Genomic DNA, 205,780 nt, shown 5'->3' with positions numbered 1-205,780 from the left:
GATGTATCAACAAAAAACTTGGCTTGTAAGCATACTAATCTCCAACAGACAAGCACAAACCTTGTGAGGGTACAAACTAATTTAAATTAAACCATGTGACAACAGTAGACTTTAGTGCTGGCAACTTGCCTAATATAGGGAACTCTCACAACAAAAAGAATTGTAATCTTGTAAGTAGCTTAAACTTGGTCCATCAAAACATTCAAAGCATAAGAAGTAAGGATTTGCAGATTGATCTATTCTTAAACTGTAAAAATATTGATATATTATGTATTAGCGAACACTGGCTAAGATCTAACGAAGCAATGTTTAATTTTAAGAACCATCAGCTTGGTAGTATATTTAGTAGAATTAAATCCGTACATGGTGGGACTATGATAATCATAAACAACCAGTTAAAGTTCAAAGAACGTAAAGATATTGTGTCCTTATCTGTCGAAAGAGTTGTTGAACTAGCCGCTGTGGAATTCGAACAATTCATTGTTATATGTGTTTATAGGCCACCTTTGGCCAGTTATGAAATATTTCAAAAGCAAATGGAAATAGCATTAGAAAAAATATCACACGTTAATAAACAAATAATCGTTTGTGGAGACTTCAATGTCAATGTTCTGGAAACCTCCACCTTGAGTGTCAGCTTAATAAGTCTTTTTAGATCTTTCGGATTGAATTATATATTTAAGGAGCCTACAAGAGTCACAGCTACCAGCGCAACCTGTATTGATAACATTTTTACTAATATTGTTCCTATTGGTAAGAATGTGATCAATGCTCTGGAATCTGATCACCTGGGTCAATTGATGACTTTTGCGTGCGCAAGGGATGTAAGTCCTCCAATGAAGAAAATTACGTTTGTACCAGTAACTTCCGAACGTTTGGAAAAAATGAGGAATAGCCTCCCCCTTCAGCTGCCTTTTTTGCCTGTTGAATTAGGTCCAACTAATATGTACGATACATTTTTCAAATTTTTCATGAAAGAGTACAATAAAATATTCACAAGTAAGTCGGTGGTAATTAGCTGTACAAATAATTTTAGTGAATGGGCTACTGTAGAATTACACAATCAAAGAAAAAAATTGTATGAACTTTACGAGGAACGGCGCTATAGAACGGATGATGCATTTAAAGAATACGTAAAACAGTTTTCTAAAAGTTTTAAACAAGAATGCCATATGGCTAAAAGCAATTATCTAAGCAGTAGGATAAAAGATAGTTCCAACGTAATTAAGACCACATGGAAAATAATAAATGAAGAGACAGGTCGGAAAAAAAGTACAAGTAACACATACCAGTTAAACGTAGATGGGAAATTGTTAGAATCTAGCATAGATGTCGCCACTGAATTTGAAACTTTCTTTACAAACATACCAGTTACCACGACTAAGAATCTTAACTCATCAAGTTCTTCTGCGGCCACAATGTTAGAAAATAACTTGCCGAAATGTTTAATTGAATTTAGGTTCAAACATGTTACTGAGCTAGATGTACTTAAGGCATTTCAGGCCATCAATGTTAAAAAAACTGTTGATCTTTGGGGGGTTTCTATTCATCTCATTAAATCACTAATCGAATTACTGGTACCTCACCTAGTACTCATATTCAACAATTGCGTCGCCTCTGGCGAGTTTCCAGACCTCATGAAACAGAGTAAAATTATTCCTATATTTAAGACAGGTATTACAACTGACCCCACCAACTACAGGCCCATTTCAGTTCTGCCTACACTAAGTAAAATTTTTGAAAAATTAATATTGTCACAATTATTAAATCACTTTCACAGCAACAATCTGATGCACAATAAACAGTTTGGGTTCACGCGGGGCAGATCGACCACTGACGCAGGGGTGGAATTAGTTAAAAATATCTTCGATGCCTGGGAGGAGTCACAGGATGCCATAGGCATTTTTTGTGACTTATCCAAGGCGTTCGACTGCGTGAGTCACGAAACACTCGTCAGGAAACTTTATTTTTATGGAGTTAGAGGGAAAGCGCTGGATCTGTTAAAATCTTATTTGTATGGGAGAATCCAAAGAGTAGATGTCAATGGAGAACGGTCTTCTGGGTCACTAGTTACCATGGGAGTACCCCAGGGTTCTATATTGGGACCCTTCCTGTTCCTCATTTATATAAATGACTTACCTCACTTAGTTAAGGATCACCATGACATAATACTGTTTGCTGACGATACCTCTCTCATCTTTAAAGTCAAACGTCACGTAGATGCCAATGATCATGTAAACAGCGCTTTGTCTAATATAGTGAAATGGTTCAACGTCAATAACCTATTGTTAAATGAAAGGAAAACTAAATATGTAAGGTTCGTGACTACTAATGTCAAAACTACACCAACAACTGTCACCATCAATGATGAGGAACTGGAGTTAACCAGCAGTACAGTATTCCTAGGCCTAACTTTGGATGCCAAGCTGCAATGGGGTTTGCACATAAATATTCTTGCAAACAAACTCAGTTCTGCAGCGTTTGCAGTATCTAAAATTCGCCACCTAACAGATGAAAAGACAGCAAGATTGGTATACTTTGCCTACTTTCACAGTATCATGTCATATGGCATCTTGCTCTGGGGTAGCGCTGCTGACGTCAATACTGTCTTTGTACTCCAGAAGCGCGCCATACGTTCTATTTATAAAATGAGTGCTAGAGCTTCGCTAAGAAATAAATTCAAGGAAATTAATATACTGACTGTGTACTCCCAATACATTTATGAAAATATTATTTACGTCCATAAACATAAAGATAACTTCAAAAGAAATTGCGACATTCATAACATCAATACCAGAAACAAGGACAAACTAGCAATGCCAACCACACGGTTACAAAAAATCAGGAACTCTTTCGTGGGTAACTGCGTACGGTTCTATAATAAACTGCCTAGTACTATAACTGAACTTCCATTACATAGACTGAAGAAATACGTAAAGAATAGATTAATGTGTAAGGCTTACTATAGCACTAAGGATTATATTAATGACAAAACCGCCTGGGACTGAGTTGACTTGCGCACTCTAAATACTAGCTAATACCGTTTATATAATATTTAATTGCCATATTATACTGTTGTATTGTATTATTTACTAATATAATTTCGTATAACTGTAATATAATTATTATTGTAATACTTATCTGTAATTCTTAAGCTGTAATTGTTAATATTTTGTATGACATGTCAAAAGTGCTTATTTAATTAAGCCTACTTGAATAAATATTTGAAATTGAAAATTGAAGCCGGGACGGTTAGCTAAATATAAAATTCTTAAATTTATTGGTTATGTACAAGATACAATACATACTTGTCCTGTTTTGTATTCTATATAGGCAAGTTTGCTCCTCTAAAAGACTAAATTAATAGAACACGTAAAACATTCTTAACAAATATTACCACTTTTCAGCTAAAAAAGAACAAAATACTATGTAAACCTTACGTAGAAAAGTTCTTCAGAAATTTCGGTTAGTTATTTGCTCATAACATGGTTCGACTTACATATGTATGTAATTTTTTTATGGAATAAATTAATTCTAAGGAAAAAACACTAGTACTATCCACGAATTATCATATAATTTTAATAAAATTAAATAATCTACAAACAAAACAAGACAAACTCAACAATTTTTTTTTTTTTTTTTTTTTTTTAATTTATGGCCTGGATGCGAGTCCTTTAAGCCAAGTCTTTGTTTTATTATGTTTAAAGCACTTCATTTAAACAGTTTTATGGCATATTATGCACTAATAATTTGTTTTAAAACACTTCACTTGTTTAAATCTTCAGCGAGGTATTTTTAATATACTTGTACAACGGAACGTAACTGTCAACGTTTTTGAGAATGTCGGCAAGGCGGCGGGGGACATTATTATTAAACACTTCACTTAATTCACTTGCGAGGATAAGTCTTTCAAATGCAAACACTTGACATTTAAATATAAGGTGCTCCACATCTGCAATACTACCATTCTGGCAGTGAGGACATGTACCATCGGCTATTATTGAAAATCTGGCTAAGTGCGCTGGTGCACGATTGTGACCAAACCTTAATCTGTTTATGGTGGTTATAAAACTTCGACTTCCCATCTTCATCTTCTCATACCAAGGTTTTCCAGGTAATTCAGATTGAATACTAGCATACCATCTTCCTTTTGTTTCCCTGTCTCTGGTCCATAATTCCATCCATATATCAACAACATCAGTTTTAACAGAGGCCTGACAATCCGTCAGGGGAACTCTTGTGGCACATCTAACATCCAATTTATAACCGTTTTACATAACAATAAAACGATTATTATGTGCCGAGAGAAAGCACAGCGTCGCTTTATGAAGATGCAATGTATTTTCTCACCTATTGTCAGATATTTTTATTCGATTTCTGAACGTTTTTAGCGTTTCTGAACGAATTATCTGTCACCAGAGGGCGCGCGCGCTTTAGACTTGTCATGGCGTACTTCACCAGGAAGAAACTTCCTGCGACGCTGTGCTTTCTCTCGGCACATAATAATCGTTTTATTGTTATGTAAAACGGTTATATTATGTGCCTTAGGAAAGCACAGCGTCGCTTTATGAAGACGTGTTTGTTATCTGCTGGTGACAATTTTACACGCAATTTGATGATAATGTTAATCACTTCATTAGTAAGAATGAACATAAACTGATTAGATGGGAGGCATATCCCTAATTTTTTTATTAATATTTTAAGGTACAAAATTAACAGACTTAAAGCAAGGGTCTGTTCTCATACGGACTAAAGTATATTTACAGACTGTTCTAATAGCAATAGCTTATCAGCAGTCCTGTCTCTCATAGCATTTGATCTGAGATATCATGTCTTACCTTAAACACACAATTGATCATGATAGTCAGTAACAATCAAACTAAATGTTACAATGTTTAAGATAGCTTTAAATTATATGTCGCGTACCTGTGCAATCAATCTCTCGGCATTAGTACTTATTTAAATATTGTAGCTCTGCCAACTACCTGTTTGTAGGCAAGCTTCTATAGTAAGTTCCTACAGTCTGCCCAAGGCAGGAGACGGTAGAGCGGTAGTTGCTCAGTGGGCAGCTATGCCCGTACCCTGTACTAAGTACCTACTACTGTAGGTACTACAACTCAAGGTGTCCAGTCTGCACCAAGCTGCAGGACAGTGTAGGAACTTGACTGTAAATAAATAAAATACAGATTTATTACCTTTCTTGCTTTCTGGCACTACTGGCCCAAGGGGGCTTTCCTCAATGGTTATAAGCCCTCACAAATGTGGCAACTTACTTATGGTTGTTGATTGCCCTGGTTACCTACCAGTCTGAGTACCAACTGAAGGTAATTGAAACATGATGGGTACAGTGTTCAAGAACCTGGAATTTCAAGCTTTTCAGAGATTCTTTATTAGATCTCCAATCTTTAGGGATGTGTCATCTTGACTGTCTAAACTATATAATTTAATTTAATTTATTTAATTTTAAGTATATATCTATGTATATAGCCTTAAATATTTTGTATGTATTAGCTAACACAAAGCTAAAGGTACAATACCAGACATACTCTTTATTGTGCACCTCAATACAGAAACAATACAGTAACTTACACTGCAACTTCAGAAGTTGTACACCAACAGGCAGTTGGTCACTAAAGGGCAATTCGTACCAGCCAACCTTTGTGCACTAGGTTATCTTCTCCGTGTGACACCTTGCGTGTCATATACTAGCTTCCGCAGCCTGGGAGGACAAGAGTGAGTTCAGCTGGAGTGATCTGGACCACTGTGAGCAGCATTGCAGATGAGGGCATCTGCAATTCTAACGTCCTAGTTGAGGGACCTTGAAAGCAGTTTCTAACTTTATAACTATTATAACTAGAGGAGGTTTTAGTCCAGAACAGCTGATCTATGTACCTCTGCTTTGGTGTTCTACTGTCTATATTATTTAAAACACTTACATAGAAATAGTCTCATTTTCAATAACACTTTTGTCTTCCTTAGTCTCTTAATATCCTTTGTCCCCCCCTTTTCAGCAGTTGTAGCGTCTCTATCGCTGGGGGAGGTAGGTCTGGCGTCAACTCTATCCACCTCATGAAATCTTTATAACCTGAAATGGTCCACTGTTGTTCTTGACAGCAAGTCTGCCTGACTCAGTGTGTACAACCCGCTAGTGCCCTGAGCACTAAGTGGATTCATCTGGTATTCTAACTCACAAGGGAGAAGGCTAGATTATCGCCTCATCAAGGTTGTTTCACAATTTGTTAACTGTCTCTGAAATTCAATCTGAAGTCTTTTAACACAATGGTTTGATATGGCAGGGTGACCACCTCCGAGGTGGCTGCCAGAGTTAGGTTAGGTGCCTTTCACAACAGGCTATTGTGTAGCAGCTGACAATTGTAGAAAGCAGTCAGTTTGCAATTGTGATGTATGTCTAACAGTAGTAACAGTTGTATGACATCTTATGCTTCAGTGATCTGCCATAGCCAAATTGAGAAGCTGTACGAGACTTTGTATAAAAAACTGGCATATAAGCTATGCATATAGTTTTATTTAGCCTTCATAAATGCATTTTAATCTGCTTGCTTTTTCATCTTCAATTAAATTAGTCTTTATGCCATCTTAAACATCACAGTTTAAGCAATTCAGTAGAGTGAATTATTACTGCTGCCTGATGGATAACTCTGACCCACCGTTCTATTATCTAACGTTTCTATCCTCTCTAGAATTCCTTACTTGCAAGTGAGAGTAATGAGTAAACTTTAAGTATCTGGCGCTACTCTTATTGTTGTACATCAGCTCTTTAATCTTTGTTTACACTGTGTATGAATAAAATATATTTATCTGTTCAGGAGTCACAGCCGGTGTTGCAATTCATGTGGTTATTCTCCAGACTTTTCTGGACTGAGAAATAATCTTCTCTTTTCATGCAGGATACTCTATTGATTTATTAGGCATCACCATCAGCTCTGACATAAGCATGAGTTCCATGACACTCAACAAGTTGACACCAGTCCAGATTATCTTCCTAATAATGTCCAACCACACTGTTGTCCGGCCCTACTCAGGACTGCAAAATGCTCAGATGGGACAAGGAATCATGTAGGTTTACTAGCCCAAGGCAACCTCACTCACATGTGGTCTCCGAGACCCAGCATGTTAATCCCTCACAAGGAAAGGTGGTAACGGCAATCAGAACTTTGTTTCGCTAAAATATTGCAAGGTATCTCTTTTGCAGCGTCATCACTACCCAGCTCGTTCTTTCCACATAGAGGTGCTGTGACAAGGAAAGGGCCAAGACAGATGCTGGCAAGGCAGTGTGTCTTTCATAAAGGTCTCCGCGACCCAGAAAGTTAATCCTGCACAAGGGCAGGGTGCCAATAAAAGGCCAAAAGGGAGAAGTACTTATGAGTATCTCTCATATATATTATAGGTGGCACATAAGAGAAATTATTTTCTCTAGTTCTTGCCTTGTCCTATGTTATTCAAACATGGATAAACCATCTCTCTTTCATTCATTATTTACTTAAATCTTCAAGCATAATATACATTTATTTGGTATACTAAACCATACTCAGATCACTCGCTTAATACACTCAAACTCTTCTTCTCTTCTCTCTTAGAATGGGTTAGTTGTTAATTGCTTTACTACAGGTGTTGTGAAAAATAACTGGCTACTCTTGAGTAAAAGATATGCTAGATTTGTCACTGGTGACAACTTTACTGGTTCTGAGCCTGAGCTCATCATATTATCAACTTCATCACAAAACTCTGCCTGTAGTGCAGTGACTGTGTGGTTTTCCATCTAACTTAGTTCTCTTTCTTTTCATCTTTTTCTTAACTCTCCTAGTAAATTATTTAATGAAACCAAGAAGCAACTGAAACATAGGCACAAGCGGGTTATGATATAATTGTCCCGTAGAAATATTAAATTTCTTCCCTTTTGCCATGTTCTGCCTAAAGTTTTACAAACAATTCTAGTGTATTGCTCTCATGGTTGGTTTGAATTCTTCTTAGTAAGGTTCTACTTTTAAATCTTCTTATCTATCTATTATCCTGTAGCATTATTGTTCTTCCAATATCAACATGAATATTCTGTTTTCTACAACTTGCTGTCTTCCACACTTTCTCTTCTGAAATACATGCTGTTCACCTTCCGGGTAGCCTTGTAAATACAATAGTGTAAGTGTAGACCTGTGCGAACCAGTTCATTTTGTCTCAGTATTGCACTAGACAAACTTGCATAACTCTATGTTTTGAGACGTTCATTCCCCTTCTTTAGAGGAAAGTTCTTGTTTACTGCAAAGTCTCTTAATACTGGTTCATCATACAATTATGTAGCCCCTCTACGTTAGTAGCAGGTCCTTTCTGGAAGGCTTCATAAAGATTACAGAATAATCTTTAGTTTCACTTTGACTTTTTCATCTTGTTTCATCTCTGTCACTCTTTAATTCTCCGGAAGGTTCTGCTTAGTGCCTGGATGCTTGTAGTGGCATGGTCGCCAGGAAATCTTGATTTAGAAGCAACAACAGCATTGATTGATAACGGCTTGATGGTTGGCTTCGAGCCAACACTATATCGCCTTACGACCACGACGAGCAGCCTGAAAACGCTGGCTCATGAGAACATGGCGTAGATCGCCGATGCTCTTTCTCACCCGCGAGTCACTAATGTGCTGAAAATGTTGAGTCATGTCTTCTGAGAACATGGCGAGGACCGCCGATGTTCTTCTTCACCCACGAGCAGTTAAAGTGCTGAAAACGCTGGATCATGGCTCATGAGAACATGGCGAAGATGGCCGATGCTCTCTTTCACCCGCGAGCCGCTAATGAGCTGAAAACGCTGGGTCATGGTTCATGATAACATGGCGAGGATCGCCGATGCTCAAAAACACTGGCTCATGAGAGCAAGGCGTGGCAGGCCGACGCGCTTTATACCCTCGAGCCGCCAAATAGCTGTAAATGATGGGCCATCAGCATCATACCTCACGAGAGCAAGGCGTGGGCCGTTACTCTCGTTAGTTTACCCGTAAGGGTAGGTATTCAGGTTCCAACTCCGAGTCGGAAAACGAAACATAAACAGCCCTGAAGCTAGTTTCCGTCTCTGTGGCCTTTTTGTGCTCTTCCGCACTCATATTTCTTATTTTTTCTTCACAATCTCATTTTTCAATACCGATATGGCGGCGAGAAATACACGCAATGACAAGTCTAAAGCGCGCGCGCCCTCTGGTGACAGATAATTCGTTCAGAAACGCTAAAAACGTTCAGAAATCGAATAAAAATATCTGACAATAGGTGAGAAAATACATTGCATCTTCATAAAGCGACGCTGTGCTTTCCTAAGGCACATAATAAGCACCCCAAGATATACCTGCAAGACATCTCATAACATTTAAACCTTTAACGGAATTAGACATTATATGTTTAGCATGTAAACTAAAATTTAAATGATTATCTATGACTACACCTAAAAATTTATGGGATGGAACTTCTCTAATTATCTCATTATTATATACAATATTTACATTTGATGTATCTTTGCTCAATATTAATAACTTGCTTTTGTCTGGATTTATTTTTAAATGTAAGTAATTGTTGTAATAAACATAAAGTTGATTTAACGCATCATTAATATGAGCTTTAGCTACATCTAAAATTGAATTAATAGAATATATTACAAGATCATCTGCAAATTGCAGTATATTAACATTAGAAGTATTTACAAATGAGTTAATCTCACTAGTGTATAAATTATACAATAGAGGAGACAGCGTTGCTCCTTGCATAGTGCCTTTGAAGACTTGTCGTGGTCCGTGTAATATGTTATTAAATTTAACATACAGCTCTCTATTATCTAAGAAATTAAAAATCCATTCGCAAAGTTTTCCTGGGATATTAAAATTGGACAGAACTTTTACTAAAATTGTAGGGTCAACATTATCAAATGCCCCTTGTACATCTAAAAATATGCAAACAGCATGTGACTTGTTGTAATTTGCTAGTTTTAAATCGGAGATAAGAGATATGAAGCTGTCAGAACAGCTTCTACCTCGTCGAAATCCATTTTGAAATGAAGGCAATATGTTGTTGGCCTCCACATACCAATCAAGTCTAGTTTTAATCATATTCTCAAAAACTTTACCTACACATGAAGATAAGGAGATTGGTCTATACGAATTTGCCTCACTAGGTGGTTTGTCTGGTTTTAAAATAGGTATTACACACTGTGTTTTCCAGGATTGAGGTATTTTCCCTTGTAACCAAAGTAAATTCATGACTCTTAATAAAACTTTTTGACCGTTAATATGTAGTTTTTTTATAAGAAAATATGGTATATCATCTAAGCCTGGGGTAGTATTTTTCCTAGATTTCAAACTTCTAACAAATTCTTCCCAAGTAAAAGGTTGAATAAGATACCTAGACTGATCATTATCGTTGTTCATTTCGAAAAAACTTTCTAAAGACCTACAATCGTTATTATTACCTTGACTAAGTTTATTTAAAAATGGTTCTATAAATTCATCGTTTTTATTTACCTGCTTAGATTTTAGTCCTTTAAAACGTTTAATATTATTCCAAATTAACCCAATTGGTGTACATCTATTTAAAGTTCCACAAAAACTACGCCAACTATTAGTCTTTTCCTCAGATATTGTTCGTTTTTTAAGAGCAACGAGTTTTTTGTAAGTTATATAGTTTTCTAAGGATGGATTAGACCTGTAATATTTTAATGCCTCATAGGCTTTAATGACACTGTCCTGACATTTTTATTCCACCAGGGAACCGGTGGTCTGCTAATGAAATTATTAGTTCTAACAAATTTTGGAATACACTGTATTTTTAATAGGTTGAGTTCAGAAATAAATTTCTCATATGACTCTATAGGATCATTGTCATTTAAAGGAAAATTAGAGAAAACCTCTTCTGAAAGCTCTTTATACTTATCCCAATCAGCTTTAGCATATATAAATTTATCTGTCGGTTCACTTACTTGATACTTTTCAAGAGAGGTCTGCATACTAATTATAGTAGGATAGTGATAGCTACCCATAGGGTCATCATGGACTTTCCACTCACAATGAGGTGCTAGACTTGCACTGCAGAAGCTAACATCGATCGCTGAAGGATTTCGATTGGGGTAAGTTACAGTTGTTGGATTTCCATTGTTTAAAATACACAAGTCTAAGTCACTAATAATGTCAAACAAAGTGTTACCCCTCGGTTGATTAGAAACGCAGCCAAACGCTGCATGATGTGCATTAAAATCTCCTGAAACTATTATGGGTGTTGGTAATTTCTCAATTATGTGTTGAAGTCTATTTAGCCTTATGCGTGGACGGTTTGGAGGACAGTACACGCATAAAACTGATAAAGGTCCTCGGTTAGTCATGATTGAGATCGCTATATTTTGAATACTCTCATAAAAATCGGTCTGTATAAAAGTATGTTTATATATATTTTTAACCAGTATAGCGACTCCGCCGCGACCATTATCAGCATATTTGCAGAAAATATTATATCCAGGTATCCTAAAAGCAGTAGTTGGTTTTAACCATGTTTCATTAAGAAGACAAACATCTATATTATTATCTTTTAAGAAATTGATTAGCAAGGGTTTTTTATTTATAGCTGATTGAATATTAAATTGTGCAATTTTAAAAAGTGAAAGATCCATTATTGAATATTCTTAATAAACATTTCTTCAATTGAATGTTTAGTGATTGGGAGGGAATCGGTCTTATTTGCTAACTCTATGAGAGTGGTCACAACTGCATTCATTAAGACGTCGTTTTGTAGCAATTCCTTTTTTATATCAAACGTTGGTGTTTCTGCTGGTGAAGCTGTAGAAGGAACATTAGTTTGGGATTGTGGTTTAGCAGGTTTCGATTTATTTGTCTTGTCAGTCAGTTTTTTGTCTATTATCGCCGGGAATTCTACTTTACGAGTTTCAGCTTTAGAAGCATAAGAGATGTTTGCCTTCTTATCCATTATTTTTTAAGCTTTATTGGACAAGCTTTTGAAATTGCCAAGTGAGGGCCGCTACAATTGGCACAGCATAACTCGGTTGGTTTATCGCACTCCTTATAGAAGTGGTCGCCTGAGCAAATGGAGCAACGCTGCTTTCCGTTACAAACTTTTGCCGCGTGATTGAATTTAAAACATTTAAAGCATTGCAGTAACGGAGGGACATATTCAAATACACGGTACGAGAACAAGTCGTACTGTACGTCATCTGGTAAAACATTTGATAGGAATGTTATGCTCACAGTCTGTAGGGGAATACGGTCCTGTCCAACTTTTTTTGTGAATCGCCGTATTGCGATTATTTCATATATTGAGCTTAACTTTGTGTACAAGTCCTTGTTTGAAATGTTGGTCGGTACAAATCTTATTATGCCAGTTTTTTCAATTTGGGTTGCCGGAATGTACGCCTTCATATTATATTTAGCCAAAAAGGCGTTGTTGTTTAAGAAATTATTAGCAGTGTTATATTGTTTAAAAACAACTGCGATTTTGTTTGCATTTACACGCTGTATTGCCGTGACACCTTTGATATCCGTCGTGAAGATGTGATTTAAGAAAATTGGGCTTTTATTTCCCAATTTTTCTTTCGGGTCCTGTTGTTCAACGAACACTTTAAACTCTACTTTTCCCGAGTTTTCAGGGTACAGTCTTTTATAGTCCGGTTTAAAATATGGTAAGTACGCATTGTTCAATTGCTCACCCCCGCCGCCATCGTCCGCGCCGCTGCCGCCCGAGCCGGCGATTTTGGAGCGTTTTAGGGTGGGCGGGTTTGTCCCGCCCCCCTCCTCGCCTTTCATTCTTAACACAATACCTATATATTTATTTACAACTTTACATACAGTATATACAAATTAAGCTATTAAAACTCAATAAATTATAATTTTAAAGATTGGAGCGAAAATTTTCCGACTACTTTTTTCAAATTCCCGCCAAAGAAAAAAAAACACAAACTCAACAAATTGAAGTTACGCTATCTGTCATGTCAACTGTCAATGTCAAAAACAGCTGTCCCGTCCACAGAGAAACTTTTGAATATAATATCAAACTCTTCGTTTTAAACACTGTCTCAAACTTACTTGCTTCAGAGGCGCCATCTTGGATTCACATTTGACAGCTTTAGTTTTAGTTGTCAGAGAGCCAACAATGTAGATTCTACTTGATTATTTATCATCAAATATTATTGTAATTATTTAAATAGCAAACAATGGCATCAAAAAAGGTATGCCACGGCTGTCTCTCTGTCGGTAGAAAGCTAGCTATAATAGAAGACCACGCAAAACTGTACAATCGACTGCTGTTGAAGAAATCAGAGCATTCAGTAAGTATTATCGACTTACTAGTGAAAATTACGTAAAAAGTCAGTTATTTATCGCAAATCGCATTTACAGCAAATGCGTTTATCATTCGTTAGATATAATTTAGTCGTGTACGACTGAACCATTTAGACAGGGATCCAAATTATGAATTTGATAAGTCATTGTCTACATTTTCAGACCAAACAGTTAATGATGTGCTGGGAGTGCCACCAGACCTTAAAGAACATCCAAATGTTCCGTATGAAGATAACACAAGCCCAGAGACTTTTAAGCAATAAATCTTTGGTAAGTGCAACCATAGTAGCAAAATTACTTCCACCTTGGGTGTTAACATTTGCATCCCTCATAGAGATGGGCCGAATATGGACTTTGCCGAATACGAATATTCGGCCGAACATTCGGTTCAGCTCTTACCGAACCGAACATTCGGTCGAATATTCGGTTACGCTATATTTTTAAATCGGATATTGAGATTGAAACTATTAAATGACTGATAATGGTTACATATGTTACTACAACTATGTTCTTATAATTTAATGGATAACTAAAACTTAGTTAAAACAACTGAACTCTTCTCAACTCTTAAACTACGGTTTTTGAACTTTAAAAAAAAAACAATAAAATTGTACCTATTTATATTTTGACGCATAATTATCTCTTTTTAGTAGTTCCTTAGAAAGCTACTAAAATAGGAGCTTATTATCAGATGGAATACGTAAGATCTTCATTAGTTATATACTTTGTTTATTCGGTAAATATTCGGCAATGGAACCGAATTATTCGGCCGAATACGAACATTGAAAAACTTGCCGAATATGCCGAATACCGAATATTTACCGAATATTCGGCCCATCTCTAATCCCTCACTAAGCTCAGGGTTCAATTTTAACCTCCTAAAGCCCAATGTAATGTACTTATAATGTACATAGTGTTGCAATCTAATTTGAACCTTCTATGAACTGAATAAAGTAGAATTTCCATGGTAACATTGATTTTTAAAACAAACAAAAATCTTACCAATTTATTTATAGAATAAGGTTCAAATTTAAAATGGGAAAACTAACTATGGTGGGCCTTAGAGGTTAAAATCCCTCGCTAAGCTCAGGATTCAATTTAAGAATCCCTCGCTACGCACACAATTCAATTTACAGCCTCGCTGTAAATATGTAATTTTGCTCCCTTGTAACACAATCTACTATTTCTCCCTTGAGTCTGCTTGTGTGTAAATATCATCTGCCAAATCCCACACCGGGGCAAACGACGCAACGGAGCCACGCTGTGACGTCATCGCCCAAATCCATTGTTTAATTTTATTTTTATTATTGTTCTCTTTTTTTTCTCTCTTTTTTGTTATCTAAGTTTCGTAACGCATTGGTTTTACTGTAATGTCATGTAAACATGTTTGTTTATGAACGGACAAAAGGGGGCAAAATAGAAATACCAAAATCTGTCAGGTGGTCAAAGACATGCACTAACCTTCTCTCCGGGAGTCAGGAACTGCAGGCAGGATTGGCTGGGGTCCACAATTCACCAAGGGAGCATAACCGTTTTCGCACATGTCTTATAACAGTCTGTCATAGGTGTCAACAACTAATTAGAGGGCCGCGCGGGCGGAGCGAGGCGCGAGGGGAGGGGAAACCTATCTTTTAAATATATATGGTTAGGTAGGTAGAATTATAGGTAGAATTTTGAACAATGTTTTTACTAATAAATAAATAAATAAATCATACAGATTGATCAAATCTTTTCATATTTACAGCCACAAAACTCCTTGTCAAACCTAGCAACATCAAAGAAAATTGACAATTATCAAGTAATAATATATGAAGACGAGAAAAACGTCACCACGGATATAGAAGTACCTCTAAAGCAGGAACCTGATTTATACACTGAGATTGAAATAAAAAATGTTTATGATAATTATGATATAAAACTAGTTGCAGTTAAAGAAGAGGTGAAAAATGAAAGTGATGGACTTGAAGGAATTGAAGACAATCAAGAAATAGAACTAGACGAAGTGTTAGATCCTATTTTGCCGAAGAATTCGGAAGTTAAGGAGGAAAGACCCAGGAAAAGAGCTGAATTGAAGCAGAAATATAGAACTATTATATTTGACGATATTCAGGATAAGAGGAACTATTATGATGTGGTAAGTAAGAAAACAAAACTTAAAAAAAATTGGTTGTCTGTAAAGTCGGTTTACGGACGGTAGTTTAACGTGATAACGTCAAATATTACAGTAGTATAGACAGGGGCGGTCAGAGTATAGCAAAAGGGGCCCGATTCTGGGACTTTTTTCACGTTTTTTGTTCTTATTTGAAAGAATGCATTAAAATAAGCATCTTTTATAAATTAAAGTTTTTTTTTAAACCTACTAATTTAGGAGTTAGAGTGGTGCAAAGTTGCAAAATTTTCCCGTAGCATTACTAAGGCGCCAGAGACAGTAAGCGATATCGACGGAGCCCCGCTTACGCGGGGCTCCTATTCTGTGCAGTTTGGCCTTCGGCCGTTTGAAGATACCTAACGAACCTAACCTATACCTATATAAAAGTCGTCATTTTGTAACGGTCTAGGCGTTTGCGAGACGCACGCGTTAATTTTATTAAAGTGCTAGTGCCATTTACTAATCTTAGAACCCTAATATCTCAGTAAATATTAATGGAAAAGAAAAAGTTTATATAACAAAACATCCTTATTTAAACGTGTTCTATATGATTTATCACTATTAACATAGGTTATATTGGTAAAAAAAAAATCATCGTAAATTTTCTAAGTCTCTGGCGCCTTAGTAAATAGAGAGTAAGTTAAATAATAGTAATATTCATACTCCCCGAGTTACACACAATGTTTTTTATCACACTCGCAATGTAAAAAATATGTAAATAGATGTTCACAAGTTAAGTACGGTATTAGAAATTTCATTATTCCCTTGGTAGAACGATTTGCAATGGCACATTTAAAGTGCGGGTGTGATGAAATTTTTTCAAAATTTTTTACCTACCCAATTGTTATAATATTCAGGTTAAGATAGGCCAAGAGGCCGCGCTGAGTTGGCTCGAGAAGCGGAAAGAACGCGCAAGCGGCAAGCAGTTCCAGTGTCAGCTCTGCTACGCCGGGTTCAAACAGAAGAAGTTCTACGACCGCCATCTTACCCTGCTGCACGCACAGGTAATTTGTAAAGTAAAACACACGGCCGCACCGCACCTGTAAGTGGGAGTGAGTAGGGAATACCTCTTTCTCGCTCCTACTTACTGAATAGTAACGGGACGACCTTGGTGCAGTACGGTGCTGGTACGGTCGTGAGTTAGCACAGTAAGAGAACGCGCCGCAACTGTTGCCATCGACTTTTTTGTCGCGACCATGGCCTAGTATGAAGGTGCGCACACGAGGCGACGCAACTTTTCATACAAATACGAATTAAAGTCGCCGAGAAACTGTGTCCCCCGTTGGCGCGCACCCTAAGAGCGCTTTCGCACTTCGTCCGATCCGAATTCGTGAAAATAAGATTCGTCATAGCCGTAGAACTATTTGTGTGGTACTTTATGCACTACATCCCATCTCCGTCTTCCGATTTCATTCCCTTATTCTTCCGGATGTATACTCTGTCAAACAAGTCTGTCAGTAAATAAGAACAAAGAAAACTATAGATATAGACATAGACATTTTATTAATAATATTATAAATATTACACGTTCATCAATAAAATTATTTAACAGCAATTAAATTAAGATTAATACAATTTCAGTCTAATTATAATTTCGAATATTTAATTGAAAGATGCATTCATTGATTATATTACATATGATAATTATGTCATTTAGATTTGTTAATTTGATTTTATACATCATTATTATTTTATTCTAATATAAGTTACTTGGTAGGTCAAAGAAATCTTTTATGTCATAGAAGGTATATGCGTCCTTTTCTTTAGGGTGCTAGAGAAAAGGATACCTATAGTGTTTTGTTCTTATTTACTGACAGACTTGTTTGACAGAGTATAGTTGACATCACCTTTAAGACCCCTTACTCCTTAGAGCGCTCATCAATTTCACGAAACGTCCATCGATAGATGGCGTTGGCGCTCGGTACGCGAGCACCGGCAACTCAACGCGCGTTTCAACGCAGACACGAATAATCTTGATAGTTTTGAATTAAATTGCTAATAACATAATTTTCAATTTTATATGGGCTCTTTATTTAATTTCATATTCATGGTATGGTAGTAGTAAATAAGGTATATGAATGTAGTAAAAGTATAGTATTAGTCTACATGTACATATTATATAAATTCAGGTTTCCTAATTGATTGATTCAACAACCAACACCGCTGAGCCGAAACTACGAAAGCTAGAAAGTCGAAATTTATATAGATTGCATTAACAAAATTTCGAAGAGATAAGAATCGATTATGAAAATTTACACCCCTAGTAGAGGGAAAAAGGGGGTGAAAGTTTGTAGCGGGATCAATTTGTTTTTTTTTTATTAGGAAAATTTTAGTTAGGAACTTGAAATTAGAGAATAGTTTAATAGTGATTTCTGTTTTTTAGGGTTCCGTAGTCAACTAGGAACTCTTATAGTTTCGCCATGTCTGTCTGTCCATCCGTCCATCCGTCCGTCCGTCCGTCCGTCCGTCCGTCCGTCCGCGGATAATCTCAGTAACCGTAAGCACTAGAAAGCTGAAATTTAGTAACAATATGTATATCAATCACGTCAATAAAGTGCAAAAATAAAAAATAGAAAAAAATGTTTTATTAGGGTACCCCCCTACATGTAAAGTGGAGCTGATTTTTTTTTTCATTCCAACCCCAACGTGTGATATATTTTTGGATAGGTATTTAAAAATGAATAAGGGTTTACTAAGATCGTTTTTTGATAATATTAATATTTTCGGAAATTATCACAGTTATAGTGACTTTCATATTTTTATAAGAACAGCATGCACTTACGTCCAGAACAGTGACATTTGGTGCATTGGAACTGCTCATGATGTGTCACTTTTTAACCGTCGCCTCAAATCTGAGAGATTTGAGGCGAGGTTCTCAATTCGTCTGTATGTTTATTTATTTTTTTCATTTTATGTTTGTTCCTCGATGTCTCCGTTGTTACTGGACCGATTAAAAAAAAATATTGAATGTATATGAATACAGATAAAAAAAAAGTAGTAGATAAAAAAAATATCTGCCCCCTCTTTACATGTAGGGATACCCTAATAAAACATTTATTATTATTAACGACCTTCCACATATTTATAATGAGCCCAAACATGATGGGGTTATGATGAGGAGAATAGCAGTTCTGTTGACCACCTCCTGACTCCATCATGAGAACTTGGACCTCGTCTAGTTCGATGGTGCTCGTCAGCCCAAATCTAATGAGCCCGAACATGATGGGGTTATGATGAGGAGAATAGCAGTTCTGTTGGCCACCTCCTGACTCCATCATGAGACCCTGGACCTCATCTAGTTCGATGGTGCTCGTCAGCCCAAATCTAATGAGCCCAAACATGATGGGGTTATGATGAGGAGAATAGCAGTTCTGTTGACCACCTCCTGACTCCATCATGAGACCTTGGACCTCATCTAGTTCGATGGTGCTCGTCAGCCCAAATCTAATGAGCCCGAACATGATGGGGTTATGATGAGGAGAATAGCAGTTCTGTTGGCCACCTCCTGACCCCGTCATGAGACCTTGGACCTCATCTAGTTCGATGGTGCTCGTCAGCCCAAATCTAATGAGCCCAAACATGATGGGGTTATGATGAGGAGAATAGCAGCAGTTCTGTTGACCACCTCCTGACTCCATCATGAGACCCTGGACCTCATCTAGTTCGATAGTGCTCGTCAGCCCAAATCTAATGAGCCCAAACATGATGGGGTTATGATGAGGAGAATAGCAGTCTGTTGACCACCTCCTGACTCCATCATGAGACCTTGGACCTCATCTAGTTCGATGGTGCTCGTCAGCCCAAATCTAATGAGCCCAAACATGATGGGGTTATGATGAGGAGAATAGCAGTTCTGTTGACCACCTCCTGACTCCATCATGAGACCTTGGACCTCATCTAGATCGATGGTGCTCATCAGCCCAAATCTAATGAGCCCAAACATGGTGGAGTTATGATAAGTAGAATAGCAGTTCTGTTGAACATCTTCTGCCTGACTCCATCATCATGAGAACCAGAACCTCATCCTGGTCCCAAAATATAATAATAATTCAAACTCTCAACAAACTTCACGTATAACTTAAAATCCAAAATCATATGAAAAGCATGTCGAATGCTAAAATTGCATAAGGTGTAAAAAGGATCAAGATTTGTTTAGTCGCAGTTTACGGCACTTCTCGGAACTATCACGCTGCTTACGAAAGCCAGGTGCGCCGGACGATCAAACGCAGGTCCGTTGTCTTCGAGCGCTCGGCGCAGACTGAGCGGGCTCGCGTTAGCACAGTGTCTTTTATTCGAATTTTAGGTGTTTTAAAAACATATCTATCGACAGAAAGGTATGTCTTATATGTATGATTTTTTTCTTATAGGTCAATAAGAAGTTCTAGTTTAGGATAATATTATTTAAGAGTTACAAAAAATGCAGGAATCGCAGGAAAAATACATAATGTAAACCTCTTTTTATCGAAAAAATGGGGAGGATACGGAAGGTTATTTATCCACCATTTCAAGTAAATCTTAAAATGTCAAAGTATTAGCTACCTCGTACAGGATATAACAAATAGGATTGTGATCATTTATTACCCCAAATAACATTTTTAACAGCACAATCACGATTCTAAACGAGCTATTCCACTACGAAATTTGAAAACGTCTTCCGAAAAAACTGATTTTTCGGAAGTATAAAAAGACATATTTTAAAGTAGTACCAATTGACTTTCTAGCTTAAGATATGTACTTTTAGGAACATTATCATTTTTTTAATAATCATTTAAAGTTTCTTTATAATTTTGAATGAAAAAGGTTCTATTTTGCAAAAAACGCTCGTCTTTAGGAATAAGGCCTCTTAAGAAAGGAGCCTTTTCTACCCTGCCAGGAGGTAACAAACTGGCACTTTTTCTCCGTGCTATGAGGGAGCAAAGTGACCGTTTTCTGTTCAGAGATACATTTTTATTACTACGCTGCTGTATAATACCTCTAGTATTTTTTTTAGTTTCAATAATATATTGTAAACATATATTTCCTCATAGTTTTGACAGCCGGTCTGGCCTAGTCGGTAATAACCCTGTCTACTAAGCTGCGGTCCCGGGTTCGAAAGGGCATTTATTTGTTTGATGAGCACAGATATTTGTTCCTGAGTCATGGATGTTTTCTATGTATTTAAGTATTTGTATATTATATATATCGTTGTCTGAGTACCTGCAACACAAGCCTTCTTGGGCTTACCGTGGGACTCAGTCAATTTGGGTAAGAATGTTCTATAATATTTATTTATTATTTATTTATATATTTCTTCAAATTCCAGTCACTCAAATTCGAATGCGATCTCTGCGCGTGTCGCTTCAAGGACCGCAGTCTCCTCAAACGTCACATCGACCAGCATTTCGTGCAGTTTTCGTGTAAGCTGTGCGGCTTGACGTTTCCCTCGCGCAGTCGGCTGTACGTGCACTTCGCGCACGGCCCGCACGGCCGGCAGATGGAGTGTAAGAAGTGCGGAGCGAGGTTCGAGTGAGTACTCCATATAGTCTGCACATACATACATAATTATTACATATAAGTCACAGGAGTTACAAGTAACAAATAGTAGTGTTTTACATCACCATTTTGGGAAAAGGCTATTTATTCCCAGCTAGAAGGGAGCAAAGTGGCACTTTTCTTCTCTAGAAGGAATCAAAGTGTATTTTTAAATTTTTATTTAACTAGCTTTTACCCGCGGCTTTGCTCGTGTTAAATTCGAAAATTGCGGAATGCTCCATACTAACTCCCCCCCCCCCCCATTATAGGGAAGTGGGGTGTTAGAAAGAGACAAAAAGCAGCGTATGGCACTCTCCATCCCTTCAACTATCTGGATAAACAAACAGACACACACTGACCTGACTGTCCCTACACATCGACCAGCATTTCGTGCAGTTTTCGTGCAAGCTGTGCGGTTTGACGTTTCCCTCGCGCAGTCGGTTGTACGTGCACTTCGCGCACGGCCCGCACGGCCGGCAGATGGAGTGTAAAAAGTGCGGAGCGAGGTTCGAGTAAGTATCTATATTACTACTATAGACTATCAAGCAAATCTTGCCACTGAAAATACAGCAAATTTGAAAAATGGTCGACTCACCCGCCAATAGGCCAGTTTCCTATACTTGAAATAAAATATTTTATGCAGTGCACGACATAAAGCACCACATAATTAGAAGAAATATATGGACAGTAGTTATGTTTAAACATAATTTATATTTAACAAGTCAAAGAGAAAGATATAAAGTAAATTAATTGACCGTGACGTCACTCCTCAGTATTTCATAGTAATTTCATATTAGCAAATCCTTTTGACAGTTCTTAAACAGAAGCTGATTTGACTAGTAGGAAACTAGCCTATTGTGTTCATAATACGCGCGCCTTCCTAAAACGTTGGCGGAATCATAGACGAAACAACACTTAAAAATTGATTGAAAATGTGGAGGCAAAGTGAAATTCCCATTGAAAATTTGAATTGATTTGGTTGACCGTCTATAGGTGCTGTCCTCATTTCGTGCAAGCTGTGCGGTTTGACGTTTCCCTCGCGCAGTCGGTTATACGTGCACTTCGCGCACGGGCCGCACGGAACACTAAAAAGCTGAAATTTGGTACCAATATGTATATCAATCACGCTGACAAAGTGCAAAAATAAAAAGTGGAAAAAATGTTTTATTAGGGTACCCCCTTACACGTAGTGGGGAGTGTTTTTTTTTTTTCATTTCAAACTTAACGTGTGATATATTGTTGGATAGGCATTTAAAAATGAATAAGGGTTTACTAAAATATTTTTTTGATATAATTAATATTTTAGGAAATGATTAAACGTGCCTAAAGTAAGAAAAAGTGCCCCCCCCCCCCCCCCTCTAACTTTTGAACCATATTCTTAAAAAGTGTGAAACAAATCACAAAAGTAGAACTTTATAAAGGCTTTCTAGGAAAATTGTTTTGAACTTGATAGGTCGAACCGTTTTTGAAAAAACTACGGTAAACTGCGGAACCCTATACTGAGCGTGGCCTGACACGCTCTTGGCCGGTTTTTTTAGTGCCAAGATTTGGCTGACCGTCTATATTTCCTACTCTATTTGTCTTTATGCAGCTGCACGAAGCCACGCGATTTCTACACACACTACCGGGAGACGCACGGGCTCCCGCAGTGCGACCACTGCGGGCTGCGCACCGCCACCAAGACCAAACTCGCCCGCCACATACTGTGAGTGCTCATACATACATACATACATACATACATACAGGTCAGAGATGGACCGAACATTGAAATTGAAATTTCCGCTTGTTCCTTGTAGATAACCAAGTTTGATAACTGGTTTTGTATGGAAAAATAATTATTCTTAGCTAACTGGGTTATGAAATAAGATTTTTTTTTCTTCGTAGAACACCATTATTTTTTGCAGTTTTCTACGAAGAATACTTTTTCTTCTTTGCTTACCCGGTTATGAAATGGGATTTTTTTTCCTTGTAGAAAACCATAATTTTAATGCGTACAATAATTCATATACGATATCAAATGACATTTCGCATATAAGTTAAGCCGGGGTTCGAACCCGCGACCTCCGGAACGAAAGTCGCACATACTTATCTACAGCTAGGGTACTAGCTCTTTTTATAAAAAAAAACAGATTATAGAATGTTCAACTAATTTCAGAGTCCGCCACACTGACTTCCGTTGCAAACCGTGTGACATGGGCTTTAGTTCCTTCCACGCGTTGACTACGCACAACCGCCGCAAACACGTCGTTGATACCAGCGAGCGTAATTACTGCGTCGAGTGCGACTTACAGTTCACGAACAGGTGCGTACTGTTCCATACAATAGTTTCACACGCAGCACAACCGTCGACGCCAGCGAGCGTAACTACTGCGTTGAGTGCGATTTACAGTTCACGAACAGGTGCGTACAGTTCCATACAATAGTTTCACACGCACTACAACCGTCGACGCCAGCGAGCGTAACTACTGCGTTGAGTGCGATTTACAGTTCACGAACAGGTGCGTACAGTTTCATACAATAGTTTTACACGCACTACAACCGTCGACGCCAGCGAGCGTAATTACTGCGTCGAGTGCGACTTACAGTTCACGAACAGGTGCGTACAGTTCCATACTATAGGTTCACACGCAGCACAACCGTCGACGCCGGTGAGCGTAACTACTGCGTCGAGTGCGATTTACAGTTCACGAACAGGTGCGTACAGTTTCATACAATAGGTTCACACGCACTACAACCGTCGACGCCAGCGAGCGTAACTACTGCGTTGAGTGCGATTTACAGTTCACGAACAGGTGCGTACAGTTTCATACAATAGGTTCACACGCAGCACAACCGTTGACGGCAGCGAGCGTAATTACTGCGTTGAGTGCGACTTACAGTTCACGATCAGGTGCGTACTGTTTGTCTGTCTGTCTGTGTCTGTATGTGGCATCGTAGCTCCCGAACGGATGAACCGATCTAGATTTAGTTTTTGTTTTGTCTGAAAGCTGAGTTGGGTCGGGAGTGTTCTTAGCCATGTTTCTTGAAAATCGGTCTACTATGTCGCGGTCGGGGGTCTTTTCAAAATTTTAATTTTGTGGTTAGGTTATTTAGTTAAATACCTGTGCACATGATAACAAATAATTTCCCTGTTTTAGTTTCTACGTTATATTTCTGCCTGCTATTTTTTGGTAAATGAATACCTAAATGATTTTTTTTTATTGTTACAGTGTGCTGTATAACGAACACGTGACACGAAGTACGAAACATAGCACGAAACCCAGGTAAGCAGCACTCTACATGGATCTTAATAATTATGTAGTACTAGCTTTTGCCTGCGTTAGAAAGAGACAAAAAGTAGCCTATGTCACTCTCCATCCCTTCAACTATCTTCACTTAAAAAATCATGTCATTTGGTCGCTCCATTTTGCCATGAAAGACGGACAAACAAACAGACATACACATTTTTCCATTTATAATATTAAGTATTAAGTATAGGCTAGTTTCCTACTAGTCAAATCAGCTAGTTTTGACAGTTCTTAAAAAGATTTAAGAACTGTCAAAACGATTTGCTAATATGGAATTACTATGAAATACTGAGGAGTGACGTCACGGTCAATTCATTTACTTTATATTTTTCTCTTTAACTTATTAAATAGAAATTATGTTTAAACATAACTACTGTTCATATTTTTCTTCTAATTATGTGGTGCTTTATTTCGTGCACTGCATAACACATTTTATTTTAAGTATAGGAAACTAGCCATTGGATATGTTTGGCGCTCACGCGCTGAGAGGAAAAACAACCAATTTTCATGTTCGTTCAACAAGTATTTTGGTTAAAATAGCGCCTACGTGCTCTTTGGTTTAAACAACAAGTTAGATTTTGTTAAGTGTAACTAGAACATTATACAAGTTTCATTTTAAGTATTTGAATCAATATTTTATGTGAATCAACAAGTCGATTTTATAAAAGCAACATGACTCATATTGTTTTAAACATATGTTTGGCTGATTCAATCAAATATCTTTTAACAAGTTTGACCTTGTTGTTCGAACAAATTCGACTTGTATCATCAACATTGTGATTTATTCCGTTTACTAAAATACTTTTGTTTCATATGGACGACCGGTCTGGCGCAGTCGGTAGTGACCCTGCCTGCTACGCCGCGGTCCCGGGTTCGAATCCCGGTAAGGGCATTTATTTGTGTGATGAGCACAGATATTTGTTCCTGAGTCATGGATGTTTTCTATGTATATAAGTATTTGTATATTATGTATATCGTTGTCTGAGTACCCACAACACAAGCCTTCTTAAGCTTACCGTGGGCCTCAGTCAATCTGTGTAAGAATGTCCTATAATATAAACCCGCAACAAGTTGAACTTGTTAAATTCACAATGCAAATTTGTCTCAGTGCGGGAGTTTTATGTAACCTAATTTATGAAATGTTTAGAGTGGCGTGTCCCATGTGCGACAAGACTTACAGCAAGCGCTGCTACATGACGAACCATTACAACCTGGAGCACCTCAAGGAGAGCAAGTACATCTGCCCGCGCTGCGACAGGGTAAGAGTAAATAATAAAGACATACTTATATATAACCTGTGTGGTGACGGGTTAAGAATTTCACGACCCCCTTTCTTCCCGTGGGTGTCGTAGAAGGCGACTGTGGGATATGGGTTAAATTGTGGCGTAGGCGAGAGGCTGGCAACCTGTCACTGCAATGTCACAGTTTCGTTTTCTTTCAACCCCTTATTTGCCAAGAGTGGCACTGAAGCTTTAGTAGTTTCATGTGTTCTGCCTACCCCTTTATGGGATACAGGCGTGATTGTATGTATGTATGTATGTTATATATAACTCCGTATAGACAGATAAAGTCTAAGAAAAAACGTACCTCGAAACCATCAAGAGTAGCCAACCAAATCATCATCATCCTCCTTGCTTTATCCCGGCATTTGCCACGGCTCACGGGAGCCTGGGGTCCGCTTTGACAACTGATCCCAAGATAGGCACTAGTTTTACGAAAGCGACTGCCATCTGACCTTCCAACCCGAAGGGTAACTAGACCTTATTGGAATTAGTCCGGTTTCCTCAATGTCCTATAATAATATTTATTGAAAAAAAAAAGCATATTATTCTATTCGAGAATACATGGAAGAGACTCACTCACAATAATTATATGTATTAAAAACATATATTTTATTATACACCGTGTTTCACTTAACACTAAAAACCTGAAAACAGTTTGTTCAGAATCGAGAGTAGAATCGATTGAGCTATATCTTGATGGGGGTAATATTTTTATTTAAATTTGTATTATTAGTTATTTTTTAAGTGCCTATTCTATTGTACTCGTAAGACAACATTGTGTATATCGAATTGCTAGAGGTTGTTTACCTTTTTCAGTATTTAGGGGTATTAATACTGGCTGGTTACTTGAACGATTATTTTTTCCGCTACGAGTTTGACGTTGTTTGTCAGTTTAAACTTAATGTTTATCATAAGTCATAACAAATTGAACTTGTACCTAATTACAACCTTGTCATTTTGAATATTGGGTTTAAATTTGCTTACTGCGATTACCTGTCCAATTTGAAGTTTACTGTGACAAAGCTTTAAAGTGTTTTACAATGACATCTTAGCTGTCTATTGGTAAACCTTATGTCGTTGCAGTAACGTACACAAATAAATAGTTTTATGGTTTATAGTGGAAGTTAGCAATTATTTTATTGAGTGTAGAGCTAAAAGTCAAGTAGAGCTGTACAGAAAATTAAAAATTCAATTAAAAAAAAAGTAACTATCAGATTAAAAGATGAATACTCTAGATGAGTTTAAAAAAATAAAAATCAGTTGGGGTGTCTGAGGTTTTGAGTGTTACCGGAAACACGGTGTATATTTCATTTAGACTAAGCCTAAAAATATGTTTGTTTAAATAGTATAAGAAAAATTGCCATACCCTACCAGGGTGCCATGTGATCCCGTGTACCTATACCTATGTAAACAACTTTGTATACCATGGTTTGCAATAAATGATTATGTTATCTTATCTTATCTTATTAATTTATCCCTTCCAGAGGTTCCTGAACGGGTTCCGGCTGCGCTACCACGTGAAGTACTACCACGAGAAAGCGCCCAAACCCAAGAACCACATCTGCACTTACTGCGGGAGGGGATTCAATGTACGTATGTCAGCTAGAACCCGCGTGACGGGCACTTGTGAACTTTGCTCAGATGCCGGAGAACCCGCTGGGCGGGTTTTCGTCATACGAGCGGGCGGTTAGAAACTACGACCGGTTTCTGACGTAGTGCGCCATTTTTTGTCTGGTAGTGAATGTATTGAGGGTAGAGATGGGCCAAATAGCTATTCGGCGATGTGCGTTTGTCAGATTAACACATTCACTAAAAAAAATTGAAAAAAAACCTCGAACGAAACATGACTAAGAACACTCCCGACTAATAGGCCAGTTTCCTATACTTAAAATAAAATATTTGAAGCAGTGCACGGAATAAAGCGCCACCTAATTAGAAGAAAAATATGGACAATAGTTATGTTTGAACATAATTTCTATTTAATAAGTCAAGGAAAAAGATATAAAGTAAATGAGTTGACCGTGACGTCACTCCTCAGTCTTTCATAGTAATTTCAAATCGTTTTGAAAGTTCATAAAAAGAAGCTGATTTGACTAGTAGGAAACTAGCCTATTCAGCTTTAAAAAAAAACTAAATCTAAATCGAAATTTGTTTTTTATCATGCAGAAACGTCTGCGAGCGATATAGTCATAGGGCTTACGGAAAAAAACTGCATTTTATGCAGAAAGCAAGCCACTTTGCACAGTGATACTAGGGACCAATACAAATGATTTCATCCGAGGAAACACGATTTTCATTCACTAGAATTCAAGATGGCGGACATTTTCCAAAATGGCGGCCGCATATTTTTAAAAATTTGTAGAATCGTAACGGCTGCACCGATTTTAATGGTTGGGATGTCTATCGCATCGTATTGAAGAGTTCATTAATATAAAAAAATAAAATTATAAAAAAAATTAAGATGGCGGCCGAATAATAAGAAAAATATGAAAATTTCAAATTATTTTTTTCATTCTCGTGCAATTTACCAATAAATTTTCTATGATATGGCCACATTTTTATGTATTTAAATTAAACCTGATAATATTATCTACATAATAAAATAAAAATCATGAAAATCCGTTGAGTAGTTTTTGAACTATACTGATTTGAAATGGAGCGCGCGGATTTGAAAGACGTTTTCGCACGTGATGTAAACAATTTTGGAATCATAACGGCTGCACCGATTTTAATGGGTGGGGTAACTATCAGTTTGTATTAAAACATTTATTTATATAAATATTAAAATCATTTAAAAAATAAAGATGGCGGCCGAATAATATAAAAAAAAATGAAATTTTCATTTTTTTTTATTCTCACTAAATTTACAAATAGTTTTTCTACCATATAGTCACATTTTTATTTTTTTTAATAAAATCTGATATTAACATCTGCAAAATAAAACAAAAAACATAATATATAAAATCCGTTCAGTAGTTTTTGAACTATGTATACGCATTGAAAATGAAGCGCGCGGGTTTGAAAGACGTCTTTGCACTTGATATGTGATGCATCGTATCGTTTGGTACCGCTATAGACGCAAGACTGATTATTTATTTTAGTCACAACTTACTATATTACTATTCAGAATCAATGTTTTTAGTATTCATATACATTATTAGTTTTTTATTCCGAGTTTAGGTATATTTAGATAACCCCTGTAAACTTGACCATCACATAATTTGTATTTTAATACGTAAAAGAACTTAAATGCACATAACATAACATTTGTATTAATAGCAATTGTCCTTTCCGAGGACTCCAGAGATAATTTTCGACAACTTCTGTAGGGGGCTTCAGAAATATCTATGTATAAAATAACTTGTTTTCTGTGACAAGGAGCGTATGTTTTTGTAGTGCTGGCGATGTTGGTGGGATGCTGGTTATTAATTTTGGTTGGAAACAGTTCCTTGCGCACCAAGTTAACCTATAAATGTTGAGTCTGCGGATCAAGTTTTCAAGCTTGGCCATTATTCCTCCAGGAATACACTGTTCAGCATGACAACCAACAAGACTTTTTCGAGAAACTATAGCCTGTTGATGTTATAAATGTGGTGATTTTTTTTTTCTAAACAATTTACTTCCTCAGAGAACATTTGCTCTGCTATTTCAGGGTAAACCATAGGAACGTAACCGGAAGAAGCTGATAGCCTCATTGTACCTCGCGCAAAAGATATGGCGGAACAGGGACTCACGCGTATCCTCACATCTTCCGATACAGATGTCTTGGTATTTAAATAAAAACCACTGGAGTCTTCGGGTGAAGGATAGACGTAAAGTCAGGCCAGATTCGGGTTTGGACCTAGCTTAGAGCCTCGAAAGGTCTTTGCCTCATGTGAGACCTCGAGTGAGTTCAGGGTGGTAACGGATGCTACAGTGTCCAATGCCCTTCGTTGAGTTTATCTCGCAGTTTGTAGCCGTGGAGGCTTTCAGGGCGTTACGTGCGAGATCGGACGTGATGTAAATGGAGGCAGGAATGACGGCAAAATGACACTTTACGAGTGCCTCAGCCGCCAAACCATACCGGTAAACAGGCCTGAGTCCATGCTTGCTCACTAAAATATGTGTTAAGAACGGTCCCAATTTGGCATTTAAGAATGTGATCTGTGGAGCTAATTATATTGGGAAATTTCCAATTCTTATCTAGTATATTTTCTTCAAATGAGAATAACCTACCGGAGTATAAGGTACTACTGCTATTCGTGGTTTTTACGCTTTTACGTCTGATACCACTTCTTTTTTCAATACAAAAGGAAAAAATCATGTTCTAAAACATTGTTTGCACACACACTGAAGTTATACCAGCTTTGATAGAAACATCGCAGTAACTACAAAGTCTTCCGGGAGGAATAATCGCCATGCTTGAAAAGTTCACTCCAGTTCAACTTGGTGAGCATGAAACTGTTTACCACCGAAAATAAATTAGTACCTAACCAACATCGGCAGCACTCCGTGTCGTATAACAACGCCCCATATTCTGGATATTACTTCCATCATCCTGGGGTTGGAAGACGTACAACGATAGTTGGGTACTGCAGTGGTCTGAAAACAGGGAGATATGGTATGAATATGTATACTTGGACAATTGCGGTTGTGAAAAAGGCTGCGAAACAATACGCTGTACGTGTTGTGAGTCTACCCTGCGCGGCGCAATGCAAATAATGCAATGTATTAATAATGTTTTATTTGCAAAGGGATCTGCCAAAATAAAAAGTATTTTGCAAAAATGATATTATAAAAAAAATGAAAAAATGAAAATGAAATATTTTTTTTTCAAGTAGGCATATTACAATGCGCATATGAATGTCAAATACGCCTCAGCCTCGAGAAGATTTCAGTCCCCCCTCAGTTGGGAGGGGGGTATCCACTATGCTATTACTATAAATTATTATGTTATCATTATTTCCTTGTTTGATATTATTTTGTATCTCTTTTATCTTTCAGTATAACCTAGACGAGAAGTAAAAAATATGTTTTGTATTAATATATGTTTCCGTAGCCCCCTACAGAAGTTGTCGAAAATTATCTCTGGAGTCCTCGGAAAGGACAATTGCTATTAATACAAATGTTATGTTTTGTGCATTTAAGTTCTTTTACGTATTAAAATAAAAATTATGTGATGGTCAAGTTTACGGGGGTTGTCTAAATATACCTGAACTCGGAATAAAAAACTAATAATATATATAAATACTAAAACCATTGATTCTGAATAGTAATATAGTAAGTTGAGACCAAAATAAATAATCAGTCTTGCGTGTATAGCGGTACCAAACGATACGATGCATCACATATCAAGTGCAAAGACGTCTTTCAAACCCGCGCGCTTTATTTTCAATGCGTATAGTTCAAAAACTACTGAACGGATTTTAATGTTTCTTGTTTCATTTTGTAGACGTTAATATCGGATTTTATTTAAATAAATAAAAATGTGACCATATGGTGGAAAAACTATTTGTAAATTTCGTGAGAATAAAAGAAAAATTTAAAATTTCATATTTTTTTTATTATTCGGCCGCCATCTTTATTTTTTTAAATGATTTTAATTTTAATATAAATAAATTTTTTAATACAAACTGATAGCTACCCCAATCATTAAAATCGGTGCAGCCGTTATGATTCCAAAATTGTTTACATCACGTGCGAAAACGTCTTTCAAATCCGCGCGCTCCATTTCAAATGAGTATAGTTCAAAAACTACTCAACAGATTTTCATGATTTTTATTTTATTATATAGATAATATTATCAGGTTTAATTTAAATACATAAAAATGTGACCATATCATAGAAAATTTATTGGTAAATTGCACGAGAATGAAAAAAAAAGTTTGAAATTTTCATATTTTTCTTATTATTCGGCCGCCATCTTACCTTTTTTATGACTTTATTTTTTTATATTAATGAACTCTTCAATACGATGCGATAAACACCCCAACCATCAAAATCGGTGCAGCCGTTACGATTCTATAAATTTTTAAAAATATGCGGCCGCCATTTTGGAAAATGTCCGCCATCTTGAATTCTAGTGGATGAAAATCGTGTTTCCTCGGATGAAAACGTTTGTATTGGTCCCTAGTATCACTGTGCAAAGTGGCTTGCTTTCTGCATAAAGTGCAGCTTTTGACCATAATTTCGCCGTAAGCCCTATGACTAATATTACATATTTTTAAATTAAAGCTTACCTTGCCGGGGCCACCAAGGCCAAAGGTCGCAGGTTCGAGTTCTGCCGGAGGTGTGAATATTTCCATTTTTCCTTTAATTTAAAAATATGTAAATCTAAATCGGTTCACCCGTTCCGTCCACAATGTCGCGGTCGGGGGTTTTTTCTTCAAAATTTTGTTGACATAGAAATGTCCTTTTGAAAAGACACTCCTCTATTATTATTAACCTTCTTATTTGGTCGTATAATAATTTCATTTACCCTAAACTGACAGAAGTCTTTTGAGAGTAGATTCTGTTCACATTTATTTGAATACCTTAAGATACTGATTATAATTACCTTTTAATTCCAGACTCGTCGCATCCTGGACAACCACGTACGCACACACACGGGCGAGCGGCCGTTCGCGTGTCCGCACTGCACCGCTGCGTTCGCGCAGCTGACCGCACTGAAAACGCACGTGCGATCTGCGCACAAGTGAATACTCGACATATGTCACATTGGCAACGGGTTGGTCAACCGCACTGAAAACGCGTGAGATATGCGCATAAGTGATTACTCGACATATGTCACACTGACAGCGGCTTGCGTCAGTCAACCGCACTGAAAACGCACGTGCGATCTGCGCATAAGTGATTACTTGCCATATGTCACACTGCTGCTAAAGCCTGACCAGAAACATAAGACTACTGTCAAGAGGGCGCTGTTATTCTGATGTATGCAGTGACAGTTCAGTATAGTATGAAGATAATAGTTCTAATGAAACTCGGCGCGTATGAAGGCTTTACCACAGTATAATAAAGAGTACTATCGTACAGTATGGCCACTCTCACTCCCCGCTGAAAGTGCCGCCCACCCGCTCTCGGTTACCTCACAGTTGCCGCCTGTCAAAAACGCGAACGGTCGACCTGTCATATCTCACTCATACAAGCATGGTACGCGTTCACCTACACGAGCTTAGACTGTGTGCTAGGAACGCGCCTCTTTCATATATTTGAACGTCAGTGTCCGAGGTGTGGTTTTACTGCGCACAAATCCATACTCCATGTCACATTGGCAGCGATTTGCGTCACGCTGTCAACCGCACTAAAAACGCACGTACGATTTGTAAATAATAAATTAATAAAATACTCCGCGACCGTCACACCGGCAGCGGTACCTATTTGTACATTTTGTTAACAAGCCTCTTGTGCAATATAGTTGAGTAAGAGTATTGTTATTAAAGTTTCATGAATAAAGTTATTTAATACTAAACATATACTGTGTTTGAATAAAGAATCTTGTTGAATTAATCAAGGTACAGCTTGGCAAAAAAAAAAAAATAATAGGGGCGCCACCATCTATGTAAACCATGTGGCAACTATTGACTCACTTTTTTATGAGAACAGTAGGTAAGTGTTGCTATATTAAAAAAGTTTGTTCAATTTCTACTCTTTTTTGCCAATTTGTAGTCACATTGTTCGCAGTTGAAAGGTTTTTCACCTGTGTGTCCTCTAGTGATACTTAAACCAAAGACATAATGTAACTCAGTATAGACAGATAAAGTCTAAGAATAAAACGTACCTCAAAACCATACAGAAAAGGTACGGTGACCTAGATGGCGATACACCTTTGGGGGACGGTCGGCTAGATGGCGCTAATATTAATATTTGACATTTTAAGACATATCAAGCTAAGAATATGGGCCAAATTGACAAAACTGAGGTTCAAAAGTTTTAAGCTTGTGTCGAGAGATGGCAGTCTATGCACTTCGATTACACATTTTACTTTGACAGTAACTCTCTATACTAGTAATACTCGATCTTCTAAGTTTACTTGATCCTTGCCTAGAATAGGGAATATTAATAAGTGTGAGAGAACTCTAAGAACCATAACAATTATTGTCAAGTATCTGGGGGCCGATTTTTGAATCTCACGGCGTTCGAATTCAGAAAATTGTCACTGAAAATATAGTAGGCAATTTCGGTGACAATTTTCTGAATTCGATTGATTCAAAAATCGGCCCCCTGATGGCAGATTTCTAAATAAATACTATTAGGAAGTAACAAAAGGTTGTGGTACACTTGTAGAAACATTTTTATTTTATTAATAAAACGATAACAGTAAGAGAGACACTAGTTAGATATTCTAAATTGAAATAGATACCATACATTAACGAAAAAGCGATCAAGCCCACTGGTGGCGAAGCCCGACCGCGGCCGGGGTGGTGTAGCGGTCCAACACGTCAGCCCCGATTGCTGGAGACCCGGGTTTGATTCCCGGCTTCGCTACCAGCGAGTTTGATTGCCTTTTGTTTAGTAGTATAATCTAATCTAAATATATAAAAGAAGAAACTGACTGACTGACTGACATAAACGCACAGTCGAAACCGCTGGTCCTAGAGATTTCAAATTTGGCACGCAGGTTCCTTATAAGGTGTAGAGGAGCACTAAGAAAGGATTTTTCAAAATTCACCTCCTAAGGGGGTGAAATGGGGGTCCAAAGTTTGTATGGGAAAACACGATTAGTACAGTCAACCTAAAAAGTGGATTACCACTTTTCGACCTTATGTGTTTGAAATAGAGTAGAAAAGTGGTAAACCACTTTCTTGGCTGACTGTACGCGGACGAAGCCGCGGAAAAAAGCTAGTTTATATATAGTTGTGTCACAACACACATGCCTACACCCTGAAAGGGGTTCATAACTAACGAAATGAAACAAGAAGGAAATTAAAAAAAAAAGGTTATGAATAAAAGGGCTTTAATATATAGTTGTGTTACTATACTTAAATAAACAAATCAAAACTTCACTAGTTTCATAAGTAGTCAGCAACCGTCGGCTTTTGCAACTATACTCTGTCAAACAAGTCTGTCAGTAAATAAGAACTAAGAAAACTATAGGTATCCTTTTCTCTAGCACCCTAAAGAAAAGGATGCATATAGTTTTTTTTGTTCTTATTTACTGACAGACTTGTTTGACAGAGTATAGTTTCGTTGCCTTTTTATGCTGGGGCGTGGAGATGTGTTCATTTGCAGCTTTCCTGCTCTTAAACCCAATATTACAAACAACGCAGTGACTATACGAAAACTCAACCTGCAAATAATGAAAATAAGCATTAATTTAAAATGCATGTATGTAACGTTAGTGTACTACATATGTGAGTGTGCACGGGAAAACGTCCCACTTTGTCGATTGTCATAAAGCCGCTTTGTCAGTTTCTTCATATAAAGATAGAAGTAAATCTTTATCGGCGGGTCGCCTTAATGGTAACCGACCAAGTGGGACGTTTTACTAAACACACTCACATATCAATTCACAGGCACAAGCTATACTTGACAAATTCCTAGTTATGGTCATAAATATATACAGCTTGGCAAAAAATGAGTATAAATGGAACAAAACTCTCAATGAATGTATAAAATTTCAAAACATATAGTCTAGGAGGATATAGAATAGAATAATGTTTTCATCACATCTGCTGTTTAAAGGTCTCATTGCGTCTACGTGTACTGAAGAATAATGTACTATTTTATTCCCAAGGGAGTAATGGATTTAGTTTTAAAAATTAATACAATCCGTACAATACTTCAAAGGATTTTTTTTGCACAGCTAAAATTTGACTATTAAGCTATAAAAGAATATTATATGGTATGAAAAATGCATTTTATTTATGTTTTTCAATTATTTCAGTGTGTTTTACATTTATTTTGTAAATTGCACGTAGATAAATCGTTATAATTTGCAATCTGGCAGGAAATTGTGACGGCCATCTCGATTTGCGCTTGACCGTGTGGCCATAACAACGGGCAGTAAAACACCGCCATTCATTGAAGGTTTTGCCTTAAGATTTTTTTTCTGTGTTTTCCTCTCAAATGTGATGAAAAATATTGTGTGTAACTCAGGAGGTAACGATTTTGTAAACTCGTGTCTATAACTCTCTCCAGCCTGCGGCTGTCGCGAATTATTAACACTCGTTGACAAAATCCCCCTTACCTCCCTTGTTGCACAATATACTATACAATCCATCCCGACGTATCACTTTACAGCATTGGTCACTGGGTGACTGAGGAAAAATTACAATGTGCAAAAGCTACCCACATACAAGAAATATTAATGAACCACAGTTTTATTTCATGAATAACTATCGCGGTAACCGAAGACAATATAATTTAATTTAATCGAATATTAATATAACTATAATTTAATATTATATAATGTAATGTGATGTAAATTGTAAATTTTATTTAATGTAATATGATATGGATTTTAATTGTCCGAAATAAATGATTTTTTTTTTAATATTTTTTTTTTTTTTTATACCACGTCGGTGGCAAACAGGTATACGGCCCGCCTGATGGAAAGCGGATTATTATAGGACATTCTCAGTTCTTTTCTCACACAGATTGACTGAGTCTCAAGAAGGCAAAGAAAAAGGATATTAGTATAATTGCTTACCTTTCTCAAACCGCTACAATCTACAGTCTTTATCAGATTATTCATATGACGCACTTCATATTTGTGCATATCTATATTAGGGTGGAGCGAAAAAACACTTTTCTGGAATTAGCAAACCTAATAGTTATCAATCAATGCCCCTTAGTCTAAGAAGCCTTTGTGCAAATTTTCAGATTTTTAAATCAACATCTACTGCCTCCGCATTAGGTTTGAAATTTTGAAAATTTCATACAAACCTGAAAATTCAACTTTTAGATAAAAAATGTTTTTCTGCAGTATTATGTTCAGTATACATTATTGATACATATTATTACAAGAAACTACCAAAAATTGCGAAAATAGCGTTAAAAATTGCCAATTTTCAGTATTTTAGCGGCTATTTTGGCGATTGTACTGAAACTAGACAAACTTTGGCGATTCTTGACGCTATTTTCGCAACATTTTGTAGTTTCTCATAATGATATGTATCAATAACATATACTAAACATAATATTGGCGAATTTTTTTTTTATCTGAAAGTTGAATTTTTAGGTTTGTATGAGATTTTCAAAATTTCAACCCTAATGCGGAGGCAGAAGATGTTGATTTAAAAAGCTGAAAATTTGCACAAAGGCTTCATAGACTAAGGGGCATTGATTGATAACTATTAGGTTTGCTAATTCCAGAAAAGTGTTTTTTCGCTCCACCCTAATCTATATCGCTTTTAGGAATAGAGATATGGCACACAATGCACCGGACGTCATTTTCATTATGCAAATAACTATGAAAGTGATCAATTGGTATGTTAAGTATCTTATTCGTCACTTTCACTTGTATAGCACCATCAATCTCTTTCACTTGAAGAGAACTCTCAATCTTGCATAGTAATTCTACATATGTCTCTTTAGTATGGTTTTTAAATTGTTCAGCAATATTAGACACAGGTCTGTTCATTCTATCTGTCTGTGGCTCTAATATTTCTTGGACTTTATTGAAAATGTTACGGCATCGGCTAGATGTTGGCACTACTGGTGGTATAAATGGTTTTTTTACCCGAGTTTTGGGATTTTTGTTCGTAGAAACAGTATCTGTATTCTGAGCACATGTTTGAATGTTCTCATCAGTCTTCTGTATAGAAGTAGACTCTGCAAGCTCTATATTGTTAATTGCTTGAATAATCCCAGCGTTTTTTGTATCATCATGATTTGTATTTGAATTTTTGACATCAGACTCCACATATTGAGTAGACACAGAGTCTATAATGAGGTATGTCGCCTCACACACTTCCATTTCAGGCAGGTTTTTCTCAGAGTCCTTGATTTGATTAAAATTGCTTCTACATTGAGCCATGATTCCTGAAATACAATAAATGTTGCAAATTTTATTTCATAATCACTCAAAAAACTGGTTTAGAGAGTGCCCTGATTGTACAATATACAATGTGAGAATAGAATAGAATAGAGAATTTATTTGCATTACATACATGAACCCTGATAAGGGTGTAGCAAAGTACAAATGTGTCATTTAGGTACTAACTAATACTAATAATAATAATGTCACAGTTTCGTTTTCTTTCAACCCTTTGTTTGCCAAGAGTGGCACTGAAGCTTTAGTAGTTTCATGTGCTCTGCCTACCCCTTTATGGGATACAGGCGTGATTGTATGTAGGTATGTATGTAATACTAATAATTATACATTTTGCTTATTTATAATATTTATGATCAGAATGTTATGTTTGAAGTACTATAAAACTACATTGTATCACCATCTAAAATATCTGCTATTTTATAGTATCATTTATCCACCAGTATAGATTTAAGTTGGCTTATAAAGATTGAGTCTAGTTTTTCAGTTTTTTGAGTGTGTGGGGATTTTATTATAGACATTGATGGCTCTGTAATATGGTCCGTTTTTAAATATTTCTAATTTAGGTTCTGGAAGTTCTAGATACTGATGGCGGCGAGGATTTTGACAAAATTTAAATAAATGCAGGTTTTTTTCTCACAAATGATGCAACTTCCAGAATATACAGGGAAGGGAGAGTCAACAGGTTTAAGTTTTTGAAATGTGTAATTGTGTATGTATAAATCTCTTAATTTTGGTTAGTATAGGACATAAACAATGTAATTTGACAAATAAAAAACAAGGATTTACCAATAAAACCAAGGTTTTACTGATGCCTCTTGGTAATATTATAGAAAGAAAGAAAATATTTATTTGGCATAGAGATACATGATAAAAGTCACCTGAGAGCTCACGACTGTTGCTCTCAATAATCAGCCAAAACCCAGAGACGAGATGATAAAACCAAGTAATTAATAACTAGTGCACCAAATAGGATGCCACTCAGCGTACACCGTGTCTTATAGACGCGGCACTGGTTTTCAGGTTACCCAGAAAATTAATAACTAAATTTCAAAGTAAAGTCTAACAATTAGACTTAACTATTGAGGGTTAATATAACGTATTTATTTTTTAATTATAATAATGTTAATATCAATCAAGTCAATAACTAGACCCTTGAGGCATTGTACCAAGAATACTGGCAACATTTCCTCACTGTATCGCAATCCTGATACTTTGTGCGAGGAAGTTGCCAGCTCTTCTGTCACCAGTTACCTCAACCAGACGCTTTGCGATTTCTGTAAAAAACTTGTCCTTGTGACCTAGAGTTTCTACGCCAAAAAGTACTAAGAGGTATACTTTGCCAAGACTTTTGTATTCCTCGCACAAAGTATCAGCATTGCGATACAGCGAGGAAATGTCGCCAGTATCCTTGGTAAAATGCCTCAAGAGCCTATTTTAGACATTAGCTAGCTTTTAAGTTTAGTCTTAGTTTCCTAAATTTATATAATTATGTAAATTATGTTCATGTAAATAAAGAGTTTTAGTCAACTACAAAGTAACTTGTAAACTATGTGAAGTGTGAAATTGTAATCAAACCAAATATTAACATGACTTAAATCAAAACATAATTCCTACCGTGTTTATCCACTTTTCACTGCACAGAAACTAAATGTTACTCTTCTCTACAAATTTATTTGATTGAGCTGAGTGACGTTTTCATAGATTTGAAAAAATACCCGTCGTCATGACATTTGACATATTAAATTTATGGCGAAGGTTAGGCCATTGGGGTAATGTAGAGAAACTCCAGGTTGTATGTACAGAAGGGAATGAATTTTATTTTCAGAAACGCTTGTTTATATACAATTTTGAATCAAGAGAGAAAGAGATAATATTTACATGTAAGAAAGAGATAGAAAAAGGTATCCCGCGCATGCGCGCGGAGAACGGTGCGCCGGCGCGGCAGTGGCGCCACTGCCGCGCATGCGCGACAGATCGCGGGTCGCGAATAAAACTGATTGACCTCCGGCCGCGGGTCCTTTTCGCCGCCGGCCGCCGTGGAGTGAACATCGTGTCGTCGCGCGCCGTGCCTCGCTCCGCTGCGTGTTTCTCCGCTGAAGATGAAGACACGACGACTTCGACGAGGATGCTGCAGGCTCCGATGATTGTCTTGTCCTTGTCAGGACGATGATAAAACTGTCCTTTTCGGGACAATATAAACTGCTCTTCTCAGAGCAAGCTTCAATGTTTCACAATCAATACTAACATCACTGTTCTTGTCAGAACAGTACTGTTTCAAGGACTGCACTACACATGTCAATCTGTGTATATGTATATTGTGTGTATCCCCACAGGATTCCTCCTCAAGCGAAGCGTACCGGCAGGCGGATCGTGCGGCCTCGGCGAGTTGTGTTGTTCGTCCTTGAGGGTGTGGTCGTTGAGTCGGGTCCATTTCTTTTCAGGATTCCATTTTTCTGTTGTTTGTTGTTGTTGTCCTGTTGTGATGTCGGTAGACTCGATGGTGTTGTAAGTTGTGTAGCTTTTTTCGTTGTTGTGGCAGTAGGCATTCTCGTACTTGTGTTCGTTGCGCTCGAAGTTGTAGGTATAGGTATGTTGATTGTGCTCGAAGTTGTACTCGTAGTTGTAGGTGTGCTCGGAGTTGTAGGTATATTCGCTGTTGAACTTGTAGTAGGTATTTGCGTTGCGATCGTTGTAGGTATATCTTCTTGCTCGGTGTCGGCGATGATGAATGCGGGTTTTAGGCGGTCGATCGAAATATTCACTTGCCGGTTAGGTAGTTGCAGAGTGAATACTTTGTCGGTGCGCTTGAGTACTCGGTAGGGTCCGTCGTAGGGTGCTTGTAGCGGCTTCCTTACAGCGTCGACTCGTACGAATACTTGTTCGCATGTGTGTAGATCGCGATGAATGAAGATAGGTCTCTTGGTGCTATGCGGGATCGTCGGCGTCGGCGTTAGGCTTCGTATTGTTGCTCGTAGATTTTCCACGAAGTCTGGGTCCATAGTGACGTCACGCGTAGGTGTGAGTAGCTCTCCGGGTAGTCGTACACTGCAGCCGTAGGTTAGTAGGGCTGGGCTAACTCCGGTGTCGGTGCGAAGTGCGGCACGTAGTCCAAGTAGCACGCTAGGTATGACGTCGATCCATGACTTCTCCGTTTGTAGTCTAGCTTTTAGTGCGGCTTTCAGACTTCTATGAAAACGCTCGATCATAGCATTCGACTCAGGATGGTAGGGTGTCGATCGCGTTCTTTCGATGCCGAGTAATCGCGTGAGTGATGCGAATACTCGACTTTCGAACTGACGTCCTTGGTCGGTCGTTATGGTAGCGGGGCAGCCGAAGCGGGAAATCCAGCCTTCGTATAGTGCTTTCGCGACGTCTTCGGCTGTGATTTCGATTAGCGGGATCGCTTCGGGCCATCTTGTTGCACGGTCGATCATGGTGAGTAGGTATCGATGTCCACTGGCGGCGGTCGGTAGAGGTCCCACAAGGTCGATGTGTATATGTTCGAACCTTGTAGTTGGCGGGAAACTTCCGAGAGGGCTTGAGGTATGTCGCTGTATCTTCGCGCGCTGGCAGTGTACACATACTTTTGCCCATTTGCCTACATCGGCGTTTAGACCGGGCCAAAAGTATCGCTGTTTGACTAGTTTTCGTGACGTTCTCACTCCGGGATGACTTATGTTGTGTACAGCGTTGAAGGCGGCGCGGCGATGCTCCTCGGGTACATAAGGTCGTAAATGCGGCGTCGATGTTTCGCAGAATAGCTTGACGGTGGTTCCGGGAATTTCAACTTGCTTGAAAGTTAGGTTTTGTTGCTGGGCGAGTGTTTGAATGTTGTTGCTATCTCGCTCTTGCGCTTCTGCTAGTAGTTTGTAGTCGATCGGAGATGGACAGGCGATGGCTTCGATGCGAGATAGGGCGTCAGCGGCTGCGTTTTGAGTTCCGGGAATGTGTCGTATATCGGTTGTGAATTCACTGATGTACAACAGCTGACGGGTGCGGCGCGGTGACTCGTTGTTTGTAGTTATCTTCGTAAATGCGTAGGTGAGAGGTTTGTGATCGGTGAATATTATTAATTCACGTCCCTCGAACATCTTGTTAGAATATATAATCTCCATATACCATCTGTATTGGCTACTTAAACTTGCTCTGATTGTCTATGAAAGTAATATGTAAGTTTATGGTCTTTGACGTTTCCTTCCTTCTCTTCCGTCATGGCCTCCAATGGAATAGGCACGTAATTGCTCTCCTCTGTCCTTATTTTAATTTAATTAACAATATGTAGCGCTCCATACGTAAGTTAATTTAATGTTTAGTGTCAGCTGTGATGTCCTGAAAATGTAATCCTTTTTTTCTCCGGTTCTTTATAATAAAGAATGTGAAGAATCTCCGAGGTTTGATTGTGGTAAGCGACCCACGCGCCCTGTAGCAACTCACCTGCAAAGCCAACTGTAAGTTGCTAGATCTGCCGACCCATCTGGCGTGCAGGTCTATCAGGTTCCGGTCCCAGCGTTAATCGTCGAGAACAGGAAGACGACGACGATCGGCCACAGCGCATGGTAACCTAACCTCACTTAACCTACACTCAACATGGCAACTACAAGCGAGAATGAGCGAACGCCTCACGCTACGTTCTCGTTCGACAAACTGGACGGAGTGAATGATTATCTAAACTGGAAATTCTGTATGCGGCACGCATTAATCATGGAAGGTTTGTGGTCGGCGGTGGAAGGCTTCGAGACAGACACAACTAAGATTCAACGTGCTCTGGCAAGAATATGTCTTTCGGTAAAACCGCATTGCATACAACATTTACGGACAGCTGACACAGCTAAGAAAGCATGGAGCAATTTACAACAGATTTTTGAAGATAAAGGTCTCTACAGGCGGGTCGTGCTGCTGAGGCAACTACACCGGGCAAGTTATACAGATTATAGTTCTATGCAACAATACATTGAGGCGGTCACAACGCTTGTTCAAAAGCTAGATGATATTGGCCGCACAACAGAAGATGCAGAGGTTGCTGAGCTACTACTGTCGGGGCTGCCACAGGAGTATGACGTCCTGGTTTCGAGCTTGGAGGCTGCTAGTCTTACTAAAACTTTAACAAGCGAGATGGTACGAGCCCGACTACTTCAAGAGGAGTTTCGACGCACCACTAATGACAGCGATAAGGCTAATGCAGCATTATTTACCAAAACTACTTCGAAGAAAATAATCTGCAGTTACTGTAAGAAGCCTAATCACCATAAGTCGAAATGTTTTAAGTTCAAGAGAGACAAGAAAAATAGTGACAGTGTTCAACATGGTTTAACAGTGTCTGCTCTTGCTGCGTATAGCTCCGAAGACTGGATTGTGGACTCTGGGTGTACCAACTCCATGTGTAAGCATGAACATTATTTTAAAACTCTTGATAAAAGTTTTACCAGTGTTGTAACTGTAGCCAATAAAGAAACTGTGCAATGCCTTGGTTTAGGAACTGTAGAAGTAATTTTAGAAAACAATGTTGTTAGAACTATTGAAAATGTAATGTATGTCCCCCAAATAGCAACTAATTTGTTGTCTGTACGTAAGTTAACCAAGAAGGGCCACATAGTTCTATTTTCAAATGACAAGTGTTATATTTTTAACAAATTGCAGCAATGTTTAGCCACTGCTTCTGGTAGTAAAGGTATTTATGTGTTAGATTGTGTAAGTAACTTCAATCCACAGAACAAGAATACCCCAGCATGTGTGCAGAGCCACCACACCCCTACAAGCAAGGAGTACACTTCTTGTGCTGCCGTGGATGCTACGAGGGAGCATGATTGTGCTCTTACAACCTCGGATGTGCCTGCGCACATCTGGCATAGACGGCTGTCACATTTAAGCAAAGCAGGTATGTGTGAACTTCTTAATATGTCCTATGGCTTAAATGCTTCTGTTAAAGATTGTGAGCTAAAGGATTGTGAGACTTGTATTAAGGGGAAGCAAAAGGTTAAAAGTTTTCCTAAAGGTAAAGCTAGGAGGGCACAAAAATTGCTTGCATTAGTTCATTCTGACGTCTGTGGTCCTATGGAGGAGTCAACTTGGGGGGTTCACGTTACTTAGTGACTTTTACAGATGATTTCAGTCGAAAAACATATGGCTATTTATTAAAATATAAAAGTGAAGTTATGAGCAAATTTATTGAATTTAAAAATTTAGTAGAACGACAGACAGGCCATAAGATCTTATGTTTGAGATCTGACGGAGGAGCTGAATATTGTAATAGTAGGTTTGACAAGTATTTAGCTGATTGTGGGATTGTTCATCAAACAACTATACCTTACAGCCCTAGCCAAAATGGCGTCTCGGAGCGTCTGAATTTGACCTTGGTCACCAAGGCACGGTGCATGCTGATAGATTCTGGCTTAGGCATGCGGTATTGGGGTGAGGCTGTCATGACAGCGATATATATTAAAAATAGGTCACCCACTGCCGCTGTGCCTGGTGCCACTCCAGAGGAACTATGGTCAGGATCCAAAGTGGACCTGAGCCACCTAAAGGTATTTGGATGCAAAGCCTTCTGCCATATACCTGATTGTAAACGTTCCAAGTTCAGTGAAAAGTCCAAAGAATGTATCTTTGTGGGCTATTGTGAGGAATCTAAAGGGTATAGATTAATTGATCCCAAAAATCCTACTAAAGTCATTAAGGCGAGATCTGTACATTTTATTGAAACTGTGATGAATGATTCTAATATGAATAATAATATTCTAAATAATGATGTTTCAATGAATAATAATATTTTAAATAATCATATTATTTTAATTAATGACAATGTTTTAAATAATGAGATCTCCCAGAATGATAACAATTTTAATAAAGAAATAGTGCACAATAACAATGATATTGTACCCTATGACTCATCCAAACATTATAATGTTTCAGAAACTTCAGTGTCGGAGCCCTGCACTGGTGATGAGGCCACCAGTATGCGGGTCGAGCCCCTGAATGCAGAGCCAGCTTCATCTAGCGATGGTGGGGAGCAGCGTGTGGCGCAGTCGCCAACAGAAGGCGGTGCTGAGAGTTCAGAGTGGACCATGAGCCCACCTGACCACCAATTCCTGTCGTGCAGTGATGGTGAGGAATCTGAGGAGCAGTCGCCAGCATCTGAGCATGATGTCATCGCTCAGCCAAGCACGGGACGCCCCATCAGAAGTACACGGGGTATCATGCCCAACAGGTATGGTGATTATGATTTATCCCTTATGGCTCATATTGAATCTGAGCCCCTTTTCTATCATGAAGCAATGGCATCTGATAACTGTGATAATTGGAAAGCTGCAATGCAAAAAGAATATAATGCTCTTGTTAACAACAATGTTTGGCGGCTAGTAGACCGACCAAAACACACAAACATTGTAAAGTGTAAATGGGTATATAAAGTCAAAAGTGAAGCTTCCGAAAAGACAAATATAAAGCTCGGTTAGTTGCTCGTGGTTTTTCTCAAAGAAAAGGCGAAGACTACAATGATGTTTTTGCTCCCGTCGTGAGACATTCTACAATGAGAATTTTATTCTCATTGGCGAATGACCTTGATATGGACATAAAGCACATTGACGTGGCTAATGCATTTCTTAATAGTGAACTCGATGAGACAATTTATATGGAGCAACCCGAAGGTTTCATTTCTGACCCAAATAAAGTTTGTTTATTGAACAAAAGCCTGTATGGCTTAAAGCAAGCCAGTAGAATGTGGAATTTGTGTGTTAATAAATTATTAGCTGATAATGGCTACGTGCAAAGCAAATGTGAGCCTTGTGTGTATGTAAAAAGGTCCAATAATAAATTATCGATAATAGCGTTGTATGTAGATGATTTTTATGTGTTTACACAGGACCGTGAATGTGCAACTTCATTGCTAAATCTATTGGAAAAAGAATATAATATTAAAGATCTCGGAGATCTCAACAATTGTTTAGGTATAAGTGTTGTTCGTGACAGAGCGAGAGGTATCTTAAAATTGAATCAAACAGAATACATTAAACGGTTATTAATACGCTTTGGCATGGAAAAATGTAAGCCTGTTAGTACACCCATGATGTTGAATTGTAAATTAGATAAAAGTGAATCAACTACTGCAACTCTGCTTGATAATGAAATGTTTCGTTATAGAGAGTTGCTAGGCAGTTTAATGTATCTCTCAGTATGTACTCGGCCTGACATAGCATTTGCTTGCAGTCAGTTATGTCAATTTAACCATGCTTTTGATAAGAGTCACTGGTTGGCAGCCAAGCGCGTCCTTAGGTATTTAGCAGGCACTTTAAATCATTCACTATATTTTTATAGGAGTAATGACTTAAAAATTACTGCATTTGCAGACGCAGATTATGGGAACAATCTGCTGGACCGTAAGTCCTATAGTGGTTTTATTGTAAAACTGGGTTCTTCTACTATAGGTTGGGAATCTAGAAAACAAAAATGTGTGACCCTTTCATCTACTGAGGCTGAGTACCTATCGATTGGGGATGTATGTAAAGACTTGTGTTTTATTAAAAATTTCATTTTTGAGCTTACAAATAAAAATGTCAATATTGTAATTTATAATGATAATCAGAGTGCACATAAGCTCCTAGAATGTAAAGAATACTGTCATAAGAGAAGTAAGCACATCGATATTAGATATCATTTTGTAAAAGATTTAATACGAGACGGGTTTGCTGATGTCAAATACTTACCAACTGAGAACATGATTGCAGATGTGCTTACTAAACCACTAGGTAGAGTTAAGCATGTAGAGTTTACAAAGCTAATGAATGTAAAGCCCTGAATGTGAGCTTCTGTTATGTTTAGTAAATGGTCTACGGAGCTTAAGGGGAAGTGTTAGAATATATAATCTCCATATACCATCTGTATTGGCTACTTAAACTTGCTCTGATTGTCTATGAAAGTAATATGTAAGTTTATGGTCTTTGACGTTTCCTTCCTTCTCTTCCGTCATGGCCTCCAATGGAATAGGCACGTAATTGCTCTCCTCTGTCCTTATTTTAATTTAATTAACAATATGTAGCGCTCCATACGTAAGTTAATTTAATGTTTAGTGTCAGCTGTGATGTCCTGAAAATGTAATCCTTTTTTCTCCGGTTCTTTATAATAAAGAATGTGAAGAATCTCCGAGGTTTGATTGTGGTAAGCGACCCACGCGCCCTGTAGCAACTCACCTGCAAAGCCAACTGTAAGTTGCTAGATCTGCCGACCCATCTGGCGTGCAGGTCTATCACATCTTGCGGAAGTGTTTGGTACTCATGTAGATAGCCAGTAGTTCTCGATCGAATGTAGAGTAGCGAGTCTGGGCGTCGGAGAATTTCTTCGAGAAATAGCCGAGTGGTTGCCAAGTGTTGTTGACGTATTGATTGAGTGAGGCGCCTGCGGCTCTGTCACTGGCGTCGCTAAAGATGGCTAGCGGGGCGTCGTGAGATGGGTGCGCGAGCAAAGCGGCGTTTTGTATGCTAACTTTGCAAGCGGCAAATGCGGCGTCGGCCTCGTCGTTCCACTTGATCTCGGTCTTGTCTTTCTTCTTAGCGCCGTGCAGGTGTGCACACAGCGGCGCTTGTAGTATGGCGGCGTTCTTGATATTCTCGCGGTAGAAGTTGAGCATTCCGAGAAATCGTCGCAACTCATCGATATTCCTTGGTTTCGGGTAGTCGATGATAGCTTGTACTTTCTCGGTAGGTGGGCGTATGCCGTCTTTGCTGACTTCGTAGCCGAGGAACTTCACTGATGACTGGCCGAATACGCACTTCGACGGGTTGATTGTGATACCGTAGTCTTCGAGTCGGCGTAGTATGGTGCGTAGATGTTGTTCGTGCGTAGATTCGTCAGTAGATGCGACAAGTAGATCGTCGACGAATGGGAATACGAAATCGAGATCTCGTAGTACTTCGTGTATGAATCGCTGGAATGTCTGTCCGCAGTTCTTGAGTCCGGGACACATTCGTGGGAATTCGAACAGGCCAAATGGAGTTATGATGGCGCTCTTCTCGACGTCTTTCTCGGCGATAGGTAGTTGTTGATAGGCGCGATTGAGGTCCAATGTTGAGAATATTTTCTTGCCGGCGAGTTGGTAGGTAAAATCACGTATGCGTGGGATAGGGTAGCGATCGGGCTTGGTGATAGCGTTAAGCCGTCGGTAGTCGCCACACACACGTAATTCGCCGTTCTTCTTCGGTACGACGTGAAGAGGTGATGCCCATGGACTTTTGCTTGGTCTGCATAGACCCTGTTCCATCATGTTTGCGAATTCTTTCTTCACGAGTTCGTAGCGGTGCGGTGCGATCGGACGTGGTCTGCAGTGTAGCGGTGGCCCAGTTGTTTCGATGAAATGTTCGACGTTGTGTTTCGGGCTGAGCTTCATCGATGTTAGGCGTGTCGTTCCTGGGTAGTCGGCTAAGATGTTGTGATACGACTGTTGCACGTCTATACTGCGCACGGTAGGTATAGTAGCGTCAGTACAGAGTTGTGCGTCAGTGTATAGTAGCGTCTTGCCGTCGATGAGTCTTCTTTTTGTGATATCCACGACGATGTGATGATGATCGAGGAAGTCTGCACCGATGATGGGTTTCGAAACAGCTGCGATGATGAATTTCCATCGAAACGGACGACGAAGTTTCAAGTCGAGTTCGAGTGTCTTCTCGCCGTAGGTAGGTATGACTGTGTTGTTAGCGGCGTAAAGTTGAAATGGCAGTTCTTGCGCCTTCGTGCCGGGTGTTCTTGGCAGGACGGAGATGTTCGCTCCTGTGTCTACCAAGAAGACGAGTTTGCTGTTGCGGTCTCGTACGAAGAGGCGGTGAGATTTCATAGTAACGCCGGTTTCCGCCGCAGCCAGCGTTACGTCTAGTTTTCCGACGCTGACTTTGCTGGCGGTATGGGCTTGAAACTGCAGGGCTGAGAACATTTCTGCGCATCCATGCCGAATCTTCGATGGTAATTGCAGTACGGCAGAGGTGAGTGTCTTCGGTTTCTCGACGAGCTTCGGTCTTGAGATTGCGAGTTATGGCGCGAACGCGACGGGAATCGGCGATGCGAGCGACTGTAGCGTTGATTGTTGTAGTCACGTGGTCTTGAGCGTAGTTCGGCAACTTCTAGTGACAATCTACGTATCTCGCCGATAAGAAATTGAGTATCGACAGATGACGTAGACTGCGGAGATGGTGGCGGTGGTGCTGGCAGCGAAGGTGGTACGACGGGGTGTGAAGAGACTGCGGCGATTGCGTTCGACGATGATGGCGTGTGCTCCATCATTTTGTCGGCGAGCAGTGCGAGATCTTCTAGCGTCGTCTTGATTTTGAAGGCTTCGCTGACGGTGAGCACGGAGCGAATGTGTGGCGGGAGATGGTCTAGCCACATCATCTGTATTGCTGACTCGGGGAACTTTTCTTTGTTCAGCGTCTGCATTCGTCGCAGGAGTTGGCTGGGTTTCTGTTCGCCGAGTTCTACTTGCGACAGTAGCTTCTTCGTCTGCGCGCTGTTGCTTTCTTCGTACACGGAAATCAGTCTGTTTTTGATCGCCGTGTAGTAGTTGTCTTCGGGCGGCGAGTAGATGAGATCGCTGATGTTCTGAATGTCTTGTTTGTCGAGCTGTGCGATAACCATCTGCGCTAGCTGTGCCTGGCTCCTCTTCAATTCTGCGGTGGCGGCTTCGAAACTGCAGAACCATAGGACGGGCTGGTCTCTCCAGAATGGCGGAACGCGCAGGGAGAGAGATATGGCAGCGACGTCGTGGGATAAGGTAGTTGCTGCAGCGGTCGCCGTAGTAGGGTTTTCTTCCTCTTGCGGGGTAGCACCGTCGATTTTGGGAGGCATCTTGAATTTCTTCTGGCTTGATTTCTTCCTTTTTCTTCAGAATGTTCTTCTTGTAGCTGGTTCAGAGTCGGTGGTCACCACTATGGCGAAGGTTAGGCCATTGGGGTAATGTAGAGAAACTCCAGGTTGTATGTACAGAAGGGAATGAATTTTATTTTCAGAAACGCTTGTTTATATACAATTTTGAATCAAGAGAGAAAGAGATAATATTTACATGTAAGAAAGAGATAGAAAAAGGTATCCCGCGCATGCGCGCGGAGAACGGTGCGCCGGCGCGGCAGTGGCGCCACTGCCGCGCATGCGCGACAGATCGCGGGTCGCGAATAAAACTGATTGACCTCCGGCCGCGGGTCCTTTTCGCCGCCGGCCGCCGTGGAGTGAACATCGTGTCGTCGCGCGCCGTGCCTCGCTCCGCTGCGTGTTTCTCCGCTGAAGATGAAGACACGACGACTTCGACGAGGATGCTGCAGGCTCCGATGATTGTCTTGTCCTTGTCAGGACGATGATAAAACTGTCCTTTTCGGGACAATATAAACTGCTCTTCTCAGAGCAAGCTTCAATGTTTCACAATCAATACTAACATCACTGTTCTTGTCAGAACAGTACTGTTTCAAGGACTGCACTACACATGTCAATCTGTGTATATGTATATTGTGTGTATCCCCACAAATTCATAGATTTAGAATTATTAAACTAGATTGTTTAGTTAGGTCAAAAAGTGTGTCCACATGAGAGGTAATTGTTTGGGCTGGTGTCCCTCTCGCACTTGCTGACAATGTCAACATTATTCAGTGACGTCATCACTGTCGTAAATTGGGGATACCAGTCAATTTTCAAAGTTACTACTAAATCTACTAACACCCAATTGAAATTATTTTTTAATTATACAAATCTTTGATTTACTGGCATCAAAATAATTACATTATAATTATTTTCAAATTTTTTGAAATATATCGAAACCCTAGTTTGAATATAACATTAAAATAAAATAAGAAGTTATAAAGTCAGGTAATATACAGATAAAAATACTACTAATATGGGAACCTCATTAACATTGGCAACACGTGCGAGAGGGACACCAGCCCAAACAATGCCCTCTCATGTGGACCGTTTTCGCTAGTCTGATACGATCGACTTTCTGTTTCAGTAATAAGGTTTAATTTCGTATGGCAAAAAATGTGATTGAGCTGTCCCGTGTAAAGGTCTTTGATTAAATTAAAGCTAAGAACCATAGAACTACAGTTAAACCAGAATGAGTAGTTAGGTCAAAAAGTGTGTCCACATGAGAAGTCATTGTTTGGGCTGGTGTCCCTCTCGCACTTACTGACAATGTCAACATTATTCAGTGACGTCATCACTGTCCAAAGATCTTTACAGGGGACAGCTCAATCACATTTTTTGCCATACTAAATTGAACCTTATCACCGAGAGAGAAAGTTGATCGTATCAGACTAGCGACAGGGGCGGCTCACTCCGCGATTCTATCGCCGCGCTATAAGTACATGCCGGCGGCCGCGAGTTCGCGGCCTAATCAGGGGTGGCGCGCGTTCTCACGGAATGCACGCTCGCACCTTCTAATGTTACATTACATCGCGAGTTTTTTTTAAGGTTCATATGCGATGCCCGCGTGTGGAATGGCTAATAATGCATAGTTAAATAGATATCATGAATAAAATAAATACTATAGGACATTTTTAAACAGATCTACTACTGATTAACTCCCCCAAAAAGATTCAATGAACAAAAATATATAAATTATAAATACTATATATATACCTAGAAAGTACCCAAGACTTGAATATAATAGTATAACATTTTATCTGAGTATTAATTCGTTTTAGTCCAAAGGCAACCCTATCGCCGGGCGCCGCGCACGTGCGGCTCGTTTCTTTGTTAGAATTTTGTAGGCATTTAAAAAGGCGGCATGTCGTGAACATCAAAGCAGTGGGCCTTCTGTACTTGTACTATTATATATTCTGTGCTAGCGAAAACGGTCCACATGAGAGGGCATTGTTTGGGCTGGTGTCCCTCTCGCACGTGTGACCAGTGTTAATGAGGTTACCATAGTAGTAGTATTTTTATCTGTATATTAACTGACTTCAAAACTTCTTATTTTATTTTAGTGTTATATTCAAAGTAGGGTTTCGATATATTTTAAAGAATTAGAAAATAATTATAATGTAATTATTTTAATGCCCATAAATCAAAGATTTGTATAATTAAAAATACCTTTAATTGGGTATTAGTAGATTTAGTAGTGACTTTGAAAATTAACTGGTATCCCCAATGTATGACAGTGATGACGTCACTGAATAATGTTGACATTGTCAGTAAGTGCGAGAGGGACACCAGCCCAAACAATGACCTCATGTGGACACACTTTTTGACCTAACTACACAATCTAGTTTAATAATTCTAAATCTATGTCACTGTCATACATAGGGGATACCAGTCAATTTTCAAAGTTACTACCAAATCTACTAATACCCATTTGAACATATTTTTTAATTATACAAATATTTGATTTATTGGCATCAAAATAATTACATTATAATTATTTTCCAATTCTTTGAAATATATCGAAACCCTAGTTTGAATATAACCCTAAAATAATATAAGAAGTTATAAAGTCAGGTAATATACAGATAAAAATACTACTACTATGGTAACCTCATTATCACTGGCAATACGTGCGAGAGGGACACCAGCCCAAACAATGCCCTCTCATGTGGACCGTTTTCGCTAGTCTGATACGATCACCTTTCTGTCTCAGTGATAAGGTTCAATTTAGTATGGCAAAAAATGTGATTCCACAATCTAGTTTAATAATTCTAAATCTATGCTAAGAACACAAAGCGCACGCGTCCACGGACGCGGCTGGTGACCTCGACTGATAAAGCTAGGAACATACTACCGCGACCGCGACCGCGACCGATCAGTGTGCTCGATCTTCGGGACGTGGCTTCGGCTGACCAAAACATCCAGCGACGTCCGTACGCTCAAGGCCACGTCCACGACCGACGACCGATAGTTTACACGGTTAAGGGTATATTCATTTTCTAGATCCGCGTCCGCGGTCGCGCGACGGTGGACGTTCGCGTAATATGTTCCTAGCTTAAGTGTGTACAGTCACAAAACATCCAGCTCGCCAGGTGACGTCCGGACGTCTGTGCGCTCAAGGCCAATAGCCACGTCCACGTCCGGCTTACGACCGATACTTTGCACAATTCAGTGTATATTCATTATCTAGATCGCGGCAGTGGACGCGTATCGTTTTGTTCCTAGCTTTATAAATTCAGACCACTCGTGTGTACGATAGCTAACGACCGCACCACACCCACGGCTTTGGATTTTTTTCCACGTATGAGCGAGAAAAAAAAACTGTTTGTCGCTACTACTTACAGGTTATAAACTGAAATAAATGTCATATACAAAGAAAAAGTGACCAAGGCCTCCAAGCTCAGATGAAGAATACTATAGATTTGACATAAGCGTACACCCGTAAGGGACAGATATAGAATAATGGTGCGAAATTAAGAAGTACTTTAAAAATGGCTGACAGTTTACCATAAACAACCTACGTAATCTGGGCGGATAATAAGCTTGACGTCACGTACATATCCCTTACCGCATGTGGCGTATACAATATTTGTTCAAATTTGAACTATAACAGTTGTCAGTAGAGTAGAATTTATAACGGCCAAATGTGGAACAATATGCGGTAAAGGGTTATTGTTTGCCACAAACTCGTTTGTGGCAGCGGCGGAAAAGTGAAACTATGACAAAGACAAACAATAACATTTTGCTCTCTGTCACTCTTATTATAATTTGTATGTGACCATCTCGTTCGGTAGTGGTATTATTATTTGGCTGTCTAGTCTATAGTATCCTTTGTTTAAGCCTCCAAGTGTTCAAAGCTGGATTCGAACCAGCGTCCTCCGTTATCGCGACGGATGCCTAAACCACTCGGCCATTCGGACACGGTGGCAAGGGTCGAAATTTTCAAGTATAGGTATGACACAATTACCGAAGGCTTATGGCGCCCCCCGCCATCTCTGAGGTAGAACCGGAACCAGTTCGACCTAACTGAATCAACTCATGTGATTACGAGTTAGCGAAGAGAGATGGCGCTGTCGCGCTAATTAATTACTTACAGGTTATTTTCTAATTTATACAGCAGAGTTGTTTTCAAATGTTAAGTAATTCTGTTTAATTATATCATCGAAATTAAAAACTGTTTTTCTTAAATTTATGTTTATTTAACACAAATTATATACATTTATACATCTCATTACAATACTTGATCACTCATAATAGCATTACATTTTAAACATATAAATAAACACATTATACAAAACTTAATCTTAGCAGTCTTTGTGTTTGTTAACAAAAGCAGAACATGTTTTTTGGACGTCCGCGACCGATAGGTGTGCACTGTTTTAAAATATCCAGCGCGCCAGATGACATCCGGACGTCCGTGCGCTCAAGGCCACGTCCAAGACCTACGTCCGGTAGTTTGCACGGTTCAGTGTATATTCATTGTCTAGATCGCCGACGGCGGACGCGCGACCGCGGACGTGCGCGTAATATGTCCCTAGCTTTAATGCCATCGCTGACTTTTTTGTAGACATCGACAGTAACTGTTGCTATGATAAAAAAAATACAGGTGTATTAGGGTAATTCCGAAAGTCGTCTACATATTTAAAGTCACACACAGGTCGAACGCGATTAATTAACATTATTTTTACCTTTTTTCCCAACGTTTCGGCCAGGTTGCACTGGCCGTGGTCGCGGAAGACTGACGTTCCAGCAAAGTGTCACCGGAGATGTAAACAACACAAAACTACCCGATATTAATTTATATAAATGTTCGGGGTAGACAAATAAATATAATCTACCCGCTTTTAGTTATTGTTTATTTCCCACCGCACGACACACAGCACTCACAACATCCGCGCACTGGTCCGAAGATAGATCTTTTGGTTTGTGTGTGAGTGCTGTGTGTCGTGCGGTGGGAAATATGTTTTATTTTTTATTTTTCAAGCTTCAAACTACATCATAATTTATTAGCGACACCAAAACCACAGTACATATAAAAAGTTTTACAATATAACATGAGTTCTTATCAAATTGTACAGCTATTTTACATATCTACACACTGTCAGTTCATAGAAACCCTCGCTCGTGCTCGAAGTGCAACACAGCAACAGGCCGGAAGTCCTCCAGCGCGGGGGCGGGGGGCTTGTGCTCTTCCGGTTTAGTCTTCTTGCAGAGGGGGTAGCGTTTAGACTTTATGTTCAGGTGGACCTGGAATAATTTATAAGTTACTAGCTCTTACCCGCGACTTCGCTCGCGTTAGAAAGAGATAAAAAGTAGCCTATGGGAAAGTGTGTTTGTCTGTTTGTCCGTCTTTCACAGCAAAATGAAGCGACGAATTGACGTGATTTTTTAAGTGGAGATACGTGAAGCGTGAAGGGAATGAGTGACATAGGCTACTTTTTGTCTCTTTCTATCGCGAGCGAAGCCGCAGGCAAAAGCTAGTTTTTTATAATATGGAGACGAAAAACGTTTTTTTTTCGAATTTAACAAAATGCGATGCTTTGTTCGGTTCTCGTTTGTTTCCTTTCTTTTAGTGAATATTTTAAATATATGATTTTGACTCTTGGAGATCATACAGAGTGTAACAAAAATGGTGGTGATCCGTTTAAGGGCGTACTCAGTATCGTATTCTTATCAGGAAAAAGTAGAAGAAAATTTTTTTTTCGCTAAAAAAATTTTCACTTTTGTATGAGCCGGGCCGCGCGAATCGGTCGAATCTCCATACAAAGATAAAAAAAAATTATCCTACTTTTTCCTGATGAGAATACGATACTGAATACGCCCTTAAACGGATCACCACCATTTTTGTTACACCCTGTATACATCTCTAAGGAGAATTACATTAAGTATACATTTTATCATTTAGAGTCATTTGCACCTCTAAAGTAATTTTAGACTTTTTTGTATTTGTACTTTTTATATTTAGTGTAGTTCTTAGTTGTAATTCGACATGTAGAGACCTTCTACATCTCTAATTAATTGTAGTAGAGTTATACTTTAGTTAGAACTTACAATTAGTAGTACTTATCAATTGTAACTTCAATTCAATTTTAAATATTTTATAAATATGTACATGTGACGTGTAAAAGTGCCCCTGTGGCCTACTTGCTGAATAAATTATTTTGATTTATACAGGGTGATTCCTGATGATGTACCTAACTACGTGTCGAATTTAACGGAAAACAAAAAAACACTGTGTATAAAATACCTGTCGGTTGTGTTTGTAAAGGTTGGACTGCTGCGAGAAGGTGGTGGGGCAGAATTCGCATATAAACGGTCTTTCGCCCGTATGCGTTCTAATGTGGGACTCCAGTTGGACCTTAGTCTGAAAAAAAAAATAACAAAAAAATTAAAAGTACTTCGTACCATAATCTTGAAAACATTCTGTGTGTGCGTGTTTTGACGACCGGTCCCGGGTTCGAATCCCGGTAAGGGCATTTATTTGTGTGATGAGCACAGATATTTGTTCCTGAGTCATGGATGTTTTCTATGTATACAAGTATGTATTTATCTATTTAAGTATGTATATCGTCGCTTAGCACCCATAGTACAAGCTTTGCTTAGTTTGGGGCTAAGTTGATCTGTGTAAGGTGTCCCCATTATTTATATTATATATTTATACTTAAGTGGCAACACTGAGCGTTAGACGTTTAACGATGTCAGTTGGAAGTGGCAATTCTGAGCGTTGAACGTTTAACGATGCCAGTTGGAAGTGGCAACACTGAGAGTTAAACGTTTAACGATGTCAATTGGAAGTCGCATCAGAAGTCTCACTTAAACAATTCTTACCGGGAACCCTTTTCCGCAGTGGTGACACATCTTGTTGTTGGGCCGCCCGCGATGCACGTTCCGTATGTGTTGGTCCAAACCCACGCGGTTTTTACTGGGCTGAAACATTCATATAGATCAGAGCATTTCTTTTTTTTTGCCACATAAAAGTGGCAAAATGTGATATTTTTGAAAAAAAAATATGCTATTTCTACTCAGAATCACTAGTTTTTTCAATCCTAGTAGTTAAAAAAATTGTCACATACGATTTATTCCTATTTTGTTACCATTTTCCGTACATCTTGTGTGGGGTAACAAAAGAGGAAAGTAACAAAAATATATGGAAATTCTGGGACACTTTTTGTCTCCCAGTGAGATTGAAAAGTACTCGTGATTGTGAGTACATTTGACCTAAAATTCCCAAAAAAAATCAAAATAAAAAAATTGCAAATAATAGTAAGTACATTGTGCAACAAAGGAAGGAAGTTGAATATTACTAACGAGAGTAAGTTAAATCACGACGGCTGCCGGAGCGATTTAAAGACTCGAGTTAATAATATTCACACTCCCCGAGTTACACACAATGTTTTTCATCACACTCGCAATGTAAAAAATATGTAAATAGATGTAAAAAAGTTAAGTACGGTACAAGAAATTTCATTATTCCCTTGGGAGAACGATTTTTCTATAACTCACGCTCCGCCTGCGTGCAATAGCACATTTAAAGTGCTGGTGTGATGAAAAATAAGAAACGCTCAATGAGCATTTCTTATTTTATTATCTAGATTCTAGTGTATACCTACCTTATTGCATATGTGGCACTGATAGGTCCTGTGTAAATGCTTCTCTTCTATATGGTCCCGGAGTTTAGTCTTGTCCGCGAATCGTTTGTTACAATGGTCGCAGATAAACCTGTATGAATGGAGAAAAAAATTAAAATTTTGAAAAAACCCCCGACTGCGACATAGTTGACCGATTTTCATGAAACATGGCTAAGAACACTCCCGACTAACTCAGCATTCAGACAAAAAATCTATAAAACTCCCGTGAGACTCATACATATTTAAAAATATTTTAAGCGGGTTACTCACGTATTAAGTCGATATAGCGTTCGACATGTTTCGGTCCAATTTCGAGGACCTTTCTCAAGAGTAGTGACCCCGCCTTTACATGTCGAGAGCGCGACGCATACTGCGGCGCTTACTCAAAAAAAAATCTAAATCAAAATCGGTTCATCCGTTCGGCAGCGACGATGCCACAGACTCACACACACACAGACAGACAGACATACACACAGACAGACACGTCAAACTTATAACACCCCGTCGTTTTTGCGTCGGGGGTTAAAAAATACAATTTGAAGTAAGTTTCCAAAGTTAACACCATAGTTTCTAATGGGGTGACAACGCGCATGTGACACTGTTTGAGTTGCAGGCGTCCATAGGTTACGGTGACTGCTTTACATCAGGCGGGCCGTATGCTTGTTTGCCACCGACGTAGTATAAAAAAAATAGAGGAAAGGAAGGGATGAGTTGTAACTCCATACATCAGTAAAGGGTTATTTGTAGTGACATCTAGCGACAAACACGCGTCAACTAGCGTAAATTGTTACCTGAGTTGCTCCTGTGTGACGTGTTTGAGGCTGTTCTTCATGTGCCGCTGGTAGGAGCACACGGATGAAAAGCTTATGCCGCACGCCGCGCAGTATGCCGCTGACGCCATTTTATCCTGCAAAATAATAGTTTCCTATACTTCAAATAATAGTTATTTATATACAAGGGGGCAAAGTTGTATTTTAACGCCGAGTGTGGAATTGAAAAACGAGCAAGTGAAAGGATTGTAACGTTGAACCACAAGCGAAGCGAGTGGTTCGAGAATAGAATCCTGAACTTGCGAGTTTTTTAACACACGAGAAGTAAAATAGATTTGCACCCGAGTGTAACACAAAATTTTTCCCCTCACTATAGCGAGGAAACTACAACGCAAAAAATGCGTTTATCACTGCTTCCAGTAGTTCCACAGGTGGTAAATCATCTTTATTACTAGATTCACCTACTTTTATCAATTTTAAAGCAGTTGATTTGACTTTAGTCAAGGTCAAATTACTTTACAAACTAGTGGATAAAATGCGTTTTTACCCGCTGGTATTGAAGGACAAAACACGTGTTTCCGAGCTAGTGGGGGGAAAAATATTTTATGCATGGACAGTAGTTATGTTTAAACATAATTTCTATTTAATAAGTCAAAGAGAAATATATAATATACTAGCTTTTGCCCGCGGCTTCGCTCGAGTTAAAAAGAGACAAACAGTAGCCTAAGTCACTCTCCATCCTTTCAACTATCTCCACTTAAAAAATCACGTCAATTCGTCGCTCCGTTTTGCCGTGAAGGACGGACAAACTAACAGACACACACACACTTTCCCATTTATAATATGTGTAGCGTCGTCTGAGTCCGACATAGTCAAGTAAACCACAAATGATCGTGATATAATTTACTTTATTTATTTTTGCTTTACAATTTATTTTAATTTACAAAAGGTACGTATACGAGCGTCAGGCCGAAGCAACAGACAGAACGTAAAAAGCCCCTCTCTTTCCCGTGCACCTGGTTTTATAACCTAGCGTAAACAAGTCTGGTAGTGGGGTGGTGGGGATGGTGTGATGATCGCGTGATGCTCGGCCTGGCGCACGTGTTTACAAAGTGGTACGATGACTTTGCGCCGTCACGGCCATGCTGACGTGCGTAAGTCCTCGTACGCGCACCTTCATTGATCTGGGGACAACACATGAAATTAATGCTCGTTCATCCTGATAAACCAATTCTAGAACTAAGTATTCATCGTTTAGTTAAAATACGCGAAACTGGACCGGCCACACGCGGCCCTTCATGTCATGCATGCCTGGTCCAGTCCATCGACTCTACAGGTCTTTTGACACCCCTTCAGTTACAAAACTGGTCCGGATATAGCTAGGCCGGACTACGTCCCTGTAGCAGTTTCTCATTTTTTTTTTTCTTACTTTTTTTTTGTAATTTTTTTTCTTTTTCATTTTTTTTTGTAATTTTTTTTTTAACCCCTTTTGCCTATCTCTTGTTTACTGCTCCCTATGTATCATAGCATCTGTAATAACGTGAGTCGGTAACGTGGTCACTAATTCATCGTCAAGAATTGAACTATCCTGTATAGTATCACTATCCATCGCCGTCACTTCATCCTGACTAAGGTTTTCTGAAACCTCTATCAAACCAGACAATCCGTGAGGTACCTCGCGGAGTTTTTCATGGGAATATTTAAAGACTCTATTTGTTCCATTAATATGTGTCAATTCGTACCTATCGTTGTCCAAAATAGCGATTATTTTAAACGGTCCTTTATATTTTCGGTCCAGCTTAGTTTGGTGCCGTTCTTCACTCTTCACAAAAACAAAATCTCCTACTGAAAATGGCTGAACTCGCGCTTTACCCCTATTAAAACGAACGGCATCAGACTGAGACTGTTTTTGAATTACTGAATTTGAAATACTGTTCCCAAATGTCAGAGGCAGAAAATAACACTAGACATAAGTTAAATATAGCTTTATATAATCTTTGTACATATAGTAGTAAGGTTAGCATAATTGACACTAACATATTTGTTAGTAAATACCATATGCCTATGGTATTTTTGACTAAAGGTAATTGTTACCTTTCAAATTATTACAAAAGACAAATAGCATTATCGCTATCCTATTTACTTGACATTTCTGCCAAAAATTTGGCAGACAATTCTGCTCCTATTGAGCAGCAAAGTATGAACTTGGAATTGGTTCCAGTCATAACCAATGATTTAAACTAGCTTTTAAGACAAAAGATTCTGTCTCTGGCAATCTAGACTTAAGTAAATATAAGGAAAAAAACTGTAAGCAAGGGAAGTATATCCACCTGGTGCATCAAAATATTCAATGTATTAGAGGTAAAGATTTACAAATTGAACTTTTTATGAAGGATTTTTATATAGATATTTTATGTATTACTGAACACTGGTTAAAAAATAATGAATTAATGCCTCAATTTATTAATCACCAGGTAGGAAGTTCGTTCACCAGGCATAGTTCCATACATGGTGGGTCGTTAATTATAATAAATAATCAGTTAAAATTTAAGGAACGCAAGGATATTGTGTCCATGTCTGTTGAACGGACTATAGAACTAAGTGCAGTAGAATTGGAGCAATTTATTGTTGTGTGCGTGTATAGGCCGCCATTAAGTAATTTTGAATGATTTGAAAGCATAATGGAATCTGTGCTACTGAAAATATCGCCTTCCAGCAAGAAATTACTTATTTGCGGCGACTTTAATGTAAATATTTTAGAAAATTCGACATTAAGTTGTAGGCTGTTGAATTTTTTCAAATCATGTAATCTGAACCACATTTTTATGGAGCCTACTAGAGTGACTGCTACTAGTGCAACCTGTATAGATAATATTTTCACAGATATTTTTCCTATTACAAAAAATGTAATCAGCAATTTAGAGTCCGACCATTTAGGTCAATTAATGGTATTTGAAGCTGCTAGGAAAAATACCTGGAAAAAACAGATAACTTTTGTACCAGTAACCTCGGACCGCGTGGAAAGAATGAAACAGAGTTTAGTTCAGGCGCTACCCGTTCTGTCTCCAAACATGAGTCCTAATGATATGTATATATTTCTACCTAGGAAGCCGCGAACCCAGACGCCTGACAGTTAAGGCCGGCGGAGTGAGCCTGGACCAAATGGAAGCCACCACCTTTCTGGGTTTTAAGATAGACAGGAAACTGACTTGGGAGCCCCATATTGACCAGCTGTCCGGTAGGCTGGGCGCCGCCTGCTTCGCGCTTAGCCGCCTGGCTCGAGTCGTGCCGCAGCACACCGTGCGGACAAGCTATTTCGCGACCGTTCATTCCCTGCTGCAGTACGGTGCTGAAATCTGGGGACGCGCCGCAGAATGGCAGCGCGCGTTCCGATTACAAAAAAGAGCCATACGGTCTGTGGTCCGAGTAACACAAGAAACCTCCGTAAGACCCTATTTTAAAGAGCTAGGAATATTAACTCTGCCGTCGGTTGTAATCTACCAGATAGCGATTTATACCTACACCAAGTTGGGCGAGTATAAAAAACGCGCAGACTCGGCGCGCTCCTTACGACACCCAGATAGGCTTCTCCCGGTGAAGCGACGACTGGCGAAATCCGAGAACGTCACGCACGTGGCGGGCCCGACCGTCTATAATAGGTTACCTAAAGAAATCACCTCAGCTACATCCCTGAAATGCTTTAAGACTAGACTAAAAACATGGCTTCTTGAGCACACATTTTATAGTTTTAATGAATTTTTAAATGTACAGATATTGTAGTATACTACCTATAGTATACTAAATATGTGATAACTATAAGCATAATAATAATTATAAATTATAATACTACTGAATAATGAATGACATGTAATATGAATGATATTATTAATAAATGAATATGAATATGAATATGAATATGAATATAATTCATTCTTTCACACATATATGGAAAATTATAATACGATATTTACAACAAAAACGGTCACGGTTAGTGATGCATCAGTTTTTAGTGAGTGGGCAACTGCAGAGTTACATCAACGAAGACGTGCATTGTATGCCTTGTATGAGGAACGGCGGTTTAATACGAGTGATGAATTTAAAGAACATGTCAAACAATTTTCGAAACAGTTTAAATTAGATTGTCATACCGCTAAACGTAATTATTTAAGCAAGAAAATTAAAAGTAGTTCCGATATAATTAAAGCAACGTGGAAAGTAATTAACGTGGAGACTGGTCGGTCAAAGCAAAGAACAAATGAACTGAAATTAAAAATTGATGGCAAAATTGTAGATTCCAATTTAGAAGTAGCAACAGAATTTGAAAAGTTCTTCACTGATATACCAGTTTCCACAACTAGGCACTTAAATTCATCACCCGCATCTGCCGTTACATTGTTAGAAGATAATGTCACAGAATGTAGTAGAGACCTTGTATTTGAACATGTTAGTACCTCAGATATAATTAAGGCATTTCAATCAATTAATGTTAAAAAAACTTGTGACCTCTGGGGAGTCTCTGTCCATGGTGTTAAATCTTTAATAGAAATTGTAGCGCCTGACTTGGTAGTTATCTTTAATAACAGTGTTGATTGTGGTGAGTTTCCTGATCTTATGAAACACAGTAAAGTCATTCCATTATTTAAATCTGGTAGCACATCCGACCCCACTAATTTTAGACCGATATCAGTGTTACCGACATTCAGCAAAATTTTTGAAAAGTTAGTGTTATTTCAGCTATTGCAACATTTTAACATCAATAATCTAATGCACAATAAACAATTTGGTTTTACACGGGGTCGCTCAACAACCGACGCTGGTGTTGAGCTAATCAAACAGATTTTCGATGCCTGGGAGGAGTCACAGGATGCCTTGGGTATCTTCTGTGATTTATCTAAGGCTTTCGATTGCGTCTGTCATGAAACACTGATCAGGAAATTGCACTACTATGGAGTGCGAGGATCGGCACTGAATTTAGTCAAATCTTACTTACACGATAGAATACAAAGGGTCGACGTGAATGGACAGCGCTCACCGGGGTCACTAGTCTCTATGGGTGTACCGCAGGGATCAATATTGGGGCCTTTCCTGTTCCTTATCTACATTAATGACCTGCCATATCTTGTAAAGACCCACCATGATATAGTATTGTTTGCAGATGATACTTCCCTTATTTTCAAAGTCAAACGTCAGCAACAAACTTGTGAAAATGTAAACAATGCTATTTCCGAAGTAGTTAATTGGTTTAGTGTTAATAACTTATTGTTAAATGAGAAAAAGACTAAATGTATTAAGTTTGTAACGAGTAATGCTAAAAATGAACAAGCAAGTGTCGTTGTGAAGGATGAGGAATTGGAACTGGTAGATAGTACAGTTTTTCTTGGCATAACTTTAGATTCTAAACTTCAGTGGGGTCCCCATATTGCTACCCTCTCGAATAGACTGAGCTCTGCAGCATTTGCAGTGAGCAAGATCCGTCAGTTAACAGACGTGGAAACAGCTCGATTAGTTTATTTTAGTTACTTTCACAGCATTATGTCATATGGTATTTTACTATGGGGCAGTGCTTCAGAGATAAATACCATATTTGTTCTGCAGAAGAGGGCTATTCGAGCAATATACAAAATGAACCATAGAGACTCACTTAGAGATAAGTTTAAGGACATTAATATAATGACAGTGCATTGTCAATATATTTATGAGAATATTATGTATGTACATAAAAACATTTGTAAATTTAAGAAAAACTGTGATGTACATAATATAAACACTAGAAATAAGCATAAGCTTGCAGTGCCCTTCACTCGGCTCCATAAAATTAAAAAATCATTCATGGGTAATTGTGTAAGATTTTATAACAAACTTCCTAATGCCATCACTGAACTGTCTTTTAATCGATTTAAACATTATGTAAAGCGTATACTGATCTCTAAAGCCTACTACAGCACACAAGACTACATGAATGATGAAACACCGTGGGATACAAGTATTGTTGAAAACCATTAATTATATAGCTTATTAATGATGATAATTATTGATAATTCAATGTATTTTTATACAATTTTTTTGACATTTAGAATTTATTCTAGAAGTTTTTATACTAGTATTTTTTTATACAATTTAGATTGATATCATTTTATTAAATCAATGTAGTTTTAAAACAATATTGTTTATTGCACCAATAAATTGCTCTGATATTTAGAATAAGATGAATATTGTACACTGTTGACAATTTAAAAGTGCTTATTGTAAGCCTATTTGAATAAAGAATATTTTGATTGATTGATTGATTGAATGTTATTAGAGGCATTAGATCTCGCTACCTCAAGGTCAAGTCTTTCAGTATTGGAATTTACGGATATTTTTGAGAGCTCTAATGAACTACCTTGAACGCCAAACATTAGTTCTAACGGAGTGTAACCTTGTGACCCTGCACCGAGTGCTGTTCATGGCTAACTGAATATCTCCTAACTGATCCTGCCATCGTATCTCTGACTCACTCTCTACTATGGTCAGAAGACCTTTCAAAGTTCGCATCACGCGCTCCACCTGCCCGTTTGCCCTACTAGCGCCAGTAGCTATCAAATGAAGCTCGATGTTATTTTCTTTGCAAAAGTTTTTGAAATAAGTATTGTCATAACATCGGCCCCTGTCGGCAATTATTCGTTTAGGGGTGCCAAATAAGTTAACTGCATTTTTAACGGCATTGATAGCGTCTGAACTGTTCAGAGTCGTGGTATGTTCAAGAAGGACATATTTTGTAAAAGCGTCAATAATTACCGAACAATATTCTTTACGCTCGCTTTTGCCGCTAAGTTTGCCAGTCAAGTCAAGGTGAATCGTATGCCACGGAACGGCTAATTTTGAGATTGGATGTAAGCGAACTTGCTGAGCTCCTGACTGGCCTTTGGAGGCCTTACAAACTACACACGAGTCAACAAATTTTTTTACATATTTGGACATATTTTGGAACCAATAGAGTTCATATAATTTATCGAGGGTTTTTTCAATGCCAAGATGTTTTATTTCATTATGTATGTGATTAATCACAGACCAAATCAACGAACGCGGTAGTATAGGAAGCCATCTAGTGATTCTACAACGCTCAATCTTCCGGTATAAAATATTCTGTCTAATATCGTAAGTGTGTACAATGTCATCGGGAAGTTCATTAGCTCGAAATTTTGATATAATGTCAGTTATTTCTGGGTCACGCAATTGCTCAACAGATAGCCAGCCAGTTTCTAGTTCGGACAAGTTGACAATTTTAACACGACTGGATTTTGTGGGACACAAACTGTCTTGGTCTCCGCAATTGTCAACCGGGTTACGTGAAAGAAAATCTGCGTGTGCCATAGATTTGCCCTCTTTGTAAACTACATCAAAATCGTAAGACTGCAGTATAGCCCACCATCTATGAACCCTTGGCGTTAAATCTTTTTTTGTGTGTGATGACTTTAACGCGTTACAGTCGGTGAAAACTGTAAACCTGCGACCGTATAAATAATGCCTAAAATGTTCGACTGATTTAACGACTGCCAAGGTCTCCAACTCGTAAGAATGGTAACGGCTTTCTGCATCAGTAGTTTTATGACTAAAATAACCAACTACGTGCGGGACATTGTTATTTCTTTGGATAAGTACTGACCCATAGCCTTCACTACTTGCGTCAGTATGCAGCTCAATGGGCAAAGAGGGTTCAAAAATCTTTAGCACGGGTTCAGATACAAGATAACTAACTATTTCCTTATGAATTTTGTCATGCTCATCGGTCCACATTATTTTACCTTTGCCGGTAGTTGAAGCCGTCAGGGGATATATAGGCTTCATGATTTTTGAAAAATTTGGAATAAAGGTGCGACCACACCGCTGCTTAAAAAACGGTGACGGTACGGAATCGCAGTGACGCATCGTATCCATACCGTTTTTACCGCATGCTCCACAGACCGCTGCTCAAAATACGCAGACGGTACGGAATCGCAGTGACGCATCGTATCCGTACCGTTTTTACCGCATGCTCCCCACACCGCTGCTCAAAATACGCAGCCGGTACGGAAACGCAGTGACTTTCGTATGGGACACGTCGTGCGTTTCCGTACCGTCGCCGTTTTTTAAGCAGCGGTGTGGGGAGCATGCGGTAAAAACGGTACGGATACGATGCGTCACTGCGATTCCGTACCGTCTGCGTATTTTGAGCAGCGGTCTGTGGAGCATGCGGTAAAAACGGTACGAATACGATGCGTCACTGCGATTCCGTACCGTCACCGTTTTTTAAGCAGCGGTGTGGTCGCACCTTTAATTTGCGAAAGTATGTGGCTAACCCAATAAACTGTCTAACTTGCGAAACCGTTTTTGGTGGGGGAACATTTTTTAGTGCTTCAATTTTTCGAGGGTTTGGTCCGACTTCTCCAGCTGATATCACATATCCCAAATAATCTACCTTCTTTTTCATAAACGAACATTTATTGAAATTGAATGAAAAACCAGCTTTAGACAACGTATCAAGCAATTTGTCAAGCCGGGCCAATCCCTCTTCAACGGTTTCTGAAGCAGCAAGTACATCGTCCATGTACACCAAAACTTTATTATCGTTAAGCGACCTGAGTGCGGTATTAATGGCTCTTTGAAACACTTGAGGAGCGTTTTTTAGCCCGAACGGCATAGTTAACCAGGAATATTGTCCCGAGGGAGTCACAAATGATATTTTATCTATGGAATCTTCATGCACTTTAATTTGGTGAAACCCAGACGCCATATCTATGGTCGAGAAATAATGAGATCCATGTAATTTATCAATTTGATCGCTGATTAATGGTAACGGGTAATTGTCGGAACGAGTGTTGCTATTGAGCTCTCTATAATCAACAACCAACCGGTCTGAACCATCCTTTTTTTTCATTAATAAAATTGGGCTCGCATATGGAGATGAAGATTCGCAAATTATGTTTGCATCAAGCAGCTCCTGCACCTTACTATTCACAATGTCAGACTCAGCTGGGGATAATCGATATGGTCGTCTGTGTACAGTCTTGTTAGGGTCTATCAAATCGATTTTAAGTTCACCAGTAGTGACACGGGAGGATGGAAATTTCTGAATGAAATTAGTTGAGTATTTAGTTAATATTTTTATCAACTGTTCCTTTTCATTGCCTATGAGATCTGTATCCACCATAGTCACATCAAAAGATTCTAAGTTGGAAGTATTGTTTACGACTTTGGGTTTTGAAAAGGTCAAACTATCCTTTGTAATGTTAACAGAAATTCCCTCCTCCAAAATGTCACGACCTAGTAAAACTTCGTCAGTCAAGTATTCGTCAGGTAAAATATGATAGGCAACATCGAATTTAGAGTCTTGCACTGTTGTCGGGCATTTGATTTGTGATGGACAAACGACTTTATTAGGACCAATACCCGTCAAAACTATTTGCTCGTTAAACCTCTCCCCTTTAATAAGATCGCTGCAGCTCTTTCTTAAAAGGCTGCATTCTGAACCTGAGTCAAATAAAAAAGGCAATTGAACATTACTTATCTGTAACACACCTCGCGATGACCTCGAACACAGGTTCACACACAGAACTTAATTTAGATAGAAAAAACAAATTCATATATTTGTATAGGGGCCGAGCGTGTCAAATTTTGTACTGAAGTTGATTCTTGCCTGTAATTTTAAATATGTCTCAGGCTCTTGATTGTTCATAATTTTTGTGTTGTTGCAATTGAATATCACGTAACGAGGCATTTTTTATGTTTTGGTTGACTTCAACTTACAAAAATTGACACCCGAAAGCTGCAAGCTGCGAGTAAAGACGGACAACTCAGTGGATTTCACTGAGTTCATTTGACACGCTAAGTAGATACGTTTGCTTGATCTATGGTATATATGACATCTGTGGGTTCACATGTTTGCTGCTGGTGCTGGTATTGGCCGCTGCATCATCCTTCTTCTTCCAGCGCAGCGGACACGTGGATGCAAGATGTCCCGGGTCGTTGCACACATAGCAGGTTCCAGTGGATTTTGAAGGGTTCGTACTTTCTGCTTTGGCGAAAGTAGATGGGTTTTTAGCGATCAGACGTTGTTTGTCCCTGCAATCCTGACCGCGGTGGCCAATCCTCCCGCAAAAGTGGCATACCCCACGGAACGTTGTCGATGTACGTTGTTTTTTGGCTTCGTATTCAGAAGAAGATGATTCTTCAAGTCTTCGTTTTAAGGTAAAACTTCGAAGAGTGCGAAACAGTTGATTTTTGCTATTTATAACCACCGAATTAAGTTCTCGGCGGATTTTGTCATCACACTGGGATAGGACGGAGATAGCAAAACCTGTCATGACGTTTTCTGGTAGATTTGCATCAGGAATCTTCTCCATAAGCTGCCACAGTCGCATACCCGACTCAGCTGGTCCTTCCTTTTCGTTAATTCGAAATTTTATTATTTGATCGAAGTGATCCTGCATCATCATCGGTTTTGAAAATGTTGATATTAACATTTCCTTTATGGTGCTCCAGGAAACCTTGTCCGGTTGTATCTTGGTAAGGCATGTCGCAGCTCGGCCCTTAAGAGAGTGTGTAAGGGCCAAAATCAAGTCAACTCCTTCTACTCCTTTTTTTTCGATGACCATTTCACTTAACGAACACCAGTTTTCGATATCAGCATCTGTTGTATCCGGATCGAAAGGCAGTAACTTTGGCCGTGTACCAATCGATGGAACTGCAGTCAAATTGTCGGCAATTTTTTTTAGAATCACTTCAATACCAGATGAAAACATGGTAAGAAGTGAGCTGTTGTCCATATTTTGCATAGGTTGGTGTGGCGTTGGGTCCGGCACTTCTGATGTAGCGTCGTCTGAGTCCGACATAGTCAAGTAAACCACAAATGATCGTGATATAATTTACTTTATTTATTTTTGCTTTACAATTTATTTTAATTTACAAAAGGTACGTATACGAGCGTCAGGCCGAAGCAACAGACAGAACGTAAAAAGCCCCTCTCTTTCCCGTGCACCTGGTTTTATAACCTAGCGTAAACAAGTCTGGTAGTGGGGTGGTGGGGATGGTGTGATGATCGCGTGATGCTCGGCCTGGCGCACGTGTTTACAAAGTGGTACGATGACTTTGCGCCGTCATATGTATGGATTACCGTGACGTCACTCCTCAGTGTTTCATAGTAATTCCATATTAGCAAATCGTTTTGACAGTTCTTAAAAAGAAGCTGATTTGACTAGTGGGAAACTATTCGCCGCGGCTCATGGGAGCCTGGAGTCCGATGTGACAACTAATCCCAAGATTTGGCGTAGCCACTAGTTTTTACGAAAGCGACTGCCATCTGACCTTCCAACCCGAAGGGTAACTAGGCCTTATTGGAATTAGTCCGGTTTCCTCACGATGTTTTCCTTCACCGAAAAGCGACTGGCAAATATCAAGTGACATTTCGCACATAAGTTCAGAAAAACTCATCGGTACGAGCCGGGGTTCGAACCCGCGACCTCCGGATTGAAAGTCGCACGCTCTTACCACTAGGCCACCAGCGGCAAAATGCAAAAAAGCTGCAAAATATTCACAATACAAAATTTAATAGACCAGTGTGTAACTACAATCAAAATCGGTTCATCCGTTCGGGAGCTACGATGCCACAGACAAGACACGTCAAACTTATAACCCTGTTATAAGTTTGACGTGTCTGTCTGTCTGTTTGTCTGTGTATGTGTCTGTCTGTGGCATCGTAGCTCCCGAACGGATGAACCGATTTAGATTTCGTTTTTTTTGTCTGAAAGCTGAGTTAGTCGGGAGTGTTCTTAGCCATGTTTCATGAAAATCGGTCTATTTACTATGTCGCGGTCGGGGGTTTTTCAAAATTTTATGGTTAGGTTAGGTTTTATTTGCACTGGAGTGATTATCTTTTGTTCGTTTTTATAGCCGATATGTCATAGCTTACTAGCTCGCTGTGGGACCAGTGCCATAGTGTAATGAAAATACCTAAATATTACCTTAACATGATGTTTCTCCATGTGCCGCTTGAGACTGGCCTTCCATCTGAACACTTTTTCGCACACTGTGCAGGGAAAGGCGTTTTGCAGCTCGTGTACTGCACTGAAAAATGAAATCTATTGTAGTAGGCTACTGGACTCATATCGAATTTGGCACAATAAATGATGGTCTTCTGTAGTATTTGACATAAAAAAATCAATATTTATAAATTTTGGGTATTCAAAGTGTACGTATTTTCGATTATTTATTTTTATTTTTTTTTTATTTTTTTTCGTTATAAACAAAGTTTTGTACTTATCTGCCAAACTGCAGAGCAGTTTGTTGGCAGAAAATTATTCTACCCTCCACCATTTATGTTGAACCACTTATTTGCGCACACATTTATACTCATATGCGCATTGTAATATGCCTACTTGAAAAATAAATATTTCATTTTCATTTTCATTTTCATATTTTGTATTTATTATTATTATTTCCATATTTTTTTAACTTTGGCCACCGAAAACGCTGTTAGGCATGTAGTGACGTCATCAATAAGTACTTATTCCTCTATGGATTTCTTTCGCGGTCGGGGGTTTTTTCAAAATTTTAATTTTGTGGTTAGGTTAGGTTAGGTTGACGACCGGTCTGGCGCAGTCGGTAGTGTCCCTGCCTGCTACGCCGCGGTCCCGGGTTCGAATCCCGGTAAGGGCATTTATTTGTGTGATGAGCACAGATATTTGTTCGTGAGTCATGGATGTTTTCTATGTATATAAGTATTTATATATTATATATATCGTTGTCTGAGTACCCACAACACAAGCCTTCTTGAGCTTACCGTGGGCCTCAGTCAATCTGTTTCAGAATGTCCTATATTATTTATTTATGCCAAACTACAGGTACATAAAGGTACTCACAGTCTGTGGTTCATGAGACCGGCTCGGTGGCTGAAATTCTTGTCACACTCCGGACATTGCACCCTTGCCTTATGCGTGTCCTTGTGGTACCGGTGAGAATCTATGGAACTGTAATAAACAAATTAGAATTACAACTAGGGAACAATAGTTATTTTCCCCTCACTAGCTCGGAAACACGTGTTTTGTCCTTTAATACCAGCGGGTAAAAACGCATTTTATCCACTAGTGGGTAAATTCAATTCAATTCATTTCATTTATTTCGTCATCATGGGTTACATACATTACAATAGGTGTCAGTTTACATTATAAATCCGTAAAGTAATTTGACCTTGAATAAAGTCAAATTAACTGCTTTAAAATTGATAAAAGTAGGTGAATCTAGTAATAAAGATGATTTACCACCTGTGGAACTACTGGAAGCAGTGATAAACGCGTTTTTTTGCGTTTTACTTTCCTCGCTATAGTGAGGGGAAAAGTTTTGTGTTACACTCGGGTGCAAATGTATTTTACTTCTCGTGTGTTAAAAAACTCGCAAGTTCAGGATTCTATTCTCGAAGCACACGCTTCGCTCGTGGTTCAACCTTCGTGGTTTAATCTTTTCACTTGCTCGTTTTTCAATTCCACACTCGGCGTTAAAATACAACTTTGCCCCCTTGTATAACAAATAACTATTGTTACTTACTTAGAAATCTTCCCGCAAACATTGCACTTATACTGCTTGAGCGTTATTTCATGTGTGGAATAATAATGCTGTTGCATTACTTTCATGTCCAATGTGCGTTTGTGGCATATACTGCATTCGTACCTGCGAAAAAAAAATATAAAAACCTCCGACCGCGACATAGTGGACCGATTTTCATGAAACATGGCTAAGAACACTCCCAACCAAAGAGGATCGAGTATTATAGAGAGTTACTATCGAAGTAAAATGTAGGAGTAGTAGTAGTAGTAGTAATACACTTTATTGTACAAAGATAAGAACACACACAGTAAAGAAAAAACCGGCCAAGAGCGTGTCGGGCCACGCTCAGTGTAGGGTTCCGTAATTTTCCGTATTTTTCTCAAAAACTACTAAACCTATCAAGTTCAAAATAATTTTTCTAGAAAGTCTTTATAAAGTTCTACTTTTGTGATTTTTTTCATATTTTTTAAACTTATGGTTCAAAAGTTAGAGGGGGGGGGACGCACTTATTTTTCCTTTAGGAGCGATTATTTCCGAAAATATTAATATTATCAAAAAACGATCTTAGTAAACCCTTATTCATTTTTAAATACCTATCCAACAATGTATCACACGTTGGGGTTGGAATGAAAAAAAATGTCAGCCTCCACTTTACATGTAGAGGGGGTACCCTAATAAAACATTATTTTCCATTTTTTATTTTTGCACTTTGTTGGCGTGATTGATATACATATTGGTACCAAATTTCAGCTTTCTAGTGCTAACGGTTACTGAGATTATCCGCGGACGGACGGACGGACGGACGGACGGACGGACGGACGGACGGACAGACAGACATGGCGAAACTATAAGGGTTCCTAGTTGACTACGGAACCCTAAAAAGAACACACACATCATTTGTACAAAGGCGAACTTATCCCACAGTGCATAGACTGCCATCTCTCGACACTGGCTTAAAACTTTTGAACCTCAGTTTTGACAATTTGGCCCATATTCTTAGCTTGATATGTGTTAAAATGTCAAATATTAATATTAGCGCCATCTAGCCGAGCGTTCCCCAAAGGTGTAACGCCATCTAGCTCACCGTACCTTTTTCTGTATGGTACTGAGGTACGTTTTTTTCTTAAACTTTATCGGTCTATACGGAGTTATATATGTCTTTGCTCCCGACTAACTCAGCTTTCAGACAAAAAAAGCTAAATATAAATCGATTCATCCGTTCGGGAGCTACGATGCCACAGACACACACACACAAACAGACAGACAGAACGTCAAACTTATAACACCTCGTTGTTTTTACGTCGGGGGTTAAAAATGAAATACCTTCGCATCATCATCCTCCTTGCGTTATCCCGGCATTTGCCACGGCTCATGGGAGCCTGGGGTCAACATTGACAACTAACCCCAGGATTTGGCGAAGGCACTAGTTTTTACGAAAGCGACTGCCATCTGATCTTCCAACCCAAACGGTAAGCCTTATTGGAATTAGTCCGGTTTCCTCACGATGTTTTCCTTCACTGAAAAGTGACTGGCAAATATCAAATGGCATTTCGCACATAATTTATTCCGAAAAACTCATTGGTGCGAGCCGGGGTTCGAACCCGCGACCTCCGGATTGAAAGTTGCACGCTCTTACCAGCGCTACCAACATACCTTCGCATATGCCTCTTATAATGCGCGGTGAAGGAATCCACTGATGAAATTACGGTTTTGCATATCGGACAGCTGTATTCGCCCAAGTACTGAAATAAAAACATTTCAGATTATAAACATTAAATAAATGTCATATACAAAGAAAAAGTGACCAAGGCCTCCAGTGCTCCGAGCTGGAATCGAACCAGCATACTCCGCTTACCGCTCCACTCGGCCATCGGTGCACGAAAGCAAGGGTCGAAATTTCCAAGTATATGACATTCCCGAAGGCTCGTGGCGCCCTCTGCCATCCCTGGTTCAGGCATTCGCCCGGTAAGCGGAGTAAGCTGGTTCGATTCCAGCTCGGAACACTGGAGGCCTTGGTCACTTTTTCTTTGTATATGACATTGCAATTATTAAACATTCCATTTTTAAATGTTTCCTTTTCCAGTTATAAATGTACTCTGTAAATGAGTACATGGAATTGAATTTGTGATAGCATGCATTTGATTACACTGACTTCGGATTTTATTTCATTTGTTAATTTTATTGTGCTTTGTGTATTTCATTTCTGATTTTATTTCATTTGTTAATTTTATTGTGCTTTGTGTATTTCTCTTTGTAAATGACGATCCTTATTGGGAGAAACTATTCATTTTATTATTTTCAATTCATAATGTAATTTTTGACGATCATGATGAGAAGATAAACATAACTTTGGCATGTAACAAATTTATAGTGTAATTTTTATCATGAAATAAAGAAATCTAAATCTAAATCTAAGGGCAAAATAATAAGTTTCGGCTTTGAACATTGGAGGTCATGGTAGCAAATTGAGACGCTCAGTTTAAGGACTGTATCGTTAATTATAGGTACACAACAAACCTCGTCTAAATGTTGACATGTGCATAATTTTGTATTATTATGGTCCAAGAGTTTGATCTGAAGGTATTGGTAAGTACTATTTGATATAAGAAGGTCTGATATTTTTTTTATTTTAGGGACTTTATGGTACTTTCATTAAGGTCTAGCAAATACATTTTGGACAACCCCTAATCTGGCTTAATTTGAGAATATCTCAAAGACTTTTTGTACGATTTCGACAAACAAAGGTTAATATGCTGCCAAAATATATTTTTTAAGAGTCCTCTTCATGGTTGTTCAATTGGGTAGTTGCAGAATAAATGCGGTGAATTTATATAATTTAAAAAACGCATTTTTGAGCAACGTTCCGGTTTGCCGTAAATTGTTGATACAAGCAGGATGAGAGAAATAGATAAAAAAAATTAGGCATAGGCCAATGTCTAATAGACATTCATGGTGTTTGAACAGTGCCTAAACCAGATCGATATAAACAGTGTATGATAGTTAAATTCGACATCAAAGTCGGAGTTAGCGTAAGCACCATGCCACATTCTCTAAATGGCCGCAATACACAGATCATGAACTTTATTTTTTTTAAATAACAGTGGCTAGACTATGTCTAGATATTCTGCTTTGTGGATCATGTGTCGTTGAGGTTCGCACTGTACAATTTTTTTTCGCAATTGTGTCGTCTTGTACGCACTTTGTGAATTTTCTAGTAGCATTTGTCCGAAATCGTAATTGGTACTCGGGAGGATTAAGTCAATGCTGTCTAAACCACATGCTTTACGTCGAGTTTCTAGGACAAAATGCGTACCTTATTATGTGCCTTATTAAGCCCATGTCTTGTTATAAGAAAAAAATATAATAGCAAATAAATACGGCTACTCAAAGTTGTCCCCATATTTAACGATACAGTCCTTAGGCACCTAAACTGAACTGCTCTACGTTTGAATCGTTTTTAAAAAGATCGTGGTAAGGCTGCAGGATTCTATTCTCGAACTTCAACTATAGAATCCTTTCACTTGCTCGTTTTTCAATTCCACACTCGGCGTTAAAATACAACTTTACCCCCTTGTGTAACAAATAACTATTATTTCAGATCTTCAGCCCATAATTATAATAAGTATACTTACCGAAGAATGCTTATTAGTCATATGAGCTTCATACGACTTGATATAGTTATATCCAATAATACACGTGGTACATTTGTACTGGGCCTTCACATAATTGTCTCTGGTCGCGTCTCTCTCGCGCTCGGCTAACATTTCTTCGTAAGATAGCTCTATGGTTATTATTTTACCATCTGATTTTTGTTTCTGACTCTGAAAATAATAGTAAATAACGATATAAATAAGAGATAAAAAATAAAAGTACATTACGATACCCCGTGCCCGTGTGGTGACGGGTTAAGAATCTCACCACCCCCTTTCTTCCCGTGGGTGTCGTAGAAGGCGACTATGGGATATGGGTTAAATTGTGGCGTAGGCGAGAGGCTGGCAACCTGTCACTGCAATGTCACAGTTTAGTTTTCTTTCAACCCCTTTTTGCCAAGAGTGGCACTGAAACTTGAGTAGTTCATGTGCTCTGCCTACCCCTTTATGGGATACAGGCGTGATTGTATGTATGTATGTATGTATTACGATACAAGTGCGGAAAGGAAGTTTGATACGAGTGGCAACAAATTCAAACACTCTTTTCGTTTCGGACGTGTATCTTACGACGTTTTTCAGTACAGATGGCCCTCCGAAGTTTCGACCCGAAATATGTGAGTAAAAAAACACCATCTGTACTGAAATAGTACATTACGATACAAGAGCGGAAAAAAGGAAGTAAATTGAAACACGACCGTGGAGTGTTTTAATTCGTCACGAGTTAAGGATTTGGTTTTCGCACGTGTATCGTACGACGTTTTTCAGTACAGATGGCCCTACGAAGTTTCGACCTGATATATCCATACTAATATTACAAATGGGAAATTGTGTGTCTGTTTGTTTGTCCGTCTTTCACGGCAAAACGGAGCGACGAATTGACGTGATTTTTTAAGTGGAGATAGTTGAAGGGATGGAGAGTGACATAGGCTACTTTTTGTCTCTTTCTAACGCGAGCGAAGCCGCGGGAAAAAGCTAATTCTCTATATACTTGAAGAAGAAATACAAATACACACCTTAGTTTTCTTCAAACTAGTTTTCCTCACTTTCTTTTTCCGTTTCTTTACAATTTTATTCTTCATTGTGTTTATTTCTTTTGGTTCATCTACCACAGGATCCTCCAGTTCTGCTGGTGTTATATCTAGATCATCTGGAAATAAATAAATAAATATTATAGGACATTCTGACACAGATTGCCTAGTCCCACAGTAAGCTTGAGAAGGCTTGTGTTGTGGGTACTAAGACTACAATATATGTATATACAAAAAATGGGTCCAATCTGTATGTATCAGTGATCGGTTTTTTGGATTCGACATGGGGTTAACGACCTCAATCATTATGTTAGTATGGATATGCCCCGGGAATCCGGGCTTAATGTTGTTAGAAAAGGCAAAAAAATATGTACAATGTCCACAATGCCAAATGGTTTTATTGCTCAACCAAAAATATAAAGCAACAACATTAACATTGTAAACTTAAACTAAAAATAGTACATAACGTAATAGGCCTTACTAACATGCGATTAGAGATAATTTCGTCGTATCAATATTAACTTTTCTACTTGATACCCCGCGAGGGTGAATCCAAAAAACCGATCACTGAATACATACATTCAATAAATAAAAATTCAAAATCGGTCCAGTAATGAGGGAGATATCGAATAACAAACATTAAAAAAAATACAGACGAATTGAGAACCCCCTTCCTTGAGATTTGGGGCGGCGGTTAAAAAAATACAAAAGAACAAATTGTTTATTTGAAAATTAAAATTATTTATTTCATAAATCAGAAATTTATTTTTCTCAAACATGGCATGAAATATTGATGTTATGTGCCTTATAATTGGCAGCGAAGTATGACGTTGCAGGTGCGGCTAGGACGATTGATAGATAATGGAATTTCATACAAACCTTGCAGGCCAAGGCCGGCAAAGTCTTCTTTTTTAATTTCCAAACACAGATAATTGTGACATAACATCCAGGTATTTAGCCAATTAAAAAAAAAACTATAAGGGGCTTTATAGACGTGCCGACTGCAACTGGTACGGGCCCTAGACAATATTTGATTTTGGGTGCGTTTTCATACAAAAAAATTTTTTTTCGTTTTTTTTAAAAAAAAAATTTAATTTTTTGTTTTTTTATAGGCGTATACCTACGGGGAATTAAAGGGGAACGAAAATTCGATTATTTTTGCGCTACGACGCACCGTTTAGGAGATACAGCCATTCAAAGTTACTATTTTCAGTAGACTATATTTATTTCATACCATGTTTGAGAAAAGCACTATACATACCTCGGCGGGAAATGGGGTTGCATTTGTCCCGGCCTCTGTAGTAATGTACTATTATGACTTAGGTACAAATATCTGTGCCCATCACACAAATAAATGCCCTTAGCGGGATTAGATCCCAAAACCAGAATGAGTTGGTTAATTAGTAAACTCAATCCATTATAATAATCTTAAGGTACTCATTGATTTCATTGAAAACTGGTGTGAATTATATGTAAACTAGCTTCTGTCCGCGGCTTCGCTCGCGTTACATTCGAAAATTGCTCCATAGAAACTTTCACCCCCAATTTTAGAAAAGTGGGGAGTCAGAAAGAGACAAACATTAGCCTATGTCACTGTCCATCCCTTCAACTATCTCCACTTAAAAAATCACGTGATTTCGTTGCTCCGTTTTGCCGTGAACAACGTACAAACAAACAGATACACACTTTCCGATTTATAATATTACTAGCATTTTCCCGCGGCTTCGCTCGCGGTAGAAAGAGATAAAGAGTAGCCTATGTCACTCTCCATCCCTTCAACTATCTCCACTTAAAAAATCACGTCGATTCGTCGCTTCGTTTTGCCGTGAAAGACGTACAAACAAACAGACACACACACTTTCCCATTTATAATATTATACTGTGCAAGAGTCATACCTCTATCATCATCCCAGTCAATCTTCACCTCGTCTTTAACATACACAGTCAGCTGCAGGTCTTTCTGTACGTCTGGTTTCTGTTCACAGTCCGGAATGACATTCACCGGACTGTTCACCCGGACAATCAACCGTGGAGGCCGGCTTATGTCCGTTAGCAGGCATTCATAGAGATTCTGGAAATGTATAAATAATATAGTTCTTACACAGATTGAGCTCACTGTGGGACTCAGTCAATCTGTGTGGGGAATCCACGTAAAAGTAATGCGAGAGCAGTTAACTTTAATATGTATTTTTTTTTTTAAGATCTTATTTTTTTTTAAAGATATTTATTTGCGAAAATGTAGTGTTAACCATAGGTGGACAGAATTAATAATGTGCGTACATTTTGCTTGAAGAAGCATGCAAAATATTCTTATAAGCTAGGTACTAAATCTAAACATTATACATATACAAAAGTATGTTGTACAAGCCTAGTCTACACATATTAGACATTATTAATTCAATTATTCATATTAAAATTCTGATTACTGATTTATTATAGTTATTAGTGTCTTAAATATTTCGGTAAATATATTTATACAAGTCCCTATTTATTTCTATAACATAGTCCAATAAAATCAAGTCTTTAGTGTTCTTTACATATCCCGCACCTTTTTGGTCTTCTCTGTTTGGCCTAAAGGTTGACTGGTAGAGAATGCCATGTAGCATTAAGTCCGCCTTTCGTAATTGTATATTTTTACTGTGCAATAAAGTTTAAATAAATAAACAGCAGCAAATAAAAGGATCTATGCATATATCGGAAAAGTAACACTCATGTTACTGTTGCCGTGGGATTGACCGTCCGAGTAAAAATGTCCTAGAACATCCTAAAATGTTGATATGAGTAAAATTATGTAAACGGATTAAATCGCGTATAATGAATTTAAAATTCATCCCGACGTTTCGAACTCTTTACAGCGTTCGTGGTCAACGGGTGACTGAGGAAAAATTACAATGTGCAAAAGCTACCCACATAGAATTACACCCACATTATACGCGATTTAATCCGTTTACATAGTTTTATTCCATGAGTAACTATCGCGGACCGAAGACAATATTTTGATATGTGTAGTCATTAAAACTTGTGCAGAGAAAGGGAAATATTAACCTCATTAGTATAAGTCTGAAGAATCCTGTACGAGTCCATAATCTGTTCCTTGAATGAGACCACCTTCCGCAGCAGAGCTTCGCACTCCCAGCAAATACTGGGGCATACTTGGGGCATGTCACATAGCTGAAAATTAAGTAAATAATCAATATCCCTAATCTATACCTATAATAAAATAAAAATAGCCTTTTTCTTGCTTTAACAATTTATATAGTTTTTTTTTTCCTTTTAATATCTTGCAAAATCCAGCAGTTTTCCATTTATCTCTATCTTGGGCTATTTGCATCCAATTCTGACCGGCTATACTTTTTATTTCGTCTTCCCATCTAGTAACAGGTTTACCTCTGCCCCGTTTGCCTAGTGGCCCTTTCCATGAAGTCACATTTGTTTTTTTTTTATATAGCTTTTACATAACTGTTTAGGTCAGTGGTGGGCAAACTTTATTCATTGGGGGCCAAAATCTGAAGGAATTTTAGAGGCAGTCCAGATTTACACCAAAAATGCACTACAGTGCAGGACCAGTGGCAGGCCAGATATCCTTTCGCTGGCCGTACTTTGCTCACCAGCACTGATTTAGATTTTAATTAGCACATTCACTGTCTGACAAGAACGTGCACTGTTCCAGAAACCAATCGTCATCTATAACTGTTATCTTGTATAGAGACCAAACGCATAATGGGTTGTCGGGCATTTGAGCTAAGATGCTGGCCGTGAAAATGTGTTAATGTATATAAAAATGATAAAATAATTCACAAGAGGCCTAATGTAAGTAGTGTACAAGTAATAGGGGTTGTGGGCCATAATGAGTGCATAATTTTAAGCAAAATCTTACAGGAATTTCATTTAATGCGTCCAAGTAAAATCGCTTCATTCTCTCGTCCGTAACTTTCTGCAGGGTCCTGCCCACACACAGACACGCCATGCATAGCAATTTATCAACAACAGTGTGCTTGTTGTCCATTTTAAAGAATTTTTCGTAAATGTTCACAAAATAGAAAGTTGGTGAATGTTATATCAATTTCAGCACAATAAACAGGAGTTTCATGACTGCTATACGCATAGACGTAAACTTTATTTAATTACAGTATTTTGTTATGAACATAATCACGATATTAATTGCATTTATGTGATAAATTACGAAAACAGTTTCAAATCAAAAACATACAACAAAACAAACCGCCGCCATTATAAAAATAGTGCTGTTCGGAATTGAAACGTCAACGTAATGTTTATGAAAATCGGTTTATCGATTTGCGGAATCACCGAAATTTGCTCACATGAGGACATAGCTTTAAAAATAGTATTGCCAGATTATACACTAACAGATGATTGTCAGGCACTGACATATTCTGACATTATTTACCTAGACCTCATTCGTAAATTATTGGAATAAATTTAATAAATTTATGAATGAAAAATTGTTCAATAGCGCTTACTTATAATCATGAATGTAGTGATGATGATCGTGAAAGAAATAATATAGTTATACATTTTCAGCAATGCAGCTGATAAAAAAATAAAATGTATATGGCAACATCGTGTAAAGCAGCCATTTTGTGGTGTCCCAGTATAGTTGCGTGGTCTTCTTAATTTTCGTCTATTTTACATGGAAGTATTACTTTTTGTTATGATTTGAAATGTAATCTTGTATATTTAATTTGAAAAGTTTGTTTACAAACTATAACTATGTCCGTGATGGAGCAAGAGGTGGAAACCGGATACAAAGTCGTTTGCTGTACCTGTTTGAGCACAGATCGGAATTTAATATCCATAAATGGCTTAGCTCCGGTGTATCAGATATTTCGCCTGCTTATGTACGATTTTGCGGGAGACAGGGTAAGTTTTCAAAAGTTTTACACGGTTAAAGTTTACTGTATTACGTAAAGTAACATTATACATAATTATATAGTTAAAGTTCTTCTTTTATTTATGTACGCAGGGATTATTGAGGCTACTTACAAATACATTAAGAGGTACTAAAATTTCTCTAGATTATCCACTGAAGATCTCCTGGTACCATTAGACGACCGGTATGGCCTAGCGCGTAGTGACCCTGCCTGCTACACCCCGGGCTCGGGTTCGAATCCCGGTAAGGGCATTTATTTGTGTGATGAGCACAGATATTTGTTCCCGAGTCATGGATGTTTTCTATGTAATAAGTATTTGTATATTATATATGTCGTTGTCTGAGTACCTTCAACACAAACCTTCTTGAGCTAACTGTAGGATTCAGTCAATCTGTGTAAAAATGTCCTATAATATTTATTTATTAGAACTGTTTAAAAATTAACTTCACCACACCAACTGGTACACGTAAATGTAAACGATTAATATATTAATTATGTAATGTTCTAGTTTGATAACAGTCTGTCCACAATGGAACAGATAATCTGCTGGGAGTGCCTGGCGATGATGAAAAAGTTCATCAGATTCAAGCGCCAGGTGCATAGCGCACAGGAGCATATCCGAGTGCTTGCACTGAGCGGCTCTCAAGAGGTAACTATAGTAGTTGTGTGTCCTAGGCCATCCTAGAAGTGCGTAGGGCCTCCACAAGATCCTTCCACGCCTAAGTCTCGTTCCAGCTCAGAATTTTATATTGTTGCAATTAAATATCACCTACAAAAAATGCTGTGGACGGACTATCTAGATGTTTTGACTGAGTTTGGGATGGATCTTATATGTATATTATTATAGGATCACATGTATATATCACAATTTCGTTTTCTTTCAACCCCTTTTTTGCCAAGAGTGGCACTGAAACTTGAGTAGTTTCATGTGCTCTGCCTACCCCTCAGGATTGTATGTATGTATGTATGTATGTATTATAGGATCTTGGAAAATAGAAACAAATCCTTTTTTTACTAATTATTGCATTAACTTGTGCAATGCATTATTTTGTAAAGTAAATCTTAATGAAGACTTGAAGTAAATCACACACACATTTAAAACTATTTAAAGTTTTCTTTAATATTTCACAGACCATGGACCACACATACATGTCCCAATCGCTCTCAAGCCTAGAAATAACCACAAAAACTGAGTACGACAGTATATTCTTTGACTACACGACCCGGGACGAGTGGCCACAGTACATAGCCGTCAGCTCAGCGCAGAATGTGAAGCATGAGCAGTACGATGTGGCACAGGCGGTCAGAGAGAACATCCACTTGGAGATGGACGGACATATGCTGGAAGGTAATGTATCCTAGCCATAAAATTTAAATTTTGAAAAAGCCCCCGAGTGGACCGTTTTCTATCAGACATGGCTAAGAACACTCCCGACTAATTCAACTTCCAAACAAAAAAAATGAATTGGTTCATCCATTCCCGGAGCGACGATGCTACCCACTCAGTTGCTTTTGGTAGCTCTAGTTACCAGCTGTCACCTTTATTTTACTTGACAATAGAGGCCATTGAAAATTTTAGAGCAATTGAGTGGAGACACATAAGTCAAACTATAACACCCCATCGTTTTTGCTTCAGGGGTTAAAAATGGTTTTAACCAGCATTGTGATACAGCGAGGAAATGTCGCCGGCATCCTTGTAGTAATGCCTCAGGGGCGTATTTTAGATATAATAGCCTTTAAGTTTTATAATTAGTTTTAGTTTCTATATTTGTACATTGCAATACAAGGCGACTATGGGACATCGGTTAAATTGTGGCGTAGGCGAGAGGCTGGCAACCTGTCACTGCAATGTCACAGTTTCGTTTCCTTTCAACCCCTTATATTATTAAAAGCCAAAGCAAAAAAAAAACCCCTTATATGCCAAGAGTAGCACTGAAGCTTAAGTAGTTTCATGTGCTCTGCCTACCCCTTTATGGGATACAGGCGTGATCGTATGTATGTATGTAATACAAGTGCCGAAAGAAGGATGGAAGCGAGTGGCAATAAACGAAGCAACGGAGCGCACGCTGTTCCGTCATCGTCCAAATCAATTGTTTAGTTTTAATACTTCTATTGTTTGTAATGTTTTTTTAATGTTCTTATTTACTGTTTCTAACCCCCGCCGCAAAAACGACGGGGTGTTATAAGTTTGACGTGTCTTTCTGTCTGTCTGTCTGTCTGTCTGTCTGTCTGTCTGTCTATCTATCTGTCTGTCTGTTTGTCTGTCTGTCTGTCCGTGTGTGTATCTGTCGGTGGCCTCAGCTCCCGAGCGGATGAACCGATTTCGATTTAGTTTTTTTTTGTTTGAAAGCTGAGTTAGTCGGGAGTGTTCTTAGCCATGTTTCATGAAAATCGGTCCACTATGTCACTGTCGGGGGTATTTTCAATATTTAAATTTTGTGATTGTTGATGATTTATCTGTAATGTCATTGAAATATGTTCTCAAATAAATAAATAAATAAAATTAACACGATTAATAATGTCTAATTTGAGTAATTTATTTTTCAGTGCCGGAGATAGTCCTAGAGAACGCGGTGACGGGAGTAATGTCTCACATTGTGGTGGGCACCGACGACATCTCCAGAATCGAGACGTATCGCATGAAAGGGGAACTTGAAGAACTAAACATAGAGTGAGTTTATAGCTCAGAGCATATACAATACCAAAGAGGATCGAGTATTATAGAGAGTTATCTATTTATATTATTTATTTTTCAGAACGATCGCATCGCCGCCGAAGATCGAAGCAGTGATAATATCAAAACCACCCAAATTGAAGGAGGAAAAAACTCCAGCGTCAAAGTTGAAATACTTCACAGAGTTCATGACTGAGGATGAAATGCTCGCTTCAAGGTCAGTTACAATTGTTATATATTCTTTATATTTGATGTACCTTTTATTCCAATTTTATTTTATTATTTTTGTTTTAGTCTCTTTTATATTTTTATGGGCTTTCCTATAAACTGTTGTACTATGTGCTATATTTGTCTACCATTCTTCATCACATTTCACCTACTCAAAGGTTAGCTGGAAGAAATCCCTTAAAGGGATAAGTTCGCCTTTGTACTGTCTATCCTGTGTCATATTTGTGTTTTGTGTTTTGTACAATAAAGAGTTTATACATACATACATACATACATACAATTAACGACCGGTCCTAGCGCGTAGTGACCCTGCCTGCTGAGCTGCGGTCCTGGGTTCAAATCCCGGCAAGGGCATTTGTGTCGCTTAACTTCAATACTGGGTAAATCCATTCCGCTATAAGGTAAAACAACAGTAATAATTTATTTCGCTATTTTTCATGGATGATGAACCTTGAAACTAAACAGATTTTGTAAAAATGTTATTTTCCCCTCACTAGCTCGGAAACACGTGTTTTGTCCTTTAATACCAGCGGGTAAAAACGCATTTTATCCACTAGTGGGTAAAGTAATTTGACCTTGAATAAGGTCAAATTAACTGCTTTGAAATTGATAAAAGTAGGTGAATCTAGTAATAAAGATGATTTACCACCTGTGGAACTACTGGAAGCAGTGATAAACGCATTTTTTGCGTTGTAGTTTCCTCGCTATATAGTAGGGGGAAATTAGCTAAAATTACGGCATAATTAATGGAAGGTTTTTTTTAATTGAAATATGTACGTTATAGACTGAAGTTATTTTTCATCAACCCTCCCCACTCCTCCCCCCTCTGCGTCACCTCTCTACCCTCCCTTAAAGTGCCGAAAATGCGGTTTTTCTCGATTTCTGACAAAACCGTTGAAGATACAGAAAAAGCGCGTAGGAACGAAGTAATCCTTAATAAATTTACTACAAATCATTTATTAACACTTTGGTTCTAGCACTTATAGTTTTCGCGTGATCCGTCACGAAAGTTGGTCCTTTGCTGCAATTTTCTTTAATGAATGTTAAGTTTTCGCCCAAAATGCTTACGAAATCGTCGAAATTTGTCTGATATGACTAAAATATTGTAACCCATGACTAAAATAAAATTAAGGGGGAAAAATCACTACCATGGGTGGAATTTCCAATATGTCTTGGAATTCCAGTAACTATTTAAGACGTAATATTTTCACGGTAGTAGTCGCTAGGAGTACCATTGATCCATATAGTATATCGATGACTGGGGATGAGCTTTTGGTAGCTGTTGGTAGAGTACTGGAGTTTCAATCCAGAAGCCGTGAGTTCAAGTTCCACCCATGGTAGTGATTTTTCCCCCTGAAATTCATTTTCAGTTTATAATATTTTAGTAATATCAAACAGATTTCGTAAGCAATTTGGGAGAAAACTTAACATTCACTAAAGAAAATTGCAGCAAAGGACCAACTTTCGTGATGGATCACGCGAAAACTGTAAGTGCTAGAACCAAAGTGTTAATGAATGATTTGTAGTAAATTTATTAAGGATTACTTTGTTCCTACACGCTTTTTCTGTATCTTCAACGGTTTTGTCAGAAATCACGAAAAACCACATTTTCGGCTATTTAAGGGGGGAAGAGGGGTGACGCAGAGGGGGGAGAGATGGGGAGGGTTGATAAAAAATAACTTCGGCCTATAATGTACATATCCCAACCAAAAAAATCTTCCATTAATTATGCCAACATTTTCATACATAACTTTCCAGAAGCAACGGGCTAATAGTAAGCTCGGTGTATAAATGCGAACTGTGCATCATCGGGTTCTACACGCAACAACAGGTGGAGGACCACTTCGTCTCCGACCACAGGGCTGTAAGTACAATCCATACTAATATTATGAATGGGAAAGTGTGTCTGTTTGTTTGTCCGTCTTTCACGGCAAAACTGAGCGATGAATTGACGTGATTTTTTAAGTGGAGATAGTTGAAGGGATGGAAAGTGCCATAGGCTACTTTTTGTCTCTTTCTAACGCGAGCGAAGTCGCGGGAAAAATTTATTCACTCATTGATTAGTTTTACTTACATCATAAGCATGTTCTTAGTTCGTAAGTTTTTCTAACACAATTTATATTGTTCAAGAAATAAAGAAAATGAAATGAAAAACTAGTCTGACTATAAACATACGTATAAAACTAGTAACATACTACGCGGACGTCCGCGACCGATCAGTGTGCACGGTCTTCGGGACGTGACTTCGGCTGACCAAAACATCCAGCGAGCCAGATTTAGATCGGACGTCCGTGCGCTCAAGGTCACGTCCACGACCGACGACCTATAGTTTGCACGGTTAAGTGTATATTCATTGTCTAGATCCGCGTCCGCGGTCGCGCGACGGTGGACGACGTAATATGTTATTAGAAAAATCAATAAATATTGGGGACACCTTACACAAATCAACTTAGCCCCAAACTAAGCAAAGCTTGTACTATGGGTGCTAAGCGACGATATACATACTTAAATAGGTAAATACAAACTTATGTACATAGAAAACATCCATGATTCAGGTGCAATTATCTGTGCTCATCACACAAATAAATGCTCTTACCGGGATTTGAACCCAGGACTGTGGCTTAGCAGGCAGGGTCACTACCAACTGAGCCAGACCGGTCGTCAAAATGCAGCAAACTTGAAAAATGTAGGACTCACCGGCCAATTGTCTTCATGAAACGCGTGCCTTCCTAAACCTTGACGTTGGCGGAATCATAGACGAGAATTTATTGAAAATGTAGGTGCGAAGTTAAGACCCATAGAAAATTAGAATTTCGCGCCTTTTTTAGTGCCAAGATTTGGCTGACTGTCTATAGGCGCAGTATAATAATGGCCACTCCCGCTCCCCGCTGAAAGTGCCGCCCACCCCCTCCCGGCTACCTCACAGTTACCGTCTGTCAAAAACACGAACAGTCGACCTGTCATATGTCACTCATACAAGCATGGTACGCGTACACCTACACGAGCTTAGACTGTGTGCTAGGAACGCGCCTCTTTCATATATTTGATCGCCAGTGTCCGAGGTGTGCTATAGGTATGTCTAAATATATAAGTAGTTCTGCAGTCTTCTCACGGCAAGGGTTTTATGTAAATCAGTTTTAAATACGCTAGTTTCCTACTAGTCAAATCAGATTTGCTAATATGAAATAACTGAGCATTTTTTTTTTTTTTTTAATTTTTTTAGGGAATTTTAGGTCAATTGTACTCAGAATCACGAGTACTTTTAATCTCACTGGGAGAAAAAGTGTCCCAGAATTTCCATACGTTTTTGTTACTTTCCTCTTTTGTTACCCCCACACAACATGTACGGAAAATGGTAAAAAAATAAGAAAAAATCGTATGGGACAATTTTTTTAACTACTAGGATTGAAAAATCTAGTGATTCTGAGTAGAAATAGCATGATTTTTTTTCTAAAATATCACAGTAGAAAAAATGTTTTATTTTAAGGCTCATACAGACACACACACACACACACACACACACACACAGACAGACAGACAGACACGTCAAACTTATACACATACATACATATAATCACGCCTGTATCCCATAAAGGGGTAGGCTGAGCACATGAACTACTAAGTTTCAGTGCCACTCTTGGCAAATAAGGGGTTGAAAGAAAACGAAACTGTGACATTGCAGTGACGCAAATAAATGACTTATGACTTATGACTTATGACTTATGACTATGACAGGTCGCCAGCCTCTCGCCTAATACGCCACAATTTAACCCATATCCCATAGTCGCCTTCTACGACACCCACGGGAAGAAAGGGGGCACACAAGGTTTAATACCCATAGAAAATTTGAATTTCGTGCCTTTTTTTAGTGCCAAGATTTGGCTGACCGTTTTATAAGTCTAAATATAGTTCTGCAGTCTTCTCACGGCAAGGGTTTTATGAAAAACCAGTTAATTTTCAATCAGTTAATAGTCAGTTAATCAATAGGCTAGTTTCCTACTAGTCAAATCAGCTTCTTATTAAGAAGTGTCAAAAATCTCAAAATGAATTGCTTCTTTCATATTAATGCAAAAAGGAAATTCGTAACTCGTGTCGATTTAAAACACTCCCTTCGGTCGTGTTTTAATTTATCGCCACTCGTTTCGAACTTCCTTTTTTACGCACTTGTATCGTAATGTACTATTATTTTAAGTATAGGAAACTAGCCTATTCTGTATTTTTCGCAGAAACCCGGCTACTCCCCCTGCAAAGTCTGCTACAAGTATGTCGAAGACTCGAAGCTACAGCCCCACGTGGAGACGCACTACCTGCGGCATATCTGCAAGCTGTGCGGGCACTCGGCGCGCCTGCTGGCCGCCATGTTGGCGCATCAGGACGCGCACGTCGCTAAGCCTGCGCCTGCGCAGCTGCTCATCGGGGGCACTGAACAGAGGAAGGTAAGACAAGTACTAGTGACAGACAGACAGACGGACTGACTGACAGAAAGACAGACGGACTGACTGACAGACAGACAGACGGATGGACAAACAAACACACAGATAGATAGACGGACTGACTGACGGATAGATAGACGGACAGACTGACGGATAGACAGACACACAGATGGATGGACAGACAAACACACAGACAGACAGATGCATGGACAGAAAGACAGACGGATGAACAGACAAACAAACGTATGGATAGACAGCAACGTATGGCGCATCAGGACGCGCATGTCGCTAAACCTGCGCCTGCGCAGCTGCTCATCGGGGGCACTGAGCAGAGGAAGGTAAGACAACTACTCGAGATATTTAGTAATGTGACAGACAGACGGATGGACAAACAAACACACAGACAGACAGACGGATGGACAGACAAACACACAGACAGATGCATGAACAGACAGACAGACAAACGTATGGATAGACAGACACACAGACAGACAGACGGACGGACGGCCGGACAGATAGAAAGACAGACAAACAGACAGACGGCTGGACAGACAAACACACAGACAGACAGATGCATGAACAGACAGACAGACGGATGAACAGACAGACTAACGTATGGATAAACAGACACACAGACAGAGAGACGAATGGACAGACAGACAAACAGACAGACGGACGGACGGCCGGACAGATAGACAGACAGATAGAAAGACAGAAAGACGGTCGGATGGACGGACGGACAGCGTCGCCCCAATAAGGGTCCTTTTTGTAACTTTTTGGTACGAAACCCTAAAAATACAGTAAATATGGCGCTATATTATTGCACTCGTGTGGTAATAAGCACATTACGCAACTATGACAATGGCAGTGAATACTTAGAGTAAACAGTTTGAGGCATTTTCACGCAAAAGGTACCACATTGTAGCTTTTTTTTTAATACTACGTCGGTGGCAAACAAGCATACGGCCCGCCTGATGGAAAGTGGTCACCGTAACCTATGGACGCCTGCAACTCAAGGAGTGTCACATGCGCGTTGCCACCCCATTAGAAACTTTTACACTCCCTTTTGCTTATGCGAAATAGGAGCATTTGGTGTTCTCAAGCAAAAGATATACATTTAAACAATAATAATAAAACAAAAATGAAAAAGTAATATTTTTTTACGTAAAATAATAAACTAATTTAAAAACAATGCTTTATAAAATTAATTAAAAATTTAAAGAAGAAAACTGAAAAAATTAAAATTGATAAATACGTATTTGTATAAGCAAATAAATATATAAATAAATATATAAATATATATATTTCATTTTGTTTAGTTTAAAAGTAGACTATAAAACCCAAGTACAGAAATCATATTAAAATAGCACGATATGTCCCGAAAAGATTATACATCCTGTTTTTATTGAATTCCGTTAACTTTAAGAGAAGGTTCTTTAGATCAAATACAATTAATTTCTCTAAGAAACTAGCGTCTTGACTCTTACAGTTATCGAGTTATTAAAAAAAATAAAGATAATTACTGAACACGTGTGTGACAGCCTTTACCAATTCCTAATGTTATTTGTTTCGACATGTGATATACAGGGTGGTTCCTGATAATGAACCTAACTACGTGTCGAATTTAACGGAAAACAAAAAAAAAACACGTTGTATTTCTAAATTATTTGAACCCAATATCATAAGTATTTAATGTTAAATGTGTTTATTTTTTATGCTTTTATGTATTTTTAGTTACTCAGTGCTTTGGTTTTTACTGTCATATTGTGTAACGTATCGTCACTACTTTAAAAAAAACTTGTATCTTCGTCTGTCAATGAAAAGAAAATTGTAGTAAGTATGTATGGGATGCATATAGACTTACTGCGTTTTAACTTTGAGGAGCAGCGTGAGATACGAGATTTTTAACCCCCGACGCAAAAACGACGGGGTGTTATAAGTTTGACGTGTCTGTCTGTCTGTCTGTCTGTCTGTGTGTGTCTGTCTGTGGCATCGTAGCTCCCGAACGGATGAACCGATTTAGATTTAGTTTTTTTTGTCTAAAAGCTGAGTTAGTCGGGAGTGTTCTTAGCCATGTTTCATGAAAATCGGTCCACTATGTCGCAGTCGGGGGGTTTTTTCAAAATTTTAATTTTGTGGTTAGGTTATTTAAAAGTAGTGACGATATTTGAAATAATAACCTAACCACAAAATTAAAATTTTGGAAAAACCCCCGACCGCGACATAGCGGACCGATTTTCATGAAACATGGCTAAGAACACTCCCGACTAACTCAGCTTTCAGACAAAAAAAAAAATCAAAATCGGTTCATCCGTTCGAGAGCTACGATGCCACAGACAGACACACACACAGACAGACAGACACGTCAAACTTCTAACACCCCGTCGTTTTTGCGTCGGGGGTTAATAAATAAATAATTTGTTACAGAGCCGTAAGAAAAAGGAACCCCCATCGAACCCCCCCAAACCCGGTGATCTACGCAAACTGCTCTCCAAGACTACTATAGAAGGCTACCAGTGCCTCGAGTGTGACATGTTCTTCAAGTAAGTACAAATCAAATATTTAAAGATTAATAAGAACGCGATTAATTAACATTATTTTTACCTTTTTTTCCCCAACGTTTCGGCCAGGTTGCACTGGCCGTGGTCGCGGAAGACTGACGTCCCAGCAAAGTGTCACCGGAGATGTAAACAACACAGAACTACCCGATATTCATATAAAACCCGGCAACCTTCAAATCAAGAGTGAACAGGCATCTTCTGGGCGAGCTCACTCCATCGTAGGGCACGTCTTTGCCTTTGGCTAGTCTGTGGTCAAGAGTAAGCCCATTTATAACTAAAAAAAAAAAAGATACAAGTAAATCTCGCCTTAATGGTAACCGACAAATTGGGACGTTTTACTAGACACACTCACACAGGTCCTGAATTATTTTTTATTGTTTGTTGTAGGAACTCCCGCGCTCGCAAGAACCACGTGGCCCGCTTCCACAGAGAAGGCTTACAGTGCGACCATTGTAAGAAACGCTTCGTCAACCGAACCACGCTGGCTACACATTTGAGGTATTGTACTGACTACAGACTGGAAAATAAGAGTAGAAACTAATGGGGGCGCCACCGTCTATGAGTATGTAAACCGTTTTGAATGTGGCAACTATTGAGTCACTTTAGTATGAGAACAGTGATAAATATAAATAAATAAATATTGGGGACACCTTACAGAGAACAACTTTTGTGTGATGAGCACAGATATTTGTTCCTGAGTCATGGATGTATTCTATATATATAAGTATGTATTTATCTATTTAAGTATGTATATCGTCGCTTAGCACCCATAGTACGAGCTTTGCTTAGTTTGGAGCTAAGTTGATCTGTGTAAGGTGTCCTCAATATTTATTTATTTATATCTTTCTCGCTCTCAAGTGAAAAAAAATCAACTTTTATTTAGTTTGTTACCTGCTTTACACTTAAAATCGACGTATTCGGTCATAATCAATGTACCACTCGCTACGCTCGCGGTTCAATATTGGAATCCTTTGCTTGCTAGTGTATCAATATTGCCCCCTTGTAACACTAATATAACCCGGCAACCATAGCTGGGCATTAACTCGATAATCCGTTAATCGTTAATTAACGAAGTTAACATTTTGGTTAACGGATTAACTTTAAAAAATGTTAACAGATTCGTTAACTTCCGTTACATTTCTTTATTTTCGAGTCCGTTGATAACTGATGCAACTAGCTACAGTAAAATTATTTTTTATCACGACTAACGGATTATCGATTAACTTTAACTTTCGTTAAATTTGTTGAAATGTATCGCTTTAACGAGTAACGAAGTTAACTATTTGATTAACTGTGCCCAGCTATGCCGGCAACCTTCAAATCAAGGGTGAACAGGCATCTTCTGGGTGAGCTCACTCCATCGTAGGCCACGTCTTTGCCTTTGGCTAGTCTGTGGCCAAGATTAAGCTCATTTATAATAATAAAATAACGGCCAAGAGCGTGTCGGGCCACGCTCAGTGTAGGGTTCCGTAGTTTTCCGTATTTTTCTCAAAAACTATTCAACCTATCAAGTTCAAAATAATTTTCCTAGAAAGTATTTATAAAGTTCTACTTTTGTGATTTTTTTCATATTTTTGAAACATGTGGTTCAAAAGTTAGAGGGACACACACTTTTTTTTCCTTTAGGAGCGATTATTTCCGAAAATATTAATATTATTAAAAAACGATTTTAGTAAACCCTTATTCATTTTTAAATACCTATCCAACAATATATCACACGTTGGGGTTGGAATGAAAAAAAAAACAGTCCCCACTTTACATGTAGGGGGGGGGGGGGGGTACCCTAATAAAACATTTTTTCCATTTTTTATTTTTGCACTTTATTGGCGTGATTGATATACATATTGGTACCAAATTTCAGCTTTCTAGTGCTAACGGTTACTGAGATTATCCGCGGACGGACGGACGGACGGACGGACAGACAGACATGGCGAAACTATAAGGGTTCCTAGTTGACTACGGAACTCTAAAAACGACGTATACGGTCATAATCAATGTAATGTAAATTCAATATTGGAATCCTTCGCTTGCTAGTGTATCAATATTGCCCGCTTGTAAAACTGATATAACACGGCGACCTTCAAATCAAGGGTGAACAGTAGGGATGTACCGACTATTGATTTGGCCGACTAGGCCGACTACCGACTAGTCGGCGCTTGGGTAGCCGATTAGTCGGCCGACTAGTCGGCTAGTCGGCCAGAACATAGTTGCGACTAAATTCATCAGAATTTTTAAATTACATTTCTGGTACCTGTAAACCTGTTTTTTACAGGTTCAATTTTTCAAAGGTCTATGAGAATATTTACACATTTTCCATTTTTAACAACCGGTTTGGCTTAGTGGGTAGGGTAGTCATCCTGCCTATGAAACCCGGTAGTCCTAGGTAGGATATTTATTTCTGTGATGATCACAGATATTTGTTCTTTTGACTAACAAAGCTATAACGAATCGGTACATAATATAATTATATCAGCTGTTAATTTATTTTTGTACTGTTATTCTGTGACTTATAAAGTGCCGACTAATCGGCCTGTTTTGCCGACTAGTCGCCGACTAATCGCCGACTACAAATGTGGCCGGATAGTCGGTTTTCCCGGCTAGTCGGTACATCCCTAGTGAACAGGCATCTTCTGGGTGAGCTCACTCCATCGTAGGCCACGTCTTTGCCTTTGGCTAGTCTGTGGCCAAGAGTAAGCCCATTTATAATAATAAAATATAACTATTTACATATTTATTATACAGACTGCACGAAGGCCCGCTCCCAAAAGAAGAATGCCCGATCTGTCACAAGATGGTGCGCGTTATACAACTCAAATACCACATACAACGGCACGAGAACAAGAGCAGATACGAGTGTGTCGACTGCAAGAAGGTAATGAACACATAACATACATACATACAATCACTCCTGTATCCCATAAAGGGGTAGGCAGAACACATGAAACTACTAAAGCTTCAGTGCCACTCTTGCCAAATAAGGGGTTGAAAGAAAACGAAACTGTGACATTGCAGTGACAGGTTGCCAGCCTACGCCACAATTAATAATATTACAAATGGGAAAGTGTGTGTGTCTGTTAGTTTGTTCGTCTTTCACGGCAAAACGGAGCGACGAATTGACGTGATTTTTTAAGTGGAGATAGTTGAAAGGATAGAGAGTGACATAGGCTACTTTTTGTCTCTTTCTAACGCGAGCGAAGCCGCGGGAAAATGCTAGTAATACCTCCAAAGCGACAAAAAGTAGCCTATGTCACTCTCTATCCCTTCAACTATCTCCACTTAAAAAATCACGTCAATCCGTCGCTCCGTTTTGCCGTGAAAGACGGACAAACAAACAGACACACACATTCCCATTTGTAATATTAATACTAAGTATGGTCACACCTCGGACACTGGCGATCAAATATATGAAAGAGGCGCGTTCCTAGCACACAGTCTAAGCTCGTGTAGGTGAATGCGTACTATGCTTGTATGGGTGAAATATGACAGGTCGACTGTTCGCGTTTTGACAGGCGGTAACTGTGAGGTAACCGAGAGGGGGTGGGCGGCACTTTCAGCGGGGAGCGGGAGTGGCCATACTGTACGATAGTACTCTTTATTATACTGTGGTATGGTTGGTCGTGTAAATTTATTATATAACATGATTGCAGATATTTTCTCACCTGGCGACATATCAAGCCCACTTGAAGTACTCTAGAGCTCACGCCTCCGATCAAGTCTTCAAGTAAGTACTTATTTATTTATAATAATAAATAAATATTATAGGACATCCTTAGGCCGTTTTCACATTATCCGATCCGATATCGGATGTCGGAAGGATTTCAATAGAAAAAATCCAAGATGGCGCCTGTAATGTATGGGATATCGGTCCGACATCCGATATCGGATCGGATAATGTGAAAACGCACTTACACAGATTGATTGAGTCCCACGGTAAGCTCAACAAGGCTTGTGTTGCAGGTACTCAGACAACGATATACATAATATATATACAAATAAATAAATAAATAAATATTTTATAGGACATTCTTACACAGATTGACTGAGTCCCACGGTAAGCTCAAGAAGGCTTGTGTTGTGGGTACTCAGACAACGATATATATAATATTCAAATACTTAAATACATAGAAAACATCCATGACTCACGCACACACACGCATCCGAACGCTCTGGCTGAGGAATGAGCTCCCTGTCGAGGTATTCCTGATGAACTACAGTATGGGGTCCTTCAAAAAAGGAGTGTACAAGTTTCTAATGGGTCGGCAACGCGCACGTGACACCTTTTGAGTTGCGGGCGTCCACAGGTTACGGTGACCGCTTTCCATCAGGCGGGCCGTATACCTGTTTGCCACCGACGTGGTATAAAAAAAAATGATCAGGAACAAATATCTGTGTTCATCACACAAATAAATGCCCTTACCAGGATTCGAACCCGGGACCGCGGCATAGCAGGCAGGGTCACTACCGACTAGGCCAGACCGGTCGTCATTTATTTAAACTTTATTCGTATGTTTCTTAGAAATAAACAGATTCTTTTCTGCCTGCTAAGCCGCGGTCCTGGGTTCGAATCCCGGTAAGGGCATTTATTTGTGTGATGAGCACAGATATTTGTTCCTGAGTCATGGATGTGTTCTATGTATATAAGTATGTATTTATCTATTTAAGTATGTATATCGTCACTTAGCACCCATAGTACAAGCTTTGCTTAGTTTGGGGCTAAGTTGATCTGTGTAAGGTGTCCCCAATATTTTTTTTTTATTCCTTTTGCAGATTCCCGTGTCCCATGTGCAATAAAGGGTACCCGACCAAAGAGGCGATGCAGGACCACTTCAACTACCAGCACCTCGGCAAGACCGCTCACAAGTGCCCTGTCTGCGATAAGGTAATACCAAAGACATACATATCCTGGCAGGGTCGCCATGTAATATTAAAATATGATGTTACTGTTGAGGATGGGCAGCGCCACGGGATAAGGTGTTGTCAAATGATTGACACGAGTAGTAGGTAAAGTAATGAATCCAATCAATCCCTTTTATTGTGTAAAGGTATGCCTATATACATGTTTGGGTTGTCGCTGACTAAGCAATATGCGTTATGTCGCAGTAAACCATTGTGTTACTGCTAAACACGTAAAGTGGCTAATATGCCATTACACTTCGTATATACAGATAAAGTATAAGAAAATAAACCGGCCAAGAGCGTGTCGGGCCACGCTCAGTGTAGGGTTCCGTAGTTTTCCGTATTTTTCTCAAAAACTACAAAACCTATCAAGTTCAAAACAATTTTCCTAGAAAGTATTTATAAAGTTCTACTTTTGTGATTTTTTTCATATTTTTTAAACATATGGTTCAAAAGTTAGAGGGGGGGACGCACTTTTTTTTCTTTTAGGAGCGATTATTTCCGAAAATATTAATATTATCAAAAAACGAGTTAAGTAAACCCTTATTCATTTTTTAATACCTATCCAACAATATATCACACGTTGGGGTTGGAATGAAAAAAAATATCAGCCCCCACTTTACACGTAGGGGGGGGGGGGGGGGGGGGGGGTACCATAATAAAACATTTTTTCCATTTTTTATTTTTGCACTTTGTTGGCGTGATTGATATACATATTGGTACCAAATTTCAGCTTTCTAGTGCTAACGGTCACTGAGATTATCCGCGGACGGACGGACGGACGGACGGACGGACAGACAGACATGGCGAAACTATAAGGGTTCCTAGTTGACTACGGAACCCTAAAAAGGTACGGTGGCCTAGATGGCGTTACACCTTTGGGGTACGCTCAGCTGGATGGCGCTAATATTAATATTTTAAATTTTAACACATATCAAGCTAAGAATATGGGCCAAATTGTCAAAACTGAGGTTCAAAAGTTTTAAGCCTGTGTCAAGAGATGGCAGTCTATGCACTGTGATTACACATTTTACTTCGACAGTAACTCTCTATAATACTCGATCCTCTTTGGTAAATACCCATACATACAACAACAAGAAAAAACCGGTTCACTATTGTCTTAGAGAAATTTATGTCGCATAAATTTTAGTCGTTTAATGAGTTCTTGTTCTCGCTTTTCGGTTAAGGAAAACATCGTGAGGAAACCGGACTAATTCCAATAAGGTCTAGTTACCCTTCGGGTTGGAAGGTCAGATGGCAGTCGCTTTCGTAAAAACTAGCCACCGCCAAATCTTGGGATTAGTTGTCAAAGCGGACCCCAGGCTCCCATGAGCCCTGGCAAATGCCGGGATAACGCAAGGAGGATGAGGATGAAGTTCTTGGCAGAAGTTACATTTGGCATAAACACCTTGCGCAGAATATCTTCTGATATAAATCATTCAGCAGATTTTTATAATACCGAATTGTACGTTGGCATAATGTTGATGAGCATAATAGTCTTTTAATCGTATAGTACTTTCGCAGATAATATTTAGGCGGCATAAACTTGCAATTTGGTTTTTGATAGCGAGTCGGATGTGTTGGGGATGCAAGATACCTAACACTCCTCCTCGCTTCGCTCGTTGTCTTACTTAACAGGGGCTCTGAGACAGTATTTCCTTTTCGATAGCGTGTCATAATTCTGCTGTTGTAATACGATTATTCTTCTCTTCTTCCTAGGTTTCTCATGGCTGAGGGTCGCGACCACATGAGGTCGTTATTTTACGATTATTATAGTACATAAAATTATGCTAAATCAAAGGCGACCAAAGTAATGTTCTCTTAAACAATATTTTGCCAAATGTATCGTATTGGTAGTAATAATGCTAACTAAGTTTTCTGCGAAATTACCATTCGACCGAAAATGTTTCTGAGCAATTCCATACCAAAAATGTATAGAAATCAGAAATCTGGTAACAAAAAAGGAAGGTTTCATACAAACTACCTAGGACATTTTGGGAAACCCAGTGGATCTTGTTCAGCATCATGGACTCTATCAGCCTACCAATTTTTATCAAAATCAAAGACGTGATCCAAATGTACAAACTTTTCGGGAATTGCTCTTCTGCAAAACATGTTATGCGAAGTGTGTCTCTGATCAGAATTATTCTGCCAGATGAGGGTAACCCGCCTTTGGCTAGTCTGTGGCCAAGACTAAGTGCGTTTTCACATTATCCGATCCGATATCGGATGTCGGACCGATATCCCATACATTACAGGCGCCATCTTGGATTTTTTCAATGGAAATCCTTCCGACATCCGATATCGGATCGGATAATGTGAAAACGCACTTAGTCCGTACCCTACCAGGGGGGTTACCATGATGTACTAAAGACGTTCAGTTTAGGTTGAGAGAAAGGGACACAGCTATAGCAGTTACATAGCTCCGTCCCTCTCTCTCAACCTAAACTGAACGGCTTTAGCACGTCATGGTAACCCCCCAGGCCTACCATAAAAAGCCCTCGAAAAAGCAATGACAAAAAATTTTAATAACTTTTTAACCCCCGATGCCAAAACGACGGGGTGTTATAAGTTTGACGTGTCTGTCTGACTGTCTGTGTGTCTGTCTGTCTGTGGCATCGTAGCACCCGGGTGAGCCAATTTAGATTTAGTTTTTTTGTCTGAAAGCTGAGTTAGTCGGGAGTGTTCTTAGCCATGTTTCATGAAAATCGGTCTACTATGTCGCGGTTGGGTCGGGGTTTTTTTTCAAAATTTTAATTTTGTGGTTATTTCTTAGAATAGTGTGGTTTGTGGTGGTGTGTAATTGTGGTTGTGTCATATACTTGAAAATTTCGACCCTTGCCACCGTGACCGAATGGCCGAGTGGTTTGAGGCATCCGTCGCGATAACGGAGGACGCTGGTTCGAATCCAGCTTTGGACACTTGGAGGCCTTGGTCATTTTTTCTTTGTATATGACATTTATTTCAGTTTCAGTTTGTGGTTATTATTTGCAGCCTATAGCGTCCCGGGCAAACGTGGAAAAGCATATGATGCGAGTCCACGGCGAGAAAAAAGAGAAGCCGCGGAACCACGTCTGTCAGATATGCAGGAAGGCGTTCACTGTAAGTGTTTAAAATAAATATTTACAAATAAACTAAGTATTTAACCCCGCTCCTTAGCGTTTCTGGTGCAAAAGTACCCATAATACTTATGGCGTTACCTCTTTGGATGGTTATGGATAACTTTTGCACAAATATATATATTATTTAAAGGTAACATATCGTCACTACTTTTAAAAAAACTTGCATCTTCGTCTGTCAATGAAAAGAAAATTGTAGTAAGTATGTATGGAATGCATATACATAGACTTACTGCGTTTTAACTTTGAGGAGCAGCGTGAGATACGAGATTTTTTTTAAAGTAGTAACGATATAGGGATTGCAATCCAGCAGTATTTTCAATCCAGCTGGATTTTTGCTGGATCGGCGCCAACCCAGTGTAACAACGATGAAGCGAAGGTACTACAATAAGTAGGTACATAAATAATGCTATCGACCAGACATGGCCTGCTTTTTTGGCACAACATTTGGGCATTCACTAGTTCACATTGAAAATTACTAATTTACTTACTAGTACTTAGTTTAACTTACTTAATATTTATGAAAAAAACTAGCTTTTGCCCGCGGCTTCGCTCGCGTTAGAAAGAGACAAAAAGTAGCCTATGTCACTCTCCATCTCTTCAACTATCTCCACTTAAAAAAATACGTTAATTCGTCGCTCCGTTTTGCCGTAAAAGACGGACAAACAAACAGACACACACTCTTTCCCATTTATAATATTAGTATGGATAAACCTCTAACAGATCTATGTATAAATTATACGTAGACAAACATCAATCAATATGCTGATCTAAACATAAGTTGAAATTTAAAATAAATTTTGCGGTAACAGTAAATAATTAAATACTATAAACACATTATGAGATCAACTAGGGAACAAATCAAATTATTTTATTGAATATTTTCTGATTTGTTTTTTTTTTTTTAAGTAGTCACACTACTATATATAAATTATAAATTGAAATAGATATCATACACGAAAGAAAAAACGGCAAGGCCCACTGGTGGCCGAGCCGGGAATCGAACCCGGGTCTTCAGCTTACGCGGCTAACGTATTTACCACTAGCGCGCGTGTGGTCTAGTGGTAAATACGTTAGCCGCGTAAGCTGAAGACCCGGGTTCGATTCCCGGCTCGGCCACCAGTGGGCCTTGCCGTTTTTTCTTTCGTGTATGATATCTATTTCAATTTACATTATGAGATCTTCAGTAGTTATAATACAGAGCTTAAGGTTTTTTTTTTTAATAATAAGTAGTTTTTCGTAATAAGTAGTAATAACTCCTCCACATCCACTAAATTCCTCAATCATCTAAAAAAATATCTTATCGAACTGTGTCCATATAGTCTTAAAGAGTACTTTCAGCTTGTAAAATAAAATAAAATGTATTGCATGTTAGTTTTACTTTTGTAAACATTGTTTAAATAATGCTACACCAATCTCGTAAAATTGTATTGAAACTTATTAAACATGTACATGTACCATCTTATGTAAACATACAATTTATGGCAAATAAATGAAATGAAATGAACTCCAAAAAAAATTTAACATTTTAGTCTTCAAATGGGATCAGGGATACGCTGTTAATATTATTCGGTTTGCAGTACAATCTATTTTATATTTCTGTTCATAGATCACAATATTATTTTCCCCTCATTAGCTCGGAAACACGTGTTTTGTCCTTTAATACCAGCGGGTAAAAACGCATTTTATCCACTAGTGGGTAAAGTAATTTGACCTTGAATAAAGTCAAATTAACTGCTTTAAAATTAATAAAAGTAGGTGAATCTAGTAATAAAGATGATTTACCACCTGTGGGACTACTGGAAGCAGTGATAAACGCATTTTTTGCGTTGTAGTTTCCTCGCTATAGTGAGGGGAAAAGTTTTGTGTTACACTCGGGTGCAAATGTATTTTACTTCTCGTGTGTTAAAAAACTCGCAAGATCAAGATTCTATTCTCGAACCACTCGCTTCGCTCGTGGTTCAACAATAGAATCCTTTCACTTGCTCGTTATTCAATTCCACACTCGGCGTTAAAATACAACTTTGCCCCCTTGTATAACAAATAACTATTTATTTCCAGGACAAAAAAGCCCTGAACCAGCACGAAGTCATCCACTCGGGGGCTCGTCCGCTCACGTGCGACCTCTGCCAGCAGAGCTTCAAGCAAAAGGCTTCGCTATACACACACAGGAAACGGGTGCACAAGGTCTTCCCCGCTAAGAAACAGGTCGAATTCATGTCCAAAGACCAGTAAACTCCTCAATTACAGCCTGGTTATACACCATAAAATTAAAATCTTGAAAAAAAAAATACCCCCACATAGTAAATAACAATAATAAATAAATATTGGGGGACACCTTACACAGACCAACTTAGCCCCAAACTAAGCAAAGCTTGTACTATGGGCGCTAAGCGACGATATACATACTTAAATAGATAAATACATACTTATATACATAGAAAACATCCATGACTCAGGAACAAAATATCTGTGCTCATCACACAAATAAATGCTCCTACCGGGATTCGAACCCGAGACTGTGGCTCAGCAGGCAGGGTCACTACCGACTGAGCCAGACCGGTCGTCAAAAGACATAGTGGACCAATTTTCAAGGAACATGACCAAGAACACTCCCAATACAGTTTTCAAACAAAAAAAAACTAAATCTAAATCGGTCCATCCGTTCGGGAGCTACGATACCACAGACAAACACACACACAGACAGACATACACGTCAAACTTATAACACCCCGTCGTATTTGCGTGGGGGTTAAAAAGAGTGGAAAAGATACTGTATTTTTTTTATCATAGCAACACTTACTGTTTTCATACAAAAGTGAGTCAATAGTTGCCACATGCAAAACGGTTTGCATAGACGGTGGCGCCCCCATTATTTACTACTTTTTTTGCCAACCTGTATGAGATTAAAAAGTCGAATACAGCTTCCACAGGTTTTATTTCAAAGACACTATTCTACATTTTAATAATACTTGTTATGACTTGACGCTCATATTTTAGACTTTAATTTTAAAATTGATTGTAATGTATGAAATGATGTTAATTAAATATATATGGGATTCTTTAATATACAATGATGTATTTACAAATAAAATAATTTTAGTATACATTTTGTTTCATTTATAATAAACTAAAATGAGCCTTAATTGATCGTCTACCTAGAAAACACATGTATGAACTGCGCCGAAATTGCTGAGAAAATAGCGATTAACATAACCCCCATAGCATAGTAAACAATCACAGACCAACCCCTATAGACATCCATTACAAGACGACTCGCGGTCGCCAGCCTTCCTAGTATTTGCACTGATATAAGCGCGGGCGCTCGCCGTGCCCGATCAGTATCGACCAAGTAACAGACCCGAAAGCAGCGCGTGTTTTTCGCACTAAAAAATTGGAAAAGGGTATTTTGATGCCTTAAAGATGTCCACCTGTAGTGTGAAATGGTGTGGAAAGGTAACAAGAAGCTCAAATATAAAAACAGACGGCATTACATTCCACAAATAAGTCATAATTATAATTTATTCAGAGCCGGCATAGGTCAACTTACATTGGCCACTTATGCGTCAGTAGAGGGACAGTCATACTTCTGTCCCTTTTCATCTGGCGCGACTGCCCGCCGTCCTTGAAACGGCCAATCACAGCGCGCTTAACACATTCCCCGCCCGCTCCTCGCACCCCAAACACTGGTCACTCGTATCGCGAACAAAATATACAAGATTTCTACTCTATAGGAGGTTCTCTGTGTAAACAATGCATGTATCTATCGTCACTACTTTAAAAAAATCTCGTATCTCACGCTGCTCCTCAAAGTTAAAACGCAGTAAGTCTATATGCATTCCATACATACTTACTACAATTTTCTTTTCATTGACAGACGAAGATACATGTTTTTTTCAAAGTAGTGACGATATGCTATTTATAATTACACTATATTGTATGGACGTAAACTATACAGTGTTAAGACAATTTAATTTTTATTATATTTAGTTTTAAGCTAGTTCTAACTAATGGGAGCATTATGCTTGATATAAAAGCTTTTTATTTTATTTATTTAAACTAGACGGTCAACCAAATCTTCGCACAAAAAATGGCGCGAAATGGAAATTTTCTATGGGAAATAATTCTTCGCCCATACATTTTCAATCAATTTTTAAATGTTATGGCTCGTCGGATGATTCCGACATCGGAAGTCAAGGGGGAAGACCTACGCTGTATAAGAAAATTGACCGAAGAACCCAAAATTTTTCTGTCTCCTGTTTTTAGTGACAAAGTTTGCTTGACCGTCTTTATTATACTTTTTGTTGTGTTGATAAAAACTAGAGCATGTAGACCAGGAAACTATCACAACACTTTAATAATTACAGAAAAACTAAGCTATAGCATATTCAAATTCCCTCTCCGACGTTTTAATAACATAATCAATCTTCTGCCGCGTCTCAAACAAATTCTTCCTCAACTTAAACACTATCACATCTGCAGTTTCCTCTTTTATCTCAGGAAATTCGCTCATAATCCTATCCCTTATCTCCTCAAACGTATCGTCGGGGGCGCCATCTTGAATTTTTTCGCGCTCTTTTTCAAATGTCACGTTCTTCTGTTGATCTTCAACTGTCTCTCGCAAATCATTCGCGAAGTTTACTAGAAATACTTCTAATGTCTGTTTTATTTTTTCCATATCATGCTCGGTTAGATTATATTCTGTGTTTACGTAGTCGGCCATGACGTTTTTAAAGTTTTGTATGTAAGAGACAACATTTATTGTTTTTTGAAGATTTTCTATATTCTCTGTGGTGGGCGTTGGATCTTTATCTTCTAGCGGCAGGCATCTTGTTGTTGATAGTAGTGATAGGAATATTAGTGGCCCTGTAACAATATTATTATTTTTATTTAGGAGTGTATAGGGTTGCAAAAAAACGGCTTTTTTTGTGGCTTGAAAAAAAATATGAAAAAACCGTGAAAAAAAAAACAGTTTTTTTTCTGGAGTATGTTTTTTTTTTAAAGTACGAAATCTCAGTAGTTAATACTTTTATACGGTTTTTTTAGACTTAATGTTAACTATTAAACGAATTTAATCAAATAACTTAATTTCTGGTCTTATAAAAGTAACATTTACGAAATCTGTAGTTGGTAGTTATCACTATAAATTTACTGTTGGCAACACCAACGCCTCTCCACGCTACACGTAGCATCGGGGATTCCCCAATAAACGTTTGTATATTGAATGTTAATTGAATTAAAATGTACGTTATTGTTATTGATACAGCGTGATTGTTATTGGTACGTTATTGTTATTGTTATTGTTGGTTGATTGGATACAGGCGTGATTGTATGTATGTATGTGTATGTTATTGTTATTGAAACACGTTACAACTCACGAAAAACCGTTAATGTCGTATTATTTGTTCATCTGAAAAAAAAAACATATTTAGAAAAAAAACCAGAGTGCTCGGCTTTTTTCGTGTTTTTTTTCATAATTCTGAAAAAAAAACATTTGTTTAGGTTAAACATTTGTTTTTTTTTCCATTTACATCCCTAGGAGTGTAGGGTTTTCTCACATATAGGAAGGAAGGAGATTGGGCATGCTAGGTGATTTGTATAGAATACGCCAGCCCTTGTACCCACACACTTTGTAGATGGACGGTCCTATTTCGCCACACTAACTAGTAAAAGCTCTCTTAATTCTTCGAAAACAGATAGCAAAGTTGCATTTTATCCACAAGGGTGCAAAGTAATTTCATAGAATTTTACCTTTTTCCTATTAATGATGATTCGAAATAAATTGATGAATTTGATTAAGTTTGATGTTTTATAGAGGTAGTTAATATTTTGTTCTGTGTTGGTGTGGTGAAATAGTTATTTGTTATACAGGGGTGCAAAGTTGTATTTTAACGTCGGGTATGTAATGAAAAACGAGCAAGTGAAAGGATTCCATTGTTGAACCACGAGCGAAGCGAGTGGTTCGAGAACAGAATCCTCATTTTGGCGAGTTTTTCAACACACGAGAAGTAAAATACATTTGCACCCATTTGTATGTAACACAAAACTTTCCCCTCACTATAGCGAGGAAAGTACAACGTAAAAAAACACGTTTATCACTGCTTCCAGTAGTTCCATAGGCGGTAAATCATTTTCATCGCTTTATCAATTTCGAAGCATAAAATTTGTTTATACTCAAGGTCAAATTACTTAATCCACTAGTGGATAAAATGCGTTTTGTACCCGCCTGGTATTAAAGGACAAAAACCGTGTTTCTGAGCTTTGGGGGGGGGGGGGGACTATTTTGTGTAGGTACTCAGGTACATTCACTGACTTTTTGATTGTTGATCCTCTTCTAGCTCATATAACTATGCTTAACTATGAGATTTCCAGTATAAAATGAGCTAGAAGTGAATCAACAATAGGCTACTTTCCTACTAGTCAAATCCAGCTTCTTTTTAAGAACTGTCAAAACGATTTGCTAATATGGAATTATTATGACATACTGAGGATTGACGTCACGACTCATTAAATAGAAAATATCTGGGCGACCGAGCTTCGCTCGGTTCTATTTTAATATATCACGTCTTTAGATAAAAAAAAAACTCTTATAAATACAAAAACAAAAAAAAAAAGACAAAAAACAAAAACTTAATTTCTGACCGGGATTCGAAACCCTGACACCTACGATCTATCTGCGTACATTAGACCGACCTCGTGCGACTGAGCTAAGCGGAATCGATGCGCGCGCGGCGAAATTAAGGACCATATTTTACGTTTACAAATGCGAAAGAAAAACTCATGAAAACTCGAAAATTCGCGTTTTCCGGGATCTAAGGCTACGCTAGATCGATTTTTCACCCCCGAAAACTCCCACAAAACAAATTTCAGCGAAATCGTTAGAGCGGTTTCCGAGATCGTCGGTATATATAAATAAATAAATAAATAAATAAATATACAAGAATTGCTCGTTTAATAGTATAAGATAATGTTTAATAATAACTACTGCTCATATGTTTCTTCTAATTAGGTGGTGCTTTATTTCGTACAGTGCATAATAGTACATTACGATACAAGTGCGTAAAAACCGGCCAAGAGCGAGTCGGACTCGCCCACCGAGGGTTCCGTACCTACAAAACTATTAGGTACTTTTACGTTACTCACATAAGTCTAAAGACTGGGCTAGGCTAGAAGTATAGGTTCTCTAATGAGCATAATTGTGTTTAGCGCCACCTCTCGACGAATTCGCGAACTAATTAGCACAGCTTGCGTGAGGTCTTTTATAATGTTAACCAAATTCAACATTTTTTATTTTATTTTAAAGTAGGTGTTTTATGTAAAATTTCGTAGCTATAAATTTTAACACCTTTATTCATAAACGTACACTAAAGTTATCCAGCCGATAAAGTTCGTTTGTCCCTTTCTATAGTTTCTATCACTCCAATACGTCGGAAAGGGACAAGCGAACTTTATCGGCTTGATAACTTAGTGTACGTTTATGAATAACGGGGTGAGTATTACCGTACTGTAAAAATGTAATGTATACGGAATAATGAATTTAATATAGATAGGTAATTATTGATATGTGGCAAAACGAAGGAAATTGTTTACACCTTCGCAATAAGTTGTAGGAGGTAGGGCATAGCGAATGATATTCCGCTTTGTGTGGTAGGGCACAGCACAGCGGATATCGTCTCGCTCGAATCTAGAGCAGAGCCCAACTGGGGTAGTACCTCCGCCTTACAGAAGACCGCAGCCAAATAGCACTAAACCCTACTCATAGTGTTGTGTTCCTGCCGGTGAGTAAGGCTGCCAGAGCTCAACGAGGGTGCGGTGTGCTGATGATGGGAGGACTTACGGGACTAACTTGTTCCGTCTATTGTCCTTTGAGTCGTCGGCAACCCGAACCCTCCTTGGAACTTGTACACTCCTTTTGCTGTGTACTTACTTAACACAGCAAAAGGGAATGTACAAGTTTCTAATGGGTGGCAACGCGCATGTGACACTGTTTGAGTTGCAGGCGTCCATAGGTTACGGTGACCGCTTTCCACCAGGCGGACCGTATACTTGTTTGCCACCGACGTAGTATTAAAAAAAAGTATCTAATGATATTTTTTTAATTTACCATGTTACTTCACGTACCTACTTAGGTACTTATTTTAAAAACTCTAAAAATGTCTATTGAGTTTCTGCCACAGACCACCATGTGGCTTCTGCACGGCTTCTGCATATTCTGCCCTGTGATAGAATTGCCATAGTAGGTATGTATATATTGTATAATAGGCAATAAGAGGCAAAAAACATATTGTGCTAAAATACTTAAAATACCTACAGTCATTTCCGAAACGTGTGAATTCATGTCAATACTTTCTTTTATCAGTATTACACGGAGTAGGTAAACGTTTCGTGGCAGCGGCAGCGCACACTGCAGAGAGCGCACGCGGACACCAGCGCGGCGCCACAGAATATATAATAGCACAAGTAAAGAAGGCCCACTGCTTTATGTTTCCGAAATGCCGCCTTTTTAAATACCTACAACATTCTTACAAAGAAACTAGCCGCACGTGCGCGGCGTCCGGTGATAGGGTTACCAATGGATCCAAACGAATTAATACTCACATTAAATGTTATATTATTATATTCAAGTCTTGAGTACTTTCTAGGTATATACGCTGTATTTATATATTTTTGTTCAAGGTTCCAACATCACAAGCCTTATTGAACTTTTCCGTGGGACTTAATCAGTAGTAGATCTGTATAAGAATATCTTTTGGTATTTATTTTATTCAATATGTCTATTTAACTAAGTATTATTAGCCATTCCACCCGCGGACATCGCTTAAAAAACCTCGCGACGTAAAGTAACAATAGAAAGTGCGAACGTGCATTCCGTGAGAATGTGCGCCACCCCTGAGTAGGCCGCGAACTCGCGGCCGCCAGGATATACTTGTAGCGCGGCGATAGGATAGCGGAGTGAGCCGCCCCTGGCGGCGCCAGCGGACGCGTCTGTGTGCGTGAGCTAGGTATGCATACAACTACAACTGCTGTAGGCACCGCCCCCCCTCAGCGCGTCCTCTGCGGCGCGGCGATAATCACGCCCGTCACACGCGCTCGGCGGCGTCTGGATGTGAGTCGCATGTGCCGCTGTGCCACACGCCGTCGGTCGCGGGTGCGTGGGTTTTCTGACCCTTGGTCACCCGTCGTCGGCGACGGAACTCAGAAGCTCTGGTAGACTGATTTTTGAACTGTTGTGTTGTGCTCTGATCAAAATGAATGCAAAAATACTTACATTGTAATTCTTAGAGAGTGAATATTATACGCGACTTAATCCGTTTCCATATAAATATTGATATTACCCAAAAAAAGAGACAGTCAAACGATATTTTTGTATGAAACCGGCAAAAAGAAAGTTAAATTTTTAACTTGGTACTCAAACACTTGCATTGTAGTAAAGAAAAATTTACATCATATATTCGATTAAGTATATCGAAAACAGTTCACAGAAGTACAATTCATCCATTGAATTACTATGTACTAACATACTAGAAATTACACCCCAAACAAAGTCTGTGCTCCGGCCGGCAGCGCGCGGCGCATGCGTGGGGAGGTACCGTGTCATAGAGTAAGACTTGACCAATGACCACCTAGACGCGACACTCTTAGTGTAGACCTTTTTTTATACTTTTTGTAAAATACTAACCCCCTTATTCATAAACGTACACTAAAGTTATCAAGCCGATAAAGTTCGTTTGTCCCTTTTCGACGTATTGGTGTGATACTCGTAGAAAGGGACAAACGAACTTTATCGGCTTGATAACTTTAGTGAACGTTTATGAATAAGGGGGTATGTAGTTTAATTTTATCACTATCATACATTGTGCTATGTTTAAGTTCTACTAAGTGAAACAAAAATACATTATTGATTTTTTCATATACCTATAGGTTTTTTATTTAATTGCCCTTGAAGAAAATCATAGGTTATTATTGTATAAAAATATCGATTACAACTCGTGTTAGAACTGTGTGTATTCATAAGTATAACGTGAAATAAATTTAACATTTCTCTTTTATATATTACAAACAGAATATAATCACAATTACTATACTTCATTACCTACATGTCAAGTCTGTGCGATTATGATGCGATTAATCTATGATTTCGTTCAACAAAATGGCAGCGATAGCTTCGCGTTATTCGCGTTTGAGGAGCGCGTCCCTTCATTGAACTAATTACTTAAATAAAGATCGATTAACATAGCGTGTATACTAACCGATGAAATGTGACACGTCAGTTTTATTCGATTTTCTCGTATGGCTTAAACAGCATATTTTTGCGCAGGAAGGCATTTTTACATTTTATTTGTGTGCAGGCAGAAACATAAGTCCAATGGACTTATGTTTGTAGCGCAAACTTTTTGTTCGCAGTGTCCTCTCTAGTACTACCTCAATGAGTTCATCATTATCTTTAGTGAAGTCAGTCATTTTCCATATCAAGACGCCACCCGCCGTCCGTTGCTATTGTACAAAACGAATACAGACCGTCGCGTGCGGCGTGTGACCTTCGCCCGTCGAACCACCCGCCGCCGGCGACGTTTCAGAGAAACCGGCTCAAACATTTCCGAACAAAACATTCGAACGTCGTCAGTCGTAAAAAACCACAACGTTCTATGAACATTGGTCAAGTGCGAGTCGGTTTTCGACTTTTCCATACAAAGAACTCATGAGCGCCTGAACGACTGTGATGGCAAAGTTAACTTTTCGCACTTTCAAGACTACGTATATATCTCGGAAACGATAAGAGATAGAGCAAAATGGACTTCAGATTTGGGCTGTCGGTGGCACAAATTCTATGTGTTCGTCAACAGAGACCTTTTTTTGGACCGATTTGTACAAAATTTTGCTCAGTCCACTTACAAACGGTCTTAAGCGCCTCCTTTTTAGTAGGAACTTAAGTCATTTTGCCAAATGAAAAAAAAAATTGAACAGATTCTAAAAAGAAAAAGACAGAAATGAATTTCTTTCTACCTGTCCATCACGCTTACAACATTTTAAGACGTTTAGTAACTGCTTGCAGCGTCAGTGAGTGAAAATCTTAATTTGAGTTTTTTTCTCGTAAGTCCGACTTACGCTTGACTGTAGATTTCTAATAGGTTTTCCTGTAATCTACAGGTAGAGGGCTATCTCGTGTATTTTTTTGAAAATTTTACGCTAAGTAGTTTCGGAGATAAGGGGGGGGGAATGGTCATTTTTTGTCTATTTTCTTAAATTACTTCTAAAGTACCAAAATAAAAAATTAAACAAAAATATGTTTCAAATGCTCATAAAATGCTCTTTCATTTGATATATAACACAATATAGTGTTAATAACTTTGATTTTTAATTTTCAAGTTTACCCCCCAAAAGTGACCCCTATGATTAAATTTCATTTAATTAAATTACATGTCCGTCTTTGGGCCACAGGTTTACATATGTGTACCAAATTTCAAGTAAATCGGTCCAGTAGTTTCGGAGAAATCGGCTGTAACAGAGGGACAGACAGACACACGAGTGATCCTATAAGGGTTCCGTTTTTCCTCTTTGAGGTACGGAACCCTAAAAAGGAAGTTCGAAACGAGTAGCGATAAATTAAAACACGACCGTAGGGAGTGTTTTAAATCGACACGAGTAACGAATTTCCTTTTCGCACGTGTATCGTACGACGTTTTTCAGTACAGATAGCACTCCGAAGTTTTGACCATGCATATAATGAACCACTTCTCGCACTAGTGCGTAAAAAAAAACACCATATGTACTGAAAAATATTTCATTTCAAGTATAGGAAACGACATAATTATTTTTAAATTAAAGAAAAAATGGAAAAATTCACACCTTCGTCTCTGCATGATAAAAAACAAATATAGGAAACTAAACTAGCATATTAAAGTCCGAGACCGTACGATGTCGAACCAACTGAATCAGTAGGTACAAATTCCGTACAATGTAACACAGGTAGAGTAATGATATACGCATCAATGACTTTGGCCTAGTTTTGTTCTGATTTCGTTCCTTCTATAATTAATTGCCTGAACAATTAATACTTATATTGATGATTCACGAGAAAAAATATTTCAAAACATTTTGTTCAATAATATATCCACTACTAGCCATTTAAATTCTATTTTCAGTACAGATGGTGTTTTTTTACGCACTAGTTAGAAAAGTGGTTCATTATAGGCCAGGTCAAAACTTCGGAGGCTCATCTGTACTGAAAAACGCCGTACGATACACGTGCGAAAAGGAAATTCGTAACTCGTGTCGATTTAAAACACTCCCTTCGGTCGTGTTTTAATTTATCGCCACTCGTTTCGAACTTCCTTTTTTACGCCCTTGTATCGTAATGTAGTATTTCATCACACTCGCACACTAAATATTGCACGCAGGCGGAGCGGGAGTTATAGAAAAATCGCTCTCCCTAGGGAGTTATGAAATTTTTAGTAACAGATTTAACTTATTTTTATCTTTTTACATATTTTTTATACTGCAAATGTGACGAAAAACAAAGTGTGTAACTCGGGGCGTAAGAATATTTATGTACCTTTAAATCTATATTTGTATGTCTTTCTCATCACGGAACAATGGTGTTCCGGACCTTTGGGAGGCGTGCGCGGGGCCGAATCCAATGCGTAGAGGCCCTTTTGACACTCTAATGTAATGTAAGGGGTACACCGAGTAGATGTTGCCCTTGCCCGCATCATGGGACACACGCAGAGGCGACACCCGCCAGGGTGTAAGGACTATTTGAGAGTTAATGGAATCGAAAATGAACTGGGCTATTTTGATGAAAGTGATGGACTAAATACTGGGCTATGGATAAAAAACCGGACGCCTGCCTAATAAAACATAATCTATATTATCAAAGAATCGACTCACACATTCTTCACTTAAGCCGTATGAACAGATCCGTGTGCACAACACAAACACAATAGTCTGACTGCCTTGAAGTGTGGAGCGATGTATGCAAGATGTGATATGTCAGTAAAACAACCGATTGAAAAATGCAATGTTCACTGACCAATTGTCTTCATATAATAGTTATTTGTTATACAAGGGGGCAAAGTTGTATTTTAACGCCGAGTGTGGAATTGAAAAACGAGCAAGTGAAAGGATTCTATAGTTGAACCACGAGCGAAGCGAGTGGTTCGAGAATAGAATCCTGAACTTGCGAGTTTTTTAACACACGAGAAGTAAAATACATTTGCACCCGAGCGTAACACAAAACTTTTCCCCTCACTATAGCGAGGAAACTACAACGCAAAAAATGCGTTTATCACTGCTTCCAGTAGTTCCACAGGTGGTAAATCATCTTTATTACTAGATTCACCTACTTTTATCAATTTTAAAGCAGTTAATTTGACTTTATTCAAGGTCAAATTACTTTACCCACTAGTGGATAAAATGCGTTTTTACCCGCTGGTATTAAAGGACAAAACACGTGTTTCCGAGCTAGTGAGGGGAAAAACCTTTTCTTTGGCGAAATCATGACAAAGACATAACACTTGACCCTTAAATCCATGACCGTGACAAAGATTTATTTAAATTTTAATTTTGACACCTGGGCCTCGGTTGGAATCCCGGCGAGGGCATTTATTTGTGTGATGAGCACAGATATTTGTTCCCGAGTCATGGATGTTTTCTATGTATATAAGTATGTATTTATCTATTTAAGTATGTATATCGTCGCTTAGCACCCATAGTACAAGCTTTGCTTAGTTTAGGGCTAAGTTGATTTGTGTAAGGTGTCCCCAATATTTATTTATTTATATAAGTCTAATGAAAATAACCGTGAATCGTTCAAAACTCTCATGGTTAGGTTGAGTCATTAGATAATAGATACCTATATTATTAACTTATTTATTTAATCTTTATTGCACAAAAGAAAATACAGTTGTACACAAGGCGGACTTAATGCTGTAAGGCATTCTCTACCAGTCAACCTTCGGGCAAAACAGAGAAATTGTTAAACTTCGAGGTTAATTGTAGACTTGGATAAAATACTCATAAAAATTGTAAATAAGCTTGACAATGCAGCGAGAAAATGCTGGCAGCGTTTTCATTACTTACAGAGGTTTATATTTATTACCTGTGTCACTTTATTTACATCTTAATCAGTTGTTTTCAAATAAATAAATAAAAAATATAGTGGCTCAATCACAGAATTAGATTTAGATAGAAGAAACGAGTTCATTTATTTGTATGGCGGCCGAGCGTGTCAGATTTTGTACTGAAGTTGTTACTTGCCTGTGATTTTAAATATGTCTCAGGCCCTTAAGTGTTGATAAGTTTTATGTTGTTGCAATTAAATATCATGTAACGAGGCATTTTTAATGTTTTTGTTGACTTCAACTTACAAAAATTGACGCCCGAAAGCTGCAAGCTGCGATTAAAGACGGACAACTCAGTGGATTTCACTGAGTTCATTTGACACGCTAAGTAGATACGTTTTGCTTGATCTATGGTTTATATGACATCTGTGGGCTCAATTAAATACGTATTTAAGTGTGGGTAAGTTGATTACTTATTATTACAATATCGCATTGGGTTTATCATGTAAAAAAAAATGGTGGCTATGGTTAGTGGCTACACGAAAAATCTCTATATATATCTCTACTAGCTTTTGCCCGCGGCTTCGCTCGCGTTAGAAAGAGACAAAAAGTAGCCTATGTCACTCTCCATCCCTTCAACTATCTCCACTTAAAAAATCACTCCTCGTCGCTCCGTTTTGCCGTGAAAGACGGACAAACAAACACACACTTTCCCATTTATAATATTAGTATGGATTGTATAGAAGACTATAGTCGTAGTGTATGTCCTCTGCGCTGATTAAGCCGACATCTGCTCAATCAGACGCCATTATTCATTTAGCTGGAGGAAGCTGCATCATTGTAAGATTACTGCTAAGTAGGTTCACCTTACTATGTTGAAGTAAATATAGACGATCAACCAAATCTTGGCACTAATAATTTTTAAGAAAAAAAAACCGCCTTCCATTGGGGTTCTGGTGATAAATACTTTCAAATGTTGGATTATGTTATCAATTCGTCTGTATATTTTTTAATGTTTGTTATTCGATATCTCCGTCATTTCTGAACCAATTTTGAAATTTGGATGATTCTGAAGTACTTACAGATGAGAATGATTATCAAAACGGAACTCTAACCAGGGGCGGCTCACTCTTCATCAGCAGTTCCACTGCACCAAATATCACTGTTCTGGACGTAAGTGCATGCTGTTCTTATAAAAATACCAAAGTTACTATAAGTGTGCCGTTCAGATTTGAGGAGTTCCATTCTGACCATCATCAGGAGTTCCACTGCACCAAATGTGACTGTTCCGTACGTAAATGCATGCTGTTCCTTTAAAAACACAAAAATCACCATATGTATACCTTTCAGATTTGAGGAGTTCCCTCGATTTCTCCAGGATCCCATCATCAGTTCTGGTTCTGAGAAAAATGGGACCAATCTGTATGCATATACATTCAATCAAAAAAAAAATTCAAAATCGGTCCAGTAACGACGGAGATATCGAGGAACAAACATTAAAAAAAAAATACAGACGAATTGAGAACCCCTTCCCTTGAGATTTGGAAGGCGGTTAAAAAAGGCGGCAAATTTGAGAAATGTAGGGCTCAGCGGCCAGTTAGTTAGTTAGTTAGTTAAAGTAAAGTAAAGTAAAATGTATTTATTGTATGAAAACAGGTTATACAGATGGTCGTATTACATAGTAGGTATCTCCATTTTCTACCAGTGTAAGGTATACAATAGTTAGGTACACATCTTATCATGCAGGACAAAATACAAACTTAAATTAATTATGAGTACTTGTGAAATATTCGTTAAGACTATAGAAACACATATCTGTTAGCCAAGCATACATTTTCTTCTTGAAAGCCTCCAGTGGTAACTTCTTTAAATCATAAGGAAGATGATTAAAAATTTTGACACCCATTGCCGTGACACTATTTTTGTACGTTGCTGATTTATGTTTTGGGCAAATTTTATCCAATCCATACTTGGCTTGCAGCCTAAGCCTGGGTTGTTTGAGTTAGTTAGTTTTATTGGGCATTTTCCGCAAGTCGACAACTATTGTGCCTATTTTGCGTGAATTTGACGAGGTAGCACTGCTCTAGCCACCCCAGCTCCTCTACAAATCCTAGCAGTGTTTTCAGGTTGCTAAATACCTCTTTTAGTGTGTTCGGCGTACCTAGGTACTTGTTTCTATATACTTCTACCTGTTTACACTCCAGAATAAAGTGTTTGGTGGTCTCTTCTGCTTCATGCACGCCCTGCACATGGGGCTATCGGTTATACCTATGTTATTGAGGTGTTTGTTCAGTGTATTGTGTCCTGTAATTAATCCTACTATTTTGCGCAGTTGCCGTCTGGGTGTTCTGAGTAGGATTTTTGTGAGCTTCGTAATAGGTTCAGCAAGAATTTCTTTGGTTTGTCTACATGTGTCTAATTCAACCCAGTATTTGTTGTGTGATTCTTTGTGGTGTTGAATAAGTTGGTTTTTCCTATATGATACTGGTAGGGGTATGATGGATTCGGGTCCATATGCCGGTGTGTCTGATCCTTCTCGGGCCAGTTCATCCGCTGCATCATTCCCTCTTGATGCTCAGCGGCCAATTGTCTTCATAAAACGCGTGCATTCCTAAACCTTACGGAATCATCGACGAGCCATATTGATAACACCAAATATTATCTTTTTTTTTACATGAACGTATTAACATAATATACTAGCGACCCGCCCCGGCTTCGCACGGGTACTATACCTACATGTAAACCTTCCTCTACAATCACTCTATCTATTAAAAAAAACCGCATCAAAATCCGTTGCGTAGTTTTAAAGATTTAAGCATACATAGGGACATAGGGACAGAGAAAGCGACTTTGTTTTATACTATGTAGTGATGATAAGAAACTAAGACTAAACTTAGCTTAGCTTAACTTAGCTAATGTAAAATAGGCCCTTGAGGCATTGTACCAAGGATACTAGCGACATTTCCTCGCTGTATCGCAATGCTGATACGTTGTGCGAGGAAGTCGCCAGGTCACCAGATACCTCAACCAGACGCCAGAATAATATCACGTCAATACACATTAAAAAAAAAAATTGTAGGCATCATCAGTGTAGTTATGATGGTATTTAATAGGTGGCGCTAAAATAATGAGGTACGATTCTTAGTATGGTGACTGTAAATCCTATATAAATTATCCTGGGGAAAGACATAAAAATATAGATTCGTCTGTCTGTTTTTGGAGACCCGAATTAGTATGAACAAAGACATTATGTAACTCCGTATAGACAGTCTAAGAAAAAAACGTACCTCAGAACCATAGAGAAAAAGGTACGGTACACCTTCGGGGGACGCTCGGCTATATGGCGCTAATATTAATATTTAACATTTTAACACATATCAAGCTAAGAATATGGGCCAAATTGTCAAAACTGAGGTTCAAAAGTTTTAAGCCTGTGTCGAGAGATGGCAGTCTATGCACTGTGATTACACATTAAATTTTACTTTGACAGTAACTCTCTATAATACTCGATCCTCTTTGGTATGAAGGAGTTGAAGGATAAAATATCGTATGACAAATGACTATCGTGTGACAATTTTTTTACCTATTGGCTATTAGATTAGGATTGAATTTGATTTTTATAAGTTAATAAAATCTTCTTAATAAAATCTCTTTTTAATTGTTGCGTAGAAAACTACAAGCCGACGAGGGAAAAATCGCTAAAATACTTACGCCCACTTTAGCAGTTCTATTAAAGAGAAGTTAGAACAATTCCTTCGCCAATAAAGAATTCAATTTGTCTATTGAATAAACAGACACCTACGCTTCGGGGATAAGAAGGGCGTAAGTAGATTTGCGACGTCGCGCATTAAAAGGACCAAGGGCAGATTTTTATTTTGTCAATGAGATGTATTTATTTGAATAGAACAATAACAAACATCGTCATCATCCTCCTTGCGTTGCCCCGGCGTTTTCCACGGCTCATGGGGTCTGCTTTGACAACTAATCCCAAGATTCGACGTAGACACTATAGTGTGTTACGAAAGCGACTGCCATCTGACCTTCCAACCCGAAGGGTAACTAATATTGGGATTAGTCCGGTTTACTTACGATGTTTTCCTTCACCGAAAAGCGACTGGCAAATATCAAATGACATTTCGATTTCGCACTTAAGTTTCAGAAAAACTCATTGGTTGTACCCCGACCCCCAGATGAAAGTCCACGCTGTTACCGCTGGACCATCAGCGCTTGTAGAACAATAACAAACATCAAACTAAGTAATTGAAAACTAAACTTGTAACTAATATTTATATATATATATATATATATATATATAATCAAGCCTGTATTGTATCCGGGTACGATAGAGGGGTATGCGGAACACATGAAACTACCTAAGAACCTACTCAAGTCTTATTCTTATTGCCACTCTTTGCTTAATAGCAAGGTCGAAAGAAAACGAAATTGTGACTCTGTAACCATAGTACTCTTTAATATAATATAACTAAACCTAATAGTTATTTGTTATAGGTACAAGGGGGCAAAGTTGTATTTTAACGCCGAGTGTGGAATTGAAAAAAGAGCAAGTGAAAGGATTCTATAGCTGGACCACGAGCGAAGCGAGTGGTTCGAGAATAGAATCCTGAACTTGCGAGTTTTTTAACACACGAGAAGTAAAATACGAGTGTAACACAAAACTTTTCCCCTCACTATAGAGAGGAAACTACAACGCAAAAAATGCGTTTATCCCTGCTTCCAGTAGTTCCACAGGTGGTAAATCATCTTTATTACTAGATTCACCTACTTTTATAAATTTTAAAGCAGTTGATTTGACTTTATTCAAGGTCAAATTACTTTACCCACTAGTGAGGCGAAAATAACTATTTTTAACTTGCCTTGTTAGTATGTTAGTTTGGGGTCAAAACGCAGAAGCTGACCCACTTCCCGGTTTCCGATTGAGCTGAAATTTTGCACACAAATGTAGATCACGTGACAATGCAATATTATGGTATCATGGAGCGGATGTGATGATGGAGCAGAAAGGTGGTCATAGGAACTCTGTTATGAAACGTGGTATCCCCATCGAGTAAGGGGTTTTTAAAAACGTCTCGGAGAGCAGTAGATGACTGTTGAAAGAAAGGGTACGGTAAAAGCTTGTGCCAAAAATGTTTTTTTTGCAAAAAAACTTATTTACTTATTTTCCTAGATTCAAGCCTATTTTGATGTTGTAAATGTCTTTCGAATAAAGTCTAATTCATTCATTCACTTTGCACTTTTGAATAAAATGCAACAGTCTTATCCGTTTTTGAAGAATCAAGAGAGCTTTTACCAGTAGTTGGTTGTATATTTTTTGTCAAAAACTTATTTCTCGACCGGTCTGGCTCAGTCGGTAGTGACACTGCCTGCTAAGCCGCGGTCCTGGGTTCGAATCCCGGTAAGGGCATTTATTTCTGTGATGAGCACAGATATTTGTTCCTTTGTCATGGATGTTTTCTATGTATATTAGTATGTATATCGTCGCTTAGCACCCATATTACAAGCTTTGCTTAGTTTGGGGCTAAGTTGATCTGTGGAAGGTGTCCCCAATATTTATTTAGTCTAACAGAAACGAAGGAAGTAATTCGACGTGACTTAAAACATTTCAGTATTAAGGGAGTTGGTATATATATAAAGTATTGACAAGGCAAGCATTAATTGTTTACAGGGAGGCCATTTGTCTTGATTTGCAGGTGACAGCTGACTTAGGGGAGATTGGGGAAAGCTGGCACTGTTTTTTTTATCATCATCCTTGCGTTATCCCGGCATTTGCCACGGCTCATGGGAGCCTGGGGTCCGCTTAGACAACTAATCCCAAGATTTGGCATAGGCACTAGTTTTTACGACGCCATCTAACCTTCCACCCGAAGGGTAAACTAGACCTTATTGGAATTAGTCCGGTTTCCTCACGATGTTTTCCTTCACCGAAAAGCGACTGGCAAATATCAAATGACATTTCGTACATAAATTACGAAAAACTTATATGCACCTATATATGCACCTATATACCAGCCGGGGTTCGAACCTGCGACCTCCTGAACGAAAGTCGCATGTACTTACCCCTAGGGTACCAGCGCTTACTTTTTTATATATTGGGATAAAAATACAGATAAGTAGTGTGTAATGTGCTTGTTTCGAATTTTCTTGGAATAAGTATATGGGCAAATAAACTTTTTAACCGAAAACTGTGTTTTTATTGATTTTCTATTAACCGCAATAAACCCCTTTCTTCCCGTGGGTGTCGTAGAAGGCGACTATGGGATATGGGTTAAATTGTGGCGTAGGCGAGAGGCTGGCAACCTGTCACTGCAATGTCACAGTTTCGTTTTCTTTTAACCCCTTGTTTGCCAAGAGTGGCCCTGAAGCTTTAGTAGTTTCATGTGCTCTGCCTACCCCTTTATGGGATACAGGCGTGATTGTATGTATGTATGTATGTATGCAATAAAAATACCTTGAGTATGTAAACTGTGTCTAAATATCGGGAGCTCGAGAAAATCACGGTATATATCCCGATCAATATAAGTCTTATTAAAATAACCGTGAATCATTCAAGACTTCCTTAATAATTGAAAAATAGTCATCCTACTGACTGCGCCATTTAATGTGATAGCAAGGGTTCCAATCCCGGTAAGGGCATTTATTTGTGTGATGAGCACAGATATTTGTTCCTGAGTCATGGATGTTTTCTATGTATATATTTGTATATATATTATATATATCTTTGTCTGAGTACCCACAACACAAGCCTTCTTGAGCTTACCGTGGGCCTCAGTCAATCTGAGTAAGAAATGCCCTATAATATTTATTTATTATATATAGGATTTATATACTTTATACTAAGAATCGTACTTCATTTTTGGCGCCACCTATTAAATACTATCATTAACTACACTGATGATCTCTACAATTTTTTTTTTCAAAATGTGTATTGACGTGATATCATGATACAATCACGCCTGTATCCCATAAAGGGGTAGGCAGAACACATGAAACTACTAAAGCTTCAGTGCCACTCTTGGCAAATAAGGGGTTGAAAGAAAACGAAACTGTGACATTGCAGTGACAGGTTGTCAGCCTCTCGCCTACGCCACAATTTAACCCATATTCCTTAGTCGCCTTCTACGACACCCACGGGAGGAAAGGGGGTGGTGAAATTCTTAACCCGTCACCACACAGGCCTTTAAAATAGCAGGATAGGCAGGATTTTAAAATAAATAAATATGTAATTTGTTGTTACTTATATTATCAAGAGGGCGCTGTTATTCTGATATACGGGTAACAGTTCAGTATAGTATGAAGAAAATATGACATTCCACAACATGGCGCGTAGTTATATATTAGTTTGTCTTGTGACTTGCCTCAATTTTTTATAAGAAATAAAAGCAGTCCCTTATCTCGAATAACTACACAGTAATATAGACCCAAGCCTAATAATAACTCATACTTATTACTAATCAGCCCCAATTACCCCTTTTATCATAAAACTACTGATTTATTCATGAACACATTTATTTCGTACAAATTGATTGGCCGTTTTACCCCCATCTCCCCCCTTCATTACAATACAGTTTACCCAGATACGTATATAAAAAGGGGCGAAATGGAACCTCGGACAGAAGGCAGTCAGCTGTTGGACAAAATGTTTTTTCAAATAAATAAAATAGTGCTTTTGATCGTATTTAACATATTTTTGATGGTTACCGGTGATATCTATAAGGTAAGTTTATTCATATTCATATAATTTACTAGCTTTTGCCCGCGGCTTCGCTCGCGTTAGAAAGAGACAAAAAGTATCCTATGTCACTCTCCATCCCTTCAACTATCTCCACTTAAAAAATCACGACAATTCGTCGTTCCGTTTTGCCGTGAAAGACGGACAAGCAAACAGACACACACTTTCCCATTTATAATATTAGTATGGATTCTTAAATACTCTAGGTGATGAAACAAAAGAAAAGACAAATTATGTCACAAATACAGGATGGTCCAAAACTTGACATAAAAAAAATTGCATATGCACCACGTATATTAGCCCGTGTGGTGACGGGTTAAGAATTTCACCACCCCCTTTCTTCCCGTGGGTGTCGTAGAAGTCGACTGTGGGATATGGATTCAATTGTGGCGTATGCGAGAGGCTAGCAACCGTTCACTGCAATGTCACAGTTCCGATTTTTTTCAACCCCTTTTCGCTAATAGTGGCATTGAAACTTGAGTAGTTCATGAGATCTGCCTACCCCTTTATGAGATGCAGACTTGATTATGTATGTATGTATGTATATTAGCCGATTATCGTTATCAGAGTACCCACAAAACAAGCCTCCTTGAGCTTACCGTGGGACTCTGTCAATCTGTATAAGAATGTCCTATAATATTTATTTATGAAATCCCTCTCATTACATTTATTATGGGACCAATGCTGAAATATACAATAGTACATTACGATACATTAAATAATTTGAAATAAGAAAAAAGTTCCGGAAAAAGTGTTAGCCAACGTGGGGGAGGGCAGCACCATCGTCGAAACCAAGCCATCTGGCAGCGGGCTTGAAGCGGTGGCGAGTGCCTCGAATGCACATACTTGTAGCGCGTATTAAGGTAAACGTCCCAATGGATGACACTGACCCAATGTATGACTATTTCACAGTTTATTTAAAAAAATAAGAAATCGGTTAACAGTATGAACAAGATACAGGACTTAATCGATCGTCAGCGTTATCTATGAATTTTTTTTAGAATTTGTGAATGATAAGTTTAGTAATTTTTATTCTGTGGGGTAGTTTTTGCAAGGAGGTGCATCTAGCTGGTTGTGCGTCGTAATTTTTACTAAATCTGTTAAGAAACTGCTTTTGAAAAGTGGAAATAAAAACCAGGATTTTGAAGTTACTGGTAAAACATCATTATAAACTGTTAGATGATACATTAAACAATTGATTTAGTAAATTGAAAGTAGCTTATTTTCCTTACTTTAGTATTTTAAAGACATGTTATATTCACTGGAACAAATTTTTAGATTTTACTAGTGTATGACACCCGCGTCATTCATTGGCACAAAATGTAATTTCACAAGTTTTTATTTTGACAATAAATTAAGGAAGTATAACATACGTATAATATACCCTGTAAAAATAAATGTTCTATCTATCACGTGAGTAGTGTCTGACATGGGTGTCATACACTGTTTTACTATGGATATAGAGTGAATGACAGGTACGTATTTACATGTCATTCATTAGGTCTAAAGTATAGTGTCATACACTGGTTACAGATATAGATAAATAAAAGTAAAAATGCCTCCAAACTCTAAAAATATAGTTTAGATGACGTATTAAAGGCATTAGACGAAGTATCGAGAGGGATAGCTGTTGCTACAGCAGCTAATAATTACGGAATTACCGTATCACACTGTCATACATTAGGACAGCAAATTTTTTTTTCCATAGTCATATATTGGGACATACGAGTTTTCACGTGTTATCCATTGGTACAATTTCAGGTCTCAAGGGAAACTGAAATTATAAAGAAATGTTATTACTATTATACAATGTAATGTTTCACTGACATAAAGGAAGGATTGGTTCATAAATCTGCATACACCAGTAATCTGTATGGGTGACATAATAAGTAGTTTTCATAGAAAATGTCTCAAATCCCTCCTAATAGTGTCATTCATTGGGGCGTTTACCTTACTGCGACATTAATTCTCGCTCGAAGCCAGCCTAGGATGGTACTCAAGGAGCGATTCCAACGTTCAGATATGGTTTCTGCCATATGTTTAATGAAGGAAGACATTTGCGGAGCAAAGACACCGTCGACCGATGTTACGAGTGGGGTGAAAGTTGCATGTCGTAATTCACAGGCATTATTATATTTTCTATGTTTTTCATCTTCGGCTGATTTAAGGATGGAAGATACGGGTCTTGAGATATAAGAAGGAGCATATTTATTTATTATAAGAGCAGTTCCCGGCAACTTTGTACATAGCCACGTCAGCAAATTTTAATTGATCCTATTTTGTTACCAACATTTAGTAATATAAGTCGACTTTCGTAAGATATATACGGGTTAATTGTTATAATTAAGAAAATATAGATACTAGAGAACCTTAATGACGAATTAAAACTTAATAAAATCTCAATTCATCAACAAAATCTTGGTAACAAAATAGGATTAATAAAAACAAATTTAACTTTTCCCTTAATTTTTGTACAAACTTTTCGAGAACTGCTGATAAGATATCGCTTACTATGTAACTCAAGTACTCTCGTATACTTATAAATATTCTCAGCAATAAAATTTGTTCTTGAGCCGTACGATGTCACTTAAATATTATACGAGTTTTAATCACAACTACGAGTACGTTCCTAGACATAGATTTAGCATATTAATATAGTAATAGTTATTTGTTATACAAGGGTGCAAAGTTGTATTTTAACGCCGAGTGTGGAATTGAAAAACGAGCACAGTGAAAGGATTCTATAGTTGAACCACGAGCGAAGCGAGTGGTTCGAGAATAGAATCCTGAACTTGCGAGTTTTTTAACACACGAGAAGTAAAATACATTTGCACCCGAGTGTAACACAAAACTTTTCCCCTCACTATAGCGAGGAAACTACAACGCGAAAAATGCGTTTATCACTGCTTCCAGTAGTTCCACAGGTGGTAAATCATCTTTATTACTAGATTCACCTACTTTTATCAATTTTAAAACAGTTAATTTGACTTTATTCAAGGTCAAATTACTTTACCCACTAGTGGATAAAATGCGTTTTTACGCGCTGGTATTAAAGGACAAAACACGTGTTTCCAGCTAGTGAGGGGAAAAAAAATATATCTTATGGTATGGAATTCAAATTGTATAACAAGATTCCTAAAGATAGCATTGATTGCATCAACAACTGACATAAATAAGTTCCAGAGGAAAATGTTTGTTTGGTTACTAGACATGTGTTTTTATTCAGTTAACGAGTTCCTTAGTTATTAATAATTTGTAATATTTCTACGCCGATGTCGGCAGAATATGACGCACCTATTGTAACTTGATCATCTCTGTATGTACCATATTCTAAGAAAAAAAGATTTCTATTTCTATGAATAACATTTAGTTTTATTTGAAAATACATCCAAAAAAAAAACCATTAATATTTTTTGGTTCATTCTTTTGGACTCAGACATGGTGGATCTCAGGAACTTGATTTCCCACAATTATAATTACCGTGTTGTTACAGGATGAGTCTATGGACCGGGTCACAAAAAACGGGAGAGCACGAGTGGTATTCACCCCCATCCGGGGCAAACGAATGTTTCCCGATAACAGGTTATTGGTACTTTTACATACACCGTGTTTTTATTTGTTTTCCGTTAAATTCGACACGCAGATAGGTTCATCATCAGGAACCACCCAGCTGTATATCGCTTTTTGTTAAATTCGGAATTTTTTTTTTTGTTTCCATACGTAATAAATGGATTCATTAGTGTTAGAGGACCTTAATCATAACATTAAAGTCATTGGCAAGTGTTTGACGGCACATGTCAAAACAAATACGAGCCCCAATGCAAATGATATCGTCTAGTCACACTTCAACATGCGATATTTATTTCCGAAACTGGTATTTAAACCCAGATTGACTTTGATGATAAATGGAATACACGACACACTAAGCCATTAAAACTAGTTTAATCTTGCGCCGTACAAAATGCCCTAATGTTATATGTTTTAATATAATCATATCATAAAAATAACATATCTAAAGCAAAAAAATACGCCTAGTTCATATTTGAGGCATAATAGGTCGTCTATTTTAAATAAAAATAGTTTAGTAAGATTAATATTATACAATAATATTTTAAATTGAATTAATAATATTATAAGTCGTCTGATATGATATACGGCTACATAAAAAGGTAAATTCTGTAAAAAATATAATTATTCTACAACATTTTTATACCAAAATAGCAAGAGGTAAGTCGGTGCCTGAATCAGTGAGGAAAATTATAATTTCCAGTAACAATAGCGGCAAATCTACGTTCCAAAATATCCAAAGACCTTTTTTTGCCAAGATCTACGGCGCATACAATCATCCAGCATCAACTAAAACACGGAACCGTCTCCTGTTTAAATAAATCTGGCCGTCGAAGAATAACTGCCAAAGAGAAAACAGGATTTTGAGGAGCATCATCAGGAAAAATCGTCATGCAAGAGCAGGAGAACTTACCTAACTATGGCATGACGCGATCAAAATAAACATTTCAGTCGATACCTGAAAGACAGTAATGAAAATAATGGGCTTCGGTTTTCACACCGCTAAACAGAAACCATTACTTACTCAAAAGCAGAAAACTAACAGGTTGAACTTTGCACAAAAGTACAGAAACTGGACTGCCGATCAGTGGCGAAAAATAATATGGAGCGACAAATCCAATTGAGGTCATAGTTGGCGATGAACGAAGTAAAGTCATTCAAGATAAAGGAGATGCATTTCACAAAGACTGTCTTGAACGCAAGGTGTAGTTTCCAGCATCTTTAAATGATTTGGGGCTGTATGTCGGCACAGGGTGTGGGATGTCTGCAATTTATAGATGGAACCGTCAATGCAGAGAAATACAAAAGCATCTTGGAATAGAGTTCACTACCGTCTATAAGAAAGTTCAAGTATATAAATGGATTTACTTTTCAACGAGATGGTGCCTTATGTCATACTGGCAAGACAACGATGGAGTGGCTGAAACAAAAACAAATTCCTACCATATCATGGCCATCCAGCAGTCCAGACTTGTCTCCCATAAAAACTTTGTAGTGGTAAATGAAGAAAAAGTTGCGAAAAGATCCTTCTAAATCCAAAGCTGATTTTAAGGAGAAACTTGTGGGTGTCTGGAATGGAATAACCCCTGAGGAGTATAGACAGTTGGTAGATACAATGCCGCTCAGAATAAAGGCCGTTTTAGATGCAAAAGGTGACGCCACCAAGTGGTAGTTGTTCTTTTCTGCATCGGCTACGCTGAAGACGAACATTTTTGCGAGTGTTACATTTGGTGAAATTATGTTTTTTTGTTTACTAGTGAGGAAAATTGTTAATTTATGTTTTGAATAAATAAAATATGCATTATAAGCTCTCTTGTTTTTATGTTACATGTTCTACTAATCATCTAATTCATCCTGAATTTTGAGGTCGAAGTTAGGACATAATATTTTTTTCATACTAGACGATATCATTTGCATTGGGGCTCGTAACATTTCAGGAAGTGGTAAGGGATGCCACACACGTGTTCAGTATATTTTTTTTAATAATTCGATAACCGTAAGAGTGAAGAGGCTAGTTTATTAGAGAAATTGATTGTATTTGAAGTAAAGAATCTTCCCTTAAAACTAACGGAATTCAATAAAAACAGGGTGTATATATAAATTGTAAAACGACTAAAAGCCACAAGGCACAGAGATCATCACTTATTTATGCTGGTGACTGTATAAAATTATATACAGCGTGTAAGCGTAATATGGGCGATAAATTAAACCAGGGGATCGATGTTTGAATTTCGAACGCACGAATTCGCCGTTCGAAAATCTATGGAAAACGACGTAATGCTATTTTCAGTACAGATGGTCGCTTTTTAGGGTTCCGTAGTCAACTAGGAACCCTTATAGTTTCGCCATGTCTGTCTGTCCGTCCGTCCGTCCGTCCGTCCGTCCGTCCGTCCGTCCGTCCGTCCGCGGATAATCTCAGTAACCGTAAGCACTAGAAAGCTGAAATTTGGTACCAATATGTATATCAATCACGCCAACAAAGTGCAAAAATAAAAAATGGAAAAAAATGTTTTATTAGGGTACCCCCCCTACATGTAAAGTGGGGGCTGATATTTTTTTTCATTCTAACCCCAACGTGTGATACATTGTTGGATAGGTATTTAAAAATGAATAAGGGTTTACTAAGATCGTTTTTTGATAATATTAATATTTTCGGAAATAATCGCTCCTAAAGGAAAAAAAAAGTGCGTCCCCCCCCTCTAACTTTTGAACCATATGTTTAAAAAATATGAAAAAAAATCACAAAAGTAGAACTTTATAAAGACTTTCTAGGAAAATTATTTTGAACTTTATAGGTTCAGTAGTTTTTGAGAAAAATACGAAAAACTACGGAACCCTACACTGAGCGTGGCCCGACACGCTCTTGGCCGGTTTTTTACGCACTAGTTCGAGAAGTGGTTCATTATATGCCAGGTCGAAACTTCGGAGGCTCATCTGTACTGAAAAACGTCGTACGATACACGTGCGAAAAGGAAATTCGTAACTCGTGTCGATTTAAAACACTCCCTTCGGTCGTGTTTTAATTTATCGCCACACGTTTCGAGCTTCCTTTTTTACGCACTTGTATCGTAATGTACTATTTTGAAAAAGGACAGCTAGTAATTTTAAAACTAGTAGTTGCTAGTAGTAATGATCACTCGTTTTCGATTCTGTTAGTAGAATTTAAATCTCTAGTAGTGGAGATATTATTGAACGAATTTCACGAAATCGAATGGCCGAGATTCAATAATCGACCCCCAGGCGCGAATTTTCGAGTTTTCATGCGTTTTTCTTCCGCGTTAGTAAACGCAAAATATGGTCGGTAATTTCGTCATCCGCGCATCGGCGTCGCGTAGCTCCGTTCGTAAGAGGGTCGCTCTAATATTCGCAGGCACATCGCAGGTCGAATCCCGGCCAGAATTTTTTTTTTCTTTTTGTAAATGAGTTTTTTTTTATCTCGCCCAGTGAGACTAATGAGTGAAAATGTTACAGAGACACGTTGTTGAGAATGCTAGAGGCTGCTGATGCTCTCAAGTACTACTACGATCAGTTGCCCTACTACGACCCGCAAGCTGACGAGGAAGCTAAAGGTACCTTTTTTAGGGTTCCGTAGTCAACTACGAACCCTTATAGTTTCGCCATGTCTGTCCGTCCGTCCCTCCGTCCGTCCGTCCGTCCGTCCGCGGATAATCTCAGTAACCGTTAGCACTAGAAAGCTGAAATTTGGTACCAATATGTATATCAATCACGCCAACAAAATGCAAAAATAAAAAATGGGAATAAATGTTTTATTAGGGGACCCCCCCTACATGTAAAGTGGGGGCTGATATTTTTTTTCATTCCAACCCCAACGTGTGATATATTGTTGGATAGGTATTTAAAAATGAATAAGGGTTTACTAAGATCGTTTTTTGATAATATTAATATTTTCGGAAATAATCGCTCCTAAAGGAAAAAAAGTGCGTCCTAAAACTTGATAGGTTCAGTAGTTTTTGAGAAAAATACGGAAAACTACGGAACCCTACACTGAGCGTGGCCCGACACGCTCTTGGCCGGTTTTTTTTTAAGAGGGGAAATGCATTACGCATACCACCCAGGCGCGGGGACGGACCTGGGATGGTTATGTGGGACTCCCTAGGCTGATGAGACCTGGTTTACCCACTAAAACCCCTCTGTCGCCGTCGCCTGGCTATACGGCGAGGTCCCAGGCACTCCGAAGTACATTGGGCCGTCCATATCGCACTTAAGTACAAATAGCTGCCTTTTCCCGGCATTCGTCACTGCTCACTTAAGTTTTACGAAAGCGACTGCCATCTGGCCCCGTAGCCGAATGGCATTTCTCCGACGCCAAACGAAAACGAAACGTAGTCCGGCTCTGTCGCGCCAATACGCAAGAGTGACAGGGATAGATATCTACTAGCGTTTCGTTAGTAGGGATGTACCGACTAGTGATTTGACGACGCGTTCGACTAGAGAACGACTTCACGCCACGCTAGTCGGCGCTTGGGTGGCCGATTAGTCGGCCGACTAGTCGGCTAGTCGGCCAGAGCATAATTTTCGACTAAATTCATCAGAAATTTAGAATCACATTTTTGGTCCTTCGTTCGCGCTTTAAATTTTTTTACAAGTTCAATTGTTCAAAGGTCTATGATATTATTTATACATTTTCCATTTTTAACAACCGGTTTGGCTTAGCGGGTAGGTTAGTGATCCTGCCTATGACACCCGGCAGCCCTAGGTAGGTAGTAGGTACATTTATTTTTGTGATGATCACAGATATTTGTTCTTTTGACTAACCAAGGTATAACGAATCGGTACATAATACAATTATATCAGCTGTTAATTTATTTTTGTACTATTTTTCTATGATTTATAAAGTGCCGACTAATCGGCCTATTTTGCCGACTAGTCGCCGACTATTCGCCGACTACAAATGTGGCCGGATAGTCGGCTTTCCCGACTAGTCGCGAGGAAACTACAACGCAAAATATGCGTTTATCACTGCTTCCAGTAGTTCCACAGGTGGTAAATCATCTTTATTACTAGATTCACCTACTTTTATCAATTTTAAAGCAGTTAATTTGACTTTATTCAAAGTCAAATTACTTTACCCACTAGTGGATAAAATGCGTTTTTACCCGCTGGTAATAAAGGACAAAACACGTGTTTCCGAGCTAGTGAGGGGAAAACGAAATTTGCTACCGAGTGTATATTCGATGGGCTAGCGACCCAGTTCGGGTACGTGGGTTCAAAACATACAAAACTATCGACATTTCTATGATTTTCACTTACAATTATTACATGTTCTATAGTCTGTATATTTAGGTATTTAAATAAATCTAAGCACTGTCACTAAATGCTCGCGATAATACATACATATATCTTTTGTAGCTAAGTATTTCCCTATCGCTCTTGCGTATTGGCCGGACAGAGCCAGAGACGGCTACGGAGCCAGGCCGCTTGGTTTTATATATGGTTGGTCAACCGATAAAGATTGTTTAATTACCCGAAAATATACCTACAAATAATTTTTTTATGTTTATTTACAAAGTTGAATGTAGTATGATTGTTTCAGGTACAGACAGGACCCGGCGATCGACGGCAGATCCAAGTATTTCTCCCCACGCCTGGGACGCACCGTGGACCTGACGCCGCGGCTCGGCAGGTCCTATAACTATGGTAAGATTCAATATGTCACATAACAATCAAGTGCGGGTAGTTCGAAAAACTCGTACAGCTAGAAGATGTTGATACAACTCCCAGCCAGTCTACCCGTGACCACGGACGTAATGTCATGTCCGAAACGTCGGGTTAAATATAAACGTAAGTTTTACGCGATTAAGTCCCGTTTTAATTTAATAATATAACAAAGAGGATCAAGTATTTATAGAGAGTTACTGTCAAAGTAAAATGTGTAATCACAGTGCATAGACTGCCATCTCGCGACACAAGCTTCAAACTTTTAAACCTCAGTTTTGACAATTTGGCCCATATGGGCCAAATATAGGCCCATATGGCCAATATACCTAGTTATTTGTTTTACAAGGGGGCAAAGTAGTTGTTTGACCGCATGTGCCAATATTGAACCCGTGAACAAAATCATCATTTATAGGTAAAATCTAGCAGCCAGAAAGACATCGAGTTAAAATTTGTACGAAATTACTTTGCCCCTTGTGGATAAAATGCAATTTTGCTATCTGTTTTCCAATAGCAAAGAAAGCCTTTACTAGTCGATGTGGTGAAAAGAATATTCTTAGCTTGATATGTGTTAAAATGTCAAATATTAATATTAGCGCCATCTAGCCGAGCGTCCCCCGAAGGTGTAACGCCATCTAGGCCACCGTACCTTTTTCTTTTTCTTTTTCTGTGTTTTTCTGAGGTACGTTTTTTCTTAGACTTTATCTGTCTATTCGGAGTTATATAAGTCTTTGCCTATACTGAACTGTCACCCCATACATCAGAAGAACGTCAGGGTTTAATCGTTTTCTTTTTTTTTTTCAGAGCTATATCCCAGCAAAGTGCGCATAGCCAGAAGCACAAACGGCACAAAATCGTAGACAAACTGAGCAAATGAACACGTAATAATAACATTGTGAATAACTACACGTTAGCGTTGTATTATAGACTATAGTGTTTTGGACGAAGTACTTGTACGTACTTATTTTAAGGATACTAGTCATTGAAGTAATTGAATAAAGGAATGATTAAAGACTAAATTTTGTTTTAATTTGATCCCTTTTTAGGGTTCCGTAGCCAAAATGGCAAAAACGGAACCCTTATAGTTTCGTCATGTCCGTCTGTCCGTCTGTCCGTCTGTCCGTCTGTCCGTCTGTCACAGCCGATTTACTCGGAAACTATAAGTACTACAGTGATGAAATTTGATGGGAATATGTGTTGTATGAACCGCTACAAAATTATGACACTAAATAGTAAAAAAAAGAATTGGGGGTGGGGCCCCCATACATGTAACTGAGGGATGAAAATTTTTTTTTTCGATGTACATACCCGTGTGGGGTATCAATGGAAAGGTCTTTTAAAATGATATAAAGTTTTCTAAAAAACATTTTTCTTAAAGTGAACGGTTTTTGAGATATCAGCTCTCAAAGTCGTAAAAAGTATGTCCCCCCCCCTCTATTTTTATAACTACGGGGTATAAAATTCTAAAAAAAATAGAGGTGATGCATGCTAATTAACTCTTTCAACGATTTTTGGTTTGATCAAAGTATCTCTTATAGTTTTTGAGATAGGTTGATTTAACTGTAATTTTGGTTAAGTTATTGGTTTATTATATTTGCTGCTACGGAACCCTTTGTGCGCGAGCCCGACTCGCACTTGTTTGTGTTAGACGAGACTATTCTCTATTTTAGTACCCCAACCTGTCAAGAGATGGCGCTGTATTCGAGATAAAACGCGCTAACGATGAGTCGACGTAGAAGGATGACTATAGTCTGTATCTTTAGGTACTCAAATAAATGTAAACAAAATCTACCCTCAAAAGGCTCCATTGAATTGAATGACCAAATAAGAAGGTTAAAGACAGGTCGCTAAGTGACAGATTGATAACTGACAAATGTTAGTGCCCGGAAATGTAGGTACAGTCAACCAATTGGAACCCTAGGCCACTCTGCAACCATGTCAAAATGACAAGCAGTAAGAGATTTCTTACAATCTGATTTATAACGTCACTGTGACATAGTTCTACAGTGGCCTAGGGTTCCAATTGGTTGACGGTACATATTATTGTATACGATTTTTTTAAGTCCGTTTCAAGCGCCATCTTAGCAGTCTCCTGTCGTGACTAATTTATTTTTCTTTTGCTCATTAATCCATACTAATATTATAAATGGGAAAGTGTGTGTGTCTGTTTGTTTGTCCGTCCTTCACGGCAAAACGGAGCGACAAATTGTCGTGATTTTTTAAGTGGAGATAGTTGAAGGGATGGAGAGTGACATAGGCTACTTTTTGTCTCTTTCTAACGCGAGCGAAGCCGCGGGTAAAAGCTAGTATTGTATAAAGTGTAATATCGATAGCTTATTATGCAGTAAACTAATGTTGTAGTTAGAAGCTGATGAAGAATTAATCTCGAAACGCGTTTGCCACTTTTTTGTCGGCAACGGCCGGTAGTCCACGTGCTCTTGTAAAACCTTGAGTACACTCCCCGAAGTCTGTTGGTAAATAAACAATTTTTATTTATTACCTTTATTTTATTAATGTCTAAAACTAGGGTTCTATGCAGATGTTGTGGGCGTTCCTACGCCTGCATTGCGTGTCAGCGAAGGCCTTCGGTGGACTCATGGTGCTTAATGTGCTGCCTCGTACGAATTTAGAAGAGCCTGCAAAACAAAACAATAAGTACAATGTTTAAACTGAAATACAAAAAAAAAGTCGGTTCATCTTTACTTGTCCTATCATGTAAACAAACGAAACGTCAAATATGATCGATGATTAATATCGATCGTTCCTAACGTAAGGTAACGGCGCCTATCAACGCGGGTATCGAAATCGACGTCCATTACCGCCGCATTTGCAAATACGCATTTTATAGGCAAACCGACCAATTTCTTAAAAAAGTTACTCACACAAAGGAAGCCTGTTTAGTTGACTAACGCACATATAGGCGATAGAGAGTGTGAATGAAAGAAGACGCTCGCTATTTGACAGTTTTTGCCACGGGGCCGCGAGAAGAGTTTGTGTCATACTGACGTGTGACGCTAAACCTAAGTGAACTCCAATCTCATTTAGTAGTTTATGTAATAATTATGGCAAACAGGTGAAAGTTATGCATTTCAAATTATTGTTTATAGTTTTCTACATGACTTCTGAGTACTTTTTACGTATTGTTTAGCCTGGAAATGTGTTTAAAGTGGAAATTAAAAGACAGCGGTGAAAGGCGCCATTTCGTGAGTAGATTCTATTACTGTGGTATACCACGGTAATAGTTAAAGTAGTGATATTAGTTCTTTTTGCTTTATTTTAAGTATATGTGATCAGTTATATAATGTCTTACAGTTGTTTCAATCTTGATCTATTCACGCTATCAAAGAACTATTTACGCGGTATGAAAATTATTCAACAAAACCTTAATTTTTAGCAAAAACTTCATGACTGATTTCGTAGTTTCTATGAAAACCGTTAATTTGTCAATTTTTTTAAACATTGACATAAAGTCTGATGCTTACTTACCAGTTATGTAAACTTGGTTTTAATATAAGGTTGCAATATTTTATTTTGATTTGTAATGAAAATACATCTGTATGACTTTGTTTTTATGGGTCGGAATTAGATTTTATAATACTCCAATTTATGCCTATTACCGATGGTACGATCAGATAACCCTCGGTAATAGAATATATAAGAATCTATTACCGATCCATGCAATATTTGTTTGGGTCGGTAATGGGTTCCTATAGAAGTATCTATTACCGAGCGACATATTAGTCTTGTATCAAAATATGACATTTAGTGTATCGTAAGTACAGATTTCTTAGGTGAAACTGAGTCTTCTGTGGGTATTCATAAAGGAGGATAGTATAGGTATATGTATTTGTCATAATTTGTATATTCAACCGTCGGTATTAAGCTCCGAATTTTGAGATGGGTTTCTATTTACCGATGGCAGAAAAACACTGTCATTCATACCCTCGGTAATGAAATCTCAATTCGCGTTAATAGAACTGCAACCTGTTCATTACCACGGTAATAGAAAATTTAGGTATGTTGGCTTCAATAATCATTTTATGACATATAATAAACTAAAATGATCCTAAAACTCTTCAAAACTAATAGTTCAATAAATACTCTTCCATAAAAAAAATATTTGTGGTCGTTAATGAGCTTTGATACCCTTAATTTTTTGGTATCTTTTGAAATCTGCCTTAAGTACCACGTTAATAGGCGCCATTACCTTATAATAATGTATGGATGTAATGCGAAAAGATCTTCCTTCGTATTGTTACGGAAACATACGAACGTATTCAGTCCATAGATTTAGAATTATTAAACTAGATTGTGGAATCACATTTTTTGCCATACTAAATTGAACCTTATCACTGATTCAGAATGGTGATCGTATCAGACTAGTGAAAACGGTCCACATGAGAGGGCATTGTTTGGGCTGGTGTCCCTCTCGCACGTGTGGCCAGTGTTAATGAGGTTACCATAGTAGTAGTATTTTTATCTGTATATTACCTGACTAACTTCTTATACAATACTAGCTTTTACCCGCGGCTTCGCCCGCGTAATAAAAGTATTCTTATTCAAACGTTTACAAAAAATAAGATTTTCATTTGGATCCGTAGGTTTCTATGTAGGTACATTTGTCCGCAATTATTTCGATTAAGGTGCCGCGGGGCATTATACTTCTACATGTATCCACTGAACACGCTTACCATATATATTCCCCGTCCCCGTCCCTCCCCTATCCCTATTTCTATCCCTATCCCTATCCCTATCCCTATCCCTATCCCTATCCCTATCCCTATCCCTATCCCTATCCCTATCCCTATCCCTATCCCTATCCCTATTACTATACCTATCCCTATCCCTACCCTTATCCCTGTTCCGGCTCGTCCCCTCCCGTCTCGTCCCGTCCCGCCCCGCCCCGCCCCGTCCCTGTTCCTGTCCCTGTCAAATTATCATGTTAGGCGGTGAATTTTGAAAAATCCTTTCTTAGTGCTCTTCTAAGGAACTTACGTGTAATTTGAAATCTCTTGAACCAGAAGTAAACATAAAAAAGAAATCCATATGGCTATTTTCGATATTTAAACCCCATTGCACCACAACAGGGGAAAAGGTATTTCACTTCCGCCACGTCAGATTTTAAAAACGTTGTATTTATCGTGATCAGCGACCCGATAAACCATAAAAACGATACCCATATTGGTTTTTTGACATTATCACCCCTTTTCACCCTTTTAAATGGTACATTTTTAAAAAACTTGAAACACGTATTTAGTCATATGTCTTTAGCAATCCTCCTGTGAAGTTTCGCATAAAACAGTGAAACTAACATTGTTTCCCCATACAAACTTTGAACCCCCATTTGACCCCCTTAGGAGGCGAATTTTGAAAAATCCTTTCTTAGTGCTCCTTTACACTATATAAGGAACCAACGTGCCAAATTTGACATCTCTAGGACCAGCGGTTTCAGCTGTGCGTTGATATGTCCGTCAGTCTATATATTTTTTTATATTTAAACCCCATTGCACCACAACAGGGGAGAAGGTATTTCACTTCCGCCTCGTTAGATTTAAAAAACGTTGTATTTATCGTGATCAGCGACCCGATAAACCATAAAAACGATACCCATATTGGTTTTTTGACTTTATTAACCCCTTTTGACCCTTTTAGGGGTAAAATTTTCAAAAATCTGAAACACGTATTAAGTCATACGTCTTAAGGAATCTTCCTGTGAAGTTTCGAATAAAATAGTCAAACTAATCTTGTTTCCCCATACAAACTTTGAACCCCCATGTGACCCCCTTAGGAGGTGAATTTTGGAAAATCCTTTCTTAGCGTTCCTCTACACTACATAAGGAACCTACGTGCCAAATTTAAAATCTCTAGGACCAGTGGTTTCGGCTGTGCTTTGATATGTCCGTCAGTTAATATATTTTTTTGATATTTAAACCCTTTTGCACCACAACAGAGGAGATGATATTTCACTTCCGCCTCATTAGATTTTTAAAACGTTGTATTTATCGTGATCAGCGACCCGATAAACCATAAAAACGATACCCATATTGATTTTTTTACTTTATCACCCCCTTTTCACCCTTTTAGGGGTTAAATTTTCAAAAAACCTGAAACACGTATTCAATCATATGTCTTAAGGAATCTTCCTGTGAAGTTTCGAATAAAATAGTCAAACTAATCTTGTTTCCCCATACAAACTTTGAACCCCCATTCGACCCCCTTAGGAGGTGAATTTTGGAAAATCCTTTCTTAGTGCTCCTCTACACTATATAAGGAACCTACGTGCCAAATTTGAAATCTCTAGGACCAGCGGTTTCGGCTGTGCGTTGATATGTCAGTCAGTCAGTCAGTCAGTCAGTCAGCTTCTTCTTTTATATATTTAGATTATTTTAGTGTTATATTCAAACTAGGGTTTCGATATATTTCAAAGAATTGAAAATAATTATAATGTAATTATTTTGATGCCAATAAATCAAAGATTTGTATAATTAAAAAATATGTTCAAATGGGTATTAGTAGTTTTGGTAGTAACTTTGAAAATTGACTGGTATCCCCAATGTATGACAGTGATGACGTCACTAAATAATGTTGACATTGTCAGTAAGTGCGAGAGGGACACCAGCCCAAACAATGACCTCTCATGTGGACACACTTTTTGACCTAACTACTCATTCTGGTTTAACTGTAATTCTGTGATTCAGTCAATGTCAGTACAAGATGATGTACAGTCTAGTGCAAAAATATGTATCGAAATAATCGTCTCATAAATATGGTACTACACTCTTATTACACCGGACTAAGATGCTATGGGACATATTTTTGAGTAAGATGTGTACACCCATATTTTTACACTTGACTGTACTATCGAGGTACGATTCTTAGTATGGAGTATGCAAATCCTATATCCATACTATTATAAATGTAAAAGTAAAGTAAAAAGTATTTATTGTACACACAAAAAAACTTAAACAGAAATTGAGTTAATTGGTCTTACAACTAAGTGACAGTTATGTAGGTACGTTTAGGCAGTATCATTAGCATTTGCTGGTTCCTACACTAGGCAAAGCCTGTCTCGTAGGTCAGCAATTCCCGTCAACTTTGTACAATGCCACGTCAGCAAATTTTAATTGATCCTATTTTGTTACCAACATTTAGTAATATAATTCGACTTTCGTAAGATATATACAGGATAATTGTTATAATTAAGAAAATATAGATACTAGAGAACCTTAATGACGAAATAAAACTTAATAAAATCTCAATTAATCAACAAAATAGGAATTAATAAAAACAAATTTAACTTTTCCCTTAATTTTTGTACAAAGTTGACGGGAATTGCTGAGGTAACCGTTTCAGACATGATATTCCATTGACATGATTTGTGCGAAGGCCAATAAGACACTAAGTATAATGAATGAGGTGAAAATAAAAATAAAAGATAACCAAAAAGAAGATTACAAAGTGTGTGTCTGTTTGTGGGAAATTGTGTGTGTCTGTTTGTTTGTCCGCATTTATGAGGCCAAAAGAATGAACCATAAAATATGAATGAAATATTTCTGTGTTTTTTGCGAGGTTATTTCACATAAAAACTAAATGTTATTCTTAAAATTGTTAAGTATACCTATGTGACTCAAAGTCGTATTTTCAGTCGTAAACTAGAACTTTCCTTTGCTAATCCGCGAATAGCAAATTCTATTCGCGGATTAGCAAAGGAAAGTTCTAGTTTACGATTAACATGGATTTCCGCATAGTAACGCCTGATTCCATCGATTATTTGTATATTTAAGCATAAATTAAATATAACAAGATCATACCATCCCATACATTAAAATGCGACCGCCTACGAACGCGCTTACACTCCACCACACATAGATGGCGCCACAAAAAATGCCTTGTTGCCACCGATTATTTGTAGATTGGCATTAAGTGTCAATTCCGAGCCGTAAATCTATGTCAAAAGTGACACTTAACGCCATCTACAAGTATAATCGAAAGCTACAAGACATTTTTTTTGTGGCGCCATCTTCTATTTTTTAAGCCGTTATGTCTTTGGAAATAATACAAATGTTAACGACTTCCACGATACAGGCTCAGCCTAGTGTGGGAGTCACTGCCAACTGTCACTGTTTAATTTATTCATTTTGGTAAATAGATATTTTTACTTTTTACATACAGGTCGGAACGCGATTAAATTAATATTATTTTACCTTTTCCCAACGTTTCAGCCAGGTTGCACTGGCCGTGGTCGTGGAAGACAACTAACCTAACCACAAAATTAAAATTTTGAAAAAACCCCCGACCGCGACCTAGTGGACCGATTTTCACGAAACATGGCTAAGAACACTCCCGACTAACTCAGCTTTCAGAAAAAAAAAACTAAATCAATATCGGTTCATCCGTTCGAGAGCTACGATGCCACAGACAGACACACATACAAACAGACAGATAAACAGACAGACAGACAGACACGTCAAACTTATAACACCCCTTCGTTTTTGCGTCGGGGGTTAAAAAAGAAAATTAAAAAGGTAAAATAATGTTAATTTAACACTTTCGAAACCGGGCTCTACGCGGCGCTACGACATTTTCGCTACATACGGGGAAACCCATGTAATCGGCTACGTTTCTACGAGCGGTGTGCCCGACAGTCGGGTTCTTGGTAGCGAAAGTGTTAATCGCGTTCCGACTCCGACCTGTATGTGACTTTTCCCCTCACTAGCTCGGAAACATTTGTCCTTTAATACCAGCGGGTAAAAACGCATTTTATCCACTAGTGGGTAAAGAAATTTGACCTTGAATAAAGTCAAATTAACTGCTTTTAAATTGATAAAAGGAGGTGAATCCAGTAATAAAGATGATTTACCACCTGTGGAACTACTGGAAGCAGTGATAAAGCTAGGAACACACTACGCGGACGTCCGTCGTAAAACGACCGCGACCGCGACCTATCAGTGTGCACGGAACAAAACATCCAGAGAGCCAGATTTCGATCGGACGTCCGTGCGCTCAAGGCCACGTCCGCGTCCGTCGACCGATAGTTTGCACGGTTATGTGTATTTCCATTGTCCAGATTCCCGTCCGCGGTCGATTTACGACGGACGTCCGCGTAGTGTGTTCCTAGCTTAAACGCATTTTTTGCGTTGTAGTTTCCTCGCTATAGTGAGGGGAAAAGTTTTGTGTTACACTCGGGTGCAAATGTATTTTACTTTTCGTTTGTTAAAAAACTCGCAAGTTCAGGATTCTATTCTCGAACTACTATTCTATTCTTCAACTATAGAATCCTTTCACTTGCTCGTTTTTCAATTCCACACTCGGCGTTAAAATACAACTTTGCCCCCTTGTAAAACAAATAACTATTAAAAATATGTGTACAAAGCGCGAGAACTTAAAGTGTTATATAACTTACTCCTCCCATGCAGTCTGGAGATAAGAGTAGTCAGCTGTAACAGAGCGTTGAAATGCCAGTTGTAGAGCCGGATCTTCAACTTGCTGATCTGGTACATTGTGGTCCTTTTCTCAGCGCGGGTCATCTTGGTCGTGTTCGCACGGATCAGGTTCAGCAGTCTGTTGGAAATAAATAAATAAAATCACATAGGTTACATAAGAGTCATAACTACAAAGCTAAAGCCTGAAATAGTTATTTGTTATACAAGGGGGCAAAGTTGTATTTTAACGCCGAGTGTGGAATTGAAAAACGAGCAAGTGAAAGGATTCTATAGTTGAACCACGAGCGAAGCGAGTGGTTCGAGAATAGAATCCTGAACTTGCGAGTTTTTTAACACACGAGAAGTAAAATACATTTGCACCCGAGTGTAACACAAAACTTTTCCCCTCACTATAGCGAGGAAACTACAACTCAAAAAATGCGTTTATCACTGCTTCCAGTAGTTCCACAGGTGGTAAATCATCTTTATTAATAGATTCACCTACTTTTATCAATTTTAAAGCAGTTAATTTGACTTTATTCAAGGTCAAATTACTATACCCACTAGTGGATAAAATGCGTTTTTACCCGCTGGTATTACAGGACAAAACACGTGTTTCCGAGCTAGTGAGGGGAAAAGAAAATAATTATACCCCGTGTTTTTTTTTTCGTTAAATTCGACACGTCGTTAGGTTCATTATCAGGAACCACCCTGTATATCTCTAAGGTTAACTGGAAGAAATCCCTTAATGGGATAAGTTCGCCTTTGTACAAATGATGTTTGTGTTCTTTTTTCTTTACTGTGTGTGTTCTTATCTTTGTACAATAAAGTGTATTACTACTACTACTATATCAGTTATAGTTATCTCTCAAAAAAAAATCATTATTTTCATACATAATAAAATAAATGAATTTATTATTGTGAGAGATCCTTAAGAATAACATTCAAGTAAGTGTCAAGTGATTGACGGCACATGTCAAAACAAATAACATTAGGAATTGATAAAGGCTGTCACACACGTGTTCAGTAATAAATCTTTATTTTTATAATAACTCGATAACCGCAAGAGTTAAGACGCTAGTTTGTTAGAGAAATTAATTGTATTTGATGTAAAGAATCTTCCCTTAAAGGAATTCAATAAAAACAGGGTGTATGACTACTTACGCGCCATGTTGCAGAATTTAATTACAACTAGTTTCTTCATACTATACTGAACTGTTATCGCATACATTAGAATAACAGCGCCCTCTGGACAATAGTCATATATTAAAATTTGTGGTCAGGTTTTAAAAGAGTTTTTCTTAGACATTAAAAAATATTCAAACGTCAAACTTGTACGAAAATCGTTGCCAAATTAGCTTGGTCTGGCTATAACATAGTGTGGATATCCTACCGACTGCGCCATGTAGACTTTTATTAAAACAAACAAACATACACACAGACTTTCCCATTTATAATATTGCAGGTGTACTACCTACTGGCCTTAGCATCTATTTCAGACGATTTATAGTGCAATGTCCGAGAGACATCGCTTTTGATGACTAAAGAGACCTATGCGAGAGCGACACGTTTTGCCACATAGCCTGACAAGGGAAGCTTGCAACCGATTGCGACGTTTCGCTATGGTGTCTTCTTTCCCTTTTGTCAGCAAGGGCCGCAAACCAGGTCTCATCGACGAACTTGCGACCATCTCCAACGCACTTTCGCCACTCCGTCCGCTTCTCCGCAAGCTTCTCCCAGGTTTGGTAGTCGATTTTAAAGCCTGCCATGTCTAGGATTGCAAAAAAACGGTTTTTTTTCTGGCTTAAAAAAACAGTTTTTTTCTGGAGTATGTTTTTTTTCTAAAGTATGAAATCTCAAAATTTGCAAAGTAGTTAATACATTTATACGGTTTTTTAAACTTAATGTTACCTATTAAACGAATTTAGTCAAATAACATTAATTTCTGGTCTTATAAAAGTAACATTTATGAAATTTGTAGTTGGTAGTTATCACTATTTACTGTTGGCAACACCACCGCCTCTCCACGCTACACGCAGCATCGGGGATTCCCCAATAAACGTTTGTATACTGAATGTTAATTGAATTAAAATGTACGTTATTGTTATCGAAACACGTTACAACTCACGAAAAACCGTTATTGTCGTATTATTTGTTCATCTGAAAAAAAACCATATTTAGAAAAAAAACCATGGTGCTCGGTTTTTTTTCATGTTTTTTTTTCATAATTCTGAAAAAAAAAACATTTGGTTTTTTTTCTATTTACAACCCTAGCCATGTCCCTCTTGGTGCAGTTTTGTGTAGTGCGAAAAGATTTGCCTTCATTTGTTACGGAAATGTACGAACTAGGGATGTTACGAATGTCGCATGTGTCACATTCGCGAATGCGAATGCGAATGCGAATATTCAGAATGCGAATGTGCGAATGCGAATGCGAATATCGCTGAATTTCATAAAAAACCAAAATAAAAACCAAGCAATCACCAACAACCCGCTAGGTAAAAAATTTAAAATGCTTACTATTGGTCAAAATGCCGAGTACGAACTTCACGCCGTACGAATTTGACCTATCTGCGCATGCGCGAGTCGACAGTCGACAAGTAGGAGCGGCCGGCGCGGGCGAGGAACAAGCTGCGACTTGCACACATTCGCATTCGCAAAACATTCGCATCGTTTGAAGCGAATGCGAATGTCAATGCAAATGTTTAAAAGAATGCGAATCATTCGCATATGCGAATGCGAATGCAAATATTCGTAACATCCCTAGTACGAACGTGTCATGCTATTTCCAGTCGGTCTCAGTACACGACGTACTGACATTGACTGAACTAGCAAGACTGCATGATAAATACGAAATTTCCCGGAAAAACACGAAGGAAACCCAACCGACCTGGCCGACAGGTCTGGCTCAGTCGGTAGTGACCCTGCCTGCGGTCCTGGGTTCGAATCCCGGCAAGGGCATTTATTTGTATGATGAGCACAGATATCTATTCCTGAGTCAGGGATGTTTTCTATGTATATAAGTATGTATTTATCTATTTAAGTATGTATGTCGTCGCCTAGCACCCATAGTACAAGCTTTGCTTAGTTTGGGGCTAAGTTGATCTGTGTAAGGTGTGTATTTATATTTTATACATACATACACATACATACATACAATCACGCCTGTATCCCATAAAGGGGTAGGCAGAACGGTAACCTATCGATGTTTCGAAAATCCTTTGTCCGATTATCACTTGTCCGAAAACGGTTGACAGAATTTTTATAATCCAAATACATTGTTTACCATACTTTTAATATGCCGCTAGTTTGCTATCCCACATTATCGTTTTCCCGAAATTCAATATCCAGAAGAACGGTTGCCAACTTTATCATTTGACAACCGATTTGTTAACCACCTTTTCATAAATCCCATGCTACGTAACATCGAAATGTCATTTTCCCTAATATCATTTTATAGAAACTCAATAACCAGAAGAACGGTTGCCAATCTTATCATTTGACAACCGTTTCGTTAACCACCTTTTCATAAATCCGATGCTAATGCGACATCGAAATGTCATTTTCCCTAATATCATTGTAAAAAAAATACAAAAAAAATTGGTTAGGTTACGTCATGGAAACAAACATTTGCTAGAAAAGTGGGTTAGGTTAGGTTAGAACTGCGACCATACAGAAACAAACTTGTGCTAGAAAAGTGGGTTAGGTTAGGTTAGAACTGCGACCATACAGAAACAAACTTGTGCTAGAAAAGTGGGTTAGGTTAGGTTAGAACTGCGACTATATAGAAACAAACTTGTGCTAGAAAAGTGGGTTAGGTTAGGTTAGAACTGCGACCATACAGAAACAAACTTGTGCTAGAAAAGTGGGTTAGGTTAGGTTAGAACTGCGACCATACAGAAACAAACTTGTGCTAGAAAAGTGGGTTAGGTTAGGTTAGAACTGCGACCATACAGAAACAAACTTGTGCTAGAAAAGTGGGTTAGGTTAGGTTAGAACTGCGATCATACAGAAAAAAACCTTTGCCATAAACCCTTATGGCAAGGATTCTTAAGTCAAGTAAGAATTGCGACCGTGAGGGTCGGCAACAAACTTTTGTTAGAAAATTAAAGATTTACTGAACTTTTGATATAGCGGCTTGATAATATTTCGAATTATAAAACTATACGCCATATAAAATAGCTGACAAATAATACTTAGGAATTTTAACAAGTGTTAATTCGAATTTCGAACTTTTGATATAGCAGCTAAATAATATTTCGGATTAGAAACTTTACGCGACAAAAAGTAGATGTCAAATGATTCTTAGGCATTTTAATAAGTGTTGATTAGAATCATAAGCGAAACAAAATTATAGCGAAATAAGAATGGGGAAAATAATAATAGGGGAAAAGTACTTTCGGGCAAACAAAACTTAGGGCAATTAATAAAATGGGAAGCGTTTTCGGGCTACTAATATTCGACATTACAATTTTCGACTTTTTGATAGGTAACCAGGCAGAACACATGAAACTACTAAAGCTTCAGTGTCACTCTTGGCAAATAAGGGGTTGAAAACAAAAACGAACCTGTGACATTGCAGTGACAGGTTGCCAGCCTCTCGCCTACGCCACAATTTGACGCACATCCCATAGTCGCCTTCTACGACACCCACGGGAAGAATGGGGGCGGTGAAATTCTTAACCCGTCAACACACAGGCATTTTATATCTGTAAATAAGTATGGATATGCTCTGAGATACTTACCGATGCACAATATGGTCTTTTTCCATAACCTTATCAGGTTTCCCCAACTCCTTCCTAACCCCCTTCAAATACGGCGTTATGTGCTCCGTACAATGAGTCCACTCCTGGCTATTCGCCAACACAGACTTCTCATATCGCCTGTAGAATATATTGAAGCCTAACTTAGGCGTTGTGTCTGTTATATTTGTTGGGGTGACTGGTATGAAGTGAGTATCTTCAGGGCTTAATGTGGTGTCTCTGATTATGTTGTATTCTCTTAGTATTTGTAGGAATTTCTCCTTCTTATCGTTTTTAGGTACAGGTTTCTCTGTGGCTTTTGTGGTAGGAACAGTTTTTATTTTGGCCAGTTTGAATCGATCATTTCTTTTGAGTTCATCGTTGTCTAAAATAGGTTGTATGAGGGCGTCTTCGTCGGATTCGTAGTACTGTGGGGCTGGGTCGTGTGGTGATGGGTTCCGCAGGCTGTTCCGAATTTGTTTTTTTAGGAGAAGTATACGGTCGCTGATTTTTAAGGTGGTTCTTGTCCGTTTCGCTGAGGTATGGAATTGTAATATAGCTGAAAAATGCAGCATATTTAACATATTTAATTCCAGACAATGAAATGAAATGAAATGAAATATTTATTTTCCAAGTAGGTAGGCATATTACAATGCGCTTATGAACGTCAAATAAAACTACGCCGGCTCTAACCCTACGCCTCAGCCTCGAGAAGATTTCAGTCCCCCCTCAGTTGGAGGAGGGTATCCACTATGGGACCGGCAAGAAACTCGGCGGGCCACTTCTTTTCAAAACATTACATCTTATAATTAACATGCATTAAAAAAAACAAGATACAATTTAATAAGCAAAAGTATTCATAAAAAAAAATATTAACACAAGAAATTATACAAAGTACAAAGCTATTATGATTATTAATAAGAGATGTTAGAGATGTATAGTCTCTAAGTGTCAAAGTACTAAGATACAGCGGGGCAAATCTCGAATGGGGGCAATGAGGAGGCACACTGACATTTTATCCCGTCAGGCGGCGCCTGTGCAAGTGTCTAGACATGTCACTGTCATTCATATTATAAGGTGTAAAGGAGCACTAAGAAAGGATTTTTCAAAATTCACCTCCTAAAGGGGTGAAATGGGGGCCCCAAATTTTGTTAATATTTCTCATGATGCCATTAGAATTACGAAAATAATACAAATATACATGTGTAAGTTAATAGATACTTACCCAAAAATATAAAAATAAAATTCTTCTTCATTTTATTTTTAAAATAACCAGAAATCTACCGTTTGGCTACTCCGTGATGAAAAATTCCAATTCTTTTAAACAAAGTAATTAAATTCATTGAAGCGAATAAAAACATAGTGTATAAATCGGCTAAGTACGAACACTGAAGATTTTTGTATAATTTTATAAAATTTAGAGTGGAATTTCTTGCCGGCGGCTATATTTCCGAGCTCATATAGCCCGGCAACCTTCAAATCAAGGGTGAACAGGCATCTTCTGGGCGAGCTCACTCCATCGTAGGCCACGTCTTTGCCTTTGGCTAGTCTGTGGCCAAGAGTAAGCCCATTTATAATAAAAAAAATACTTCTTAAGAATCCCTTACAGGCTGGCAAGAAAAGTAAAAAATAATAGGGACGCCATTTTTTTTTATACTACGTCGGTAGCAAACAAGCATAGGGCCCGCCTGATGTAAAGCGGTCACCGTAACCTATGGACGCCTGCAACTCAAACAGTGTCACATGCGCGTTGCCACCCCATTAGAAACTTGTACATTCCCTTTTGCTGTGTTAAGTACACAGCAAAAAGGAGTGTACAAGTTCTAAGGAGGGTTCGGGTTGCCGACGACTCAAAAGACAATAGACGGAACAAGTTAGTTCCGTAAATCCTCCCGTCATCAGCTCAACGCACCCTCGTTGAGTTCTGGCAGCCTTACTCACCTACAGGAACACAACACTATTGTCTATGTACTTAAACAGTTTTGCATGTGGCAACTATTGAGTCACTTTTGTATGAAAACAGTAAGTAAGTAAGTAAGTAAATATTCTTTATTGCACCATTTTACATGTTATAAATATACAGAATGTTGAGTGAGAGTATAACTAGAACACTAGAACAGTAAGTGCTGTTATGATTAAAAATTGTTCATTTCTACTTTTTTGCCAAGATGAATGGCATTTTGATTGGTCTAATGTCGATATTTTGTATGAGATTAACAATTGGTATTTACTATTTCCTATGACTAAATATAGTACTTTTTCACATTATACCATCCGATATCGGATGTAAAACCGATAACCGATATTTAAGATGCCATTGGTTTTTTATTAAAAAAACGTTTTTTTTTTTTAATATTACCGCCTTCAAAAAGCGCGTTAGAAAACACGGAGAAACTAAAAAGCAAAAAATAATAAACCTTTGTATTCAGACTTCTTATCAGATTGCAATAATCTAAACATCCAAATTCTTTGAAGTCACTCCTTTTTTTGAAGTCGGTTAAAAACGCACTTACGCCCTGATTTAATTTTAGGCACAAATATAAAACTACAAATATAATTATAATTTTATTTCTATTTAAAGAAACATTCCTTAAGCACCCATGCTTATTTTGAGAGCCCTTTCCTTCAGGTAAAACTCGCAGAGACCCATGTCCACTTCTTCATATTCTGAAAACAAACACGGCGGTATAAGTTTGACGTGTCTGTCTGTGGAAGGAAAATCTTTTCGCAGTACATCTGTTACTATATGGCTTTAATTTGAAATGACAAAGAGAGGCTTTGTGTCCAGTGCAAATTAAATTTAGTTTAAAAAAAAAAAAATGAAAAAAAATGAAAAATATTTTATTTTCCTTGAAAAAGGTTTACAATATTGCCATCAGTGGTTGGGACTTCCCTTTAGGTAAGTAAACCTGTATTGGGATGCCCCGCTCCTCCATAACTAACAGTCCTAATAATCTAATTTTTCAAAGAAATTTTTTAAAGTGCCAACGAAGTGGCAGCTGATGTATACGTACCGTCAAACGTCTTGGCCTCGCAGTTGGTAGATTGTAACGCGCATCGGTCCCTGAAAATCCGAAATTCAAATACATATTGTGTATAAATTAATTCTTGCCCTGTGTGGTGACGGGTTAAGAATGGGGTAAAAATGAAAACCGGCCAAAAATGTGGCGTAGACGAGATCTGGCAACCTGTCACTGCAATGTCACAATCTCGCTTTCTTTCAACCCCAACAGCTAAAAGGCACTGAAAAACTTGAGTAGTTTCATGTGCTCTGCCTACCCCTTTAGGATACAGGCGTGGCGTGGTTGTATGTATGTATGTATATATGTATGTATGTACCTATGTATAAATGCTCAAACCTGAACAATGTAAGTTGGTAGTCGACCAGACTGACAGCGGCAACCAACTCCCCGCCAGGTTATCAATCGCGGCAACCTTCAGTACACTACACTATAATAATCTTAATAATTTTCTCAAACCTGAACAATGTCACTTGGTTGTCGACCAGACTGACAGCGCACACTAATTCTCCGTCCGGCTCGCAATCCCGGCAACCTTGTCGGACGTGAAGCACGAAAGCGTCACAGAACTGCGGGGCGATTAGGTCGTACTCTGAAATCAAAACAAACTGAGTCAAGACTTCATTGGACAAACAAAAAAAGCCGGCTAAGTGCGAGTCGGACTCGCCCATAGAGATGAAATGATTTTTTTTTCCAAGTAGGCATATTACAATGCATATTGCTTAAGTGGGACAAGCATATAGACGTCACATGTGGCAAACTCTCAGGGGCGTGTTTTGCACTAGGAAGGCTCGCTCACGTGCTACCTCCTAAGCAACTACGCTCCAGCTACTTCTCCGTATTCCACTCGACCATGTGCTACGGCCTTGAACTGTGGGGAACAGCAGCAGAATGGCATCGAGTGTTTATTTTACAAAAACGGGCGATAAGAATAATATCTTTCGCTCCCCCCGGATCACCAGCAAAACAACCTTTTATAAGCAATAACATTTTAACACTCACATCACAATACATTTTTAACATCGCCAAACACGTACACACATACAGACACACATTTAATACAAGCAAGCTAACACGAACCCGTCTAGGAAGCAAAGAACGCCTGCTCCTCCCCAGTTGTCGTCTGAGTAAGTCCTCCAAGACTATGCAGGTACAAGGTCCCAAGATTTTTAACAAACTTCCCGAAGACATTACCTGTATAGAATCTTCGAACCAATTCACACGAGCGTTAAAAAAATGGCTTATCGCCCACGCCTTTTATGACATGAATGAATTCTACATCTTTTAAATTATTTAATTAACTATCTAATTAACAGTCACAAAACATTGTATCCATTCTATTCTAATATTATATAATGCTCAATGGTCCTTAATGTAATTTAAAAATGTATTACCATATTTCGACATATCAAACTACGAATACTAATATAATAATTTTAATTTTAATATACCATATAATAACTATGTACCTAAATCAATTGTGACGTGTAATATGTAACAATATTATAAATAAATGAGTATGAGTAGTATGAAGGTCAAATAAAGCTACGCGGGCTCTAACCCTACGCCTCAGCTTCGAGAAGATTTCAGTCACCCCTCGGTTGGAGGGGGTATCCGCTAAGAAACTCGGCAGGCCACTTCTTTTCAAAACATTACATCTTATAATTATTAACATGCAATAAATATCAAGATACAATTTTAGATGCAAAAGGGTTCCGTACAAACTTTTCTTTCAAACTACCTAGTTCAAATAATCTCATGATTCTCAACTCGCGACATCTATTGACAAGTAGCAGTACTGATAATTTGCGCTAGTTGACGCGTGATTGACGCTTGAATGACGCTAGACTGAAGTGTACGGGGGCGGAGTGGGCTGCCTCGAGCACATGGCTAGTGCTCGAGCAGTCCCACTGGCAGGGTCGCCATGAGTGTACGGCGTTGGAGACGTTACGGGAGAGTAGTGAAAGACGTGACTGTCCAGTGTAGAATCCTTTATTGAAGAACAACGAAATTTGTTCATGTGCAGTCATGTGTAAAATTGACCTTGACATAGAAAATGGAAAATAGAATTATAATTAAATGAATATAATATCAAGTTACAGGTATATCGGATTACATATGCATGTGTATTACAAGGTTATTGGAAATGTACAATTAATTATCATATTTTATTGTAGGCCAAGGTTAGCTGATGCAACCTACATACCTATTCTTCGTGGGTGGTCTAAGTACGTGTGTGTGCGTATACCTACACCTCAAGATGTCACTATAAATAACTTGCATTTACTGATGTATGGAGTTACAACTCTTCTATGCTTTTGACAATGAAATTTAAGGAGTACAAATGTACAAATGTAGTACAAGCTTTGCTTAGTTTGGGGCTAAGTTGATCTGTGTAAGGTGTCCCCCAATTTTTTTTTGTATTATTATTGTTCTTACTCAGATTTCCTCTAAATGCGGCGCACTCGTTGTTCAGTATAATGTGGCAGAAGCTCTGGAACCATTTGAACACGCGTTGTCTTCTGTTCAAACCACAAGCCGCCTGCAAGAGTCAATATTATGAGATTACTAGATGCTTCATACAAACTTCCACCCCCCATTTTAGAGAAGTCACAAGTATACATATACTTACTTATACCAAGGATTATCTATATACGATTTATATACTTCATACTAAGAATTAGAGATGGGCCGAATATTCGGTATTTGGCATATTCGGCAAGTTTTTCAATGTTCGTATTCGGCCGAATAATTCGGTTTCATTGCCGAATATTTACCGAATAAACAAAGTAAATACATAACTCTAATGAAGATCTTACATATTCCATTGGATAATAAGCTCCTATTATAGTAGCTTTCTAAGGAACTACTAAAAAGAGATAATTATGCGTCAAAATATAAATACAGTTGATTTTTTTTAAGTTAAAAAACCCTAGTTTAAGAGTTGAGTTCAGAGTTGTTTTAACTAAGTTTTAGTTATCCACTAAATCATAAGAACATTGTTGTAGTAACATAATATATGTAATCATTATCAATCATTCAATAGTTTTAATCTCAACATCCGCTTTAAAAATATGGCGTAACCGAATATTCGGCCGCATGTTCGGTTCGGTAAGAGCTGAACCGAATGTTCGGCCGAATATTCGTATTCGGCAAACTCTATATTCGGCCCATCTCTACTAAGAATCGTACCTCGATTTTTTGCGCCACCTATTAAATACTATCATAACTACACTGATGACATTGGCGTGATATCATGAAAATAAAGATGTCATAAAACATAAAAACACGCAAAAATATTTGGGGAAAATATGATTTTGGCCACTTCCAGGCTGCGAACAGCGCCATCTAGTTTTAAGCCTAAAAGGCCCATACATTTCAGGTACGTTTTTTTGTATGGGCTTTAACAGTCCAGTATTTAATCGTTCTTGTTTAAAAACAAAAGAAAAAAAATGACTCCGGAACAAATATCTGTGCTCATCACACACAAATAAATGCACTTACCGGGCTTCGAATCCGGGTCTGCGGTAGCTATTAGGCCAGACCGGCCGTCTAATAAGGGGGTTATAATTGAAAAATGTTAAAATGTACCCTGTGATAGTCATTGCAGTGGTAGGGGTCACAGTAGTCCATCCAAGCGGGTGCGAAGGGCCTGTTGAACCGCTCCCGGAACTTCGTTGGCATCGCTGGCTTGTATATTTCGTCTGCGCACACACACACATAAAGCTAGGAACAAATAGGCTAGTTTCCTATACTTAAATAAAATATTTTATGCAGTTCACGAAATAAAGCACCACAAAATTAGAAGAAATACATGGACAGTAGTTACATTTAATAGTTATTTGTTTTACAAGGTGGCAAAGTTGTTGTTTAACCGCACGTGCCAATATTGATACCCGAGCAAGCGAAAGATTCCAATATTGAACCGCGAGCATAGCGAGTGGTTCAAAAAGTGGAATCTTGAGCGTTGCGAGGGTATCAAGGCACGAAGGTTAAACAAACTTTGCCACAGAGTGAAACACAAAATTTTTCACCACACCAACACGAACAAAATACTGACTATAAAACATCAAAATAAATGAAATGCATCAATTTATTCAATATTTATGATTCAAAATAATCATTTATTGGTAAAATCTAGCAGCAAGATTAAGACATCAAGTTAAAATTTGAATGAAATTACCTACTTTGCCCCCTTGTGGATAAAATGCAATTTTGCTATCTGTTTTCAAATAGCAAAGAAAGCCTTTGCCAGTTGGTGTGGTGAAAACATAATTTCTATTTAATAAGACAAAGAGTAAGATATAAATTAAGTAAATGAATTGACCGTGACGTCACTTCTCAGTATCTCATAGTAATTCCATTATAGCAAATCGTTTTGACAGTTCTTAAAAAGAAGCTGATTTGACTAGTAGGAAACTAGCCTATTATGGGCCGCGTCCGTGGACGCGCGTCCCTTGCCGCGATCTAGATAAAGCTAGGAACATACTACGCGGCCGTCCGTCGTAAATCGACCGCGGACGGGAATCTGGACAATGAAATGACACATAACCGTGCAAACTATCGGTCGACGGACGTGGACGTGACCTTGAGCGCATGGACGTCCAATCGAAATCTGGCTCGCTGGATGTTTTGTTCCGTGCACACTGATAGGTCGCGGTCGCGGTCGTTTTACGACGGACGTCCGCGTAGTATGTTCCTAGCTTTATGTGTCATTTCATTGTCCAGATTCCCGTCCGCGGTCGATTTACGACGGACGTCCGCGTAGTATGTTCCTAGCTTAATGAACATACACTGAATTGTGCAACTATCGGACGTAAGCCGCGGACGTGGCCTTGAGCGTTCGGACGTCCGGACGTCACCTGGCGAGATGGATGTTTTATGACTGTGCACACTTATCTGTCGAGGTCACCAGCCGCATCCGTACTGTGACGCGCCCCATTTTGTTCCTAGCTTAAAGTAAAGCCACATAATATATAATAGTACAAGTACAGAAGGCTCACTCCTTTGATGTTCACAAAATGCCGCCATTCTAAATTCTTACCTACATTAACAAACAGACCGCACACGAGTAGCCGATATTGAATTCTATTGCGCCGCGCGAAGGTCATCACGACTGAATGGGCTTCGCGGCCCCGGACATGTACTTGTAGCGCGGCGATAGAATCGCGGAGTGAGCCGCCCCTGTCGTAACTAAGTTAAATATAATAACTACAAAATAAGCTAGTGCTTTAAAAAGTAAATGTACATATTTACTTTTAAAACGGTCCCTTATGAAGTTTGGGTTGTCCAAATTCGCCGACATTCTGAAAAACAAACACTTATGACAAATTGTTTATTCTATTCAAAAATGTGAGTGGTATAAAATGTTTTAATCCTTCCTTGAAACCTAATATTCCAATTTTCGATTCATCGCTACGCTCGTAGCTCAATTTTGGGGTTACCCTCATCTGGCAGAATAATTTTGGTCAGAAACACACTTCGCATATGTTTCGCAGAAACACTTTCGGTCGTATGGTAATTTTGCAGAAAATTTTGTTAGCATTATTACTACCACGCATACGACACATTTGGCAGAATATTGTTTTACAGAACACCGCTTTCTATCAGGCGGGCCGTACGCTGGTTTGCCACCGACCTAGTATAAAAAAACAACTTGGGTCGACTTTCATTTAGCATAATTTTGTGTAGTGATGTGCAAGTTGCGGAAACTTTCCAAAGAATCTTAAATTTCTTGAAAAATTCACGAAATTTTCACGAAAAATAAAGGGAATTTAAATTTTGAAATGGAAAGTTTCCATCCATACAATTGTCCATATAAAGTATGGAAAGTTTCCGAAGTTTTCCTATATGAAAATTTCAAAATTTTGGAAACTTTCCGTCGGCACATCACTATTCGAATAGAAGACTATCATGCTCATCAACATTATGACAACATACGATTCGGTATCATAAAAATATGCGAAATGATTTATAATTTAAAACCTACGTAAGCTAAGTAGGTGTTTCTGCCAAACGTGACTTCTGCCAAGAACTATTCGAAAAAGTTTCGGTAAGACAATTAGTGAACCTTAATTTTGGAATCTTTCGCTTGTTCGAATATTGTAGTCCCTGAGTGAAACAAATAACTATTTCTCAAACATGGTATGAAATATTGATGTTATGTGCCTTATAATTGGCAGCGAAGTATGACGTTGCAGGTGCGGCTAGGACGATTGATAGATAATGGAATTTCATACAAGAATCTTATATACATACTGGATGTTGCACGCCGAACATTACTTTGAAGCCAGAAAATTTGACCTTGAATTACGTCACGCCGGTCTTGCATCTCTTTCTTTAGGGTGTCCATGATTAAGCATACATTAGGGATATCCCGCGGAATTTGACGTATTACATCTCTCGACACAGGCTTAAAACCTTTGAACCTCCGTTTTGACAATATTCTCAGCTTGATATGATATTGATATGTGTTAAAATGTCAAATATTAATATTAGCGCCATCTGAGCGTACCTACCCCAAAGGTGTATCGCCATCTAGCTCACCGTACCTTTTTCTGTATGGTTTTGAGGTACGTTTTTTTCTTAGACTTTATCTGTCTATACGGAGTTACATAAGTATTTGTCTTTTACTAACTGACACCTGTGTTTATTAAAGCATGCAATGGAATATATATTTTAGTGTTTTGGTCACTTTAAACCATCACAATAATATTTTGGTAGTAACTACTGGGAAAACTAATCCCAGTAGCTATCAACCCCCGGTGTGGTAATTAACAATGTGGGGGAAATCCCAGTAGTTAGGACAGGTAAAAACTTGGTGGTAACTAGTGGGAATAGCCACAAAAATATAAGGGAAGTATCTGTCAATGGGGAAATAATGAAATACTAGGACGTTTTAAAACAGTATCTTTATTTTTAAGCGCCGCCCCAAATCTCAAGGAAGGTGGTTCTCAATTCGTACGTATTTCAATTCTCTTCGCATGTATATATGTATCTCAATTTAATGTTTATGCCACGATATATCCGTCGTTACTGGACTGATTTTTAAAATTTCTTTCTTCAGGCTTAAAGTGCAAATCTGCAAATTGTCGAACGCTCTGAAACATTTCCTTTTATCGGTACAATCGACAGCCAACAGCCAATGCTGCCTCCTTCCTTCATCTTTTGGAACACTGAAAAGTTTAATATTATTCATGTTAATTGTAAAGACATAAATTATATAAAGTTGGTATTATTATACTGTGATATGAACTATGAACATAGAAACCGTACCAAGTTGATAGATTTAGCTCCATTCAATAAGAGTAAATACCATGCAAGAAAAAAGATTGGTCACCCTAGTCGTAAAACCACACATAGCATTATTTTTCTTTAAAGGTCATATTTATCGTTCTAAACCTATTCGTGGGAATTTTGGTATAATTTGAGACAACGAAAACAATATAATGATAAGAACTAACCAAGATTACAAGCAAAATAGAAGAAAATTTATTGCCAGTGAGGTTTATGAACATTTTGGTAAAATAAGTACTTACTTGTGAAATTTTACGTCGGATTTCGGTTTCCATTTACTTCCACAATGGTTCACTATGCAATACATAGCTCAGAACTTAAGTAAATCGTCGAAAAACGTTTATTTTGCAAAATAAATCTCTGAATCGGTGAATGAATTTTGACAATTCTGACATATCGGGCATATTTTTTTATTATTAGTGTTCCCATAGTACGCAGGAGGTAAATACCGGAGAAATAAGGTTTTTGATTGAGTTTTTTTTTGTATAATACAAAGAAAAGTAAGTCAATTTGATTGAAGAATGTTTTATACGTTTTTTTTTATTAACTTATCTGGCAATACATCACAGTGTTGGAATGAGATAGAACATAGGAGTAAAGGTGAATGAACCTGGCTTCAACTCATTGGTTGGCACGCACTATCCATAGATATATATAAAATTCTTGAATTTCATACAAACCTTGCAGGCCAAGGCCGGCAAAGTCTTTTTTTTTAATTTCCAAACACAGATAATTGTGACATAACATCCAGGTATTTAGCCAATTAAAAAAAAACTATAAGGGGCTTTATAGACGTGCCGACTGCAACTGGTACGGGCCCTAGACAATATTTGATTTTGGGTGCGTTTTGCAACTGGTACGGGCCCTAGACAATATTTGATTTTGGGTGCGTTTTCATATACTTACAAAAAAAATTTTTTTCGTTTTTTTTTGATTTTTTTTTTTACTTTTTGTTTTTTTATAAGCGTATACGGGGTACCAAAGGGGAACGAAAATTCGATTATTTTTGCGCTACGACGCACCGTTTAGGAGATACAGCCATCCAAAGTTACTATTTTCAGTAGACTTTATTTATTTCATACCATGTTTGAGAAAATCACTATACATACCTCGGCGGGAAATGGGGTTGCCCGCCTCAGACCTATCCGGCCTCGCTTCGCTCGGCCGTCTATATGTCTTCGGCCGGCAACCCCCTTTGTCCCGGCCTCTGTAGTAATGTACTATTTCTCACTTACTTTGTGTAATTAACAGGCTTCGGCTTCTTCCATGCAAATACATCTAGTCAAAGTAAAAAAAAAATAAGAAGAATGAAACGCATTAAAATTTTTGTTATAATAATATATACCTAGACGTTCAATTCAAGTATGCAAATCTTATTTAAAAATATTTTAAGCGGGTTACTCACGTATTAAGTCGATATAGCGTTCGACATGTTTCGGCTCAATTTCGAGAGCCTTTCTCAAGAGTAGCGACACCCCGCCTTTACATGTCGAGAGCGCGACGCATACTGCGGGCGCTTGCTCGGTGCGCGCGGCTGCTGAGGACAGGCGCAGGGGGGGTCGGCGGCGCGGGCGACGTCACCGTGGCGAGATCGGAGCTACCCACTATGTTACTTTTGTCAAAAGCAGGATTGCACACAACACTTATTACGTCACTTGTTAAGGGTGCGTTTACACTGGGGACCGACGTAGTGCCTAGAACTGTTTTCCAACTCGGTGGCACCGACCAACCACTGTCACGATTGAAATTAGGATGACGACTAATTTCTATAGCTTCCCGTATTTTCCGCTGAACGAAGAACTTTTCTCGCGCCAGTACGGTTACCCTATCAAATCTTACATAGTGCGTCGTGTCCGAATCACATGTCGAACGCTATATCGACTTAATACGTGAGTAACCCGCTTAAAATATTTTTAAATATGTATGAGTCTCACGGGAGTTTTATAGTTAAAATATGCAAATCTTGTCACTTAAAACAAAGAGCGAAATTCAAATTTTATATGGACGATAAACCGCCACCCCCATATTTTGGATCAATTTTTAGGGTTCCGTAGTCAACTAGGAACCCTTATAGTTTCGCCATGTCTGTCTGTCCGTCCGCGGATAATCTCAGTGACCGATAGCACTAGAAAGCTGAAATTTGGTACCCATATGTATATCAATCACGCCGACAAAGTGCAAAAATACGTTTTTTTGATAATATTCATAGTTTCGGAAATAATCGCTCCTAAAGGAAAAAAAAGTGTGTCCCTCCCTCTTAACTTTTGAACCATACTTATGTTTAAAAAATATGAAAAAAATCACAAAAGTAGAACTTTATAAAGACTTTCTAGGAAAATTGTTTTGAACTTGATAGGTTCAGTAGTTTTTGAGTAAAATACGGAAAACTACGGAACCGTACACTGAGCGTGGCCCGACACGCTCTTGGCCGGTTTTGAGTATTAGGCCGGCAACAGAGTACAAAAGTACTCACCATTAAAACAGAAGTATGCAACCAATACTAGTGAAAGTATCTTCATTTCGACTATCAATAGACCAATACTTCCATTTCCACTCGATCTAGATTCAATTAATACTGATTGACTTTTTATGATCGAATGAAATCCGTGGATTTATTACTTCTTGAAATAGGGCTTATTACTTTATCATGTGCCGTTTCCAAGCAAAAGGTACTGCTTGGCAAAAGTAGAAATGAAACTATTTTTTTTTATCATAGCAACACTTATCGTTCTCATACAAAAGTGCCTCAATAGTTGCCACATGCAAAACGGTTGACATAGACGGTGGCGCCCCCTATTAATTTCTACTCTTTGACAGGCAGTACCTTTTGAAAACGGCACATAACGTCGCTTAAACATAAGTACAGTCAACCAATTTGAATCCTAGGCCACTCTAGAACCCTGTCTCATTTAAACCGTGTTCTATTTGCCATAAGAAGTCACATTGACGTTTACTGTGCAAAGGTTCTACAGTGGCCTATGATTCAAATTGGTTGACTATACACTCCAACAAGTAGGTGATTCGTATAAAGGGGTCGTTTAAATATTACGTAAGCATTAAATAGCCTCCCTATTGCACAACACCCTGCATTTTCTGATTAAGCACTGAGACTTGACAGTTGTTCCTTGGGTGGCCTTGAGTAGATTAAGACCGGGAGGCATCGAGAGCCCCCCTTCATTTAGGGGGTGGAGGGGGGGAAGGCTAGCGCCTGGTATACCTAGGGAAAGAATTAACATTCAGGTAGTAAAATATAGTAATCATTTATTTTATTATCTTAAAGTTAATTCATACTTTCAAAATAACACAATTCACATGTCTAATGTCAGTCAAAATTTAAAACGTAAATAAAACAGTCCATTAAAAGCAAAATAAGTACTTAAAAAAAAAAAGAGTGAAACCTCAATGATAAGTACATGACATTCAGAAACCAGTAATTGTTGTGCAGGTTTTTGGTAGTTTCCCAATATAACCGCAATCGGCGCTACTTGAGCACATATATCAAGACATATAATTAAGATATATATATCAACACATTACGATACAAGTGCGGAAAAGAGGAAATTCAAAACGAGTGGCGATACGAGGAAATTATCTACACGTTAGACTTATATTGACCGGGATATAGACCGTGATTACGATTGATATTCAATCGTGAGGATGGCTTCAAACTATCTAATGTATGGAATCCAGTGATTTGTTTGTGTAAAAAACCGGTGAAGTCAGAATTGAACAAACGTAGTGACACTGTGAGTGTAGTGTGTTTGGACAGACCATCGAGTGTGAATGCGACCAGTGGTAACGCTGAAAGTGAACGCAGCCGACGCGCGCGAAGGAGGGTAGATCGCGCGCTGTCTATGCAACTTTAACATCCACCCGCCTTCGTCAGTTTTCCGTGATCATGATGCATGCAACTGCGTCGAAATATCGGGAGCTCGACAAAAATCTAAAAGGTAATCACGGTCTATATCCCGGTCAATATGAGTCTAATGAAAATAACCGTGAACCATTCAAAACTCTTAACTACACGTTACTAATTTCCCTTTCGCACGTGTGTCGTGCGACGTTTTTCAGTACATATTGGTCCTTTGAAGTTTCGACATAGGTACATAAAGTACTACTTTGCGCACTAGTGCGAAAAGTAGCAACATACGTAGTGTAAAATAATAATTCATGCTTACTTAATGTAAGTTGGTAGATACGTGACGTTTACAAGTAAAAGGTACCACTTGTCGCTTCCTAAACCTTCCCTGTATTCCCAAAAGGGGTAAACAGACTGCTCAAGTTACAATTTCAGTGTAGTTACATATCATAGGCCATAGCATAACATTATTCAGAGAATACTTAAAAACTTAAATTCATTAAAATAAATGAAAACAATTACATTGGCTTTAAGGCACTGGTCCCCCCGCGAGCTAGTAAGCTAATATGAGCTATCGGCTATAAAAACCAACAAAAGATAAGCACTCCCGTGAAAATAAAAGAGACACGGCGATGTTTATAGCTACTCGCCCAGCGGTGAGCTATCAATATCGCCGTGTCTCTTTTATTTGCACGGGTTATAGCCGATAGCTCATAGCTTACTAGCTCGCGGTGGAGCCAGTGCCTTAGCATTACAGAGTCCTTACTTAAAGTCCTTATTAATGCCACTTATATAAAGTAATATCACATTTTCTGTGGTTGTTAATTTATATACATAATAAACTTTTTTCATTTTTTCATTTTTCATTTTCATTTCTCATAAAATAGGTACATAACATATTAAACAAAAATCTCATAATAACAAAAATTGTCAATTTTTCTTTTTAACCCCAGACGCAAAAACGACGGGGTGTTATAAGTTTGACGTGTCTGTTAGTATGTTTGTCTATCTGTCTGTCTGGCTTGTGGCATCGTAGCTCCCGACTTTCGTTTTTTTTTTGTTTGGAAGCTGAGTTAGTCGGAAGTGTTCTTAGCCATGTTTCATAAACAACCAGTCCTGTCGGAGATTTTTTCAAAATTTTAATTTTGTGTTTAGGTTATGTTTTACACTGTTTTTAAAACTTTAAATATCAAATATCTCTCTCAGCACCTTTTTATCCAACTTCCCATCATATTTAACTCTTTTTACAACTTCATTCTTCACCGGACTGCCAAACTTATTAGGGAACCCAACAACCTTCTTCGGCTTAAAATAATTAACGAAATACATCAACTCGGACTTACTGCAGTGCGTACTGAAACATACATCTATTTCATTATCAGAAACTTTACATATTGGGTTATCCTCTGAGTTAAAGTATGCCCACTTCTGGGCAGATAGGTGTATGTTCAGATATTTTTGATCGGTGGAGTCTGGGGTACATGTAGTGTGGTCTTTTCTATTCTTTGGCCAGCAGAGGTGGACTGGTGATTGGTCGTTGGTTACACCGGGAACTAAGTGGGTGAGACGGCTGAAATATAAAAGAATTTGTTGGGATTGAAGCATAGAGGAATAAGTGCGTTTTCACATTATCCGATCCCACAGATGTCATATATACCATAGATCAAGCAAACGTACTTATCTACTTAGCGCGTCAAACGAACTCAGTGAAATCCACTGAGTTGTCCGTCTTTACTCGCAGCTTGCAGCTTTCGGGCGTCAATTTTTGTAAGTTGAAGTCAACCAAAACATAAAAAATGCCTCGTTACATGATATTCAATTACAACAACACAAAAATTATGAACAATCAAGAGCCTGAGACATATTTAAAATTACAGGCAAGAATCAACTTCAGTACAAAATTTGACACGCTCGGCCCCTATACAAATATATGAATTTGTTTCTTCTATCTAAATTAAGTTCTGTGTCCGATCCGATATCGGATGTCGGACCGATATCCCATACATTACGGGCGCCATCTTGGATTTTTTCTATTGACATCCTTCCGACATCCGTTATCGGATCGGATAATGTGAAAACGGCCTAAGGGAAGAGTTGTAACTCCATACATTAGCAAATGTGGGTTATTTGTATAGGCATAGTTATAGTGACATCTAGCGACAATCACGCGTCAACTACCGTAAATTATCATTACTACTACTTGTCAATAGATGTCGCGACGAACGAAGAGTTTAATGCTCACCAATTTTTAGCTAATATTAAAATAGTATTAATCAATATTCTGTTTTCAATTACTTCTGCTTGTAATATAAGTTGTAAACTGTTCTAATATTAAATTTTAGGCAGAAGAGACACTGCTGACACCTACTATTGAGTAGTGGTACTGATAATTCACGCTATTTAACATGTGGACGGGCGGTGCGCGCATGTGGACGGGTTCCATGCGACGCTGCGTAAGCGCTGCGCCGCGACGCTGAGTGCGCGACAGCCTCCTGAGCGTATAGCCTGTCAACCAAATTTTGGCAGTAGCAATGTACATCAAACTAAAGTATGGTATCCCTATGAAAGGAACAAAAACCAGCAATGTACGTCGAACAGCCACAGATTTTTTTTTTTCAAGGGGCTCGCTCCTTCCTTACGAATTAGATAATGTATTAAAAAGGGACGGATATGTGCTAGTTATTTCTCTTTTTGGTAGGGTGGAGATTTCCACAGATAAGATACAAATGACACGCGAATTTCCACCGATTTTCAAAACTAGTGTTGCTAGCCCGCGATTTTTCAAATTTGCCGCCTTTTTCTGGTGACAAGATTTGGTTGACGGTCTATAGTTGCTGAGAGATGGGACAGTGGCCTCATCAAGCACTGGTCCTCTCTCCACTTATCTCTAGTACCTAAGTTAGTTATTTAAGATTATTTTTAAGTTAACCATAGTTTTATGTTTTAGGTTAAGTTATACTAACAAAATATGGACCTTGTTTGTCTGAAATAAGTGCATTTTTTTAACGCGTGATTTACGCGTGATTGTCGCTAGATGTCACTATAACTATGCCTATACAAATAACTCGCATTTACTGATGTATGGAGTTAAAACTCTTCCCATACTTATTTATCTATGGATACATGTAGATAGAGTAACTTGTTCCGTCTAGTGTCCTTTGAGTCGTCTGCAACCCGAACCCTCCTTAGAGCTTGTACACTCCTTTTTGCTGTGTACTTAACACAGCAAGGGAATGTACAAGTTTCTAATGGGGTGGCAACGCGCATGTGACACTGTTTGAGTTGCAGGCGTCCATAGGCTACGGTGACCGCTTTACATCAGGCGGGCCGTATGCTTGTTTGCCACCGACGTAGTATTAAAAAAAAAAAAAGAGTGCTTGTATAGCGCTTTAAAGTTTCGACAATAGCACAGACAAAAAGTACGGTAAAAATAAGGTTTTATTTATTTAAGGAGTACCAACAGCTGTTTACGCAGATAATACAACAAACATAAGAAACAAAGAGCCAATTACAGGAACTCACAGGTAGTGATAGAACAAAAATAAAAAGATGTACACACATTTAGACCTGGCTTTGTGTGTTCGATAAGAAATTGACATGTCATAGTTTTGACACTTAGTAGAGTTAATTGTAAAGCCCGTTTCTCAACAGCAATTGATATAACATTTATCGCAGGTGTATGGTTTTTTTTTAGAAAAAAATAAGAATTTAAGAAAACTACATATTTCTAAATTAAAGGAAAAATGGAAAAATTCACACCTCCGGCAGGACTCGAACCTGCGACCTCTGGCTTTGCCTCCCAACTAGATATATGTAGTATCGCTCGCAGACGTTTCTGCATGATAAAAAACAAATTAAGAAAATTATCACTAACCTACTAACCATCACCACCACTAACCTACTATCACTAACCTGCCACTGCAATGTCACAGTTTCGTTTTCTTTCAACCCCTTATTTGCCAAGAGTGGCACTGAAGCTTTAGTAGTTTCATGTGTTCTGCCTACCCCTTTATGGGATACAGGCGTGATTGTATGTAGGTAAGAAAACTAACTATGCCATTCTGTTTCTTATAATTGATCTAACTATATGCCGAAGTTAACGGAATTCAATAAAAACACGTTGTATTTAATTAACATGCATTAAATAACAAAATACAATTTAACATGCAATAGACTCACCTGTACAACTCCTTCCATCTAACCTCCTCCACAAAAACTTTCACCCCCAACTTTTTAAACACCTCATTAAAAACAAACTCATAACCGAACTTCGCTGACGTTTTAATGGCGACTCGGCCGTTTCTTTTCAGCCAGGATTCCATTTCGCGTAAAGCCGCGTCCACACTCACGGATCGCTTGGGGAACGTTGTGTATCTGTCGTCTAAAAAAGTTGTGTCGACGTAGAGAGTGTCTATGGGTATGGGGGTACCGTTATCGTGAAGTTGGTTGAATTTTGGAACGTCATTTATGCTTATTCTGAAGTCACCTGAAAAAAAAAAGTAAAATAGTCTGTGAAGCCATTTCTGCCAGTAAGAAAAGCTGGTTATCCCATGGATTTTTCGCCTTTTCTACTGACAATTTTGGTAGAATTACTATAGTTTGGTCAATTACTGTCTCATTTTGAATTTATTGAATTACTATTGTTTTCATTTCAATGTGCAATTGCTTAAGAGACGAAATTCTTCATGATTTATACACTTTATTACCTACATACATAGATAAATTCACGCCTGTATTCCCAAACGGGGTAGGCAGAGCACATGAAACTGTAAGTTTCAGTGCCAGACGTGGTAATTAAGGGGTTGCCCGTGTGGTGACGGGTTAAGAATTTCACCACCCCCTTTCTTCCCGTGGGTGTTGTAGAAGTCGACTGTGGATGTGGGTTCAATTGTGGCGTAGGCGAGAGGCTGGCAACCTCTCACTGCAATGTCACAATTTCGTTTTCTTTCAACCCCTTTTTGCCAAGTAGTTTATGTGCTCTGCCTACCCTTTTATGGGATACAGGTGTGTGTGTAATAATATACACCGAGTTTTTTTTGTTGTCCATTAAATTCGACACGCATTTAGGTTCATCATCAGAAACCAACCTGTATATCGCTTTTTGTTAAATTCGAAAAAAAAAAAAATTTTTCGTTTTCATAAATAATACGTGATCGAAACATTAAAGTCATTGTCAAGTGTCTGACGGCACATGTCAAAACAAATAACATTTCGAAGTGGTAAGGGATGCCACACACAAGTTCAGTAATTAAATAATTATTTTTTAATAATTCGATAACCGTAAGAGTTAAGTCTACTTTCTTAAAGAAATTGATTGTATTTGAACTAAAGAATCTTCCTTTACAGTTAACGGAATTCAATAATAACCTAACCAAAAAATTAAAATTTTGAAAAACCCCTGACCGCGACATAGTACACCGATTTTCATGAAACATGGCTAAGAACACTTCCAACTAAACTAACTCAGCTTTCAGACAAAAAAAAACTAAATCTAAATTGGTTCATCCGTTCGGGAGCTACGAAGCCACAGACAGACACACCCACAGACAGACAAACAGACAGACAGACACGTCAAACTTATAACACCCCCTTTACGTTGGGGGTTAAAAACAGGGTGTATACCTGTGTAGAGTACAGTGGTGAAGTCCGTTTTGAACAGGAACATGACTGATCCAATACTGTGAGCAGCGGGCACAGCGGTTACATATAACTTGGTCGCTCTCTGACGCCGTTTGGGGTCGGCATTTAGCTGTATTTCTATCGTTTCTGTAAAAAAAAATTCACCATATCATCATGAAGAAAATACAAATAGGGGCCTGGAAATGCGGCGAAATGGTTCCAGTAAAGGATGGTACGGCAGTGTTTGCTTGCTAGACTTGGCGGGGGCACTGCCATGCCCCCAGATTAATTGTACAGTCGAGTTCATAAATATGTGTGCACTTTGAAGAAATGTACATATCTTTATGAACGCGAAAAAAAAATTAAAAAAATGAAAATGAAATATTTATTTTTCAAGTAGGCATATTACAATGCGCATATGAACGTCAAATAAAGCTACGCCGGCTCTAACCCTACGCCTCAGCCTCGAGAAGATTAACTGACTGGACTGTTAAACATCAAACAAAATTAAATTAGTACATTAGTACTATTTCGATATAAGTGGGGAAAATAGATCAAAACTAGTGGCGACAAATTACAACACGATCGAATGGAAGAGCGGTGCCTCCTAGCGCAAGTTATTTTGTAAATAATTTTTGATTTTTTTTTTGATCGAAGGGAGTGTTTTTAATCGGCACTAGTTACGAAATTGTTTTTCGCAAGTGTATCGTACGACGTTTTTCAGGGCCATCTATACTGAAAAACGTTGTATACTATAATATAATAATACACGTGCGAAAAGGAAATTCTTAACTCGTGTCTATTTAAAACAGTCTTTTAATTTATCGCCAGTTGTTTCTAACTTCCTCTTTTCCGCACTTGTATTGTAAGGTAATGAAGAGGCACACTCAAAGGTTATGACAGATGGCGCCACCTTATTAGTCCATTGCACAGATAAAGAATTTCACAAGGAGAGCGAGAAGATGGTATATTTTTTCTCTCTCACACATATGAACGACCGTAACATGCCTAAGCAGTGTACAGGCGCCACCTAGCGTGATAAAATGTCAGTGTACCTGGACCTCCTCATACTCCTACTTTTAGGGTTCCGTATTTCATGCAAAATTGTATCTCGTTTTTTAATGCATGTTAATTATAAGATGTAATGTTTTGAAAAGAAGTGGCCTGGCCGAGTTTCTTGCCGGTCCCATAGTGGATACCCTCCTCCAACTGAGGGGGGACTGAAATCTTCTCGAGGCTGAGGCGTAGGGTTAGAGCCGGCGTAGCTTTATTTGACGTTCATATGCGCATTGTAACATGCCTACTTGGAAAATAAATCTATCATTTCATTATTTCCAATACAATAATGCGTTTAGGATGTTGTTGAGACTGCCGCGTTACTGCAGCGCGTCGACCATGTTTGCAGAGGCGCGCACAGATGGCTTCGATGATGTGTGGCGCAAGAAAACTGCCTCACTGCTGGACAGAGTGCGCGGCAGTAGCAACAGCATTCTAAACATGATAGCAAATAAGCTGGATTGTCCGCTGTTATGGGCAATGAGTCAGAGGACGAAGTCACTTTTAATTATTAATTATTAAATATTACTTGTTTAAGTTTGTTACTAACATAGATAATAAGCGACTTAACTAACACATTTCTTGGACCATTTGATGTCTGATTTTTTTTTTTTTATACTACGTCGGTGGCAAACAAGTATACGGTCCGCCTGATGTAAAGCGGTCACCGTAACCTATGGACGCCTGCAACTCAAACAGTGTCACATGCGCGTTGCCACCCCATTAGAAACTTGTACACTCCCTTTTGCTGTGTTAAGTACACAGCAAAAAGGAGTGTACAAGTTCCAAGGAGGGTTCGGGTTGCCGACGACTCAAAGGACAATAGACGGAACAAGTTAGTTCCGTAAGTCCTCCCGTCATCAGCACACCGCACCCTCGTTGAGCTCTGGCAGCCTTACTCACCGGCAGGAACACAACACTATGAGTAGGGTCTAGTGCTATTTGGCTGCGGTCTTCTGTAAGGCGGAGGTACTTCCCCAGTTGGGCTCTGCTCTAGATTCGAGCGAGACGATATCCGCTGTGCTGTGCCCTACCACACAAAGCGGAATATCATTCGCTATGCCCTACCTCCTACTAAATAAATAAATTAAATTATTTCATTTCATTTCACTTACCAATTCCAACAATCCGTATTCTCTTAAATATCTCCTCAGTATCACAGTCTCTCAATCTACATTGAACCTCATATCTCACCACAGCGGCAGACATCTCCGACATAAACATCACCGCATCGTTCGTCTTCAACGTTTGTATGAACCGGCGCTCGTACAAACCCGGTGTGTGGTCCGTGTGAGTGTGACTCAGGAAGTACGCTTGCACATTCCGGTTAGTGAAGTTGTCGACGGATATGTTCGGTATCTCTGATATGTGACCGTTGAATGCACAGCATGCCATGGCTGGAAAGATAACATTTATTTAGGTGATTGTTCAAATTTGTGCGGAGCTTTTTCTGAAAAGTTTACATAAATGTCTTTCTCAGTCTGGCGTGCGCTGCCATTACGTTCGGACGCATTCCTTTGTTTACTTGTTTGTAATACCGATTTTTAGTGATTTACAGCGAGTGATACAACTCTGAGTGTGTACAAAGTGATTATAATGTCTTTAGTATTGATAATACGTGAAAAACTAAGTTAATTCGTGGTTTATATTCGTGGAGGGGTTTTTTAAAACTACCCTCATTTTTGAATATGAGTGATCGGGAGGAGAACCCCGGCCCCGGGCCGGCTGGGATGTCCCCAGAATCAATCAGGAAGGTTATTTTGGGCTCCGAGGGCTCCCTTCGCGGAGATGGGGAGATGGACTTGCAGTGGGATGACGGAGATATGAGTTACGGTAACAATCACGCTCAGGAGCGCGAGATAGACGCTGCGGAGCTTCGAGGCGATAAGAGACGATTAGAGACGGAGATAGAGGGTGATGAGGATGATGAGGGTTATACGGTCGTATCTAGGAATAAACGTAGAGATGTACGTCGCTCACCCCCTTCGATTAGCCCTCAGCCAAAGTCCGACGATATTGTCTATGAGATTTCCGTTAACTCCAAAGAAGTGCTCCCGAAACAGCTGGGGTTTGCAAAGCTTTTATCGAGTCATAATGTGCAGGGCGTCTTAAGAGTAATTTATAAAAGTCCGTACAAATTACTGATCAGATTTGATAGCGACATTAACGCAAGCAAATTTTTGGAAAGTGACGTTGCGAAGAAAAATGATTGGATTTGTAGAAATACTAATGAGTTGCCATTCTGCTACGGGGTAGTCAGAGACATAGACTTTGATGTTGATGAAAAGGACCTCAAAGATATTTTAGTGTGTGATTCAGATGCAGAGATCTTAGCCGTCAAACGATTAAATAAAAGAGATGGGCAAGGCAAGTGGGTAAAAAGTGAAACCGTGCGTATTTGCTTTCGAGGGTCAGTTCTGCCCCCTTATGTTAAGGCGTATGGATGTCGAATGGCGGTAGACTCGTATAAGTACCCGGTTACGCAGTGTTCGAGATGTTGGCGTTTTGGGCATGTCAGTAAGTTTTGTCCATCCAAGGCACAAATCTGTCCTAAATGCGGAGAAAAACACGAAAATTGTGAAACAAAGAAGTTCCAATGTGTGAACTGCAAGGGAAACCATTTATCTTTGATGAAAAGTTTATGTCCCGCGTTCCTCAGAGAGAGATCCATTCGCATATTCATGGGAGTAAATAGTTGCACATATAAAGTAGCTTTACAGAAAATTAACGAAGAAAAAAAACAGAAGACTGTTATAACTAGTGTCTTCCAGGCTAGTCAAGCCTCGCTACCGAATTCAACCGGGGAATCCTTGAATTCCGCTTATAGAAATGTATGTGCTGGAGCTTCTGGTGTCAGTAACATACATTTGGAAAGAGAGCACCCTGAGATAGAAATAGAAGAAAGTGCACCTCGGAAGAAGAAAATTGAAAGCAAAAATAAAAAGCAAAGTGACAAAAGTGCTTGCTGCAGACTGTTACCGCAGGCTTGGGTTTGTTGTCCGCAACGCCAAAGAATTTGACGATCCCAGGGCCATAAAGCTTCTTTATGCTGCCCTCGTGAGAAGTAAGCTAGAGACAGCATCAGCCGTTTGGAATCCCCATGAAGCGTCCTATATCCTGCTGCTTGAAAAGGTCCAAAAAACATTTTTGCGCTTCTTTTATAAAAAAAGGTACGGGTATTACCCATTCTTGTACCCAACAAAATTCCTTTTGGGGACGTTGGGTTTCTTCTCGTTAGAAGTTAGGCGTAATTTCGTGCTGATGTCTGTTGCTTGTGGTATTTTGAAGGGGAGTCAGATTGCCCGGTTTTAGTATCCCAGCTGGTACGTCTGTTTGTTCCTCCTGTGACGAAATATGCCTTCCGTGAACGTAGGCACCCTTTACTGGCGGTGCCGGCCGCACGGACCGTGTCTCGCCGCAAGTCACCGTTAGTTCGTGCAATACAAATGGTGAATGAGTTTTTAGACGGGGCACCTAATGTAGATATTTTTGCGAGCAGATGGGCGTTTGTACGTGACGAATGCCTGAGGTTTTGTGTGAGATTGGATGCTAGGCCTTCATCTGTTATTTAGTATATTTAGTGTGTTATGTTATGTTTAATTTTGCTGTTTAATATTTTATTTTGTGTTACTTGTTGTAATGTTTATTTAAAATTCACGGTGCTTTAGTTTTATTTACTGTCATACTGTGTAATTTTCTTTGTGTAAATAAATAAATAAAAAAATAAAAAACAACGTAAATCGAGAAGAAAGGAGAAATATAATATGAGTGTTGATGAATCATCTGATACAGAAAGTATTGTTCCTTCAAATGACGCAGCCCCAGTTCAGCAATCTCGAAGGACTCGCAAGGAAAGAAAGTCATTAATTGATAGATTTCTAGACAAGATAAAAGAAGCAATTGCAAGCGAGGGAGATCTTGAAAATAAAGTAAAGCTATTTATGGAATTTATCTGGAGTGAGGTTAAGAAGTATGTTCAGAAATTTTTCACTATACAGATGTTGTTAAAGCTATTTGAAAATCAAAATAATGGATAGTAACGCCCAAAAGGATTTGATAAGTATATACCAATGGAATGCTAACAGTTTAAAACCTAAAGCTCGTGACTTTGAACTTTTATTATTACAAAATAAAATCCATATGGCTTTTGTAAGTGAGACCTGGCTTTCTACTCAAACTATTCTAAAGTTTAGTGGTTATAACGTAGTAAGAGCAGACAGGCACGATTCTTATGGCGGCTTGTGTGCCATCATACATAGATCAATAAAATTCTCACATAGGCCTTACAATATAACTAATTGTGAGATGCAAGTAATGATTATTGAAATATTTAATATTCCTGGCCTTAAACATATTATATCGATATATTGCCCTCCTTCCACATCTACTAATCAACATGATTGGGACTCGATCTTCAGTTTTGTTAAGTCAGAATGTTTAATCATAGGTGATATGAATGCTCATCATGCGCTATGGTCATCTAAGTCTGACCGAAGAGGAGAATCTGTCTACAAAGCTATGTTTGAAAATGATTTTGTATGCCTGAACGACGGTTCGCACACTCGCATTAAATGGGTTAATGGCAGTCTGCAGACTTCTTCACCTGACATCTCATTCGCTTCAACAGACATTGCTACTAATGTTACCTGGCAAACATGTAATGAAAATTTAGGCAGTGATCACGTGATAGTAAAGATGATCTGTGGATATATGCGCTCTAAAAATGTTATCAAGAAGAGGAACTATAAGGAGGCTAATTGGGCGGAGTACAATAAAGAAGCAGAAATAGTGTTTGATACTTCAGTGTGTGATGATGTTCAAACTAGTTATGATTTATTTTTGAATAACATCCAATCACTAGCTGATAAACATATTCCTTGGATCAAAATAAGTGAGGACCCTTCATCAAAATTTAGACCTAAACATTATTGGAACCCAGAAATATCCAAAGCAGTAGCAGAAAGACGTCTCGCCCTGGCAAAGCTGCGACGTAATCCCACTCCATTAAATCTTTCTTGCTGGCAAACTAAGGTGTCAAAAGCCAATGAGCTCATTAAAAAAGCTAGCTCGAAGGCGTGGAAAGACTTCTGCACTAGCATCGACCAAGAATCATCGGCTACCAACATGTGGAGGAAAATGAGGTGGATGAAGGGAAACTCTGCAGGCCGCGCTGGAGTTGACCCAGACAACGCTAGAATTTTGCTTCGATCATTAACCCCGGATAGTGTTGCTGAACCAGACCCGTCTTTTTCTTGTGGACAAACTTCTGTTTTAGAAATTCCAATTTCTCTCACTGAATTACTAAACTGTTTAAAAAAGAAGGATACTTCCCCAGGCGTTGATAACATTTCCTATTCTATGATTTATAACCTTTCAAACAATGGTAAATTAATGTTGTTAAAAATATTTAATCTCATAATGCAGACTGGTGTTGTCCCGGATCAGTGGAGAGATATTCAAATAGTTCCTATACTTAAACCGGGGAGGGACCCTGGATTATCATCTTCATTACGTCCGATTTCTTTAATGTCTTGTCCGTGTAAAATCTTACATCTGATACTTATGAAGAGAATTGAATGGTTCGTTGAAAGTCGAGGTCTCCTTCCCAGCTCATCCACTGGTTTTAGACGGTCCCAGTCTTGTTTAGATAATTTAGTTTTGCTTACTACTGATATTCAGCAAGGATTTTCTAAAAAACAACCTACTGTTGCTTGTTTTATCGACATTGATAATGCATATAACAACATAAATATAAGCTCATTAATTGACATTTTACAAAGTGTAGGCATTGGTGAAAGGATATGTAAATATTTATGGAATTTTCTTTCTGATAGACGCTGTAGAATTCTTCAAAATTGTAAAGATAACCTTTTAATTAGACATACACACCAAGGATTAGCCCAAGGAGATCCCATATCGCCTCTCTTATTTAATATTGCAACTAGGAAGATAGGTAATAGTATTAATAATGTTTGTATTTCACAATACGCTGATGATTTTGTATTGTATAAAACAGTAGATAATGGGCGGACTTTAGATACAGTTAATGCTCTTCAACTTTCTATTGAATGTTTGGTTGATTGTTTAGAAAAAATAGGCTTACATCTATCTGAGACTAAATCAAAAACATGTGTTTTTAAAAGATCACGAAAAGATGTTAATGTTAATATAGTTGTTAATGGCAAGCCTCTCGAGGTTGTTCGTAGAGTTAAGTATTTAGGATTATGGCTTGATTCATCTCTGAGATGGGGGCTTCATATAAAGGAGCTTTGTGAAAGAAATTACAAACATATTAATATTTTAAAGGTTCTAGCGGGCAGGTCTTGGGGAGTTCACCCTAAACATCTTAGGCGCCTTTATATATCGCTCTTAAGAAGTCGTCTGGACTATGGTAGTTTCATTTATGGAAGCTGTGCCTTCTCTCATTTGAAGAAACTTGATATTTTACAAAACAGAGCTTTACGCGTGTGCGGAAGCTTCATACGTAGCACGCCTATTATAGCTATGGAAAGTGAACTCTCCATTCCTCCCTTGTCTGTGCGGCGATATTGGTTAGGTTGTAGATTTTTACTAAGAATAAGATCTAAAACAAGTTGCCCCATTATATTAGCGTTACAGAACATTTTGACTAAACGAAGTCTATTTAGTGATACAAATTTTCCTTTGTTGGCAAACATATATGATGAATGGAATCATCTACCTGTACATCACTCTGACAAATTGGATATGTACTCTCTGAATACGTGGGTATCCTCGATCGACATTAGGTCATGTGTGATTGATAGAATTGATTATATTGATGTTCCTAAACGGCACCATCAGAATGAGGCGTTGAAAAATTCTACATTGAGAATACTTACTGAGCAGTATGATCAATTCTATAAATTATACACTGATGGTTCGAGATGTGTACAGGGTGTTGGAGCAGCTCTGTTTGATCCTCAGTGCAATGTTTCACTCATGTGGAAGCTGCATGATGACGCGTGCATTATGCGAGCTGAACTTGTAGCTATTAAAGAGGCGTTGTCTTATGCAAATAATCTAGCTAATAGTATTCCCGTTGTAATACTATCTGACTCAAAGAGTGCACTTCAACACCTTAACCGTTGTGTTCATGGACAAAGAGGCATGCCTATTGCATATGAAGCTCTCCAGTTGATTAATGAGTTTGCTTGCAATGATAGGGTGGTCAGATTACAGTGGATTCCTTCCCACATAGGTCTAGCCGGAAACGAGAATGTAGATAAGCTTGCTAAGACCGCTGTAATGGATGGTTCTGTACTAGATTCTAAACCATACTCAAGTGAAGTAATTCCCAGTATTAAAAAAAGGAGTTTACAAAAATGGGAATACCATTTTGGAGAACAATCGCTGTCAAAGGGTGTAGGAATCTGGTACAGAACTATTCAAGCTAGACCCTTATGGATTCCCTGGTTTGACTCTGCCAATCTCGCTAGAAAAGTGTTAGTCTCAGCTTTCCGAGTCCGGTCTGGGCACATTCCTACAAACAAGTTTCTGTGTATGATGGGTGTTAAGCCATCCTCACTGTGTTTAGACTGCCAGAAGACTGATGACCTGTCTCATGTGTTGTTGGACTGTGTCCGGAACTTGGACTTGAGGAATAGAATTTTTGGTGGCTCGGGCTCCATGCACAATGGACAGATCAATTGCTGGTTGGCAGAGCCAATGTCAGACAAGGCAATCAGTGTATACCACTTTATAGATCTCTCCCTTCAGTAGGGAGATTTGTAAGCACCCATGAGGCTGACATGTTCACCCAGAGTGTCCAAAGCCTCGACAAAAATAAGATTAAAAAAAAAAAAAATAAATGTCTTTCTAAATATTGACTTAGAGCAACTAGGGAACAAATCAAATTATTTTATTAAATATTTTTGATTTGTTATTTTTTCAAGTAGTCACACTACTATATATAAATTATAAATTGAAATAGATATCATACACGAAAGAAAAAACGGCAAGGCCCACTGGTGGCCGAGCCGGGAATCGAACCCGGGTCTTCAGCTTACTCGGCTAACGTCTTTACCACTAGACCACACGCCCGCCAATTGACTTAGAGCTTGATTTACTCATTAATACATAAAAAATTAAAATCATTTATTCACTTTTAAAAGTGGAAAATGTCTACCTTGGGTGAGACTTGAACTCACTCTACCTTGGGTGAGACTTGAACTCACGGCCTCTGGACCTAAGCCTAGTGGCATTGATTGCAGACGTTTCTGCTAATCAGAAGTTAAAAATCATTTATTCATGTACCAAAAATAGCAGTTATAAACAGGCCATAAACTATATTAACACAAAATAGGCTTTAATATGTCCGTGCCTGAACTAGGGAGATCCTGTATCTCAGGCAGAAAAGAAATAGAAAAATAGAAAGTATGCAGTATGCACAGCCAAATGTTTGTTTATTTTTGGAAGAAAAATGTCAATGTTTTTGGGATATTGGCAGTTTGATAAAGAAAAAAGTGGCAATATCTTGAAAACAATGAGTCATGGCAATTTTATTAAGGTCAAATTCACTTAATTCCATTGCTAATGAGACGTCCTATGACCCCCTTTTCATTTTGGCGTTGGGTTTTGGTTTTAGGAACACTCGATAAGTGGTGGAATTATAGGTTTATATTAGAAATCGGCATTAATAGTAGTACTCCTTGTACATGTAGTTTTGTAATAGCTGTGACCACATTGGCTCTTGTTGCAAGATAACCTGTGAATACCGCCAACAACTAGGGGATTTAGACATTCTATAGAGCCAAAATAATGCATACAATATACTAATATTACTTAAGACATCGCGCAGTTAATCGTATTCAGAAATCGGACATAAACGTTGTTTACTTACCAAAAACTTCTGTTGAAATGCTGGAAGAAGTGGAAGACGAGAAAACAACGACAGCAACCACTTCACATCGTCTTAGATAGCATTATAAATAAAAATAAGTGAAACTGAAATACAAATCGTTTCATGTTTGTTTTTTGACATCATGACATTTGACTGATTTGACATTTAAAAATACAGCTTACCAGCGTTAAAAATTTTAAAAAATGGTAGTTGTTCCAAAATATGTGATTAAAACTTATAGCATTCACTAAGACCTATTCTATAAAACTTACAATAGTACATTTCGATACAAGTGCGAAAAGTAGGAAGTTCTAAACGAGTGGCGATAAATTAAAACACGACCGAAGGGAGTGTTTTAAATCGACACGAGTTACGAATTCCCTTTTCGCACGTGTATCGAACGACGTTTTTCAGTACAGATGGACCTCCGAAGTTTCGACCTGCCATATAATGAACCACTTCTCGCACTAGTGCGTAAAAAAAACACCATCTGTACTGAAAAACATATTATAACTTCTAAGAGGGTGCGCCCACGGGCGACTTTTCGAAGCGACTTTTTGTCGCGACCATGGGCTAGTATGAAAGTGCGCACACCAAGCGACGCAACTTTTCATATAAATGCGAAAGTCGCCGAGCAACTGTGTCGTCCCGTGGGCGCGCACCCTTAGCACTATAATTATGACCACTTTTATGTCTTAACCCCTTATATTTTGGTCTTTATCTCATTGTATATGCTTTAATAAACTCACAAATTAGCCTTTTGTGGTATTTTTTTTAAGGAATTAAAGAAATTATTAAGTTTATATTAAAATAAAAAGTCCCTCAATTGATCCTGAACGTGTTGCCAACTTAAAAATATAGGTCTACATGATTTTGATGTCATACAATTATGTACTTTCACTGCATATACATACGATACAACTTTTTGGTTACATCTTATTTTATTGGTCTGCGGTCTGCATTGTCTATTGTTAGTGCATTTGTTTCAAAACAAATTACAAAAGAGTATTTTATTCTATGCGCTGAGACAGGCACTGGAGCTTCTCGTGTAAATTCTTATCTCTTTCCTGTGTTTATTTCATTTCCGCCATTAAAAATGATAATTGCACTCTATATTCATTAAATCGTTGATGGTAAAATGCTTGAAAACTTATTATTTATGTTGGATGTTCTGGTCTTTTCAATTATATCAATAGCGTGGTATTTTCTTTCAGCGTTTTTGTGCCACTATTCTGAAGAAGATCGGTGAGTCATTTATCAAATTTTTACATAGCAAACTTCTCATTAAATTTTTAGTAATTACTTTGGCAATTAGTCGTCGTAAGCATTTATTTTGGAGATGTATCTGTGGACGGAACGTCAGTTTAACTTATTTACATTCGTGCTGTGTTTGATAATAATAAGACTCTACATTCTCAATATATTAAGTTTTGAAGTGTGTTTTGTTTAACGTTACGTTTATTACGTTACAAGTTCAAAGTTGTTAAAATGGCGTCATGGTAGGTACAAAATGCGCGGTATGCAGTTTTAAAAGTTCCTAGAAATAAGTTTCGAGGTCTACCTACAAAGTATCGAACCTTATTAGACGTTTCTTTGTGCTTGTTTAGAAAAAAGAACGTAACCTCTAAATTCATTTGCCATTTTTCTTATGTATTGTGGTTATGGTAAGATTTTTATCCATTTTCACTTTAAATTACTTTCTAAGCATTAAAGTAGCAGTGTTTGATATAATATCTATTCTTTCTGAACTTTTCTGGAGGTCTAGACTTGTAAAGAATAGTGATGAATAAGGTTTTCTGTCATTTTTATTTTATAATTGCACAAATTACTAATTATTTACAAGACATGGTAACTTTTCCAGCAATTTCGGTGCAGCATGGTAGAAATAAAGGAATTCATACATGTGTTTTCTAGTTAGATGATCAATTAAGGCTCACTTTACTATTAGTCCTAATTAACTATTCCAACTGGGTTTGGCCATATTCCTTTAAAACAACAATGCTGCATCAAAATAGCCAGAAAAGTTAAAATGTCTGCTAATTACGAAATAACAATGCATAAGACAGTAATTATAATGATATTAAGTAATTAGTAAGCAAATACAAACAATCTTTATCTGTTGTGATTGCTATATTGTTAGATTGTCTTCAATTTAGTTAAGTTTTAAACCTTATAAGAAAGTTCACTGTGTACAAAGAGTATACAAGTTTAACCCCCTTATTTATAAACATACACTAAAGTTATTAAGCTGATAAAGTTCATTTGTCCCTTTCCGACAGAAAGGTACAAACAAACTTCATCTGCTTGATAATTTTAGTGAACATTTATGAACAGAGGGGTAAGTATATTGTAATATTTTAAAGTTCAGTGAGTTCTTCACAATTTTCAATATTTATTTATTATTTATGTCACAGTTTCGATTTCTTTCAACCCCTTATTTGCCAAGAGTGGCACTGAAACCTGAGTAGTTTCATGTGCTCTGCCTACCCCTTCATGGGACACAGGCGTGATTGTATGTATGTATGTATGTGTTATTTATTATTTGTATAATTCAGGCAGGCAGTTGAAAAAACAACTGATATGGCCTGTATCCTGGTATCTTTTTCTAGGTTTATCTCATATTATTATATTTGTCTAGTTTGTTCTTAAAACTGTTGATGTTGGGTGCTGAGACTACTTCCTCTGGTAGCTTGTTCCAAGGCGTGACTACTCTGTTAGCAAAGAAGTGTCTATGTGGGTTGTTGTTTGACATGCAGAGTTTCTGTAATCTAAGATAGATAGAATCTAGCGGGATGTGACTAGGCCAATAGAGAGACAGTAGCTAGTAAGTAAACCCTGACCAGAAATATATGACAATTGTCAGGAGGGCGCTGTTATTCCGAATGTATGCGGTGACAGTTCAGTATAGTATGAAGAAAATAGTTCTAATGAAATTCCGCAAGATGGCGCGTAGTTATAAATATAAATATTGGGGGACACCTTACACAGATCAACTTAGCCCCAAACTAAGCAAAGCTTGTACTATGGGTGCTAAGTGACGATATACATACTTAAATAGATAAATACATACTTATAGAAAACATCCATGACTCAGGAACAAATATCTGTGCTCATCACACAAATAAATGCCCTTACCGGGATTCAAACCCAGGATCGCGGCTCAGCAGGCAGGGTCACTACTGACTGCGCCAGGCCGGTCATCAAAGTTTATTTCTGGTCAGGCTTAATTAGTATACCTTTTCTATAACTACTCTGTTTTTATATTTCAGGGTTATGCCAAAGATATCTAAAGAAAACAAAGAAAAAAAATCCGATTACATAGACAACATACTGCTAAAAGCAACAGACTATACCATAGACAATGGTATATTTGGCCAAAACCAATATATAATTAATGGTAGAGTTTTTAAGGAGAATATTAAAGTTAGTAAATATAAGGAGTTTGAGTTGTACAAAGTGAAAATGGATGAATATGCTGATTCCTCGGGCGTGTCAATAGATGATGGTAAGTCATTAATATCTTAATAACTTAAAACAAGCAAATTCATTTTGATAGATAGAAATACACACAATTTAAAACACACAAATTAGGCTCAACGTAAAAAAAAGAGACAGAACAGTAAAATACAATTGAGAGAGTAAAAAAAAAACAATAACAAAAAAGAGAAAATAAAAAAGAAAATACATGCTGTATGCGTTGCAGCAGGACAAAAAGGTCGCGGCTCAGTGATACGCTTCACTCTTTCGACCGAAGCACTGATTTTCTGCTGGAACCCAGGTCACTATAGATTAGTTAAATTCTTGTATATTTAAACAGAAGAACAATGAAACAGCTGTAATCATTGATGAAATGAGTTCTGTGCGGGTTTTCGGGGGTGAAAAATCAATCTAGCTTAGTCTTTGGTCCTGGAAAACACGAATTTCGAGTTTTCACGTGTTTTTTTAGGGTTCCGTAGTCAACTAGGAACCCTTATAGTTTCGCCATGTCTGTCTGTCCGTCCGTCCGTCCGCGGATAATCTCAGTAACCGTTAGCACTAGAAAGCTGAAATTTGGTACCAATATGTATATCAATCACGCCGACAAAGTGCAAAAATAAAAAATGGAAAAAAATGTTTTATTAGGGTACATGTAAAGTGGGGGCTGATATTTTTTTTCATTCCAACACCAACGTGTGATATATTGTTGGATAGGTATTTCAAAATGAATAAGGGTTTACATAGAACGTTTTTTGATAATATTAATATTTTCGAAAATAATCGCTCCCAAAGGAAAAAAAGTGCGTCCCCCCCCCCTCTAACTTTTGAACCATATGTTTAAAAAATATGAAAAAAATCACAAAAGTAGAACTTTATAAAGACTTTCTAGGAAAATTGTTTTGAACTTGATAGGTTCAGAAGTTTTTGAGAAAAATACGGAAAACTACGGAACCCTACACTGAGCGTGGCCCGACACGCTCTTGGCCGGTTTTTATTTATAATAAAATATATCTAGCGAAGCTTTGTCACCCAGTTACTTAAATTTATAGTCATCATCATCATCCTGTCCCGGCCGGTTTCGGCCTCGGCGACTGAGTCTGTACCGGCACACCTCGGACACTGGCGATCAAATATATGAAAGAGGCGCGTTCCTAGCACACAGTCTAAGTCGTGTAGGTGAACGCGTACCATGCTTGTATGAGTGAAATATGACAGGTCGACTGTTCGCGTTTTTGACAGGCGGTAACTGTGAGGTAATCGAGAAGGGGTGAGCGGCTCTTTCAGCGGGGAGCGGGAGTGGCCATACTGCACGATGATGATGATGATGATGATATCCTGTTATCCCTCATCAGGGACATAGGGCTCTCAGAAGGGATTTCCATTGTTCGCGGTCCAGCGCGGCCTCCTCCAGCTCCGCCCAGCCGAGGCCAGCTGATGCCGCCTCTTTTTCCACTGTGCTTCTCCAGGTGGTACGTGGGCGACCTTGCCCTCTTTTTCCGGGAATTTTCCAGGTCAACCCTTGCTTGGATAGGTGGTTGTTTGGCCTTCGTAAAACATGACCTATCCAGCGCCATTTCCGCAGCAGAATTACTTTGTCTAAAGGGTTTTGACCAGTCAGTTCCCATAGTCTGATATTGGAGATGGTCCGTGGCCAGTAGACTCCTACGATTCGCCGCAAACACTTGTTTACAAACACCTGGAGTCTACTGGTTATCTCTTGCTTGACGGGCCATGTCTCGCATCCATACAGGAGGACCGACTTTACGTTAGAGTTGAAAACCCTTAGCTTAGTGCGGCGAGTGATGACTGTGGAAGTCCAGACTGGTTTCAACTGCGCATGTGCGGCGCGGGCTTTGTACTGTACGATAGTACTCTTTATTATACTGTGGTACCGGTTAGTGAGAGCGACGGTCGTGGGCTCTCAGGTGACTGACGTAGCCTATTTTGGCCGTTACCGAATTTATAGTTACACGATTGTTAAAAACAATAGTTAAATTAGACTTATATTGACCGGGATATAGACCGTGATTACCTTTTTGATTTTTGTCGAGCTTTGAGTTTTCCGTGATCATGATGCATGCAACTGCGTCGAAATATCGGGAGCTCGACAAAAATCAAAAAGGTAATCACGGTCTATATCCCGGTCAATATAAGTCTAATGAAAATAGTTAAATGTTGATCGAGTCTAAGGTCTTAACACACTAGAGCCAGAATAAACTAAGTTAGCACTGTTAGCAGCATTTTAGACAGCAGCGTTTTGAACGATCAACGATCACAGTATGGCCACTCCCGCTCACCGCTGAAAGAGCCGCCCACCCTCTCTCGATTACCTCACAGTTACCGCCTGTCAAAAACGCGAACAGTCGACCTGTCATATCTCACTCATACAAGCATGGTACGCGTTCACCTACACGAGCTTAGACTGTGTGCTAGGAACGCGCCTCTTTCATATATTTGATCGCCAGTGTCCGAGGTGTGCCCAAATTAAGCAAAGTACAGCAAAGTACAGTACTTGTACAGTCAGCAGCAGAAGTGCCGTAGCGGGCAAGGTGTTCACAATGATCCTAACACGCTCTTATTGTCTTAAAAATAAGATCGTATCAAGTTCATTTTGAACACCTTGCCCGCTACGGCACTTCTGCTGCTGACTGTATGTACTATGGGTATAAAAGAGACTTTCCACACTATCAAATTAATATTGTTTTCCATATTTCCAGACACCCACCTCCAACTGACCCTGGAACTGGTCCCGAACGGCTTCATCATAAATTCAAACGTGTTCCTTACTCATCAGCAGTGGCACACCATCCACCTTGTCTCCGAAGACTTTCATCGCTGTGCAGTGTGTGAGGTGTACTGTGATGCTACCAATCATATGGGTTGTAGCCAGCATTTAGAGAAAATGCAGAGATATAAACCGCTTCATAAGTATGATTTGACTATTACAAGGAAGGTGCGTACATTAAATAAATATTGGGGATACCTTACACAGATCAACTAATTACTTTCAATTAATTTCATCAATTAATTACTTTTAATTTAGTTATTTAGTTTTTTTGCACCTCCTAATTAGTTAAAGTTATGAATACCATTTTTCCACTACCCAAAGGTTGCCTGGAAGAGATCGCTCTTTAGCGATAAGGCCGCCTGTTGTTTACCTCTCTAATAAAATTTATTGTAATGTGTGTGTTCCTATGTACATTTCTGAGGTTGTGCAATAAAGTGGATTTGTATTGTATTGTATCAACTTAGCCCCAAACAAAGCAAAGCTTGTATTATGGGTGCTAAGCGACGATATACATACTTAAATAGATAAATACGTACTTATATACAGACTCAGGAACAAATATCTGTGCTCATCACATCACACAAATAAAATGCCCTTACCGGGATTCGAACCCAGGACCGCGGCTCAGCAGGCAGGATCACTACCGACTGAGCCAGACCGGTCGTCATTTTATCTCATTTAACACTATCGTCAATCTTCCTCTTTGCTTTAGCTACGGCTCAAGGGAGCCGGGGCTCTGACAACTAATCCTAAGATTTGGCATAGGCACTAGTTTTTACGTAAGTGACTGCCATCTGGGTATGTAGCCGAATGTAACGCTAAACGCTCGCAGATATCTATCTCTATCGCTCTTGTGTATTGGTGCGACAGAGCCAGAGACTACCTTACGCGGAGTTTCGTTTTCGTTTCGCCTCGTAGAAATGCCATTCGGCTATGGCACAGTACAATAAGGAATACTATCGTACAGTATGGCCACTCCAGCTCCCCACTGAAAGTGTCGCCCACCCCCTCTCGGTTACCTCACAGTTACCGCCTGTCAAAAACACGAACAGTCGACCTGTCGTATTTCACTCATACAAGCATAGTACGCGTTCACCTACACGAGCTTAGACTGTGTGCTAGGAACACGCCTCTTTCATATATTTCGCCAGTGTCCGAGGTGTGCTTATAGTCTCCAACGAGCCAACGGATGCCAAGTCGTCGCGATTTAACTTACCATCGTTGGTAATAATCAACTTCTGCCCCATTTGCACAATATATTACTCCCATGTGACGTAAACTCCTCTTTCAGATCAACAGTAACTACCACTGCGGCGTCTGCAATACAGTTTTCGACCAATCTCTCAAAAACCAGCATTATTCGAGCAAAACTCACGAAGACAAACTTCTATTCGCCATCAACAGAGTCTCCGATATCATGTACGATTTCAATATACATAACAATAACAATAATGAAAAAAAAGATTCGTACTACTTCAACATAAAACATAATCAAATAATTCATGAGCCAGAAATAGATGATGAAGATGATGAGATTATAGAGAACAAGTATTATAACTATGATGAGAATGATTGGTACCCGTTGAACGATGATTATAGTGACGATGATGAGCCCGCGCTGAATTTGGAGTTTTCTTACGCGGCTATGGCTAAGAAACCGAAGAGTGATGATTTGCCGGATGTTTTGGAGGTTGATTTAGGTAAGTTTTTTTTATACTACGTCGGTAGCAAACAAGCATACGGTCCGCCTGATGGAAAGCGGTCACCGTAACCTATGGACGCCTGCAACTCAAGGGGTGTCACATGTGTGCCAACCCATTAGAAACTTGTACACTCCCTTTTGCTGTGTTAAGTAGACAGCAAAAATGAGTTTACAAGTTCTAAGGGACCGGCCACATCAGAGCGTCGCGTGTCTCGGGGCGCGAATTACACTCAGGTGGCGTGGCGCGGACGTCCGTTGCGCGCCCCGAGACACGCAACGCTTAAGTGGGAACGCTGGCTTAGGAGGGTTCGGGTTGCCGACGACTCAAAGGACAATAGACGGAACAAATTAGTTCCGTAGATCCTTCCGTCACCAGCACACCGCACCCTCGTTGAGCTCTGGCAGCCTTACTCACCGGCAGGAACACAACACTACGAGCCCCAATGCAAATGATATCGTCTAGTCACATTTCAACGTGCGATATTTATTTCCGAAACTGGTATTTAAACCCAGACTGACTTTGATGATAAATGGAATACACGACACACTAAGCCATTAAAACTAGTTTAATCTTGCGCCGTACAAAATGCCCTAATGTTATATGTTTTAATATAATCATATCATAAAAATAACATATCTAAAGCAAAAAAATACGCCTAGTTCATATTTGAGGCATAATAGGTCGTCTATTTTAAATAAAAATAGTTTAGTAAGATTAATATTATACAATAATATTTTAAATTGAATTAATAATATTATAAGTCGTCTGATATGATATATGGCTACATAAAAAGGTAAATTCTGTAAAAAATATAATTATTCTACAACATTTTTATACCAAAATAGCAAGAGGTAAGTCGGTGCCTGAATCAGTGAGGAAAATTATAATTTCCAGTAACAATAGCGGCAAATCTACGTTTCAAAATATCCAAAGACCTTTTTTTGCCAAGATCTACGGCGCATACAATCATCCAGCATCAACTAAAACACGGAACCGTCTCCTGTTTAAATAAATCTGGCCGTCGAAGAATAACTGCCAAAGAGAAAACAGGATTTTGAGGAGCATCATCAGGAAAAATCGTCATGCAAGAGCAGGAGAACTTATCTAACTATGGCATGACGCGATCAAAATAAACATTTCAGTCGATACCTGAAAGACAGTAATGAAAATAATGGGCTTCGGTTTTCACACCGCTAAACAGAAACCATTACTTACTCAAAAGCAGAAAACTAACAGGTTGAAATTTGCACAAAAGTACAGAAACTGGACTGCCGATCAGTGGCGAAAAATAATATGGAGCGACAAATCCAAATTTGAGGTCATAGTTGGCGATGAACGAAGTAAAGTCATTCAAGATAAAGGAGATGCATTTCACAAAGACTGTCTTGAAGGCAAGGTGTAGTTTCCAGCATCTTTAAATGATTTGGGGCTGTATGTCGGCACAGGGTGTGGGATGTCTGCAATTTATAGATGGAACCGTCAATGCAGAGAAATACAAAAGCATCTTGGAATAGAGTTCACTACCGTCTATAAGAAAGTTCAAGTATATAAATGGATTTACTTTTCAACGAGATGGTGCCTTATGTCATACTGGCAAGACAACGATGGAGTGGCTGAAACAAAAACAAATTCCTACCATATCATGGCCATCCAGCAGTCCAGACTTGTCTCCCATAAAAACTTTGTAGTGGTAAATGAAGAAAAAGTTGCGAAAAGATCCTTCTAAATCCAAAGCTGATTTTAAGGAGAAACTTGTGGGTGTCTGGAATGGAATAACCCCTGAGGAGTATAGACAGTTGGTAGATACAATGCCGCTCAGAATTAAGGCCGTTTTAGATGCAAAAGGTGACGCCACCAAGTGGTAGTTGTTCTTTTCTGCATCGGCTACGCTGAAGACGAACATTTTTGCGAGTGTTACATTTGGTGAAATTATGTTTTTTTGTTTACTAGTGAGGAAAATTGTTAATTTATGTTTTGAATAAATAAAATATGCATTATAAGCTCTCTTGTTTTTATGTTACATGTTCTACTAATCATCTAATTCATCCTGAATTTTGAGGTCGAAGTTAGGACATAATATTTTTTTCATACTAGACGATATCATTTGCATTGGGGCTCGTATGAGTAGGGTCTAGTGTTATTTGACTGGTTTTCTGTGTGTGTATTTATTTTTTATTTATTTTTCAGGTAATAAAAAAGTGACAATTAAATTCAACTCGTGGAACATGCTGATCCGTCCAATGGCCAACCGTTTCTACTGCATGGCGTGCAAGGAGCTCGACCATATACGGAAGAGGGCTGAACACTGCAACAGCGAGGGACACTTGGCTAGGCTCAACGAGTGCACCGTGGTTGAGGAGTATGAGAAGCATTTTGTGAGACGGGTAAGTTTTGTGGTCATAGGTTCGAATCCCCGGTAAGGACATTTGTGTGATGAGTGCAGATAGTAGGTCCGCTTTGACAACCAATCCCAAGATTTGGCGTAGGCACTAGTTTTTACGAAAGCGACTGCCATCTGACCTTCCAACCCGAAGGGTAAACTAGACCTTAGTGGAATTAGTCCGGTTTCCTCGCGATGTTTTCCTTCACCGAAAAGCGACTGGCAAATATCAAATGACATTTCGCTCATAAATTCCGAAAAACTCATTGGTGCGAGCCGGGGTTCGAACCCGCGACCTCCAGAACGAAAGTCGCACGCACTTATCGCTAGGCTACCAGCTCTACCATGGGGTCACATCACGCGGCGGTTCGTCTTCGTTATTTTAATATTGCTGCTTTAAATATTGATCTCTTTCCGCAGGTGGACGACAAATGCTACCACTGCGGTCATTGCAACAACCTCCAACTCATCAACGTCATGGACGACCACATTCGCTCCGTCCACAATCACCCCACAACCGTCTCATCTCTCCTCAACTCTCCCCACAAGAAAATCATACACTCCACACCCACGAAAAAAGAAAAAACTGAAGTTGCTAATATAAATGAGAGTAATATAAGCCCCGAAGTGATCAAAATAGATCCAGCGAAAGTCTTCGAAGGCTTAAAAGCAGCGAATACTAATCTGGATGACATAATAATTTGTACTTTTGGTAGTACACTTAAGATATCAAAGTTAGCGTTTAATATAATATGCCAAGGGGAGAATGATTATTACTGCGGTATATGTGAGGTTAATATAGACAAGGGGGCGCTGAGGGGGCACTTGAGCGACGCGCGGCATCTCACCAAGCTGGTGCATACGCCGTTCATACACGCGTTCAATGTGCATCTGTTCAGAGAGGTGAGATATTTTTAACTCTAAATAACACATAAAGCACGTACACCCATCTTAAAGGCCGGCAACGCACCTCCAACACCTCTGGTGTTTCGGGTGTCCATGGCAGTGATCGCTTACCATCAGGTGACCAGTCTGCTCTGTTGCTAAAAAAAATGGTTCATTACGATACAAGTGCGGAAAAGAAGTTCGGAACGAGTGGCGATAAATTAACACACTATCGCAGGGAGTGTATTAAATACATATGAATTACGAATTTCCTCTTCGTACGTGTATCGTTACAACGTTTTTCAGTACATATGACACTCTGAAGTTTGTACCTGAATTACCTGATAAGAAATGAACCGCACTAGTGCGAGCAAAAAGTGTCGATTTAAAGCACTCCCTTCAGTAACTTTTTATTATATTGCCACCTGTTTCGAACCTTTTTTTCCGCACTTGTGTGAAAGTATGATGTTTATAAACAATCTGTGCCATCAAGGATGATTTATATAGGATGGACAATCTTCATACTAAGAATCGTACCTCAATTTTTAGTGCCAGCTATTAACCCATATATGCCCATAGGGTCATTTTCGACCCACTGCTGAAAATACGCTACTACTCATTAAAATAAGTAAATAAAAAAGTAAAGTAAAAAAAAAATGTTTTGGGCATATACTATATATACTATCATAACTACACTGATGATGCCTAGATTTTTTTTTTTTTGACGTGATATCACGATATTAAAATAAAGAAGCATGTCAATTATTCTTATAAAAAATAAAAACACGCAAAAATATTTGGGGAAAATATGATTTTGGCCACTTACAGGCTGCGAAACAGCGCCATCTAGTTTTAAGCCTAAAAGGCCCATACATTTCAGGGGTACGCTTTTTTGTATGGGCTTTGTCAGTCCCGGTATTATATCGTCCTTGGTGCCATCAAATAAAGATGTACATTTAGCTTAGACGCGACTACACAAATGACTTTTGATTTATTTGTGTTTTTAATTTTCATGTGATGGTCAACTCTATTTTAGAACAAATCTAGGCAAACTTGTGTAAGACATACACACACGTTTATACATTTCTCTCCATTTTAATTTAACCTTTTTTTTTCAGATTCGCGACGCTCTTCACTGTGGCCTATGCAACGAGCTTGTTCAAATAATGCCAGAATTTATAATAAAACATAAATACCTCGAAAAACATATTGTAAGCCTCCACAGAGCTCTCGGCTATTTCAACAATGACCTATCAGCGGCTAAAAATGGCACAAATGTTAATAATGCTATACCGAAACCAGCAGAAATACCTAAAATGATAACTACAAATGATATAACAAGTAATGTTAATACAGCTAACGGTATCCAAAAAGTACCTGTAATGAATAAGAATGTTCCTTTAAATAATATACCGTTACCAAATATAGTTAATAAGATTGTACCTGTTAGTAAGAATATAACTATAACCACTGTTAATAGTAATAAAAATGAAAATACAAAGATAGAAGCTACTAAAAATGTCAAAAATGGACATATTGCCAAAGACAATACAAAAGTAAATACAGATAATAAAGCAGTAAATGTCAAAAATGGTTCAAATAAAGAAAATCTAAATTTGAACAAGGAAGCAGATATATTTAAAAATGAGGAATTTGTGACTGTAAAGAATGGTGTCAAAGACGAACTGCCTGACGATTTAGACGATTCTTACATCGAAGATTTTGATTTAGAAGAGCATGTTTATTTAAAACTTGGTACTAGTTATATAAAGATTAGTAATACTGCTTACAATTCTCTAGTAGATGTGGGCGATGGTAGTAAATACTGTTTTGTGTGTTCCACTGCAGTGTGTGAATTGAGCAAACATGTTGAGAGCCGGGGCCATATGGATAATATGGACAAGTTCAAGTTTGTGGATAAGTACAATGAAGATCTTTTGAGACAGGTAAGCAGTTTTTTTTAAAGAAATTCTTACACAGATTGACTGAGACCCACGGTAAGCTTAAGAAGGCTTGTGTTGTGGGTGCACAATGATGTATACTAGCTTTTATATTATAAATGGGAAAGTGTGTGTGTCTGTTTGTCCTTCTTTCACGCCAAAACTGAGCGACGAATTGACGTGATTTTTTAAGTGGATATAGTTGAAGGGATGGAGAGTGACATAGGCTACTTTTTGTCTCTTTCTAACGCGAGCGAAGCCGCGGGAAAAAGCTAGTATTATGTATATCGTTGTCTGAGTACCCACAACACAAGCCTTCTTGAGCTTATAACTCAGTCAATCTGTGTAAGAATGTCCTATATACACCGTGTTTCACTTAACACTAAAAACCTGAAAACAGTTTGTTCAGAATCGAGAGTAGAATCGATTCAGCTATATCTTGATGGGGGTAATATTTTTATTTAAATTTGTATTATTAGTTATTTTTTACGTGCCTATTCTATTGTACTCGTAAGACAACATTGTGTATATCGCATTGCTAGAGGTTGTTTACCTTTTTCAGTATTTAGGGGTATTAATACTGGCTGGTTACTTGGACGATTATTTTTTCCGCTACTAGTTTGACGTTGTTTGTCAGTTTAATCTTAATGTTTATCATAAGTCATAACAAATTGAACTCGTACCTAATTACAACTTTGTCATTTTAAACATTGGGTTTAAATTTGATTACCTGTCCAATTTGAAGTTTACTGTGACAAAGCTTTAAAGTGTTTTACAGTGACATCTTAGCTGTCTATTGGTAAACCTTATGTCGTTGCAGTAACGTACACAAATAAATAGTTTTGTGGTTTATGGTGGAAGTTAGCAATTATTTTATTGAGTGTAGAGCTAAAAGTCAAGTAGAGCTGTACAAAAAATTAAAAATTCAATTAAAAAAAAGTAACCATCAGATTAAAAGATGAATACTCTAGATGAGTTTAAAAAAATAAAAATCAGTTGGGGTGTCTGAGGTTTTGAGTGTTACCGGAAACACGGTGTATTGCATAGTTAGAAAAAGTCACCATGTACCATATATGGAACATATTTTTTTTGTTCCAGTTTTACCTCATGTACCACTGCAGCATCTGCAACGTAGTGATCACCAGAAAGCATCTCCACCAACACCTCTCGTGGCCAACACACGCCCTCCAAACCGAGAACACTAAAATATCATCCAAAAAACGAAAAAATGAAATCAAAACCGGCACGAGACAAATCACCGTCACTACACAGAAGGAAAATATCTATCTTAATGAAAAAGAGACTGATATTAAAATATATAAGAATATAACTATAGATAAGGAAAAAATACAGGTTAAGAGACAAAATAAAATAGTGATTTTTAATGATAATGTTTTAAAAGTGCCCTTTGATTTTTGGCATGGGTTGAGTGAGATACCTAACGGGTATAAGTGTAAGGTTTGTCAGAGTGATTTCGATGAGAATGAGTTTGGGCTACATGTGGGGAGTGAGTGGCATAAGGGGCATTTGGAGAAGATTGAGAAACAATATTCTCCGGCGCTGATCAGAAAGGTAATTATTTGTTTGTTTTTTTTTATTTGTTATTAGTGGTATGAACTATAGAACATGCAAACCTCTTTAATTTTAAACAATATCTAAAAAAAGTAGTGACGAAATGTGACTTGAATGAATAGCCAAGACGCCAATAATCTGTGAAATGTTTCGAGCGGGTTAAACAAGTTTGCCCCTTTGTAAAACAATTGTACATTACGCTACAAGTGCGGAAAAGAGGGAATTCTTGACTCCTGTTGATTTAAATTCCCTCTTCGCACGTGTATATTACATATTGTCTTTTCAATTTTTGACTTAGTTTTGTAATGGCAACTAGTGCGGTAATGTAGCGCCATATGTACTGTAAAGGACTTTACGCTTTTTATGGAAAGCCATAAGTGTATAAGTCAGATATATATCCCACGATTATTTGTATATAACCTCTAATTTTCAGATAAACGACTCAACCCTAAACTGCGTGATGTGCAACACAGAAGTGACCAACAGAAAACACATCGTCACCGAGCACATCCAGGGCAAGAAACATGTCAAGCACTATGACAATATGCTTAAAGAGAGCTCCGGCGCCAATAGCTATGCCGACTGCGACCAAGATGTTGTTATGCTGTAAAAAAATGTGCCACATTTGGAACAAAAACGTGTTCCATATTTGGTACATTTGTAACATTATCAAGTAACAATTGTAACAATATTTAAAACTTTATCAAGTTTCGAAGAGAGCTTTGGTTGCATTTACGAACAAGGTGTTATGCGATAAATAGTACAAAAACGTGTTCCATATTTGGTACATTTGTAACATTATCAAGTAACAATTGTAACAATATTTAAAACTTTATCAAGTTTCGAAGAGAGCTTTGGTTGCATTTACGAACAAGGTGTTATGCGATAAATAGTACAAAAACGTGTTCCATATTTGGTACATTTGTAACATTATCAAGTAACAATTTTAACAATATTTAAAACATTATCAAGTTTCGAAGAGAGCTTTGGTTGCATTTACGAACAAGGTGTTATGCGATAAATAGTACAAAAACGTGTTCCATATTTGGTACATTTGTAACATTATCAAGTAACAATTGTAACAATATTTAAAACTTTATCAAGTTTCGAAGAGAGCTTTGGTTGCATTTACGAACAAGGTGTTATGCGATAAATAGTACAAAAACGTGTTCCATATTTGGTACATTTGTAACATTATCAAGTAACAATTTTAACAATATTTAAAACATTATCAAGTTTCGAAGAGAGCTTTGGTTGCATTTATGAACAAGGTGTTATGAGTTAAACGGTACTTAAAAATATGTTTGATCTAAAACAATATATGTGATTCCTTTTACAGTAGAAGGAAGAGTACAGCTATTTAGACTGTGATTTTAAAGTGATATGTGAATCTTTATTTTTATTTGTGCCATATTTGGGACATATCCATGTGTATTAAATTCGAGATTTAAGACAATTATGTTATGACATAGAGTATAGATACGTTGCTGTCAGGGTATATTAAGAATACAGTTAAGGTTTGATAAATTTGCCTTTCCATTAGAAGAGTTCTTACTACTCATGTCCAATACGGATCTTTTTAGCATAATTTTAATGAATGTAGTTAAAAAAATGACCTTATCACATTTGACGCATAAGGACACTTCTAAAGCAACAAATTTTTACATGTGACATATTTAGAACGCACTGTTTTCTTACTACAATTGTTTTAAGGATAATAAAAAATTACTTGCTAATAATATTAATTTCTGCTCATATATTTGAAATCTTTCTGAAACCCTAAAATAGTATATAAAATGTACAAATGATTTGTACATTTAAGGTTTATCGACCCATAGGAAAAAAAAAATTCCCGTCTTTTTTAGTGACAAGATTTGCTCGACCGTCGTATACCATAATTTTATCTTTGATTTTTTATTATTAAAGTACATTTAAGTTTATTCTTTTTCAATTGTTCTAGTTGCATAATGATTATTTTCCAATTTATATGTTAAGAATACTTTCCATATTCAATTCTTTATACATGGTTAAGTTTTAGTTCGAAAATAAATCTAGCAGAGGTTTTTAAATTTCTTTTGTTTAATTTGATTAAAACAATTGATATTTTATTTTATTCCTTTGCTCAAAGATTTAATTTCAATAACATGATTATTATAATATGTAAGTTGCAAAAGTTAGTATTTTTGTATTAATCTGATATTTTCTTAGGGTATAAGTGACTATAAAAAATAGAAATAAGTATACAGGTTGTCAAAACTTGTTGACCTATTTCGATAAAATAGATCTATATATTAGAAATTTTCTAATGCAAAATTACTAATATTATAAGTTTAATATTTTATATGAAACAGGTATATCAAGCACAATGTAGTCAAGGACGTAGGTAGTTGAGCATTTCTTTTTTTGCCATTTTTTTTTATTGTTTTAGTTAATTTTAGGTCAATTGTACTCAGAATCACGAGTACTTTCAATCTCACTGGGAGACAAAGTGTCCTAGATTTCCATACATTTTTGTTACTTTCCTCTTTTCTTACCCCATACAACATGTATGGAAAATGGTAACAAAATAAGAGAAAATAGTATGGGCTTTTTTTTTAACTACATTGAAAAAGCTAGTAATTCTGAGTAGAAATAGCATATTTTTTTCACAACTTTTCACATTTCACAAAAGTGGCAAAAAAAAAATGCTCAGTTAAGGTTTTTTTTGATGCCAGCAAAAATGTTGAGTGTGTAGACACTTTTGGACACTTCGAACGTTTAGCTATTACTTTGGCTGTGGCGTTTTATATTTGTTATTTTTATTATGTATAATATTTGCCTACTGTGTTTGTCTTTTACAGAAGACTTTTCAGTTAATTGTTTGCAAAAGAGATTATTGTAATTTCCAAATTTTAAGCTTTAATTAAATATGTCATCAAACAAAATGTTTTTATTTTATATTAACTCCTGAATCGCCGTTGTCAAACGTTAGTAAAATACAGTCCTAGTTGTGACATATATGGGACAAGAATTCGATGTGTTAAAAGCACACTACAGATACACTGGCGATCAAAAATATGAAAGAGGCGCGTTCCTAGCACAGTCTAAGCTCGTATGGGTGAACGCGTACTATGGTTGTATGAGTGAAATATAACAGGTGGACTGTTCTCGTTTTTGACGGGCGGTAACTGTGAGGTAACCGAGAGGGGGTGGGCGGCACTTTCAGCGGGGAGCGGGAGTGGCCATACTGTACGATAGTAGGTACTCTTTATTATTATACTGTGCTACAGATGTACGAAATGTTTTTGAAAAATATCGTAAAAACAGGGGCGGCTCACTCCGCGATTCTTTCGCCGAGCTATATATGCTGGCGGGCGCGAATTCGCGGCCCATTCAGTGGTGACGACCTTCGCGCGGCGCATTAGAACTCAATGTCGGCTGCTCGCGTGCGGTCCGTTTGTTATGTAGGATGTAGGTAAGAATTTAGAATGGCGGCATTTTGTTCACATCAAAGGAGTGAGCCTTCTGTACTTGTTATGTACTATTATATATTCTGTGGTAAAAGTGGAAAGCTTGGGCTTCAAGATAGGAAGAAACCTAAATTTCAATAAGGGTCATTAATATTTTAAGTGAAGGCAAACTCTTGAGAACATTATTATTCTAATTTCAAGGTTATTCGAAAACCTACTCTTAAAATAATCGTAAATTAGCAATAAACAACTTATATATTGTAAGAGAAATTGCCTATTTAATGAACTGCAATTTTATATGCCATTAAAGAATTTTCATTGTAGAACAAAATTGTTTCCTGATTATACATTAGACGATAAATTACCGAACATTATGAAGTACTGCGGGGTATTACTATTACTCGGTAAGAATATTTCGGTATTTTCTTATTTTATTGTGTTTTTTGCGACCACAATCAGAAAAGTACCTATAACTTACGCTATAAAGCCGCAGAATAGATTTTCAGTACAGATGGTGTTTTTTTTGGTTCATTATATCGACGGTGAAGTACCATGAACTCCCAATTACTTAGGAGTTCATGGCACTTCGCCATCAATATGTCAGGTCCACATAGGTATACTACTGCTGTTCATGTGATGTAATAGTACATTACATCAGAGGCCGGGAAAATGAGGATTTCCGGCCAAGTGGGTATATACGGCCGAGCGAGCGTGCGAGCGTTTCACGCGTTTTCACGCCGAGGCATGTATAGTGCTTTTCTCAAACATACAATGAATAAAAAAAAATGCTCTAAAGGACAATATTTTATAAAAAAAAGTTACTTTGCAGGCCTAGGCCTGAAAAAGAATATGAAATCCCTTTACAGTCCTCTCGAGTTGTTGCGCCCAAAAAGCGATACTTCCCAGCCCATTTTAAGGAACGTAAAGCCAATATTTCATTGCATGTTTGAGAAAAGAAACATTTCGCACTAAAATAGTACATTACGATACAAGTGCGTAAAAAAGGAAGTTCGAAACGAGTGGCGATAAATTAATACACCACCGAAGAGAGTGTTTTAAATCGACACCAGTTTTTTCGCACTTGTATCGTATTGTACTATTATATGTACCTAATATTACCTACGTTTAAAGGTATTGTAGCCCTGGATGCCTCGGTCATACAGCCGTCCAACGAATCTGTGGCAAATGGCCTAATTTCCCAGGACCGCCCCGATGGGTAAGTACCAGGGATGTAACGGAGCTCTGCTTCTGCTTCCGTTTCTGCGGAACTTCCGTTTTGTTTTACACATCCGCTTCGGTTCCGGTTCTGTTATTTTTCAAACGGAAGTTATAGCGGATGTCGAAACCTAGCGCGACAGTGGGACATGAGCGGCGTACATCAAAGACCAACAGGTTTATACCTGTCATTCGCTCATCTCTCCGCTGCCACGTGTTGCGATACTAAATATCAATCGCTTCATTCGATTTTCGCGCCAATATTTTGTCCTGTCCACCTAGTTCTGTAGCAAGTGAACAACTATTCAGTGGTATCAAGTGTGCAGGGCTTATAAATCTACGATCCCCTTAGAAGCAGACTGCAGGAAGATAAAGCTGCCAAGCTTTTGTTTATTAAATACAATTTACCTACCTATTTATTTTAGAATCACTTCATTTAATTTAAAAATTTAATTGTGTGCTAACAATTACACATATAACTTTAACTGGTTAGTTTTGGATTGTATTATACCTAACGGGTAACTTTTCTTTCCGTTTCTAAAACCTTTTACGGCATAAAAAAGGTTGATTATTCTTATGTGATTTTTAGTGAGTAAACAACAACTAAGGTGTTTTTAATTTTTGGATAGGTAATATTCCAAGCCTATTCTTAGTTCATACACACCTAAAAGTTCTAGGTAATTTATTTATTTTTGGTTTATGTAATACCTAAGTATGTGGTATTTTTCTTTTCATTTTTAACATATATAAGTTCCGCTTCTGGTTCCGGTTCCGCTTCTGCTTCCGTTAAACTAAATTCTAAACTTCTGCTTCCGCTTCCGTTAAAAGCACTTCCGTTACATCCCTGGTAAGTACAATACAATACAATACTAACCTGACGAAGCCTGCGCTGTGGATCTAAACGTATGTATTTTTTAATGATTTCTTTTGTTCAATAAATTATCTTGATACTAACCATTAGGGCTCGGATACCGGTAAAATTTTCAAACCGTTATCGCGTACTTGCGGCAAAACCTTTAAATTTCGTTTTTGCTGTAAAAACCGCTATTTTTAAACCGGTTTTTAGGGGAACGCTTTCATAAAGGTTTCGTTCGATTAACCGATTTAGAATAAAATAAACCGGTTTATTCCGCAGCATGATAGGTAATACTGTTCTAACAAAACAAAAAATGTCGCTGCGTGAACGTAGGTATTTACGCGGCGCCGTTGCGTCTCGCCTTGTGGTCTCGCCGCTCGTCGAATAAACCGGTTTATTTCGGTTAAAATAAAGTTCTCATAACGTTCGCGTTCTTTAGAAAGTTCGGAGTAAAATAGAAATAAACCGGCTTTAACCGGTAAAAAATAAACCGGTTCCAAGCCATGCTAACCATTTAATCGTGATAAACATAACAGGGTGTTTTTCATAATAAATCTTGAATTAGTGTTTATATCAGGAACCGTGTGGACAGCGAGCAAGACAGAGTGACATCTGAAAGAGACGCGGCCAGAAATCTCCGCCGTAGCGACGACGGGTATGTTTGTCGTACTACTTATTTAGGTACCTATATATCTAAACAATTGAACCGACCAATAATTAAAATAAGTTATTTTCCCTTATTTTCTAGCTCGGAAACACGTGTTTTGTCCTTTAATACCAGCGGGTAAAAACGCATTTTATCCACTAGTGGGTAAAGTAATTTGACCTTGAATAAAGTCAAATTAACATACATACATACATACAATCACGCCTGTATCCCATAAAGGGGTAGGCAGAGCACATGAAACTACTAAAGCTTCAGGGCCACTCTTGGCAAATAAGGGGTTAAAAGAAAACGAAACTGTGGCATTGCAGTGACAGGTTGCCAGCCTCTCGCCTACGCCACAATTTAACCCATAGTCGCCTTCTACGGCACCCACGGGAAGAAAGGGGGTGGTGAAATTCTTAACCCGTCACCACACAGGCAAAAAGTCAAATTAACTGCTTTGAAATTGATAAAAGTAGGTGAACCTAGTAATAAAGATGATTTACCACCTGTGGATTTACTGGAAGCAGTGATAAACGCATTTTTTTGCGTTGTAGTTTCCTCGCTTTAGTGAGGGGAAAAGTTTTGTGTTACACTCGAGTGCAAATGTATTTTAGTTCTCGTGTGTTAAAAAACTCGCAAGTTCAGGATTCTATTCTCGAACCACTCGCTTCGCTCGTGGTTCAACTATAGAATGCTTTCACTTGCTCGTTTTTCAATTCCACACTCGGCGTTAAAATACTACTTTGCCCCCTTGTATAACAACTAACTATTTCACCACACCAACACGAACAAATTACTGACTATAAAACCTCGAATTAAATAAAATTTATCAATTTATTCGATATTTATTATTCAAAATCATTATTTATAGGTAAATTCTACCAGCCAGCTCAAGATATCAAGTTAATATATCTATGAAATTACTTTGCACTCTTGTAGATAAAATGTAATTTCGCTATCTGTCTTCGGATAGCAAAGTAAAGCTTTTAACAGTTGGTGTGGTGCAAATAACTATTTTTCTTTCTTTCTTTCTAAATAATAATTCTCATTGATTGTAGCACGGACGCCAACAAAGTGTTGGCATTTGGGCTGGACACCGGCGTGGCTGACACCAAGAATAGCATCGTGCAGGCCATCTCGGAGGCTTTCGGAGGTCTGGTGCAGTCCCAATCCCAATCCCAACACGCGCGCTCCAACACAGGTGAGACGCGAGCGCTACATTTATGTTCCGATCTATGCAGAGAGTATGAAATAGTACCTAATATGTAGTCTTAATAACAAAGCGGTTAAATTGAAACTGACATCCAAATATCTTGCTTATATTAATAGTGAGAAGTGTGCGTGTGTAACACATGCATTTTTAGGGTTCCGTAGTCAACTAGGAACCCTTATAGTTTCGCCATGTCTGTCTGTCCGTCCGTCCGTCCGCAGATAATCTCAGTAACCGTTAGCACTAGAAAGCTGAAATTTGGTACCAATATGTATATCAATCACGCCAATAAAGTGCAAAAATAAAAAATGGGAAAAAATGTTTAGTGTAAAGTGGGGGCTGATTTTTTTTTTCATTCCAACCCCAACGTGTGATATATTGTTGGATAGGTATTTAAAAATGAATACGGGGGGTAATTCTCAAAAAAGTGGCATCGTACCCTACCATCACGTTTTTGAATAGAAAGTATGCGAAATATATAATTTTCACATATAATTAAAATTTTCATAAGTAGGCATTAACGTGACACATCGAGGCCAAAACATATTTTTTCTGTAAATATAATACTTTTGTAAAAAAAAAATAAAGAAGACCGTTTTCTACTGCACCCTGCCTTGTCACAACGCGACACTGCTCAAGTTTTTGCTCTATAGATTATTGAATTGCAGTTGTATGATATTAAAATATCGTTTTTTGTAGAGAATATACTACTATATTCTTAAATATACGTTGCACGGGATGTTTCGATTACTTTTGAACACAAATTTTCACGTTCAAAGTTTGTCCAGCGATATTTTCTCTATATCCTGTGCGTCCGTGGTATTGCACCTCACTCACACACAGAAAGTCTTTTTGAGACCCTAATATACGTAAAACACGTAGCCAGTATGGTTCTAGCCGCTGGTGTAAAGGTTTGTGTGTGAGGTGCTGCGGTCTTGTGGTTAGAAGTTTTCAAAGTGTGACGTTCGGAGTTTGTAACAGGTATGTCCACTTTATTCTGGCATGATTATTGTAAAATATTAATACGGCAGTTTTTTTACTAATAACATTTTAATGTTGTATTGAAGTATAACTATTTATATTAAAATTATGACAGTTGTATTATCAACAGTTTCGGAGATAATATCTAGTTAATCGGATTTTCACTACACCCTGTGTAACTTTATCCTGCCATCACTCTGCAGGGTAAAGTGACTGTTGACAGGATAAAGAAATACAAGTAAAAAAAAGCTATTTTGACATGGTTTTTACTAACTTGCAATGTATGTATGTATGTATGTTTGTATGTATGTTGAGGTCAAATCTTGCAACCCAATTTGAAGCAGAAATATTCAACCGACTGAGCTGAAATTTTGTATACACGCTGCGGATGACGTTCGCATATAAGCGCCGATATGGGGCATTGGGTCCTTCGATATTGGGCAATAGTCTGCTCAGCGCCGAAGCAGTCCCGACGAGGCTAGGAACCAATTTGATAAAATGTTCCTCGGAGTACCAATTTTGGTTTGAATTTAAGCCCAAGTACTTAATTTGGGGCGTAAGAGGGACCGCCTCACCGCCAATAGGCAAGGCAACATCCCTATCGCTCTTGCATATAGGCATTACAGAACCAGATTGCATTTCGATCGGCGTATAGCGTCAACGATTATCATTTTGGCTAGGTCGGCAGCAATCACTTTCTTCGGGCAGAAGCCAACCTTTCCTTCGAAAACCACGTCATCGGTCGTGGCAAGTAACACCGCAAGCCCAAAAAAATTTATGCGCCTAACTGTGAGCTCAGTTGCCACTGTGGCTCTCCTTATTATCCTGGTACTTTCTTCCCCTCACGGCTACTATTGTGTCATCGGCATAACAAATGGTGATGATGCGGAGAAGTTGAACTACTCTGATAGCCAAGTCAAAGCCAATGCTCCAGAGCAGGCGCCCAGTACCGACCCCTGTGGAAAACTGTGGGTAGGTTATGATTATTATGAATATGCATGTGGGTAAGAAGAAGAATAAAGTAGTCAGTCTTGATTTGAGCACGTCGCCTCATGGACCTGTCCCTATACGTTTACATGGCGCAGCCGGTAGGAACACCACACTCCATTTGTCTTTCTAGGCATCTTCCTCCTGATTCATTGAGCACTTCTCTATCTGCGAGGTAATGCCCTATGGTGAATGATGATCTTCAAATATAAAGGTGCATCGTGGAAGCAATGCGCCTATTTTATTACCACATAAGGAAGAGAGCCGAAGTAATTGGCAATGTCAAGAGATACTGCGATGGCTCCCTACCTTTTCTCTGCTACCAGACCGCTGTATTTATGCAGCGCATCAATTGCGTCTATCGCTCCTCCCAGAACCCGATCTCTGATGTTTGGGCACGTGTCTTACAAAATGCGTGCACAGCAGTAGATGAGACATACGATGATGCGCTCAACATCGTGCCAGTTTCATCTAGGAGTGCAATGGGACGGTATCCTAAGGGACAGTCAGCTGGACTACCCTTTTTTCGAAAGGCACAGTCTGCCCACCTTACAACGAGAATTTATACTCTCTCGGAGGCAGTCGTCAATGTGGCCACGTAATCTACTTCCAAGATGTTTAAAGAGCCAAGGCACGCCGTCCCGTCCGGCCCTATAGTGGCCCTCATTTTAAATACTGACCTCATTATCTTGACATCTGTTACCAAGGAGACATCAAGGAGACGAACCAACTCTTCCACTGGGGAAGCCATTTCAGGCATTACACGCACAAGTACAACTCACATTGTGAATCATGATATGTGCTTTGTTGTTTTACAAGACTGTGATTATAGGTACTTATTTATTTATTCTTTATTGCACATAAAAAAGTACAATATGGTGTACATAATCCCTTAAGGCATTCTCTACCAGTCAAACACTGGGTCAAAAAGAAACATTTGGTACGAGCAGGCATCGTGACAGAAAACAATAATCAGATATCACTTACTGTACTTCAACTGATTTGAATAAAAAATAATGGATATTGTTTAAAAAAAATACTTTTTTTTGCTTTTGTTTCTACTTAAAGAAAAAATTTTTATCCTAACAAAATCATAATAGTCGATATACGTTGAATTATTAGTGGTAAACTTGTTTTTTTATTCAAACTCTCTTTATCCTGCCACGTTTTCCCTGCTACCCTGTCTATTCACTTTCTCCTGTATGTCTAAAATTTCAACTCGCCATAACTTCTACGTTTTTACGACTATTTCGTTCCCTCCCGCAAATTCCGTATCATTGATGCACTCAAAAACATATTTAAATCCAAAAAGGTACAAAAAACCATTTTCATTTTTTTCCATTCACTTTACCCTGACGGTGCCACTTTTTTGAGAACGAACCACGGGTTTACTAAGATAGTTTTTTGATAATATTGATATTTTCGGAAATAATCGCTCCTAAAGGAAAAAAAAGTGCGTCCCCCCTCTAACTTTTGAACCATATGTTTAAAAAATATGAAAAAAATCACAAAAGTAGAACTTTATAAAGACTTTCTAGGAAAATTGTTTTGAACTTGATAGGTTCAGTAGTTTTTGAGAAAAATACGGAAAACTACGGAACCCTACACTGAGCGTGGCCCGACACGCTCTTGGCCGGTTTTTTTACATCCGATATCGGATCGGATAATGTGAAAACGCACTAATGGGTTGGCAACGCGCATGTAACATTCGTGACCGCTTTTCATCAGGCGGACCGTATGCTTGTTTGCCAACGACGTAGTATAAAAAAATATGTTTACAAATCCAGGTGAGAAGAAGAAACCTCTGGCGCTGGAGTTACGCTCCGATTCGATCCTGCGCGCTGTGGAGAACTTCCTGGCGTCCCCCCGCGTCAAGCGGCTGACCCGCGACCTGGCCAAAAAGGCCGCCATCATATACCGCGCTATTGAGAAGGAGCTGTGACCACAACACTACTACCTGTCTAATTAGTTTGTCAAGAAAAAAAAGTTTTTCTTAGAGGAATAACAATCGCGCCTAGTTTAATTTTTGAAATGGAAAATGATCTTTGACTGAGAAAGTTTAAAAATAAAGATTCAATCAACATATTTGCGTGTTTTATGTTATCCGGCATTATACACGTTAAACTTTCGTGAGACATATTCCAATAATTAATTAAAATACGGTTGTACTCACGTTATTATCATAGCGATAATGCCGCCTTTGATGCGCTGCGACATGTTTCGGGCCAATTCGGAGACCCCTCTTCAGGCATATAGGAGTTCCGAATTGGCCCGAAACATGTCGCAGCAATAGTGATAATAACGTGAGTACAACCGTATTTTAATTAATTATCCGGCATTATGTATATATAAGCTTTATCCATACTAATATTATAAATGGGAAAGTGTGTGTGTCCGTTTGTTTGTCCGTCTTTCACGGCAAAACGGAGCGACGAATTGATGTGATTTTTTAAGAGGAGATAGTTGAAGGGATGCTGAGTGATATAGGCACTAAGCTAAGGGTTCGATTCCCGGTAAGGGCATATTTATTTGTGTGATTAGCACTGATATTTGTTCCTGAGTCATGGATGTTTTCTATGTATGTATTTATCTATTTATGTATGTATATCGTCGCTTAGCATCCATAGTACAAGCTTTGCTTAGTTTGGGGCTAAGTTGATCTGTGTAAGGTGTCCCCAATATTTATTTATTTATTATACGGTATACAATTTTATTATACAGCGTTATGCAACTAAGATGCTTTTAGAAATAAGAAAATTACAGCCTAGCAAAAACAGTAGAAATGGTGGCGCCATCGTCGATGTAAACCGTTTGGCATGTGGCAACTGTTGAGTCACTTTTGTATGAGAACAGCAAGTGTTGCTATGATAAAAATAGTTCCATTTCTACTCTTGTAGGTAAATAAATCAAATCACCGATTAGTTTTATTCAAAATATTGTTTTATTAAATATCAGTACAGTTCACCTGTTTTACATCTCTTTACACAAATACTTCCATCATCTACACAATAGTTATCCGTTAAATCTCATTATAAATACCAAACACGAAACAATAAAAATTATCCATACTTAGGCAATGGTCCCCCAGAAGTGGGTATGAATGTTCTGAGATGAACTTTTCGCTTTAGCCGTAATCTGTTAAACAAAGGCCTTTGTGTCTATTGTTGACGACGGCTAGCTCCCGTTTAAACGGCACGTGCTATAGTTTCAGTGTAGTTAAAAAGCAACTATCATGATAGTAATTAGGTTCAAATCCATTAAAAGCCCTTTCGGAGATAACACGTTTTGTCATCTTCAAAAAAAGTTACCTGCATACTGCAAACTGTTTAATAAATTTGAACCTTATTGCTATCATGATAGTTGCTTTTTAACTACACTGAGACTTTAACACGTGCTGTGGAAACGGGAGCTAGCCGCCGTGAACACTGAACAATAGAAACAAAGGCCTTTGTTTAACATATTACGGCAAAAGCGAAACGTTCATCTCAGAAAATTTATACTATAAGCTATGAGCTATCGGCTATAAAAACGAACAAAAGACAATCGATAGCAAGACACGGCGATGTTTATAGCTACTCGCCCAGCGGTGAGCTATCAATATCGCCGTGTCTCTTTTATTTGCACGGGAGTGCTTATCTCTTGTTCGTTTTTATAGCCGACAGCTCATAGTTTACTAGCTCGCGGTGGGACCAGAGCCTTAGTCACTGGTCCCACCAAAAGTGTTTAGGCTATGAGCTAGATCGGCGATAGAAACGAAGTGAAAGAGGGCTTACTTCGCTTTTGGTGAGACCAGCGACTTAATCTCAATAAATTCAAAATTTTCTTTGACTAATATGAAAAAAATTATTAAGCGTTCCTTAAAAATATGTAACTGGGCATTTTCGCGAAAAAAGATTCACAAAACTTTTTTTTCGAAAATAGCTAAATGTAATGTTTTTCCTACTCAGAATCACGAGCCCTTTCGATCTTACTAGGTAAAAAAAGCGTCCCAAATTTAATTTTTCCACTTCGTTGCCATTTTTCAAACACTTCGTGCAGCGGTTACAAAGTGGAAAGTGTGCAAAATAATAGAAAATTTTGGAACCATTTTTTGTCTCATGGTTTTTGCCCCAGGGGCCCATTTCTCGAAGCTACAGGATACAATTTACAAGTGGTAGTCAATGTCTAATATGACAAGTTGCAAAGAGACTTCCGCTTGTAACTTGTAACATTCAGTTTTGAGGAATGGGCCACAGATCGAAAGGGCTCGTGATTCTGAGTAGGGAAAACATAAAATTTACCTACCTTAGAAAAAATAAAAATTCATAGTGGTGATTGCCCAACTATGCATTTTTATTTAAGGGTTGACCAAAATTTTTTTTTATATTAGTCAATACAATACTTACGTTTAATTTTTAAGGAACGCTCAACTTACTGACATGAGGGAAACATTGAAATAGCTTCGACTACACTTTCGTATAAAATAACTTACAATAGGAATAACATATACACAATTAAAGCAAATGAAGCACCATTAAAAATAGAAGTAAGGCTAATGCGGACAAATCCGTCTGTGGGAAATCCCGGACATCACTTGTTCATGAATTGGTACAGTCAACCAATTAGAATCCCAGGCCACTCTAGAACCCTGTCGTATTGACACCGTGCTTTATTTGCTACAGCAGTCAGTTTGACTTTAACTGTGAAAGGGTTCTACAGTGGCCTAGGATTCAGATTGGTTGACTGTACTTAATGCTCCCAAAACGGGTTTTGCATACACGTTAATAATAGTCGTTGTAGGCTACTTTCCTTCTAGTCAAATCAGTTTGTGTCAAAACGAATTTGAATGATATGGAATTAATCAACCGACTTGAGTAACGTCACGGTCAACTCATTTACTTTATATCTGACTTATAAATAGAAATTGTATTTAAAAATAATTACTGTCCATGTTTTTCTTATAAATAATCAAATTATTTATTTCGTGCATGGTATATAATATTTTATTTTCAGAGCAGGTAAGTTCCCTGTGAAATGTGGTGTTACATACTCTATTCGTGTACGGTATTTCCCACAGACGGACTTGTCAGGATCGACCTTAGGTAGGTATTTTATTTACAAACAAATAGTTACAGTGATTGCACTAATTAAATATAAATTAAAGTATGGCATTCAAGACAAATCTTAAGAATATTCAGTTGAAAAATACTAACATGTTAGTTTCTAAAATAGGAAAAAATATTATAGTTACACTTTTTTGTGAAAAATAATCCGAAATAGCCTATTTTTAATTTTACATTTCTTTTCAAAACACGTGGAATAATATTTGGTAATTTTGTTTAAGTGAAAAGTGACTTGCAAAATAGACCTTATTGCAATAGGCTGAGGTTTTCTTCCATCAATAATCTCTATTTTATATTTTCTAACGTTTATATAAAAACTAAAAATAAGTAGAATTAAGACAAAAAGTGACTGGACGCAATTTCAAAACAAAATACAGAATTTTTAAATCACAATGTTTATAAAATTTAATACTAAATTACTTAGTAAAATAAAAAGAAAACGAAATTCTTGAGCAAATTGGTTATGAGAGCTACTCAATTTAGCTGCTTTTTAAACAGTATACACGACGTATTTTTTTTAATCAGTAATAATACTTTTTGAAACAAGTCTATAGGTATTTTTATCGACATTAGGCCTATAATAAAAAAGGGTCCAAAACCTGTAATAAATAATATTTCAAATTAAATAAGCAATTGTTAATTTCGACGATTCTGAATTTGGCTACCATTCAACAATCAGTTATAAAATTCTACAAAATTATTTAAAATCCTTTTTTTCTTTCAAATTTTTGTCGAATTTTACAATTGTCTAAGAGTCACAACCATATTATAGATATTTTTTTCAAAAATAATAGTTTACAATGATTAATTATTACAACTAAAAACATTTATTACCTCTTTATGATTTAGGAATGAGCAATTATAGATTACTTACTTATAAAAAATATACAAATAATATAATTGCAAAATAAAATAGGTAACTTTTGCAATATATAGAATTTTAGCAATAAATTTAAATTAAGGTATTTTACACTTAACTATCTAGTATTACCATAGACAACTAAACTAATGCTTGACCAGAAATTTATGACTATTGTCCAGAGGGCGCTGTTATTCTGATGTATGCAGTGACAGTTCACTATAGTATGAAGATAATAGTTCTGATGAAACTCCGCAAGATGGCGCATAGTCATATATTTCTGACCAGGCTTTAACAAATATGTTATGTCAAACATTCGTGGATAAACGGCGATAAGGTGGAACGATTATGATGTAAATCATGTTCGTTAGTTTTCGTGAAGATACGAAGGAAAAAAAATTCGCATGACATCTGTACATATGCATGAATAAGACATTTAAAAAAACCTGGCCCCGTAGTTGAATGTCATTTCTGCGACGCGAAACGAAAACGAAACGATTATTGGTCCTATATCCGATATCGGACCAGGGGCCCATTTCTCGAAAGGTACAAGCCTTGTATAACAAGTGCGCGAACTTTCAAATCGTATGGGTTGTCATGGAAACACACTTGTAATACAAGGCTTGTACCTTTCGAGAAACGGGCCCCAGGGCCCATTTCTCGAAGCTACAAGTGACAATTTACAAGTGGTTGTCAATGTCTAATATGACAAGTTGGAAAGAGACTTCCGCTTGTAATTTGTAACTTTCAGTTTTGAGAAATGGGCCCCAGATAATCTGAAAACGCACTTATACCTATTTGTTAATTTTAGTTGTCTATGGCGCGACTTATATAATAATTCATTTGGTCTGTACCTACTTAAATACTATCATTTTCATTTATTTTTCGGTTCGATTCATTTTGATACGTAGGTAACTAAAAGTGGTTTTACCGACATATCATTATTTTGGAGATACTGATGAGACATCGTAACTTTTCCAGTAATTTCGGTGCAGCATGGTAGGAATAAAGGAATTCATACATGACCCTACTCATAGTGTTGTGTTCCTGCCGGTGAGTAAGGCTGCCAGAGCTCAACGAGGGTGTGGTGTGTGGGGAGGACTTACGGAACTAACTTGTTCCGTCTATTGTCCTTTGCGTCGTTGGCAACCCGAACCCTCCTTAGAACTTGTACACTCCTTTTTGCTGTGTACTTAACACAGCAAAAGGGAATGTACAAGTTTCTAATGGGTTGGCAACGCGCATGTGACACTGTTTGATTTTCAGGCGTCCATAGGTTACGGTGACCGCTTTACATCAGGCGGGCCGTATGCTTGTTTGCCACCGACGTAGTATATTTAAAAAAATGTGTTTTCTAGATAGAATATGATCAATTAAGGCTCATTTTACTGTTATTAATCATTATTAACTAGGTATTCCAGCTGGCTTCGGCCTTATTTCTTTAACGTGACAATGAGGCACCAAAATTGCCGTAAAAGTTACGATGTGTGATAATAATTCGCAAAATTAGTAAAATCACAAAAAATAGGTTTAGATTAAGGGCCAGTTGCATCAACCACATTTGACAGACACATCATCGTCACACAGCAGACGTCTATGGAACTTCCGATACAATATTTAACGAACGCTTTAACGGTGACAGAGGGTTTGATGCAACCGGCCCTAAACCTATTAGGTCCACTTGTACCAATCACTTAACTCAGGGTGTGGGCTCTCATCTGTCAAATTCCGTATAAAATGGTAGGTTAACCCTCGTGTTAAGCCACCATTTTCGTTGGTGCAAGTAGCCCTTAGTGTCAACACGAGGGCCGAGGGTTAACCCACCATTTTATATGGAATTTGACAGATGACAGCCCACTAACCCTGAGTTAGGCCGGCAACAGACAGTCTTAATTTATCATAATCTTAAAAAATCATAATCTTATAAAATAAGATTGACTGCCTTGC

The 205,780-nt window shown here is 38.2% G+C and overlaps 10 protein-coding genes and 1 non-coding gene across 14 annotated transcripts; 6 read left to right on the top strand and 5 right to left on the bottom strand.

The window, feature by feature from the left end:
- Window positions 1–13,157: 13,157 nt before the first annotated feature.
- On the top strand, window positions 13,158–32,518 carry LOC125239349 (gastrula zinc finger protein XlCGF26.1-like). The gene is made up of 11 exons (XM_048146903.1): window positions 13,158–13,317; window positions 13,493–13,600; window positions 15,075–15,464; window positions 16,337–16,483; window positions 20,782–20,984; window positions 22,582–22,695; window positions 23,146–23,292; window positions 24,200–24,253; window positions 25,425–25,536; window positions 27,045–27,149; window positions 32,109–32,518. The coding sequence occupies exons 1-11, from the start codon at window positions 13,204–13,206 to the stop codon at window positions 32,235–32,237; spliced, it is 1,623 nt and encodes a 540-aa protein (XP_048002860.1). The 5' UTR covers window positions 13,158–13,203; the 3' UTR covers window positions 32,238–32,518.
- A 9,957-nt stretch (window positions 32,519–42,475) lies between these two features.
- On the top strand, window positions 42,476–46,668 carry LOC125239487. The gene is made up of 4 exons (XM_048147101.1): window positions 42,476–42,652; window positions 42,852–42,917; window positions 43,247–43,412; window positions 44,447–46,668. Exons 1-4 carry the CDS (start codon window positions 42,476–42,478, stop codon window positions 44,986–44,988), a joined length of 951 nt encoding a protein of 316 aa, XP_048003058.1. The 3' UTR covers window positions 44,989–46,668.
- A 7,713-nt stretch (window positions 46,669–54,381) lies between these two features.
- On the bottom strand, window positions 54,382–80,267 carry LOC125239434 (zinc finger protein 883-like). Its single transcript, XM_048147011.1, has 14 exons — window positions 79,931–80,267; window positions 79,099–79,224; window positions 77,950–78,124; window positions 76,039–76,172; window positions 75,008–75,196; window positions 73,029–73,117; window positions 71,376–71,498; window positions 70,694–70,801; window positions 69,797–69,899; window positions 57,840–57,955; window positions 57,031–57,139; window positions 56,249–56,347; window positions 55,668–55,784; window positions 54,382–54,667 (listed from the first exon to the last, which is right to left on the bottom strand). Exons 1-14 carry the CDS (start codon window positions 80,057–80,059, stop codon window positions 54,527–54,529), a joined length of 1,758 nt encoding a protein of 585 aa, XP_048002968.1. The 5' UTR covers window positions 80,060–80,267; the 3' UTR covers window positions 54,382–54,526.
- On the bottom strand, window positions 58,710–68,389 carry LOC125239435. The gene is made up of 3 exons (XM_048147012.1): window positions 67,709–68,389; window positions 67,356–67,377; window positions 58,710–59,002 (listed from the first exon to the last, which is right to left on the bottom strand). Exons 1-3 carry the CDS (start codon window positions 68,297–68,299, stop codon window positions 58,995–58,997), a joined length of 621 nt encoding a protein of 206 aa, XP_048002969.1. The 5' UTR covers window positions 68,300–68,389; the 3' UTR covers window positions 58,710–58,994.
- Window positions 80,268–80,657: 390 nt separating the features above from the next.
- On the top strand, window positions 80,658–101,244 carry LOC125239486 (zinc finger protein 62 homolog). Its single transcript, XM_048147100.1, has 14 exons — window positions 80,658–80,934; window positions 81,454–81,594; window positions 82,077–82,293; window positions 83,493–83,616; window positions 83,702–83,836; window positions 85,606–85,711; window positions 88,074–88,283; window positions 90,708–90,823; window positions 91,229–91,339; window positions 93,584–93,713; window positions 94,489–94,562; window positions 95,609–95,720; window positions 98,732–98,839; window positions 100,918–101,244. Exons 1-14 carry the CDS (start codon window positions 80,785–80,787, stop codon window positions 101,089–101,091), a joined length of 1,908 nt encoding a protein of 635 aa, XP_048003057.1. The 5' UTR covers window positions 80,658–80,784; the 3' UTR covers window positions 101,092–101,244.
- Window positions 101,245–102,649: 1,405 nt separating this feature from the next.
- LOC125239443 lies at window positions 102,650–145,358 on the bottom strand. Of its 2 annotated transcripts, XM_048147021.1 has the most exons (5): window positions 145,296–145,358; window positions 144,074–144,629; window positions 139,310–139,467; window positions 132,407–132,542; window positions 102,650–103,722 (listed from the first exon to the last, which is right to left on the bottom strand). In XM_048147021.1, exons 1-4 carry the CDS (start codon window positions 145,324–145,326, stop codon window positions 132,430–132,432), a joined length of 858 nt encoding a protein of 285 aa, XP_048002978.1. In that variant the 5' UTR covers window positions 145,327–145,358; the 3' UTR covers window positions 102,650–103,722; window positions 132,407–132,429. The 2 variants fall into 2 exon arrangements, with proteins under 2 accessions (XP_048002978.1, XP_048002977.1); XM_048147020.1 differs by lacking the exon at window positions 102,650–103,722 and having other exon boundaries at window positions 132,393–132,542.
- On the top strand, window positions 120,543–130,919 carry LOC125239485 (PBAN-type neuropeptides-like). The gene is made up of 6 exons (XM_048147099.1): window positions 120,543–120,648; window positions 124,157–124,245; window positions 127,702–127,799; window positions 129,435–129,447; window positions 129,785–129,888; window positions 130,711–130,919. Exons 1-6 carry the CDS (start codon window positions 120,571–120,573, stop codon window positions 130,764–130,766), a joined length of 438 nt encoding a protein of 145 aa, XP_048003056.1. The 5' UTR covers window positions 120,543–120,570; the 3' UTR covers window positions 130,767–130,919.
- A 1,264-nt stretch (window positions 145,359–146,622) lies between the features above and the next one.
- Window positions 146,623–173,910, bottom strand: LOC125239328 (protein artemis-like). Of its 2 annotated transcripts, XM_048146874.1 has the most exons (12): window positions 173,781–173,910; window positions 166,036–166,317; window positions 163,868–164,011; window positions 162,425–162,731; window positions 159,589–159,815; window positions 155,622–155,664; window positions 152,347–152,396; window positions 150,682–150,794; window positions 149,530–149,632; window positions 147,550–147,682; window positions 147,085–147,134; window positions 146,623–146,737 (listed from the first exon to the last, which is right to left on the bottom strand). In XM_048146874.1, the coding sequence occupies exons 2-12, from the start codon at window positions 166,313–166,315 to the stop codon at window positions 146,661–146,663; spliced, it is 1,527 nt and encodes a 508-aa protein (XP_048002831.1). In that variant the 5' UTR covers window positions 166,316–166,317; window positions 173,781–173,910; the 3' UTR covers window positions 146,623–146,660. The 2 variants fall into 2 exon arrangements, with proteins under 2 accessions (XP_048002831.1, XP_048002832.1); XM_048146875.1 differs by lacking the exons at window positions 155,622–155,664; window positions 159,589–159,815.
- Trnat-agu lies at window positions 172,910–172,981 on the bottom strand. Its single transcript has one exon. It is a non-coding gene; the product is annotated as a tRNA-Thr (tRNA).
- Window positions 173,911–175,168: 1,258 nt separating the features above from the next.
- Window positions 175,169–191,033, top strand: LOC125239412. Its single transcript, XM_048146983.1, has 9 exons — window positions 175,169–175,279; window positions 177,050–177,285; window positions 179,975–180,210; window positions 181,337–181,745; window positions 183,936–184,132; window positions 184,549–185,031; window positions 186,132–186,959; window positions 188,052–188,525; window positions 188,959–191,033. The coding sequence occupies exons 1-9, from the start codon at window positions 175,269–175,271 to the stop codon at window positions 189,133–189,135; spliced, it is 3,051 nt and encodes a 1,016-aa protein (XP_048002940.1). The 5' UTR covers window positions 175,169–175,268; the 3' UTR covers window positions 189,136–191,033.
- Window positions 191,034–192,302: 1,269 nt separating this feature from the next.
- LOC125239395 lies at window positions 192,303–199,957 on the top strand. 2 transcript variants are annotated; one of them, XM_048146964.1, is made up of 5 exons: window positions 192,303–192,378; window positions 193,106–193,190; window positions 194,623–194,700; window positions 195,753–195,895; window positions 199,660–199,957. In XM_048146964.1, the coding sequence occupies exons 1-5, from the start codon at window positions 192,348–192,350 to the stop codon at window positions 199,812–199,814; spliced, it is 492 nt and encodes a 163-aa protein (XP_048002921.1). In that variant the 5' UTR covers window positions 192,303–192,347; the 3' UTR covers window positions 199,815–199,957. The 2 variants fall into 2 exon arrangements, with proteins under 2 accessions (XP_048002921.1, XP_048002920.1); XM_048146963.1 differs by having other exon boundaries at window positions 192,307–192,378; window positions 194,611–194,700.
- Window positions 199,958–205,780: the final 5,823 nt, after the last annotated feature.

The sequence above is a fragment of the Leguminivora glycinivorella genome, chromosome 25 (genome assembly GCF_023078275.1).
Source record: "Leguminivora glycinivorella isolate SPB_JAAS2020 chromosome 25, LegGlyc_1.1, whole genome shotgun sequence".
Classification (NCBI taxonomy): Eukaryota; Metazoa; Arthropoda; class Insecta; order Lepidoptera; family Tortricidae; genus Leguminivora; species Leguminivora glycinivorella.
This window is presented reverse-complemented; position numbering and strand designations above follow the sequence as displayed.

Excerpts from the sequence above, each read along its gene's own strand:
- LOC125239395 (XM_048146963.1), top strand. The coding sequence starts at position 192,348 with ATGAAGTACTGCGGGGTATTACTATTACTCG. Across the intron at positions 192,379-193,105 it reads CGGGGTATTACTATTACTCG|GTATTGTAGCCCTGGATGCC; the intron begins GTAAGAATATTT and ends CTACGTTTAAAG. Across the intron at positions 194,701-195,752 it reads CTCCGCCGTAGCGACGACGG|CACGGACGCCAACAAAGTGT; the intron begins GTATGTTTGTCG and ends CATTGATTGTAG.
- LOC125239443 (XM_048147021.1), bottom strand. The coding sequence starts at position 145,326 with ATGAAGAAGAATTTTATTTTTATATTTTTGG. Across the intron at positions 139,468-144,073 it reads AAAGACCATATTGTGCATCG|ACTGCTGAACCTGATCCGTG; the intron begins GTAAGTATCTCA and ends TATTTCCAACAG. Across the intron at positions 132,543-139,309 it reads CTCCAGACTGCATGGGAGGA|GCTCTTCTAAATTCGTACGA; the intron begins GTAAGTTATATA and ends TTTGTTTTGCAG.
- LOC125239485 (XM_048147099.1), top strand. The coding sequence starts at position 120,571 with ATGTTTTTTCAAATAAATAAAATAGTGCTTTTGATCGTATTTAACATA. Across the intron at positions 120,649-124,156 it reads TTACCGGTGATATCTATAAG|GATGAGTCTATGGACCGGGT; the intron begins GTAAGTTTATTC and ends GTGTTGTTACAG. Across the intron at positions 129,889-130,710 it reads CGGCAGGTCCTATAACTATG|AGCTATATCCCAGCAAAGTG; the intron begins GTAAGATTCAAT and ends TTTTTTTTTCAG.
- LOC125239486 (XM_048147100.1), top strand. The coding sequence starts at position 80,785 with ATGTCCGTGATGGAGCAAGAGGTGGAAACCGGATACAAAGTCGTTTGC. Across the intron at positions 82,294-83,492 it reads GGACGGACATATGCTGGAAG|TGCCGGAGATAGTCCTAGAG; the intron begins GTAATGTATCCT and ends TTTATTTTTCAG. Across the intron at positions 90,824-91,228 it reads GAGTGTGACATGTTCTTCAA|GAACTCCCGCGCTCGCAAGA; the intron begins GTAAGTACAAAT and ends TGTTTGTTGTAG.
- LOC125239328 (XM_048146874.1), bottom strand. The coding sequence starts at position 166,315 with ATGGCATGCTGTGCATTCAACGGTCACATATCAGAGATACCGAACATA. Across the intron at positions 159,816-162,424 it reads AGATGGAAGGAGTTGTACAG|CCGTCTCACCCACTTAGTTC; the intron begins GTGAGTCTATTG and ends TTTATATTTCAG. Across the intron at positions 146,738-147,084 it reads CGAGGCCAAGACGTTTGACG|AATATGAAGAAGTGGACATG; the intron begins GTACGTATACAT and ends GTTTGTTTTCAG.
- LOC125239349 (XM_048146903.1), top strand. The coding sequence starts at position 13,204 with ATGGCATCAAAAAAGGTATGCCACGGCTGTCTCTCTGTCGGTAGAAAG. Across the intron at positions 13,318-13,492 it reads TGAAGAAATCAGAGCATTCA|ACCAAACAGTTAATGATGTG; the intron begins GTAAGTATTATC and ends CTACATTTTCAG. Across the intron at positions 24,254-25,424 it reads AAACATAGCACGAAACCCAG|AGTGGCGTGTCCCATGTGCG; the intron begins GTAAGCAGCACT and ends TGAAATGTTTAG.
- LOC125239434 (XM_048147011.1), bottom strand. The coding sequence starts at position 80,059 with ATGGACAACAAGCACACTGTTGTTGATAAATTGCTATGCATGGCGTGT. Across the intron at positions 78,125-79,098 it reads TTCAGACTTATACTAATGAG|AATCTCTATGAATGCCTGCT; the intron begins GTTAATATTTCC and ends ATACATTTCCAG. Across the intron at positions 57,140-57,839 it reads GTCACACAGGAGCAACTCAG|GTTTATCTGCGACCATTGTA; the intron begins GTAACAATTTAC and ends CCATTCATACAG.
- LOC125239412 (XM_048146983.1), top strand. Across the intron at positions 185,032-186,131 it reads ATGTGCATCTGTTCAGAGAG|ATTCGCGACGCTCTTCACTG; the intron begins GTGAGATATTTT and ends TTTTTTTTTCAG. Across the intron at positions 186,960-188,051 it reads ATGAAGATCTTTTGAGACAG|TTTTACCTCATGTACCACTG; the intron begins GTAAGCAGTTTT and ends TTTTTGTTCCAG.
- LOC125239435 (XM_048147012.1), bottom strand. The coding sequence starts at position 68,299 with ATGTTAATATCAACATTTTCAAAACCGATGATGATGCAGGATCACTTC. Across the intron at positions 67,378-67,708 it reads CCAGCAGCAAACATGTGAAC|CTGTGTTCGAGGTCATCGCG; the intron begins CCACAGATGTCA and ends CTGTGTGTGAAC.
- LOC125239487 (XM_048147101.1), top strand. The coding sequence starts at position 42,476 with ATGCAACAATACATTGAGGCGGTCACAACGCTTGTTCAAAAGCTAGAT. Across the intron at positions 42,653-42,851 it reads AAACTTTAACAAGCGAGATG|TGTCTGCTCTTGCTGCGTAT; the intron begins GTACGAGCCCGA and ends ATGGTTTAACAG. Across the intron at positions 43,413-44,446 it reads GTCACATTTAAGCAAAGCAG|AAACTTCAGTGTCGGAGCCC; the intron begins GTATGTGTGAAC and ends ATAATGTTTCAG.